This window comes from Neopsephotus bourkii, unplaced genomic scaffold, assembly GCF_033783945.1.
Source record: "Neopsephotus bourkii isolate Nb327-2 ecotype Australia unplaced genomic scaffold, CSIRO-AGI_Nbou_v1 NB_53, whole genome shotgun sequence".
Lineage (NCBI taxonomy): Eukaryota > Metazoa > Chordata > Aves > Psittaciformes > Psittacidae > Neopsephotus > Neopsephotus bourkii.
The window spans coordinates 11,963,804-12,239,730 of NW_026900570.1; the positions used below are offsets into that span (position 1 = coordinate 11,963,804).

Here is a 275,927-nt window from a genome sequence, read left to right on the forward strand (position 1 = left end):
AGCCGCAGAGGGCAAGGGCGGCTAAGCCGAGGCCGAGGAGAGGCCCCTGTGCCAGCCTGTGCCAGCGGGCCTCTCAGATCTGCTCTGGGCAGTAGCGGGTTCAGTCCTGGGGACCGAGAGTCGTTGGAGTGCCGTTGGAGTGCTGATCCCAGGGAGTGCCTCCCGTGTGCGCTGAGGGAACAGTTCTCTGTTTATTTTTTTCATTTTTCCCTTGGTTTTTTTTTGTGTTGTTTTTATTTTTTCCTGCTTCCTTCTTCTAGCTACACTTTCCCTTCCCTGCTTATAATCTATAATTACATTTCAAATCGTGCCGTATTCCACCCATTCTTTGGACCTCAGTTATCCTCGGAGATCCCTCACCACCCTGGCAGTCTCCTTTGCTGCTTCCTCTTCCCCTTACAGCGTATTACCTACACCTAGTTCCATGCAATTCACTTAAATTACCACTGCAGCCACGTATTTCTGCAATAGCTTTAATGACTCCTATTTACATTAAAATGTTAGGTGTAAGATTTGAAAAGCTGAGAACCTGGGGAGTAACTATTTCCATGGTATTCAGAGATGAGGGTGAATACCAGCACAGTACCACCAGCTAGCTCAGTAGCGAAATAAATGAATGGCCTTATTCAAAAGCACTGCGCATCCAGCACTCTGCAAAGTCAAACAAAAGTATGCTAAACCAACTGCTTTTGTAGCAAGTGGAATAATTTACCCAGTGAGCACCAGGATGAATTAATAGCCCCTTTGAATAGAATCGAGTACAAAATCTTGGCATTTGAGTCAGTTCATTTATCTAGTACAAAATAAATATATTTTCAATTCCTCTGAAGACAGTTGTGTGCTCACAGTAGATGTCCTCTGGTGGGAAAGAAAAGCTCCAGAGAGAGGGAATTAGAGCAGCTCAGCCCCTGCTCTGCTGAGCTAGTACATTCCACAAGGTCAGCAGCCAGCTGGCCAGGGGAGAGATTTGCTGGAGAGAAGCTGACACTTCCAGAGGTGTTCAAATAGGATTCCCCACACCGGGCGAATGATGAGCTCGTGTTATGAACACCACTCATGTGAATGTTACAGATGAATGTATCTGAATTTCTGAGTGCTGGATTTCTAAAGCTCTTGTCAGCTCTGTACTAAGAGCTATCATCTTTTTTATCCATGAAAGTAGGAACGACAGAAGCTCAGATCAAAGGGAACTGGGGTTTTGAAGATACGTGGGTCTCTGTATAAATATGAATTCTTTGAGCATGTAAGCAGTTAATTGCAAAAAAGTGATAAAAAAATTAAGGGCCTCTTGTGGTGCCAGCTGATGTGTAAATTCTATTTACTTGAAAAAATCTATAATGATATTTGCCATTTTAACTGTTTTAAGAGAAATGCAGCCTGCATTTTTATAATGAATGTTCCCAGACACTGGGAGTAGGCTTTAGAAGAGATGCAAATGACAACCTATTTAATGGCTGTACACAGAAAAAGAAGCTGTCCTCTTTGCACTGAAGATGTGTAAGAGTGTGAGATCTTCAGATCCAGAATGAGGCACTTGAAGTAACCCAAGATAATTAGTACCATCGTGCCCTGAGACAAGTAAGAAATAGTAAACGAGAGGCAAATTTTGTGCACTGGTGAGCCTGTGAGAACATATAATGAATGATTAGTTAATTTAAATGCTCACATATAATACTAATTAGCATTGCTATGTGTACATTTTGCATACTCACCGCAGTGACTTCCATATAGGGTTAACAGTAATCAAATGTGGAGTACAAGTAATAAAGGAGACCCTCCCATCTGTTTCAGGAATGGATCTGCAGCTTTATCTCAAGCTGAGCATCTAGACTCCATTTGTTAGCGAACAAACTCATATGATGTTTCTCTGTTTTCTGCTGAGTACCTATTTGGAATGGCCACTAGCTTGTAAAATCTAATTATAAGCTATATGTTGAACTGGGCTGTGTTTCTGTTGATCTTACAAGAGCAGTGTCCAAAGCAATCAACCATAAGTATGACCAGCTCTTACTTCCCGTATATTGGTTTTGATCCAATGTATGAGAAGCTGAACATTGGGAACTTTGATAGACTGACCAGCAATGCTTGTCAGTTGAGATGCGAGAGAGGAGACCATGGTACTCTGCTACCAGCATGATTTGCAGTGAGTGAAGCATGTGGCACTTAACATGTCTGAGTGCTTTGCTGTCCTCACACTTTTCTTCACATGGTGTTTCACAAACTACTTATGAAGAGCCTATAAACTGCTAATATGAGGCATTCCTGGCAATGCTGAGACACACAAAATCTCATATGGAAGCATGCTGGAGTAGTCACTGAAGGAGCACAGTTGGAGGATGTCTGGAGAATAGACGGACAAGCTTGATCCTGAGTGTAACCTTGGACCTATCCTTCAGAGATGGATTAGGGATGGTTATTGAGTTTAGTGGTGTTATGACACAGGATTGTCTATCAAATTCTGATGGGTTGAGCTACCTTACATTATGTGTGGTGTGTAAGCTGCCACTGTCCCTTCATGTTGTTCTCATTTGTATCACAAGTCTGCCTTATTTTTCTAGTAGATGTTTCCAGTGCTAAGCTACACCCCAGTTGAGCTTGAAAAGCACCTTCATTATACTTGAGGGACAAAGAAGTCAGTTAAATTATGCAAGTGAAAAGCAGAAACTGTAACCAATTATGCCTATTGCTCCCTCAAGGGTCTGAATCATAGCAGTGTATTTTACAGAAATATTTTAAATGGTTCTCAGGAAAGTAGACCATAGTCTCATATGCATTATGAGCAAGTTCTGTAAGCTACCAGATCCAATAGCATGTAATTTTAGCAAAGCATACTTTTTGAAGTATGTAATCCAGTGGGGAGGGAGAATGAATTATTTAAAACCTAATAGTCATAATTATGAAGAACTGAATTAGCATTACAATTTCTAAGTCAAATCTCCATGCTGATGAAGAGCACAAAGATGTTGTCTAAGTAGGGTAGAGCTTTTCACAAGTAGTTTTCTACATTGTTTACAGTATAAAATCTAATGTATCAAATTGCACTTACTTTCAGAACTTTTTAATGAAATCATGAAGGATATTTGTGTCAAAATCAACAGTTCTGGAGAAAGAGAACTATTTACCTGCCATGAATATGGCAAAACCCAGCAGCTGAAGTTTGCCCACCTATGTAGGCCAATCCCTGTTCTTCAGGGAAAGCCCTCTGGGCAAAGGACTAGTCTGACACAACCAAGAATGCTTTGGGGGATGGAAGTTTCCTTCTGAGGTTCAGATGCACCCCTTAATAACTTGTCTAGAAGTACCGACTCATTTCACAGTTGGGGATTAAGTAGTGGAATTATTTTTAACCATTATTAACAGCAGCTGCTTTGCCTAAGGATTAGGCTCCATGTTGTCAAAGGCGTTAAAGGTAGTATATCCCATTTCAAACCTCTTTTGATCTATTTGATTCAGAAATCTCAGGTCTTTCAGGAATCAATATTTTGAGCCTCACTTTTGTTTCCCCCCACACCTCCCCACTTCTCCCATATTTCAAAAAAGAAGGTGCAGTAACAAATGTGTATGTGTAGATGCGTTTCATAAAATGCCCTTTGAAGAACAGAATATGATCATACTTCCAAAGACACTTAGCAGCACTTGACATTGCATTGAACTATACAGTACTTATGAAGTCAAAACCTTTTACAGGTTTATATCTGTGTAGGTCTAAAGGATAATGCAATGCCATATTGTCTTGAGCCCCTCTGTTTTCCTCTAAGCTTACTATTCATTTCTTTGATGAATTTTTTAATAAAGTTCCTTTTCCTCACTGCCTGAAGGTATTATTTTTTGTAGAGCCAGCAGATAGTTATAAGAGAATTGCTCAGATTTTACATATTCTGTAATAACATTTAAAGAATGTTGTTCCCTTACACAGCCATGAACTGCGCTTTGAGAAGTATCAAAGTATTCGTCTTGCAGCAATGACAAACTGTCTTATTATAAACAACAACAGCAGCAGACAGCCCACAAGTACTTATTATTTTCCCTTCAGTAAAAAATACAGTACCTGTAGGTCAAATTGTGCTGTCCTTTACAGTGATACAAATTTAGTTACTTGGTTGATTTGGGGATATTTATGGTGTTACACATTTTCATAATGCAAATGAGCAGAATTTGACTCTGCAAGGCCTAGCTATGTCTGATACATTATTTCTGTTTCAGTATTTGTGCTTCTTCACAGCTACTGCTGCTGAAGTTTGAGAAGCCTATCCTTGTGTAATACGCCTCTTGGGAACAGCAAACAAAATAGTGTGACTGTATCACATTAATGTGCTTATGCAATGGCATATTTATAGCCAAACAGCTCTTGTGATTTTTTTTCAGTATCTGTAAGGGAAAAATACAAACCATCTTTAGTTTATGTGTGCTCGTTTAAAATTCTATCAAGGAAGGATATTATTCTTTCTAGCAAATCTGAAAAATGACTTTGTGGAAATGTTTTCATGACACGCGTTTACCACTGTGCGAAACCTGGAATATAACTGGCACAGATAACTGAACTTAGACATTTTCAGGCCTGTGTTTATCATTTTGAATACTTATTCAGGCAGAAAATACAAGTCTGTGGCTTTGGTCAATGGGTTTCAACAACCTAATCTAACAAATTAGGGATGATTTACAGGAGTGGGTTCTCCAACAAAGAGGCTCTCAGAAGGATTTAAGACTGTGTTTAACTGGGTGTCTCAGCACTCAACCACCCAGCTTTGTTCATATATGAGTCTTAGTAAAAAAATCAGACTTCCTTAGAAGCCAGTACCAGCTAGACACTTTTTCCAGCTATAAACCACAGCTTTTTCACTCTTATATTCAGGTCAGGCCTGATACCGGACATTATCCAGGAAAGTTTATCTGGGAAGCTTTATTGAGGAATAAGTTTGACATTAGGGAGCTGTTTCAGTTTATACTATTAGGACATTTCTGCTCCACTGAAATAAAGAAGTCATCTCTGCTTCAGTTTTTGGGTAATAAGGCCTCTTTGTTTCACTCAGGGGAGGGACACAGGTGAACTACAGCATCATACCACACCTCAAGATCTGTACCTCCTGGGTACCAAGATCAAAAACCTCCTGGGTTTTGCCAGTTAAAACAGAAAAATAATTCTTAGGCTGAGAACTCTTAACCAGAAAATTATTGGATGAGTAAATGGTGGGGATGAAAAATTAGGACATTAAGTGTCTTAAGTGTGGTTTTTTACTTGCCTTTGCACTAAAATGTTCTGGTTACTATAACACAGGGTTAAGCGTAAGAAGCTTAATATCAAAGCTGCTGGAAAGGTTAATGAGGAAAAACAGCTGTCAGTTCTTGTTCCCCCCAAAATAGGAAAATAAAATAAAAATCAAAGAACCTGCTGAGTAGTTTTCTAAGTAAATTACTCTTATTAAAAAAAAAAAACAAACCAACAAACAACAACCCAAGAAACACAATTGAAGCTGTATGAAATAAAAATTACCATTGAATCCACAGAAGCCTTTCAATGTACCTAAACAGATGTGTTTAAAGGTCAAGTCACTTTGCTGCAGATAAATGCAGCCCTAAACTAAGCAGGGAGCTGTGCAGCCACATCACTGTGACAACAGTTACATTGGAGTCTGTTTGTCACACTGAGTAATCTAACAAGAGGGCAGAGGGCACTTTTGGGAGGCACTGTAAGTCTTCAACCAAAGGTGTACTCATTAAAGAGCCCAAGTCTGCAGTGTCAAATAGATCACTTAAAACATCTTGAAATTGAATCAAATGTTAGTACTGCATTTTGCCCTACAAACACAAAAATATGCCCTATTTTTTCTATTTGTTTGCTTATCTTTTATTAGCAGGTTTTAATCTTTCTGTAGCTTTGTTTGCTGGATTACAGAGATCACTATTATCCTCCTGAAGGGTTCTCTAACAATCCTACGAACTATTAGAAATAGAAATCAAGCAACCCCTTGATTTCCTTGATATAAAATTGGTTTCAGTGATGCTTCCACTCCAGTGAATTAATTCCTTCATTCTCACGTCTTTCCAATTTTTGAATCTGTTTTGAATCACAGATACTACTGCTAGGTACAATGCTATAGGAATACTTGTATTAATGTCAGGGGCAATAGAGAATTGAAGTACTGCCTTCTCCAGGTGCAATATTCTCATTGGAAGATCAGAACTAATTGATTCTTGGATGTAGAGGTAGATGAGGACCTCAAAGCACAGGCTTCTCATATCCTACTTGTAGCTGAAGACCCACGTTCTAAGTGGGTACTCAAAGCTTTTGTTCAGAGTGATGAAACGGTAGTTGGTTATACTCAGTTACACTGTTTTTGCAAATAGCTTATCAGGTGATTCTGTCATGTCAGTCTGTTCTTTTGTCACTCTCCTCATCACTGTACTCTGCAAATTTTATCAGCAGTGATTTTATTGCTTTCTTGTAGGTTATTCAAAATAAGTTAGCAAGATGTCAAGATTGGTACAGCCTTTATGATGACATTTAAAGGCTGACAGCCATTTTTTCATTTAATTTGCACCATAATGATTTTCTATTACAATAATAATTTATTTTTAATATTTTATTGTAGTTTCTCAATCAAAATTCTATGTAGATATATATTTTACAGAAGTATAGAAACATTTCTAAAACACAGTTACATTTATCTATCAAACTTATATTCTCATGGAAAAGGATATTATTATATTCATATATTCAGGATAAGGTTATATTGAATATATGTATACTTCTCCATACATTACTATTGATTTGCATTAATTAAATTATCCTTCTTTAATTCTTTCTTAATGGAATCTCCTATCAGTCATTCTGTCATATACTTGGGATCACTATTAAGTTGATAAGACTACAATACCAATATATCTTTTTTTCAAGATTGGCATGACCTTTTCTTTGTTTCAGTGCTCTGGAACTTCTCTAATATTTGAAAACTGACTGAAATGAATATTCACCCTCCATAATGCTCTTTGCTGGCTCATTTAAAACTCTTGGGTGTGATTAACTTGTACATGCTGATTTGAGATCATCTAAATTTAGAACCTGCAGAGAACGAAATCTCCCTTGATTTCCATTTTAATGTAAATAAAAAATTGGGCTTTAAACACTGTGATTAGAGATGTGTTTTAGTTGCTCTGTTCAGTCTTCTGGTGTTTTGCTGTTTCAGTGTCTGTTTGAGATCCTGCAGGTGGAATTCAGGCCTCTGAATTTCTAAAGATTCGTTTTTTAAAAAGGGAGCTACACATTTCTTTGCAGGTTAGCTTTGACTTGTATGAACCCTTGGGATAAATGTCAGCTCCCCCAGCAAATAATGCATTATAAGCAGCTCAATCCTGTTTCTAACCTTTGCAGGAGGGTGTTATTGTTTGGTTTTCACTTAACTTGGGCATGCATTCTCACTCTTTTGCATGGTAGTTCTGGGGGAAAAAGCTTTAAAAACTAAAGCTTTTGATTAGTAGGGTTGTCTATCACAACATCTCAACTTCTATGTCATGATAAATGTAATGTGGACACTATTTACTGACTTCCTTTTCCCAAGACTTCTAAAAATATTGAAATCTTTGGAGAAAGTACACAAACATATTTCAGTTTTATGATAGAGGAAACAATGCAATGACCATCTATATACAAATATATTTGTACATACGTAACATATAAAGTAGTGATGTGATATACAACATTGATAAATACATTATAAGCTGTTGGTAAAAGCAATATATTAGTTGCAAACAGATGAAAGGAAGCCACTCAAGAGGCTGTTTCTCCCTGGATTAGGTGGGTTGTGCTGTGGCTCACATGGTAGGGGGGTGCTCTCTTGGATGCAGAAGCCTTCCAACCCCACTCCCACCACAGATGCCCCTTTTTTCTGCATAAGCAACTCCAAATCTGCACTGGGGGCAGAGGAAGGTACAAGAGACATTCACAATAAAGAGAGTAAACCACTGTAACCACAGCCCAAATACATATATTTTGAAGACAAAACAGCAGTAGCACTAGGTCTGCGATTATACACGTGTTCAAGCTCAACATCCTGAGCATCCACTGATTTCGCAATAGTAAAATTAATTCCTGTGTACATTTACAAGATGGAGCCCTTGGCTGCCAGGAATTCTGGCCTTGTGTTTTATTTCTGCCACCTGCCCTTACCCTTATTTACTGACTCCGATTTGCATTCACAATAGGACTCACAGATGGATATTTTCTCATCATTGTGAAAGAGTTCCATGTTTGCTGGATGCTGTCATCTGCATCACTAAAGTATCACTGTAGTGCATTTAATTAAAGAATCTCTGACATACCTGGTATAGGGAATCGATAACAGAATAAAGATGTGCAAAAAATGATAAAACTATTACATTTTTACCTCAGGTATTAAAAATATGAAGTGGTCTCACATGTCTTGAAATGAGAAATGTGGTAGTACATAGAAGCAGGATAAGTCCCCAAATCAATGGATTTGGATGGTTTACATTATTGAAAAGGAGTTGGAAATTACTTGAGAAAACACATTTAAAACAGTTGCATTAAAAGTAAATAAAGACTCATGCCCACCCTAGGAAGCAGCTCTGTGATGCCTGTTCAGTTATTCCAAATAGACCAGCTTTACTTCCTCTAGTCTGCATCTCCTTCTCATGTGCCTCAAATTATGTGCTTCTTGGTGGGGCCCATCATGTTCAGAACAGTTTGTTAACACACAGAAGCTTTTTAAAACGCATACCACGTGTGCACAGAAGGTCTCTATTTATCAGATTAGCTCACAGATCAGACACCATTCAAAAGAGCAGAATGGTGCTAGAACAAGGATGTACTGAAACCGAATTCCCCCTTCAGTCAAAGGCTGACACAGACACAAATGACTAATTTTCAAGTTTTACTCCAATAATTACGAATTTAAATAATTTAAAAACTCTTTTTGTGAACACAGGCTGCATTCACACATTCCCAAACACCTACTTCCAAGACAGCTGAAAAGGTGACCATCTCCTGTACATCCACAGATGCTGACTGCTGCTCCTGTGATCTGCCTCTGGAACCGCTCTCATAAATGCTCTTCTACTCATTTCAGACAGAGTAAACCAGGTTCAGTTTAACAGTTTAAACGTGCTGACCAAGTCCTTGCTATGGATTTTTCTTGGTGGGGCTGTTTGGAACTGGCCAAGCCATGGCTACAAAACCATGCCAGCACAAGCCTCTGGCATGGATGCAGATGACTTAGCAGTGCTCCATGGTCATGGCACAGTTGGTATTGTCACTGGGGTTGATTAGCACCATCCTGTAGTCAATAACGAGTCTCCCACAGCTGAGCTGAAGCACTTTGGCACTACAGTAACAGGTATTACTGTCCAGCTGGAACACACTTTTTGTTTTATTGGTGCTTTAGTAGACATGCTCATTCATTCACACCCACACAGAAGTCAGGTGTGTCTTAAACATCTAAAGGTAGGTAGATAGGATCAATTCTTTCACCCCTCTGTGACATAGTTCCATTCATGTAATGTGGCCCTCCCTCGATAATAGACATGCATTCATGTAATGTGGCCCTCCCTCAATAATAGACATGGCAGTATGTTTTATGGTAAACAAATTTCTATCCTTTCCTTTCTACAAGGGTGATGTTGAGAAATGGTTGAGCAAAACCAAATAACTTTAATTGGTAGGAGAAGATATGCTTAATTATCCAGGATTAATTATTGAGTAATATAATCAAATATCAAAACAGATTTTTAAATGTCAGGAATAGTGAGAAGGAAGAAATACTAATCACACCAACCCTCCAGGTAGAATCAGAGACTTATATATTGCCCTTGGGTCCTGAATTTATAAATCTCTTCTTATTAACCAACAGAGAAGGTTAAGAAATATGAGTTATATTGAATACAGTTTGCAGTTTTAGCCACTATCATGTAAAACAACTGGTGTATTGCTGTAATAAATAAATACATGCCAAGTGATCACAAAAGATGTTATTTCACTGTTTTGATTTTTTTCCTATACAAATTCAGAAGACAAATGATCAGAGAGGTCTGCCTGGGGGGGGGCAGGGAGACAGGGGCAAACGCACAAAGCTAGCCTGCTATTGTGAGATTTCTGACATACATTAAGGCATGAATTTGGTTTGGTATTACCCTGCATAGCAAAACTGTTATTTCACAATGAGTAAGCCTTTTTGCTTATTTTCTTTTAATGGAACCATAGAATCACAGAATGGTTTGGGTTGGAATAGACCTTAGAGATCATCTACTTCTTGAGTCAAAATACTTCCTTTTATTTGATTAAAAACTTTCACACAAAAATGGTTATGCATTGGACAGCCTAATTTATACAATCTATTTTGTGAGTAAGCCCTAGCAATGGATTAAATATGAATTGTTAAATTGGTGCTGTGACCTGATTCCTGAGCACTTATAAATAAATATATTCCCCTGTGGCTTCACTAAACCTTTGAAAAGTACGTTTGTATGCAAATCTGTGGCAGTGTCACCCTTAGCATTGTGCAAGTTGTGCAGTACCATAGCAGACTGAGGAATAGTCTGACAGCTGACGTATTGGAAACTCATGGCTGTTTTTAGTAGGGACATTTAAAATTAGAGAGCATAAGAAGCTGGGCTATGAATTACAGAGGACAATTTTGCCATATTCAAGAGATGGACTGAGTGATCTGCTAGGCATTCCTATTAATATCTTCTACTGATACACACAATATTCTCATAGTCATTTGCTAACTCTTGCTAGTATTGCTTAAGGAGTAAAATAAGTGATACTCTGATGCAGAAAATGCAGGTGTTTACCATGTGCTCAGGAAATGGGCCACTATTAGCTACCAACCTGGCCTACCACTGGTGTGCCATGGCCAGTTGTGACCATTCTGGAAGGTAGCAGGAATGTGATCGACTCACTGCTGTTTTAACCAACACCACCTGGCTTTCAGCTGAACTGCAGCAACAGAGTAACTTCAGGTTTAGGCTTGTGTTACAGGTTCATGTAGTTTATACCCATCACAGAAATGTAATGGAGAATCATTTTATAGAAATTCTGTTCTTCTAATAGAATATTGTAGCATGAGGCTATTCTAAACAACACTTAAAGAGGTAACTGAAATGAGGCTTTTTCAGTCAGGAAAACATTTGAATGAGGTACCATTTGTTAGATTTGCTGCTCTTTTCCTTGTGCAGAATAAGAAAACATTTGAATACTAAATTCTTTTATCTGAAATGAGATAAGGAACTTTTCAGGCCAGACAATAAGAATAATTAAAAATTATGTAAATTAGCCATTTCAGCAAAGATATTCAGCTTATTTTTTTTTTTCTTTGACAAAACACTTTTTCTTCTGCTGGAAACCAGAACAGTTTTCAAAAGAGAGCCTGTTTCAACAAATTTCTAGGATAAAAAACACCTGCCTCCTTTATTAGCCTGTGTGATGATACCCAGACAAGTATCACATTGTCTGTGAGATCGTAAGAGGGTGGCACTTACTAATTAACTGGACAAAGTAGTGTTTCAACCTGCTAATAGTTCAGTGTGTGGCCAACATCAGTACCAACATCAGGATCTGATTTTCAGGTCTACAGCAAATGACTTACGTAGCAGGAATAACTTACAATGACTGCAGACTATAGTCTGCAGTTTTCTGTGATTTTTTTGAGAGAAAATAAGTTCTTGAATCCAAGCTTATGTCCTGTGTGGGAAATGTCTCTAGTTTTCAGTGTTCTCCTCAACCTGCGTGTTCTCTGCCATGATCAGCCCACTGTGTTGCACCACATACCTAAACAATCATAGTTCCTCTCAACCTATTAGAATCACAGAATCATAGAATAGTTAGGGTTGGAAAGGACCTTAAGATCATCAAGTTCCAACCCCCCTGCCATGGGCAGGGACACCTCGCTCAAAACCATATTACCCAAGGCCTCGTCCAACCTGGCCTTGAACACTGCCAGGGATGGAGCATTCACAACCTCCCTGGGCAACCTATTCCAGTTCCTCACCACCCTAACAGAAAAGAATTTCCTCCTTATATCCAATCTAAACTTTCCCTGTTTAAGTTTTAACCCATTACCCCTTGTCCTGTCACTACAGTTCCTAATGAAGAGTCTATCCCCAGCATCCCTATAGGCCCCCTTCAGATACTGGAAGGGTGCTATGAGGTCTCCACGCAGCCTTCTCTTCTCCAGGCTGAACAGCCCCAACTTTCTCAGCCAATCTTCATACGGGAGGTGCTCCAGTCCCCTGATGATCCTCGTGGCCCTCCTCTGGACTTGTTCCAACAGATCCATGTCCTTTTTATGTTGAGGACACCAGAACTGCACACAATACTCCCAAGTGAGGTCTCATGAGAGCAGAATAAAGGGGCAGGATCACCTCCTTCGACCTGCTGGTCACGCTCCTTTTGATGCAGCCCAGGATACGTTTGGCTTTCTGGGCTGCGAGCGCACACTGAAGCCGGCTCATGTTCATTTTCTCATCAACCAGCACCCCCAAGTCCTTCTCCAGCAGGGCTGCTCTGAATCTCTTCTTTGTTCTCTTCTTTCACGCCTGTATATGCACTGTCTTCTGACCCCTGCAAACCCCCCAACTATCTCATGTCCCAGAATATGTCATATACATTCTACTTGCCAGGGGATACAATCCCTCCATAGCATTATACATCACAGCAATATCCTTAAAAAAAACAAAACCAGAGAAAATCCCTTGGACCTTGCAGTGCAAGTGAAACATCAACATAGCCCAGTTCCTCAGTGGATGTATCTTAACTCTTATAAAACTCACTGAGACTATGCAGATATATTGCTTTTAGAAACTTAGGAATTAACCCAATGTCGTGAGGTTTTCTCAGGAAGAGCAGGAGGTATGGCCCTAAAACAACCTCCTTCCGAATTTGAAGATCTTCATTCAAAATGTAAAGCTGCTAGGGTTTTAAACCTCTTGGCTGAAATATTTGTAACAGATTTGATAAAAAAGCATTTCTTCCTATTTCCATCTCAGAAATCCCCTGAAGGGAAAAAAATAAAGTCTGAAATAGAAATATACGCTACTAGGGCTAAATTAAGACCAGCAAAGGTATAAGTAACTGAAAACAAAGCATTACAAGGGAAAACTTAACTATAAATTTCACATACAGTACAGTGAACTGTGTGTAATATATCTTGCATGTAAAATAGCATCTTGATCTCTTTTGCAGTCAGAACAGTATTAAACAGATCTTTTTTTTTCCCTTAGTGCATAAGCACTGCTATGAGACATCTTCCAATCCATGTAAAAACCTAGACAGCCTCCACCTTATGCAGTGCAGGAATGTTGAGAAGTACAAACATGTCAGATACAGAGTGAAGGGTCAGACATTTAAAGAGAAGTGATAGCAAGCATAATCAACCCATTTCAAACTCAGAATTATTTTAAAGAAACATTTTTAACTGAGTAAGTACTTCTCTATTACACGACAGTGTTTAAAAGTTCCTTTAGGAAACATGCTGGCCAGAAATATACTATGGCATTGTTGTGGTTATGACCAAATAAATTGAAACATTCACAACAAATGTTGACACCAAGTAGCTACGCATAGCAGGAAGCTGCCCATTGGTAATTTACATATTCACTTCTAATTGTGCCTGTGCATCATAAAGATTGTTCATATTTGCAACTGCTGCCCTCTGAACCAAGTAATTTTCCAGTGGCATATATTCACTTTCACCACGGGTAACTTTCATTAATGGTAATTAAAGGACAATTTTTACTGCATTATGCTACAGGAAACAGTAAGTGGTTGCTGAGTGATTAATATCTAAACTAAGTTCAAGACATGTAATCAATCTTATAGGCACAAGAGATTGTTCCTGTTATGTAATGAAAAGTATCAGGAGAGAAACCCCCTATTTCTTGTGAAGAGCCCTGCTTACCCTTTAAATTCCGTTGGATGGCACTAAATGGCCTGATTTATTTTTAAATGTTCCCAACGGACAATAGCCTCAGTCTGTGTGTAATGACTTTTACCCTCATTATCTGCACAGTCTGTGTTTGAGCTCTGACTGGGACAATACCAAGGAGGAAGTCAATGTTATCTTAGTGTGGAAATTATTTTCTAGTAGACAACTATATCCAACAGCTGAGTGTATCCAGTCCCATTCCTTTTGCCTATTGAAGATGCTCCTTTTCAAATACTACTCCACTCAGTTGAAAGCTTCCAGTTGAAGCTTTACTGTTTCACTGGGAGCTGGAACAGACCCAGTAACTCTAATGTGTTTTCACTTGCTGAACCCCCCCCCACCTATTATGCTGTGCCTTATTTTGCCATCCAAATATTGTGCTGAGAAACACTATCACTACAGAATTGCTGTCAAATATTTATTTTTATTGAGAAAATAGCACTCTTTCTGTAGTGGCACGATGTTATCATTTAATTATTTTTTCTTTTCTCCTTTTCAAGGGAAAGCTGCAATTCAATGAAGTATATATTTAAATGCAAAAGAGGCACACCAATTAATCAGTACAGAATGCGAATGCTTTTAATCTGCATCAAAAAACCTGTGGTGCTTAGGAAAAGAACAATCTTTTGAATAGAAAATGTATAAAAGTAATTCCCATCCATGTTCACATTTCTTCAAACACAATGAAAAATGGCAATTGTGCAATTAAATTATCTTCACAATATTACATTATTTTAAGGCTTTGCATTATGCTAAGAACATTTTCATAAGTCTTTCATTTCTTTTTATTTAGCATAAGAATGGACATACATGAATAATTTAAATTTATAAAAAAGTAAAATATCCATAGAGATAGATCAAGTGCTAGCTCTGAAACACTGAGAACTGAAATATAGATGTTTACTGCTTTCTAATTAATGTACAGAAACTTAGTACTGAAGATAGGAAATAAATTAGGCTAGAGATTACAGTTAGGTATAGCCATTAGTATGGACTGATCAATTTTGAGGTGCATATAAACAGGATGATGGAATTATTACAGTCAACTCTTCATTATCTAGGATCATAGGAGACTGAGAACTGATGGAGAACAGAAAAACCTGGATATTAGAGATGCTTCAAGGAACACTAGAAACACTTCAGTTCTGTATGTAGTAAGCACAGTCCAGAAAACCTTATTAACTCTCAGGACACAGAAGACTTGCTTTTGGATCTGCTATATTCCCTTTCACAGCTAATTATGCAAATACTACTTTATGCAGGGCAAGGTGTCTGTCTGCTTTTGACTAGAAGCTCTATGTAGGGTGAAAAACCTATCCTGGGGAAGTTTCATTTCGCATATACATATCAAAGGAAGTCTTCCATTTCAAAGGGTTGGTATCCCCCAACAAACAGCTATTTCATCAGGAAATTCCAACCTGCCCTCTAATGTGCGGGCCAAACCTGCATGTGTCTATCCAACATACTGCCTTTCATTTAGTGCTTACCCCTTGCAATGGGATTGATTTTTTTTCATATTTTAAAAATATGAAATTTTTTTTTTCATTGGGTGGGCCCCCCACCCAAGCCACTAAATAAAAGAACATTCGCAAATAAAAATGATTACTGCCAGAAATCCACCTCCTGCTTTAATTGCTTGCTTTAAAGCCAGCCTTTCCTCAAAATATTTTAATGACAAAATAGTTTAGCCTTGCTTGTTACTGGTGTAAGAAGCAAGTCATCTTGTCATGTCACACAACACCTATGTTACCTAAGTTAGGTCTAGGAAGAAAGAAATGGGCTTTCTTGAGGTTCTGCGTATGTATGGCTTCATTACTGCAGTCTGGATCCTCCATTTTTCCCATGCTCTTAGGGTGGTGGATGCCTCCTCTGCCTTGGCAGTAGTTGATGGGCAGCTGGAAGTGATGGCAGGAGAAGGGACCTAGATCAGGAGACGGGAACAGAAGATACGGGAAGAATTCTTTGATGCAGTGAAAATGGAAAGGCAAAGTTAGGAGGCAATTTGATGGACAGATTCTGAGCTGAGAAAGATGAAAGAATGAAGACCAAAAGGCCAAAGGAAGAGGGGATCCAGCATAACATGGGAGTGGAACAGCTGAGATGACAGATTGAGAAAATGGTAGTGGAGGTGACCCCAAAGGAAGGACTGTTGACACTAGAGCACTGCTGAGGAGCAAAGAAGCACGCAGGAGGGATGAAGAGGAGTTTATGAAAAATGAGGTAAAGACAGAAGGCAAATCCTGCAAGTGAAAATACTTTACAGGAGAAAGGTCATGTCAAAGTACAGTAACACTATTTATCTTTGTGCTGCTCGTATCTTGTGCATTCTCAAAGCTGCAATTTTGAATGTTATTATTCCTGTACTCTCAGGCTGCCTAGCAATGCCTGGCTGTTGTGTGTTGTCTCTGCCGCACAGAGCTCGCCGGCTGCCTAGCAACTGCCAGGAGGGCAAGAGGGGGTCCCTGGGCCAGGCTCAGGGGTGCAACCCTACCCCAAACATTCCTGCTCCCATGGCAAAGCAGGAGGGAGCATTTCCAGTTGGTACAGCTGTGAGAAAAAACCTTAAAAATATTCACTGGAAAAAGGGGCATGTGGAGGTGCCCATGAGAGCACTGAGAGCCTGACAAATTGTCTCTGAGAAGTGGGAACAGCCCCATTCAGCTCTGCAATACTCAAGACACTCTGTGATGACAATTGAAATAGCAATATGGTTAATTCTTTTGGTTCTTAAGTAAGGCTTTGTGGGATGGATCTAAAGCACAGGAAAGCAAACCAACAGAGTTACATACCTTCTTGGGCAGCTACTCTAATTTGGTGTAGGAAATATGAAAAGGACAACTTTTGGTCCCAAACTATTGAAGTTATAGCGTTAAGTATTCACATAGGATTGTCCCAATACTGCCACACTTGTTTTACTGTATCACTGTTATCAACAAAAATTTTCTTACAAGAACATGAGACTTGGTATTTGGCAGTGGAGCTGATAATGGCTGATCTGAACAGGCACTGTGTCCTCTGTGCTTCCAGGTGTCCTCAGATCTCTCATCTCCTTGTCCACTGCACTGTCAAAAGTGCTTGTGTAGCTAAACAACCAAATCAGGAATTAACCCAGCTGAGAAACATTCTACAGAATATTAGTTATTTTCCAATCAACACTACTGAAGCAAGTACTGTCCCCAAAGACACGTGTCAATCTATGGCCTAGAAAAGGGAATAGTTACAGAACTACACAAATTACAGTGCAGGAGAAGCCTCTTTGATGCTGTTACTTTGATGCTGTTCTAAACAGGTGTGTTTAGAATACAGTCACATTTTTCTCTCCCAGTTGGAACTGGGCAGAAGGACAGTGTTACCCTTGGAGATCATCATGCCCCACTGAGGAGGAGCAAATCTCAGATGGACAGCTGAGACAGTGAGAGGTATATAAGCACAATGTACTCCAGATGGGATCTCATTCAGGTGACTGGATGGTGCCTGAAGAGGATCACTGCATTTTTAACTCTACCAGTTCAGCCACCCCAGCCAGGAAAATTTTCATTCCCAGCTCTCTTGCACACTTTAAGTATCTTGAGCAAGTCAGTTAATATTTCCTTCTAATCACCAGTTTATTGTCTGGGGCAGTGGGAAAGTGTATTAAAAACAAAAGAAACAAACCAACCTAGCAAAATAAAACAGTTTCTAAATAAAAACCCAGTGAATGCAGTTCAGATGCACAGTAGTGTCTTCAGCAAATATCAGCTCAAGTCCAAGGTCTGTTGGCTGTGGCTCAGTGCTGGTTCTGCTAGATTTGGCTGGCACTTGCATAACTACTCAAATGTCTCTGTCCTTTCAGGTGCTTTGGAATTGCTCTGTGTACACACTGTGCATGGAGCCAGCTTGGGTCTCTTGCATCTGGGTCAGTAAACGTTCCAAGAACCTCAGACAAGAGGAACACACTGCAAAAACACTCAGGTGACCCTGCAGAATCATTCTGAAAGTAGGAGGGCTAGCATGGGGCAGGAGCTAATAAGGCCTCCTGAACCTGGATCTGTTGGGCATGTCTGCACCACAGTTCCTAGTGCATTTGCATTGTGTGGCCCTTGCACTGCTGCGGTAGTATGGCACTAAGTTAAGAAGTCCTGCTAGAGCTGACTTAGCGCGGAGCCACTTGGGGTATATCCACAGGTCTATAAACCAGACCTCGGTAACACCCGCGTGCCAGGAAGGCTGAAGTCACAATATAGCTGTCACAAGGTGGCGCTGTTTGACGTGGTCTTCCAAGGTCTTCTTGACTTGAGAGCACATTTGAACAGTTGGTGGGGTTTTTGTTTGTTTGGGGTTTTTTTTGTTTGTGGTTTGTTGGTTTTTTTTTGTTGTTCTTCTTTTTTGGGTCGACATACACTGCAGGGGAAGAAGCTGTAAGCTTCCCTGGAGTCTATACTCTACTGCCTGAAGTGGGTGTGTTTCCTGGGAGTCAGCACTGCCTTGCTCAGCTGCTGTCTGCTTGTAGGAGTAGATTGCCCACCAAAGTGAAGCACAACACATTTAGCAAAACACACACCACTGCTTTTTCTCGTACCGATGTGTAAGGCCCCACATATCTGCCGTCTCTGGGTACAGAGGCAGCCAGAACATTTTAAGAAGAGCCAACAACAGTTCTGAGGATGTTAACACATTCTATGAAGCCACTCTGTGATCTGTAGGCAATTACAGACTCACTGAAGCCAATGGGTGTTAAGCAATTTGTAGCCATATTTAAGAGAGAAATAAAATTTGTCTTTGTATTATAAAATCTGTCTTATGCTGGAAACTAGGAGAAGCCAATGCCCAAGATGGTTTCTGATCACACCCTGGGATCTATTAAAAGCTTGTCTATACCTCAGTAGTGTTGCAGATCAAATTTAATTATTTTATATTAAAAGGGAATAAAAATAAAATATTTTATTGGACATTACGTGCTGTCCTAAAGAGAGTTATTGAAGCCACTTTGGAAACAATTTTGCTAAGCTGCCAAATTAATTAACCATCAGAAGATGGCAATGTAAATGCATTTCTACCCCACAACAAGGGCTGTAAATGTACCAGCTCCTTCCTATGCTGCCCCAGACAGCACACAAATCTCTCTCTTAGCACCTGCCTAGCTGGGCCCAGCCAGGGGATTGTTTTTTGTAACTCCAGCTGCAAAGACCTTCTCAGGCCCATCAGTTCTTCCATGCTACCTATCATTCATCCTCACTTCCACAGTTCTAGACCAAGATGTTAGACTTTACTGACCTCAGAGGGAAGGAAAAATTATTTTTCCTCTTCCTGCCTTGATTTAGACACATCAGCAGGTATGCTGAAGGATCCTGAATGGAACAGTTTTCAGTGCTGCAAACTGAAGATAAGACTTCAGAGGACATGCAAAATACCACACAGTTACTCAGAGGTGAGTCAGTCTGCTCTTACTATAATGTGTTTGAGAATATTTCTTTCCAAAACCTGCTGACTTTTTCACCACTGTGTGGGTTTCTCTGGGACAACTACTAAAATGTAAGGACTAATACCAGTTGTGTTTGTAATTGCATACACACAGCACGTAAAGCCAAGGCATGATCTTGGAAACTGCTTCTTCTGGGCCTGTTACTCATTCCAAAGGCAGGCTTGGACATCCCAGCATAGCAGCCACCTGCTGTTATTGGCTTTTCTTCTGGTATTATCACAGAAACAGGATTTTGCTTACAAAAAAAAAATTACATGCAAGAAAGATTGTACTAAATAATCACCATTTATGTTCCACACCTTGCAACAACTAGAGGAGGCCCAGAAGACCGATTAACAACTGCGATAAAAGAGTGGCAGGAATAATGTATTTATCTCAGCCAAATATATTAGTTATTCTTAAGAAACTCAAACCAAAGAACTGAAGTAAAAGAGGGGCAGGAATAATGTATTTACATCAGCCAAATGTATCAGTTCTTATAAAACTAAGACCAGAAAAAACGCAAATTGTCAATTACTTCTGGCAGGCCTTCACAAATACCTGCACAGCTTAGATTATTTCTCCCTCCCTAAGGGATAAGCCTCTGCTATGGGACTAACTGAAATTAATCATGACACTCCTATCGTTTTACCAATTTTACTGTTAACAAGCATCTGGCCTGCAGGAAGCTGGATAACCAGGGCAGCGCTTCCCTCCCAGACCCCTTTGGCTTCTGCAGAGAGGCACCACTTTCAGGGCACCACTAACGGGGCTGGGGCTAATTCTGAGAAGTACGAGGGAAGGCCACAACCGTCTCCCTACGTCTCCAGGCGCGCAGCAGAGCGGTCCGACATCTCTACAGCCGCCCCACAGCCGATGGGAGTCAGGCGGGGCGGTGGGCCCGAAGAACCTCATTTCCCCTCACGGCCGCGGGCGGCGTCCATGAGCAGCGCCAACCCTTCGCATGCGCCCTGTGCGGCGCAGTGCTGCCTACAGCTCCCGGCTTGCTGTGCAAAGCGGGCGTGTGTTCTTCTTCTTCTTTTTTTTTTTTTACGGCTTTTTTTTTTCCTCCCCTCTGAGGGGGGAGGATGGGTGGGGAAAGGGAGAGCTCACGAAAGCGAGGCGAGGCGGAATCCCACAATACCAGGCGGGTTGAGAGCACGGCGCTGCTGCTGTCTCTTTAATGCAAGAGGAAGCGATGCGGAGGGGTGGAAAATGGCAGAGTTGCAGATGTTGCTAGAGGAGGAAATCCCTTCTGGCAAGCGGGCTCTGCTCGAGAGCTACCAGAACCTCACTCGAGTCGCCGACTACTGCGAGAACAACTACATCCAGGTGAGGGGCGGCAGCGCAGCGCACAGGGGGCCGCCGTCGGTGGAGCGGGGAGGCTCGGCTCGGCTGGGCTCGGGTGCGGGCTGCGGGGCCGGAGCCGGAGCCGCCTGAGGAGCAGCGCGGCCCCCGGCTGTCCCCGCCGCGGCTCCCCGCCCCGCAGCCGCTCTCCTGGCTTTGCCTTTTCTTTCAACTTTTCCAGCCGAATGACTGAGCTTCCCTCCCTCCCCCCGGCTCCAGAGGGGAAGGGAGGGGGTTATTATGTCAGCCCGGCTCGGAGGGTGTGTCTCTTTTTTTTTCTTTTTTTTTTCTTCTGCTTTTTTTCCCCCATCATTTTTCCTCCACTTCTGTAATTATTTATTATGAGTCACATCCCGGAGACCTCCGTGTGCTGGGGTGGGGGGTGAGTGTGGCGGGAGGGCCGACGAGCCTCTCCGTGTGGCCGGCTCAGAGCCGGTACCTCAGGTTTCCCCCTTGCTCCCCGGCGGCGCGGAGCGGCTCCCTCGGGGAAGCCGGCAGGGCGGCGGTTGGTGACGGTTGCTGAGGCGGGCAGCTCCGCGCGCCCCCAGCGCCTCACGTGGAGCGCGGGTGCCAGCCGCCTCCTCCGCCGGAGCCGGGCCGGCAGCACGGGGCCGCCATCCGCAGCGGCGCGGGGAGCGGAAGGGGCCCCGCACACGCGTGACATCACGTAGTTCAGTCCCCGGGGTGGGGTGGGGGGATCCGCGGGCCCGCCGCGGCGAGCAGCTGGCAGGGGCAGGAAGCTGCCTGTCGTGTCCACAGGCACCGGTGGGAAAGCGTGAGGTGGTGGTGTTTCAAAATGGCAATCCGTGCCTCCCGCAGGCTCCGCGGCTCAGGAGCCCTGCAGCAGGAATTTCAGGCCGGGTCTCTGGTGCTGGAAGAGGCTTCATTAGCTGTAGCGTGTCCTCACTAGTCGGTGTGGATTCTTTCCCTCCCTGGCTTGTCGTGCTTCCTGGCCTCGCTTAAGTCTGTGTTTTGTGAAGCTACTTTAAGCAGAATTTACTGTTGCTATTTTTTCAGGATTTGCAGCACATAACTCTGTGTGTATTTTGCCCTCCTGATGTGGACACAGAGAGCCATGCAGAGATGCTCACACTCAATTTGCTTTTGTGGGTTTTTAATAAAAAAAATTAAGCGGAAAAGCAAATAAACTGCACTCTACTTACAACCAAGCTTGTAAAGTGAACTTGTTGAATCTAATACTAGACTACCTGTGATGAGTATTCAGTACAGGTTATTAAATTCTCTGGCATCCATCATTGTCAGTAAGATGTCTTACCGTTTTTAGTAATGGAGCATCGAATTTGAAACCAGCTTTAATACCATGAAGTGAAATAGATGTATATATTTTAAAATGAGCTGGTTGGATTGAAGCTGCTCTAAGGAGCCTTATTTTCAAGGTTTGGTTTTTTTCTTTTGGTGGTGGTATGTGAGGTAGTATGAGTTAATGTCTATTTACTCTTCTGAGTTGTTTGCTCCACCCAAAGAAAGCTGCTGATATAAATACTTCTGAGAGGCGAGGTTCATTTGGTTTTACTCATGGGAAATATGACAAATACATGAGCATGGTAATTGCAGCACAAGTTTTGACCTGTCTCCTGCTCCTGACTTTTTCCCTATGTCAGAAAGTTAGAGAATCCTCACTTACATCATTTTCTTGAGAGTCCTGAGATTTGTCTTTCTTCAAGCAGACAAACCAAAAAACCCACCACTTCTGCTAGTTCCCATCCAGTCATTTGAGGTGCTTTTCTTTTTTTTGTTTCCTTTTTTTTTTTTTTTAATTTGGTAGCTCATTTTCACCCCAAGTATCAAGGTCAGCTGGATGTGGGATTGGTGTGGTCTGTTTTATCTGTGTACAGCTGTGTTTATCCTTCTGAAAGGAAGCTGCAGTTCAAAAATTCCTAATGAGGACTTATGCAGTAGCTTTGAAAAATGTGTACCTCTCTTGGACATGCATTGTACATTCACTCAGTAAAACTGGCAAAGATATTGATAAAATGAAATGTATACATATATGTTTAATATGTAGTGGAGGTGGGTATTTTAATCAGTGCTTTGTATGAAGCCATCTGCTGTCCAGTTGGACTACTGAGCAGATTATACTTGCAGTGCCCATGGTGGGGCCACTGCAGGATTAGGCAATATGACATAGGGCACTGGGTTATGAGATTTGGGAGAGTGTATGTATTGTGGGATGAGAAGGGAGGAAAGGAGAGGAAGAGGTTTAACCAGCACATAATACAAAGTGTTTGTATTCAATGAAATTGAGCATTTTTATAAAAAAGGCAGGCCAGAACAGACAATCTGGTCATGAAGTAAGTGTTAAAATAGTTCAGGAGTGGCTAGGCATTGTAATTTGTCCTGTAGCATGTAGCTGATCCAGTCTGGCCTCTGAGCTTGGATAGATTTGAATTTGGAGTTTTCTCTCTTTATGTGGTAAAGGCTATGTGCTCCTTAGTAGGAAGACTTAATGTGTGCTGTCACCCACTCTGTTGTGGCATTGAGGTGGAACAAGGTTGTCTGACTATTGTGAGCATTGGTGCTAACAGTTTGTAGTAACTGTAATAGCACTCGGCTATTTATTCAGAACTCATAATGTTCGCAGTCTTATGTTTTATGTTCTTTGCTCACTTAAGAGGGAAGTAATTTCCCACCCCCAATATTGCTGTATTTGAGCTGTATTTTTGATCTGAAAACATATGAATCGTGCTTTGCCTCTTTTACTTCATTTGGGAATAATTTTCATAAAATTTTAGTTGTGTTGATTTTAAGAAGATTTGTCTTCAGTATCTTTACAGATTCTTCCCCACCCCAAAGGGGGTGGGTGGGTGAGGTGGGAACTCACCTGGATGAAACTTGGCTCCCTAATAGTGAATGTAGCCTTACTGACCACAAGCATCCTTTTACTGAACAATTTAGGAAAGATGACAGTGTTCAGGACTCTCAAGTTGGAAATTGCTGTTCTCAGAAAAGTGGGGAAGCAGTTTCCTGCTAAGGCAAATTCTGAGTAAATCTAAGTGCCAGAGAGTAGCACAGTTTCCTCCAGACCATGTGTATTCTGGTTATCTAGAAGGTTTATCTGGTAGGAAGGGAAAAGAATTCGGGAGAAGCAGAGCAAGTAAGTTTCTAAGGAAAACTTGCAGTGCTAGAAGGAGAGTACGCTGTTGTGGCTGTCTTGGGAGAGATCAAGGAGAGAGGGAGATACAAAACAGGGAAGGAAGTTGTGATGTTATTGGTGAGGATTTTTGCTTTGACTGCAGAGAAAAAGTCATTATAAATACATCACTGTATTTAATCTGCCAAAATTTAAAATTTGTTATGTTTCTGGTGGGCAGCTTCAGTGACAAGCAGGCAGAAAATTAGATTCCTATTTTCTTTTAGATCAGAGACTTAAAATCTGAACAGTTTTAAGAGACAGTTTTGGACGCTGAATATTTAGCTGGAAGCATGTTTTTTGTCTCCTGAAGTAAGCTTTCTTAGACATAGAGAAATTGCATTTTTCTTAATCTTCTCTAAATTTTTTTTTTTTTTGCTTGGCACTCTTTAGAAGACTGGTATGACTGTGATCTCTTGTGATGGAGACATTTGCATGTGAATTGGCATACCTTTATTATAATATACAGTGATATTAAGTGGGGGGAGGAGTAGTGAAACTGTCTTACAATGGAAATAAATAAAACTTCTTCAGAGATGCCATATAAATGTTAGTTCCAGTAACTCATGCCTTCCCCAAATCCTTTTGCCTGCCAATAACATGTGGGACTAGCTTCTTCAAGTGTGTGTGTAACTGTGAAAGGTTATCTGAAAATAACAGCATAAAGCTGAATATACTAGTAAGGAATTTCCTTGGTGTCCTAAACAGTATGACCTTTATCAGTACCAATACAGAAATAACATATGGAATTAAAGCACAGCTTCAGTTACGATTCTTCAGCTGAAAAGAAATACTTCAAGAGAAAATTTACTTTTCAGTGTCCTGGCAGAACTGAATTCTTTTCAGTTTTTAATGAATTTATTTTCAATAATTACATTATGAAGTGTTAGAATGACACAGAAACCCAGCTTCTCCAGTGTCACCAGACTGATGACTTCCTTCTGAACAACTTCAGTTGACTTTTGTAGCTCCGAGAGGCCTCTCTCTGCTATAAAAAAACTGCATACAACTCTTGCTACTTGCTACTGTCTAAATCAAAACGTTTCCTACAGTCTTGTTTATGCATAGGCAGATACCTAGATTTTGTCAGTCTCTTCCCTTCTAGACCACTTGGAAAGATCCATTTGTAATTTTTTAAGTCAAAATCATGTATGATTTTAATATGACTCTCAGACTCTCTAAACGAATAGTTTGCAATATGTGCTACTTGTGTAAATTCCAATGCTGATGGTGTCTAGTGGGTAGATTTACCAGCTTTAGAAAATAAATTGAGTGAAAAACCTTTTAAGGAAGTGCGTGCTGTGTTGCTGAAATGTGTGTGTTTTTGTTGTCATGTTATTTCCTTCTGTAGCTTCCAACTGGTATGTGGAAATTGAACGGTGAGTTAACAAGCTATTCTGGGTAAAACAAACCAAAGCAGGGACAGATTTCAGTCTGACTGCTGTTGCAAAAAACTTGGTTTCCTTCCCGTTGATAGAAAAAGAAATGTGTGGGGTTGAGCAGAGTGTTATGTGCAAGAAGTTCCACAAATCCTTATGGTATCTTCCAATATGTGTATAGGAATCCTTTCTGTTTGATAGGTTGGATGTTCTTCATATTCAGTAGATAGGAAAGAAAATAACATTTTTTTGTGCGTGCTTATTTTTCCTTAAGTGTTGGTAACTGATCTGGCAGTTGATTTTGTTGCCGAGTGTACGGAAAGTGGCTTAGCTTAGTTTAAGACAAAGAACTTCACTGCGAATGTCTAATTCAGGAAATGACCTGCTTTAAATGGATAAACTTCTTAAATTGTCACTAATACAAATCTGTGTGCCATGAGAGCTCGCATGCTTTTATGTTCATAGGTTAATTAGCCTGCATGGAGAGTAAATAAAAGTGATTTAATTTTTTTTCCTGCTTTCATTGGTAAATTTGGAACACTTTACAAAAAACCCAAACTAAGGTAGTTCATTTTCTGTAGCACCAAAATATATTTCAAAATTAGAGAGCTTGAGAGCAAAGAGAGAAAATATGGATGTACAATCCACTATCCTCTAAGTTTAAATCATATTCTTTAAGAAAAGGTGTTATCTTATAAACACTCTTTTAATGTAGTTAAAGCAAATGTTTCCCATCAGTGTGAAAGGCACTGGGTGTTCTCTGTGTGTTTGGCTTTTTTTTTTTTTTTTTTAATAATTATTTGGTTACAGGTTAGTGGGTTAGGCTTGTAGCTCTTCTGCCTTGTTATAGGTCTGTGCTGATGCTTTGTCTGTGTTTTGGAAAATACAGCTGCATGTTTAGCTTGAAAGCAGCAATAAGACAATAGTGCAACTTCACTGAATCAGCAAGAGATTACCCTGCATATGCAGGAAACAGCTCTTGGAGTGTTTCATGTCTGTTTTGTGTCCAGAGGAGGTAGAGGGTACAAGACCAGCTTTCCCAAATTTACAATTTTCCATTAATTCTGGTACATTTGGTTTAAGAAGTCAGCAAGATGTCAGCTGCTCCTTCTGCTCCATTTTTCATTAGTATTTCAGCAGATGATTGTGTCAGCCCTGTGCTAGCTTAATCAGGCAGAGTAAAAGTGGCCTGGGATAAGCTTTTACAGGTGTATAATGATTCTTCCACAAAGGAAGCACTGGCCGCTCTTTTCCATTTGCATGCACATTGTAAGGAAGAAGCGTGTAGGTTGTCTGTTGTCAGTGTACAGTAAGCATGATCCTTGCTCTCTGCTGTGCTTGCAGTGCCAGCCCTGTAGGAAGGCAGACAGACAGACATGAGTGAGAGGGGCAACTAATACTTACCTCCCTCCTGATCTCTGTGAGCTTGTTGCAGTAATTAGCTCTTACGATAAAGAGAAAATAGAAGGGCCTTGAGGAGAACTCATAGTGGATCACTTTGTAATGAAGGCAAGAATACATGAGTTGGTTGCGTAGAAGTAGGAAGCATTGTACCTCTGACGGTAGAGTTCCTGTTAGTATCTGTGCTGCTGCTGATCTAAGTTTAACAACAAAAAAACAGCTAACTCTGAAACAAAAAAACATGCAGCATCCCAGTATCTTTGTTTAGTATTGTGAACTGTCTTAGTCTTACAGAACCATAAACGGAGGCATACAATTTGTCACTAACTTGTGAAAGGTCATATAGGGATGTGCTGTCAGATTTGGGAACAAAACCTCATTGTTCGGACTTCCAGTACTGTGCATAAGGGGTGTCCCTTCCCTCAGACCCACCCTTCCAAACTGCCTCTGTTAACACACAGAAAAAAGTGTGTATCTGAAGGAATGCAGAAACTGTGTTCAGAGAGACAGTGCAATGAATCCCTTGGGAAAACAAGCACCTGAGCTCATTACCAGCGATTACTTTTTAAGAGTTTAATGTGTCTCCTCTCATAAGAACCTTGAGTTTATAATTTTTGGCTTTGCAAACTTCTGGAGTTGCAATAATGTACTATGCAATAATTCCAGTACTGCCTGTCTGTGTGTTGGTGGGTCTCTGTCTTGGCAGAGGCAGTAGAAGATACCTCTCTCTTTCTCATTAGGGAAAGCAGTCTGTGTTTGACTATTTTAGGGACTGAAATCTTACTGAACTGCAGAGCAGTGAGGTGGAAGCTGTGGGGTATAAGTATCAGTTCTGGTGTAGCAAGGCATCCTTGAGGGGTAAGAGGGTATCTTGCTCTCTCTCTCTCTGTCTTTGATCCTTAATTAATAATGTGGAGTCAAAAGGAGCACAATGTAGTTTTTATTTGTTGTTGCCTGGTAGGAGATGACTTGGGGCAGCTGCTTCAGAGAGAGACATGATCTCTCCTGTGGGTAGTAGAAATCACTGCAGCTCAAAACCTGCACAGAGCCCTCTGGGGCCAAGACCAGGGTACTGTGGAGAATAGGTCACTGTGTTCCTGAACACTTGCTCTGTGAGCAAGATGGCATTTGCAGGTGCTGTTTCTCCTTCACCACCAGCCTGTCAGTGTGCCCTTCTGACTGTACTGGAGGGCCAGTCAAGTGTTTCACCGGCTTACGGCCAGGTAGTGAAATAAAAGAACCCACTTCTAGCAGGTGGGTTCTTTGAGGAATCCGTTTATTGTGCAGTGAATGAAAGCAGAACTATAAACTCCTCCTCTTGGTATTAGAGGGAATGTGTGTTGTCTGGGTTTTTTGTGGTTCCCACTCCCCCCTTGTTAATTACTAGGAGTGTAGACGGCACCTTTGCTTGAGACTACACGAATACTGTTACTCATTATTTATGCAAGCCCTTAATGCTGTTAACAGGAGCCATGCACGCTTTGCAGAGTGTAGATTTGTTACTACGATGCCGATGTTTTAGAAGGAAAGGAGGGGTGGAGAACCCTACATGAGAATTTCAACTTGGAACAAAACATGAGTGCAGCATTTTCAGATACAGACTGATGAATTTTACAAGTTGCATTAACATGAGATGGAATTGGTAGCCAACTTGCTGGCTAAGCTGAAAAAACAAATTGGTTTTACTCTGAAAAAAAAAAAAAAAAGCCTGTCTGCTTGCAAGGTGACTTTGTTTTTTATAAAGTTCCTAAGATTCCAGATCAGATATGTTTGGTTAATAAGTGCTGGGTTTGGCAAACTGAAAAAGGCTCCACAAATCAAAGCTTCTCTCGGTTTGTGCCTTTCTTAAAGTCTCATCATAAGAGCTGCAGATGAAATGTGCCATACTGCATCTTCTACCATTGTGGAATATTCTAAAAGAACAGTAAAGGTTGTCGCTTCTGCAGTGAGATACAGCTTTCTTATGTCCCTTATATTTCTTATCCTAGGGTAGCAGGTATATTGTTGATAGTGTCATCCCTCACTCTCTAAAGACCCTGAAATAATCAATTCTATGTATCCTTTCTACAGTGTGAGGAGGCTCTGATACTGTAGTGATGAGCAGCTAACTCATGGGGAAGAGACTTCACATCACTTTCCTAATTTTAATATAACTTCAAAGACGGGAGTGAAACATGGTACAGTTCTACTTTTGTTGAGAAAGCAGGGAGGTCTCTCGGAGCTTGGGCAGAGGAGGCTTGCTAAATGAATGCTAGTTTTGACATCCTTAGAGTTGAACATAATGTTCTTACTGGGTGGCCTTAAGGTTATAAATAGTTCCAAGAAAAAAAGTTGTTTGTTTACTACTTGAAGCGTAACAATTCTTTGATATCTTTGGGAAAGAGTTGAAGTGTAGACTCCTCTGGCAACTTTCACACCAGTGTTTCGCTTGATAATTTTTTTTTTTCCTATGCTATACTTTTATCAGGCAATTGTAGGGTTCTTTGGCTTCTTTTATTTTTTTCCCCAGCTAATCTTTTGCCAGATGTGTATCTTCACTTCATCCTCTGATCCCCTTGTTGTACTTTGGGGTCAGCAAATCTGCCAACCAGTATTTGTCCTGCGGCAGCCATTGTCAGTTGAGCATCTTATTTGACTTAATTTGTAGCAGGCATACTGCAAATTAATACTTGAACTATGGTCCCCATGCAATAATCCTGTGTTTTCTGGAGACTAAGATAAGAAAATCTCTGCATAAAACAGATAAGAAGAGCAGGGTGTCCAGGCAGTTTTGTCAGACTAGTGCAGTAATATTTAAGTGGCTGCAGAATGCCATGCCATGACTTGTTTTTTCACATTTGTGCACCTAATAGTGTTAACTATTATGTCACGAAATGTTACTAGTGACAACATTTCTCTTTCTAGGTGCTGCTTCTAGCCTGTGATCTCAAATGTGAAATTACTGATTTCTGTCTCAGTGTTGAAGTCTCATAGCTGCTTGCTGCAGGCCATTCCCTGGATCTGCTGTCTCACTCTTCTACTGTCAAATACTGTAGATTTTGTCTTTTGCTACCATTGACACAAGATTGCTCTCATCACAGCTTCTGCCTCTGACATATGTTTCCTCTCTAGCTCATTGACTTTGTCTCATTTCAGATCTTATCTGAAAACCTTTACCCTTGCCTATTTCTTTTAATTAATCTCTTTCGATTATTTAACTGCATATTTTACTGCCTTGCAGCTTAAATTATGCAGCTGTTTCTCATGATGCTTTTCAGACAAACAGCTTCTACTAGCATGGGTTTGAATAATTTGAAACCTGCAGCTACTGAAGACATTTATATGTGCTTCTTCTTTAGGTTGTCTTTATTGGCACAGAGTTAAGACTAAGGCCTTGGCTGTGAAGTGATCTGTAACCACCTGAAGAAACCATGATGAGCAGGATACAGAGGAAACAAAGAGGAGCTGGAGGGATGTCGTGTGCAGTGGGACTGATGTGATTCTTTTTGCTAATAAAACTCTTAGGAGGCCTTTGCCAGGCCTTTCCTTTATAAGAAATCTGTCTTGTTCAGGAAGCTGGTCCTTTTGTTACTCTTGATACCGTGGAGTGGAAAGGGCTTGAAACTTCTCTGCTCAGAGGATTTTGGATCTCTTATCAGTGAGGGAAAGATGGATGTGTCAGGGAGAATGGTGTTCTGTTAACCTACATTAGTAGGTGTGTATCCACAAACCAAAGCTGGACCTGATCCTGAAGGGTTTTTATAAAATATGATTATAGCATTCAGAGTTCCTGATGTAAGGCCTTGTGGCTGGTGGCTTGAATGATGTTTTAGTCAAGGTCCAGAGAGTATCAGACTAAACAAATAGAGGTATGATGGATCAATGCACTTATGTTGACAAGGTCCTTGGAGACCTGGGTGGAAATTGGTCAGGTTTTGATTTGCTGGCTGGCTTGCAGGATTTCTAAATCTCTGTGAGGAACTGTTGTGTTGCAAAGTTCTGGCTTTAGCTGCCGTAGATAAAATGTGCTGTCTGGTTTGAGAGTGCTTGGCTCTACAAGGGCTCTCTTCAAATACCGTGGGTGTGTTTCCTGCTGCAGCATACCGTATGTTCTTCCAGCACTGAAATGATCTGGTTGCTGCAGTAGTCCTGAGATTTGTCTGGGAGCATCGCAAGTATGTGTTATCTTAAACGGCAGCAGATTTTGTATCTCGTATCTTGAGCGTCCTTAGCTTTGAATGTTGAAGAAAATCGTTGCCATAGATGTAATTGGGTTCATACAGTGTTGCTTGCTTTGTAAGAAGTGTCATTTTTAGATGTGTGTTTCATTCCTCTTTAGCAGTCTGTCCTTTAAACCAACGTAGGAAGATAACAGTCAGTGGAAAGCTTTCTAGCACACATTCCCTCTTTGGAAACCTGCTGTACGTGAACAAGAACTGTAAAATCAGCTCCTGTCAGTACTCTGCAATGAATGTTGAATGTTCAGAGACTGAGGGAGGTATTGTAACTATGAGAGGGACTCACTTTACTGTGACGAGAAGCCAAGTATGCAGGGTTAAGGTACCTGTGGGCTGCTGCTCCTCTGCTGAGGGAAGAAAAGTTGGGTTTGGTCCGGAATATGGGATGTGTGTGGGATTTGAGTTTGGGATTCCTTGGGCGTGGAAAGTGCTTAAAAGTTGACAGAGAATAGTCTGTGTTGAATAACTTTGTCTTGCTGACAGAAAATGGGAATGGTTTGAATGGTGATTGAAAGCAAGTTGAGGGTCTCGAGCCTTTTTCTGGTAGGAGTAAAAGCACAGGAGGAATGGGGGAGAGTATATAAGCTTTCTTCACTGTGTGTCTCTCTTCAGCTACTCTATCTTGTGAACTGTGGTGTGGTAGAAGGGCAACACGAAAAGCAAATACTGCTACCATTTGCTTCTTACCTACAGCAGACAGCTAGAGAGGTAGCTGTATTCTTTCCCCAGGTTGCTGTAAGGGGTTACTGCAGCAGCACTGGGAGTGGGGGAGTATGAACTGAAGCAGGTACTTACTGGCTGTATAACATCCCACGAGGCTTGCCGGAATGAATGTGTGCAGTACTGAGTCATGCTTGTCAGTCTCAGAAAGCAGCAGGCTTTTTAAAATTGGCCTTGGAGGGGAAGAGGTGTTTAATGGAGCAGTTGTGAAGGGGTTATGCAAATAGAGAACATAAATAATGAGCAAAAGGTACTCATTTAAGGTTTTTGCCTCTTCAGAAAATGACTAAATGCAAACTTAACCACTGCAAAAGTAGAGGAAGGCGCATCATCATTAGGTGTAATGGGTGCAAAAGATGTGGCCATTCATGATGGTAAGAAAATTCTTCTTTTGTGAGTAGGAAAATGAATTTCGGTTGTTGTTGAGCAGAAAACATTACTTTTTTTTTTTTTTTTTTCACCTCCCCAGTTTCTGCTAAAAAATAACAAGGTAGGCATCTAAAAGCAGTTCCTCTTGTAAGAAGTGGTTAGAAGGGGAGGTGGTAAAAAGACCAGTCTCCAGTTTTGCTTTGGACATAACTTCAGTGTTTAGGCTGGTTTTGCATAAAAATCCTTTTCTTTTCTATCTGCCCATTCATGTAGGATTCCAATTACGTAGAAATACTGTCTATTCTTTGGTAAAAGTGAGGGCATGTTGTTAGGGTATAACTTTTTCTACTGATACAGCCACGTCTTGCTGGTTTAAATTGCAGAGTTTTGAACAGAGTTTGGGAAATGTAATTGCTCCAGTTTTGGGCTTGCTTGCATCTGCTCACATCAGAGTTGGAATCTTATCTCTGGTAGCTAAGTCTTGCCAGCAGACTTTAATTGGCATATAATTGGCTTGGATGATTTCTTCTGCCTTTCTAGCAGTGTAGAGAGGCTATCCAAGCTTTGAAACAGTGGTATGTGCCAGATACGCTGGCCCACATGCTGCTCTGTGGTTGTGCATGTCCTCCCTTGGCCTGCCCTGTGTTTTATCTAAGTGGGTGGGGGCAGGTGCTCACTTCCTCTTGGGCACACAGATGAGGTAGATGGCAGTGTGGGTATGGGTGGATCCGCAGTTGTGGCTGGTGAGTTCCTGTTGTGAAAAGGCTGCTCTCTGAACACAGCTCCTCTGTGGCTATAGTTAAGGCCACTCATCTGTCAAGCTGATTACAGACAAGATAGTAGCAAGGTGTTCTGGTGGCCCTACTACAAGTGCTGAAATGAGTAGTTCAGGGACTGTTCCACTACCAGGGTAGGGGAGGGTGGGTGGGTGATGGAGAGTGATGTGGGTGTGACTACTCTCACATCTCATTGTGAGCACTATATGGCTCTGCACCTCCTGCATCTGCCTGAAGTTGCCCTTCTCTGCATTCTGTATGAAGGGGAAGCAGTCTTTAAAATCATGTGAAGGAGCAGCATAAAAACACAGTGGAACTTCAACATGGATTAGAAAACTTTGCTGTAATTGTTTCTGCTAGAGGCATTGCAGCTGTATGTCTAGGAAAGGTTACTCACTTCAACTGCTGTGGTTACTAACACCACAGCAACTGTCTCTCCAAGATCTTTGTTTAAAAAAAACCAACAGCAAAACAAAGCAAACTGCTCACTCCTGAATTTAACACTCTATTTCCTGTTGAAGAACTTGCTTTCTGTCTTCTGTTGGTTTCTGTAAGTTGTTTTTATGTATTGCTGGATGTGGAGATTACCGTAGTTATTTACATTTTGTTACCTGATGTCCTGGCCATGTTTTTTTGGGGGGGAAAGAAACAATGGTATATTATTGACTATCTTTTTTAGTTCCTTCTCTTGAGCCATCTGTTTTGTTCTGTTGTGTGTTTGTTTTTTAGAGGAGCTAAATTCCTACTTGCTGCAATTGAAATAATCCAGTATTCAAATAAGTTTATGTTTGGAATATTGTTGCTAACAATAGGCTCAAATTTTAACATAATAAAAATAATTATTCAGAAAGAAACTGAATGTAGTGTGCTTACAACCCTTATCAGCCAAAAATGGAGTAGTTGGGTCCAGGAATACATAAAAGTCTAAGTAATATTAGCAGCTGTTTATGTGATCAAATAGAAACAGAAACTAGGTTGATTTTTCTCCCCTTGCATGCAATTTCTCATAAAAACAACCAGTCCTTATACTGCAGTTCATTACTTTATTACCATGAGATCACTGTATAGCCTGTGTGCTATGTGAGAGTATGCCTTCTGCAGGGAGGCAATCTACTACAAAACTGTAGGGACTTACTGGTTTCTGGTATAAGCATGTTTTGTGGTGTTGAGACCTGTGCAAGCCCTTGGATGGTTTCCTACTGGAGGGAGTATATCGATCTTCAAGACACTAAATAGTCATTAGTGTAGTGCTACGGAGTATAAGAAGAGAATTTGACCCCGTAATGAACACTGCTTTCTTCTTTGTTTTAAAAATACCATGATGTTTGGGAACTGCCTGAAAGGTAAAATCTGGGCAGCAGCTGTGTGTTGAGTGACTTTCTTAAACATGAGAACTCTTCCTGAATTAGGAACACTTGTAGTCCAGGCACTTGCTGGATGTCAGAAGGCCTGTGTAACTCTTGGCTCGACTTTCTAGTCCCTTGAGGTTTCCTGGAGCTGAACAGGCCTGCTAAATGCTTTCCTTCCCTGCTCCCCTACTGCAACATCTGTGGCATCTCTGTATAGAAACCTGTTGTGGTGCATAGCGTAGCTTTGAGCCTGCATGCTTCTGGACCAGCCCTTTTGCAGATGCTGATGCTCAGTATGTAGCTGTCTTGAAAGCAGCACCTGAGGTAACCCTGTTGTATGTGTGCAGAGCACTGTTGACATACAGCTTGTGGTACCAGGACGTGCTGAGATGACACTGTAATTTCATCCTTTATGCTACATCTTACTGACTTAACCTTGCTTACTCAGTGTTGTCTGGTCTGATTCTGGGCCTGTCCAGAGTGCAGGGAGGATGGGAGAGTAAGGATCTGGAAGGTAGTGTTGGAAGCTGACCTATAGAAGGTCATTAAATTTTAGCATGTTGCTTGTCTTAAGGGATAGATTTATTGTAGTATTCTGGACTTACTCCTTCAGTTTGATTTGTCAAAACTGAGGTAAGAAACTTCTGACTGTGTGAGCACTCACCAGTTCTTGAGAGTAAACTGAAGAGGTAAACAAAATCATAGAAGGAACCATTGTTTTCAATACTATGAAAAAGGGCTTTTTCACACACTATGAGCTGAAGATCATTGTCCCAAAATAGGTTGTTCTGAGCTATCTTGATAAAGGCTTCCATGGCATGAAAATCTATCTAGCTCTGATTTTTCACTCCAGTGAGGTTCTGTGTGGCTGCCACTCTATTACAAGGAGGATATTAAGGTATATAATAAGTGCTAAAGTGTCTCTTTCCTGTTCCCATAAAAAAATCCAGTGAAAAATAGGTCTGACTTATCAGTGAGCATGTCCTTGCTAGATGAGCTGAAATTGGTGGCTGCTGGCACTTAAGAAAATAAATGGAAAGCCATTTTAATTTCAAGCCCCATTACAAACAGAAAACAAAAGATCAATATTTGAGAGACAGTGTATAAAAAAACAAATGGAACATAAATTCTCTAATTCCCTATTATCTTCTGTCTAGTGTGCTGAAATAATCATGTGCTCCAAAGCCTTGGGTAGCTTTCTTGGTGTGGAAGAAGGAAGACTGCTTGAAAGTGCCAAGGGCTTCTTTTCCTGGCTGACAGTCAAAGGGTGTCATTGGTCTGTATTTGGAGCTCTGGCTGATGTCTGTGATGTCAGAGCCTGCTTTATGTGAGCTCTGAAGAAATCTGTGTGTTTTGTGTCATCGGCACTGAAAGGAGGTTAAAAGTCTAATTTTGAAACAACTGTATGTGCTAACACTGTGCAGTGCTTTACAGTTATTGAAGGTACAGTTCCTGTTGTAGAGCTTCTGTTGTCTAGATCATGTAAAACATGGAAAATAAGAATCAGACCAAATTTTTTAAGCTTGCTGCATATGCAGTCTTTGAAGTCTTGCTAGTTTGGTGTGCAAGGGTTGTGTGACAATGGCATGTGGTATGTCTGCTTCTGTCTCTTCAATGTGGCATGCTATTTTGGTTGTATACCCGGACTATAACAACTGACAATTAACAATACATTTTGTCCACATACATGTTTACTGTGACATCTCTTCTATTGGATTTGACGGGAGAACAGAAAACTGTGCTTTTAATGATCTTTTTATATATATAGATTGTTTTTTAATAATGAGTGGTTTACTCTAGAGCCAACATGAACACTGTTTGCTGCATTGGGCAGAAAATGCTGCTAACAGCAGCTGACACATATCTTCCCAGTCTCCATCTGTCAGACTCGGCATTGCTTTGTAAATCACGCTCCTATTAGATAGATTCATTTCTTACTATAATATTCACAGTCTGGATTAAAGCAGAATTCCTAAGTTGATTTTTTTTTTTTTTTTTTTAAGTTATGTACTGTTGGGGGGGAGGAAGTAATTTTGTAGGCTTCTTCTGCTTTCCTTTACAGACACATTAAAATACGCATCAGTGTTGTGAATGCTACACCTTGTGGGCTTGTGTTAAAGCAAAAATGTAGGAGGGTAAGGTAGTTATTGGAAGCTGAATCTCAAAGACATGGTTCTCTGCCATGTAAATATAGGTCAAAATGGGATCTGATGATAACCTGTATCAGTATATCTGGGAAAGTTGAACGCTTTTTAGAAACGTGAATGTACATAGTCATCTTGCATTTTTTGTTATCAAGACTGATATACTTTTACCATTGTGGGCTGTGTATGTGTCTGTATGTGTGTATATGTAAAATATACGCATTTCCCTTGGACTCTCCTTTGGAATGAACTCCGCTTAAGAAACTTTATTCCCTCTGCTTTCCCCAAGAGATAATGATTAGAAAATTTGAGAGTCTTCTTTCTACAGTTAATCAACAGAATGAAGAGCATATCTCAAGTAAAAGAAAATCTGCAAGGACACACAGGAGGTTGGCTAAATTGGTCTCAGCCCATAGAAATGTTAATTTTCTATCGAAGCTATTCAGGACTGGTCAGGGGAATATTATTGATGGAAATGAAGGATTTGCTTCTGGCTGGTTGTCTAGCATGTATGTGATTTGGGGGAAGGGCCGTGTCTGAAATACAGCTTGTGAATTATAGACAATGCTTGTTACACCCTCCTATGTTTGTTGAACTACAATAACTTGGTATGTGTCTCGAACCTTGAGATAAAATAGCTGACTAGTCAATGATTTTTATCAAGATAGTGTTCCTAAATAGAAACAGACTGAAATCTTGCTTGTGGGCTGTGTATGGTTGTTGCTGTGGTAGTGAGCACCTTCTTGTTTGGTGCCTTGAATGAGTGCCAGATTTATTGTGCAACGTCTTTACCTGGGGAGAAGAGGTTTCAAGTTTGACCAGTTCCTCTGCATTTGGTAGAGCTGAGTTACTGTGTCTTATCTTGGAGGAGCTCAACAGACATAGTATTATTTCATACCAGTGGGCTTTTATGTTGTCGATGTTGGAAGGAACTTCACTGAAGTTGAATTGTACGTGGCTGTGCTTATTGAGTATTTCTGCCTCAGTAGATGGGAAGAATTAGTGTTTACCAAATGGACTTCATTATCCTGACTTTAAGCTTTGGGTTACTGTAGTGAGAGGGATCTTGGGTTTTAGAGCTGTTCTGAATGGTTAGACATCATTTTGTGACTTCCCTGTCTTTATCTGTACTCCTGGAACAACCAGTTATTTAAGTAGTTGAGAGCTTTGATGCTTCTGTTTGATGCCACTTCTCACTATGTATGCCACTTCTCTAAAGTGTGTTTGATAGTCTGTTCTATTTCTTGTTTTCAACTGTTAGTGGAGGATCGACTTCCAGTTCCTTGGGGAGGCGGCCTTGGACAGGAGGTGGACATGTTCAGTGACTGCAATGTGTTGCTATTAATAGCTTGCAAACTATTGGGTAATTAGAATCTTGAGCTTCCCCCCCCCCCCCATTCAGGAATGGTAAAAAAGTACAACAAAACAACAAGTTACAGCAAATCACTTCTGTAAAACGCTTGAACATTTTCCTGCTACACATATTGTAGTACTGATCGTGGTGATGCAGAATTTTAGTTGAGATCTGCCTGTGAGCTGGAACATGCGGGCTTTTGGCTTTAGTTCCCCTCTGTATGGAGGCTGAGTTTGCTCTGTTTTATCAGGCTATGCATGTACTAAGTCCCTTCCTGTTCCTTGTCGCCACATAAATGCTTTCATTTTAAATTTCCCACAGTTGTTCTTACTGATGATATGAACAATACCAATGGCAGAGCAGGTGGTTCCAGTAGCAGGAATACTAATGGTGCCTAATCTGGGACTGATTACGTTGAAGAAACACAGTCAAAGAAGTCTACTGGTGACTGTCTGAAGGCTTATCTGTCATGCTGTGGGAGGGTGTCTCTTGTGCTAGTATGTTGGGCAAAGGTTGAGATCGAACTTTCTCAGGGTGCTTTACTTCAGTTTCCAGTGGGAGGACTAAAGTGCTGATCAGTGAGGAACACTGTAATTTGTAGGTAGGTAACACCAGGCCTAGTATAGCTCTCTGGATATTGGGAAACACTGTGAGTGCATCATCCCCTTGAAGTAGGTTCTACCCTAATTCATTGCAGAGAGTATTTCCTTAATTAGATTGCTGTATTGCCTGAGCACACTAAGACTGTACTAGGAGACAGATGACACATCTGATTGATATTCTGTCCTTACCTGGATGGCATACACAGTGTAAGCAATATATACATATGATATATATCCCTTAAGGCTATATCTGTGATATATATACCCTCAATGCTCCCTGCTGGGCACTTGCTAGTAATAACCACAGACTGTTTAAATCTCCTTGAATGGCATTCAGGTAGGTAAGTTGGCTCCTGAAAGTTCTTCAGAATGTAGAAACTTGTGGCACTTGCTGCTGTGACTTGCCAGTTTGACTTTGTTCTCTCATTCATTACTGATATTCTGATATAATAACTATGAATAACAGCCAAAAAACCTACTGTAGTGCAGTGTGTTTACGGTCTTAAGAAGCTTCAAGAGCTGTGGTTAAGGGGGAACCTGTATCCGTGGGCTGTTCTGTTACTTCAGTTATTTGCAACTATCTGTTGATTTACAGTTCTTGATATTCACTGTAAATTTTGGCTCAGTAGATAAATGTTATCTAGTGTGTATGGCATATTTAAAACTTTGAAACACATTGCTGCAGCTTGGTTGTGGAATACTTGTTCTAAGCTGAACATACATTGTGAATAGTTTAGAAATGCTCAAGCCTTTTGCTGTTAGCAGTCAGAAGTAACAAATAAACCCTTATGATCAGCTTTGAGTTATTAAAAGCCTTATGTGATCAGTGAAGTAGCAACTTCAAACTCATAGATGCATCCAGGAGATGCTTTAGAGAGGTTTGAGTGCTCCTGGTCTGAGTGGGGCAGTCACTTGCAGAAACAGATTCCTTTCTCCTTGGAGCATCCCCAGCTCACTCTCAGGGAGGTTAAATACTGATACCTAGGAGTCTCCAAGCTGCAGCCTGGATGTACATCTTTGCCATTTTATAAAATATTTCTAATTTGTTTGAAAAATGAGGTGCTGTCGTTTGTAACATTTTTTAGTAAATTTCATTCCCGAGTTTGTTGGGACCGTATCTCTGAACTAGAATGGCGACACCTTAGTGAAGGAAGAGAACTTTGAAACCTTGACTGTAGTGTCTGTCTTACCAGGAAGTACACATTCTGTAAATGTCAAAGATGGATAAATGACAGCATGAACAAAAGAGAATAAAAATGGGTGTATTGATGATTTTAGCATAGTTGTATTCTGTGAATGCTGATACACAACAGAGATTGCTGAATTCATGTGGCGACTGGTTGCAGTACTCCTAATTTGCTTGCTACTCAGTTGATGAGTGGTGGAAGTATTTTTTTTTTAAAAGACAAGCTGCAAACCCAAACAATTATCTTGTGCTTACTTGTGAAGCAAACACAAATGTAGTGCACTGTTGAATTCAATAAATGCACGTGAATGATAACAGCAAAGGCATATAAAACTGGATGTAAAGCTGCTCCTGTAGCTTGATTGTTGAGAGTGATCTAGCCCTTGAACAGAATGCCAAACATCTGAACAAGTATGGGGCACTGAATAATTAACAGCTCTGTTTAGCTTAGTGATTATTTGTCTGCTTTAGGGCAGCACTCTATTAGTAGTTTGTCCTGGATGAATTTTTATGTGCTTGAGTTTGCAGATATTCCAGCAGCTGAGAATGCAAAATGTGGAGCCACATATGCCACATACTGAGGAGGCAGATTAATTTTTCTGCTGTGATTTTTAGGAAGAAGCTTGTACATGTAGTTGTGTACTGCGTGAACTAGAAGACAGTGGGAATTAGCTGAGAGAGAGAAAGCTGGATGGTTTGCACACTGCACAGACACTGATGTGGGGATGTGTCTATGTGGGTGGTAGTTTCGAGATGGGAAATAAAAATTGACTCTGTGACTTGTAAAGATCAGCTGCCAAGTGATGGACAGGTTCCTCATTATTTGAACTTTATCTGCCACTGAACTGAAGAATCAGTAAATAAGCTTCTACTCCTTTTTTACTGTGGCAATTGCTTAGGTGCAGAATCAGTTTTAACTTGACTATAGTAGTTATGTGAACTTCTTAGGGAAGCTTTATGATACGCATTTGCATTTCCCAAAAATATATGGTATGCAGTGTGGAATGCCATGCAGTTTTAACTGTCTCTTTATGTATCTGCCTGGATTCTAGGAGAGGTTTCCCTGGTATGTTTTTTTTTTTCCTTTTTTTTCCTTTTTTTTTTTTTTGGTATTAAACCTGGTTATGTGAAAGTGAGCTCACACAGCAATTTTGCCATAGTAAAATGACTGTTAAGGGTGAACTGGGGATATAGGTTCAGGTTGAAACGGGGGTATAGGTGGGAGCTTACTTTAAGAGGGGAAACTTCAAAAGCAGTTATGTTCTGCATATATAGGTTATTCACTTTGCTACTAAAGGACACTCAAACTTCCATTTTATCAAGGACAACTGGACAAACAACAGTATCTTAGACACTTTTAATATGAGATCCTAAAGTAACTATTAGGAAAACAAGTCACTTGACAGCCTTTGTATTGTATTGTCTGTGAATAGTTAACTCGTGCAGATGTATGATATTTTACTATCTGAAGGCAGGCAAAGTATCTGAAAGCATGGCAACATGTGCATTGTCTTCTACATTGCTTTTAGTCTTTGCCTAAAGAGGTAGATGAAACAAAACAGTTGAAGAACACTGGAAATTCCAGCTCCCTCCTGTTGCTGCCACATAGCTCTTGGCTTCTCCCTCTCCATTTCCCCTTTTGCTGGCTGTGAACCTTGTAGCTTATATCTTGCGAATGCCAGCAGTTCCAATTAAAAAATGCAAAAGATTGTATGTCAAGTTAGTTCTAATCCAAAGTGTTAAACTGCAAACTGAAACTGCCTGAATTCTCTGCAAAGTTTGAAAATATTTCTACTCTAATTCTGCTAGGCCATGGAGTATGTTCCACATCACAACGATGAGCATGTAATCCTGCTGCCAAGCAAGTCATTTGAGCAAATAACTAAAATGTTGGATGCCTAAGCAAATGAGGGCAAGGCATTTGATCAATAAATCATTAGAGATGAAAAGAAACTCTGTACACTGAAGTTTTCTCATGTGACAGCACTTGGTAACTGAGTGCTGTGGATTGGTAACCTGTTAGTGTTCAGCCTAGCATTATTTAGTTGAAATTTTGTAGTAAGAAAACTGCTTGGGTAAAGGCTACAGATGTACATGAGTGTATATAAAGTTAGAATCGTGTTGACTGCCACCTTATTGGCTCTGTCTGTTTCATTAAACTTTTTATTTTAGATATTACTGTACCTGCTACCTGTATTTTCATCATTGTCCAGGGCAGTAGAAGTTGTTTCTTTAGGCTGTGGCTGAGTAGGACAGTGTGTTTAAAGGTACTACTAGTGATGGTTTGAAGTTTAAGATGCCTCTTTGGAAAGACAGGGTGCTTTGGGAAACTTGTTTCTTGAGCCTTTAATAGTTGTTTTACAGATCCTTCGCCACCAAATTTTGTTTTCTAGAGAAGCTGTGTGGCTTTTACTGATGTTTTCTGATAGCTAGAAATGCCAAGACTCTTTAGGTGAAAGCTAATTTTGTTTGCATTTGGAAATACTAAAAACTGGAGTTTGTGTAGTGTGGCCTTAGTACACACAGTAGGTGGTTTATCTTCTGGCAACAGATTGCACTGTTCCTGCTGCTTCGCATTGTAGAAGGCATCTGTATATGAATCCATTTGAAGGATGGCATTAACCAAGTGTTTTAGTGTGTGTCAAAACACTGCTAGGAATGTTAATAATTATGAACAAACTTACTGGATTAGGAGGGAATTCACCCTTGTTTTAAAAAACGTTTAAAAGTACCTAGGATAGCTTGTGATACAGTATTTAGGTCTCACTGCAACTTTCTAATGTATATGAACAGCTTGCTTTCTGGTTTGCTTCTTGAAGACAGACAAGAAGGATTCTTCATTAGCTGTTGCATCTTTTCATACTTTATTAATTTAGGGACAGATTTAACACTTGTGGATGTTAAACTACAATATTGATGTGAAGACGTGAGAGGCAGGACTTAAGAATGAATGAGTGCATGGAAACTGGAAAACACAGGGCTTGGTTGAATGCAAATAATTTCTTTTGTTTCCTGCTTAATATTTTAACTGTTGTGTACAGTGTGTGTTGAGTGTTATTCAAAGAAATCAATAAAAATAGAAGTCTAGTTGGAAGGGGCTATTAATATGAACCTTTCCTTTTGGTTGTTGAGGTCAACTCACTAGTCTACAAATAAATGAGGAAGAAACTACGGAGTCACTGTGTACTGCACATCTTTCTGTATGCAGTGCACCTTTCCTACAAAGGGCGAAGAGAGTTCTGGATAGCTGCAGTTTACAAGTTGGGTAACAGATGAAGTACAGGGCCTCCACTGCCAGCTCCCAAGCTGTGATACAGGGAGCACCTCAGAGTGGAGGGTGTGTGCATTTTTCAGGTGGAGGTGGTGTTGGTTCACCCAATGCTGCCAGTGAGAAAGACTTAGTTGTGCTGTGTGATTCAAGTCATGTAAGCAGTTGCTGATTTTGGACAGTAACCTGCCCCCTGACTTAGGGAATAGTGCCTCAGGGAATAGTACTCAGCACAGACCTTCTTAGGAAGTGGGTGATCCTTTTCTTGTATTTTTGCCCTTTGGGGAGGAAGCTGTTCTCTTTCCTTACACCTCAAAATATGTGTCTTATCAGTCAATGATGAACTCTGTCAGCTGTCAAGGAAAGCTTAAGCTTTTGTGTGAGGAGGGATAATTTCACAAATACTCCTGTATGCAGCAGCCCTCTGTGTATGCCATCCTGATGCTCTTTACCCTGCTTCTGAACTGTGGCTAGCAGTAATAACCAGCATAGCCGGAGGGCTGGCTTTGTAGGTAGCATGTGCAGTAGGGGACATCCAACTGTGGGAAAATATTTGTCTTTAGCTGGCTTTGGCTGTGTGACCTCATAAGAGATGGCAGAAGCTGCATTTCAGCATTCCTGGGGAATTGGAGGCTTTTCGGGAAATGAAGGATTAGACAGGCTTTAGAAACGCAACTCCAACAAATCATGATAGTGTTGTTTTTTCTACTGAATGAATTGTTTTTTGGCATGTAATTTTGTTATGGTTAAATTCTTTATCTGCCCCTTATTATTGAGAATTTTTAAAATGCAGATAGAGTACTTTGAACAGTCAGATCTTCTTGATTACAGATTCTTCTAAATATAGGTTGTATTTTTTGTTCCTGGCCTTATGTAATTGTCTTGTTCTTTTCTTTACAGGCTCCAGATAAAAGGAAAGCATTAGAAGAGACCAAAGCCTACACAACTCAGTCTTTAGCCAGTGTTGCTTATCAGATCAATGCACTGGCCAACAATGTATTACAACTACTGGACATCCAAGCATCCCAGCTACGGAGGATGGAGTCCTCCATCAACCATATCTCCCAGGTAATCTTTTTCCCTTTGTTTTTAAGAGGACTGACAACATTGGAACAGGGGTTATCTTGCCTCTTGTATTGTTGAGTTGGATGGTTTATGTTGACTTCTTTGGATTCTCTGAGTAGCATGATAGAAAATGGTAAGGCTTTTTTTTCTTTTAATACTGTTGGAACCACTCTGTGACAGAGGTCGTGACTGAAATAAAACAGTTCCTTTATCAAGAAGTGCTGGAATTGTATTTGTTTTAAAGCAGGAGTTAATTAGAATTCCAAGATCTGAAGCTGCAGTTGAGGGAGGAGTAGAGAGGAGGATCCTGTTCCAGAAGGAAATCCATTTAGAAGTACCCTTTGAGTGATGGTACTTTAACATTGTAACATATGCAGCAATTTCATTTGTTTTCATACCCCTGGAGGATGTAATGTCATGAGCTGTGTGGAGAGGGAGAGGGGTTCATATGTTGCCACTACCTGCTCAAGCCAAACTTTCCAAGCCACAAGGCAGTTGGATGAGTGAGCTGACCTGACTTGTGCAGTTACTGCAGTGTTGCTAGAGTTGATGCATGGCAGACACGGAAATAGACGATGGGAAAGAATAGGCCTGTCCCTGTGAGTGGCAGTCTCTATTTCCTTAGCTGAAGCTTCACCCTTGCTGACTGTTTTTGAGGGGAGGCAGCTGAGGCACCTGCCTGCCTTGTACCCGACTTGTCACTATTCTGATTGTATGGGAACTCAGCCAAAAAAATAAGTGTGCTCTGTTTAACCTGGAAGTAGTTTATTGCGTAATGAGGGGTGTGCCGCACTAGTGCCTAGGAAGGGAGGGACATGATCCACTCGGTTACCTCACCCTTACATTGCTGTTCTGAAGTGAGCTTTGTTGAGGTTTTTGGGGGACCAGTGTCCACTCTGTCATATGCTCCTACAGAAACTCAGTTGAATCTTTGCTGGCCTTTCTGTTTGATGCTTGGCTGAAACATTTAATAAACATATCTTAGAGGATTCAACCTAAGAACTTTCTTCAGTGCATCCAGTGAATTTAAAACCTTTGTTGGTCAGCCGGTACCCAGTTAGTGGCACACCTTGGACCTAATACTTCAAAGAAAGTGTTTCTTCTAGCCTCTGCTGTTTATCTCCAGTTGGGCCCTGCTAACCTCTGTTTACTGTTCTTTTACGAGTAATTGTTGTTTCGAAAAATCTTTGTTAAATGGCAGCACAGTGGTTCACTGAAAGCATGTCAGCAGGGAGAGGATTCCAGTGCATGTGGAAAGGACCTCCTAGTAACAAACCTTTCTAAAAGGCTTGTCAAGTTAGCAAGTGCCAGGAACTACACAGTGTTAAAAGCTGCATCAAGTATTTAAAAAGCATCTGCCACTGAAACAGAGAAGTAAGAGGAAGTACAAGTGCTGTAGATAACTTTCTTGTTTTATTAAGTATTCAGAGATTTCTTAATTCTAGTATTACGATGACCTCTGACTGTGTAAAGGACTGAACCTACAGACTTGGGAAAATACTGGATGCGCTTTAATACTGAGCACATCTTTTCTTAGGCATTTCAGAGCTACAGTGTGTGTGTAGCAATTATTGTTAAATTCTTATTGGCCCACTGATATGACTAACCGTGGAAAAAGCCAAAATGCTTGATAGTAGCACAAAAGGTGTTAACCCTCTGTACTGTTTGCTGCTTGAATTGGAGGCGCTATGCTGAAAGCTGTTGAGTCACCTGATACATGAACTGTTTGTTAAAGACTGTGAACAATCAGTGCTTTGTAGAGCTTTTGAGGAGTGTTTAGCAAGGTCACTTGCTTGTAGTTTCTGTCGTGGTTGGTCTGTCCTGAAACTAATCCTTGCTTATAAATGAACCTCTACAGACTAATTTTGTAGAATTAAACTGGATACCAGCTCAGCTATTTGCTTTGAAATGTTTCTGCTCAGATGGCTTCAACTGCTTATCTTAAATCTGTTGTGCATTTGCTTTGATAGACTGTTTCTAAATTCTCCGGTCTCCAGAGTATCTTTCTCATGCTTGTATCAGTCATGAATATTTTTATGCTATTAAAGTATGGGAATGAACATATTCTCAAAATGAATTCTTCCCTATAAAGGTGTTGCGTAGAAGCACAGATCTGAGGCATTGTCAGTCAATGATTCAGTTCTGGGTTTTGTGACATGGATATTTTTGCAATAGGTACAATTTGATAGGGTTTTTTTGTTAAATACCTTTCTTCTTTCTGTGGAAGAAAATCCTGTGGATCCTGTTCTGGCCTTCAGGCAGTTTCTGTTCCCCTACTGCGCTGCAGTTCTCCATGTGCGTTTTCCAGAATGTCTCTAGGCTGAATGGCTGGGTAGCTAATCTTCATTAGTAGCCACTCAGGTATTTTTTTTCTAGCTGTGTGCCTTCTTCATTGGAAAAAGCACTCATGAAAAGCTAGGTGGCTGAATGTTGTGTTGAAATCTTGTTGCTGGAATTCAATTTTACAGAGGGAAAGTTTGCTTGCTGTTACAGGAAAAAATTAATTCAACTTTGGCTTGTCGTTGAGACCAAACAGGTTTCACATGAGTAATCACACTGTGGTGAGAGAGCGCTCTTCTGGGCACATGGAGGCAGTGAACAGCTCCAGGAATGGTTTTCACATATCAACTAAAGCAAAAGTATGCCTAGCTGCATCTGTATTTCTGTAGTCGTAGTTGTCTTTCAGCTGTAATGTGTGGGTCTGGAGTGACCTACCACATAATTATTTACTACATCAAATACACAGAGCTGTGCACATGCAGCTCAGCTCTTTTGTTTAAACCCTCGATACTGACTTTGAGCTTTGCTAAGCTGACTTGACTTACCAAGCTGCTCTGATATGGCAGAGGAGAGACTTGTTCATCGTCCTGGTGAAGTTTGCAAACCCATCATGTATACTCATCAGTTAGGCAAGATCTGGACGGAAGAAAGGGGGGTGGGAAAGAGGTCAGTGCTATCCTCTGGATCAGTGTGAGCATCGAGGCTTCACTAAAGGCATTAAGGTTAGCAAATGTGATGCCCATCTATGCAAGAAGAGCTGGAAGGAAGATCCAGGGATCCAGACTGCAGGCCTGTCAGTCTGATCTTGATGCAGGGAAGGTTATGGAATGGGTCATCCTAACTGCCCTCACACAGTGTGTACAGAACAACCAGGTGATCAGGCTCAGTCGGCATGGGTTTACGAAAGGCAGGTTCTGCTTGAGGGAAAGGCTGGGGATCTTGTCTACCTAGACTGTAGTAAAAACTTTGACACTATTTCCCACAGCATTCTTCTGGAGAAACTAGCTGCTCATGGCTTGGACAGGTGTACTCTTCTCTGGTTGAAAACTGGGTGGGTGGCTGGGCCCAAAGAGTGATGGTGAATGGAGTTCAGGTCCCTCATTGCAAGGAAGCCATTGAGGTGCTTGAGCAGGTCCAGAGAGGGGCACCAAAGCTGGTGAAGGGCCTGGACCACAAGTGTTATGAGAAGTTGCTGAGGGAACCGGGGTTGTTCAGCCTGGAGAAAAGGAGGCTCAAGGAAGGCATTATTGTTTTCTACAACTGCCTGAAAAGAGATTGGAGTGAGGTGGGTGTTGGTCTTTTTTTCCAAGTAATAGGTCAAGAGGAAATGGTCTGAAGTTGTGTCAAGGGAGGTTTAGGAAAAACATAGGAAAAGTCTTTTCACTGAAAGAGTTATCCAGCATTGGAACAGGCTGCTTGGGGAAATGCTGGAGTCACCATCCCTGGAGGTATTTAAAAGATGGTAGACATGATGCTTAGGGGCATGGTTTAATGGTGAACTTGGCAGTGCTGGGTTAATGCTTGGACTCAACCTTATAGGTCTTTTCCAACCTAAATAATTCTGATGCTATATATATCCTTGTATGAATGCATGACCTGGGCAGTGATAGGAGACACCAGGAAGGACCTTGGACTTTGAGGTAGGGAAGGAATGAAGACCTTAACATTAAGTGTATGATATTCCTTGTTTAAACTTTGGTTGTTCATTCATGCCATCCTTCCATGAGTTCCTGAGCCAGCGAGTTAATTCTTTAAAAAATTAAAAATCCTCTTGTATCTCTCCATGCTGAAAATTGGTGTCTGTTAGTAGAGGAGTTAACAATTCAGCTCTTCATAACTTGAATATTTGATAAGGTAAAATTGCTTTTCTAGAAATTTGAGCCTGTGTTCTTTTGCTCTTTTGATTAACTGTTTCTTGGTTGTTCTCTCTTCCCCTCCTCCTCTTGAAAATGGGAGCTGAATTAAACATGTACTTTCAGATAAATTTTTTGCTGCTTCACTTTCACAGACTTTGAAAACGAAGATGCAGCAGCCATATTTGTCAGAGGAGGGAGAGGTTGTCAGGGACATTCTTGTTTACTCTGTCAAAACTGAAAAATGCTACAGATCAGTGCTCACATTTATGTCGGAGCAGCTGCAGTACTGGGAGTAGCAACTAGTCCTTTTTTCCTGGACACAAACAGGTTTTTAAATAGCTCAGTATTTAAATCCATGCCTCTTGAAGCATGAAGCAATAGACTTCTTTTTAAGAAATGATGATTTGCACCCGGAAGCACTGCACCCCTTAAAACATTCAGTGTTAAGATTTTCTTCTGCATCTGGAGCTCTCCTCTAACGTGAAATAGGGACTATTACAAAATAAAGTGTTCTGAAAGCATAACTTCCGGGGGGGAGGGGGAAAGTGCATCTTTTGTCACCATTAATGTTAGAAGCATTTAGAACTAAAAAAAAAAAATAAAAAAAAAATAAAAAAAAATCCCTGTATTAGTTTATAAGAGTCTTACCTGTCACCATCCATGTCTAAATCATTCCATGTGTAATTCAAATACTGCATGCAAGCAGGAAGCCATATGCCTTCTGTTTCTGTGGTGTGGTTGTCTTACAGTCGGGGCATGAATGTAGGTACACGTGATACCTTTTCTCATAGGACTTCTGAATCTTAGAGCTGTAGCCTGTGTTGAATTACACCTATACACCATATCCATCCCCAAATACTAAGGCCTTTTCCATTAAGTTAGCAACCAGTCAGGACTGATGTGGGTTAGGTTTCAGAGAAGCTCTACTGAAGATGTTCTGGGGCTTGAAGGGGTGAGCTACTTAACAGCAAGTTGAGAAGAGTAACTGGTGTTTGATACCAGTGATGAGGAGCACAAGAGTTACATGCTTGGCAGATTACTGATGTTTGAAGAGGCGTAAGGTAGTGTGGGGATTTTTTATCTTCAATTTGTGGGAAAGAACTTTCTCTGAGTGTGCACATCTGTTCTTTGTATTAATGTGATACTGCATGCATGGATTATGGTACATGATCACAACACAGTTCACATTCATATTTGAAAGCCAAGATGTAGAAAGAGGATAGGAAATGTGACAAATCATCTGCTAATGAATGTGGGTGGTCATGCCTAGGACCATGAGTAATTGTGTACTTATGGATGGGTAACAAAAGACTTCTCCAAACCTCTTGGTGATGACTGTGGTTCTAAAAGGCAGCTGTCCAGCTACTTCTATCCTGAAGTCGCTTCTCTAAATAGAAGAGGATGCTTGAAACTCTGGTCTTGTTCTCTGGCATGCTGGAGAAAAGGACTGTTAACTGGAAAGAAAATTAGTCAGAAGTAGCACATGGTTGATGGCTGCTAATAAGCAGGGCCAGTACTAGAGCCCACACTGTTCAGAATATTCTCTGGAGACCATTCAGGACATAAAGCATGTCCTCAGCAAAACTGGGGATAACCCTAAATTAGGAAAGGTGATTCATATGCTGTATAGCAGAGCTTCAGTGCAGAGGAACCTTAATAAACTTGAAGATTGAGCCAGCAAAAACCTTGGGAAACTGGGCAAGGTGCAAAGCCTTACACCTGTGGTAGAATAAAACCCCATGCATTTGTATGTGCTGGAAGGTGACTGTGTGAGTAGCCATCCTGCTGAAAAGGAGTTGCTGTGATGGTGGATGGTGTGCTATGAGCCAACAGCACAAGGTCATCTGAGTAAGCAAAATGGTACGGCAAGGCTGTGTTGGGAAAAGTGTGGCTGGCAGATGAAGGGCAGTGAATTATCAGCTCTGCAGTGATGAGTCTTCACCAGCAGTGCTGTATAAGTCAAGGGGGTGAGTGTGTCACCCCTGACTTGTTCAAGGGGGTTCTAGGGAAATTGGAAATAGCAGAGAAAGATACTGAGATGTTCATGGGCATGGAGCATGTGGCTAGCAAGGAGAGGCTGAGGTATCTGCTTGTTTAGTCTGACAAAGAAGAAGCAAAGTGGTGACATTAATGGTAGCCTACAAATAGTTAAGCCTGGCTCTTAAGACTATCTTTGCAGTTAGTCTTTCTATTGGTAGTGACAGTGTAAGGTTCAACAGTTAGCCACAAGTTCAAGCTCTGCAGGTTAGTACATGAAATTGGGAAAATCCTTTTTGTTTTGGAGCGTGGTGCAGCACTGGAACTGGTTACCCTCTAACATGACTCTTCTTGGTGTTACACTGCAGTAGCTGGATATATCCTAAAAGCTGATTTTGTGTCCTTATAAGGTACATCATAAACTATAGGAACTATATGGTGAGAGGGAGATAGTTACAAAGGGGAGAAACTATTACTCCATGCCTACAGATCCTTGTAAGGCTCACTTTTTATATACAAACTTTTCTTTCCATGTGTCCAACAGTGTGTGAAGAGACCAAGTGTTTCTGCAGGAACTAGAGCATCATCTAATATTTCATGTATTAGAAAGGTTGTGTCTTTTCTCTAGTTCTCTTGGACTGCCCTTACTTGTCAGTAGACACAAATACTCTAAATATGGCGAGGAAACTTGCACCTTTTGTTTAGCTTAACTCTGCCTTGGGTGAAGTTCCCTCTCCTAATAATGTGCTGACATTTATCTCTCTGGCCTTTGCTTCGCATCCTGTTCTTCCTGTACTCTCTATGATAGAGGTCAAGGCTCCAAGCAGTTGTCCTGTGCTTGCTCTGGTTATCTTGTCTGCTTAGGAGAGTTGTTGTTAACTTTATGCATGTCAGCTTCTACATGATAGGTATGCATTGCTCAGAATGTAGTATAATGCATAAGAGTTGCCTTGTCAGCTGTTGAGAAATTCTCTTCATGACCACAAATAAATACACATGGGATCTGTCTATAAAGCCTGTACAGTTCAGCTGATGCAGTCAAAAAAAAACAGTTATGTACACTTATGAGAGAGCAACCACAACTGTCAGCCTTGCTGTGATGGGGAAGGGTAGTTGCTTTGATGGAGAAGAAACTGAGCCAGAAACTTTGGTTTCCTGTCGTTCTCTCCGCCTTCCTCCCCCATTTTTCTTTTAATGTGAATACAGGTTTTGGGGAATGGGGAAGTTGCTAATGTTAATAGTCATTGACTGTAATGAGTTTCTTCATATCCTGATTCCTATTCCAGAGTCTGGTAGACAGGCAGTCTGAATGGTAGTTTTCAGTGTGTTTTAGACCATTAAAACTGCCTTTCTGCTGAATGGGTATTTGGCCATAAGCTCTGGATACCTCATTAAATACTAAATTAAGAGGCCTTATGCAGATTCATTGTTTTTTTGAAGTCAAAGCCAAAAATTTCAGGGCTGTGAACATTACTTTGAAAAGCCTTTTTAATAATTTTGTGCAATAAATGAATCAAGGGTGTTGGCGCAGTCTTTCTTTTTTAATGAAAACCTCTCATATCTGGAAGATACACCACATAAATGTGTCACTGACCTGCTGTAAAGCCACATATTGGACTTTTCAGCATCTTTTTTTTTTTTTTCAGATGTGTCTGATTAGATTGTTGCCTGAAATTAATTTTCCTTCTATTCCATCAGTTTTCACATATGAATAGCTCCTGTTTTACACTGAATTCAGGTTTTCTTATCTCTGTTGATGTTTCAGTCACATAAGGGCAAAGCAAAAAGGAAATGCAGCACATGATGTGATGGATATAGCAATGTTGTGTCTAACACAACAGCAGGGAACCAGCTACCAAAGCATTGGGTTGCTCACTGTATCTGTACTATGCAGTGCAGCTTTTTTGGATGTTGGTTTTCATGGTAGCTGCGTAGTGTTATGCTTGAGCTGACTGTATTTCGGGAAAAAGGAGGGAAAAGGCAACTGCAAGAAGCTTACTGTGGAGAAAGATAAGTCTCGGTTGTACTGCATCACTGAAGCTACACCTCTCCATAATTTGCCAGTCCAGCACATGAGCATGTGCGCCTGGGTGCTAGTGGCTGGACTTCTTGTCCTGTTCGGAAGGGAGTTGCTTAGTGTTTTCTGCTGGCTAGTTTTATTATGGGGCACATAAATACTTAATGTTGATCTGCAGATGGAAAACCAAGAATTGATCATATGTTTTGTAAGCCAGCAGTAACATTCTACCCCTTTCTATACTGCTGCTGGTTTGCCTTTATGTTTTTTTACTAGCAGCCTTTTGGGACCCATGGCTGTCTGTTATTCATGTCTTGTAAAAGCCCCCTTGCAGGTTATATACATACCTAGTGAACAAACTCTTTCATTAGTTTATGGGGGCTGTATGAATGACTTACCAGCTCTTCTAAAGCTAGGACAGCTTCTGTTTTATTGTAACTTTGAAAAAGAGTGTATGAAGTGTGGAAATCTATCTAGCTGTGTTAACCATAGTGAAAACTTGTCACGTGGCTGCTGTGCTCCTGCATGTCCCTTTCCCAACCTCACCTGGGACAGTATAACCTCTGCATCACAGGGGCAGTCGCAGAGCACAAACTGAACACTTTTTATTGTAATGGAAGAAAACATGTGTGAAATTGTATTAACTGGTGCAATTTATGGCTGAACACCTAACTAGAAATAGGTGGCCATGAATATTATTTTTTCAGAACTACTTACTCCACCAGAGAATGTTGATTCTTAACTGACCCTGCTGCTAGTGCTGTCACAGAAAGGGTATTGTGGTGGGAACGGTAGTTTGCTTGGTTAAGAGTTGCACTCTGTGTAGGTTTTTTCTTTCTTGAGAAAAATCTGAATGTGTTTTGGAGTAGCACACTTAGAGTGACAACTAGTGGAGGCCATGGTTCACTTTTCCAGTCATTCCCATTTGGAGTGCTGGCTGTACGTGTTGAAGTAAACACCATTAAAGTATGTCTGCCTCTTCCTGAATTTCAGAAAATAGATTACAAAAGCTGTTGCTTTCCATTCTAATGTTCATTCCTGGTTCCAGCAAATAGTTGTTATTTAATAATTTTGCCTAATACTGAGCTTAGTTATATCTTAGGGGCATGAATATGTAAGTAGTACATGACCACAGCATCATGTTTGCTTCCTCTTTGAGAATTTGCTAAGACAGCTATGACTCGTTTCCTGAACACAGCTTTGTATGAATGCTAATGTACAGTGGTTCTGTAGCTTCACCTGTTTGTGCCTAAAAGAATGTAGTTTTCCCTCTCAGCGAGGCCCTGTGATTGTTATTTACAGTGGATCCATCAGTACAATTCGGTGTGGTGTCACACAGGGGTTGAAGCATAGCTTGCTATTTCTTTAACTGGCTTCTCTGTTCCTTTCTTGCAAGAGAAAAATAATATCTTGTCAACCTGATCTTGTCATGCTATTTCGAATTCCTGTATGTGGCAAAACCAGGAGCAACAAGGGTGTAATTAAAAGCTATCAAGCTTCAATACAAAGTAAGAACAAGTAGGATGAGGACCTTAGATTTAAAATGGGTTGTGATGGAAATAATAAAATGTATCATTGCTTCAGGAAAGGTCAGTTGGACCATCTTTTGAAAATACAAGAACAAGGAAATACTGGGTAATGACTATAAAGCTTGATTTGATCATAGGAAGTTCTGCTTTCTTGTCAAACTTGGTGTTATATGGGATTGATTTTTCTTCTTTTTAAGTTATATTTTTGAACTGTGTTCAAAACTAGGCTGTATAAGGTTGCAGGATAAGCCTTGAAACCACAAATCAACCTTTAGCTGACTGGAAAGGGGATAAATGTAATCTTTTGAGAAGCTGATCCTTTTTTGTCCATTTATAGGATTTTTCTTACGTGTGTTGTTAAGTATTGGGCAAGATGCAGCAATGACCAGATGTACTATAGGACTAAGAGATGAGCTGTACTGTGGATAAGTCTTGTCTCCTACACCGGACTGAAAGAGGCGTTACTGAAGTTCTTGAGCAGTGTACATATTTTTGCTCTCTAATAGCTGATAGATAATGTATGGTAAGCTGATAACATGCCAGCTCACATGGACTAGAAAATTGTTTATTTCTCTTTATTAGAAGCAATTCAAGTACTACTTAAACCTAGATTAAAAAAAAAACCAACCAAACAAAAAACAACCCAAATATTTAGCTTGAAATTATGCAGTTGATCTCCACATGTGTCTTGGCAGATGAAACATGGCATTTGGGAGTGAATGAATGTTAGAAACATTTTATTCTAGTGCTCCAGCTCAGGGTACTTTTTGCCTGTGGTGGTGATGAGTGAGATGCTGAAATAAATGAGGACAGGCTCCATTTGGGAGGTGAAACCTCTAAGTCATACCAGAAATGTGCTATCTTCATGTAGTTATGGGTCATTAAGGTAAAGAGAGAAGTTCAGTCAAGGGGTCTGAAACGTATTAGACTCTCAGCTATCTAATATCTTAACCTGTGCCACTGTGTTTGGATTTAGTTTCCTCATACACCCTAAATCTTATGTTAAGAAGCAGCACTGACAGGGTTATAAGCCTGTAAGCTGATAGCAGCTAGACCATGCTTTATTCCTCTCTGCCTGCTGAGGATGGTCTGTCAGCACTTACATGTCACTGTTTTAGTCTCCGGAATTGATGTATAATTAAGCATACCTGTTTCAGTGCTGTATGAATGGTGTTAATCCATGTGACCTATAGACATGTCTGTTAGTGTTTTATTTTGACAGTAGCGTGAGAACTGACCACAGAAGTGCTTATCCTTTATATATTACAGTTTTGAAGCATCCTTAATGTAGTGGTAGCATTTGGTGCTACTCTGACATCTGGATGCTAAAACCAGAGGACAGAAGTTCTGGGGGTGTTCATGGTGTTTTGGCTAAATTAATGTGGCTTTCGCTTTTCCTAGTAGAGGCTGAGGCACATGAGCTAATAATGAAACTTCAGGAAGTGGGGGGGGGATGGTTTCTGTAAGCTCTCACTGGGAGAAATTCAGGTTCAGTTGCTTGCGATTTTGCTGCTTTAAACATTCTTCCTGCAGTGCAGCATGCTTCTTGGCTGTTAAGCTTCAAGTTAACTTTCTTCTTTCTAGACCTGGGAACCAAAGGAGCTCTATGGGACCACAGCTCCAAGTTACTTGCATCTTACTTTCAATGCAGCATCTTCATGAAACTGTATTTCTCTGGGCTGCATTAAACATGTAGTCCTTCGATCAAAGCAGAAACTCTTCAGAGATGCTCTCTCCTAGTTGCTGGCTGAATTACTTGGAATAAATGTATTTAACACATTTCTTCTTTTGGAAATCGTTTGAAAAACTGTTTTTTAAAGACTGTTTTCCACATGAAATTTTTGCCAGAAATAATATTGAGAGAATGTCATTATTGGATGACAGGTCACCTTGTTCAGTAATGTTTAAAAGCATCAGCTGATCAGTAGAAGCAGAATAAAGAAGGTGTGATGGTGTGGCTTGGTTTTTTCTTTTTTTTCTCTCTTTTTTTTTTTGCCCCCCCCCCCCCCCCTTTTTTTTGGTAAATGCATTTTTAGAAAGCAGAGGTCATGCAAACAATTGCATGACTTAAGCAAACATCCTGGAAAAACAGATTGTAAGCTGTCTGCAGATCTTATTCAAATAAAGATACTTTTCCTGTGCGCTCTTCCTTTCCTGCCCATTTGCCTAGATTTCTTCATTGTGGTAGTTCTTAAAACAAATGCATAGTTGTTGATTACATTAGCTATATACTTCTGGGAGTAAACACTGTGTCTGTATTGCTGAATGGATATACACAAATCCAAAAAGTACATTGACCTCACTGAGGGAAAACAAGCTTTACCGAGGCAGGCCACAGAAGTTTGAACAGCTGTCTTTGTACTCCATTAGATTGCGTTCTGACATACCTCTTTATCACTCTGGGAGGCATTTTACTCCTCACCGACACCGCTCTCCCTGATGAAGGTTAACTAGCAATATACTGATCCCAGCCACTTCCCTGTGCAGTCAGGTTTATTGTGGAAGTTTAGTAACTCTTCAGTGTGTGTTTAGCTGATCACTATTGCACAGGTCAGTGGGCAGGCATGCAAGAGTCATGGTGGTTCAGAGGCTTGTAATCCACCATGTTGTTTAGAAGAGCATCTTTACCAAGGCATCAGTGGCCCTTCCTCAGCTATAAACATTTGTCAGTATTTATGTAGTGTATATGGAACTTTTGCCTAAAGTGACATGTAAGAGATGGCCAGTCTGGTGGATGGGGTTTTGTTTGTTTGTTTTTGTTGTTGTTGTTGTTTGTTTGTTTGTTTTGTTAGGGTTTTTTTTTTAATTATTTTTTCCCCTGCCATTCTTTTGTGCCAGTGTTTTGCTCTCTGCCCCTTGCCTTGGATTTGTTGTCTTAATTATCCTGGATGCAAGGTCTAGAAAACTAGACCTCTGCCTGCTTTTCTACGGGCTTCTTCATGTGTGTCACCCCCAATGGGTTATGCTCCTCACTAAGCATTTGTAATCAAGTTTAATCATTATGCTAATAGCTGCACAGTGGAAATGTCTAATTTCTAAACACATGATCAGTGTGACTAATGAATTTACTGCAATGGTAATGGGATAATGCATTCAGCAGAAGGAACATAGTGATGTCCTCTCTCTGCCTACGCACAAGACTTCCCTTCCTGACTTGTACTGCCTTTCAGCCTGTTATCAGGCTGGAGCATTTGTGTTCAAGTGCACTTTCCCAGGATGGAGCCAAGAACTTGCTGTTGGGTGCATGCACATACAAGTCTGAGGTGGCCCTGGAGGAGGGTTGCCTGCTGGCATGGTTTCTTCTTGGGCCAGTGTCTTCTGCCAGAGTGCTTGGCTTTAGCCTGGAAAAGTTCTGGCTGGAGAAGGCTGTGGCTCACTACAGACTAAGTGCTGCTAGGACTGTTGAGGCTGTGTGAATGTCTTAACAGGCTTCCTTGTGCAGTGCTATGGAAACTGGGATTTCAGAAGTTTGAGTGAAGTTTGTGATGCTCATAAGCTTGTCCTCTGTACCTTCGGAACAGATAGCTGGTTAATGAAGGGGGTTTGAGTAATGGGGGACTCTGTGGAGAGAGAGTTGAACTATCTTGTTCTTTGTTTTTGAAAACAAAAGTGAGGAGTTCGTCAGATCCTAGTTAAAAGTGACTATTAAAGAGACAAGGAAGAGCTCTATAAAAATAATACACAAAAGGTAGTAGTATGGATAGTAAGTTAATTGCAGAGTGGAATAATTATGTTGAAAACTTTTAAGGGGGATCTATAGTGACCAAGGTTTGCTCCTGCTATCTTATTTTACTGATAAGACTCATTGGCAGTGGGGATGATAAGAAAAAACTGGTCATTGCTGGTTATCCTCCTGTGTGTTGTAATACGGTTGTTTGCCATAGAGACTTGCTTGCTTTGTACAAAATTTCCTTCCAAAAAATCTGTAACTTTACTAGTTCTCTTCTGGAGAAAATGCAGTCTTCAACCTTTCAACATTTAGGAAACAAGCGAAAAAGAAATCTCGTGTAATAAGCTGTTTGTGACACTAAGTCAGAAGGGTTTGTGATGTAGGTTATATGGCTGGTAGTCATCTGATGGCTATGTAATTAATACTCAGGAGTTACTCAATGTGATGCAGGCCCAGCTGAAAACCAGCAGATTTCCTACTAGCTTATGTCACTGCCATCAAATGGGATACAATCAAAGCAATACAGAAATAACATGGTGACTTGGATGGTTTGTAATCAAAACTATGTTGGCAGGTGGCTAAAGGATACTCGGTGTCATTTCCATGTATACTGTCTGTGTTTTATGTGTTAAGATAGCAGTCTGTCCCAGTATTATCAGTCTTAGACACCTCATAGACCCTGTATTTATGTGGAGAAGGGGGTACTTGGGAGAGGAATTTGTTGTGTGTTATGTGTAGCTTTTGCTTGTGTTTTTTGTTGGTTTAGGGTGGGTTCTTGGTTTGTGGTTTTAAGAAAAGTATGTGCCTAAATATTATTTCAGAAATTTTTCAAGGATAGGTTTTATGCTGGAGTTTTATTATTCTTTAGCATGATGATTATTTTGAGATACGCAATAAATCGTCTATCTCAACCATGTAATATAACCTTTCTTGTTGGAAAATGTTATTTTTGCTAGTAGAGGTGATAAATTAAGAACTAAAGAGGTGATAAATTAAAGCTCAGGCTACACTAGCGCACTTCTTTCCGTGTGTTGTGTTCTGCCACCCACTTCAACTTCAGCTTGAAATGCCAACTTACAACTAAGTGAGGGGTTTGGCTTTGGTTTTTTTTCTTTGTTCAGGCGTGAGCATTCTGGCTTGTCAGTATTCCAGCTTTAGCAGTTCCTTACCTCAGACAAACTTGAAGAAAGTTCAAACTTATTCTGCTGAGTTTATTTTTTTTCATGGGCTTTTTTTAGATGGTTTCCTTTTCAGCCACCTGCGGTGCGCTTTGCAATTGCACATGTTCATCTCCTACAAAGTTGCTTTTTTTGGCACACAAAATGCTTTTCGTTTGACATACAATTTTGTTCTACTCCCATGGTGGTTCTTTAGTGAGTCCAAACTACTGAAGAAGCTGTTTAATTTTTTCTTTATGTCCCTGTGCTTTCCTTCAGTCAAGAATATATTCAGATTTGTATGTTTTGTTTAATTCTAGGCAAGCGCGTTGCTTCCAGTAAGGAAAAGGGGACTCATTCAGCCACTTTAAAATGCTGAAATGCTCATGTGGGAGCTTGCATAAGCATATTTTGTTTCTTCTATTTATTTTTTTTAATGAGCCTACTCATGCATGCATGTCTTGAGGAATACCCCAAAAGGAATTTAAAATTACTAAAATCTAATTTCAGGTACTGAAATACACTCACACATACAGTTGGGATTTTGAGTTTGCATAATCAAAAGCATTTATCTGCTTTTTGTGCTTTTAAAGACTGAATATGAATGCAACGTGTTATGACTGCACATCCCAAATGTTGTTCTGTCAGAATCAATCAGTAGGATTGCACACTTGAAACGCTTCTGTTCTGAAGTGTCTTCTATTTTAAAGGCTGTTTTTAATCAGCAGATTTTTGCATTTCTGGCTTGTGTTCACATGTAATTAATAAGCCTTTGGTTTGATTTAGATAGTTTTTAACTCTAGAAACTCGTATTAGCTATGCAACTGATGTTAGCTTATCATGGACATGCCTACTCAGTTCACTGTGTAGAACATGTTATAGCTCACTGGAGGATCAGGGGTATGACCTTGGTAGTTCCCTTACCAGAATCCTGTCTCGGTGAAGGGAAGATAAGGGGGGCAGAGGGAGGACTGAATAAGAGAACTGTCCTTCAAAAAGGTGTTTGTCATATAGCATGAAGCTCAAGTGGATGGTTAGTAATCGTTAATGTGCCACATGCTGTGGTTTTTATCTGATGCAGAGCGAGTCTGTACTTCCCTGTCGTACAATGGTTGTGAAGTGGTGGTGTGTAGTGTTCAGCCACAGCTGAAACTCCAGTAAATACTGGAAAGCATAATCTAGAGTGACTGTGAAGTTTGTGTTAGAACAGGAATGACACCATGGAAGCTATTTCTCTCTCTCCACTCCCAGCTTTTATCCTGAAAAGCCGCAGATTTTAGGAGGCAAGTAGAAGATAATTGCAAATAATTTCCCTATCTCACCTTTTCTGTGTCCTCCCACAGAGATCTGCATTAGTGCTGCTTTTTTTCCCCCCAACCTGTTTATTATACTCACACTCTTGAAGGGGGAATTGAAGTAGCATTTGAATTTGAAAGACCAAAAAAGAGCTAGGATGCAGAAAATCATGTTGTAGTCTCCAGGAACATGTACCAGAGGTCCCTGGAGGGCTTGCTTTTTTAACGTTCACAAGTCATTTTTTATTGAAGTGAATATATGTTTGGTTTGCTCAGTTAAAATCGACAATAGGGTTTGCGAAAGCACAAGAACTCACTTCTGCATTTTCAGTAACAATTAAAAACACTGGTGGAAGCTGTTCTCCAGAGAGATTTTGGGTTTCTCTGTCACTGTGTTTCACTGTGCTCAGGGCAGGCAGCTGTGGCCTGCCTATACCTGTGCCCACCTACATTCTGTGTCTGTTCTCAAAGCTGCTGCAGGTGGGCAGCTCCAAGAAGCTGGCCCAAGCAGTGAATTGACTTGCTTGGTGTAGCACAGGAAGTCTGGCAGAGCCAGGAATAGAACTTCAATCTGCTGTTTTCCAGGCTCTTGCTCCCAGCCACAGACCCATCCCACCCCTTCCCTCCACTCGGCTGATGTCCCAGCAGACAGCCGCCTCCTGCACGTGGGGCCAGCTGCTTTTGCAGTACTGTCTGATCTCCATATTCCAGATGTCTGAAGTTCCATTTCCCCCATACTTATGTGAACTTCAGTAAAGTGCTGCTGGCATTTCACCAATGCAACGTGGAGGGGGGAGGACTGTTGTCTTAACTGTTTTCTTTCCATAATGAGGGCCTCTGTAGAGCTGTTAAAAATTTCTTCCTCTGTAAGACTTAAACTCCATGTGCCTTCAGTTGCCATCTGCCTGTCTTCCTTCCCACATCCCTCTCCCTGTTCCAAAAGATGCTCCTGCAGATACCCCTTCCTTATGCTCTGTGTTGACATCATCTTCCTTTCAGCTGGGGAAGGTGGAAGGCGAGGGTGTGATGAGATGCCCTTGTATCTCTCCATAGATGCTCCTCATTTATAGAGCCTAATTCTGTGAGGTGGCATTTCAAGAGTGACACTTGTTTCTTTCTGCTGCCCCATTTTATGTTCTTAGTGTCTTGCATCAATGTGCTCTGAAGTAGCTGTTGGAGAATAAAGTGAAAAGCTTCTTTCCTTCTGTCCTATTTGAAGTAGGAAAATGTGTCTTCCATAGCAGTCCTCCCATTTCCAGTTGGCACCAGGAAAGAAAAATCAGGCATGAACTCAAGCCTGGCTCTTAGATGAGTGGGCTAGTTTCTTTGCTCTGATTGTTGTCCTAGAATGTCATGTACCCGCTCCAAGCCCTTCTGGTCAGTACTTGCCTCTTGTCCCCTTTCTGCTCAGTTTCTCCAGCAGAATGTGTGACTAGATTTGCTAAGAGGGTACTCTGAAAAGCAGCTATATAACTCTTTAGCTGAACAGACCTCTCTTCCCTCTCCTTTTCAGTGCTGCTGTATAGGTGTATAGGTGTATGTGTATGTGCCACTTCACAGATTGTGTTTTGGAAATTTGGGTCTCTGAGTCAAATTCTCAGTGGATCCCTAGCCTTACTTTTGGAAGAAAGGCTTTCAGTTTCCTAACAGCAAGAGGGCTAAAGGTGAGGCTCTTTGTCTATGGCCAGTAAGCTTTAAGTCTGTTTCTCTAGCTGGTTTTTCAGCTTTTGGATTTTAATGAGGCTTATCAATATCCCTCCCCGCCTGTGTTGTTTTTTTTTTAAACATACAAGTGTTTTAGCACTTGCAAGCCCATGTTCTTTCAGTAATCAATTTTTTTGAAGGACACCTTGCATGGAGATTGGTTGGTGCTGGTTAAGAAAGATAATTCTGAAGCGGGACATGCTGCAACTGTTCGCAGTACTGATTTACAATCTGTGTTTCTGAATTCTTAAGCAATACAGCAAGCAAACTGTCCATGGTAAATGGGATAACTATGGTATACATCCTGGAAAAATACTTATGTAAAGGTAGAAAATATCTTCAGACCTTTGCTGAAATCTGGTCTGCCTTATGCTGATGGTGATTGCGAGGAGAATCTGAGAAAATCTGTGAGTAGATAAAAATGCTTGAATTCTTAAATCAAGGGCTATGCCATAGGATTAAACTGGCATTTAATCTGTGTTCAGACATAATTGATGAAATCTGGTGATGAACTGTCAAGATAAAACACTGCCACCACTTTTCAACCCTCCTGATATTAGGTGATATTAGTAAAATACACTGTTAGCATTATGTTTTATATGTATATTTGTATACATAAACAATATACAATTTTAATATGTAAAATGTGTGAATTTACATGTGTCTTACCTGTGGAAACAAGACTTAGTTTCTTCCGTCTAGTGCCTTTCCCTCTCTGATAGCAAGCGTATTACAGACTGCAAGTTGCTCTATGTGTGTTGATGACCTTAGTTCATTGTGTTAATCTGCAAAAGCTCTTCTTTGTGAACCCTCTCTTCAGGAAAAGGAAGGTGGCATATCAGATTACATGGGACATGGTTTATCTGGCTCCCATAGCATTTTACCTTAAGAGGCCTGGATTTATGAGGACTTCAGGAGATGAAGCTTTCTGGAGAGCCTGTCCTACTACTGTAACTTGTGTGTATGCTGGAGTGAATGAGTGATGAACTTCTATAAACCTACAAGAAAACATTGCTGGATTTGTGGTTCTGGAAATACAGCTCTTAAATCTATTTCATTTGCTGTCTACATTGTCAGTACCAAGTGCAAAGCAAGCACACAAAGTGAAACTTGGATGTCTAAATGCTCCAGAGGTGACATGAGATGTCTTTCATGGTGCAGCTTCAGAATGCATGGCAGGATATCGTGAGGATTCTCAGATGATATTAAACACTGGTGTTCAGGCAGCTGACTTTTAGTGTTAGTGAAAATTGAACGATTGTATACTTGAAATAGTAAAGCCTTGAAATTCTTATATTTTTAAAAGAATTTGAGGAACTGGAAAAGGCACCTCTTTCTCTTTTTCCTGCAGTAACTCTTGCTTGTTTCTAGTACTGGCTTTCTTCTGTGGGTTGACTGATAAATTCGCAGTATTGAATTCATCTCTTGGGGGAGCTAGTAAGGAGAACCTTTGTCTTTTTTGCCATGAAAGTTAGCTAGTATAAAGCTTCTAGTATGGCACCTTCAGATGAAGATTTATTCAAACCTGATTAGGGACTTGAATTTCACACAACTGACGGTTAACTAGGCATGATAAAATGTTTCATCAGCCTTCTACCTTAGATACAGATTTGCCCCACCAGTCACTGATGTAAGAGGCTACTGCTTCTGTTAAAGTTTCTTTCAGGTTTACTGTATGCTTCTCAAATGTTGGTCAACTTAACTGATGTCTGTGCTGAAGAACTAGGAAGAGGCAGGTGCCCACCAAACTGCCCAGCTTTGGTATTTCTAGCCAATGGAATTGGCAGTTACAATTACCAACAATAGCAGAGCCTCATACCTTGGAAGAGATCTACATGGGAGAAATAAGTGCATGCATAACTATAAACAGGGGTAGGTGGTGCCAGCTGCACTGGCATTCTGCTTCTGCATCTCCAGTGAGGCCAGGCTTGCTTAGCACTTCGACTCTGCTGGACAAGTGTTGGAATCACCATCCATGAAAGTGTCAAATTTGTAGATGAGGCCGTCAGTGATATGCTGTAGTGGTGGTCTTGGCAGTCCTGCGGTAATGGTTGGACTTTATGATCTTAAAGGTCTTTTCCAACCTAGTAGATTATATGATTGTATAAAATTAATTCTGTAGATAAGCTCGTGAGTTCCTTGTGCTTTTCATGCTTGATGTGCCTTGAACCCTTGAATAATTGATCTTTTCTATAGAATATTTCTCTTGCAGTATAAATACGTTCACATTTCCCTGCAGGGAATATACTACATTTTCTTTTGAATTTCCTTCACAGAATAACAGCATAAAATGGTACTCTCCCTGAAGAAGTTAACTGTCTGGCTGAGCTCATTAAAGGTGGTGGTTTTATTGTTCTTTTTGTAGGTCAGGCTGACATTCTTGTAGGTAGTCTATGTGATGTGTGTTGTCCAGAATCTCTTCAGTGCTGTTATTCAATTAATAATAACTCATTTTAAAAGTCTAATTAAACATGCTTTACTTATGGAAATAGCAGTGGGGCAAATCTGTAGTTCTAAAACATGAACAGGTTAATGTTCTTAGCCTCAAGTTCTTTTCATTTCAGGGAAGCTCATTGTGTAGATGATATGTCAAGACAATGAAATCTGCAGTTTTGGAGAATGACAGTGAAGGCTAATATTAAAGATGAGTCTAGGAACCCATTACAAAGAATGAGGGTTTGTAAATTTCTTTTTCATTTTATTAAGGGATGCTGAAAGCACCTTGGTGTTTGTTTCTGAAGTTCTATTTCCTTGGGTTCGTGCTACAGTTTGTGGTCTGGGTATATGAGCTTGTAGTACTTCATAGAAAATGTGTATTTACTAGAAAAAGTTTGTTGGTGTTTGTTATAACGTTTGTAACATTATAGTAGGACAGATCTTAGCTTTCCTATTCAAACCTAAACAAGTAAACTTGGAATCCAGACAACTGACCCAGGGGTTGAGGAAGGAAGCTAAACTCCTTTCTCTGCAACACTCAGTCTCATGTATTGTATGGATTTATTGGCTAGGCTCTATCTGAAAGCTGTGTCTTTGCCCGGTATTTTGTGTAACATCAGGCTCAGTTTCCGCTGAAAGGAGGTCCATACTGGACAGATTGCTAGCTTGACTTGGTACATCAAATCTAGTGTTCCTGTTGGCTTGTCCTTGACTAGAAGACTTACTTTTTTTTTACTTATGCCATTCTTTTATACTGTCATCAGTGTCCTTTGGTTAAGGGAACTTCACTGCTCTCAGATACTAGAATGAACGAAATACTGTTCTTTGTTAACTTGTTTTTCAATAATGCTGGCTTTAGCCTAGATCATCTCAAGCTGGAAGTGACCTATAAGGATCAGAGAGTCCAACTCCCTGATCCTCACAGGATTACCTAAAACTAAATCATAGGGCTAAGAGCATCATGCCTTCCAAACCACTATTAAGATTTTATGAAATCTAAAGGGTACTGATGTAAATCTGTGGGTTTGGTGTAGTGAGTTGTCTTGTCCTTCAGGACAGCCTGAAGTTGGCAGTGCCTGGTTAGCTGAGTTGAGTTGATAGAGATTTTAGTTTTCTTTTTTATCCCTGCTCTCTGATCTGTATGTGCGTTTAGTGGGAGAAGCAATGGCTGTGTCAGTATCTGGCTTATAAATCTGAGTTGCAGTGGTTCAGGATTAAAAAGATTGCCAAAGCTTAAAGTTGCTCCCCCTCCCCTGCCCTCTCCCCCCCTTTTTTTTGGTACCCCAATATATGTGGGCTTTACTAAAATATTTAGATATCTTCAGATTAGCTTGGTCAAATGTACTACAGTTTGTTTCTTGTAAAGTGTTCGTCCTGGAACTGCATACTGTAGTGCATGTATAGGGCAGTATCCGGAGCACAAAAAAAAAAAAGAACAACTATTTGCTGTATCATTGCTGTGCTGCAGTTGGCCTTGAGGCTACTTCTGAGGAAGCAAACAGTTAAATTTTAACTCTACATCCTGTTTTTCAACTGTTGTGGGTTTTTGCCTTTTTTTTTTTTTTTTACATATGGTTTGCAGAAGACAGATAGCAGACGCAGCTAATCATTAACAGTTCCTTCAACCTCCAAGCTTAGCTTCGCTTCTGGGATTAGCTGGCGTGGTCCCTAGCACCCAGTTGTAATGGCTAGGACTTTGTTTGATGGCTTAGTGAAATTTGCCTCCCAGAGGAAACATGTTGTTCCTTTGGAAGGGCTCTCTTCTCCCACTTCTCCAAATCAGTGCAAAGCTGGACTCTTTCTAGCTGGATTATGTTGTCTAGGAGTGAGAACCCCATCCGTATCTTCCAAATTTTTAATTATGCTACATGTTTGTTTCAGCATAGGCCAAACATACTTGAAGCTGGTCTGTTACTAACAAGTGATCCCAGCTGCTTAGCTTCCCTACCTTCTAGTTTGTGACCGTCAGCCCCATTGTCCCAGCATTGGAGCAACCAGGTGATGATGTGCTCCCCTGGTTGATGGGTAAAATCTTTTTGCATATTCCATGGCTTGGTTGAGGTCTGGGGTTGAGAAGTCACCTCTTCTTCCTCTGACTCACATAATAATAACAACTCTTGATCAGATGCTGACCCATGTAGTAAGTGCATTGGTTCTTCATCTTTCTTCACTGCACAGGTTGCTTTTTCTGCCTCATTTGCTTTTCTTCTTCTATATAGGGGCAACCAGTATTGGCATGAATTGGTCCTCTGGTTTAGCTGCAGTGATTATCGCTGTGGTTGGAGTGGCTGCAGTATCTTGTTGGGGTTGGTGCAGCCACTGTGCTTGGGGTTGGAGTAGCTGTGTTGTCTGTTGCTTTGCCATCAGAGTTTGAATAGCTGCTGTAGTTGTCACTGGGGTTGGTACATGTGGGGAGCTGGATAGATCATCTCTCAATTGTTTGAACTCTTGGGACAGTTTTTCCACAGCTGAAATGATGGAAGGGGTGAGATTGTCTTCTAACTCTTGGAGTTGACAAATTATTTCATCTACTGTTGGTGGTACTGTGTCATTGCTGTAAAGTACAGTGAAAGAAGAATCTTAGCCCAAGCCCCCCACTGTAGTAACAAGCTAGTGCTTGTTAACCTGTATTAACCCAAGCTAGTTTACCATGCTTTGTTCCTCTCCATCTTTGGTTAAAAATAGGTTTTGTGCATGAAATCACAGGCTAACTACTATTTCCTGTCTTGTTACTGTATCAGAGCAGACACAGCTGCAAGTGCCACATGTGGCCACAGCTTTGAGAAAGGTCTATCTTGGATATACCTTTTTGTATGTGGTTTGGCTGTCTTGGGAATTGACTGTTGTCTGGCTGCATAGCTATGCTATCCTGCTAAAAATTGCTCGCGTTACGGGTTTTTCCTTTTGGAAGGGAAAAACATTGCCTATGATGAAACAACAAACTTCCACATCAATATCAAGCAAATAGATTTTAATAGTCGTTCATTTATGGGTTTATGTGCTCTGTGTTGCTTGATGATCACATAACAATAACATGCGGTCTTCACAAATCTAGAGAAAGTAATGTCTTCTTGAAGAAGCAAGATGCTGTGTAGTAGGTGATGGGCAGTATATTGCTCTGAGCAAAGCATATGCTGAGAGCCTTTGTTCTGCATAGGGGCAAAACACCGCCTTGCTTTTCCAGTGTACCAGATGTGATCAGAGCTGCAGTCACATTTGCTTTGAACAGTGAATTAGTTTCTTGCACAGGCATGCCTGCATGCCATTCAGGATTTATACATGTGCCCTAAGTTGCTGGCTCTGCATTTTGATAGAGATAGTCTTCTCTTTGCTTGGTGCTTCCAGGCAGATCCATGGAAAGACTTTGCAAATAGCTGTTCTATATTTAATTTTGGTTGTGCTGTCTGATATAGTTAATATATGCTCTTTTCCTGTTTAAGGGGTTTTTCCACTAACAACAATTTGTTGCAAGATTACTTAAGTAATTTTCCAAAGCATGTATAGAGCATCTGTTCCTGGAATTTCTTATGCTCTGCTCTGGTAATTTATGGAATTTTCATTGTTCATTGCAGGGAGGAAAAGTTTGTCTTTATGGACTACCTTCTAGGAGAAGATACATGTTTTTGTACTGTGAAGGGCTTTGTTTTGTTTCCTGTTTTTCTCTTCACATGAGCCTTAAGAGAACTCTTAGCATAAAGGTGTATTTTTGTCCATCCACTGAACAAAAAAGGAATTTGCTAGTAAAACCACATTAGAACAGCAGATTAGCAAGAATGAAGCAGAAGCATAGATTTTTAGGGGCATAGTAGTATTTTAAAATACTCTTATTTAAAACATTGTAGTATTTGCCTTAAATTGACATTCTCCTCATCCTCCTATATTGCTGTCTTGCTTAAGTGACTCTAAAGTTTTGGTTGGTTTTTTTCACCTATGTAGTGCTTATGTATTATAAAATATGAAGAGTTTGTGTGTCATCAGAGAGTTCTGTAAGTTAGTTTGAGACCTGGTAGTATCACTGAACAAAAGAGGTCATGTTGTTCGGAGGAATTGGAACATATAGCACTCAGCTAATATTTCTTGATCTTGCTGAAAGCAAACTGTAAGTCAGAACTAATATGTATATTTTAGTCTCTAAAAGGGAAAGAACAAATAATAGCTAGAGCTGAAGAAATAAGGGTAGTCTTATTCTTAAATCTTCTTTCTGTTGTCTGTGAAATTGGCTGCCAGAGCAAACATAGGTGCAGTAGCTGATCTCTTATACTGCTTGATGTATAGGATTGTCTCATTTGAAAAGGTACTTTTTGTTCCTGACTTTGGGACTTTTTCAGAGCATGAGCGTTTAGAGCAATAAAGTTTGCTCCAAAGCTTTATTGGGATATTTAATAAGCTTATTCCAAATAAGCCAATGCAGACATATATACTTAAGGTTTTGTGTTGCTCTGGTTGTGTGCTTCTGAAGAAAACACCTTTTTGTGATGTTAAAAGTTGTCTGTTACTTAGCTATAAGCTGTGAAAACAAGCTTCCTTGATATCACTGCTTTTAGGTGCTTCTCCACTTGTGTTCCCCCTTGCAATCTATACAATGAAATGCCATGTATCAAAGCTGTTAAGGAGGATTTTATTTCTTTCTGCACTTGCTCAGGAATATTGAGGGTTATTTGAGTGTGTGCACCCATTAATGAAAAAAACAGCTCAGCTGACGGCATTTCATAGTGAACTCTCAATGCTGGCTTTCCTAGAAATGGCAATTTGCAAGATGCTTACCTTGCTTTCTTCATCTTGCCTTACACAGAACTAGATTGTAATAGAAACGAATTTTGTGCTTCATCTTTGACTCTGCTTCTCTAAACAAAACCTTGCACATCACAATCTCCATCTTAGATTAGGACATTTCTAGACACATACTGCTGAACAAGGACTTTTCTTTATTTCTGAACCTTTACTTTCTGTTTCCATGACAGTGTCTCTGTGAGGAATTGACACTTATGGACAAAACTGTTTTCCTTAGAAAATGGAACGGTTGCTTGATTGTTTTTGTTCAAAGTCACTTAGAGTGTGTTTTTTTTCTGTCAGGTACCATCTCCTGCAATGAGATCCTGAGGTTCTAGTAGGTGCTTTAAACAGTAAATTCAGTCCCTGAATCTTGAAGTAGGCTTCCTGGAGGTAGACTTCCTATGGCATCTGATGCTTGATTTGTACTCCTTCAGCCTGGGTTTAAGCAGTGGTTATATTGCATGTAGAAGCACGTGGCTGCTATACAAATCTTAGTTTGATCCTTCACAGACTGCTGAACTGACCGTTCTTTGTCTTAAGTGTTTTCTAATAAAATGCTTCAGCTTAGTGTATTTTTTATTCCTTTATTTACTTCTTTAAGTCTCTGTTTTATTCTTTTAGTAAAGCTGCTGTAAACAGTGTGACTGAAACTAGCCTCAGTGCTGAAATTAGCCATTCTCTTTGCAGACTTTTACTCTGATATGCACTGATGACTTTGCTGAAAGAAATTACGGCACAGACTTCCCAAGCTTAGTCCCCCCTGGGGCTGTGGGCAAATTGCTTAGCTTGTCTGTCCTGGTTTCCCAGCTGTGGAGTTGGAGTAATTCATGACTAGTGTCAGCCATAAGAATGGTGAGGGTTAATCTGCAAGGACTGTATCTGCATAGTGTCTTAGTGTCAAAGCAGTAATGTATAATTGTAATTTTATTATTAATATTGGTTATTTAATTAAAATGTAATCTTCAAACAGTGTTCATGTAGATTAAATTCGTTTCATCAATAAACTGGCATTCTTCCAGCAGCATTAACTCTGTTCAGATTCTTTGTCTAATAGTGAAACCTAAACATGTAGATAGCTCTGTAAAGAAAACAGCAAATGCCTAAAGAAACCTGTGCTTTCTTGTTTTTAATCTAGACTGTGGACATCCACAAAGAAAAGGTCGCTCGCAGAGAGATAGGCATTTTGACGACCAATAAGAACACATCAAGAACTCACAAAATTATAGCGCCAGCGAACATGGAACGTCCTGTAAGGTATATTCGAAAACCTATAGACTACACGGTGCTGGATGATGTTGGCCATGGTGTAAAGGTAAGAATACCTGGACACTTGAGGATTCCAAATAACACAGATCAGGAGATAGGGTTGGGGCATTAAAATGTTTAATTTGTTTCTGGTAGGAAGGATTGTGGGTTTGATACGCTCCCACACACAAACATTTCAATAACAAAACGGGTTTTGAGCAACATTTGCCATAACCTTGTGACTGTCAGTGGTAGTCACAGTGTCTGGACATAGTGGCTCATGATCTTAGGCTAATGACTTGTCAGATAAGGCATGACTGATTTTAAAATTATCACTCCTTCCTCCTCTGATTAAGTTGTCTCTGCCACTCCCTTTATTTCTTTCAGTATTGAGAAAAATTAAGTCCTCTGTTACAGGGAAACTGGCTGGTGGGATGAGGTTTTTTTTTGTTGTTTTTTTTTTGCAAGGATGGTCAGGAGAAAGGAGGTCAGCTACTTGGCATTTAAATCTGTGGCATTTGATGTTTCACTCCCATTCATGCTTTCAGACAGCCTTATTTTCCTATTCTCTAAATAGAAGACTTCATAACTTAATGTCTGCCTCCCTTGAAATGGTCATAGTTGAAATGAATTTAATTCTCCCTGGACATCTTTGCTTTGTATCCCCCTAGAGCAGGCCTTCCAGGTATATTCAGTTCACAACAATCTTCCCTTGAATGCCAATAAAAAGCTTCTCTTCAACACCCATGTATCCTCTAAGCTTGATGTGCTCTGGTCAGTCACTTGCTCAGCTACACCAGCCTGTCATGTGCCCTTTGAATTGCTGAGCTCTTGAGGAACAGATCTTTCAGAATTACTCAACACAAGAGTGCCAGGGTACTTCCTGCTTTGTAGTAACCCTCCAAATGCCCAGAAGGAGTCTTAATTCCAGCACAAATTAGAAAGCAGCTCTATACCATGACAGCTCTAAGATAGGAATTAACGGCATGACTTTGGATTATCTTTTTGATTGTATCAAAACCTTTACCTTGATTTGTACCAAAACCTTTACTAAACCTGTAACTCTCAGGGTTGTTTTATATGAATAATTTAAGCCAGACTGGATGAAACACAGCCCCTATATAGAAGCTTGAGAGATACGTCCTGGAGTGCTGTAAAATAGAAACATTGGGGTTAGTTAGAGAAATTGTTAATTTTTCAGTACAGTCTGCAATCGAGGAGATAGCTCTAGGAATAGAGAATATGGGAATCCACAGATTCCATGTCAGGATATTGGTTTCTGCTTTTAAGTGCTTCAGGGGTCAAGTGCTGTAGAAAACTTCTAAAAAGTAGAATAATTACTGTTAGTCTTGAAGGTGATGCTTTGCTGAACTGCTTGTGTTGTGCAGGCTCAGAATAGATTGCTTGATTCATGAACGCTGAAGCTGTTAAGGTGTAGCAGTTGCATTTTCTGGTGTGACTATTTGCTTTTAGGAGCACTGGTGTTTTTATTTAATGTGACCATGTTTGTTGGGGGCAGGGAAAATGAGGTTCTGTTTACCCATTTCCAGGCAGCTCTTATGTAACATTGTTAGTATAAAGGGCTTTTTTAAACCATTAGTGGTTTAATTCTGTATTAAAATTTTGATTTGTTCAGAGGTAAAATAGCTTCCAGTAATAACCAAATTACCATTTCATTACAAGCCAGCTACAAATTGTATCTTGCTGTTGTCTCTTTATTTAGTGATTTGCCTAAGTCTGGGGAAGGCATGAAGCACTTAATAGAAAAGTGATGTTGGTATTTTTTGTGTAGACATACTTGTTACGCAAACATTTAAAATAAGCTGCCAGACAGGCCTCAGGTGTAATAGTTCCAGATGGTTGTCATGCATTTGACATTTTCACCAGTGTTGACATTTACTGGACACACTGTTGAGAAAAGTGAGTTGAGGTAATGAAAGTCATAAGTAAATATTTTAACCATCATACTACTTGAGTTCCAAGAGTGTTACACAGATCATTGTTTTGAAGGAAGTAGTTTACTGTGTCTTCAAACCTAGATATAGCAAGTGCTGTCACAAGGAAATCAAACCAAAGCAACTTAAGAAACTGGATCAGGTCCTGTTGGAAGTCGTCTCAAATAGCAGATGATGCAGAGAATCTTGAGTTGCCTCTTGAACATGCAAATTAGGGGGAAGCATGCAGTAAATTGAATTACAAACTTTGTCTTGTCCAGAATGGTCTTGGAAGATGCTTCAGACTAAGTCTTCTTTTCTTGACCAAAGATTTCACTCCAAACTGGACAGCAATGCATCTGATAAAGCCTTAGAAACCATGGTTCTCTAGAGGGAAAGAAGTGTGAAGTTTTGCCTGAAGCAACTGTCAGTTTGACTAACTTGCAGGTCTTTGGATGTCTTCTGCTGTGGAAATGGTCAATAAGACACTGTACAAGATGTACATTGACATATAAGTATTAATTTAAAATTATGCAACACTGCAATCTGTAGATGACAATTTATTGCTGTTAATGAGGTGCTCTGTGTTTTGGTGCAGGACTTGATAAAGAAACAAAGGAAAAATACAGGGAAGAGAAATAAAAGATAGAGGATTATAGCCTGTTTCTGTTTTTATTTGATCACATACTGATCCTAGGAAAAATGTCATTAAAACATGCAGTATATTTCAAGGGGTGATCCTGCATTTCCTTATGTAAAAAGTGCAAATAAAAATACAAATGTTTCACAGAATTAGGGGGTTGAAATAAAGAGATGGGGTAATTCTCAGAGTAAATACCATCTTCCCCTGTACATCTTCCATCTGAACAAATGCAGATACACCTCCGATGCATACTCACAGCTCATTTTCCTTGTGTGTGTGTTTGGTTCTTCTCATGGCATATGTAGAGGGGATGCAAAAGCAGATGCCTGTACTTGGTACATAGAGAAGGGCTCCACATGCCTCCCTCTGTCTCACATGCATGCAGCAATTTTTGTGGGGGCAGGTGATGAGGGTGGGGGTGGCAATGATGGTAAGCAGCTGCTCTCTAAGGCAAGTTTGCTCCTGATGGGAGATGGAGATACCTCCTTGGAAGGCAGAGCTGTTTCATCCTCCAGAGACTTCTGGGTAGAAAAGCTTTTGTAGAGCAATCACTGTCCCTGCAAGAATTCAGAAAAAGATGAGGCCCCTAGTGTCATGGGTTAGTGGTGATCTTGGCAGTCCTGGGGTAAAGGTTGGACTTATCTTAAAGGTCTTTTCCAGCCTAGTTGATTCTATGCTTCTGTGACTATAGGATCACAAAGGTGCTTTCTTCTTCAGCCTTGAAAGCTCTATGGCAGCCCCAAGCTACCACAGCTGCTCCATTTCCTGCTCCTTGCCTGTGCAAGGCCAGGTACAGATGAAGTCTCTAAAAGAAATTGCCTTTTCTTTTTTTTAATATGTGTATATATATATATATATATATTATTTATATATGCCTCTCAAGCCAAAGCTATCATCAGTCAAAATGAGCAGGGCTTTTAAAGTTGCTCTGCTAGTGAGAAGGCTTTCCCTTGCAACACAAATATTATGTGTAGATGGCTCCAAGAAACACGCAGGCAAGCATTTTTGCCGGTCTGTTAAGTAGTTGCTCAGCTGTCACCCTCTTGGGTTAGGGGAATGTAGCTGAAGTCATTCTTGGTAAATAAGAGTAGCTGTCATGATGCGACAGCCTACCTTCCTGTGTAGAGCTTGGTTTAAAATTATTAGGTAGAGGCTACTTCAGCATTTCCTTCCTTCTCTTCCCTGTCTTTTGTGAAAGAAAAAAATAGTGTGCCAGCAAATAAATAGGTCAAATACAATTACTCACACAGAAAATCCTCAGTTTAAGAGGGGGGAGAAGGAGGAGGGAGCTTGAAAGCTGGCTTAAAAGCCCTGAAGTTTGCTTTTGAATGAATTATAGTCTTTTTTTTTTTTTCCTTTTTTTTAATAGGAGGCAGGTGAAATTGCAGCAATTTGTAAAATGGCAGCTAAGCAGGAAATTGAAATGATGCATTATGGTAAAGGCAGATAAAATGTTGAATACATACGAAATTGAAATGCTTAATAGCTGTAATTAGATCAAATTTGTTTTATGGGACTAATAGTTCTTCAAAACTAAACTTGAATTGTATATGAAGATTGATCACTTTTCAGCTTTAAGAAAAAAACTTGAATTCATCTCTGTAAACCTCTTGCATTTCAGTGCATTAATACTAATAAGCTTTCCAGCCCAGGAAGTCAAACACGACTTAAGCATTCAGAAATCTTTCTCAAGCAAATGGAAGTTGGAAGAGCTCCCTTAAAGCAGGGATTGGGCTAACACTTACCAAATACTAAGCTTAGAGAAGAGAGTCTTGCTCTCACCCTTGTTATGCTTCTCAGCCTGCCCTACTCACCTGCAGTCCTCATTCTTATATATGTGTTGGCAAAACAAAAATGCAGATGAGATGCTGATGTGAAGGTGGCAGGCTACCTAATTTTGTGCCTACTTCCACTTTAGGATAAGACCTTTTATGTGTTAGCCACTTGAGGATTAACTTCTAAATAATTCACTGTAATAAAACCAGAGTGAGACAGGGATCCTGAACCTAAGCCTCTGCTGCCTTTGTCCCTGTATTAGCCGCTGTTGAGGCACTCATGCTTCAAAGAATGTCATGTTGCCAATTTCATTAATGTCACATCATCCCTCTGGGGTCATGGCCAGACAGTAAATATTGCTGTAGGGTAAAGAACTCTTCTCTGGGGGGAAAAGTAACTTACTGCTGCCAGCTCTAATGACTTTGTTGTGAGTGGTGGCACTATGCTTTTCATAGGGCACTTGCTACTGCGAGTGTGCATAGTGTCATCTGATACAATATAGGTTTCAGGCCTTTCTGCTTGCAAAGAAAACTCAAATTATGTGGTCTCCTATTATCTAATTTTGAAAGTAATTCTTTTTTTTATTGTATTTTATTGTAGGCAGATTCAAAGCTACCAACTCAATTCAAAAGCTTGAAGTATTTAAAGATGGGAATCTAGGTATTTTTCTCTGCACAGGGCTGCTGAGGAAACAGTGTTAAGTTTATCATGGTTTTGTATGTTAATGACTAATAAATAAAAAGCACCTTAAGGTTAAATGGTGTGACTTGAAAATTGCTGAAAAAAAAAAGAAAAAAGGAATAAGGGAAAGAGAAGCAGTACTGACAAGCCACATCTGGTTGTTGTTAACAGGAGACTGAATTACTAGATTGCATATAATAATATTAGAAGTTATAGTTAAAACTTCACTGAAGAGGTACCTACTTGTGTTCAATTTTGAAAGAAATACGTGAATTTTCTCAAAAAAAAATCTCCTTTACGATAGACTATAAGGAAATAAAGAACAACAAAATAAGGCTTCTGACCCATTCTAATAAGGAAATTGAGACACAGGAATGATTTCTTTAAAGCCGCACAGAGCTAGTGGCAGAATTGTGTTACCCTGTCTGACACCCACATGCAGTCTGCCTTCTGAAACACATCTTCGACTGCATATTCTCCCTAAGTCCATAACTTGTTTTCTGTAAAGAAACCATGTTCTGGACTTGATGATTTACTATATGCTTTTCTCAGGCATTCCGTACCTTCATGTACTAACACCCTTCCAAATACTTTTCTTGCTGTGTGCCATCCTGTGGTACTCTGAAACTGCTCCACTGATGAGGCAGAAGGCAGTCTTGTTCAAAAACCTGTAGGATGCCTGTGGAGCAGTTGAATTGCCTAGCTGCAGATACATGGCAGTACTTCAAAAGGTCTTACGGCCAGATGCCTTTCTGTAGGGATGTCTCAGATAATTCTTTGACTAATAAAGGAAATACCTTTTTAAGTAAAAGGGGGGGTTGACTAAAGAGTCAAGAACAGTCATGGGTTTTTTTTTCTGTTGCAGTTGATGACTGTGATTACTGGTCAAAGGTAGCAGATCTATGGCTGGTTATTGCTTTTACAGAGCATACATATTAAGGTTCTGAGTTTGCCTGACACTTAACTGTTAATGCAGATCAGAGGGCACAGTTTTTAAACTTCTGTTTCCATTGATCAGTATTTGTACTGGATGACTGCTTTCGGTTGTCCTGAGTTTGGCAGGATATAGAGTGAAATTGGCCCTTTAAATGCAGGCGTTGGATGAGTAGTGAGTGACACAGCAGAGGAAGTACAACCAGTCTGCATAGAAATTTGAAGTTTCTGCAGTCTGAAATTAGAAAGTTCAGAGCTGAAAAGTGCAGGAGAAACTTGCTGGGTGTCAGTGTAATAAGGATTTTGTTCCTATGTGTAAGAGGCCTTTTGTGTTTCTGTGCTGATAGATATATTTGCTCGCTTAAATGGGCTGTGTGCAATGTCTCTACCCTTAGTTTTCCAAACACAGTTTATTACTCAGAAATAGATTTCAGGTTCCCAGAGTCATAACTAATGTTTCCCCATGACTCGTCACTTGGCATGGAAGCTATTAAAAACAGTTAGATGGCTGCCTCCTGAGGCCAGCCAGCTGAGTGCCTCAAATGTCTGGACATCTTTTGGCTTCCAGTGCATACTTCTCATTGCCTCACACCGTACCCTTTCATGCTGTTCTTGGTGTTGTCTGTTTGGCCTCAGTCACAGAAAGCTGCAGTACTACCTTTGTAGGCAGGTATTTTTACTGTTTAGACTACCAGAACTGAGCATGCTGGAATTACCAGAATAGTTGCCTTCATCAAATAAGCCTCTTACTTGATACTTACAGTCAATACTTAACTGTCCCAGAGCTTGTCCTCTCCAAACCCACAGTTAAAAGTCCAGGTGCTCTGAATTCCTGGCATCCGTTACAGAAGCAGCCTCACTTTTGGCTTTGATAAATGCCTTGCATAGCTGTTGCAAACACCTGTTTTGCCCATTGCCTTAATTGCATTACTCCTTTTCCAGCCCAGTGCTGGCTCTCAGTCCTTGGCCAGCCTGCTCTCCCACACTCTCAAAACCCAGCAGATGTGCCACTGCCCTGGCTGTGAGCTTTTGGAAATGCGGTGAGGTTGACTTCTGTTTATTGAACCTGAGTCTTGTGGTTTCTTTCTCTTAATTCTGTGACAACCCTTAAAATTTCATCCAGGTTTGCTAGTTAGTGGGTTTTCCTTGGAAAGACAAAATTTTTCTGCTTGCTGCTTTAAAACATTTCTCTGCTATGATTCTTGCAAGAAATTAAAACCAATACTGCTTCGTAACATGTTATCTTGTTTCTGGAACATCCTGATCTGTCTAGTTCTCTGCTTCAGCGTCACAAGCATTCCCAGCAAGCTGATTTTATTCTCGTGTGTATGTCATCTGGGATACTGGTATCTAGCTGAAAACTGTCTCCTGCACGTAGAATGGTACAACTAGCCGGAGAGAAGGGAATAGTGTTCCTTATGGGACTTCTCAGTGCTGCTCTGCATTTGACTAAGCGCTTTTTTTTTTTTTTTTTACAATTCCTATCACTTATTTTGTAGATCCCTCTCAGAACAGCCGCTTCTTTCTTGAAGCTGTGAACCTTATGCATGCTGCTTGCTGTTTCCCTTCCTCATGCCCTGCATTTCCTTTCTTCCTTCCTGACTCTGACCTTCTTGATACTGATCAAGTCAGTTGGTAAGGGTAATGTTTTGCCTACTGGCTGACTGGCCTAGAGGCATTTGTAGAGAGAAGCCTGAACCTACGTTAAACACATACCTGCTTTTCCTTTTGGTTTTCTGCCTTTTTTTTCTCCTCCATTTTTCTTAAAATCATAGTGAGTCTATGATACTGCTGCTGCAACTGTTCCCAATTCCAAGGAATTTTTTTAATTGCTTGGAAAACAGTAAATTTGGTTTTCAAACCAAGAAATGCAGCAAGGTTCACCTCATAAGCTCAGCCAATAAATACAAGAAAATGTTTCCTCCTAATTAATTAGCTTATTAAAAATTACTAAATAGCCATATGGTTCATCTCGCTTTGTTTCATTTGCTTTCTTCCCTTACTTGTATCTTCTGGATCAGGAGCTCCTCTCCCATAAGAATCCCTGTCTTTTTGTGTTCCTTCCTTCTGTGGTTTCCTATGTTACGTGTTTTCTGTGTTTTCTTGTGTTATATTGTCTATATTGACAGCAACAGAGAAAACACGTAAGAGAGCTTTTTACTTATAGAAAACAGTATGACAACAGTTATTGATTCTTCTGCGCAATAAAGAAGTGTGTGTATCTGCATATTGTTTGGTAGCAAAAGACATGAAGCTCGCCTGATATAGTGGGAGAGATAGGAATAAAGGTCAAAAGCTGCTGGACTTCAAATACAGGTTTAGTATGTAAATTGTACTTAGAAAGGCTTGAAAGAAGATTCCTGAGTCATCGCTAGAAGTTGATACTCGTCACTGCAGCAGAGGCAGAATGTAACAGTGATTAAGGAGGAGGTGGAAAGACTCACCATAAGTGCTGAGTGACACTGTGAAAGGGAGGGAAAGAGAGCAGCCTTTTTGGATTTGTGTTTTTGAGGAATGCAAATTTAGTTGTAGAGGCTGGGTAAGAAACCACGTCACCCTTCCTCTTAAACCTTGAAAAGGTTTCTATCTGCAGCTACTGGGGATGGACAGGACCAAGAGTTTCACTTTACGGTCTGTTTTAACAAATCCTTTGTATTATGCCATTGCCCTTGGCAGCTGGTGAAGTAAGGGGAAGGGTCACATATTCCTGTGAGAGGGGAAAGCAAATTTCATTGCTAAAAGCCTGTTATAAAAATATAATAGTACCCTGACATCCTGGAAGCTGAACTTTTGTGCTTATCCGTGGAATAAGTATGTGGGAACAGAGAGGGTTTAAATTGCTAAATTTTACTGCTCTGCTGATGAACTTCTGCCCAAATGGAATGAATGGGATGACCTTTAAATTTACTTAACACAGCTAAGCATTTGCACTTGAATTTTGGAACAGGTTTTTTGTGTTTCTGTTCTTGTAATAGGAATAACTTAAGGGCAGTGGCTTTCAACCTCCTTTGATTTGTAAGCCTCATCAATTTTCAGTGTTTTTGCAGACCCTGTCAGGCATCTTGCATATGCACATTGCTGCATAGCATGTTTTAATTACTTTTCCTGAGTTCATGAGTGCCTTTAAACTACTCTGTGTTTCTTTGAGAAGGAGGAGAAGAAGGTGCAAACAATAGTTTGAAAAGCTGTGTGTTAGGAGGCTTGTCCTGCATGTGATAGTTAATTTCCAAACAACCTCAGAAAAAGCATTAGGACTATTTTATATTTTGGCGGTTTGTGTTAGCTTGTCTTTTCCCTATTCAAAAACATGACTCCTCCCCCTGAATAAAATCAAGAGAAAATTTGAATTTATATAAAATGTGGCATTTGTTTTCCTTATGAGGCCAAGTTTTTGTACTTTACTTCCCTCTGCAGTCATGAAGGCTGTAAAAATGATATAGTGGAGTCATATAATGACTTGATTCTAAGAGCTAACATTTCAGAATAACAATCATTAGAATACTGCCAACACTGTGCTGGCTTGAATCAGGTTTCAATCAATAAACCAGAGGTGAAAGGCACTGCTGCTCATCTTGTTTGAGAGGTCAGTTTTTTTTACCATTCAGTGCAGCATCTAGGATTTCTTCAAAACACATGAAGGTTAAGTGTCAAAACAACAGGCAAGCCTATTCTGCACCATACAGCTGAAACTGTGGTTTTGTGAATGGATTCTTAAGTAATTCTTAAGTGCGTGTTGTCATTGAAATAGCATTGATCTGGGTTTGGACTTGAATGGTCAGCAAAGGGCTTTTCAAGCCTTCAGTGCCCATGAGCAGCCTGGCAAACAAATCTGGCAAAGCTTAGCTAAACTTCATTTTGTCACAAGTTGTTTTTCTTGTGGTCACTCAGTCAGACACAGAACTTTCAATGACTACGTGAGGCAGTAAAAACTGCTGTTAGTGTATGGGGATGCAGCTAATTATCAGTAGACACAAATGATTTTTTAAATGTGATTATCTGTAGTTTAACCTGTCCTGTCAGTTGTGCTGGATCTGCCATTAATTTCTACCTTTTTCCCCCCTTTTTTGCCAACGTTAAGTGGCTAAAAGCCAAGGTAAGAAGTGTTATTTCTCCTTTGACCCACAGTGCCTCATGTGACTGATAGTAGAGGCTGCGGAGCCATTAAAACTGAAAACTAGCGCTCTCTTATGCTCTGCTCTGCTTTCCATAGGATATTTAGATTAAACATGCTATACTTGATTGTTTTTATTTGCAGCGTTTAGTGTGTGTCAATATATCTGTGATACATTGACATTTGCATTTATATATAGATACATTAATTTCTCTAACACATGTAGTGCTTTGCTCTGAATTCAGTAGATGCCTTGATTCCCTTCACTGACATTTTTTTGCAGGAGACTTCCCAGACAACCTGAATGACTCTGCTAGTCGAATAGCAGGGGCAAATTGAGAAATTCTGGGCCCATGCTGATTGTATTGTACTGTCAGCTTTAAAGTTTGATTTAAATTATTACCATCTGAATGGAGGTGAACACAAACGTGGCTTCCCTTTAAAGAAAAGAGGATATAAGAGATTTGTGCATGAACCTGTCAATTACCTGCCTTCCTGGTGTCTGTTGTAAATTAATAGCAAAAATAACTTCAAGGTTGTATTTAGACATTTTGTATTTACTGGTGTCTGTCTTACATGTAGCTGAAAACTTGCTGTTTGACAGCTGTCTGGGAATTCTCACTTCAAATCCTTGCACTTAAAAAAAATAAAACAAAAAAAGAAAAGGCTGTCAATAACAGAGCTGCTCTGTTATAAAAATAAAACCATGTTTTCCCTTAATTTCAGCATGGAAATAACCAGCCTGCAAGAACTGGCACCTTGTCAAGAACAAATCCGCCTACACAAAAACCACCGAGTCCTCCCATGTCAGGCCGGGGAACTCTGGGGTAAGAATGGAGGCAGCTTGGTCCAGTCTATGGGATAGAAAGTTCTAAGTGTGATGATGATGATGCTGTTTCTGAAATACATGGATAGGGGGCAATTCTCACTGCTGTTAGCAAAATACACAATCACCGTCTCCTTATAAACCCTTTCAGCTTCATTGACTCTCATTTTCAGTATGACCTTTCGAAAGAACGTTTTTTTTTCATGGGAGAAGGATGTATAATAGATACGGATAAATGGGGAGGCTATTGTTATTCCTGAATTTGGGGAAGAAAACCTTAGTGACACAAAAAAAGATCATTAGGGGAAAGAATTCATTGTTAAAGTTTGTGTCTACTCATTTATCAGTATTATAAGAGGTATGAAATAGCTGTTTGTGCCCTATTTATTGCATTATCTAAGCAAAATTTGTTGCATTGTGAATACATTGGCAACACTGATTCTCTTGGGCTTGTGCATTTTTATTTTTATGCTTATATAAGGAAGGATTTTTCTATTCCCAAGTCCCACTGTGACCAAAGTTCCCTGCCTGCCATAGCATCTATTTTGCTCTTGTGCATCTGTGGGGAGTGAAATCTGCTTATCTTGGTGTGCCAGCAAGTAGTTGTTGCTAGAGACCAAAACGTTAATATTTGAGAAGCTCAGTGCACGTGCCATATGGCTTTGTGTGTCCAACTGTGCATCCTCTTCCTAAAGGTATCTGAAACAAGACCTTATACTCATTTGTCATCCTCAGTCTTTCCTTTATGCTGTGGGGGACTGAGGCACTGTAAATGTTTGGCTGGCTGGCATGATTGTGTTGGCTTCAGGTATGATGCCTGCTAGAGGCAGAGAGCTGGGAAAATGAGGAACAGCGAGACAGAACAGGAGGGAGATCAGGAGCAATGGTCAAGGAAAATTATAAGCAGGAACTCCTTTTGTTGAAAACTTACTGATTTTTAATCCTGACTTGATGCTCTGCTGCTTTACGATAGCAGTGTCTTGTTGTGTGTTCTGCAGAGAAATTACCCTAGAGGTTTCCTCAGCATGTTTTGTGAAAATTCCCATTGCTCAAGGGCATGCAATCAGTATTCCAATTGTCTCTCTTATCCCAACTGAGAAAGAGTTGTTTATCAGCCCTGGGAAGCTGGGTAGCGCTTTCATGTTCTCTTGGATGTTTGCTAGTGAAGCAGCAGTATTGGTGTACTGGTTAGCTGCTTCTCTCTCATACTCCCCCCTGATCAAGCTGGAGCTGTTTGGTTGCCTTAGCTGATGCCTGATAAGGATTAATCAACTGAATGTCATTTCCAGATGAGCTTCACGAGAGGCAGCAGTTGGCTGAGGGGGAGGAATAATGTGGGTTTGTAACAGAGATTTGTATCTGCCCTTCTTGTTCAGGAAGTACAGCTCTTGTCTTGAGCAGCCGTGTTCTGCCAAAGCATGAAATATCATAGTCATGACTGTTTCACTAATATATGCAGAAAAACTGCTAGAAATTGCAAGGATATTCTTCTCCCTTTGATCCAGAAAACAGAGATAAGTGTGTAAAATCAGGAAGAGCTTGGTGTGTATGTGCTGCCTATTGTACAGCTTGTGCCTCCAGGGAGGACTGTCCAAAAGAATATGGTGGGGAGGGAGTCCTGCACAGAAATCGTGTGGGCTGAAAGGGGAAAGAGATTGCAGGAAGCAGGAGTCTCTTCACTGTAAGAGGGAAAGATTGTGGAAAACCTGGGATGCTCAGGTTAGAAGTACCACAGAACAAGTGAAATGCTGGGGCTGGAGGGAGGGAGTAGTTGCAGTGGTGTCTTGAGGGTCCTGGGTCAGAGCATGGCCTCGGCCTCCCTCTGTCTCTTCCTTATGGCTACTGAACATCAGGACTGCAATGAAGCACTGGGGGACAGCAAGGTGGGGAGCACTGAGCAGTGTCAGGATACAGTGTTTTCCTCTTTTGCATAAGGCTGGCAGAAAAGCAAAAGGAAGGACTGGACTTGAGTGATGGAAAGCCTGATTTTGACTTCTCTGATGCTTAGGAGTTTTTTAGTGAAGCTAAGAAGAACAGAGGAGAAACTGAGGCATGGCTGAACCTAAGGACGTAGTGGGGCTTTGCTTTTGGCAATGTTTTTAAATTGTATAGCCAAAATTTAATAGTACCACAGAGCTGAGGACTAGTTCCTATTGTCCGTGCATCCCAAGGTACACCACCTTAAAACATTAGTTTTCAAGGCTATTCCTGTTGGAAGCACATTTTAAATCTTCCCTGCATATCACTTTATTCAGCAGTGTTTAGAGCTTTATCTCTTACAATTGGAACACAAGGTTTCTTTATTTTTCCCACGACTGATCTCTTTTGGCAGATCTATAGGTGGTGGCAGTCTGCATATTAAAATCAGCTGGAGTTCTTTATATAGACAAACTAATTTACAAACACCACAGTCCATGCAAACAATTACAAGAATTTCTCCTTGAGAGGTTTTAATAATGTTATAGTTAAAATTCAGTACTGTTGCATTCCATACTGTAAAAAGGAAGTGGTTTCTTAAAATACCAGGAAGCTGTACAACTTAACCAGCTCGGTTACAACCAGTATTTGAACAAATGATTAAATGCCAGTAGTTTAGTATTTTTGTTTTTGCTTAGCTGGTGCATTGCCAAATTCCGCATCTTGCAAGGGATCTCTTAGTTACTGATGAGAACTGAAGGGCTCTGCAGTTCAGTACAATAAATGCACTGTTCTTAAGGCAATAATGGGTCTGGTAAATAGATCTCAAAAGATCTGTGTTGTATTTCTGACTTTATGCAGTCTGCTAAGTCATCTTGGAAGTCTCTGGGCTTCACTTTCTTGGGCTGCAAAACAGAGACAATAAAGCTCCAACGGGGGGGGATTGTTACAGTGGGAGAGTTTCATGTGCAGTGCACCGAAAGGTAACCCTAGAATATTATGTGTATGTAACTATTGTGTGTTATGTAGTTCGAATAATATATTTTGTGTGGTAAATTTAGTTTAGGCTTTTTAAACCAGTTTATCGTGCTGTAGGCCAACATGTATGGATGAGCACTTTAGAGAGTCAAATGTGACCTGTGTATCCTGCCTGCTGGAATTTGTTTTATATGCTTTAATGTGGGTCACTGTGCAGTGATCTTTCATGAAAGCTTAAGAAAACAAATGGCTTCATTACTTCATTCATTTATCCTTTTGATCTTCTGATCTTTTATCTTTCTGTCTTCAAATCTCTTTTTCCTTGACCAGACGAAATACTCCGTACAAAACCCTGGAGCCAGTCAAACCGCCAACAGTCCCCAATGATTACATGACAAGTCCTGCCAGACTGGGCAGTCAGCACAGTCCGGGAAGGACGGCTTCCTTGAACCAGAGACCAAGAACACACAGGTAAAGCATTTTCTCTCTGTAGCTCTTTCCTGCCTGGCATACTGATGCTTACTTGAAGTCACAGCAAAGCTTTGAAGCTTTGTGCCTGTTGGCTTTTTGTTGAAAGGCAAAAGGTGGGTTATTCACTCTATTGTTGACTTCTCTAGTGACATAGAAGTGTTGTCATACACTGTAGAAGCCTTGTGTTGAGCAACTTCTATAACCACAGGCCTTGTTTTATATAATTGCTTTATTTTGTTCTATGGTATTTGTTTCCCAAGAATAAACAAAACTTCAGAATTTATGCAGTTGCAAGGTAGGATAGTGATGGGCCCTCGTGGATTGAAAGATGCATTATTAGCCTTAGCCTAAAATATGCTTGGCCTTTTTTTGTTTGTTTTCAAGACCACTGATTGCAAAGGGGAATTTCTGTTGATTAGAAACACTGTGATGAAGGTAGTCAGAGCCAATTGTTTTCTTTTGGCTAGAGCTTAATGCTCATAATCAGTGCATGATAGAAGTAGAAAGTAAAACTATTCACAGAGCAGGTATTGGCATCAACCAGTTGTTTCTGCATGCTTAAGGGCTTTGATGAAAGAGTAGTGTATGTTTTGGGTGAGAAGGGTGTTCCAGGTATATCTTGCTTCTTGTTTTCAGTGTCATGTAATCTTTTTCTTGGACTGCAGAGCTGAATCTTTCTCTGAGCCTCTTCAGAGAGACCAGTTTTTTGCAATCTGATTTTTAGCATCTGCTTCTGCAGGGGAAAAAGCCAGACACAAGAATTCAGTATAGCATTAGAATGAAATAACTTTTAAATCTGGCTGTAGCAAAGATCTTGTTAATCTGTTTAGCTGGCTACTGTGAATGCTCTCTACTCTTGTCTCACAAGATCGTCTTTTATGTAGACTGCAGTTAGAAGTTCAGCTGCAACCATGGTGACAAGATCAAGATCATCAGCAGACGGAACGCTAATTTTAAAAGAATTATCTTGGCTTCCATTTTAGATCACCAGTTTTATTTTTTGTAACTGTTACTTTCTTAAGATACATTTGAATGATTTGTGCTTGACTCTTGACAGCACTGATTTACAGCCTTGCAGGAATGGTAAATAAATTCTGACATTACCGAGTACTGTTTAATTAACATGGATGAGTTAAAATGGTGTTCTGGCTTCAAAACATCTTGACTACGTAGTTCCGTTTTTATTATCCTTTTAATCCATGCAAATTCAAGTCTTGGCCTAAGGATTGCTCTTGGATAGGAGTAAGGACAGGTTCACCTGAATCTTGATTATTTTTCAGCTTCCCCAATTAAAAGAAATGTTATGGCCTCCAAAGACATTTGTAGTAATGTTATCCAGTACTTCATTAGAAGTACATTCTGTAAAAATCTGTATTGCTGGCCTCTAATGTGGATATCGTGTAACAGTACTTAGACAAATTGTGACCTGGCTGTACAGTTACCTTTCAGATTGTTGTAGGAACAAACTTCTCGTACATGAGAAGTGTGTACATGAGCAGGGAGAGTGTTAAAATACACAGAAAATTATCCACACCATACCCCACCTCAACTGGTGTATCATGACTGTTCTCAGTCTAAACTTATGTGCTGAGCAAAGGAAACGTTCCTTCATCTGACAGTATAAATAATATTAAATAATTAATTATACTTTAGGCATGAATTCTTCCAGACCCAGCTTACTAATTTAAATTATTATAAGGCCCCTGAACTATTCCTGCACTTGTTACTCCATTGCCTAGAACTGGTATGGTTCTTACCTTTTTATTTTTGAAGCACTTAATCAGATGTTTATCAGCATAGCTAATTCCATTTATTAGGGGTGTAATGCATCCAGACTTGATTATGCAATTGTAGGTACAGACAGAGGCACATTACAGGGTGTTTTTCAGCAGTCTATAATTGAGTTGGACTAGCAGAGCTCCCACGAGAAGTGTGACTGCTGATAGGCCTTTGTAGGAAACACTGTGCTAATACTTGCGGTTTTCTTTTGTAGCGGTAGTAGTGGAGGAAGTGGCAGTCGAGAGAACAGTGGAAGCAGCAGTATTGGCATTCCCATTGCCGTGCCTACACCTTCACCGCCAACCATTGGACCAGGTATGTGGGACTCTTCCCATGTTAACTTTTGGCTGTAATACCACTCACTTGTGTTTGCAGAGGGATTTTGAGCGAATACAGTGGGGTAGAAGTTGTCCTGAAGCACAGTGCTAGTCAGGAAATATGAGTTCTGAGGGACATTTGAAGTTTTAATTGTTCATCAAAAGTACCTGCAGAATCACTTACAGAATAGCAGATGGTTAAAACACCTTTGTCAGTGCATGCTTTTACAAGATAATCAAGGTGGGAAGGGGAGAGAAGGAAAGAGGGGTATCCTTTTAAAGCTTAAGTAGATTTTTAAATGCTTGTCTACAGTTTGGCTTTTCTGGATGCCTTGAGAAGCATCAGCAGCTATGTTTGATGGGCTGTTTCACTTGTCTGTTGAGATAGCCTGCGAACGTTACCATCTGCCAGTACATGGTTTGGTTGGGGTTTTTTTTTGTTGTTGCTGTTTTGTTTTGTTTTGTTTTTTTAACTAAGTAAAAGTGTGTATATCAAAACACAGAAGATGACCTATGAAAACACTGCTGCTAGTAGCAGAATTCGGGCTTCTCCATCAGTGTTGTATGGTGGAGGTCATTGACGCAGTAGAACTTGTGCGTGTAAGCACAGCAGTGAATGAGAACTGTGCAGGATTTTTTGGCATCGAAAGCATACTCCTTTGTCTTTAAGATTGATGAATGGTGAGAATGTGTAGAATCTGTCAATAATAAGCAGTCAGGATTGTTGGTAATAAACCAACTCAGTCACTTGTTTACTAGCTGTGTATTTTGTAAGCTAATTTGCACAAGAAAACGTGGAGTTTTGCTATTGCACCTCTTAAACTTCTGTTCCTCAGATGAAAAGTCTTCACATACGCATGTATAGGCTTTCCTTTCCCAGCTGTTTCTGATCCTGCAGTGGTAAAACAGGCATGACATCCTTTCTGTTGCCTGGCATTCCTTAAAAATCAATGGGAATAAAGAGCTGCAGGTATAGAGCACTTTGTAGGGTCAGGGCCTGAGTTTGTACTAGTTGACAGAAGTGGATTTTTTATAGTTATTTTGGAAGCCTATCAAATGCCCATACTTTCGTTTTAAATTTTTTTTCTTTTTTAATAATGCGGCCTAATTGGGTTTATAAACTACTTTATTAGCTCACATTTCTGTTCTTCCTCCTTCTGGACCCATGCCAGCACCGCCACTGCCACCACCTCTCCCGATGGGCAGTCTGATAGGTGAGACTTGTATCAGTGCTGAAGTGATTGCAGTCATGCTGCATAATCAATAATCACCTCCTCCTAATGGACTTAGTAACAGTGTTTTTTTTTATTTCTGTACTGGTGTTTACATGATTTTAGTATAGAAATCAGTTCTGGGAATTTTTGTTTGTCTGTTTTTTTTTAAACAAATCTAATCGCCACTAATTTCCTGTGGTTAAAGCCTCTGAAGGTAAATGCACAAGGTATGGGGAAAAGGCTTGAAATCAGTTGCTGGAAATCTCTGTTCCCAATAAAGCTAAGATCCAGTTAGTCTGATCTATAAGAACTCAAAATCAACCTGAATATTGGTATTCTGCTATGTCACTGCTGCAGCTGAAACTAAGCCACAACAGTTGCTCTCTGGCTTAAAAATGGTAGCTGATGTGTAGGGTGATCTGTGTCTTCTATCTTGTGGACATATGGTGACTAAAAAGCAAAAGTGTCCCTCACAGTGGCTTGGGTTTGATTCTGTAATGCTGCAGGCAGCTGGCAAGTGGAAAACTTGAGGATATGAGCTAACATTTCTTGCAAAATTGTTTCAAGCATTACATAGAGCTGTTAAGAGGGGATCTAAAAGTAGCACTTTCCAAATAGGCAGGAAAAAATACCTCACTCTTTCCCATCACAGGCTGATGACAAAATTCATTGATTGTGTTATGAAAGTAGCTTTGGAGGCTTTGACCCACGTAACCGTTTGCACTTTCCCTTACTGAAGAAGTGACTTTGGATAGTGTTACAGGACTTTAAACTTCTGGTCACATGCTCTTTGTGTGTGTGCATTTCTATCTATATTTATGTGTATTTATATAAGATACATATGTATCTAAAAGCACAAAACATTTTACTACAAAACAATTTTTGCATTTAAAAATGGTATTTGATCCATGTGACCTCAACATGCGAGATTCATTAGTTTGCAAGGTGTGATTTGTTTCTGTCAAAGGTTAATCCAAAAGAGAACTTAATCTGGTTTATTAACCTTGAAGTTTATGCAGCAACCATATGGAAGGTAAAAATGGGTGTCCTTGAAGAATGAGTGACGTATCTTTCTGTCAGCTGGCATTGGTGATTCTGATTTGTTAGTGCAAATTCTATCAATATAAAAGCACAACCAGCAAATATAACTGATAAATGTGCCAAATGTCTGAAGTTCATGACATTTGTTTTACTGTTTTGTTAGTGCTTTTTGTATTAGATTGGAGACAAGTTCTGGTTCACAATGGAAAATGAGCAGAATGTGTATTTTTTTTTTCCTGTGTGTTTGTTAACAAAGAATGTTAGAATGTAGAATTATTGAGGTATGCTTAGGAGTTGGAAGCTGATTCAATTTTCCAGTCCAGTCTCTCAAAAGTAGTTCTCAGTATTTCTCAAATGCCTTTTATATGAATGTTGGTTTATGTCCTGTGTGTTTTTTTTCTCATTATTGATTGTAACAGGGATGTTTGTTTTCTGTTAATCTCCTGGTACTGGCCTTAAATTATTGGAGACCTGTAATCAAGTATTTCCCATGGTCTGGGCTTTTTTCTGTTTTCTGCATTCTATCCCAAGTAATACTCTGCTTAAGTCTTTTCCTTGGTTCCTCTGGCTAATACTTTTCAGCTGCTCCTGGTTCAGCTCCTGGTTCCCAGTATGGCACAATGACCAGGCAAATCTCACGACACAACTCTACCACTTCTTCAGCATCTTCTGGTGGATACAGACGGAATCCTTCTGTGACTGCCCCATTTTCTGCTCAACCTCATGTTAATGGCGGGCCTCTTTATTCTCAAAATTCAAGTAAGCTTCTGAGCTCTGAAATCACAAACTGTTTTGAGCAAAATTATTGTACAAGCATGCATGGCATTTTAATTCGTTTATGAAGAGCATCAAACAGATTACTGCTTTCTTTCCTAAAATAGAAGGAAAAACAAACAAGAAAAGCCATACTGAAGCTGTGTAGTGATTGCACTATATGCAATTATACTGTTTTCCCCTCTGACTTGTTTGCTGTTACTCATGACAAGAAATTATTATGATTGCCTACCTAATTATAGGCACATTATACTTAGCATTTCAGGTGTGCGTGGAGAACATAAACTAAAACCACGATTTTTTTGCAGGAGACTCAATATAATTGTAGTACAGTCCCTCCACTACTGGGCTAGTGGGAAGAGAGTATGGTCACAGCACAATGGTCATTTACCAAACCTCTCCCATTACACAGTTCCTTCCTGTCTCTGTCTCTTTCCTAAGTCCTTTCCTGATTCCAAATTTCTCCTTTGTTCTCGGTTTTAAGTTTGACTGTTAAAGAAAACCTCAGTCTCTTTTTAGCAGACTCCTCCTCTGTGCTTCCACACTAGTAGTAATATAGATGGGGATGGATGAGGGAAGGGATGGATGCAGTGGGCAAGTGGGCAGGTTTGAGTCAGCAGCATCCTGCCTACCTACCCACCAGGGCAAATGAGGTTCAATGCAGAAAGATCTGCAAAATAAGGACATACTTGAGTGTTGGTAGAAAGCTGTTTCTATCAGGACACCTCTTCTTGGCCATTTCTGTGAATTTTGACCACAAACACTATAGACGAGTGGTAGTCCTCTACTGGTTTCTGGTGGTGTTCTTCAGCCAGAATGCTAATTCTTTAAACTTCAGTGATACTTCTTTTAAAAAGAAATGTTGATGATTGGGCTGAAGATCACTTTGGACCAGTGTTTGCTCTTGAGTACTTACTCTTAAGGAAAGAATGCACAATAAAATGTTTGAGACACCGAAGAGTTTTCTCAGTGGTTGCTAAGTATTACATTTATCAGAAAGCATTTTTATATGCAGACACAAAGTCTATTTCTTTTTTTCCCCACTCCTGGTTTTCCTCCTATTCTCTCATCCATACTGGCCTTCCATTTCCTCCACACTCTTGTTCGCCCAAATTAATTCACCATAACAACTGAAGCTCCCCCTGTTTGAACACTTGTGTTCTATTGAATAAACAGGGCTTTACTTTTGGAAATAGTTGTCTTAAATGCTGTGCACACCACTTTTCTGAACACTTACATTTGTCCAAAGCAATTTTTTGCTCAAATGCAGGTGCTGTTCCTTAATCTGGCTTTTCTGGTGGTATCAAAATACTGATTGTCAACATTTTTAAACAGTATTTTGATGGGTGTCTTTCTACTTTAAACTGTTTTCCTCTGTTTCTGTTACTGGTGGTTTTGGTTTTTTATTTGTTAATGCTACTGTCTTGACGTTAAATCCAGGTCCCATGTTTCCTTAAGGCTTTACTTCTCATGTTATAATATACTCTGCTTTTTCTTAGATGTTTACTTCAATTTTGTGAGAAACCTGTTTGTTCTTCTTTTATTGATCATTTCTCCCATACAGTTTATTTGATTATTGGCTTTGTAAAGAACTAAATGCTCCATTTTTATTCATCAAACATTAATCTTAGTTATGGCTTTATTTAAAACTGTTGCTTACTTGGAAGTAGAGAACCTCTTTCAAATTTGGTTCCAACTGGATATTACCCTGCTGAATTCCCACCTTCACAGGAATTTCTCTGCTTCAGTGCAAGAGAAATTCCATTGTGATGTTTTCTTGGGGTTTTTATTTTTCTTGCTTTTTCTTCCCCCTGCTTCATGGGGAGATGTCCTGGCAGAGCTGATATTTTGAATGGCATGCCCTACTGCTATCATGCCTCCTTCCTGCCTGTAGTGGGAAGAGTTGAACATCTCCTCTGTCAGCCCAGCATCTCTGAGCACTGGTGCCATGTGTCTTATCTCATTACTCACCATATAGGTACATATTTCAGAGAAGATGAGCTTTTAAAGTGCTTCCTGGGGAACTATGTGTTCTAGTGTAGGCAGTTGTAGCTGTTGAAGTCATTGCCAGCCTCTTAGGTTGTTGAGTGCCTTCTAACCATAGAAGACTTAGAATAAAGTTATACATTATATACATAAACATCATATACATAAAGGTAGCTATAAATTATATACATAAAGTATATGCATTATATACATCATATGTACACATGAAGTATATATATGTGTATATATATACACATAAATACATTATGCTCTAAATCCATCTGGTTTTCCTACCAACGAGCAGGAAGGTCCCTTTTCCTGTGTAAAGCAGAAACATAGTAGAGCCAACCCAGTGCCCCTTTCCCTGGCAGAACAAAATCACGGGAGGTGCTCTCTATGAAGTATTCATATTCATTGCTGCACTGGAGGTAGCATCTTCCTCTTTTATTTCCAAGGAAGAGTCCAGAATCCTGTGAAAATTGCCTCTACTTCAAATAGTGTACTTTGAAAGGATAAATACTGAATACCAGTCAAGCTTATTTGGCAGCAAGACGGAAAGCTCAGCTTTGTGTGCTCCCCAAGTGAAGCAGAGCAAGCCCCTTCACACACACACACCCTGTGAGCATCCAGATGCGCAGCCTGCACTTGGCTTCTTACTCAGCTGAGCACAGGGGCATGCTTTGCTTTTTGATCCTCCATTGGCGAGCCAGGAATTCAGCCCTGTTGGAAGCACTAGCTTGAAGGAGGTTCTTGTGTGTGTGTTCTTGTTGTTCTTTACATACTTTGTTTTGTGGTCCTCGTTACTGACGGCTGCTTTTATTTGTTTCCTTTTTTTTTTTCCTTTGTCTGTTTGACTTGCCCCAATATCGTGTGTGTGTTGCTACCAGTTTCTATTGCTCCACCCCCTCCCCCTATGCCTCAATTGACTCCACAGATACCTCTCACAGGCTTCGTGGCCAGGGTGCAGGAAAACAGTAAGTTTGGACAAGCTGAGCTGTTAAAGGGTAGAGCCTACTCTTTCCTCTAGCATGCATGGCTGGCAAGTCAGACTCTTTATTTCCTTTTCCAGAAGCTAATACCATCTTGCATTCTAGTGTCAATACGCTATTGGAGCTGAAGGGCACACTCTTCAATATTTTATAACACGTGCATGATTATTACTGACCCATTTAAGTTCTGAACTGCAAATTTGTTACAGAAATAGTGTGAAATCCATGGCATATGCTTGGTGTGAATATAGAAATGTATGTTAATTAAAAGTATTAATTTCATGTTGAATCATCCTGCCTGAGGCGCTTTCACCAGGGATAATTGATTAGTTGTTATTAGAAAGGCTTATGTAGACTGTCAGAATATGTCCTGTGTAACCATTGATTCTAATACTGTAGTAGTTTTCAGGAAGCTGTATAGTCAATTGCAAATGTGTGCTTTTATGACCTGATGCCATTATAAAGGAGCTTGTAAGGTATATCTCCTCTCAGCAGCCTTTCTTCATTTCTTTCTGTTCTCTAGACAGATTTCCCTTTTGAGCTTCTTGCAGCATAGCTCTGCTTGTTAGGTTTGTGAGAGATTTGCTTCCTGCCCATGATCTGTGCTGCAAGGTGTTATATTCTGGTAACTCTGCTTTTACCATTACTGTCCCAAATGCTAATGCAGGTATAAAGCTGTGTTCCTTGGTCTGGTGATATCTTTGCTGTAGGAGTAGATGCAGTTCTGTAAACAACAGAGTGAATGCAGTGTAGATAAGGCAGGAAGTAAACACAAAATGTCTCTGTGTTTGGGAGCCATAGAGAAGTTGCTAGGATCTCAGGGGCTACGATGTACTATAGCTACTATAGCTATATAGATCTAGCTTATCTTTAGTGACCCCGTAGATCTCACAAGTGCTGCTGTTCAGCTTCCCATTAGAGCTTTTAAGTGGTCATATTCTGAGGATACCCTAGATACAGGAGGCATCTCTCTGGTTCTCATTTGAAAATAAGGTATTTTGGTGTTGTGCTAGGTAAATCATAAGAATCACGTCGATGTAGAGTAAGTATGTTACAAAGTTGTGCTGATGAACCTTTCCAAAATTCAGAGCATACAGGTAAACCTACTGAAGGTGGAAGTTGCTGCATGTCTTCACTTGCAGGTAAACTCGACAAAATTGACGTCTGCTTCTGAATTGTTCCAAGTATGGAACATATCCAGTTCCTGGAAATGACACAGCCCTGGGGAGAGCACAGGTGAAAGGGACAGTCTTGTCTGTGTGTGCAACAACAAAATGCAAGCTGACTCGTGAACAAGATTGCAGCAGAAACAGCTGAAGCTTGAAATCTGGTCTTTAGGAACAGTTCATTTAGGGTTTGTTTTTTCCCCTTTAACAGTGCCTTGGGTTTGACAGTTACATAACGAGTATGGGTTTGAGCTGCTGCTGCCGCCTCATTTTGGAGGCAGGGTGCGTGTGGCAGGCAGTCTGCGCACACACTCGGCAGGACTGGCTGTGGAGGCTGTTGTCGAGTTTTGGCATTGTGCGCTAGACTTTCATCTGCCTCATCTTCTGCAAGGAGTCTCCGGAGGAGTGGAGCTAGGGAGACACGTGGGTAGGCTTGTCTTCTTATCGTGACGGTCTGTGGGTTGGAAAAGCAGCATCCTCTGCTCTGTGGTGGACTTCTTTCAGAGGGTAAGGACAGAGAGCTTAGAAACTATGCAGCGCCTGTTCTTTTTTCCTGCGCCCTGTGCCCAGACTGGGGGTATCTCCCTCAGTGAGGATTTATTTACGGTGTGTCCAGTGCCCAGGGACAAATGATGAGATGTGAATTGCTGTACTGTCGCACCCAGGGCTTTCAAAAGGAGTCTGTTGGTCCCCATTTAGGGAACAGGGATGTGAATACACACAGGAGAAGATGTCTTGATTTGGAGCTGTATAAATACTGGTCCTTTTACCCTTTCTTATTTAGTGTGATTTTCTGTATGCTTTTTTTCTTTTCCTCCCTTAGGAAGAGTAGTGCTGTTCTACAGCCTGCCTGTTCTAAGTTCAGAACTAGGAATATTTTAGATTAAAATCCAAGGTGGGGGAAAGCTTCCTTGGGGTGGCAGTTGTCTAATGTTTTGTTCCATTTTCTCCCCTTGTTTAAATGTTAAGTTGAACTGTTTCAAATGTTTCCTGTAAAGCATGCAGTTTCTGCACTGCATCTCAGTTAGGGTACGTGTTGATGCTTTCACACTTGCATTTCCTGCCCTCTTTTCAAATAACCAGCTTCATTGTTGAATAAATACAACTTTTTGCATTTCTTAAGGATTTCTCAAGAATCTCACATGATTGTTGTTTCAGTACTGAGTTTTTTCCTGGCTGCAGACAGAAGTTAAGGAGAGAAATAAATTTTGTGAAAGATGTGCTGAAACTACTGCACAAACTCCATATATTCATAAACAGCGTTGTCATGTGTCTGTGGTGGATTAATGAAGCCTGCCTGTAAGTGCTGTTCAGTAACACAGTCAAGATGTAGCATTCACTCAGCTATAGACTTTTAGTTTGTCTCCAAATGATATAAATGGGCTTCTGTATGGGAGAGGAATCGCTAATAGAGTGGCATCCAGTCTTACTGATGGAGAGAGCTGTGAGATACACAGCTCAGCTGGTCAAGCTGAAGAGCAGTTGGGCTTCAGGGTGAAGAATAGCACTAGCTTGTTAAGGGGCAGAGAGAAGGCTGGGTGCCAGGGCTGAGGCAGCCTCTGACCCAGCACCTCCTGCTGGCTTCAGCTCCCTTGCAGCTGGAGAATTGGCTTCCCCTATACCAGTGCAGCTAGTCTGACCCAGTTAGGACATGGGAGTTATGCTCAAGCCCCTTGTCAGATGGCTGAAGAGCAAAGGTTAGTCTTTGATGGAGTGCTGGCCAGGTGAAAGTAAAGAGCATTAAAGCAAGCAGAAGCCTGATTGCTAATCTACAGTGCCATTGTAACTAGCAGTAGCTAAAGCTTCTCTCCGTATTGTTCTTGCCCTGCAGCTTGGCTTTCTTCTCAAAATCAGTGGTATGTGCTGGAGCTACACCTTCTGGAGCATGTGCACAGCCTGATGGCTCCTTTGAGTCAAACCATTTCCAGAACAGTGGTTTTTAGCCTGTTTTCAACGTGCAGACTCCAAAATCTCTTATAATTAAATCTGTATTGCTAATAGTTGAGTATAGTGACAATAGCTTCCTTTCAGTAACTTCTGGCTCCATAGTACCTACACCTAGGTCCATGTTTAGTGGACCACAATTCCTAAGGAATAGGACAAGTGACGTGATGTCTTGCATCTCTTTTGCTGCCAGCTGCTGTGAATGTGACCAAAACCTAATTTAATGAACTGATTTTAGGAGTGTTTTGTGCCATAATGCCTTTCTCTTTTTCCTTTTCCTGAAGCAACCTGTGATTGTGCTGATTGGAGAATCTCAGGGCAGGGATTTGACATTTTGGATTATACACTAATTCCTTCAGCACTTTTCCCCCCAAGAGCAGCAGCTGCCTGTTGTAGTTTTTCCATTTATTAATTGAATCCTGGATATGTGCACATATGTGCGCATTATGGACACAAGCTAGGCTGCAAGATAAGGATCTGTACAAAGCTTTTCTTCTGCAGAAGGATTACTTGGCTTTCTCTTACCTGGTTAAATGTTAAAACACTAGTCTCTCTTCCCTTCTTTTATGATGCACACTGGATCTTTTTGTCACCTTAATGCTACTTTGAGAGAGAAGGAATCCAAGGAAACAGTGTTCAGGAATAAACTGAGTTGACTGTTGTAGATGAAGGATTTGGTAAAAAATAATCAAGCTGCTGGTCCAGCCCAGAGGCCTGTTGCTGCCTGGCTCAGAGGGTGCCACTCGGAGTCCTCCCATAGCTAACCGCTGCAGCTAGCCCCATAGCGCATGGGTGTCGGGGCAGGAAGCTTTCCTCTCTGCTGGTGTTCAGCTTATGCCCTGCAGCATGTGCTTTGACTTTGGTAGCATTTATACATAGATTTGACCTCTAATAATAATGTAGTTGTGTGTCATAGCTGTTAATACAAAGCCTCTGTTTCTAATCGGTGCATGGTGTTGTAGTGCATGCTGTGTGTTGTCCCCCCCTCCCCTGTTTATTTACAGTATACAGCCTCAGGTTTGTTTGCATTTCCACACTGTTCTGGTTTGAAGGAAAAAACTAATCCAAATGTTTCTAGTTGCTGATAGCCCGACTCCTCCCCCCCCACCGCCTCCCGATGAGATGCCGATGTTTGATGACTCTCCTCCTCCTCCACCCCCACCTCCTGTGGATTATGAGGATGAGGAGGCCGCTGTCGTGCAGTACAGCGATCCCTATGCAGATGGAGATCCTGCCTGGGCACCTAAAAACTATATAGAGAAAGGTAAGAGAGGTGTTCCAGTTCTGTTAACTGCAGTATAAGGAGATAATGGTATCTGAAGGGAACAGAGGGCTTTGCTTGGGTCTGAAAACAATCATTATCCCTGCTAAGTCAGAACTCAGATCATTCTTTTGCTTGTCTGTGGCTACACCTAATGTGATAAAATATAATCCTTCTCTGGAAGCATTATAAAATACCTTCAAGCATTCTAGAATGGATTAAAAAAGAAATCTGTCATTATGAGGAGCCAGATGTAAATGGGATGGCTTTCATCTTTGCTGAGCTGCTGGACTGTGTCTGTAGCTATCTCAGGACTGATGGCAATCATCTAGAAATGGTGCTGTAGAAAGGCCAGGAAGTCTGAGCTGTGTTTATCCCATCAAACTAGGTAGCTATAGTAGTACATCATTAGACTTCCCAACTGTAAGATGCAGTGAGGCTTCCTTGGAGACTTCCTACTGACTCTGGATCAGCAGATTATAAACTCTACTTAGGTATGAACTCATATAGTAAATGTCTCTTCCCATGAATAATTGAGATGCCAATTTCCTGCCTGTAGAGTTGTCTGTGTTCTGACAACCACCATTTTTTCAACAGCAAGGCTGCCAGCTTTCCCATGGTCTGGCTGGTATGGTAGTGCCTGTGAGATGGGGCATGGTGCCTGACACCCTGTTCTGTCCCAGCAGAACTGCCATGTTCCATCTGTGCTCCTAGCTGGACTGCATGCAACAAGTACCCATGGGATGACAGTAACTGATACATCATTATTTGCTAGGCATTAACACATCAGATTTCTGAGCATATGTGTATGTATGTATAGTAGACTCTTAAAATTCATGAAACCGACCAATTGCATAAAGCCATGTTAACTGTTTGGAAGGGTAACTGTGATGTCCAAAGTTTGTGTATTCACAGTGGTAGTCTTTAATTACAGTCGTATTGGTGGTGACTTAGGGAGATCTTTGTTAATTGCACACAGTGAGTTGGAGGTTGGGAAGAGTAATACGTTCATGAAGTGGGTACTGAAAAATAGTTGTTGCTGCTGTAAATTCACTCCTGCTTTTTCCTGCAGTAACTTTAGTACTTGCAACTCATTGCAGCTCTTTGAAAAGTAACACCAAAACCTCTTCCCACAGAGGAGCTCTGTCACAAAGAGCATCTATTTCTGTACAGTGGTGTTCAGCATCTGTTCACAGGAGGATGTGCTGAAGTACATGCTATAGAGCTGCAGGGCCCATAGTGCAGAATTTTTTTCTGTTGGTCCATTTCTACAGAATTATTTATTTAATTTGGGGTTTTCTTTAGGCTTTCTCTCATCAAGAGATCTCTGTCCAGGGATCTATATGCTTTTGAGGTAATCTGACCAGAAATGCTGCCACACTCATGGAGCCAGTTATATCATAGTTCGGCTTTTAACTGTCTGTACACTTCACTTTACTGAGTCGCAGTCAAGTGTACCTCTCTGTCACTAGTTCAGCTTTTAAGTATAGTGACCACCTGCTTCTTACTGGTAGCTAATATTGTGAGAAAAGTGAAATTTTATCTTCTGGACATAAACTACAAGAGGGAGAGCATATGAACTGGTTATGGAAGATCCCAGGATAGCAAACTTGTAACATTTCCTTGAAGTACAATTGTTCTTTAATGCCGGTGGTATGAATAAAATACTAAATGTGTCCCTGTTCAATCCACAGTTGTTGCTATATATGACTATACAAAGGACAAAGACGATGAGCTGTCATTTATGGAGGGTGCAATCATTTATGTGATAAAGAAGAATGACGACGGCTGGTATGAAGGAGTTTGCAATCGAGTAACTGGCTTGTTTCCTGGGAATTACGTTGAATCAATCATGCACTATGCCGATTAAAATCCTTTGCTTTTCCAGGTTGGGTCTTGTATTCAGTCATACCATGATTATTTACAAGGGTAACTAAAGCTAACAGAATTGTCTTAATATACTTCCAAATAAAAATGTGCCCATTTCTTCAGGCCATACTGTTTGTTTTAATGGTATGATTGAATGTCCGTCTCTCAGAGTGTCTGGAGACAGTATGTCTTACCTGATGGCAATTTGTAAAACAAGCAACTGTCTATAACTGGTTATACTTATTTACTTATGCATTGTTAATTTTATGACCAGCCTAAATATTCTGGGGAAGTAGGGTATAATATTTAATGAACCATGATCAGATTGTGCCATTACATTTTTCAGTACAGCATGATAACTAACACTACGTTAGACTAACATATTAAAATCTGGATGAGAAGTTTAATGTTAGTGCTGGTCATATTACTTTTTGTTTAGACTCTTTGCTCATTCTTGAACTGTATTTGTTTAAAGCATGCATACAAACTTATGTATTGAAATATACTTTTTTAAAAATCCAAGATGCTTCCAATTGTTGTAATCTTTACCTGGAGTATTTCACTAAAGTCTATTTCAATGAGTTGTTTGGGTCTAAGGTGTCCATGTGAATCAAAAAATGGGTGGTCTTATGTATGTGTAATTTGTACCCAAGTTTTTTTAATGAGTAAATTTACATTATGACTTTTTCCATTCATAAATATATAAGTGAACCAAAGGTCTTGTCCAGTACTTTGTTGGTTGACTTGGCAAAGAAGTTTGGAATGCTAACGTAGCAAAATCACAGCTGTGTTATCCCAGGCAATGTACTAAAAAGCGGTGTTTGTAATGTGACTTTATCACTGACAGAGGGCAAATAAATTAGATATGAAACCTGAATTACATATTTATACATACTCTTAAAAGTTCTTGTCTTCCCAAATTAATTTTAGCAAGGATTCTTGACTGAATCTAGTTATCTGGATGCACGAAGTTGGACATCTGTAACTGATGTTTCCCAGAGGAAACTCTGTCTGGCTTGGTGATGTGCCCAGTGAGAAGAGGTGACAGGCTGCCTGGAAGATGTGACAAAGGGGTAACAAACTCAGCAAGAACTTAGCCACTGCCTTAAGGGATCATGGATAGGATGATGCACTTCCCTGCTCCATAAATTCTGTGGCTTAAATAACCTGAGAAGGAATGTGGTGGTACTGGATAACTACTGTAAGAGGAGTGTGTCTGGGACTTCAAAGCAGGCTTCTAGGAGAGTACTGAATGTATTCCGTAAATGGGAGATGGAGCTGGAACTTTAACTGGCTGCTGAATTTTAGTGTGAGTTCTTAACTGTAGCACTCTTAAATTCTGCATCCTCACTGCTACCAGGTAGCAACCAACAGCATACCTGTGTTTCATTATGTGGACTTCAGTGAGAAGTTTTCCAGTTCATAGAGTCTGTTACAACAAACTGATTTCTTAATATACAATTCCAGGTATTCCTAGTTTTAACAGCCAGGAAAGCCTTCAACCCATTTACCTTCCTGCGACTTTCCTATATAGTACCATACATTCTCTGTTTATTGGTGCCAACAAGTGAAATCTGGAACAACTTCAGTTCTCATACACTGATACATATTTATTCTTATTGTGGCCTTTGTGCATCAACATGTAAACATCTTCCCCACTCCCCCCCAATTAACAGCCCCCACTAAAACAATTGTACAGCACAGTCTGATTTGCTCTGAACTGTGGCTTCCCACAATAAAACACTTTAAACTTTTAAACTTTTTTTTTCTTTAAAAAAAAACAGAACTTCCAAAAAAAAAGAGTTTTTAAAAAAATAATTTTTGGTAGCATGTGTTGGAAGCAAATAACTTTAGAAGTCAATTTAGGCACAGTCTGGTAAATAGCTGCCAGAACGAGTGGAAGGAGTTCTCTCACTTGTCTCTCGTGAGCACCATTTCTGTCAGTTGGATGAGGGCTTCTCTTTCAGGGGATGGTCGTAGCTTACTGATCTCTCGTGTAGCTTCATGGCAGTAGCGCTGGGCAAGGTAGGTTGTTTGCTGCACACCATCACTCTTATGTGGGAAGACAGGTAAAGGTAATGGGTAACTGATTATCCTCCCTCCTGCCTCCTCCAGTTACAGGGAAGTTTTACAGTTACTATGTACCCTGAACACTCAGTTATATTCTGAAGGGTAAAGGAAGAGGATTCTGTGTTCATTGAATCCTTCATCTCTTCTCCAAAGTGTCAAAATATAAAACTTACCCATGCTAAGCTTCAATATACTTACAAAACACTGGTATTAATAACACACTATTCAGTAGGATTAGGAACTAATAGTTTAACTTTTCCCCCTGCCCTAAATAGAGATATGTAAAAAAAAAAAAAGCTTTCCTGAAAAAGTATGTATTTATTTTGCACAATTATTCAGTCTTTGCAGACCAGAGTAAATTTAAACTGATACGGAGTGTGTACTGCAGTTCCAAGACTGGTATTACATGCCGCTTACACCAGCTGTTGGATACAGCTACTCTTCAGCTGAAGGAACTGAGTTCATGCATGAGCTTTTAACTTTTATTGTGTGGATTTCATGCTATTGGAGGGAAGAAAAGAAAAAAACAACTCTTCAGTACCTAGCATTTCTGTTAAAGCAACCATCACCAGTAAGACAGTTGAAGAGTACTAACTCGGTATTGTACACAGCATGCTACTTAACATGGATCTGAAAATGCAGCCCTGCTGTTTTACTTCAGAGGCAATGAATTCCAGACTGACTTCAGCAGGGACAGCACTTTAGGAATAAATACCTGGTTATCAGTCTTACCTGCAACACATACTTCCGAGCACGTTCAACATCTCCTGGCTTGCTGAATCTTCTCATTATCATAGCATTCATTTCTGGAAACTAAGCACAAAAGAAGGAGGTTTTGTAGTGCTTGTGAATTTACTGCTCCCTGCTATGCCAAGGTCAAAAAGTCACCAAAGTAGAGACCTCCTCCTCTGCCACTGGTGTTACTACAGATATAGCTATAGGTAGATACCTGTGATCTGCACAGGACTGCAGTGCAGTAAAGCCCAAGCATTTAAAACTTAAAACTGGCTGGCTCTGGCTGCAGCCAGCTGGTAGGGAAAGTTAAAACCTGCCCTTTCATCATGTTAATCAGATAATCCAGTGGTACTCCGAGGTGTGTAATCTGTTCAGGTATTCTTATCTCACAAACGATGATTAATATGACACATTGGAGAAGCACCTCTTCCCCCACGCGTACCACAGGAAACCCAGGAGGTTTGTTACAGCTGGATTGTGCAGTTCAACCTGTAAAACCCTTCATGATACCTTCGACTGTTACTTCCACTTACGCTTTCCATTTGTCTGGTATTTTACAGACACAGGAAAAGCTCAGGAAAGATTTTTGTAAGAGAAGAATGACAACTATAATGTATGTTACTTTCAATCACAGAATTTGCATTTAGTACTGCAGTCAATTCCCTACAAATCAAGTAGATAAAATCAGCTGTCTAAGAAAGTCACTGCATGTCTTTCCTAAACATGCAGACACCTTCTTCAGGCAGTCCAGAAATAGCAGAACCTGGTGCTTAACAAACTAAGGCCACAACTCAAGACAGCTACATTGCAGAAGACTTTAAAAGAAAGATATCTGTTGATCCTATCTGAAAGGGTTATTATAGTCAAAGGTTATTTTGTTGCCATACACTTGTAAACAGTGATCTGCTTTCCTTGCACACCTTTGGGCCTGAAACTGTGTATCTACACACGTGTTTGTTAGGAACCAAAGATGTAGCATCCCTGTTGTGACATTTCCCTGTTATTCACAAGTAGGCTTCTTGGGAGATGCATTTACAAGTCTGTTGGTGACTCATACTTGGCTTTCTCTAGATCCTAGCTTTCTTCCCATGTAATGACAATTTAATTGCAATATTAATATAATCTTTTTCATATTATTCATATTTACAATCATATAGGATGCATATACACTTTGAATATTTAAACACTAAAGGATATAAAATCCTCGAACTTGTAACATAAAGCTGTTTTTAGCAGTTCTGCAGATCTGACAAGATTGCTTAACAAAACCCCCCATTCTTCAGCTGTACTAGCTTAAGAGTGGCTTTAGACTTGGCATATACTAGTGTATTTCCTTAAAAAAGAACAATGTTTGGGTGTTTTGGATTTTTTTACTGAGTGGACTAACTTAAAATACTGAATAAATAGGTCTCACATCAAGAGAAACATTTTTTATATAAAGCCTCCTCCTTAAGATTCTAACACCCAAAGATGTGTTTCAGACAGAGAGGACAAGAAGATAAGGCGGCTGTCACGGAAGATCCAGAGCACATTAAGAACTAAGGTATGTTTGTCAAGAAGATGATGCGAGGATTACCAGATATATTCAGGGTATGCAGGATAGCAGTAATATTAGTTTCAACAGAAAAGACAGCCTGTATTTACCAATTACAATCTAGACTATCTTCAAGGCTCAGGAGGCTTTAGTCTCAGCTACAAAGAGACGAAGCGTCTTTTAGTAGCAGCACAAAGTGTCTGTTGAAGCTCTGAATTTTTTTAGCACTTATACTTGGTTTATGTACTACTTAAGCCTACAGTGCTGTTCTTCCACTTGCTTGAAAACAGCAGGGAATTTTCAGCAAAGCAACCTTCTGGTTAATACAGAAAACTTCGCATGACGGTCAAATTACCTTTCAGTGCAAAAATGGACACTTCGCATCTAGCAAAGATACACATAAGGAAAAGCGTTTACACCTGAGCTACAAAGAACAAGCAAGAATTTGCAATAGAAGTGACAGGTTTTCCTGTAATTCCGTATTATGAATTCATTTATCTCATAAAGCTAATTAAATGATAGATGGAGTTGAATGTTTGGAGAGAGCCAACCCAAACAAATGAATAAAAGAATAGTTTTAATTAAAAAAAAATGTTAATATTCAATACCTACAAGACAATCAGTGTCACCCACTCTGCCAAAATCAAGAGTATGTGCAAATGGCCTTGTTTCTCTCTACAAGCAGCTTTAACACACAAACCATGTCACAGTTGCATTCTCTTTCTGTACCCAAGCCTCTCACTGTTCTTCAGAGAACTCCCAGTTGCTGATGAGTAACAAGATCCTGCTGCTTACCAACAAATTCCGAAATAATGACTCAAGAACAGGTCTGTAAATCCCCAGGGGAGTCTGTGGAGGGGAACTGAGAATATGGAGGAGATTGGTCTCAGCATGCATTTGTCTGCTTTCCTGTCTTCTCCGAGCTACCTATCCTTGTAGATGCCCAAAGGCTGAGGAAACAGATGTGCACACGTTCCATCTCCTCCTACCCCAGGCTCTTTAAGAAAGAGGAGAAGTTACGAAGTTGGTTGGTTTTTTTTGTTTAACCATTTAAAACTTTTCCCATGTCGAGCTCTGAGAAGTTCCAATGCAAGATCACAGACTAGAGAGCTCTGCTGGAACTACGTGTGCCAGTTTTTGTACCATGCTGTGAAGCTGCATAGGAAAGATTGGTTTAAGTCCGAGATTGTCTTCCCTCAGGTGAATCAAGAAGCTTGAACAAGGTGCATTAAACCAATTTCTTCCCCTTTTATGGATAAGCACCAATTTTAGTGTTTCTTTTGGTACTGCTGGCACTTCCGTTTTCCTTCTACTTTGCCAAATCATTTTTAAGCCACTAAAAATCTTGACCAATTTTAAGCTTATTCTATTTATGATACTCCTTTTTTCTCTCCTCCAAACTAGTATTACAGCTTCAGAAGGGAGAAAGCTCCCTACATCTGTAACTGCACAGGACTAGAGGACAAAGAAATGAAGAGTTCAAATCTAATAAACAGAGGTGCCCACCTAAAAGCTAGGCAGAGATTTAAGTTCTTGGCCCCAGGATGAATACAAAGCCCATAATTTGGCAAAAAGCCTACACACATAGTCAAGTCTGGGGAGAACAAGATGCCTCAGGGATGATCATAAGGAAGAAGCTACCTAGGAATAACCTGAAGAAAACATGCAAGAACTCTCTGAATCCCTGGCCCTCTGCAAAGGTTAAGCACTTGAACTGGGGCAGCATATACATACATAACATATAAGGGCTTCATGGTGAGAGCACGTGTGTAGGAAGGTGTTTCTCAGTCTGACAGCACATGCGTGTGTACACTGAATCCAGCTGATCCTGAACACCCAGGACGTGCTCATCACACTGTAGACTTGATGTGTTCAAGCTGGACCTCTGTGTGTGCTGTGAAGAGCAGTGTACACTTTTTGTTTCAGGAACAGAGTCTCCTGTTGACTTACCTGTCGACAAGCAAACAGGACAGGGCCTGTGGCTAATCCAAGCTTGAGATCTGCTGCTGCTGGCTTCCCCAGATGGTCAGCACATGATGTAAAATCCAGCACATCATCTATTAGCTGGAAACACATACATGTACAGATTATTTACAAATTGCAAATGAGAGCTAGATACAGAAGATGTATAGAAATGATTAAGAGAGCCCACTTATGATTTCTAAGACAGTTTGGAAAAGGCACAAAGGCACTACCTGAAAAGCTATGCCAACATTTTTTCCATACTGGTATGCAATCTCATGAACTTTGGGATCAGGGCAGCCTAGAATTGAAACCTGAAAAGAAAAAGAAAACCCCAAGTAAATAGAAAGCTTTAGTTAGTATCCACTTTTATGTCTCTCACCATAGAAGTGGCACAGCAAGCACAGACAGCAGGGATATGGGAAAGGGAAACAAAGCTGAGTCAGTAGCACATTCCTGCTTATCTCTGCTCATGGATACACACAAACAGCCAAGGTTATTAGAAAATGAGGCTGAACAGCAATGCAGTATTAAAAATATATTCTTCTGGAAAGAGATTAGCTTTATTAAATATTTATCAGACTTAGGAGTTATAATGCAAGGATGAAAAGAGAAGAAATGTGGATGCACTGCACATGCAGGCTAGTACTCATACACAGTCCAGTGGCAGGGGAATTAAATTTATTACATGTATAACCCAGCCAGGGGATAACTGGAGGTCAGACAACAGATAAGTGGACATTCCATGCCTCATGAAGATACACAGAACTGGCTGCACTGCACCCAGTACAGGAGGGACAGTTGTGATAAGATCAATTTTAAGGGTGATATTAATGATAACTGAATTGCTCAGGAAGATGAGCTGATCAGCTTGCAGACAAAGGTATCAAGGGACAGTTAGTGGCAAAGACAAGACAGTGACTGAAGAAAGGACACCAAGCTAGGCAGAAGTACCACTGAGATAAACAAAACACTGTAATGGAGTACAGATAATCGACTGCTTGGGAGACACAAGTTTTGCTGCATAAACCCCACTAAGCTAAAACATAAGACACAAACTAAGATTTGAGAATTAGTATCTTGCCTCAAAGTAAGGGAACTTACGCTTCTGCAGTTACGTATTGATTATACGCTTTGCAAAATGAGGTTGGTTATACTTAAATACTCAGATTTATTTCAGCCTTCAGTAAAGCCATTATGAACAGGGGGCAAAAATCCATTATGGTTTAATGCAGACATTCCAAAACTGCTGTGACTTAGGGAAGGAGTGAAGATACATTCTACTTAATGTAAGACTAAAATACATGCTAGGAAAGCCACACAACATTAAAATATGCCTGTGTATATAAAAATTCCTCTTTAAGACTATGTAAGGCAGGATCAGTAAAAAACACGAACAATCCCATAGTAAAAGTGAGTCCAGCAGTAGCTTTGAAGATGAACATGAAGATGGAAATAAGACACAACATTATATAGTAATAAATGTCATGCAACTCACACAAGATTAGAGACTATTTCATGCATCAGTGCATTTTGTGCATCAGAACAATTTCCAGTAATAATCCGCATCCCTGGATAATAGTTAAAACCCAGAGGAATCTGGAGGCCTGAGGCATTAACAGCATCTCACATTTCCAAATTTTATTTAAAAGAGGAGGACAGTACAGACGAAATAAATGTTACTGATGTCTAATCATGCAAAATCCTGATGGCTACTAAAACAGAGTGAACTGTAAATATGACATATTTGAATAGATGTTGCTAGGGACTATCAAATTAGAACATTTTGCCCTTTTTATATTCCTTTTGATGCTTGCCTCTTACACAGCAGCATTTACCCCAGAAAGCTAACATCTACTGCTGTACCATGCCTACCAACTTTTGGTTGCTTCTGTAATACAGATTAGTAAGCAACAGCAAGGTAGGGGGACTCCATCTACCCTGTTTAATAAAATCTTTACCTACCACCACATTTCATGTAAAGAACTAGAATACAGAATTCAGTAGAACAGTGACAAAATCCTGGCTGACAGCAAAGGGTTGGAGCAGGCACAAGTTGGTATATAGGGAGAGGAAGTGCCATGTAAAGAGAAGAGCTTTCCCATTTCGTCTGAAAGGCAGAGCTATTCCTGTAAGTACACAGTTTTCTGCAGATGCAGACATTACCTATACAAGGAACTGCATATATACAATTAAAGAAACAGAAGTGTGAGTTACAGAATTCATCAATGCAAAATGAATTATTACACCTCTGCAAGAGGAGACCTTCATAGCTCTTACTGAGGTTACAGACATTTCTGCAGACAAAAAGAGGACACTGATGTGGCTGTCACACCCTAAGTGAGAAATGACCATGACCACATCATAAACCTACAGAATGACTGGGTCTTATCTACCAGGGAGTTCCTTCAGGAGCCCATTTCTCAAATAGCTCTTGTGGATTATTGCCCCCACCCGGACACTGACTAGGATGCAGGCAGGCAGCCTTGGCCCAGTCAGACTGACACTGAGTGAGGAAGTTTAACTGAAGCCATACTGGGATAATAGCATGCATCAGGATAACAATATCAATCTAATGATATATGTTTAAACAATAAAGCTCACCCTCTCAAAACATCCTATAGCTCTCCAGATATGACTGGTTGATTACAGATTTAATCTTACAAGAATTCAGGCTTGTCCTCCACTAAATCATGCTGTAAAATCCTCCCTAATACCAAGCAGAACAGTTCTTCAGAAAGGTCCTTTGAATTCAGCAGTTCAGCAAGTCAATCTGCTCAGCATTATTTCAAACACACTTTTTAAAATAGAAAAAAAATAGTTTCTGTTATTTTATGTTCCATGAGAGACTATAAACCAATCCTGCCTCTTTACTGAATTTCACGTCCATAAAACATTCTGTCATCAGCTCTGGGTAGCTACACCCTGCTCTGTTAGCTATAATGTGAGGCTATGGCAACAGGAATTTAAGGCACTTGCACATCTATACCAGTGCCCTGTAGCTCAGAGAGGAAAACCTGCTGCTGGGCAGGGAGGGGATATGATTGTATAAACAGTACTGGAGATGTTTGCTCCTAGATTTGTGCACACCATGGAAAGGAAAAAGCTGTAAAATCTTCACATTTTCCAGCCTTTCTCCTCCATGCCCATCTCCTGAAGCAATCAGGATCCTGCCTTCTCATTCACAGCTCATCCAGCATTGTTCTTCCAGACAGGAGCACTGTTCCTCTTCCCAGCAGAATCACAGAATAGTTAAGGTTAGAAGGGAACCCTGAATCTCACTTCACAACTCACTGTGAAGTAAGCTTGGCTCACTTCACATTTAGATCAGGTTGCTCAGGGCTGTGTCCACTTGAGTTCTGAGCACCTCCAAGGATGAAGATCCTACACCCTGTCTGGGCAACCTGTTTTAGAGCTTTGACCAACTTCATGGAGAAATGTTTCCTAATAGCTAATTGAACTGAATTTTTCCATGGTGCAACTTGTCCTTTCACGGCGCATATCCCCATCCTCTCTATGGCCTCCTGTTTCACAGCTGGAAACAGCAAAAGGACTCCCCTCAGCCTTCTCTGCTGCAGACTAAAACCAGCTCTTGACATACCATTTGCTCCAGCCCCCAACCATCATGATGGCCCTTCAGCAAACTCACTCCACGAGTTGAATGTCTTGTATTAGGGAGCCCAACCTTGAGGTCTCGTGAGCTGAACAAAGGCAAACAGTCACTTCCATGATGTTGGCTATGCTGGTAGCAATGCAGCCCAGTATGTGCTTACCCTTCACTGCTGCAGGGCACAGCGCTCACTTTTCCTCCAGGCTCTTCAAATCCTTTCTGGTAACTACTCTTGGAAAGGGGGTTATGAAGGCCTACCCGAGAGAGGACAATATTTACCCAACAGAAGCCTACACAAAGGGCAGACAACTATCTTGTCCTGAGCCTGCTTTTTCATGCATGTGACCTTTTCGCAAAGAATTGATATTTTAACATGTTAACCCAAGTACATGATTATGAAGAATTGTACTTCTACAGAGAGGAAGATTATCTGCTTATGCTGATCTTTTTCATAGCAAATATTAGGAAGAAACACCCCCAAAGGAGTTACTGTATTTTAAATAATAAATAAGGAAATCTACTGGCTGACCATACTTGATGCTACTGATACTATCACCCTACATATACTGTAGCCTGCATTCCTAGCTGGGCTGGGGGGATCAGTTTGGCTGGTGGGGGTCAGAGGTCTTACTGTCCTAGACACCAGTTCCACACCCTGGTAGGTTTTTCTGCTGGAGCCCTGTACACACACCAAACTATAAATGAGTTAAAGCAGAAGCTCACATGTTGAACCAGAGCTGCAGTAAGCTCTTCAGTCCCTAAGGCAGACCTACCATACACAGCCTTCCCTTACATGAGAGGCTGCATGCTTTCTCCTAATAAAGAAACCAAGAATCTCTAGTGCAACTTCGCACTTATCTCAAAACAAGCATGATTTAATCCCTCTTCTGGAAGCATGCTATGCAAAATATAAACAGCTTTAAGAGGGTTAGGAATTCACATTACAGCAGGATAAAAAGAAGACAGAACGAACCTGCTCAGCTTATTCTGCCATCTCCAGCCTGCCTGATGACTAATAGAAATTCCACTTTAGCTTTATTGTTTCTGAATTCTTGAACCAAAGTCACCTCTCATGTTTCCCTGAAAAATGCCTTTCAGTAACTAAGGCTTCAGTGATCCTTTGGGCCATCTGCCACTATTTCCTTTTGCGATGTATTACTTTGCAACTTTGGTAACATTCCCCCATGCAGAACTATTGTAGAAATAAACTGGAGACTGGGATGGCTCCAACATTTTCAACAGACTGTTTTGTCCATAAAGAAAATATTTTGCTAATTTAAAGGGCTTTTGATTTAAACGCAGTAATGCTCTGGAGATGCAAAAGGTATCTAATGCAGTAACCAGACCAGTGTTTTTAGACTATTACCTTGTTTAGACATTGTTCCAGCAATACTCTACTCTTCCAGCTCTAAGGCATGACACTGTAGAGTTCCAAGATGCCACCTGAGCTTGTTTGACATCTCTCCAGTTAATACTTCTATCTTATTTGTGCACAGAAACAAATCATTGGTTTTTTTCCTACCATTAACAGGAACTGAACTGCTTCTAATGACACACTTGCCTGGTTGTAACTGATGTTCTGAAAACCAATTAAGTCTCTCCTTAGCTTTGTCCCTGAAAACAAGGTGTGAATATTCTTGATCCCCCAAGTGAGCTTCCTTTTCAGTCCAGAGCTGATGATCCTCCTTATTATTTTCGCTACAGAAAACAACTCCTTTCTGATTCCATCCCTTTCCTTAGTAGCCAAAACCATCAAAGCAAACAAACAACAAAAAAACCACTCCCCACCTTAAATCCCCTTTTCAGTGCTATCAACAGACTTCTAATCCATGCAGAAAGAAACTGAGAGATGAGTCAATGCTACTGTGTCCAGTAAGCATGGCCATAAAGAGAGACCCCTCTCTTATTTTTCATATACCACAGATTTTACATGTAAAATTCCAGCAATCCAGCAATGGAACAACCACTAGAAAAAAATCAGCCAAACACCCCATTCACCAGCGTCACAGACACAATCTGGAGGGAAGTGCTTAAATCCTTAACTCTTTCAAGTTATGAAAAAGGAAAACATTCAAACTAGCACATCTGTAAGAAGAATCCACTCAGTGGGAAGTTGACTTCTTCTTCTATCTGTGAGGGTGCTTTTAGGAAGACTGTCAAAGTGAATTAAAAACTTGTATATTTTCACTGGGCTAACAGAATATGTGATGTTCCTTATTAATCAAATTGCCCACTTACATAAATGAAGATTTGCAAAGGGCCAGGTTGCCATTAATATGAGCAATCCAAAAGGCATTTTTTTTCCTCCAAGTAGGTATTTTCCCTTCCCACAAACTGTCTCTCACTCTATACAAACCTTTTGACTTCAGCAACTTTCAACACCCATCTGTTGCACAAATGTACCAAATCTCTGAGAACAAAGGAGAATGACTAACAGTAGCACAGACTGTCAGTCTAATTCTCTTAGAACTGCCCCTTGCTATAGCATACACCAGCTACACTGCCTTTAACTAAAATAATAACTTAAAAATTATTACTCTTTTGTGGTGAGATTATTGCCATCTTGAATCAAATCTTTTTGTAATCAAGTAACAGACAGATAGGGTTGGATATAGTAACTGTTAAGTAAATGCGCCAGACAAATCAAGAAGTACCTGCTTCTGTTCTTTTACAAGCAGTTGTTTCCTCCCACTGTTATCATTTAAAGTCCCAGTCGGCACTAAGGAGTGGGACCATATGTGAAAGACAAATTATAGGTGCAAGAATGATCAACTGATATTAAAAACACTCTCAAATTTGCAGAATTGCATAAATTAAAGGCTGCCACTGTGAACCTTATTTTGATTCAAGTGAGGATAATAATAAATCTGTGTATGAATATAAAATAGAAAAGTGAAAACCAGTATTGAAGGCTACACAGCTGAACTGTGATAAAATGCACAATCCCAATCACATTCACGTTCTGGCACAATACCACTTAAAGGGTTTGCTTTGGAGGGTCTCCAGAGAAAACAGCAATAACTAGGAGTTTAGCTGTGAAGCTCACAGTATGATATGTTAACTTTAGAAGAGACAGACGTACATACTGCTTTACAACTGTTTGCTATGAGACTTGCAGTCTTCTTAAAAGTCTTCTCGAGGTAGTGAGCAAATCTCTCATTCTCATTTTCCTTGGAACCCAACTGAAGGAATTCACCTAAAAAGTTGCACAGATGGAAGTGCTTATTTGAGGGCTTACTGCTTAGGTAAGCAAATCAGAAGATAAAAACCAGAAAAAGACCTTACCACGCACCAGATCTTCAATCACCTGAGTTAGAACAGAGATGATAGTAGTATTTCCAATTCGTGCTAAAGCTACGGAAGCAGCTGAGAGGATGAAGTCACCAGCTAGAACAGCCTGAGAATAAAACAAAGAATTAATCTTTCACATCTTTTCCTGTAACTGTTAGTACAAAAGATACAATTCCCTTTATTTGGCAGGTTTACTCCTCAAATCACATCATTTTCCTACGTAAAGCACGTCTATCTCAATTTAAGAGAGAAAACAGAAGATAACCAAATACTAAAATTTGAACCATTGCTGAATCCCTATCTTACAATCCTGGTTGTATTTTCTATATAAGTACTATCCTCCCTATATGCAATACCTGAACTGCCTGGGAAGGTTTTTTGAACATTACTTCTCTATTTGACCACCCTGTTATGCCATGTTAGCTCTGAATTGCCCTGGTAAATTCTGATGTGTCAGCACTGTACTTCTTTCCCTGCATTTCTGATTAACACCTTCCTTTTAATGCTCTATGAAGAAACACCTCTCTCAAAAGTCAAAATATCTTTCATGCTGACTGAAAACCTCTTTGCTTTCACTACTGAATCAGAGTAATATATATAGTGTTCTGGATGATGTACAAGTTCAAAGTATTCCAACAGCACTGGAGAAAATGGCATAGGGAATGTAAAATCAGTAAGAATCACAGTACAGCCAGACATTATATCTAATGCTTCCTACAGTTCCAAAAAGGAACACACATTTTTCTTACCCACAATCTGTGCACACCTCTTCATACTTTTTTCTGGCACATCCCGAGACTGTGCCTAGGGATAGTAATGTGACAAAAAAACCAGGTATTTGTGCTCTGCTGAAACTCAAAGGCAAGTCTTGCACATAATCGCAAACCCACCTTTCTCTCTCCCCAGATTTGATTGACTGTCATTTTTCCTCTGCGAGAATTTGCATCATCAATAACATCATCGTGAACTAGGCTAGCTGTGTGGATCATCTCAGCAATTATGGCCACAGAGCGCTGGCTTGCTTGCACCTCCCTGAAAGAAAACCCCAAGAACTGTCAAATAATTAAATCAGTTCTATGTGCTGCAATACATTAAAAGAAACCTCTATGAAAACCAAACAAAAACATGTTTCTCTGAAAGCAGCTGCTGCAGCTTTTCCATGGTCTGAACCCCATCTTTCAAATCTGGAATTAGGAAGACAAAAGAAAGTGAGATCACATTAGTACAGTAAGTGCAATGGGACATTTCCGTCCTTATTAGGCCTGTTTCTGCCTTGCTGCATTAGCAGTACTGCAAAACTTCCAAGTTATTAACTCTAATCCCTCCAAATCCAGACTGCAATAAATAGCAGAGTATCAAGGATGCTTGGCTCCAAGCAGATGGAAATCTGGAACACAGCAGAGAAAAGAATGCCAGGTAGCTTTGTAGATGAGTTTAAAGTTTTCCTTTTCTCCGTGTTGCTCTACCTGTAAGATGCATCATGACAAACTCTCCAAAGCTGGCTAACTCTACTGACCTGCAGGCTGCAGACATCAGCAGGCAGAGAAATCTGTATTCTGTATCTGAAAGCCATAGCTCATGGATCTCATCCTTTAAGTTATTTGACTTCCTTAAGGCCTCAGAAGTTCTTCAACAGCCTGCGGAATTAACTGGAATTATACTGCAATCACTTTAGGACTGTAAACACTAAATACCTAACACTTACTGAAATTCAGCCTTTGGGAAGATCTAACACTGATGATTCAACACTCAGTAGTTCACACCTACTTTAATTTTTGAACTACGTGAAAAGAAGAAGATGGAAGAACACAGAAGCAATTATCTAGGGAACAAGACTGGTGAAGTGTACAGAAAAGAGCCAACTTAGCTCACACAAAAGACCATCTACGCAACTATCCAGCTACCACTGCCCTGTTCTTCTATCTATGTTTTTTTCTATCTACAACATGGGTTGTATGCAGGATCCCAGAAATCCCTATACCAGTCAGCCTTGCCTTACAGTTGTAACAAGCCACATGGACAACATGGACATTAAAAACAACAAAGCAGTGAAAGAAAGAAAGAAACAAACCCAACAAAATAGCAAAAAAACCCAAACGCAACAAACACCCCACCCCAACCTCCCCCAACCAAAACTACAACCACAAAAAAATCCAAAACCCAAACTAAAAAATAAGGAAAAGAAATATTACTTCTGGTACACAGAATCATGGAATAGTTGGGGTTGGAAAGGACCTTAAGATCATCTAGTTCCAACCCCAATGCCATGGGCAGGGACGCCTCACCTTAAATTATGTCGCCCAAGGCTCTGTCCAACCTGGCCTTGAACATCACCAGGGATGGAGCATTAACCACTTCTTCCAGCAACCTGTGGCAGTGCCTCACCACCCTTATGGTAAAGAACTCCCTCCTTATATCCAATCTAAACTTCCCCTGTTTAAGTTTTAACCTGTTACCCCCTTGTCCTGTCACCACAGTCCCTAATGAAGAGTCCCTCCCCAGCATCCCTACAGGCCCCCTTCAGATACTGGAAGGCTGCTATGAGGTCTCCACACAGCCTTCTCTTCTCCAGGCTGAACAACCCCAGCTTTCTCAGCCTGTCTTCACACAGGAGGTGCTCCAGCCCCCTGATCATCCTCGTGGCCTCCTCTGGACTTGTTCCAACAGTTCCATGCCCTTTTTATGTTGAGGACACCAGAACTGCACACAATACTCCAGGTGAGGTCTCAAGACAGCAGAGTAGAGGGGCAGGATCACCTCCTTTGACCTGCTGGTCATGCTCCTTTTGATGCAGCCCAGGATACGGTTGGCCTTCTGGGCTGCAAGCGCACACTGAAGCCGGCTCATGTTCATTTTCTCATCGACCAGCACCCCTAAGTCCTTCTCCGCAGGGCTGCTCTGAATCTCTTCTCTGCCCAGCCTGTAGCTGTGCCTGGGATTGCTCCGACCCAGGTGTAGGACCTTGCACTTGGCATGGTTAAACTTCATAAGGTTGGCATCAGCCCACTTCACAAGCGTGTCAAGGTCCCTCCGGATGGCATTCCTTCCCTCTAGCGTATCAACCGAACCACACAGCTTGCTGTCATCAGCAAACTTTGTGAGGGCGCACTCAATCCCACTGTCCATGTCAGGGACAAAGGTGTTGAACAAGACCGGCCCCAACACCGATCCCTGAGGGACACCACTCATTACTGGTCTCCAGCTGGGAATTGAGACATCGACCGCAACTCTCTGTACGCGGCCATCCAGCCAGTTCTTGCATTGCCTATGTCTACTGAATTCTAGTGATTAATCACAAAATGAAAAAACATCTTGCAGTCTGCTGACATAACACCGCATTCTGACATCCACCTCTGTGCAGAACTCTGCACTGCTGTTGGTGAGTTCTATACCCTGAACAATAGCAGGATGTGTGGCTCAGGCTCTGAAAATGTAGCTTTTTACACAACAGAAAATAAGAGCTGGAAACCTTCACAGCTGTTTGAAGGTAAGTTTCACTGTAGGCTAGTAATTTAGTCAAATGCTAGCTCAGTGTAAGTAGTTTTCCAAAATAAACTATTGTTACTAAGTAGGAGAACTTACCTTCAAACAGCTGTAAAGGTCCCCAGCCTCTTTCATGCACTGGTCTCCTTTTAGGGACTCCCTTTTCATTAATTATATCAGCAGACTGGACTTCCTGCCGGGAAGTAGCAGCAAAGGCAAAACTCACCGACACACCAAAACCTTTCAGTAGTATGAAGACAGCACAAGAACAGGCATTTCAAAAGCACGTTTTGAAAAGTTCTGCATTATAGTGCATTTCGTCTCTGACAATGACTAAAAATGGCATAGGAATGTTCATGGTCCATGTGTCTGGTTCCCAGAATGTTGTAACAAGGATGACAATTTAACCTGAAGAGCGCTTTTTTGAACTACTATTTCTGCAAGGTCTCAAGCAAGGTTCTTCCCATCACAGGCAAAAAAAAAAAGTCTGCAATAGTTTCCTATAAATATCTTGGGAGAGGAATTGTGAATCAGAGCATGCCTATTTGAGGGAAGACACACAAGAAACAGGATCTTTCTCATTCCCTGCCATTTTGCATTCTGCATCGCCTGCAAAACAAAAGCAAAAAGCGGCAGTAACTCAAGTCAAGAGATAATTGGGTCCCCACAAGTCCAGTAAGTGGAAAGATGCCATTTTTAGGTCATTCTCAAAGTAAAGGCACCCCCAGATGATATATATATTTACACAAAATTTTTATACAACTTTGAGTTTATCTTTTTACACATGCATTATATTAATTTTGAAGTCCTTGATCATTTTCTGTATGTCAGTAGGACCCCCTGCTTGATTCTCTGATAAGCTTTTACAGAGCTACAGTACCCTGAGGTCTTTTCCATTACAGAACTTGTGTCACGGACATTGAACAAGACCAAAGCTGCTCTTACAGCCTGGAAAGCACACCCAAACAATTACACCTCTACCTCCAAATATCCCTCTTCAAATTAAAGATAAAAATAAAAACAGGGGGTGAGAGATGACCAGGACAGACTCAAACCAACACAAAACAGTACTTACATTTTGCAACAAAGATTTGCAATGTGCTTGCCAGTAAGCAACTATTGCCAGTTTAAAGACAGGAAACATGCAAAAGAACTTGCAAAACTGTTGTGTTATAACCACACTCACAAAGAACGTTGTTTGAGAAACACAGTCTGTGATACAGAAGAACACTGCAAACTAAGGGAAGCACAGAGAATGGATGTGTTAACAGGGGAGCAAATTACAGACCAGATGAAAAACCAGTACACAGTACAGATATCTGACAACCATGGTTTAGAGGACTGAAAGAAAAAGAGGACAAAGGTTGTTGGCAGGTCATCATATCTTTAGAAAATATTATTTTATTGAGTTTAGCCGGGTGAATATATTGAAGTATTTCTCAGACTATTCTGATGGATTTATTTCCCTTTTTACCCCTAAATCCTTAGTGCTATTTTCTCTATTGAGATATCTCTGCACTACTTTGGCCTTCTCTTACTTGCTCGTCTCTCATTTTGGTTGCCAAAATAGAAATAAAACCTCCTATTTTATTTTTTTTTCCCCCTTCACTTTTTTTGGATACTTTACAGTTTTCAGTAACTGCTTTGAATCAAGTCTGTAAATTTGTATAACGTGCCAAAAATAGATTAATCTCAAGCCTCTATTACCACTTTGGCTTTCTGTATCACTTACTACTTCAGTGGTCTACAAGCAATTATAGACTAAGTCTTCCAGAGTCACTTGGAAGGAGCACCTCCTACCCCAGTTTACTGAGAGAAATGGCACACTGGAGAGGATCAGATCCTGGTTCACAGCATGCTGAACACCCACCTCCATGAACTGCAGAAAGGGGGCTGCTCTGCGGTAATCTGACCGTGTAGCCAAGTTAGTGAGGTTTGTATAGCTGGACAAGCAAAGAGGCAGAGGAGCCCGCAGAAGTACACGGAGTGGGGAAGGGAGTGTATGCAATAGATAGCACGTGGTTAATCCTTGCTACAGGTGGAGAGCTGGGAACAGGCTCTGCAGTGCATACATGTGGCTGTTGTACAAAAGCTGGACAATATTAATTTGAACTGTTGAACATGAGGGGAGATGAGGGGTGGCCATGAGGGGTGAAGGGCAGTTGTGAGGGAGATCACGAGGGGAAAGGGATGGCAGCCATGAAGGAAGACTGTGAGGGGAAAGGAGGGATTGCCATGAGGGGAAAGGGGCCATTGTGAGCGGAGAGGAAGGGCGGCCACAAGGGAAGATCATGAAGGAAGGGCAGGCATAAGGGGAGATCATGAGGGAAAGAAGGGGCAGCCATAAGGGAAGATCATGAGGAAGAGAAGGGGTGGCCCATGAGGGGAGATCATGGAGAGAAAGGAGGGGCAGTCATGAGGGAAGATAGTGAGGGGAGATGAGGGATGGCAATGAGGCATGAGGGGCCGTTGTGAGAGGAGAGGAAGGGTCGCCATGAGGGGTGAAGAGCAGCCATGAGGGGAGATTGTGAGGGGAGAGAAAGGGTGGCCATGAGGGGAGATCGTGAGGGGAGACGTGGGGCAGCCATGAGGGCTGAAGGGCATTTGTGAGGGGACATCGTGAGGGGAAAGGAGGAGCGGCCATGAGGGGATATTGTGAGGGGAGAGGAGGAGCAGCCATGAGGGGAGATCATGAGGGGAAAGGAGGGACGGCCATAAGGGGAAATAGTGAGGGGAGATGAGGGAGGGCCATAAGGGGTGAGGGGATGTTGTGAATGGAGATAGGGAGGGGAGAGAAAGGGCAGCCATGAGGGAAAATCAAGAGAGGAGAGGTGGGTGGCCATGAGTAGAGATCATGATGGGAGAGCAAAGGCAGACATGGGATGTGAGGCGTGGCCATGAGGGGTGAGTGGCATTCATGAGGGAAGATTACGAAGGGAGAACAGGGGCAGCTGTGGGGTGTGAAGGGTGGCCACAGTGGGGTGTAAGGGTGGCATCTATACAGTGTGGGCCACTACGGGGGACAGATGACGCGTGGCTACCAGTGGAGATTATTAGGGGCAGCCATAAGGGGAAATCAGCTTGCCCTTAGCGCCATGGTTTAGTGGTGGGCTTGGCAGCCCTGGGGTAAGGGTTGCACTTGGTGATCTCACAGGTCTTTTCCAACCTAGCTGATTCTATGATTCTATTTGCAAACACCTCTGGAGAATACACTCTGAACAGAAACACTAGGTCCAGTCAGGCTAAGCAATAATGCTATGAAATTCTGCACACAGGGCTGTGAAGAAATGCAGGAGCGTGTGTGAAACTGAGGGTTTGCATGACCTAAGCTTAGACTCCTTACAACAATTCTCACTCTTGGACAAAGCTAAGTTGTTATCATTAAGCAAAAAGCCATTGCTCAAGGGGCTCAAGTACTCAGGGTTGGACTTGTGACACTTGGATCTCCAAGGGAAAAAAACCCAAAATATACCAGCACAAAAAAACTGGAATGCTTCAGACACTTCTGCTGACAATAGTTCATATTCTTTAAACAACTGTCATTCTCCTTATTATAACTACAAGATGAACTCACTCTATAGAGAGACAGTTACCCTGCTGAGGGCATTCTAAATACCTAACCTTCCTCAACTCTAACCATGAACCACCTAACTTAAGCAGAGCTACCTGGGTGCTCCCCTCTATTCACTTGAGAAGTCTCAGCTGTTCTGGTGGGGCTCTGTGAAGACAGAGAGGTCTCTGTGGACTGCCTCATAAGACCTATAATCTTACAAAGTTGTTTTCTGTTTTTTTGAACAGCCAAACAAGGAAGAGTATTACCTTTTCTGCTACTGCTGCACAAGAGGAAAAGGGACAAAAAAACCCACCCAAAAAAATAACAAATGAAAGAACAGACAAAAGCATGCTGGGTTCAGCAAGTTATATGACAGTTGAGAACGGCAGCAAGATGAAGCAGAAACTCAACATTGGTAACACAAACCCCAGAGGCAGAATGAAAACAAAATGCTAAGGATGAACAGCACAGGATATTGTCTAACCCCACAAGCCTAGAGAAGCTGGTAGCCAGCATGTTTGAATACACGTGTGGGAACCAAAACTTCAACAAAGAAAAGCAAATCTAGGAGAAGAATCAATACTAACTGAGGAAAAGAACAGTAAAATGTTTGAAGAGAAATGACAAGTTGAAAGAGAAAAAACATCTTAAAAAGATGTTTTTTTTCTTTGAAAGAAAAAAAACATCTCATTTGTTGTGAGAAGCAGAACAGAAAGCAAGCTGGGTTTTCTTTTAACTCTCAGGTCTACAGCAAAGTAACAAATACACAGTTACCTTTCCTATATATACAATATTCCTCACAAACAATAAAAACCTGGAAGAACAACTTGTCACCTGAAAGCAATACTGCTTTAAGAAACAACAATAATGAAACCAGTATCAGTGTGAGCTGGAAGTATATGCAAATACAAAGCAGATGTAACAGACTGCTTCAAGAAGCTTAAACACAAAAAGTGGCATGAGGCAAAGCAGAAGAAGATATATACCCTGGGATATCGTTCTTTTCCTTTGCTGAAACATTTCTGTTCTCCCTACTGTGAACTTCATTCTAAAAGTTATATGTCAGAGACAGTGACTGTATCTGTCCTTTTACAAGGAATGTTCAGATTAATGAGGAGGCTTTTAAACATTAGACATAGTTTGGAGGTGCTGACAAAAACTCAACACAAACGCTGCCAAATTACATGGGCATCTATAAATCAGAGTGCTTATGCTGAGGGTCAGCTACTGAGAAGCAAACACTTGCCTCAGGCATGTGTGGCACTTGAAGTCTGAGATGACACTTTCTCACTGGCCCAGGGCAGGTTTCAAAACTACCCTCATGGTTTCAAGACTGCATAAAGCATGGACAAGAATATTTCCATGACCTTACACATACGTTATAAGACAGCAAATATGCTTTGAGCACATAAAGGCAAAAGCTACTACTTGTCTTTGCTTCGTTGCTCACCTCCTGCACTCCAGCATTCTCAGTACTGCATGTACACTACACAATCTTGTTCATACATTTCTCATGCTACACACTAGAATGAGATAAAACTATTTTTCCTGTTACTCTGACTAGAAGGATGCTCCAAAAACCTCATCGCCAGTTGTTGTCCTGATTATCTTTGCAGCCCTTCTCTGAAGCTAGCTGGACTTACCTATTTTGAACAGAAGGATCGGACATGTTGATGATTTCACAAGGTGTGATATACAAGGGTTTCAGCACACCAGTGGCTGATCTGAATATATTATGGTTGATGCAAGTTAAGATTACTTTTAAGGTTTTTCATAGAGAAAGTGGATAGAAATCATACAGGGGCTACATGTAAGGGGATACTCATGAGCCTCCCAGCTCAAGAAGAAATTTCTTTTTAATTGTGGTGCCTTTCAATACACCATGGGTGGCCAGTCATCAAAAATGACTGTCATTCTTGATTGTCATTCTGAATCATTCTGTCATCAAGAAGTGCCATCATCACGCTCCTGCTTTTCATGTTAAGATCACTCATGAAAATACTAAGCCAATCAGTGCTGTGACAAAGGACATCCTTGATGAGTTTCACAACTGATACTGTTCCTTCTGCTACCTCTAAGACAATGACAATGAGCAGTGCTGACTGGAGAATAGAATAAGGCTGGCATAAAGCTCATTAATCATAGACAACATTCCCCTAAAACAAGAGGAATTGGCACACACAGGACAGGGCACTACCAACTAGGTTTGCTTTCTCCTTCAAAATGATATTCATACAGGAGGGGGTATAATGCGAGAGGTGCCACATCAAACAGCAAAATATATGCTATGCTGAGGTAGAAATCAAGTCTAACAAGGCATTAATGTACTGCTAAGGAAAAAATGACATGAGAGCTGAGAGAAATCCCTTAAGACTGATAAATTGGTCTGGAAACACTTCTGGCAAGGGACCAAAGATTTCATGTTTGAAATTTCATATGAAGGAAGACTGGAAGCGCGTACCTGGAAGGCAGAGAACACTCTGCCCAACATCTTTCCTCAAAATGAGAAAGTAACAACTGATAGGAATGCGAGGAGTGGTGGAGAGTACAGAGCAAGCCTGATGTTCTGCACAGTTAAAACTGCTTTCAAAAATCAAGTAACTTCCAAAATGTGAGGATTACACCAGCTCTAAGGTTAGAATCTTACACTGAAGTGTAGAACCTTGCTCCCAGGGTTTGGGGCGGGGAAATCTGACTGTTTTGAATGTCTCACAGTTTTGATTATAATTACACCATGTGCTTAATGGCTTTTCTGCATAGTAACAAAAAAAAAAAAGAAGGTATGGAAGTCTCTTCTTGCAGCAAAGTTCTCAACTGTGACAAGAGTTTAATAGCTATAGGACTGGTTACAAATGAAAAATACTTCTAATTAATATATTTTCAAGGAGTAATAAAAGATCTAATCAAGCATCTATGTAAGAAGCTAAAATTGATTAAAAGCCTTACAAATATCAGACTTCTGGATTATTTATCCATCACCCGTTACATGTATGGTATAGTCCACAATTTTACACATAGAAATATGTAATAAACTCAGTAGTTCCTTTTGCACTGCTAACTACAAAAATACAGTTTCACAATGGAACCTGAACTCAGGTTTTCCTGAGGAGCTTTTTATTTTCAAAAAGCTACTAGACATATGTTTTTTTGGAACACAAGAATGATGAATTTCAAGTACACTACTTGGAATGAAGTTTAAACTTGGGGGACTGAAAGAGGGCAGATTTAGATTAGATATTAGAAAAAAACCTATTCACTAAGAGAGCACTGAGGCACTGGCACAGGTTCCCCAGAGAAGGTGTGGATGCCCCCATCCCTGGCAGTGGCAGTGTTCAAGGTCAGGCTGGATGAGACTTTGAGTAACCTGGTCTAGTGGAAGGTGTCCCCACCTGTGGCAGAGCTGGAACCAGATGCTCTTTAAGGGCCCTTCCAACCAAAACCATTCTATGATTCTATGAATATATGTCCATATATCTAAAACTGACTGACTCACCTGGAATTATTATGGTGAATGTTGCAAGCCCTTGCCATTAGCACCACAATCATTGGTCGGAAGGCCTTTCCTTTCCCATCAAAGTAATAATCACACATTTCCTTAAGTTCTGATGCAGATACAAGTAATTCCTATAGAAAGGAAATTAACATATTAGCATAGAAGTCTCTGTCATAAACAGATTTGCTTGCCAATCTGTTTAGTGCAAGCAAAACAGCATGCATGTATAAGGTTATTGCCTGTATTGCATTATGGCTCTGTAAGGTATGTAGAAATGGTCCCTTTGCCTTCAGTTTAAGTTTCAGACAGCTGTTCATAAATAATATTCTTGCAATAACTATATTCCAAAGCAATGGTTGCTATTAAAACCAGAATCATCACAACATCCCAGAATAGTCACCAAAATCCCTTACCTTTTTAATATCTTCATAGAGATTCTTCAAGTCTTTTCTACCAAGTTGAAAAGGGTCTTGGTATTTTTCATTACTAACTGTTTTACTGCAGCTGCACCAGTGGGAGGTACTTGTGTGATGAAACCTGGTAACAGTGTTTTTCAAGAGAGTAATGATGTTAAAAGCAAACTTTCCCCAACATCCCAAACAGAAACATTTCAAAGCATTCCCTCCTCCTCCTCTGCCCTTGCACAAAATTTAACCAAATGGCTAAAATATAAGCAGAAGGCATGAAAACACTCTTTTCATCCAGCTAATAAAGTGCAAGGATGGCACAGATATGTACTGATGACTGCAGACTTTTAGGAGCTGGTACAGTGCACCATTTGGCAAACAATAACCACTCCTTCACCTTTAACAGATGACACAAGTCTCCCGAGACACATAAAACTACACTGCTTTCAATGTATTCTTTTTGAATACACTACTGATAGCACGGCATACGTTTGGAGATGAAGCCTTCACTTTCCAGTAGCACAATTATCCTGTTTCTTCCCATTCTTGTATAATCCTGGAAGAACCATTCCTGACACGGGATTTGAAAATTCTTCTTTGCACACCCAGCTACATTCTAAGTTAAATCAATACTTCCAGGTAGCATGATGATACCATAAAAGTTCATCAATAAAGGGTGAAAGCCCCACATAGATGCAGTAAGATGCATTAGGCTTAGGCCTGATTGTTTTTTTTCTGTAATGTTCCCTGGAGTTTAAGTTTATGTCTCTTATTACGTTTCCTTTTTCAGAGTGAGCCATATGGGTTTTCTTGGGGCACTCCTGCTCTACCCACTGCTCTCCAGTATGAAGGACTTAGATTCACACTCAGGACCATAGGAGAAGTCTGTACAGAATTATCCAGTATGTATTAGAACAAAAAACCTTCTTTTCAAAGTTTACAGTTCACAGGTGTAACTATCCAGTTCACCCAGTAACTATCTCTTTCCCCATTACACAACTATATGAAACTCCAACTTACCGCCAAAATATATTATATATTTTTGGAAATGACAACGTTGAATTTCTTTGGGTAAAGTGACAAATCTGCACAAAGGAAAATCAGGGTTAAATTAATTGTCAGAAAACATTTGATTACAAAAAATAAGTGTTCATCAACATTGCTCAGTTTCTCCATTTTAACTGCCCAGCAGCCAATGGAGTCTCATAATCTCCTTCCGTATCATGAGACATAACTGCCAGTATGCGCATTAGCTTCTAACTTGAACTGACTCTTTCACTCAGAAGAGTTGGACTTTCCCCCCTCACAGGACCAACCTAGAAGACATTATCAGTTAACTTTCCAGACCTGCTCTAATGTAACCTTGCTTTTGCACTCATGGAAGGTGTGATTTCCAAACTTCCTGTCCTGCAGATAAATCTGGACTGCACCAGTCAAGGCACAGAGGAAAGGCCAAGAGCTGGTTCTGTAAACTACTACACTAACAGAAGAAGAAGGTGTCCTTATTTTCCCCTGAAGCAATTTTAATTCAGCCTGCTTCTTATGCAAACTTACACCTGCACACCTTCTCTGCTACCATGTCAAGAACCTGAGCTCCAAACCTAGCAACCTCTCCCTGCAGAGCTCAGGAGCCTGGGGAAAGGCGAAGTCCCAGGTCCAGATTCCAGCAGAGACAGGCTGAGAAGGGAAAGGAAGCCTTTGCTCCACTCCCAGCAGTGCTGCCAGGAAGTATCCAGCCCTGCCCTGGAGTACACACTGACTCAGGGGCCCAGCCATGTGGACCCAGCCCAGTATCACTGCAATCCACACACTTCACCAAACTTCCTCTTCAAAAGCCTGTATAGAAATGCTCAAGGAGACCTAGAACTGGAGAAGGATTCCCTCAATTTGCTCCTCTTAGCTCAATGTCTCCTTGTACATGGCCCAAAGCCTCTCTCTCCTTGCACATAGCAGGAGACAAAAAGAGCACCACACCCGCTCCAGGGCACAAATTCTGTACAGGGTAAAAAAAAAAAGCCACACAAGGAGACAAAGAAAGGAGAGGAAGGAGAAGTACCGCAACTTACAGGTTTGCAGCTCCCCGCTGTCTGATTCCAATACCCAGATCTATTGCCAAGACCCTCATAAGCTCGCCCTCTCACCCTTTTCTGCTGTTAAAAGGTTATCTATCTCCTCCTATTCCTTCTTCTGTGAGGGTACAGGCTCCCTCCTTTACACTGCTGCTTAACGACATGGGATTGGGTCGTGCACGACTCTAGACCCACCACAGCCAGAACACTTTACTGCAGGTCAGAACAGTAGCCTGGCCTTGTGAAGGAGGTGTGAACGAATGCAGTAAGAGAATTGCCTCCCCATTACAACTCACCAAATAAACCTATGCACTAACACACTGAAAACATGTCACTAAGGAGGACCCCTTTCTCTGCTTCCACTGAGAGCTCCAAGAGGTTGTTCCCCACAACAGCAACCAATCCTGCCCTGAAAACTCTTAAGCCAGTACTTAATTTTGCACCGAAAGCGCTACTACCCCCTGCGAGGCCCCCGGTCGGGGCTGTGCATCGCCTGCCCGCTCACCGACGGCCCTCGACCACCGGAACTGCCTCCGGGCCTTCGCGCTCCCCGGGTACGAGGGAGGACGTAGGCTGTGACTGCCCGACCCCGCCACCCGCTCGGCTCCCCCCCCCGCCGCCGCCCCATTCATTCCCGGTGACCTCCAGGCGCCCGCCGCCGCGCCGCACTCACCGCCGCGCTGGGGGCCGGCGGCAGCAGCGGGGTGCGGAACCCGGGCCCCGGCGGGCGGAGGCGCGGCAGGGAGCCGAGCGGCTGCGCCCAGCGAGAACAGGGACCGCACCGCCACCACCAGCGCAAGGCCATGGTGTCCCCCAGCCCCGCCGCGCCGGCACCGCCTTCCGGCACCGCCGCGACCCGGACGCGGAAACCAGGCGCCGCCACCACCCTCTGGCACGGGTGCTGGGAGGACATCCGAGCAGGCGGGGGGGCTCCTTCACCTCGCCCTTCCTCGCCTCCCTTCCCGCCGCTCCCTCTGGAAGCCGAGCGTGGCTGAGGGCCGGGAGGGAGAGCGGTACCGCCTGGCAGGGCCCGGTCTCCGCTCCTGGCTGGGACAGGACAGGGCTTGGGCCGCAGTTCAGCGGGGATCCGGCTCTGCCAGCCTGCGAGTAGGGGCGGCTCTCCCGGCCCCGGCACACCCAGAGCGGGAATGGTCGCCCTGTCCTTCCCGCTCGGAGGAGGCACCAGCCTCTCCTGACGTCTCTGTGAAGAGGTCAGAGAGGAGGGCTTGTTTTCAGGGCACGGAGGCTTCGAGCCGGTTTCTTACGTGAACTGAAGGCGAGGTCTGCAGAACATGCAGTAGCTCCCTGGGTGGCCGCTGGAGCTGTGGGCCCGGCCTCGCTGCTCGCCTCCCGAGGGCTCTGCCGGGCCCCTCGAGGCCTGAACGAGACCCGGCCGCAGAAGATCTGTGCATAGTCCTTCTCCGAGAGCACCCTGCTTCGGCCGGGGTTTCTCCCTTGTACCCCCTGCTGTATCCTGGTGCTGTTGTTCAGTGGATTGTAACAGCTACTAAAGCAGCAGCGAGTTAGATATTAGGAAGAAATTCTTTACTGTGATAGTGGTTAGACACTGGCACAAGTTGCCCAGACAAGTTGTGGGTTCCCCATCCCTGGGAGTGTTCAAGGTCAGGTTGAGCAGGGCTTTGAGCAACCTGGTCTAGTGGAAGGTGCCCTTGCCCGTGGCCGGGGTTTGGAACTAGGTGGTCTTTAAGGTCCCTTCCAACCCAAACCATTCTGTGATTCTAAGTGAAGACCTTATATACACAAATATTGCACTTAAACTAGATTGGCCGTAAGAAGTTCTCTTCTCCCTTCCCTTCTTATCAGCAATTTAGTAATTTAGCAAATAGTAATGGAGAGATGTGCAAGTCCTAATTATGTGTTATGCGAAATTGACAGCTTGACACCTGATTGGAAGAGCATAAGCAGTATAGCTTTAAGGCATACAGAATTGATTGTAATACTAAAGATCATTTATGTGATAACATTACAGAAATCATTTTTGCAGGTGATGCAATTACTTCCAAGCATTAAGAAATAATAACAGGTGATATGTCTTGTGGCAGCTGGGTGTAACAGGGTTTGTCATTAGAGGTATTGAGAAACATGGCTAACAGCTCTCCAGAGGTGCTAACTAAGGTACAGTTTTTACCAAACAGCGACTCTGAGGTACTGGGATTTTATAATTAACATGGAATCGTAAGATTGTTGCAAGCAGAAATCCATAAAAGATGTTAAAACACACAGTATTAGTCCAACGTTTGAAAACAGTATTTGTCCTCTGTTACCATGGATCACGGCATGGAGTAGGTGTGAAGGAAGAATGAAACATGTTTTTTCAGTATATATGTTTTACTACAGCAGGAATTGCATCTTCTTCCATTTGCTGTTTAGATTACTGAGAGAAGATTTCAAGCTGGTTTCTTAGGTTACTTGGTGATAGTCACTGCACATGGACAGTATATACCATGGTTACTGGTGCACAATGACTTAATCGGTGGGGTTAGCTGAACTTCTCTGTCTCATATAAATGTCTTTTAGGGTGGCATATAACTGAGTGCAATATAAAACTTTTCTGAGACTGTTCTAATGAGTGAATTAAATCTATATTTGAGTATGGTTTAGATCTTAAAACTAGCATGCTCTGTCAGGTTCCTTAACTGCAGAATTCTGTCCTTCTTTTCAAATATCTCAAATAGAGTAAAATCCTTACTTTGCAGGTAGGCTTAATGTACATTGTGGTAAAGAGTCAGGTTTTAATTGTTTCTGAAGTATTTTGATTGGATTTAAGAGAAAAAGTATTGTGAATAATATGATTGTTTTTACACTATTTCTTGACTCTTTCATGTTTGCAGATCCTTTTCCAATTGATGTGATCCAGGCAAATTGATGTGATCCAGGTGAGGAGCTGCATTTTTTCAGTTGTCTATCCTACACCTTTTAAATTTAGAGTTCATTTTGCAGCTGTTTCAAAGGCTGGCTATTTATTTTTTTTTAATTCCTCTCTGATTAATAGAGATTGTTAATACATGTTTTAAAATATACCTTAATATTCATATGCTGTTTATTGTGAAAGCATCTTATCAATATATACTTTAAACAAATAGAACATTTAAAACATATTGTCAGATGTCTCTTAATAACAAAATCTGTAGAGAAAACACATTCATTACCACTGAAAATTTGATCATCTACAAGTACCATCTGTATTACTTTTTTCATCATGAAGTTCTTGAAAATATTTAATGTCTCTCAAAGGGACATCTGATTTTCTTAAGTTTGTCACTGGTGGGAAAGTGATATTTGGGTCTCTTCCATTGGCCCATAGGTGTGGGGGCCATCATGTAACTGTGGCACTCAATCTTCCAGGTGGAATTATGTAGGTTTTCATGTGAATTGTATATTGATAATACCTATAAGAGCATATGCCTGTGAGTATATATATTGAGGAACATTTTGCTTGCAGATTTGTTCTTCATAAGGGGCTGCAGATGGAAGAGAACTATGATATTCTTTCATGGTACCGTGTCTAGTTTCCATGCTTCTGTTTATGTCAGAAGCAAATTATCTTTTTAACCGCTGTTAGCTGTGGAGCCTTCTTAGCACCGCTGCAGCCTAACAAGCTCTGATTCATGATAGGTATTATCAGTTTAGAGGAGTGAAGAAGGGCAAAGCCTCACTGCAATACCATGATTACTAAGAGTTAAGTTTCATAAGATTATTCATGGAGAAGAATGGTAGAATTTGATTTGTAATTTCCAATTAAGAAAAAAAAATATAAGTTGTGTCAGTTTAGAGGCTCATTATACAAAAGAGACAGAGGCTGTAGCTGTGCATCATAGCTGGAAGGTAGAGGAAAAAAAACAACAAAGGATTGCTGGTGTTATTCTTTTTTGTGGTTTTCTGATTCATTATTGGTGTGGGTGTGGAAATACAGCTTTAGGGATCAACGTCTTAATGACTACCTGATCAAATGTCTCATTATATTGTGTAGATCACAGAGAACCTATGTGTAGCTTGTACTGTTTTCAGTGTGACTGCTATAAATGATAGAAGAAAATAACTTGATTTTCATTTTTGTCAGTTTGGCAGCTGGGCAGGTCAGCTGGGTGATGAAGAGCCCACTTGATCAGAGTATATTCAAGTAGGTGTGACTTTTAAGTGACTGATTCAACTTGGTATTCTGTTTAGCTGATTCATGGATAGCTCAAGATATACTGTTAGAAGTGCTAATGCTACTTTTGCAGGCATGGTTAGAGGTGGGAGATACACTTAAAAGGGTAAGGAAAGACCCCGTTCTCCAGGCAAGCTGCAATTAATCTATGTACACCCAAATTGGATGTTTTCTTTTTGAAATTTGGTTTGATTTTATGACCTACTCCTTGTTTCTGTGTTCTTCATATGAATGGCAATGGAAGAGCTGTGCTTTGTTCTTTTATGTGAGAGTTTTCGTGTAGTGAGGCCAGGTACTATCTTGGAATTCCTACAGGCAGGGCTGCTACATGTTTTTTTCTTTTTCATGGTACCTAATTTGAGGTAATTTTGTACCTGAGTTTCAGTGAGCATCAATAAAGCAGGACAGTGTCTCTGTTTCCAGGAGGGAGATCTTTGCTCCGGCAATTAATCTATTCACTTTTGTCTGTGGTATGCTTTGAAGTATTACTTTGTTTAGATACAGTATTCTGTACTGTTTCTTTCTTGCAGTGAACTGCTCTTGTTCACTTGTAGAACTGAATTACCTTAATCTGAAATCTGTTTCATTTTGTAAAGAAAGTTTAAAGTGAAAGTTAGGTCAAGTGTTTATATCTGACACTAATTTCCCTCTCCAGCTTTTATGATACCGCAATCAGGATTTTCTTCTCTTAAAAAGAATTCAGAAGTGTTCTCTACCTTGTTACTCACCAAAAGACCTGTAAAACCATCAGGACTAGACTGCTGCTTTGTAAAGGATAATAATACTTTTAGCATATGTGGATAATCAGTGATTCTATTAATATATTTTTATATGGTTAATAAGTGAGTCTTCTATTACACTAGAGCTAAGCAGTTGGATGTATTCTTCTAGAATCAGGCCAAGCAGGAAAGTATTGAAAGTGGCTAATTCTGTATTGGCATAGTTATCTAGTTGCAATTTTTATGACTGGTAGGAAAAATGTCAGTCAGATGGATATGTGTTAATATTGGAAGTAGGACTGAATGTAGGTATTCCTTATTTGTGCAAACACCTCTTGAGCAGAAAGGGAAATTTTATAAACAAAAATAATTTAAAACTAATTCTGTCTTAACCACAGAATCATATAATCACAGAATGGTTTGGATTGGAAGGGTCCTTAAAGACCATCTAGTTCCAACTCCCTGCTACAGGCAGGGACACCTTCTACTAGACCAGATGGCTCCAAGCCCTGTCCAGCCTGGCCTTGAACACTGCCAGGGATGGGACAGCCACAGCCTGTTCTAGAAGACCACCGAATTTATCAGGCACAATTTGCCCTTAAGTGAAGCCATGTTGGTTGTCATCAATCACCTCATTTTCCATGTGCTTTAGCTCAGTTTCCAGGAGGATCTGCTCCATGTTCTTGTGGGACACTGAGATGAGACTGGCTTGTAGTTTCTTGGATCTTCTTTTTTTCTCTTTTTAAAAGCTGGGGTTATATTCACTCTTTTCCGGTCAGTGTGAACTTCACTGGACTGCCATGACTTCTCAAATAGGAGGGTGGCTTAGCTACTTCATCCACCAGTTTCTTCAGCACCCATGGACTTGTGCACCTTCATGTTCCTTGGCTGGTCCTGAACCTCATCTCCTCCTACAGCAATTCTTCAATCTCCTAGTCCTTGCCTTTGCCTTCTGAGACTTGGGCAGTGTGGCTGGAGCTCCTGCTAGTGAAGACTGAGGCAAAAAAGTTGTTGAGTGCCTCAGCCTTCTCCATGTCCTAGGTAAGCAGGTCCCCTGTTTCCTTCCGGAGAGGGCCCACATTTTTCTTTGTCTTCCTTTTAACGCTCTTGTACCTACAGAAGGTTTTCTTGTTGCCCTTGATGTCCCTGGCCACTTGTAATTCTATCAGGGCTTTAGGTTTCCTGATCTCTGGCTGCTTGGACATTTTCTCTGTATTCCTCCCATCCTTGCTTCCATGCTCTGTAGCCTTCCTTTTTGTGTTTGTGTTTGTCCAAGAGCATTTTATTTATCCATACAGGCCTCCTGGCAATTTTGCCTGACTTCATTTCTGTTGGGATGCATTGCTCCTGAGCTTGGAGGGGGTGATCCTTGAATAGTAACCTGCATTCTTGGGTCACTCTTCTCTAGGTCGTCTTCTTTATCCCATGGTGTTCTATCAAGCAGATCCCTGGAGAAGCTGAGGCCTGTTCTGCTGAAGTCCAGGGTAGTGAGCTTGCTGTGTGCCTTCCTTGCTGCCCTAAGGATCTTGAACTTCACCATTTCATAGTCACTGCAACCGAGGCTGCTCTGAAGCTTCACACTCCCCATCATCCCCTCCCTGTTGGTGAGAACAAGGTCCAGCATAGCCTCTCTCCTCATTGGCTTCTCTATCACCTGAGAAGGATATTATCATCACTGCATTCCAGGGACCTCCTGGATTGCTTATGCCCTGCTGTGTTATCCCTCCAACAGATATCAGGGTGGTTGAAGTCCCCAGTGAGGATCACAGCTTGTGAAAATGTGGCTGCTCCTGTCTGTCTATATAGTGCCTCATCCCCTCAGTCTTACTGGTCAGGCAGCCTGTAGCAGAACCCCACTGTCACCTGTCCCTGCTCTCCTTTTAATCCTAACCAATAAGCTTTCTGTTGGCTCCTCATCCACTCCTCATTAGAAGGCTAATGCATTCATTCATTTGGATGATTTTCTCAAAACTAAGCAAACTGATTTTTTTTTCAGGTGATTGTGTTTAAAATGTCAAGTTTGTTTGGTGTTCTAAGTAGTCTTATATATGTAATCTGGTATTTCAGGCTTTAATGAAAGTAAATGTTCTGCAGAAAAAGCCTGTACTCAACTGCCACATTGCTAGGTGTCTATATTTGCAAAGTGTCTGCAAATCTCTCTGGCATTCATTTTAACACATTTCATTTGTTCTGTTGAAGTGTGGTGTTTGTAAATGACATTTTTGATGGTTTAGTCACTGACTTCACCTTGAGACCCTTTGCTGTTTGCTGTTAATGTAAAACTTTAAATCTGTCTGCATATCAGCAGGAAAGCATCTGGCAAGGTTATAGCCTTTTTTGGTTGTTGTCTCAACAAAATGTTCAGTGCAAAACCAATATGAAATTACGCCTTAGCTGTGCACGAATTCTGTAGAGTACACAGTGTGCTTTAGTTCTCTGCTGGCAAATTTGTTAAATGCCTGGCTCTTAACTGCTGTACAACCTCTCCAGACTGTTTGCAAGACTTCATTTGGAAAAAACCCAGCTGATACCCATATTCTTCCCAATGGGGAGCTGTTATACTGAGGCTGGTGGGATGCACTTCTAGAGGTCTTGTCAAGTCTTGGCAGAAGTGTGGGAGAAAGCCTTACAGCTTATCCCAGAACACTCAGCAGGTTGGTTTGCTCTATTAATTTTAAGTACTGTGTTCCCAATGGGGTGCTACAGTTTATGGTTGTACTGCCAAATAAAGAACACTTCTTCATATGGTACCTTTTTAATCACATACTGGGACTATCAGTGAGCAGTGTTATGCATTAGGTCAAGAAAAGTGAGCCAATCTGCATGGTTTTCAGAGTGGCCCATACTTTTGTTGAGCTTGATGTTCATGCAAAATAGCCAGCAGAGCACTTGGGAGTGTAAAGTTCAGCCCTTAAGCTAAAACCAGGGGCAGGGAGGGATAAAATCTGACCTTCTGTGAGTGTTGTTCCAGCTTCTCTGGTGTAAGAGCAATTTCAGTGCTCCATAAACTGTGATTGAGTGTATGTCTGGTCTCCTACTGCCTTTCCTCAAGTAATGTACTTACCAACTATAGGGAACGTTTGAAAACTATTTTTATAGTAGGGGTGTATGTATCTTTACAGGTTTCTGATTGGTAAGGGTCCTAGATCTGTCCCCAGAGTTCCTGAGACAACAGTTTTGGCTCAAGTAAAGGGCAATCGCTATCTGATGCAAGATTTTGTTTTCTAATATCTCTGTCCTAATTTTGCTGTTGTCCTTGGGGAAATTGTGACTTGTGACTCATCACACTTATATGTCACTGAGGTTCCAAATGAATGCAGGAGTTTTTCTGAATGCAACCGTGTCAACAAGATGGGGGTAAGTAACGGAAATTGGACAACATTATATTAATACAAAATAAATGCATCTTGCTAATGAAGCTTGATAAGCCTCAACTTACTGTTTGCCAGCATCATTTATAATACAAAGCTATGCAGACAAAAAAATTCATTCTTTTTATTAAAGAAATAAAGGTATACAAAATACGACTCGATCTTTATTGTAAATTATTTTTTCCTGAAATAAGTTGTTAATGTTTATTCCTTGCTTGTTACAGCTTAGTTGTAAGTGGTGGCGATGTGTAGAGAGACCAGTTTCATCATGGAAACATGAAGAAAGAGGAAATGAACATATTTCAAAATAATAGGAATAATATGTTGCAAGACTGTAACTTAATTCTCCATTGCAAAAATGAATCTTAATATGTCATATATGTGTAATAAAAAGTACTAACTAGGCTTCATTTCATTTATTAAGATATAAAACCTCTTCAGAGAAAATCAGTCTGAAACATGCCACAGTTAAAGAAATGAAGCCCTATGAACAGGTCTACTATGACTGTGGCATATGTTTTGTGGGGGTATAATTTTTATTTTCACCTGCCATTACAAAAATGATACTGAAAACCAGGGAGATTTTCCATTGTTCTGATAGCAGTACTAGGATTATGGGAACAATACTGCGGCTGTGCCTCTGCTATATCATCTACACCTGCTCTGAAAAAGAGTGGGATGACACAGTGTGGGGAAAAAATCTGTTTATGCTGGTTCTTTCTTTGTTCCTAGCGTCTCTGGAGTAACTCAGATATTAATGCAGTACCGGAATCTTGCCTGTGTCTGCTGGTGTAGCAAATTAAGCTTTATCATTAAAATTGTGTTGTAATGTAGTATTACACATACTCATCTGCTATGCATTAAGTATACTTACAAAGATACCAGTTTGACTATGCATATATAAATTCTGTATCTACAGAAACAACAGATGACAAGTTTTGCTATGGAGCTGTGTTATTTTGCTCACACTCTGTTTACATTTAAACACATGTGTCTATATTTAAGGCGCAATAGTGCTACAACTTGCCAAATCACGGTTTTGTATAGGATCCTTAGAAATCTTAGGTCATTCTGGGGAATTGGCCTTACAAAGGTTTGGATTTAATCTTCATAGTAACTGTATTATTTTTCTTAACAATCAAATATATATTAGAATGCATAGATACAGTTGGAATTTAAACATAAATTACTTAGAAAGGAAGATTGCATAATTTAGAAAGATAACCTGATGGTTTTATGCAAGCATAAAAAAGACCTTAGCTCATAAGGGTAAAACCACCTAGGCCTGGATCTTACAAAATGAGCAAAGTCTTACAGCTGAAGTAGTTCTGGTAACTGAGCACTAGTGGGGTAGTTGTTTGATTTGGGAAGATTTATAAATTTAAAGCATAAGTTGCTACATTTCTCATAGTTGCCTGTGAAGCTGAATTAACAGAAATATGAAATAAATCACTAGCATAACTATGTTGTATAAAGTATTCTCTAGAAACATGCAGAACCACAGAACTACGTGTGTCAAGCAACTAGCATGACAAATTTTTTGTCTACTGTAAATGTTTAAAAGTTGGTCATTTTTCCTCAGGAGCAATACAAATTGTTCTAGGGTGCTTAAAAATGAGCAGCAGCATTGTAACTGATAATTCAGTTTAACTTCCAGCATCTCTCTATACTGTCTTTTTTTTTTTTAAATCTCACAGCAGATTTAGTTCTAAAACTGAAAGACTGAATTAAAGATCAGGTTTTAAGTTTTGCTTTGGCTTGGTTTGAATTTAAAGAGCATGTAAAGATCAGTTGTATTTACACATGATAGATAGACAGCTCCTTTCTGCCTGTTTTGGAGGAGGCCTCACCAAGGCTAGTGTGACTGTGCTTCCTCCTCAGAAGAGGTCCTCCTGAAAGAGGATGCTTTGGAGCAACCAGCTAAAATTCAGAGACAGTCAGTTGGACACCCTTCTGAAGGTTAGGTCCTAGGTACTCTAATAAAATCATCACAGTCTGAGGAGAATTCAGTGATTTGCTCCAGCAATCTGATTAGAAGGTAGAATCTAGACATTTCTGTGTGTAGCCACACAGCCTTTGCCCAGGTCCAATCCTTGCCCAGGCTACTCTACCCCACATGGAGATGGTGCTTACAGCTTCCTGTGTCTGGCCCTGGCTGGCTCTGACCACAAGACAATTCTACAGGGAGCTCCTAAGTGTACTAAATGTCCACAGCTCCTCTTTAAAGCTTTATATCTTCAAAGATGTCTTTTTTAGAAAAAGTTATTTTCTGCAAGCATGTGAAGAAAAATTATACAAATCTTTTCGAAGTTTCAAGTTTTAGAAGGTTTTTAAATTTGAAGTAAGCTTCCAGGCTTTATTAGCTGAAGTTTGTTAATTTTCAATAAAATTGCTTCTTGAAATCTTTTGTTCTCTCAAATATGTACATTTTTCACCACTTTTCATTGGCGAAATGTTCATTGGGAAGCTTCCATTATCTGTTTCTTTTTTTTTTTTTTCCCCTCTTTCTGTTCGGATTTTTAAGTTCATAAAGTGATGAATTTTCTCTTGCTAATATAAATTCGGTCTATATAGTATATACTCTGGTATGTATAGTGTATTTCTTCTTTTCTACTCTTTAATTGCTTTTAGGGCATACGTGTGTACTTATTTAACCATATATAGTCTATTCTGGTAAGGCTGTTATGCAGTTGCTTAACTTAGAACGTGAATGAAAGGTCCTGACAGACAGAGATATGCATTTAAAAATAGAATGTATGACATATTTCTAAAGTGAATAAAATGTTTATGATATTTCTTGTATTCCATATTTTTGGGTCAGAGGACTTGATGTAAAAGATGTGTTTGATTTTAGGAATTTTTCTCAACAGTTGTCTATTGGAGACTGAAGATCTGATTGCATTGTGGATGTCTGTGGGGTTTGCACATGGTAAGCTGCAGTTGATGGCATTGGCTTTACAGGAATAACTTTTATGGTCATATACTTAAAGACGGCTTTTATTTGTCACTGTTCTTCAGTTCTGCTGCTGTCTTCACCTACAGCAGTATCTGTTATGCGTTAATATAGAAAGGTTTTTTTTTCAGCTGGAGTACATTCCAGTCCTTCAAATCATGAGTGTTTCTGACAGAAGCAGGAATATAGGAGCAATAGTTCCCAGAATTGTTGGGATAGCCTGATGTACAAAGACCACATGTTGATGTCATATAGAAGTTTAGTTGCTCTGAATTTGATGCATCTATTAAAAACATGGCCTTTTATAGTGAATAGGATACAGTGCTGACCACCTTTGCTTCAGATTTATATTATAAATAATACAATAGCATTGTCTTGCTAATATAGCACACAGTGAACTTGCAAGGAAGCAGCTAATCACCGATTTGCAAGATGCTGTTTCAGTACTGTGCAGCACTGAAATGAAAAGGAAACAGTGCCACCTAGGTATAGAAATCAGATGCAAGATAATGCAGTAACAGTTTCTCTTTTTCATCCTTAAAATACATGTCAGGTCGAGTGAGAGAGACAGCTTCATTTTCCAGAGTCTAATTTCTGAAAGGTAACTGCTCCAAAGTTCTGCAGATTCAGTTTATCTATTTCACAGCAGATTTTCTAGCGACCACATGGTTCAGGTAGAATTTTAACTTCTGTTTCTTCTTGTTTAATTGTAGGTGTGTGCAATACAGATAACTTCAGTTTATTATCTGTAACAATAGATTACAGTCCATTTGGATTTATGGATTCTCATGACCCAAGTAAGTGTACCACCTATTTTTAAATGTATTTTTTTACTTAAAATAAATTCTTTATGTAGTTTCTGTGTACGTAAAAACTAACATTATTAGGAGTTTTAAGAGATGTTTAAACAGTTTTAGGGGGGAAAAAATTATCAGAGGCCAGTTTTATGATACAGGTTGCAATTCAAGTACTAAAAATCTTTTTAATGAAATATCACTACTAAACCTATTTTCATAAGAGTGTTTCCAGTTGAACTTCATGAATTGAACAGATGCTACAACAGAAACCTAGAAAATGAAAACCTCTGTTGTTGTAAACAGCCAAAAGCAAAAGTGTTATATAATAAGTTTGCATGCATCATACTCTAGCTTTATAGTCACAACAATTACATGTTGGGTGAAAACAAATCAGACCAACACAGTCATGGCAATGTTTCTTTGAAAGTATGAATTCAGTCAATCTGGGATTGATAGATACAGGTCCAGTGTGTACGTAAATGCATATTATTTGATTACTCAGATGCAACCTATAAATAATAATCTTCAGAACCAGTTGTTATCTCGCTGTTTTTGTGAGATTGCAGCCTCAAATTAAGGAAGTCTCATGAGAATGTTTTAATTGTTTCTATTGTATTTGAAAAAACAAAAAAACACAAACAAAACCACAGGGCTTTTCTGGTTTTCAATCTGGTGAATTGACCCCAGTTAGCAATTAAGAACCCACCAGCCACTTGTTTACCCCCCCTCCCCCGCTGCAGATTGGGGGAATATATTTATATACTTAAATATATTTCCAAATAATAGATCTTGAGTTAATTCACTGTAAATAAGTAACCTTGTGATCTGATTTTAAATATTTAGCAACTTCAAGGCTTTTATTAGTTTGCTATGTAAATGTAACAATGGATACACTTCAATATTTTAACATTGCTTATTGTAATTACTCTCTTGTGGAAAAGTAATGTTTTGTTTGAGACAGATCTTGTTCCAAACACATCTGATGATGAAAGGAGGTATAAAATAGGAAACCAGGCAAATGTTTTGCTGTTTAATCTGAGCAAGCTGTTACAAGCTCTAAAACCTTTATTGGATCTCAGGCAAAAGCAACTGTAAGTAATCCTTAAAATATCTTAATGCTTAAAAAAACTAGTGAGATGGGAGACCATCTAATCACCATATGTGATTAGGAAAGAAAGGGATTAGCCTTTAAAAATCTTATTTTCTAAGTGGAAATTGGTTCTGAAGTAACTAATGGCAGAGTAAGGCTGGAGGAAGAGGAGAAAGGTTTTCATTAGTCATAAGTAATAGCAAAATATGACTGGAAGGTGATCCTAATGTTCTATTGTCCACTTTCTTTTCACTAAGGTAGGTTCTTTGCCTGCAGTTTTCTATTCTGAGTTTATCTAGCTTGTTCTCTGAGATGCTTACTGATAAAAACTATGCATCCTCCTGAAGTAATGAGGTAGTATTTTAATATCCTATTGTAAAGATTCCTGATATAAACCTTCAGTTGTGCAGTTTAAACTCATGACATCTTACTCAGCATGAAAAGGATTTTTTTCTTCTTTGCAGCAGCTATTTGTGTATTTGAAGCCTGTTAAACTGTTTCCCCTTAGTCTTTTTCCCACTACAGATCCCAGTAGATTCAGAATAACAGTGTTTGTGAGATACCAGTCAGAAGAAGTTTTGTTTAGTGTACAGTAGGATTGTACCCATAATAATATTTTACTTCCATAGATCTGACATTGCTTTTGTTTTTGCAGAGCTTCCCAGGTTTTGAAGTACTATGGTGATAGCTATTACATCCATATGCAGTTCCAGAACTCAAACCTCCTTGTCACAATAATATAAATTATATTATGTAACAGTTTCCTTACTTTGTTAGTATTTTTCAGCTTTACAGAGCTATTTAAAACAAATATGGGTTTTGGGGAGAATGAGGATGATAATTATTTGATTGCTTTCCTCATAAAAGTGAGTTTGCTTTGCTAGTTTTGTTGGCAAAGATCTGAACGGATACCACATATTTCAAAACCACTGATGGAATTATCTTTATTTCACTAGCTTATGGAAGATACAAAGCCTGATCTCACATTGAAATGACTTTTCAATATAAATGTCATCGAAATGATATTTCAACAGCTCAGTGAAATTACCAGTTAAAGGAGCTCCACATTCCTGAGTTATTAATACAACAATCCAATTTTAGGAATACTTAAATGAGTAAAGCAAGTTGGACATAGCCGTGATATAATAGAGGATGTCTCAAGCCATGATTTGTCTGGGAAATGTGTCGTTGTTACATTATTAAGGAACAGGGAGACTTGTATACCTGTGTTGTGCTACCACCCCATGTTAAGCCTGTGTCTGTTAAGGAAGGATACATTAAAAAAGAGTGCTAATGAAAGATACATTAATGAAGAGGGCTGAAGTCAGATTTTCCACCTCTGGTACAGGTCCAATTTGAGCAGTCATAAATATTCATACACAGGCGGTAATGTGATTTCACATTCAAGATGGGTCTGCTAGGAAGAGCTTTCCTCCCACATCCCTTCCTTTTGTTTTGTTTTGTTTTGTGTGTGTGTGTGTGTGTGTGTGTGTGTATGTTGCTTGAGAATACCTTCCGATAGTATTTCATCAGACACAAATGAAGTTGGACAGGGGCTCATAAGGAAAGGTTCAACCTTGGGTCATTCAAACTATTCCTAACATGGGTTTACCAGGTGGCCTAAACCTCTGCTCTCAGGCCCATCCACTTGTCTTGGTATCTAATGATAAGTGAAATTCTATCTTGTCATAAACTCCTGCTAGAATCTCAGCCCATAGTGGCCTCTGCCCTTCCTTGGACAGGAGATGGGTTCTAAATGTAACTTGAAGCATAGGAACACATTTCGTTACTGTGTCCTGCTCAGCTTGATATCCCATCCCATGTTGCTGCTAACTCAGCCTAAATGTATTCTTTAGGACCAAGTATAAAAGAGAAGTATTAAAACTTCTTACCTGGATATAGTGCAATCTTTAGAAGTGGAAATATAACTGAAATGGTTGAACTGGACTTTGATGCTAGGCAAATAATCAGTAGATAAAAGTGCAGAGGAGAAATTCTGAAAAGAAAGCTTGTAAGAACCTGGTCTGGAAAGAAAACTAGACCTTTTTTTTTTCCCACACAAGGGTGTTATCTAGCCCACAGGTTCCAAGTCCCAGAACTGCTGTGGTAAAAGCAGGTACAATTTTATGCTGGTAGAAAGTTTTATTTTTAAAAAAAAGATTTTTTTTTAAGTATGAAAGTTATTTCACCTGCTGTTTATTGCTGTTTATTCACATTAATACTTTGCTAGTAGCAAAGGAAGTTTTCATATTGGTCTGTAGTTCACTTGCATTTTTTGAAGCCGCACACCAAAATTGACCTAAGAAATGATAGAATCCTATGGGAATACTTATGTTTAGTATTAACTGGAAACATTCTCAAATTCCTCCTAAAGCAGCTTAGCCCTGCACAGCTTTGAACTAATGCGTGACTCCCACACACACCTGTAATCCACCTGCCAGACCCCCAGCTCTTAGTCACATCTGTAATATTAACTCATTTTTATACTCAAATGTGGTTTTCATTATATTCCTCTAAAAAAGCTCCACAGATGTGATCAAAACTTCAATTTGTTCTTGCTTTTAATTTCCCTTACTTAACTTTTGCCCATTTTCTCTTGTATATCTGCTGTTTAGCTCCTTTTATCTATGTGCATGTCTTTCTAATCTGTTCTTTCTCTGAAGTTCATGCTTTGTCTGTGAGCTTTGGCTACTTCCTCTTGTTTTTTGCTACTTTCTCTATTTTTTGGCTACTTTCTCTGGTGGTTGCATCAGCTGCAGTATGAAGCAGCTGTTAGCTCAGTGTAGTCAGCCAGGGAAGCCACGTTTGTGGTTGTTGTCCAGCACTGGACAACTCCAAAGTCTAATTTCTCTCCAATTGCCTTTTTCAAGTTCTCTCTTCTCTCCCTTCTTTGTCTCCTACTGTGTCTGTTCTCCTCAGTTTTCCCCTCCCATCATCCGATTCTCTCCCCATCCCACCAGGCAGAGTGAGGAAGCGGCTGTGTGATGCTTAGTTGCAAGCTCAGGTTAAACCAAAGACATTTGTTTGCTTAATTTGTTTTTTTTCTTAACAGGAACAAAATTCTCATTTCCCACCATTAACTGTTTCTTTCTCTTCAGGAGTCCTGTACTCCCCGGGATCTGAGTAAACACAAGTTATTTTCAGAATGGGTTATTATGTACCTCTTGAGATTGAATTGGTAAGTGTGATGCAGTTTCAAGTGTAAAAATAACACCAGATGTGTATTTGCCAAAGCAGGCAATGTTAATCTGCAGTGATTTTCCAAAATCTTAAGCAGATCTGGTAAACTGGCCCAAACATGATTTCATATGCCTTTTTTGTCTTTATGGTTCTAGGTTGTGCTAGATTTCAGAATAATTACTATTGTACTTCTGTCTTGACACACAGATATACATAAAAATGACATGGGAGAAGTGGTCTGTACTTTCTGTCCTTCACTGAGCAACTGATGAGATTTCTTTGGTGAACAGTTTTTGTTGAAATACCAGCTGTGATAAATTTGTGAAATTTGCCTGTAAAATACAATGAGCAACTGAAAATCTGTGACCAAATGGGAATGAAGGAAATACAGGATCTGATCAAATTCTGCACAAGAGATATTATAAGCTTCAACATTGTGCTGCTTTGCAGGGTCTTTTCTTCTCATTTCTAGAGGAAATGGCTGTGCTCTTTTGTTAGATATTTCTTACTATTTTACTTGTGTTCTTAGAAAGTTAATTTAAGAACAGTTACCAAGAAGGAAGGTTTGGTTTAGTACTGGGTTTTGGTAGGGTTAAGAAGTTTCAGCTTTGGGACTCTGAGGCTCTTGGCTATTTTGCTTAGCTAAAATGTGATGCTGAAAACTGTCTAAACACACTTCATATTTTTCTGTGGTTTTTAAATCTGCTTTTAGAGAAAATCATGACGTTCTGAGTTTTTATTCCAAATCAGGATCCTAGTTTGGGGATGGTCTTCTGCAAATCAGCATCATGTGTTTCCACATGCACCTCAGAGGATCTTGTAGTATAGAGGACAGACAAAACAATGAAAAGGTTTTGCTTTCAGGATCACAGTAGTTCTAGTGATCTGTTTTGGTAGCAGTCCAGACTTGATATGCAAAGATTCATGGTTGTGCTAGTTAAGTTTTCTTCCATATAATTAGTCATCACTCTATATTCATTCAGCAGAACTGCAGAAATTTGTAACAGGCTACTGATGTTCATTTCTTGTTGTTATATTTGAAATTTAATTTTACTTTTAAAACCCAACAAATCTTGTCACATTTTTGCTAGCTGCTTCATAACAGCGTGGCTGAAGTTTTTTATGGAGTTCTTTTCTTGCTTTTGTTCTCTTTTGCATCATACCTTTAAATAGATCTCTTTGATGCCCCTTGTGGTCTCTTTAAATTGTGTTTTGTTTGTTGTTTGGTTGTTTTGGATTTTTTTTTTTTGTTTAAGTATTTACTTGTAACAGCTGTCTCTTGTCAGTACAGTTTGCAGCAGAAAGCTGGCTCAACTCAGTCAACTGTGCATTTTTATCTAGCATTTCATGTTAAAGACAAAACTGTCGGCGCTTTAGACTTTTATGTGGGTTGGTAAGTCCCACTAAATTTCATATTGCTGACTTTAGTACTGACCGACCTTTAATACATTGCTATTACACCTCATTATTCATCACCTTTCCCTCATCATTACTAAGTGTAGTAAAATATCTCACTCCTCAGAGTACCTTACCTTGAGGCATTGAAGCTGATCACTATCTTTTTTTCTCTCTTCATTTACTTTTTAGTTCTTAGTAGCACTTTGTCTTGTACTGCCTAAACTTAGGAGTTGATAAAAAAGTTTTGACAATCCAAATCCCAATACAAGTCTTTAATTGTATTTCTTTACAAAAGAAACAGGAAAAAAAATGTAGACCAGATTATAAAATCCTCATAAGGGCACAGAATGTCTTCTGCTTTGTCCTTTTCTTATCTGGCTTGTCTTACTCTTTCATAATTATCTTGTCATTTGTTTTAATTAGATATTTTTAATGCCACTGTGAAACTTGACAGTTTTCTATTGCTAAGAATATATTTCTGGGCCAAATATTCTCCTGCTAGTATGAGTCATGGGTTTAATGTGAGTTATGGGGTTTTTTTGTATGAGTCATTTGTTAACTTCTCCACCCTTTAAATATTCTTTTTGTATAGTTACCACACTTTGCTATTGCAAACCCATTTACCAGATGAAATAAAAAACTTGGCCAGAGCAGATTACTTTGCCAAGTAGGAAAACACTATTTTTCAGCAGTTAGACTATGTAGAGATTATCAGGGTTCCAAACAGCTAGTTGTATTTTTTGGCTTTTGTTTAATATCTGTGAGTACATACAGAACATGGGTAACGTGAACATGAAGAATATCTGTATCTGGATGGGTTGTACCTCTGCCTTTTTCTCATGGAAGTCAGCACCTGGATGTTGTGGTGGAATGTGCTATTACCTGTGCAGCTTTTATGAAGGAGGGAATGGAAATGCCACCGGAGGTGCTTCTGGTTTCAGCCTATATTCTGATTTTGTAAGAGAGCTTCACCTTGTCCTTCCTGGCAGGAACATGAGCAGCCAGAGTCCAGCACGTACAGCATAGGGTGACTTTTTGTCCATCACTTTTCAAAATAAAGACCCTTTGCGTAATGCGTCTGTATGTCAAATCTTGTGGTTTAAAATGGTTATCATTCTATTTCAAACAGAAAGAATTTACTTGTATTGGATACATAAAATAATCATGCAAGTATTGTTTCACTGATTACATAGCTTCAGTAAATTCTAGTTGGCTGCTTAAATGGTGCTTTTTAGAAGCAGTGCTTTATTACAGAGAAGTCTGTTCACTGTGCTAGGCACTAATTCTGTATGGGGAGCTATTAAATATGAATAAAGTCCTGTGATTGTCTAACCACAGAACCTTAGGAAGAGCCAGTCAGAGCTGTTCTCAAAGACATCAATTGTCTTGGTAGTCAGCTGGGATAAACAAGTTATGTTTGCAAGCTGAGGAAGCAGTACAAGGAGATGCAAGAATACAGTGTATTGGGAAATGGAAATAGATTCAGTTTAATCCTTTTATCCAAATATTGTTTCTGATCATCTCCCTCCTAATATAATTTATTAATCACATCATAACTAATTGGTTAGAGAAATTTTATTTACTAATTGAGTAGAGGGAAATTTGGGATGGTGATTTTGATGAATATTCTGCTTTATATAAAATCATATTTGAAATACGCTGTAATGGTATTTACAGGAATATTTAATAAATATATATGTATATTTTTTTAAGAAACATATAAAATTAACATTTATGGAAAGAAAATCTGCTGAGACACAAATGGAAAGGGAAAGAACAGATGGAGTTTGTGTATGTCCCAAAATAACAGACTTTCGGTTTCAAGTCCATGGGTGAAATGTCTCTGTTATCACTAATTCATCTCTTCATAATAATCAGCTACTGAATTTGGCAAAATATGCAGACTCATGTCAAATTAAGATTTGCAATGCAAGTTTGAAATGTTTGTTACACTTAATCAGTAACATTGTTTTGTTCATTAAAGGGAAAACTTTCTGAAGTAGAATGTTAGGCTGTAATTGCAGTTGACTGACGCTATCTGCTAAAAAATTGATAATAAAAGCCATGTGTGCTTATGAGAGTCCTCTTTGGCATATAGTTTGACAGGATGTCTTTTATGAGTTCTTAGTTGCTGTCCTGTAACATGTAGCCTGATTTACTAATTCATCAGTTTAATTTTCTATGTCCCTACAATTTCCCTACTGCTATTTAAACACAGTCAGCCTGGAACATGCGAGAGATGCAGTGCAGTGGTTATCAGTGTTTCCAAAAAGATACAGCAGACAGTTGTGGAAAAATCAGGGGAACCTCCCACTATCCCTAACAAGAAATTAAAAGGAAAGTTGATAAAGTAGTTTTTAAAAATACAGCAGAAATAAACATTAGAGGCTTTTATGGCTAAAGTTTTGATACATGATATAGAAGAAGGGATATCTAAGTACATATACTTTAATTAATATCTTAATAATTCCTATTCAAATTAAGTAATGTAATATTAATTTTTATGCTCTCCAGGAAGGTACTGACAACATTGAAATATGCTTTCCAACAATATAGCAGGAACCGAAGCCATGGTAAACTCATCACATTTGAAAAGTCTGCAGGTGTTCACCACAGGAAATCCTTTGTGTATCAGTGCAGTGTTCTGTATTACTGTAATCTTTGTTTGGTACTTTGACGCTACTGATTGTGCAAGTGAAAAAAGTTCCTTTAACAGCTCATCAAAATAAGTAGATTAGTTCCTTTTCCTTTTTATGCATTCTTTTTTCCTTGATCTGCAGGTTAAGCCTTCTTGAAGATTTCAGTGACATGTTTCAATGACTGTGTTTCCTTTTCGTGAATATGTCTAACTAAATTTAACTGAATATACTTTTAGTTTCAGCTGTTAATCCTAGATACATAATTAGGAATTGCATGGCAGAATCAGCAGTGCAAAAAGCTAATTTGAATGATTTCTCAGAGGTAAAATTATTTCATTCTTTCCTGACATATTTATTAATTAATAATTGGCATAATTGTTAATGAAAGAGTTGTTGCATTTACTTTTTGAACCAGTACTACACTTTGACCAACACTGTACCAATACCAATTAATATTAACAATAATAACAAAAGTAGTAATAGTATTATTTATAGATAGTAGCAACTATATTAATAGTAGCATTCGTAATAGTAAACAGTAAGCAAACTTTAAGTATAAAAATAGTAAACCAAAATAATAGTTTCTGGAGCTAGGAGGGTGCATAATATGAAGTAGAAGAAACATTTCTTGTTTGCAAGAAAATATTTTGCATAAAAACCTGTTTTAATTACTTACAGGTTTGTCTGCTACAGCAGATCTTACAACAACCCTTTCAGAGACAGCAGGCTGCAGAGAGAGCAGGTTACTCCCAGCTTGGGCCAAGGATCTTAAAGTGAGCTGTTCATCCTGAGAGAAAACTGACCAAGCAAGAAAGATGATCGAGAGAGATTGAAGCTCAGGCCTTCAAACAGGATCAGTGGATCAAGCCACAGGATCTTTGCTCCCTTACACTGTGTGGACTGAAATCTAGTACTCTGCTAGCCAAGACAAAGTTGTCCTAGCAACTTTATAAAAGATTAAAGAAAGGGACCACTATATATGGTTGCATCAACAAATTATATTGGTGTTTATAACTCCGCCTTTTCTATTCAGCTGTGCAATTATTTGAGTCCCCATATTTAAGTTCTGCCAAGCCGTCACACTTAACCTCTCAGAATTCATGGCCGATCAGGTGGGTCTCAATAGCTTCTAATGGCTGGTCCATTTAAAATCCATCTAAGCTAGTTTTAATAATATGGTACTTTGATGAATGTTTTCCTTGCTGTTACACACTGTTCAAATACAGTTGTATTCTGAAGACATAAATGTTCTTAAATCTTTTGCAGAGGATAACAGGATCATCTTCCATTTAGACCTTGCCACCTTTTCTCTTTCTGACCTTGTTTTGTCCCATTAAACTGCCAAAAAAGATTTAAAGGAAATCTAATTAAATAATGAGCAAAGATGTCTGTCTTGAAGGTGACTTGCCTACAAATAAACTTTGGCGCCTTTGCCAGTGTCAGGTGCCAGTCAAGCCTGGCCCACTGCTCTTTGAAAGTCTGTCTTTTGATAGTATTAGATTGTTGGCACATGGGTATAAAGCCTCAGGAAATTTTCACTGGTTGAACCTGGAAAAGGACTTTCTTGGAAGTATCTTACTATATATGTGGTTGAGTCAATATGCCTTTTGTATCCAGCCACCTGATGCTATGAGGAACTAACAAAAATCTTGCAGGGCAAGTATTTAAAATTCAGCTGGAGCTGCTATATAGAATCTTATGAGTAACAGAGAGAGACTAGTCTGAATCCTGTGTCTCATTATTTATCCTTTTTTGATATTCCAGTTTCACAAAACTTAAACCAAAATTAATACATAAGGAAGCAGGTTCAGTGTTTATGCTTGAAAATTTACAGTAAAAATAACTTATTTGGGGGCTTTGTTACTTCTTGACATTACCTTGACTCTTCCCAAATCCAAAATCTCCAAATGTCTTGAGTGCCACTTTAATTTTGAAATAGAGGCTATTAAGTGGTGTAATCACCATTTCATAGAATCATAGAATAGTTAGGGTTGGAAAGGACCTCAAGATCATCAAGTTCCAACCCCCCTGCCATGGGCAGGGACACCTTGCACTAAACCATATCACCCAAGGCCTCGTCCAGCCTAGCCTTGAACACTGCCAGGGATGAAGCATTCACAACCTCCCTGGACAACCTATTCCACTGCCTTACTACCCTAACAGGAAAGAATTTCCTCCTTATATCCAATCTAAACTTCCCCTGTTTAAGTTTTAACCCATTACCCCTTGTCCTACCACTACAGTCCCTAATGAAGAGTCCCTCCCCATCATCCTTATATGCCCCCTTCAGATACTGGAAGGCTGCTATCAGATCTACCTCTAGAAACATAACTAGAGTGGAAAAAATATAATATTAGAAATCTTTCAGAGACCAAAAAAAACATTGGTATGTCTTTATTTCTTAACCATAATCTACAAAATTATTCAGAATGGTTTCCTCTCAGAAATACAGCTGTTCAAATATAAATACAGTTGTAAGGTAAGTAATAGTATCATAATGTGAGGCACAGTATAGGTATTTAAGTAGCTTTCTGAAAGTCCAATGAAATTTGAGCAAGTGACACAGGTTCAGCCTGGGTTAGCATTCTTTTTGCAGGTCATAAGTGCTCTTCTGCAACCATTGGGATACTGTTTGAGCTGGCAACACTTCCAGATAAAAGGAGTGTGCTGCTGGGGGGGGGGTGCTGCATTCTCAACCTACTGAAACATTGCTGTTGATGTCTCTTCACAGATACGTACAAGCAAAACAGCATGTTGAGATGAAATCTGTGAATGCCAGCATTACCACCTGCAGTGGAATGAGTTACACTGCAGCTGAGTGATGATTGGAAGGTGAATGTATTTGTGCCTGCAGGGTAAATACAGTACAGCTACAGCTTATACCCTGGTTTCCAGTTAGGTGAAAGGAAAGAACTCTGTGCTGAACCAAACATCTGTTAAGCTAGTTTGTGTGTGAGCCAAACGTGACTGCCTGTACATCTTCACCTCATGGAATAACTGCGTAAGTACAAAGCGTTTTTATACTGCTTTTTCCTTCAAAGTGTTTTGTAAATGTTAAATCCTGTTAGTAACAGCAGCAAGTGGAGCTGTATTTCACCCATAGTTATATGTAAAGAAAGCTTCCAGCATCACAATATAAAACCAGAACATCCTGAATGGGAACTCTTTTTACAAGCAGCGATACGTATTTCCCACTGTGCTCGTTGTGAAGCTTTTCTCAGGTTCTTCAAAACCATCTGAAAGAATGAAGCAAGCCCTGAAAACTGGTTTCACATGTTCCTCTGGCTGCAGGGAGTAGGTCAGCTACTTCTCCAGGAGTTCATTCATGGACTCAGTCATGTCCTCTTACCCTGTTTTACTGGCATATCTGCCATTTTTTTCTCCTTGGTTTTACCATACAGTTCAGATTTAGTAACTATTCTAATTTTGTAATAGTCAGTACTAACTGTTAATGGTGATAAAACTGTCTTAGAATATTCTGCAGAACCATGAGAATTCATAAGCCTTAACAACACTGAATCTGTAGCAATAGGACAAGGGGCAATGGGTTTAAATTTACAGGGGAAGTTCAGGTTGGATATAAGGAAGTTCTTTACTGTGAGAGTGGTGAGGCACTGGAACAGGTTGCCCAAGGAAGTGGTAAATGCTCCATCCCTGGCAGTGTTCAAGGCCAGGCAGGACAGAGCCTTGGGCAACATGGTCTAGTGTGAGGTGTCCCTGCCCATAGCAGGGGGGTTGGAACTAGATGTCCTTCCCAACCCAAACCATTCTATCATTCTCTCTCTTCTGTTTCACTCTCAAACGGAAAATGCATGTTTCCCAGTTACTTTGAGACCGCCAATAACAACCCATAAATAATACCTCTCTCCTATAGTTTTGCCACATGAGCCATTTAAGTTTCTACTTTTCCACCTGACAGTGCAGGAAAACCACACGCAGAATAGTTATCTCAATACTACCTTTTAACTGTGTTTTGTAACAGTAGAGAAATGAGCCCATGTCATGCTCAGCATTTAGTACCACCTCCATTTCAACTTCTAGGTTTTCATCATTATGATTTATTATGACAGTGTAACCATTAATACTGTGTTTCATGATATATTCCCTAAAATCGTCAGCTTCCATCTGTGGTTCTGGAGCTGCCTCTTCCTTCACATTACATAAACACAGCAGTGGATGCAAGAACAGATGGGGAACAAAAGTACCGTGGCTGGTAATCAAGGAGGTGTTTGGACTCTCTTCCTCTTTCTGTAGCAGAGGACAGATCTAAGGAGCAGTGGTGTTGACCCCCCATGTGTAGGTTTTTCCACACTAACCTTTCTAATCCTAAGGACTGATGGAAAAGCGGTCACTTGAAGTTGGTCCTTCTTCCACATCAGTGATGTAAGAGTCCCAAAGATGACAGCTGCTGAGACTGCTTCCAGTTGAGGTATGGAGAGAGGTTAAGATTAACATGCTCCAATTTCAGGCCTTTTCACACTAAAATACTGTAATCTCCAGTAGTGTACTACGCCAGTCTGCAGGAATTGGGCAATTTCATGTGGCAGTAGGTTAGATAGAGGTGGAAAGATTAATTTCTATTTTTTACAAATGCTTTGATTTACAGTCTTGGAAAGAAAGATCTTTTTGTACTTTGCAGCGTATTTTCATACCAAATAAAGCCAGATAATTGTGTATCATTAAGATGGTAGCTCTGTTCTCTGAATGGAGTTTGAATACTTACATTTCACAAATTCAATGCAAGCATGTACAATACACAAAATAGTTGATAGAGGTCTAATCTTCACATCATTTTAATTGATTTCTGGAGTTTTCTGTGGGTTTCTTTTGTTTTGAAGAAAGCTTAACTTTTTCTTTTGTGTGAGATTGTGTGAGTTATGATTGACTGCAGATGCAAAATGTATAAGATTGAGTTTATTGTGCTGTAACAAAAGACAAGGGACAAAATAGGTCAGGAGGCTGAGCATTCTGGTAAGGAGAGTGAATGCTGGGAAAGCCATGTGGAAGTCTTAGCTCTCTGAACGTAAAGAAACCAGCTTATTGTGCAACATTTTTCTGTGGATATATCCTGCTTTAGTTTGATGCTGGGTGTTTATTTCATAAAAGAAAATTCATTTGGTTTAAAAATAATTGGATAGTAGACAGCTGTTGTCACCCAAGCGTGCTGAAGATGGGCACTCCTAATACCTTATTAGAAAATGCCACCCAGCTCTTTAGCATTCAGTGATCTGCATACTGCTTACCTCAGCTACATATAGAAAGCCACTGGAAAAAATTAATCTGTTTTTATGAACCCCTAGTTTTAACCCTCCTATTTTTAGCTAGTGAGTATTTTTTTTCTCCTGCACTTGGAACTAAAGCGTGAACTAAGCTTATGGGCCTTGCACTCATCCTTCCAGGAGCCTGTCCTTTCACTCTTACTGCTTTGAGCAGGTACTACCAGCTCTTCCTTGTTTTGAGTTGGTCATGTTTTGCCTTTCACTGCTCCAGCTTATCAGGGACTGGTTCCCAGATACTGAGTGTCTGTGGTTTGTGCTTTATCACAGCAAAGCCCTGGTCTTTGCTGTCTTGTGGAGGACTACACTCATGCAGCCATGAAAAAGTGCAAACATGGTAGGGACCAGCCAAACAAAAGCGGCGCAGGTCAGCCAGTACTGCCGTCTGTACTTGGATAACAGGGTGGCTCTTTGTGCTGTGACCTTGTGGATAATGTGGAAGATAATGGTCCACACCTCATAGGTGAAGTGACACCTCAGTTAGTGTCACACCTTCAGACTCTACCAACAACATTTTCATTGATGTCAGTCAGTGCAGAGACTGCAAGGTGTCTGTGTGGGGGTGAAGGCCAGGCTTTGATAGCCTGATGCACCTTGGAGAGCCAAAAAAGTCCCCTACCTCTTCTGGGTTGGTCAAATGCTTCACCTAAACCAAAGACCCCACTGGAGCAGAGCCAATGCAGGAGCATGCAGTGTAGCTGTACCGGGATGGTGGAGAGGGGGTATGCCGCCTTCAAACTGCAGCAAACAGATTTCTAACACATACAGACAAAACCTCTTTAAAATATTTGAAGTGGTACCAATTGCCAGTAAAACGCCTGCTCATTAACTACAACACTTCGTGCAGATATAAAATAAAAGCTATTTTTATTTGAGAACTAATAATGACTGCTGCCTAAACGAACAACGGAGAATTAAAATGGGAGAACAAAGGACAAAAAAAGTAGGAGGAGACATTCAGATCAGGTACAAGTTAATTACAAAGTCTTTGAGAAGACAGGCTATTTCTAGGTACAGTTTGAAGACAAATGTTAACCAACAGGAAAACCAAAATCCTGCTTACCACGAGAAACACAAGATTCTGAACTAAATTCTTCTTTGTCTAAGATTAACCAAATTAAATCTGATTTAAAGCAGCAGCTGTGAGTGCTGACAAGTTATGACTGGAGTTGCATATGGAAGCAGGAGTGTATAGCATTTGGGGTGACCATCTCTGGAAATGGCCCTGGTCCTGCCTTGCATCTCAGAATGATCTAGCTGAGGTTTTGCTTTTAAAGACAGACTATTTTTGGAAAACATTGGCATCTTTTTTCATTGAAAAAACAAAACACCAAAACTCCCAAAGTTGGGGGTTTTCTCATAAAAAACCTTTAAGGGGCATTCTGTGAAAAGGGATCTTTGCACTTCTCAAAATTCACACAACACTGTTGCTATTTTTGTTCAGCTCCAACTCTACTAGAGAGGCAGGCACAGCGTTCCCTCACTGGCTGGCTCTGTGAGTGCTGCTCCACCACCCCTGGCTGTCCTGATGGAGTGAAGCAAGACTAGAGCCAATTCTTACCTCAGCCTGATGGCAGAATGGTAGCTAATAATGGAGGGGTAGGGGCAGAAGAGGCAAGTTACAGGGACAAAGAGGTGGAGAGAGGGCACCCCATCTTACTTCCTGAGACCCTCCCAGGAGGAACTCTGAAGGAGAACTCCTCCTGGACGAGCCTGATCCAGCACAACTTCACCATGCTGACTCACAAACAGCTATGGCTTGAAGTTCATCTGCTTCCAGAGTTCAGGAGTTGCTGCCCCTTTTCTTCTCAAGAGCTTTCATTAGGTCAGACATGAAATCTGCCTGCCTGCCTCCACCCCCAGTTGGAAGTGGCCCAGCTGACCGTGGCTCTCCAGCTTGTCCAGTGTTTTCCAGCTTTTTTGATGGAAGTGGCACAGGTTTCTTTGTCAGAGGTGGTGGCTTAGTGGAGGCAGGTGGAGGTGGAGGGGGTAATGGCACGTCTCCATTGCTGCTGCTGGAGGCTGGTGGTGGAGGCACAAAATCAGGAGGAGGTTCACAGAAATCAGATGGTGGTGGTGGAAAATCAACCTTCAATGCAGGTGGTGGTGCTGGAAAGGTGTCTGGATCTGTTAGGAAAATGCCGCTGTCTCGTTTGACTTTGGAGGGTAGAATTGGTGAAGCAGAAATAGCAGATGACCGCCTTTCTGGTGGAGGAGGAGGCTGCAGTGAGTTCCTCTTACTTGAGAATTTCTGTGGCCTCATCACTGGCTGTGCCAGGCCAGGTGCACTGATGTTATTTGACTTAGCCTTTAATAAGCAGAAGAAATAAAAGGACAAGACGGAGTCAGTGGACATGTAAACTAATGCTACGGCTTGAGAACAGTGAAAGATGTGAAAATCCATGAGAAGACTGCAGTGGACAGACAGCAAACTGAAGTATAGTACATTTTGCCTGAAGAGTGCCAATAGTATTTTATTTTGTTTCTGGAGCTGCCTACAGACCTTTAACAGTATTCATAATGCTTTTAAGTGCTGTCCTCAGAAACTGAATGCTTTTAAAATCTCAGAAGAACTGCAGTTACTAAGACATGTAAAGATGTTTTCTTGATCTTTCACCCTGCTGTTTATTCCCTGAGAACATGAAGACTTAAAATAAAAATAAGATCTGTGCTGTGTTTTTACATCCAAAAATACTGAGCAAGATTTGAGAACATAAAAAGCTGGTGTAGTTTTGGCTCTTGTATCTCCACCTCCTGTTCTAGCAGCAACTGCTGTATCTCTGGATAAAACTAAAATAATGAAGTCACCTATCTGCCAAGCTCACTAGACACAGCAGCAGTGAACTGGGAAGAAGATGGACAGATTTGGCAATATAAAGTTTTACATGCCTGTAATCTGCTGTCCCTGGCACTTTGCGGCATGGTGTGAAGCATTTATCTGCAGGAAAGTGCCCTGGGCCCCCTCTGGGTGGGAGGGAGAGCACTGCCAAGCACTGGGAAGAGGCACTTGGAAAGCCCCATCTGTCACGACTGTGCAGTGCACAGTATAGGAAAGATGCTTCAGTAGTGACCTGGCAAGGGCCACTGATAAGCCTAGGGAAGGTGTCTTCTGTCTGCTGGGCAAAGCACAGGTACATGCTGCATCCGCTTTCAAATCAATAATGTGACAAACAGGTCCTTCAAGCTATGAAGTTGTAGCCATGTTTGCAAGGTCATGAGGCAATCAAATCCTCTGACAACTTTTTTGAAAAAATGAATCAAAATGAATGTTTTAGGAAAAAAATTAATCAAAGCATCCATCATACAAGTTGAGAAAAATAAAATGCAGGATAGCAGTTAATTATGGAAATGTTTATTTTGACAAAATTTTATGTGGCTTTTAAGTTGTTAACTCTGAACGTAAATAAAGCCCATTTGGTGATAGCTGAATATAATTTGCTCTTTCTTTCAGGTAGCAACTAGTAGTTGTTTACAGTTACTATACACATACTATCTGTTCTTTTAAACCCGTGGAGAAGTCTGCTGTCCTGAAAACAAAGATTTGTAACATACGCATTTCTAGCTATGCTAATGTATCAAGTTAGCCCCAGCTAGCTTAGAGCTCTAACTGTAGCATAGTGCACCCTGAAAAACTTCAGCTTGCTCCCTTGGTCCCAGGCTTGTAGAAACTGAGAGATGAAGAAAGCAATGTGTTAAGCAGTGTGTTTGCTTCTGCAAAAGAAAAGTGCTCTGCAACCCTGCAGTCAGCAGTACTAATTCTGGCATTAGCTAAGTATAACTTCTAAGCCTTCTCTTCCTCACTCTCCTTGCCTACAAAGATGGAAGTAAATGAGATGCAGGAGGAGGGAACCACTGTCTGAGTTCTGAGAATGTGACCTGCTCCAGAGGAAGTAAGGTTCAGAACAGAGAAACAAATCTTTTTAAAAGAGGAACTCTATAAAGACAGAAACAAGAAGCACAGGACACACAATGCAGGTGGCAGAAAAAAATCCTACAAATTTCATTTCATTTGTCCTGTGCACTTTATGCATGATGGAGGGAATGAATAATGAACTGCAAACATATGCAGGGTTTGTTTTTTCTGTAGGATGTTTCTGAAGTCCTCACGCTGTACCCTGCTGATATTTTTACAGCCAGAGATGGTGCAAGTAGTCAAAATCTGGAGCGTAACCAAGGAATTCATTTAGAGCCTAATGAAGACATATAATGTTTTATATCTTCACACTTTCTCAGTTCTTACACATTCATCTTCAGCTGTGCGCTGTGTTCCCTGCTGAAAACAGTACTATACCCTTTGTGCTACTAAGGCAAGACCTGTTTTCTGGTAGACACAGGAAATTACACTGAGGTTCTGGCAGCACAGACTCTTTGAGACTGTCCCAGTAGGCACATCCCTATTCTGCTACATGAACTCACAGCTTGTTCTAAAGAATAAAAGTGATGGGTGACTGTGCCTTTACCTCCCATCAGTGGCTCCTTGCTTCTGGGCTACAGGCACACCATTTGCAGTGTGTAAAACCCCAAAAGGGGCAGCAGTGAACCAGACACTTTGCCCAGGAGCCAAATGCTTGTAATAATAGTACGCTGTGAGTGGGAAAGACAGTGTGTGAAGAAAAAACAAACTTGAAGAACTATTTCACAGGTGACGTTTAACTACTGCACTGCTTGTAACTGCTCACCTGTACCTCTGATGTATCTGCTTTCTTCTGAGTCTCTGGAAATTCTGCACTGGAATGACAAACAATTTGGGGAAGCTGTCCATTTGACTGAACAGCACCTGTGACAAGGAGGGGAGACAAAGGAAATAGAGTTACATTTTCATGGTATTAACCAGATCAGGGAATTGCAAACTAAGAAAAACATCTTTACAAATTCCACCAAGCAACCACTCGTTACAAGTTTCTTATATGTAATTCAGTAAAATCCATGAGGATGTCTGTTCTCTACTTCAGGCTTTTGAAACTTTCCATATTCAGTTCATTATCTAAGGAAAGTAAACATGATACCTTACATTAAAACTAGCAAGTCTCCACATGATAAAGCCCACATGCCTCCGTGGTTGTAGCTGATAGTCCTACAGGAAGAACATCTGAATAAAGCAGCTTACTTAATCCTTCAAACACTGTAATAGTGTGCTGGCACATAACATACAGTGTTTTTTTCTAGTATCCAAAGACACGCACAATGACGCATAGAGACAACATTGTCTGAGATACACCTGGCACTTGGGACACTTCAGACCCACAGACTATACTGTAGTGTGACCAGGGACTACAGGCTTCACAGGATGTGAGAAGTTCCACCTTCCTTCCTAAACACTGCTTGTGGCTGCCACTGGTTAACAGAGTACAGTTCCCAGCTAAGGTCACAAGGGCTAGTTTTCTACAGCATATTTTAGTCTATACTGAAATCAGCCCACACAAATAGCTACACAGCCATCTGAAAGCAGAACAGAAGAAAACATGCTTTATTCTATTTCCAAACCATGAGCCAACAACTACTCACAGGCACACTGTTCAGGTTATAGTATTACAGTCAGGTTCCAGGTTTTATATAGGGCAGTAATGATAACTGTTAGACAGAAAGAATCACAGTGACTTGCCTCAATTAGAACACTAACGATCCATCAGAGATACTTCCATAGAGACAACTTACATGACTAAAAGCTTTCTAGGCTACTTAATCATTTACTGGGATCCATTAGCTAAGATTAGCAGTATACTTCATGATCACATACAGTGTTCTTGCATTCTAGTCAGGAGCTGAAGCTATAGAGATATATGTATACTTTACAAGGCCTCAATCCTGCCCATATCCACTACAGACTGCAGCATCAGCACAGAGCCCCACTGGCCAGCCACTTCTCTTCTGCAATCAATACCGGAACACAAAATGCTCCAAGACTGTCTCACCCACTCTCAATAAAATACCCCCCCCCCCCCAACCATCAGAAAATCCCTTGATTATGAACAGCCTGTTATTGTTCAAAATCTCCCTATCCCAAATGTGCATTTATCACCGTGATTTGACTCCAAGGAGTAGTAGAAAGATCACTCTCTTTTCACACGTACTGAGAAAAAAGACAAACTGAAGCCCTGATAAGGTTTTTGGAGGATTTTGAGTTGTCCACGTGAGAAGTCAGAACATTAACTGCCAACACAGATTTTGACTTTGCTGTCTTATGTCAGTAAGTACTTAGCCAGCATGTCCCTCCTAATAAATACAGCATAACTTAAGCATGTAAACTAAAATCATTCATACAAATTACAGCTTGCATCATGCACTGTTCTAGCTGTACCATGATAAAATAGGTAACAGTGGTATGATTAAGCTACTGGAAAAGTAAAGTTAGAAAATAACCCAATCATTTCTTACTCCGCAATCTTTTCCAACACCCACATTATTACCACACATGAGTGAAAGGCTGGGAAAGAGAATGGCTCACCCTATAATAATCTCTAAAATGATCATTTACAGAGTGAGATCCCACTCATCCCTTTCACTCACTGGAAGAAAAGCTCTGATATAGCCAGGGTAAGAGATGGGCAAACAGAAAACTTCAAGACATGGACCATCAGTTGGTAAAATGTAGAGGGAGGATAAAGCATTTGTATTCAGATGCCAACAGAAAAAACACCTTATTGAATTATGCAGATTTAAACTGATCTTCAGTGGACTGTTTTTGGATTCTCTAAGTGCTAACTTTAAAGTGAGAGCTCTGCTGCTAGCTTAGTTACAGGCAGATCAGAGCTACACTGAGCTGTCCGGAACAAAACATTATCTTGCTGAATGAAGGGATAGTTTTCTGAACAAAGACTATGTTCAACATTGATGATGATGACAGAAGAGGGCAATAAATGTGATTTCAACTGCTGGGACATCATTAGTACCTGCTGGTAAGGATCCTGCAGGGGCAGCTGGTTCCACTGTTCCTTGATTCACCCACCGAGAGGACAAGCCAGCCTTCTTCACTGCACATTTGTAATTATCATATAGCAGCTTGCCATACTGCAAACCAAAGCAATACAATAAGCATGGTATTAAGCTTGACAGAGGCCAAGCACTCATTTTGCTATTGGAAAACTTTTCCAACCCCATTCTTTCCACCCACTGTTCAAAAATAGCTTTCTGCAAGTGGTGTCCCTATTTCTGCACAGGGCCAGGTGGAAAGCATCTCCCTAACAACACAATAAAACACAAACCCCCGTGACCAGAGAGAGTCCTACTGATACCATTCTCATGTTTTATGTTCATTTCAGTATCTGTAAAAATCTTGAAACTTGGCTTGAAAACCAAATGTTCTCAATAACTATCTTTCTGCAATGCTTTCCAAGTATTACATTTTCAGACTGGAGTCTTGGGACACTGAATCCTGGGCTCCAGAGAAAACAGCTCTGTCAGTGTAAGATACAAAATAACTTGATGACCACCCCAGACCTTTGTTGGATGCCATCCCTGCAGCAGAACTGGCAGAAAAGAATATATACCTAACAGGAGTAGGTCTGTATAGCCAGACACAGACAGTATAATGGGCTACATATAAATCCATCTCCCTTAATGTTCTGTGCAAAACTAAGTGGGCTGTAAGTTAAGACCTTCTGAAGAGGGTGAGGTAGACAATATGGACAGAACTGTCTGAAAAATGTCTCATCTGGACTGACCAGAGCTTGCACACCTTTAGCCGCAGCCCGTTATTATTGTGCCAGATAACTGTGGAGTAAGTTTTACAAGCACATGAGTTTTACAGCTACAGAATTCACCTGTGTTAATGAGAAACACACTGATAACTAAGGTACAGGAACATTCAGCAAATCCATCCTGGTCATGCCCTTCTACTCTCTCTTCCTAGGGCAAAATTAGCACAGATGTTCATTCTTGTCACAGCATTTCCAGCTGAGGTGCTGACAGTCAGTAACATGAGGAAGACAAGATGATTTTACAGAAAACATATTTAAGTAATTTTACTCTCACCTTGGCAATTCTTATTCCTGTTACCCACTGATGCAGGGTTGCTTGATCATCACAGCATAAGTACTTGATATATTGTGATTCCTTTTGAATCTGGGGGTGCTGAAAGATATTAATTAATAAAATAAGACAAACATAGAAATCAAATCACTATACAGAAGCATGAAGGCACCACACAGTCACCTCTGTGAGAACACTGCCTATAAGCATCATGTTAACATGGAGATGACTTGGGGGGGGGACAAAGGCAGCAAAACCAGAGCACAATAAAATAAAAAAGATGTTGGTTATGAACTATGCATGAGTTGCCACTGGCAGCACTTGCCCAAAATAATTTTAATGCATTGTGATATGAATTCAAAGGCTACAGAAATCTAGCAGTGATCTAGAGTTCAATGGAGTCTACAAATGCTATGGTTCAAGGTCTAACGCTCAATGTATAAACACTGGAAGGAAGTCTGTTTCTCATTGTGGTTTGTCATACGTAAGGCATCCAGACTGAACACTGGACATAATTAGTTTTCAAAGACTATGTTAAATTTGTTTAAGCATGAACTTGCAGCTGAAACAGATTTTTCCTTCTAACTGCCTTTCTCTGGGCCAAGTTTTAGCTTTCTTCCTATACACTTTTATTTTGTTTTACTCTTGCTGTTGTTTGCCAACAGTTATGTAAAACTGCCATATGTTCTAGATGGAGGATCACTCAAACCACAACACCATCGGAAGTAATCTTTTTCATTTGCTTGTACCAGGAACCTTTACATTTTAAAACATTTTTTATTCTTTTGAGCAAAATTTAGGATCTCTTCCCCTTACTGATCAAAGCAGTACTGGTGTGTGGTGACAAACTGCTGCAACTCCAAGATGCCAGGCTGCCTACTTGCCTGGGACCGAACATCCTCTCTAAGACGCTGAAGGAATCTGGTTCCCCTACTACAGCAGAGAAGGCTGTAAGTCTTTATAAATTGGATGGAATAATATACTGCCATCTCTTGATACGCAAGGAAAGAATGAAACCAAAGGAAAAGGCTTCATTATCCCTCATTCATGTGTTCATTTCTACCCATCTTCTTATAAATAACAGGTGTACAGTCAGTGAAGTATTGTGAATGCACAAAAGAACATCCAAATATGCTCTGAGGATTCACTATTGTTAAACTACTCTCTTTTCAGCCCATGCAGTAAAAAACTCAAAATGTACCTCCGCCTAGCAGCAAGGACCCTGCTTTTATGCATCCTGTTAAGCCCCCAAAGTAGAGCAGTGCTGGACATAGGGAACTCAGCAGGTCCCATTGCAGCACACAGTACTGTGAGCAGCCCAGCAGCCCAGGGCTGATGTAGAAACCAGATGTCTCCTCGCAGGCACCTGCCTACCAGTGGCTGGGGCATTCCCAGCATAGAAGCCAAGCCCTGGCTGGGTGACCCAGGGGTTCAAAAGCAGTGCTGAACAGAGGTCTCACTCCTCAGCCGTGTGTCCCTTCTCCCCGCTCAGTGCTGCAGGCACCAGGCTTCCCTTTCTTGTGCTGACCCAACTGTCTGTGAGGCTACACTGCAATACAAAGAAAAAGGAATTGGTCAAGTTAAATATAACTCCTTTCATCGTGCTGTAGTTTTGGTTTGTTTGGTTCTTTTTAACTCAGCAGTACACAGTATGGCCTCACATACAGCATGGGGATAAGGAGTACTGTGGCTTGGGGAGACAACAAGTAGGAAGTCACGGATGAGAGGATGGGACTGCACAAGTCAGCATAGCTACCAAATTCCTGTATCATCAGATTATGGAGCAAGAGTGAAATAACTCTGAAGAATAAAAACCAAACGCATATTACTTACTCTTCAGGGGTCTCACAGTGACAGCTATGTCCTACGACAGTGCTGTGTGTAACTGTTACAGCTCCGTGCGTGTTTGAACTCAGCTGCTCACACAGATCACACTGTCTGCCATTTTTCTGCAAACACATAGCTGGCCATCTCCTCTGGACGATGAACATGCAAAGTCTGCTTCAGCCCATAGCTACCTGAACCTCTTTGCTCTTGGATGCTCTCAAGGTAAGAGCTAGGGACATCATTGCAAGCCCAGAGATGACAATTCACTGTCACCAGGTGCCTTGACTGCAGAGGATGGAGCTGTGCCTCACTGATGTGGTACCACTCACACATTACCCCTTCACCATTCAGTGTACAGGGCTGTATCTTGCTGCTACACACCTATGCCACATATCGAACAGGTATGTCTCTGCCTTCAGCAGCCAGAATGCTGCTCAGAGTGGGCTCCACTCCTGCAACGTGTAGCCAGGGCACAATGCCTGATAATCCTTATTTCCTTCCACTGTTTTGGTGTTATGTGACCAAACATAGTGAGAACCATTACAGAATTCAGTTGGAATGGTATCTTTAAAAGGGAACTTAAGCAGACACTTCTCTTTTTTGGCAGAGTAGATCCCATATACCTGGGTTACATTATCACCATCAGAGCCAAAACAACCAGCAGCTACAAGCAAAGACATGGCAACCCTGGGTAAATTCAGCTCGTCACGTACTTTCCAACCAGCCACTAACAAATTTTGCTCCAGTGTGTAAGGTCTTACTGAACCCAGCAGATGGCACCCAAAGCTTTAAGAAATGGCAAAAGCAAGGATTCTTTTTCATGACGATGAAGTCCAATGGGTCTACATATCTCCCCTCAAACACTACACCTAACAACAGCTTTTTATTACAAGAAAAAAAAAAGCAGAAAACACCCCCTTCTATAATTTAACATACAAATAATAGATTATTAAGGTGTTATAATTCATACAAACATCTGGAAGAAAGTGCACACTGTATAAACAAGGCAGAGGTAGACATGGCACAGAGCATGCTAGGTTACAGTGCTGCACATAGACACAGCTCTGCCATGGGGATCTCAGAGGGGCTGCCATTGGCCTCTTCTCTGAGGCACCCTACAGAAATACCAGTTTCACAAGAACACCCATACTGTGGCAGACCAAAAGTCCTTGTACCCAGTATCTGGACTTTGACAGTCACCACAAATGGGTACTGAAGAAGGAGAAATGACAAGCTTATATGATACTTCCTTTGCTCTACTCTCCCTGCCTGCATCTATTTTCAGGTCAGGGGGTTTCCTGAGCCACATGGGGTTTTTCCATGTTTAGGTTCCTCAGTGGACTTCTCCTCCAGGTACTGCAGCTTTTTATTGAGCCCAAAGAGAGTTCTGGCATCCACAACATCTTGTAGAAGAACCATCTCTGAACCTGACTGCTGCTAGCTGCGTGTGATACTGCTGTTTTGGAAGGGACACTGTATGGCTGACCCCTATCCACACCTATCTGTTGCCACTCCTAAGCTTAGATCTGCATCCTATTCCTGGCAAGTTGTCTCTTTTCCAGCCTACAAGCTTCAAGCCTCTGCAGTCATTCTTCAAGTCAAAGTCATTCCTTACCTTTGCGTATCATTGTTGCTCCTCCTTGATCCTTTTCCAGCCTTATAAAATCGTCTTTGAACTGACAGGACCAGAACCACACAGGAAAGAAAACCACTGACTTGTGCCATGGTATGGCGATGTTTGCTGTTTTATCATCTATGCCTTTCCTGATCATTCCTAATGCTTGATTTACCTATCTGACCACCACTGAGCACTGAACTGCAGCCCCACAATGGCCTTCCAGAGTTCTTCAGGCTGCCCTTTCCTCATTGATCTGAATAATGTACTATCATCAGCAAGCTTCCTCACCTCGCTGCCTATTAATATCTTGAGACTGCGGGGTTCTCACCACCCTGAGAAGTGAAAGGGAACTGCCAGTGGACAAGGCTAGAGTACCCCATGCCAGAAACATGGGAGTTATTTACTGTCTACCCTCTAGCCTATCTTTTACTAACTATTGTCTCCACTGGGCAATCAATCTTAAATATGGGCATTCACCAGTGGGGCCTATTCCAAATTACCCCAATCAGTTCCTTGATGAAATTACTCCAATCAGTAACCATGATTAAATGCAGAGTCACAAGTATATTCTGCCAATTAGGGACCAAACTAGCAAGCTGCTGAACACCCCGTTCTCACAAGTGAAGTTCAACATCTCAACGCTCTGCAGGCAGTCTGGATCCTCACTTTGTAACAACTAAGAACTGTACTGCCTTTCACTTCCCAAGAAGCAGCAGCAGCACTGGCTCTCTTTTTATGTGCTAACTTTAACAATGACACAGAAACCACACCTTTGTCCTGGCCCCATAGCCCACTGAGGTTGACTGGAAATACCTCCATTACCTTTCCTAGACTTTGGATGAGCTCTAAGAAGCAATGTTCCATGGTGCCAGTGAAGAGGCTGCCTACTGCACCTGTGTGCAAGGCCAGACCACAGGACCAAACACCAGCAGCAGGAAGCTTAACACTGAGGGTTTATACCTGTAAAAGAATATTAGCAAGTGGCTCAGAAGGAGGCATTTGGCTTCCTGTGCTTTCTGATGCCTGAGGCACGCTACTTTGAACTGGGAAGTACAGTGTTTCTGCCAAGAACTGTCACACCCCACCCTCACTTGGGAAGAACTGTACCATAGTGAAATACTTCGTCAGTACAAATGGCAGAAGCCTCTGCTGCCAACACTGACCCTTACAAGCTCTACTCTCCACTAAAAACATCAGGTCACATGCAAAGTCTGTTTGATAGCACATAAAAATGCTGACTCAGGATAATCAATGCAGAGAAGAATCAGGACAGCTGAAAGCCCCTGGAAATGACTTGATGTGAAGATCCATGTGAACCGAATTCCTCCTTTCACAGCTCCTGTGTCTCAGGGTAGTTGCTCAGTACAGTACACAGACCTAGGAGCTGTAGTCACTATGCAAGTCTGGTTTTGCTTATCTAAATTCACAGCCCTTGTAATAACCTCTCTGTGGGACTAACAGAGGTCGTAACAGTATCAAGCATGACAGTGATGTGAGAAACACTGTAGTTTTAGGCAAAATAACACTGACCTCAGTATGCCACACCTTATACATCTCACACATAGAGACAGATAAATCATTTTGTTACATGGTGCATACCATGTCCTGAAAAAGGTCATTAAAATCATTTGGCAGCAAAGTGAAAACATCTCCTCTGGAAAGGCTTAGCACCTTTGCCTCCAAAACATGCAGCACCAAAATGAATTCTGAAAGACAGCTGGTTAAAAAGCAACCACAGAGTCACAGTTTGAATGAAAAGTGGCAATATGCAAGTAGAAACAGAAGCCAGAATTTTTCTCACAGAAAAAAAACGGAGCAGTGCTTTGAAACAATACACTGTATTAAAATGCAACATAATTTGACTACAGCAAACTTTTTTCTCCCTCAGTGTCACAACTCTCAGTACTGATGAATTAGTTGCATCATGGGGCCCGATTTTTGGAACTGTTGGTTCTTTCCAGTTACATATCAAGGCCTGAGTACCTCAAACACCAGGCAGCAAAAGGATGTGCTGTGCTCCACCTGGAAAAGCCCTGAAAAGGTTTGGAACACGATCCAGTGTTCTCTGACCACTGTCTCCTCTCTGAGCATCACTGTCCAGAGATAAAGAAAGCAGAAACACTTGTGGACATAAAAAGCTCTTTTTTTGGATCGGTTTAAAAAAAATATTTGTGCACAGATTACATTTTCAGATATAAACTCTCTGCCTAAGGAAGAAAAAGATAAGAACACATTGAAACCCCGAAGAAACGAGAACTGAACAATGTGGTTTCTATGGTTTGTGCCAAAACAAATGACTACAGGCCAAGTGTGCATGAAATTAGAGATTATCCCAATAAAATGTTCTTTTGCTTTGTGTTCTTCCTATACTAATGATGAAAATTGAACTGAAGTTACTCAGCATTTCATTGGATTCCTTGCCCCAAAATATATGGATCATTGCTCAGTCTCTGAGGCAGAAACAACAGCCAGAAGCATAATCTTGGATCAAAAGCTTTGGTTTTAGGCCAAAATGGTCGATGTTCTTGGATATCTTATATGCGTTCTAGTGATGAACTTGGTTTATGTTGAGTTAGCTTCTCAGAAAAGCTGAGACTCCTCTGGCTCCCATGACTGCAAGTAAAATTAATACTCAGCTCCTTTTAAAAATCATACTCCAGTGGTTCAAATTTGCCATCTCCTAGTAAACTTGGTCAAATTCTGATGCTAAGCGCTCCTTGCATTGAAATGACCAGGCTTAACTGATCTAAAGACATGTGTGAGCTGTACAGATAAAAAAGCAACTGCCCTAGTCTAAGGAAATTATTCTTTTGGCTTACATTTCTCTAATGACTGAAGCAAAACGTTTAGGTTATTACAAACATATGTAGCAGCCAATGTAACCAAACAGGACTGCTTTACACAGCAAATATTTTCCAAAGCTATTATAATCCATTACTCGCTGTACATTCTCTGTCCATATTCTCCCCATTGTTTATGCATTAATCTTGCAAAACTGTGTGCATGCATTATGACTGTAATCTCGCATGTCTGAAAGTGTTCCGTAATAAACAGTATTCCTGCTTTTTCTTTTTTAGTTTCTCTGGTAATGTATTTTACTCTGCAATATTTGACCGAAGCATTCGTGCTAATACAATTTTCAAACCTTTCAAATAGAAAATCTCCTGGTTTCTATCCTCATTCCCCGCACAAGCCATTTGTTCTGCATCGTTTTCCTACCATTTTCCATCTCAAACACTGCTAATTCTCACCTTCTACCTGCTTAACTGTCATTGTGTTGAATGCATTACGTACATGACTCAGTCCGCCACAGAGCGTACTGGGTGTGAGGGAGGTGGGAATCAGGAATGCAGTGACTAGATTCTGAATTACCTGCTGGAATGACGTCCCTGGTGCAAACAGAAGATATCCTTCTTGAAAATTTACTTCCAAAATTTACTTTGGATCATTATATATATTTTTTTAATTCATAGTTTCCAGATGACACCAGGAAAACTCTGCTGTTTAGACTGCAGAGAAAAACGTACCCAGCTGTGGGAATAGAGGATGATTTGCCTTTGTCTCAGTTTATCCCCAGGAAACCAATTTTTTTCATCCTAGATTAATTCAGCATTATGCACCATTACCTCCAGATTACTCAAGCACAACTAGCACCAATAAACTATAATTAAATCCACTCTTTGTCACAGGCACATCAGACTGACTAAACCAGCAAATTTGCATATAGATTACCTTGCTATTTGTCTGCTTTGAAAGATTTTCCAACATGGTGTGACAAAAAACCAGCTCCTGCACTAATGTGCGCACACACACACAGACACAGATACTCGATGCACAAAATAAACCATACGTTCACAATTCCTGCTCGATGCAATAGATGCTATCACTAGCATGACGAACAGATCCCTTCATGGTGGAATCTCTTGGGTTTGAGGGCTTTCAGCTCCGTAATGTGAAGTAAATCACAAAAGGTCTCATCCATTTCCACATCATTTCCCGTGTAACATAGTAGATGGTGAAAGAGACTGACAGGGAACCTACACATACAGATTCGCACTTGCAAAGGCGACTGTGAGGAACCAAACCACTCCAACCTGTGCACTTGCTGTATGTGGTGTGCGGAATTACTTCTTCCATGAAGGAGGTATTTGTTCCCTCGCCGTTTCTCTCCCAGGAATGGCCAGCACTCTCCGCAGGATGGCGGGGAAGAGCTGTGCTGGTACCCACTCCTGCCTCCTCTGCCTGGAACAGAGGGACAGATCTGACCTGAACAGATGCAGGCTTGAGCAAGGGTCTTCTTTCACACTTGGCTGTCCTTTCCTTTTGCCTGCATATGGAGGTTTCTATGAAGAAAATACTCACTTTATCTGATGTCAAAGTGAAGGGTGGGATCTTTAAATTTTTGTAAGCATAACATTTAGGCTGAGCAGACAACAGGAAGAATCTTCATATTTACTGGGACAGATGTGCCAAAACTAATTATTTTATTCAGACACCCTATTTTTAGTATGCTGAGGGTTCTTTTTGTTTTTTTTTTTTGCTTCTTAAATGCATGACTTCCTTTGAGGGAGGAAGGCTTGTTTAGCAGTGCTACAGAAGAGTCCAGTTTAAGAAGGTTATAGCTTGGCATGGACCAAGTAGATACTGGGAAACAAAACAGTTCTTCAAGCTTTATAGTTGCCCCAAAGCTCCATCAGTGCAACGCTGCACTCTCATCCTCAGGGAACAGGCACATCAGTTCTGATTTACTGCACAGGGACAGCTAAAGGTGACCCTGCTCTCTGACACCAACCAGCCAGCTGTGCTCTTTTCAGTTGGTCCCAGCTGGGCTTTCTGTTGCCTGAGAGGGCCTGATATGAGGAAGTAACTGCTTTGTTCAGTTATTGCAGCTGTCTCCTGGATCATTCTAAAGGGAAACTCCTGAGTAAGCTCAGGAAAGTGAGCTGGTTTTGCTGGTAGATACTGTGATGTGCTTTTGAATGGCTTCCAGCACACCACCCTCTTCCCCATTACCTCCTCGGTGTCTTCATGGTTAACAAGCAAAAAAACCACCCCTTTTTTGTTCTGAGCTACAGTATATACAATGGGGTGCTGATGTAATGGGAAGAAGTGATAGGCAAGGAGCATCCGCAACACTGCATGCTTCTCTAGCTCTAAGACGAACATCTTACAGGATGGATCTGCAGACAAGAACATTTCTGTTTCAACTAGTTTGAAATAGCTAGTCTAGGTGCAGATCCAACATCATAGGCTGCATAACCTACCCTGGCTTTCGACTAAATACCAAAGCAACCTGCCCATGAAGTGCATGATCTTATCGCTACATGAACACCATACCCAAGCCAGCATCAGCTAACTCTGACCACTGAAGTTGGAAATAAATGGCTAGGTTAAAAATCAAACAGGACAGAGGGACTGCCAGCTCCTGGTTATTTGGATGCAAGTCAGGTGGGACAAACACTAGGACCAAAGTCTCACAGTCTCTGTGAGCCCCTCACTTAATTGTAGCCTAAGAGAAGAAACTGGAGAAAAAGGCCATATCCGCTTCAGTGGGATCAAGCTGATATGACATTCAAAGAAATGTCACTGAAGACTTTGAAGCAAAAGTCCACACAGTTCAGAGCAGTGAACTCCAAATCAGCCCACCTAACTGGCCTTTGAATCATAGAATCTTAACAGTTGCTACCATTTGACTGCACAGAGGACATTTCCCCTGTTCTTGAAGTAAGGATGCCAATTAGCTTAACCAGTCAGAAATAAAGATAGCATTTTTTCAACTCAGTGCTCAAAGCTAGGAAATTATGTATGGTTCTTACACAGAAGCAAGATACTGCTGAAGCTGCTAAGGCCTTGCATTTCTCCCGCACTATAAAGTACAAGTTGGTCTCTTGCCCCTTAGCTGGGCAGTTTCCTTCATTAAGTTTGAAACACAGCAGAGGAAGTAACTCAGCTGACGACTGCTCACTGCTTTGACACAGTAATTCCTAAAGGGGTCCTCAGAAAGCAGCAATTCTTTAGAAAAACCTAGTGGTATGCTATTATTCAAAACCTTCCCACGTGGTGTTACAGCTTGCTGGAGCTACCAAGGGCTGTAGAATAACCTGCTCTCCAAGATGTGAAAATCTCCTTGATATACTGCCATCCTCAGTGAACTGCTAGCACGGGCTATGGCTGCTACTCTTCCCATTACTTTCCCCCATTTGCTTTAAAGACAGATAACTTTCTCCTGCAGCCAACACAAGCAAGTAACTGGAAGAGAACCTCCGCAGAGCTCACTGTCCTGAGGCACACATGGGGGAATGGAAGAGCTGTGAAGACACAGCAGTGCATCTGGCTTGGATAAGCTGGGCATCCAAATTTCTTCCAAATTACTAGGTTACCAGTATAATAAAGACAAATGTTTTATCTGTTAAACTTTTTGCCTTTTGCTCACAGCACCTGTCTGCAAAAGTACTGTCAATTTTATCTTGAGGACTTCATTTTCAATATATATATGGCAGGATGAGAAATGTCTCAATGATGATGGTTTGTTTTCCTTTGACATCTCAGGACAAGCATCTCCCAGAATGATATTTTCTTCTGGGAGACGTCCATATAAAACCAGACAGCTGCAAAATGTAACTAAGTATAATAAATGGCTCTATGTTCCTGTCCACACACTTTTGTGTCACCAAGCATCCAATCAGCAAAAGAAACATCTACTTCTCTCTTTATCTCAGTCCACAGATCTCAAGATGTACCACATCCTCAGCTCCAACCTCCAAAGGTAAGAGAAGGATACGACAGAACTCACCTCAGCTGCATGCCTTTGAAAAGGTATATACAGAATTCAATTAATTACAGAGATTATAGTAAATATGAAACTCTCTACTGCATCACTCTCAGAAAGCCACCCTAAGGGGGAGGCTTCCACTTTTGAAACAACAGAAGATTTGAAGATACCAATATTTGCCCATATTTCCTGACCAGCTCCAGCCACTGCAAGAGATAGCTGTTGAAAGAAGCTAAGTCTGAACTGAGCTAGTCAGGAATCTATCAAATGCTGATTTGTGAGAGTTGAAATGAAGAACAATCACTGTAATAATAACCTATTCATCACTAAGTAGTGTTGGTCAGGTATAATGATCTTACCAATATGATGTTTATTCTAGTATACCGCAAACATTTTATACCGAAGCATCAGAGCAAACAGTTTTGCTAAGTAGATTTTATACATTTATAAGCCTATTACACATAAATATTTCCCTAGCAAGCTTTTGTTCTTTTTTTTTATCATTTCATGTTGAGGGTACAGTGCTAGCACCACACATCCAATAAAGCACGTATTTCAGTTGAGCTGTGACTTCATTTTTAGTGTTAGTTCTTATTATAGCATACCTCTTTTAACAAAGATGCCAGTAAGTCCAGAAAGTTCTCCTGATTATTATGAACAATTAAACACATTGCTACATACAATTCAAAAATCATGATTTTATTTTCATCTGCTAGAACGTAACTGTTATTAAATTGGCCAGATATTTCCTTGGCCAGTCATCTGCTTAGAAAATCCATTTCTCCTTATTTTTTTAAATCAGGTTCCCTTTTCCTGAAATAAAGCTTACCTGTTACTTCACAAGGCTCACCCGTTTCACAAAAAAGGACAAAGTGTTTTTTGCAGAGTATTTTGTGGAGAAATGTAGTATTAAAATTGTTCATCTGTGTTAACTGAATACACCTGCTTCAGAAAGTAAGTCTGGGTCTATAAACCACTTCTGGTTTGCCATGTGTAAATCAGGACGGCAGACATTTTGAAACTGAATAAAAAAGTGCTGTGAGTGCTCTATGTGACTTTACGTGACCTCCGGTGTGAATGTTTCCCCTACATTTTTTCTGAGATGGCAAGATATGGTGTTTTCTAACATCTTGTTTGCATTGCTGGCCTTTAAATAGAAAAGCAGCAACAAGGTTATCTTCTATCTTGTACACAGTAATCCCACTTGTATTCTACGATCTGTACTAATGACAAACAGCAAGCGATGCCTAATTCCTGCAACCTCAAAACTTCATTTCTGCTCTTTGAACTATGTGAAAAGCATGGCTTCTCTTCCTTTCCCAAGAGGAATGCAGAATTCCCAGCCTATTTGCGGTGCTATTACTGCAGCAATGAGACACTTCAACAGCAAGAACTGATTTTCATGAGTGGGCGAACAATGTCTTTTGCTCTCCTGCCACAAATAGCTGTACAACAAAATATGCCATCTGTGATGTCTCTTCCTGCAAGACTCTGCACCTCAGTTCAACAAACCACTTAACAGGTATGACTACGCTGCAGATAAAAAGTAGACATACTTTTTAGTATATAGTTCATAATGCTCATAATTTCAACATCAGGGACTTCCAGTCCTCTCATCTTACGTCTGCCTTGTGTGCCATTTGTCCAGGTGTGTCCAGCCACCTGAACAGTCAGGAAGCATGCTCAAGCTTGTTTCAAAGACAACATTATAGATGCAGGTTCTAAAGGTATGTTGCTGATCAACAATGAAGCAACAAGAAAATAGAAAATGATTTTGCAGAAGGTGCTCTTATCTCATCAGGGTCCCTGGAGTTTCAAACATAAATATGTTTACATATAAAAGAAACTGGTGGGACATTTGCAGAACTTAGTTTTCTAGTACATTACCTTTAAGACAAAGCAGTGATCTGTAGGTGCCTTATATTTCACTTTGTGTTGAGAACCATAATAAACATTCATATTCTCAAATTGAATGAAGCATGCCAGGTCCCGTGAGGTCTACAAATGAAAACCAAGCACATCATTGTAAGAACAAATTGAATTTTGATGTGAAACTCATTAGCAGCATTTTTTCAAGTGCATGAATGCCAATACTTCTTAATTTTTTAACTGTCATGAAGTTGACTGAAGATGAATTTTAAGTGTGTGCATTCTTAAACTAACAGTTGGAAGAGTGTCAGTACACCTTAAGAACGATATGTAACAGCGTAGCATTTCACTGTTGTTCTGGTTTTGATGTGCTTTATTGCTTTGTATGGAGGTTTTGGCTTATGATTAATAAGACCAAACAGAACACCACAGTAAGAAATGCCTCTAGTAAAATAGATATAGGCCTTGCAACCACACCCTTACAATTCTGAGTGGAGAAAGAAGGTCTGGGGTTCTAAATTGCTTTGGAAGCTTGTTTGTCTGTGATATGTGTAACAAACAAACTGTCATCAGGAAATAAGAACACATTTCATCTGGTTTGCTTTGGATTTCCTCAAATTTTCTGGCATCGGTCCTTTTCTGCTTATAATATTTGCTTGTTCACAACATGTTGCTGAAGTAACAAGGTTCCTGTTGCTGGCACACTTCTCAGCGCAGAATTCTGTACACAAAGCACAGTTTTTGTAGTCTTTGAGTGGAAAAGCAAAAGCGGTTCTGTCACATGATCACTGCTGGCTAACCTGAGAAATCAGGAAATTGTGAAAGAAAAGAAAAAACAAATCACAAACCCTCTCTCCCGCTAAGATTGGGTTATATTTCCATGCATGATGGTTCTAGGCTGTGCTCATTCTTGCTGATATTTTCATTACAATGCACTCTTAAGTTGTATTTATTTACAAAGTGAGTTTGCAAGTAAGATTGGTGGGGAGGAGATGCTCCATACTGTAGGTAGACAGAGCTTCTCTCTCTTCCGTTTCCCCTGAAGCTGATGTCAGGGATTTTGTCATTAACTGTGTGGACCTAGGATTTAAGCTCCTAAACATGCTCAAAACCTTTCCTTTATGAACCAGGTAATGGCAATTAAGACCAATATGTATGCAGTTGTTATTTTCTTCTAAGTAAGGAACAAGATTTTATGGAAGAGACAAAGAAACTTCTTGTTAGTATTTCTGCAGTGTTAGTATGTCAAAGTAATACAACTAACAGAAACAAATCTTAAAACTGTATCTGCAGTTCTGAATCTGTTGTTCTGTGACTCTGTCCATTCACAGCATGGTTTTGAATGGGATGTAAGTGGAGGAACACTGAAGAAATTAAGACAGCAGTGCTGACTGGTGCCTGGTTTGTAAAGGAAAAAGCCTCAAACAAAAGCCACCAAAGGCATGTGAGTACAGTAATCTGAACGTGTCCCTATATTTTCATTTTTGCAATGTATTGTACAGCCAACATGAAGTGCCAAAGGTTTGCCAGACTTTGCTTTTTTGTAACAAGTGAGAACATGATTACATGACGAATTTCAAAACAGCTGCAGCAGCTGAAGATACTATTGTCTACCAACTGTTTCTGTACCTCAATGAAAGATCACTCGACCCACAACTGAATGGGTTGCACATATGCAAGGTGCACATGCACTCTTTGTACCACCCGGATATCAACTCTCACAGTTTAAGGGCTTTGACTGAAGAGCACTACTGAATTCTGCTGCAGTGCTTTAAGTTGTTTAGCAGCCTCAGTGCACCCTGCCCATCTACTAGAGATTACTGTCTGCATGGAAGACGTGTACCTGAACCTCAGCTGTTCCAATACAGATTCCAGTAATTAACTTCAAACACCATTAAACAGATTTGAGCTAAGAGATTTGACTTTCTCCAGAACGCCTCAGGCATGGACACATACATCCTTTTTCTGAAGGCTGTTAAAGAAGCAGGAGCAAACAGTTGATTGTGGTACTTTTTTAAAGAGCCACTCTATCTCGAAAAGAACTAGATTCAAAGTTCTCAATTCCTGTGAGTGACTGAGTTGGTAAAATAGTGAGGTTGAAGCACTCACACAGTTCCTTAAAATGGCTCAGTTATAGGTAGTACAGGCTACCCTGCCTATAACAACTAACAGGCAATAAAGTGTTAAACAGCTGTTATGAGGTGACATGGCTTGGTGCATGGCTCCATCCTGAGCCAGTATTTGCAGTCTATCACCTGAAAAAAGAAAGCACTTTCCTAATTTTCACTCTGATAGGAAGTCACTGAAATGGGTATCACTGGATGACGAAAAAGGCTGGGTAACTATCAGTATAGGCTTGCCCTGTTTGGCACTGTACTGCTGGCTATCACTGGAGGCAGGCTACAGGGAAAGCCCAAGATGGACTTTTCATTTGACTATTCTTATATTCTTTCTACCTTAAGTGCCTTCCAAATAGCATTCTAGTTCCTAATTGCTAGGATGTTGTGTGTGTGTAACATGATTTGAGGACTGGAAGCTGATATCTCACGGTCAGGTAAAGTCCAAATGAATTACTGTGAAATCAGCAAGGTAATCTAGGTCTGCCTTTCATTGGGGTATAAACATAGGTCACTGGAGCAGCATCACGGCATTCCTTTACAAGCTATCTTTTTTCCTTCCTTCATAGTTTAATCAGGGAATGGCAGAACAGTTTCATAGGACGAATCGTAACAGCAAAGCTCCATTAGCAGCACCAGAACTTCCAAACATGAAGCATTAGCAGAGCTGTAAGTGGTAGCAGAAGTAGCTTTCAAAACACACAAAAAAATAACCCCCAAGAAACCCAAAACCAAACCCCAAAAAGACCCACCAGTCCCAGAAGCCAACATTCTACCCCATCACTGTGGAAATGAGAAACCAGCTGCCCTTATGGCCAACATGCACAGGGCCCTGTTGCTTCTCCAGTGCTAGCAATTCAGACTCTTGAAATATTTTGCAATATTAAATGTCAGTGCATTTGATTTGGTCAGGTGGATACTTCTGTCTCCCTTCTGCACAAAAGGCAGGCTTAAAAAGCATAACACATTCTCTAGGTAAAGATCATGGTAGGAAAAAATGTGTAGCATTTCTGCATGCTAGCTACTGGCATAGAAATTCAGTATCAAACAAAGTAGAATTCCACCTTTTTGTGATAAGAAATTAGTTTACTTGAGAACTAAAGTATTCTTCCACAGGAAACCCACGTAACAGTGAAGCATTTTGGCAGCATAACACTCCCTGAAGGGTGCTGTGCTGTTTTGCTTTCCCTACTGGCTTCCGGAGGAGTGCTATTTCACTAATGCTTTTATCTATCCATAGAAATCAAAGGAGAGAAACGTGACAGGATTCAGGGACTACATTCCAGTATTTGCACAAGTGGTGTAGTCAAAGTTAAACCAAAAAAACCCCAACCCTCTCAGATGCACCAGACGCTGCTCTTGAAATGTCATCTTGGGAGTTCTTCACTTTCACCTATGTGAATTGTTTTATTGCTATAAAGATTATTTGGCTTCCTGACCTTGGTTTTTCCTTTGGGAACATAATAAATTCCAGAAGCTCGTAGAAGAAAGTAACGCCTCTTCCATGACTTTTTTCCATCCTCTTTTAAATAAAGGGCCCCTTCAAGCTCTGGCACAACGACAGATGTCCCACAGAAGCTTTCCTGTGCAACAAGAATACACAAAACAGATTTCATTTAAGCACAACCCTATTAATAGGAGAAAAATGCTCCCTTGTAAAACAGAGACTTTTACTGTGACAGTGAACACCTGAACGTGGGGAATTCAGTTCTCAGGGAGATGAACACCTTAGACAGGCAAAGGAAACTTCCAAGCTACTGTGGCAACTCAGCCATGCAAGGTGGGCACTCACACTGGAAAAGGAGGCTCGCAGAACCTCCATTCTCTACAGGGTCAAGCTAAAACCTACAAAAGGTTTTAACTACACGTAGATGTGCTCAGTGAAGGCAATAAAACAGAATGGCTGGTACTACTGCTGTTGTTTTTTCTCTGTTGCTGGATCTACAGGTTCTGTAGAGAAATACTTCTACAGAGAGAATCTTCAGGCACTGTTTAGAGCTCTAAAAACAGTAAAGGAAAAAAATGCCCTCAATCTCTGCTTTCACTTTTAAATACATGCTAGCATTTAGAACGCTGTTTAAACAAATACACTTCATTGTTTGCTTGAAGGACCTACTGTTCAGTAATTTTTAATGCCAACATGCTTATCACTTTATGTTTTCATTTAGAATTTACCAGGACTTCTGCTGGTTGATATCTGGTACCTTCATGAGATGCACTTAACTTTGAAATAGGAATCCCCAGTTGCCTGAGAACAGCATTTCCTTTGTGAATTCCTACCAAGTCAAAATGCTTGCCAAGAGAACTGTGATAACTGCATCTTTCATATGGCTCTGGATTTTTCACTCTCAAAACATGCAACTGAAGTAAACCTTCAGCAGGAAAGGCAAGAGGCTGAACAGACTTTCTGGAAAGTGCAAAGGTTCTTTTTGTGTTGTAGTGCAGCCAGTAATTTGAGGTAGTGAGAAGTACATCTACTTCTAGTCCAAAAGATAGTTGTTTGCTACTGATCAACCTTACTAATAATATAAAGTCACAATGGCTGGTCTAATGGTGTGGCAGAGCTGTTTCTTCCACTCATATTCGTGTAACACTGCTTTAATTGTTATCATGGCATTACACTTCACAGACACAGTAAGTGAAATCGTTTCACGGCACTGGGTCTGTAACAACAAAATCTCCATCATTTATACTCTCTGAAGGGGGATACAGTCTGCATTGTAATGGTGAGCAGCAGATGCAGAGGAAAATCCAATGTTAAACCTTAGACACAATGACACCAACCAGCACAGAATGTCCTGTTACACATTTTCCCACAAAGAACTAAATGCTGCTGTTGCAGAGCAGACGCAGAAGGTGGCAGAGTTTCGGTGACATCTGCATCATTAACCCAGAAAGTCAGCTTACCTCCAGTAAAGCCTCTTTGCTTTTATCATTCATTTCTTTGCTTTCATTCCTCCCTTTGCTTGCAAGGTAGAAGTTCTGATTAAGACACAAAAGAAATTGATGCTCATTATAAAGAGAGCAATACAAGTAACTAGATCACTACAGACCCATTCAATAGTGAAGTCTTTCAGTATTGAGTACCCAAGCCAGCAGATGCAAGAGGCCTATACCTATGGACTCTTCTGATAGAAAACTTTAATCACAGCTGCCTCATCATGAGTTTTAATTCTTTATTTTGAATAAAGTTCAGAAGTTATCCAAAATTACTTCTGCCTACGGATATACAGCCTTCCAAATTTTTGAAAACACTGGCTTATGCTTTTGGCTGTTTTTCTGATCAATGGGTTTGATTTTATCATTCCAATTTTCACCACTTCCCATATTATTACAGACAGTAGAGAACATAACATGTTGGTGTGCTGGAGCACGTGCAGTGGCTTTGCTGAACACCAACCATGGTCAAATAGCAGAGCCGATTGCCTGCTGAGAGTACAGCTGCTGAGCATGAAGGAAGCAGGCAGATGAAGGAGCTATGCCATGCATCGAATTCTTGTATTTCACCGTTTTCTAAATGAAAGTGCATGTAGAAGAGGAGCTTGAGAAATACTTGATACATGGGACAGTCTTACTGATTTCCCTGGAATTAGTCAAAAAGCTAAGTTTGCAGAACAAAGGGCATAAACCAAACACACACCATTGTATAGGAAATAGACAAAATTGTAAAATCCCAACAAATATTGAAAGCTATCTACTTAAAAACAACTCCAAATTCCATAATTCTTCAGCGATTCCATAGGAAGAAAACTAAGAGTTTTTCTGACTTTTTATCTCCATTTTTTCAAGTCTCAAGACTACGAGAATATGGCAACATATTTACACGCCTAAAACTCCATAATGACTGAACTGCAACACAAATGCAAGTATTACCGAAATTAAAACAAGAAGTGTGTAAATGAAGGAACATGCTGTTGCTATAGCATAAGAAAGAAACAAACAAACAGCATATCTTCCCTGCCAGCATAACATGTTTACAGCAGTGAAGTTCATCTGAAGTGAAACCCTCCTATCCCGCACAACCACAGCTTCTTTCTCAAGCAGCACAGTGAACAGCTGTCTGCCAGAATACAAGCCTCACAGCAGACAGCTTTTGGAGGGGCACCAGGAGAGGAAGGGGAAGAAGCGTGGGTGATCTCAAAATCAGTTCTTTAAAAGCTTCCTTAAAATTTCACAGTAAGTCAGACAGGGACATTAGAAAAACAGCCACCTGCAATTTGGCCTATGCTGATACCACGTTTATGGAATGAACGTAAGAACCTTGAACATTCAATACAACACACAGTTATGCCAGGAAATACTGCTGGCTCCAAACTGCCTGGGCACATTTTTAGCCCATGGCTGAAGGTAAGCAAGCACTAAGGATCACAGCTTTATGACTATATCTGAAGACAGTATTCATAGTGGAAAAAACCTCAAACTATCTCGAAACAAAACCTGCTTAAAAGTGTATTCTCAGTGCAACCCAAACAGCGATGCCTGCCAATGCAGTAAAGCCATAGGTCTGAGTGAGGTGACAATGCTTCACTCATCCCACTGGGGAAAAAAAGACACTGTTCTGAGTCAAGTCCTCTGTACATGGGCAACAGCTCTTCTTGAGAGGGAGCACTATCACAGCACTGCTGGCTTGATGTTGGTACTTCTTTTTCACTGATGAGCGTATGAAGAGAAGCCTCAAAGGGCACTGTTAGGCTGGGTTGGGCCTCCAGACTTCGGGATGGATTTGGAAAGTAGAGGAACATGCAAGTTGTAAGCTGCCTTCTGTAGATCATTAAAAAATAGACATAGTACAACCCCTAAAATACCCAGTGAAGATTTATTTATCAAGGTAAGTACACCTTATCACTCTCTCAACAAGGCTTGGCTCATCAGCTTTACTACCAGTGGCAAGAGCATTCATCTGGCTCAGTCAGACTTCAGTGCACTGATAATAAGAAAACAAAGGTCCTCTGATTAGAACTGATTCACATTCAGGCATCTGGCATTTATTTAGCAGAAACAGACCACCCTGTACTGACACAATCAGTGGTAAAGAGAGAAAGTTTGTAATGATATCCATGCTGGATCTTTAACAACGCAGCTTTTTCATTAGGGAAACTGGGCTCTGTCACCTAAACCAACATTACACAGATGCACACTGTCATCTTTCACCTGTCAACACACATTTCATTTATTACCTCCTTTATGTCTCTACCCTGAAATCTGCAAGTACCTGGTACTTATTAGTTGTCAGCAGCCAAAAACCTGGGGAGCAGACTGTACTTGTTTTATCACTGTGTGGTCTCCTATTTTTGATTGGAAGCATTCATCTATAGGAGACAAACCACATGTGTCCACAAGAAGTCATTCCAAGTCCAGTAGCCAAAGGTCATGATAAAAGGCAAGCTTCTTCCTGTCTGAGGACACCACTAGGAAATACACATTTGGTTTGAGATGTTAGGTCATTAATGGGACGAGATGTGGCTACGGGGTAGCTCTCTGCATATGTCTACAGATTTGAGAATTAACTATTTTTTGCATTCAAAGGATAATTTTCTCTTGATAAACAGCTGAGCTTACTGAACAGGATGGATTCATCATCTTGGACTGGTAACGTAAGAAAGCAAACATAAAGGGTTATTTTAACAAACAAAACAAAGTATGCTGTCACGCTTTGACATTGGGTTTGCTTTGTTTGCACTGTTTGGGTTATCTGATGCTGAAGTGAGCTGGTATTTTTGCTGAATTATTCCCTGTGCCTACACAACCCCAGACTAGCTGAAGCTGACATAAAGCCAGTTGCTCTCCTATGCCATTCTGCTTGACTCAGAATGCAGAGCTATAGTGGCAGTCTTGACATGTACGCTAGCCAGGTATGAGACCCTTCAGAAACACTAGGTGATGACCCATCTATGTCATTACATTAGCAGGAAATTGCACAAAAGAAAATCTTGTAAAGATTTTACAGCCATCTTAAGTTGATTCTGTGCTTTGTACTGTAAAGCACCAGTAGTGTATGCATACAACCTTTCCATTCAGGGATACAACCATTCCATTTTGTGTGGAAAGGCAGGGAATAAAATTCAGGCTGTACCTCTCTCCTCTGTATAAGCCTCAAACAGTGGAAGACAGAAGGTGTTTTCAACAGCTTCAAAGAACATCTCTGGTGGCATGTAAGCAAACCAAATTGGGCTCATAGTAGAAACAGCAGCATTAACTACTGCACTGCCAAACTCTCTGATCAGTGTTCCGTGCCTCTGTATTTGTAAAAATGAATTCCGTAAATGAAAAACATCTCTCTCATACTTTTCTTCATACATAGCCCTATAGAAGCTGGAATTCAGCAGCTATTTGTCAGTATACAGCAAAAACCAGGTGTTCAAGACAGCATCCTCCCTCTGCTTCCCTTTCTGCTTAGATTGTTTTTTTGCTTTCAATCTATTGAACCTGTTTTTCCAGAAGATCTGCAAAGTCCACAAGAGCCACTCTGAAGATAACAAATGTAAAGAAATAAATGAAGCTAAAGGCAAAGCTCTTTTGAAGCCCCTGAAAATTAATTTGCAACTCTGCTTACTTGATTTTATGTTTTAAGAAATCACTTAAAGAAAGCTGATTGTTCATGCCTTGAGGATGATGGTCTTCGTCATTGAAGAGGGGGGAATACGGAACAAATGGAAGACATACATGAACTAGGATGCAGATAACAGCAAAGTATTTAATAGGCTGATTTAAGTCACATGTGTAAAGACTTTCTGCATTACAGTTTCAAAGCAGGAAAAGAACACTTATTGAAGTAGCATCTTCAACTTGAAACCATACCATAGACTGAGATACACTAATAGAGAGTGAAACTAAGATTACTAAAGAGTGGGAGTACAGTGAAAAATAGTACCCTTTTCTCACTTCTATTTCTCTGTGCATATACCAACAAACTCAATAATCAAGTTCCCCACCACTCTTCTATGCTTCCTTCTCTGGGTCACAGTTTTCAAAACAACTTTTCAAGCATGAAACTCACTACTGCTGTCCTGTTACGAAAGACATCACAAATTCTTACTCCACCTCCTTCTCATGCTGTTTAGTACTCTTGCTTTTCAGAAGAAGAAGTAAAATGTCAATTCAGTGTGTGGGTTCTCCATTGGAAGGGATAGCTCTTGCTTTTCGCTTAGATATGAGGGAGCAGAAGTATAAAGTACTCACTATAGAGATTTCAATTCATTTTCATAAATGATGCCCCAAAATAATAAAACCCAAACCAACCAACAATCAAACTAAAAGACACATGAATGTGATGTCACCTGCACTGTTTGAATTTATCCTGTCTGGAAAAATCTAACATGGGGTTCTAAGAGCATGACCAGCGTCTAATTTTAGAGTCCCTTTTTTTCTGAGGCTTACTCTGAGCTTTTTGAAAAGAGGTGTTGAAACCTGACAACCTTTCCTTTCAAGAGTCAAGCACAGCATCCCTCAACCACATAACCAAGCACCACCTTTCCTATGTCATGAAAGTTTTCCTTATTTGCACGTGTACCAACATGTATTTTTGTTTCACTCTTTAGTCAGACTTGTGACACTTCATCTCTGTAGATGAGTTGCTGATGACATTCATGGTACGGTCTTTTACTCTGAGTTCCCTGTAGGGTAAATTGTATCACGGTGAGAAAACGGCAAGAGTGTGCCAGCCTCTGTAAAGAGGGGGACACCTGAGGATTTTGCAGGTGCTTTTTCTAAAATGCATTCCAAATACTTTAAGACATAGTTTTCGGAAACAAAGCTGCAGAAAAAAATATTACAGTACTGCAGGACAAGAATGACAATCTTCCAAAAAAGCCACTGGCATTAGCTGAGCAGCTTGCTGCTAGCACAGACATAGAAGATAAATCCTGCATTTCAAAACTTCAGCTCCTTCTTAAAAAATTAGACATGTTTAATTAATTGTTGTTTAATCTGTACCAGGAATATAACTCATTCATAGAGAGAAACAATGAATATTGGCACAGGACATTTAAGAATTTAAGGATATTTAAGAATTCAAGGAAGAAGTGTTTTACTGTGAAGGTGGTGAGACACTGGCATAGGTTGCCCAGAGAAGTTGTGGCTGCCCCATCCCTGGCAGTGTTCAGGGCCAGGTTGGACAGGGCCTTGATCAACCTGGTCTAGTGGAAGGTGTCCCTACCCATGGCAGGGGGTTGTAACTAAGTGATCTTAAGGTCCTTCCCAGCCCTAACCATTCTACAATTCTGTTTCTATACATACCTTTTCCAGAATTCCACTAGTTTTAGCAATGCAATCATGTTTATAAAATTGTTTTTAAAATGTTTAATTATGTCAAACCTCCATACTGAAAATTCTGTATCACTAATTTGTCTAAGAATCAGTTGTAAGCACCTGGCCACCTGTGGAATCTGACTGGGGTCTTCTTCCAGAAAAATAACCTGCAAGAGTCAAAACCATGAGATCTCCACTGACAACCTCCTTCAGAACAAGCATGAAGAACAACCAACAAGGACTCCAACTGCTGCTTCATTACCACCACAGGCTGTGTCAAAAAAAAGCATTCTGTAGTTTCCTTACTCACAAAATGAGTTTATAAGGCAATCTCGACTGAGCTAGGAGGAAGCGTCTGAAATATACTGAGAATGCCATATCACAGCACTGAATTTCAGTGTCCCATTGGTTACACCGTAATTTCTGTGAGTAGTTAGTTAATCACACATCCTGCCCCCCACTAACTCAGCATTTCCTCTTGGTTTACCTTTTCAGGAACTCACTCGAGATCATGCAATTTACCATGTTTCATTACCTAGTGTGAGCTCTGTCTGTACAACACTTATTATTCTCTGCAAAAAGACAAACTGCTGATATGACTGTGCTAGTCTGCCTGTCTCACAATGTTTGAATTCACTCAGCCTGACAGATGGTTAGACTTTATTACTGGCAAAATATTTCAGTAGTGTGAGAGTTGCAACTGACCCAGTTTCCTTAGGCTGCTCATTTTATACCTTATCACAGAGGGGCTGAAACTCAAGGACTGCAGACATATCCAGATCCAGCCCATCATGTCCTGAGATGGGAGGACAGCGCTGCACTCTTATTCTGGTTTTGGTTCAGGTCATGTTTATTTCTGCAGCTCACTGCAATCCAAATGCCCAGAATCTTCATCAGTTATTTACTTCCTATGGGAGGCCCACAGCCTAGCTCTAAGTCACTCACCCCAATAATGCTACCAAGTGTACATATGAATCAAATGTACTATCAAACCTCTGCTGCTACATATGTTTGTGTGCACTAGAAATTATAACACCTTGACCCATCCTGTATGTTTTACTTCCAAACTTGGCTCTTCTGTTTCATATTAAAAATCAACATCAATCCATGTACACTGCAGGAAAAGTTTTCTTTCCCTCACTGTGGATACTTGTTATGTCAATGAAGAAAACTTCTTCTCTGCAGGTTTTGTTTGAAACACTATCTCATTTTAAAAAAACCCTGGCTTCCTAATGAGCATGTTGTGAGGTTTGCTGCCAGATCATCTAGGACTCATTTCTTCAGCAATGCTGAACTGATCATTTTTCTCTGGCTGCCCTTCGGAACAAATCAGATGCTCAGTGAGGTAACAGACGGCTGACAAGGGGAAAAGCTCAAGTGCCCAAGAATCCATCAACTATATGTGCTAAGGTGTTTATAAACACAGTTTTGACCACATATCACATGAAATAAATTATAACCTTTGCTGAATAATTTGTTGCAATTCAGTGTGCAGAACCTTTCACTAAATTAGGTGTTCCCGTTCACCCAGTTCTTCCCCTAGGCTAAATGAAACCCAAATAAACTCTCTGAAATACTCAGCATTCTCTTTACAAAGTTTCATGTATGACTGGCAAAAACTGGACCTTTGAAGAAATGTTGATTCCCATCAGTAGAAATAGTGGAGAAACTGTAATGACAAAGGATGGATTTTTACAGCCCCTACCTAAGCAACTGTACCAGTGAGAAGCATGTGTTTCATTTCTTACCAGTGCAGAAAAGACTTTAAAATAGTATCAGAAAGGAATAGAAAGCACTTATTTTCAAATCCTTGCATTTAACATTCTGGTCTGGGGTTCTTTTTTGTTGAAAGCACAAGGTCGTTTTCTGTAATTCCAAACTGACAGAGCTGAAAGCAAACTAATAACGCAACAGGCAGCATATGGACTAAGTGACGTAATTTTAGACTCTTACCCAAATTCCATGTTAGCTTACCTGGGGATTTTTAAATAAGGCATATTTTTCACTTTTTTCCAAAAACATAATCTTATTCACAGTGTCTCGGGTCCAGTCTGATAACACTTCAACAACGTTCTCATGGTCTTCAAAAAACCTTTCTGGAGAGACAGAAAAGGTAACGTAAGACACTCAAACTCTCTCTCCGCTCTCCTGAGGCTGCAGAAATCCCTGTGTAAGAATATAATCATTATCTGATGTTTGCTCAGAGCTGGACAGTCCAGCACTGTTTTGCACTGCACAGAAGGGACCAAAACCACATGGATATACTGTCATGTGGAAGGGTTAACAAGCTACAGAAGATGCCTTATGTAGGTCTGGCATGCTCCTGGAGTCCTCCTGCACCTCCGTGCTATTGCCCAAAGGCTGCAAAGGATGGAAACAGTGACCCACTAGGAGTAGATGGTTACATCTGTTTCTCTCAATGGTGTTTCAGTCTTGTTTTTTAAGGTCTGCAGTATGATTTAGGGGAAGAGAGCTACATACCCACTCTGAGAAAAAAATAATACAAACCTATTTCCTTGTCTTTTTACTTATTGAAACAAATGAAAAATTTCTGTCAATAGGAAGAATTTTATGCACTGAAAATAAAATGTCTTGTTTCAAGCAACTGCATTTAAAAACAGAAATAGTAAGCCAGTGGAAATTAGAAGACAGACTGAGAACTGATGTGAACATACAGTTTCACCCAGCATCTCTGCAGTTAAAAACCTCACCAGAGATGTGGGAGTCCTAGTGTCAGTTCTCTCCCTTCCTGAGCTGATCTGAACCCAAATCCTCCACCCAGGAAAACCACAGGGTATGCTGAGGTCAGATAACTCCGATCTCTTCTTCTGAGGTTTCATTTGTATGAAGTAGCTGAAGAGTCACACAAACCTCCTTTGGAGGGAAAACGAATTGGCATAATTTGACAGGTAATTTTGGAAGCACTGAAACTGCACTTTTTCTACAAGTTCAGTACTGGGACAGGGAATTCACACAGCTCCAATTTTCAGTATAATTTTGGCAGTTCCCTGGGAATGGCTGTACTCCATTTTAGAGGTCTGTGGTGTTCACATTTTACAATAGTGTAGACCGGCCTAGTATAAGAGGAAACAACAGAACACACATTTTGTAGGCTTTCTTTAACACTTCTAGTTACTTCTGAAGGGGTTCAGTATGTCCCATTAAAACTAAATTAAATTTTTAAATTCACAAAATTATATTAGCTTCACATGCACACAGTAATTTTTAACACCACAAGCAACATAACACTTTTCATTTAGCAACTGATACTTCTGCAGTGTACTGGAAACATAAAGCAGTATATAAACCCCAAGTAATAGTTGAAAAGGGTAAACAGTATCTTACAGTTCAAGATAGCCCTAAAATAATTCTCAGGTAGTAACACTACCTATTTAACACTGATTTTGCCACATGTACGTTTGTTCATTCATTTCCAGTACCAGGCTTTTCTTGTATAAGAGGTATGATCTTACCACCCTTAGGAGGGTCTTTTTTATTATTATTGTTACCTAAAAAATGTCAAATCTGGATGCCTATTATAAGGCAATACTCTTTATTGCAAAATACTGCTGGTATGTACAGCCCAGTGTTATAGCATCATCTCACTACTGAGATTATCTGTGATATTTAACAGGCAATTAATCTAAAGCTGTAGTTTAGTTTATTTGCAATCATCATTTCTCAAAATAACAGTATATATAAGATACTCCGTCAAAGATCTTCTGACATGAAACTAGCTTGGACTTTCAGTTCAGCCTGAAATATTTGCTGCTGGGATTTGCTTCTTGTAGAAGGGAAAAGCGCAGAAAAGTGCAGGAAAGCCTGCCTTCTAAGCATGCTGGTAGTAACAGAGCTATCTAGAACTGTCAAGAAGTATACTGGCAATAAAGAACAGTTCACATTATTTTGATTTTAAACAACATTTCCTGCAGGTAGCTGTGCACTGGAATCATTCCATTCATATCAAAATTTTCTTCTGCAAACAAAAAGGCTCCATTCCCAGCTGATTTGGACCTGGTGACAGATCAGGAGTTCATAGACTTTTCCTTTTATTCTACACCAAATGCTGATTTATTTCCTTTCCTACACTTCTTCTCTCCTGGCTTTTCAAATAGTTTATATTCATCATGAGAGTAATTCCTTACTATACCAATACCCTAACTCAAAGCACCCAGCATCAGCTAGGTCTAACATAATGCAATCTGTCTACGTGCTGTCATTGTAATAAACGTTGTCCAAGTCACACTAGACCAGAGGAAGCAACTTTTCAAGACAAGGAAACACTCCAAAATTATTCAGTGACACTTGTGACATTTCTAGGGTCTAATGACATTTCCAGTTTTTCCCCACTTAAGCTAAGCAGGTACAAAAGAATGCAGCAACATTGCTTCATGTATCATCTTAACTGAGTAGAAAGAATAGCCCGGCAGTTGATGTCTCTGCCATTCTTACTAGCAGAAAAGTATCTCCTTGCACAAGAGCAGTCAGGCTTTTTCCAGATATTTTTACATTTCTTTGTTTTAGGTTAGCAGGATGACTGTTCCTGGGGCTGTTAAAGTGCAATAGTGATATTTAACTTTCTTTGTGCATTTTCACAACTCTGCTTACTGTAAACTGAGAATGCCAAAGGCTGCTTGACAACTTCCTGTGTCTCTAGGTCGAATGTGACCCTGGAAGAAAGTTGTGGCAATTTGCCTTTTCCTTTTGATGCAGATACCTTTGCAGCCTGGACAATAAAAAGATTCTGAAATAACTCACAATTAGAAAATATGCCACTGCTTGCTCAGCCTTGAAGCCTTTTTGAGACAAAACTCATTAAGTTGCAACAAACAATATATAACATTTGCACAGCTGTTTCTTAGGGACCTGGAGGCTAGGTTAGTTGCTTCCTAAATCATAAGGTACCACCAGCAAAGCTGCAGCTCTGTCAGACAGCAATGTCTTGATCACAGCTACAAGAAAAAAAACTATCACAAATGAAAACCATCAGAAATTATTAAAATGCTTCTCAGACAGTCTTGTTTAATTAAAACATTTGTGTGGCCAATATGTAACAGCCTATTGACAGCACTTCAGCCCTGGATCCTCTCTTCAAAGAGTAGAGTACTTGTGTGTTTGGGTCTGCCACTGCCTTGACAAAGAGTGGAATCACATGGCCCCTTTACATTTTGTGAAACAGAATGATGGAAATGGTGGTGGGCAAAGAACCTTCTGCAGCTCAGAGCCCAGATGAATGGAAGACTCATTTCTACAGCAAGAATGGCCCATGTACATTCCCACACCATCCCTCAGCTTAGAGAGTATGATGTTCCAAAACCAGTGGACACATAGGCATGAGAAATATTACTAATTCCCTTTCCAAGATTACCAACAACAAAGGTTACACTGTATCTATGTTCTATATGATGCGTCATTACACCACTTACCAATTTGCAGTTCTGGATACACTTCATACAGACACCAATCGACATTGCAGTCGCAATGAGTTTTCTCAAAGAGGTTGTCTAAAACATCCCGTGTCACCTGACGCTCATCCACCATTAGTGACTTTGAGCTGTTATCGTACATGTGCACCTTGACAACAAGCTGAGTACAGAGTCAGAGGAGAGTCAGTTAATTTCAGAAGCAAGTAAAAGGCTAGTCTGAATCTGCTAACACAGATAAGAAAGATTAAGGCTGAAGGTTATTACTGATTCAAAGGCACCCTGTCCCACAGTGAGCTGAAGGAATAAAACAGCTTGGAAGCTTTCACATTATATTGCTACCAAAATAACTACCTTTTCTCAAAAAAGAAAATTGAACCTTGTCCTGTGCATGACTTCAGGAAAGGTGAAACTGCTATGGAGAAAAAGCAGAAGTTAATCTCTTCTCTAAATCTACTAGATGTGCAATTAAGGAAAATACTTGATAGGGAAACCAAGTACAAAAGGATGGTGTGTCCTTAGTGGAAGCTAGAAAGGTGGAAAATTTAGCTTTAAATAAGAAAAAGAATGGAAGAATCTTGCCATGCCAACAGACTAATCTAAAATCAGATTGTACTAAGATGGGCAGTAGGCCAAAACCCATCAATAAGCAAGCAGATGAGTTACTTATATTAACCAAATTGACCTAAGACACTCATTATTTCTTCATAGTGTGAAGTATTTCTTAAACAAGACACTGTGTGACCTTCTATTCAGAGAGGAACAATGCAAGAAAATGCTGGAGTACATAAAATGTGATTAAGAACTGCAAATACATTTTAAGGAAAGTGCTTAAAATGCTCCATTAGTACTGAAAACAGAAGAATAATTGTCTACAGGATCTGTATGTAGAAACTGGAACTAAAATGGTGTTTTGTTTAAAAAATTCCTTATTTTAAAATGTGTGCATAAGAAGCTCTGGTACTATAAAGACAATCTCTGGCAAAGATTAGGTAGAAGCAGAGAGTGTTGACCCCCAGGAGAAGACCTACACTATCTCTGAGAAGTAAAAGCAAATGAAACAAAAAAAATTGCGAACTTGCTATGATTCCAATGCTTCCAAGTATTTTCCTCTCTAAAATAAGCAACTGAGCCATAGTGTAGATTATGGAGAAAAAGAAATATTGTACATGGATAATATACAACATGTCTGGGAAAAGAGGGTATTGTTATCTGGTTATAGCTGACTGCTCAGAAACACACATGCGGCTTTCATCTTCACAGAATCACAGAATGGCTGAGATTGGAAGGCACCACCAGCCCAATTCTGTGCTCAAGCAGGGCTACCTAGAGCCCATTGGCCAGGGCCCTGTCCAGGTAGCTTATGAGTATCTCCAAGGAGGGAGACTCCACAACCTCCCTGGGCAAACTGTGCCAGTGTTCAGAGTAACTGAACACCTGCAGCTTCTGTTGAGTTCAGCTGGAACACTAGCTTAGGATGTGTGGTCATAATTACATGACACACTGCAGTACTGTGCAGACACTGGCCAGAAGCTTTCTGAATTCTTGGTCTAAAATAATTTGTATTATCCTTGTACATTACTACACTGCTGTGGAAAGATTCAGCAAGAAGACCCTCATTAACTTAATTAGGATTAGCTACATCTATGTCCACTGTAAAAGAAAAGTTTAATACCTCTGGAATCAGCACAGCATAAAAAAGCAATGTTTTTATGTACATTCCACCTTCTCTGAAGCAACCTATCAGAACAGTGGGCTTTGCCCCAACACTGGGAAAAAAAAAAAAGAAGGCAAAACCTTCCAAGCCCTCTTAAAAATAAGTTCCTCACAGGCATCATCCTCCCAGACACTTTTCTCCTAGTGGATGACGAGACAGAATATGTAAGACACCTCAAGGTACAGACAAAGTACCTGCTAGCTGTTTCAGTAAGAATTTATTATTAACAGGAATAAGAAACACTTGGCTGGTAGCTCTTATGATGGCAGTTCATGATTTTAAGGCTCACCTTTTTAACTTTGGCTTCCTTCAGTTTCTCCAATGCAAGTTTAATCTTGTCAGCTTTAGCCTGTGCCTCTTGTTCTTCCTGAAAAAACACAAGACATTTAAATGAGGCTAGCAATTTATACTTATTTGGAAAGAGTTTTTTCTTGTTATTTATATCCCGAACATAAGGTTTGTCATGGAAAACTTCATAGTTACAAGGAATTCCCAACTTTCTTTGAGCTAATATCCTGCATCAGCTACAGTTTTAAGTCCAGTACTCCATTGTGTTGCCTGGTCATACAGCTCTTACATGATCTGTTCCTCAAATGCTACAGGAACGCCTGAAAACTGAGCCCTTCTATGTTTCCATATGGGTTACAGCTGATACAAAAGAGAAGATTAAGGAAGATCTAGCCTGAATGAAACAGCATTTTGGATGCAGCTGCTTGTAAGAAAACTCACCTCTTGATGGGGTTAACAGAACTAGAGTTTTTAGAATCTTACTGACAACTTGGCTTGCAATTACATCACTTACAATTTTACCCTGTATGTTAAGTACATTAATTTACTTGAATTATTTCACTTGCCACATATGAGCTCTTACTGCATGCACAGTTACTGGGGGGATCACCTCCTTAAATTGGATGGTATCATGGCTTTTTATTCTAGTAACAGACCCATTCATATTAACATAGACACAGAGCATTCAAGTTCATTTGAGCTTTTGCTGAATGCTATAGCAAGACTCCTAAAAATCTCAGTATCACCCAGCTTTTCTTTTATAAAGCAGCTGTATCAATACCATGCCTCTCTCCTAATATCAGTGAGGTTTGTGATCCAAGATTCAGCTGATGAAAGTTAGGTACCCGTACCAGATGCCAGTGCCTACTGTCACCTCTGTGACTGGTAGATTGTGACTACAGATTGTGACCATTTCTTTTTGTCATCTACTTTCCAGTAGTCTCCTCCAGTCACAAAAGAATTGGAAAAGGACATTTTCTGTACTGTAATCACAGGACATGCACTTGCAAGAAGCTATGTCTAAGTAAGCATTGCTTCCACTTCCTTCTTACAGAGATACCATAGGATCATAGCAATAGAAGAACTAAGAAGGTTATCTTATTTCATCCCAAGCTTTGAGGCAAGTCCAAACATAACTCAAGTACTCCTGACTAACTTGCTGAATTAAACATCTTTTGTTTTGTCACTACTTCCCTGTGACACTATGAACTTTAGGTTGTTAAAAATACAAGGTGAGGTGTGCAACCTGAAAGAGATGGCTTCAAGCATGTTTGCTGTTGTCAAATTCTCCGCTATAAACACCAGACAATCAGTTTAAAAAGTCTTTTTTTATTTTATCTCCACAGGTATGAAAATCTGCAATCTGCATCACCTACCTGAAGGAGAGACAACAACATTAGATCATGTCAGCCATGATTTTGCCTAGCAAAGTTGTGAAAACCTCCAAGGAAAGATTTTTGTGATCTCTCCAGGTCACCTGTTCCAGTGCTACAGCACTGCCTGAAACGGAAAAGGTTTTCCTAATGTCCTTGTTACATGACCTAAGAATTTGGCTCCACCAGCTTCAGTGTTTCTAGTTGGGATATGCACTGCTGTTCCAATGCCAAATACCACTTGCAAAATTAAAAGAACCTGTGAATGCTCAGAACAGGCTTACCTGGGTGAGTGGCTCAGTAGGAGGTGGTGGTGGTGGTGGTGGAAGGTCTAAGTCAGGGTCTGGAGGTGGAGGGGGCAAGTCATCCCCAAACTGTGCAGTAATGGGACCTAATTTAGAATAAATGTCACTATCCAAACCTGTTGAAGGCTGAGTGAGTGTATTCTGCTGGCTGCCAGAAGTTTTCTGGGCTTGTAAAGTTCTCTGTTCAACATCATTTATGTCTGCTACAAGATCAGCCATTAAAGCATCCAGGTCTTTGTCCTCTAGGGCATTTAGGGATTCTGTAAAGAAAAATCACAAAATGTGTCAGAGTGAGTGCAATGCAAACCACTGTTTCCATTTCACTGGAGACTAAATTGCAGAAGGCATGGTTCCTGTAAGATACACGGGTTATGGAAAAGGAAAGAACATTTTAAATGGGTTCAAGAAATAAATGTGTTTTAGAAATAGCCATTAATCTGGTCATACTAAAGTTCAGAGTACAAGGAACTCTATGAATACAAATTAAACAGGACAGGAAGCTTTACTTTCACTGATACAGCCTCTGGCTCTTAAGACATTACCAAACCTGGCCCTGATCCAGCAAAATTTCTGGATACATGCTTGGTGATATGAATTCAAGAAATTCCACTAGCTGCCGTTAAGCCATCTACTTATGATAATAAGTACATACATAAATGCTTAGCAAGTTTTGGTATAGCACAAAACAAATCATGTAATTGAGGCCTAGATCAAGAATATCTTCATATATTACTGCTATTCTACCACTCTAAAATTAACATGAAGCAGAATCAGAGGACTGTAAGACACAGGAAATTGGACGGTATCATTTGTAGCCCATCAGTAATTGTGTGATCAACATCTATGACATACCTCATGTAATATACAGGGTTATGTTCTTTAAGCAAAGAACAAACAAGACAGTCTCTTTTCAAAAGCATCTTATCAACCAAATGTAAATACTGTAACTTTTGCTTTCTGTCTTCTACAATGTCAGGGTACAAGATAAAATCCTAAACTGGAACTTCATACGTGATTTCTTTTTCAGTTGCTTGAACCAGCCATGGTATAAGAGATCCTGTGGAATAACACCTTGCAGGATGATTCAGCTTTCTAGAAGATAATATTCTTTAACCAAGAGATCCAGTGATTTAAATCCCTTTGAAGAATCTAATTTAAAAAAATACCACAAACTGGGAAAGCTTTAAGTGGGGTCCTGGAAAAGGATGGAGAATGCTGAGCAAGATACCAAAAAATGCTGATCGAGTCCAACAAAGAATATGTCATTCATCAGACTAAGTGAATATACCACCAGACTGTCTCGGTTTACCTGTTATACTAATAGAGTATTTTTATAAGCTTTTCTTTTCAGTGGGAAAATTGGCTCTCCAGTTACATGCCTCTTCCCACTTTGCTGGTGGAGACATTAGGTAGATTGAGAGAGTGAACTGATTCTGGGACAAAAACACAGGTTTAAGCCAGCTCAGGCAAATGCAAATGCAAACAACCAGCTCCCAGCAAAACAAAGAAAGAAAAACAAACAAATAAAAACCAAACCAAACAAAAAATAAACAAACTACCTACTACTAAACAAAACCAAAGGGAGCATTCTTTCTTGAAACTCGAATAAATTCCCTCATTTGTTTTGCCACACAGCCCCAGCAAGCAGCTGTACACGCAAAAGCAACAGTACAAACCAGAACGAGAAAAAGCAATGTAAAGTGGAAGTAGTTGAAGCTGATACTTTCATTGGACAAAAATGCTTATGCGGCTCTAACCTCACACTGAGGAACTTCATTTTCTATGAAGTTCAATCTTTACATTAGAAAGGCTGCATTTCAGAAAGTTATTTGGGGGACCTCTCATCTTTATTTTCCTCTGCACTCATTTTCAAGTCTGACACCTATATAAGATTGAGCAATGTTCCCTTAAAAAGAATTGGCCCCTTCAAAGTTTCTTAAATTGAGAGACACAAATATACCTCCCCATCCAGCAGAACATTTTTTGTTTTGTTTTTAATTAAGAATATTTGAAGTTTTTCTTCTCCTTTGTTACCGTGAGGTAGTTTAAACAAGCATAAAAAGCAGAAAGTCCATTCAGCTACTTACCATTTAAATCTTTAAAACCAACTGTAAAGCTAAATTCATTGTTGGACACTTTGGGGGATGGAGGTTGTACAGTCTCCACTCCTAAACTCTGTAAAGGTAGAAGAAAAAAAACAAGGTTATCTGATGACATAACTACTATTACAGATTAACATTTGTAAATCAACCACCTGAATTTGTCTATTGAAATAGATTCTTCTTCAAGCAACAGAATGACATGCACTTGTTTCTGGGATTATGCCTAGATCGGCAAACGAAACAGGGCCAGAACAAGGGTTCAAGCACTGTCCCACTATCATGCCAGGTGTTTATGGTTTGAAATCTTCTCAATACAGTGTTGACCCACGCCAACTGCAGCTCCTGTCAGGCAACCCTCAGGCTTTGTGTGGGGAACAGCAGAGGCTAGGGCTATTTCTAATAGAGACAGTGGATAAAGCCAGATTGGCTTTTAGGGTTTGCTGGGGAGTTCCTCTGGGGGTGAGGTGGATAGGGAGAGTGCTGAAAGAGTTTAGTTGCGTACACACTTGAGCTACAGTGCCATTTCCTCCCAAGTGCTTTATTTACTACTGTTACTATTTAGTAAATGTAACCTAGCTGTTGCTTTATTGTGCTGTTTGCAAAAAAAAGACCCCCAAACACAACAGACAACAAAAGATGCTGCTGTTTGCAATACAAACTGCAAATATGCATAGTTAAATAGATAATTCCTAGTTTGTCACTTGTTGTTTAGGAAGCAGGCTTGGAACCAGTGCTTCACAAGTCAGGAAAAGTGCATACAGTGGAGACAGAAAAAGATACGTTCTCCCTTCCACAATCAGAAAAGTGACATCTTTAATAAACAAACACTGTAGACAGGACTGAAAGTAATTTCAAGGGACAGGACCATGCACCTGTTCTAAGGCAGGTCAGTTATGCCTTGGTGATACCTGAAAAACGCATACCTAACCTGATTTAAAAAGCTTCCTATTAGATAAACTCCGCCATCCCTTCTGGCAACCTGTTCCACTGCTTCGTTACCGAGGCCACTATTCCTCCCATCAAATCTTTCTTGTGATGTTCATCCTATACTTTCTTTGCTGCAGCTGAAGATCATTCCTTGTTGTCCTGCTCTCTGTGGACATAAGGAAAGAAATCTTTCTGCTCTGATGCTGCCTTTGATGTATTTTAAGATTGTTGTAATTCTCTTCTTCTCTAAACAGCCTCCTGCAATCTTTTCTTACAGATTATTTCTTTTCCTTCTCATCACTCCCATTACTTTCCTCAGGATTTTCTCCAGTGATGCAACTTCTCAAAATCCTGTGCTAACACTGGACACAGTTTCCCTGTTGAGGTCTTACCAATGCTGCGCAGAATGGAAGGATTACTTCATCTATCCTACAAGCTATATATCCTTGTTCATACACCCCTGTGAGATGCTTGTCTCCTGGTGCTCAAACTCAATTTGTACCAGAGCATTTACACTTCTTAACAGCTGCCTGAAATAGAAGGGTGTTTTCCATGAAAATTAATGCAAATATTTTTCTTGGCAGCTCTTTTCACCTGTTTCCCACCCAGGATATGCTGGTTTCTTCTGAAGTTATACAGAGCTGGAAATCAAAGCAGTGATAGCTTTAAACACTGTTTCTGGTTTAATACTCACTCTCATCAAAATAGACAATGTATAAATAGGGCAAGAGGAAGAAATTAAGAACACAAGATAGTTCTACAATGCCCACGAAAAAGACAGCGAGAAAGGAAAATGTACTGATGAAACAGACTGTAAGAGCTTACAAGGAACACTCTCATCACTAACCTATCAAGAAGCTGTAGCATCTTAAAGGCCATAAAAGTGGAGGAAAAAAATGAAAAGAAGAAAGTAAATGCAAGGGGAAATTGAACAGAAAACAATAAAATGCTAAGAAAAAAAAAGAAAAGTAGTACATAAAACCAGCCGAAAAGTCCAATTCTAAATTTGAATTTATTTTTCAGCCTTTTTATGCAATGTGAAGGCAATTCTGTGTGTTTCTATAATTTACACTAACTTTAGGAACAGATAGACAAAAAAGAGTGAAAAACTATCCACAGTCTCATTTTGGAAATTTAAGAGTCTAGATGAACTAACAGATGCAAGTCTGTTAACTGAAAGTCTTCAGGCTTTCAGATATGCCTGTCTCCTCTTCCCATACAATACTGAGGTAAGAGGTGATGTCAGCATTTTAGAGAGGAGAAAGAGTCAGTCTCCATCTTAGGACCTTGTCCTACCCAGTACTGAACCTATGAGCAGAGAGAGAAGGGGCTCACTCTCTTACTCTGTTCCCATCACCTGACCTCATGAGAGTGCTGTGTCCAATCTGAGGAGGTAATACTTATGACACATAGTCTTTTGTTGATTTTCAAGGCATAATATTGAAATTAAGCTATCCTAAACCACTCTCCCTTTATATACATATATATATAAAATAAATATGCAAAGTTATAAAAAGCCCTTAAAAAGCAGAAGGGCTACCAAGGGGCAAAGTACTGTGATCTGACTGCTAAGAATGTCAAGTTAAATTTTGGCTTTCAAACAGCTGATGCACAATTTCTGTTCAGTGGCTCAGAACTGTTGGTATTCAGTTTGGCAAGCATTGGGATTCACTAAGATGAAGGACCCCTCAAATCAGAGGCTGTAAGCAATCAAACTCACACAGAATCCAAGACAACAGCTTAAGTGGTTTCAAGAATAATATTATTAAACTACAACAAAGTTACTGACTTTGTGAAAGAAAATTCTCCTTTCATCAGGTTTTGTAGGATGTTTTCCATGACTATAGGTTTAGCAGTAGGCTTGCACTGCAGCAGGGGCAATAATGTCTCTATATTCTTGAATGCTACCCTTGCTTAGCAGCTCAATATTTTGCCATATCTAAAGATTCACTCTTCTGCATATCTTCATAAATGTGGCTTTCATTTCCAAAGTTTACATTTGACATTCAGGCTACATCCCTTTTACCCATGTGTGCAAAGCATTCATTCCTGAAGATTCTCACTCAAACTCTTCCTGTTTTGACAGGATCTTTCAATTTCTTTGGATCAAGTCCAGGAGAATTTAAATTGCTTATTTGTTTGGGTTTTTTTCAAATAAAAAGTCTACAGTGTATCTGTATTTATTCAGAGTGGAGGTACATGAAAAATGTAGAAAAGTCACCTCTTTTCTCTAACACATAACAGCTATTTTTCTCATCTAGATAAAAAACTCCATAATTTACCTGAGTCAGCATGTCCATCTCCCCAAGTAAATTGCTGAACATTTCATCTATATCATCACAGGTTTGCTCCATCTGAAAGAAAAAAAAAAATCACGAACAAGGAATTATCACAAGTTCACTTCAAAGCCAGCAGCAGCCAAACCCAGAGGATATGGAAGGTTCCTTTATACTGTATTTCCAATTAACTTTAGAACAACTGTTCATGACTTGCAAAAAACTCCACTAGTGGGCTAGTGCACAGGACAGGAACAACTCTAATGATCATAAAGCCTGGTAAGAAAGGAAGACCAGCAGGTATCTTGTTCTTCCACCTTATTGCTCTTCATTTAACAGAACATGTTAAGTCATGTAACTATTCCACAGTTAAATAATAAAGGTCACTGAACCACTGAAGTCAGTATCTTTTGCTTGAGAATTATGTGGTAGCATGTCTTTAACATGATAGCTAATACTGGAACAATCTGAGCTGATCTGCCTCCTTTGGACTTGGTCTTTCTGACATCAACATAAGCAAGACTGGTCTGTCCATTTGTCCACTTACCATCTGTGTTAGCTCTGACACCAGAACTCCTGAGGAGTACGTATCTATAGCTTTCAGCAGTCAGGCTCAGACACATCCTATCTGCTTACATTTTTTGTAGCTGGTATAACAAGTCACAGGCAACCCAGAAGTGGACTTTGAACTTTCACAGTTCGCTCAGATCCCAGAAATCAAAGACTTAAAGATTTGGGAACTCGATGGAGTTAAAGACGTCATAATAGGATATGGTTGGCAAGGCTGAGAGTAACCCTAGCCCACTGGTAGATAGATCACAGTTATGTCCATGTAATGGAAGATGTCACACTTGACAAAGTGAATGGAGAGCTAAAGTCACGTTGTCTGCTTCATATCCAGCTGACAACCCCACACTGGATGGCTCACTCTCTCTCTCTGATTCACAGTTAGCCTACAGAAATTTCTATGTAAAATTCCATTTCTGTAGATTCAGCAGTACAGTGGCTGGGTACTACTGAATCTTAATTCATTTATTTGAACCAACAGCTGTGTAGCTTCCTACACACCTGGCACTTGGAGAATCAATTTTCGTGAAAAGGATAGATAAAATGACACTTATTTGATCAGGCAGAGCAAAGTCAGATTTGTTATGTGACAAAAAATGGGAGCTTCAGTTCATACTGACAAGTATCTCATTAGGGCTTAAATAATACTGAATAATTTTACATTTTCCTGTTTTCTTATCAAAGAGAACAAAGTATCTGCTGGGAGAATCTTATCAGCTCTAACCATTTGTATATTTCTGTGGGGTTTTTAAGCACTGGCTAGATCTACCTGCAGGAAAAAGTCTTCATACTGGTGCCTTTAACAAACTGAAATTCTGCTTTATTTTTCCAGAACAGAAATATAAAAATGGAAAGAAAAAAAAAAAAGATACTATTGGTTTACAATGAGGAGACCTCATCAAGAGGAGGAGTAAAACTTGTCTAAAAGGAAAAAAAAAAAAACAAACCCAAACAAAACACTAAGAACCTTCTTCAGGAGTGAACAAAAAAAAAGGGAGGATAGGGAGGCAGAGAAGCGAATATTAGATTATTCAGTATTTTCACCAAATCACAGGATCTTTAGGTTCTAGTAAATTTAGAGCTTCTTTCTTTGCAATTACATGACATTATGAATCTTCAGACACATTTAATCCATAAGGAAAACAATGTAATCTTATAAAAAAAGAAATGTGCAAGGAATTCTGTAAGAACTTCCAGTGTAAATTGGAGCTGAATTTGTCACTGATGCCTTTCCCTTATCAATTCAAATAAATAATATTTAATACTAGGGTTTGTTTTGTTTTGTTTTGTTTTACATTAGGCTCATAGGAGAAGGGAGAAGGCCTGAGCATATGTTCTGAGAAGGAAATATGTGTCACTTTCAATGAACAGACATCCATCATCACCACCAGGCTGACAAAGCCAGGTTGTCACCAAGACATTGCCCCTGCCGGTACCTTTCTTTTATCTTAATTTTTTACTGATTGCATTCAGGAAGACAAAATTAACATCACAATCAGCAAAAACCCTGGAAATATTCTTATGTTAAAACACACTGAATGATCTCTTAAACTGATATGAGAACCCTGCAAATTCATCACGGATTTTTATAAGAGCTAGAAAAGCTTGACAAAAGACAGTAAATCGAGTCACCAAAATGCAGAACTGCAAAAGAGTATCTGTCCAGTTTCCTCTTCTTTGACTCCTCTCCACAGTAACTTCTGTTTCTTTTATTTGATTGCCACAGAAGGAACAAACAGACAAGGCAGGATACAGATTTTTGAACTATCCCATTCACAGAAGATGTTGCTGCATTTTAGACCATCAAATTCTTTTGACTTTTATAAATAACCTTGAACTTATTCAAACTAGAAACTCAAAGTGAAACCTACGGGTGTATGAGCTATCGTTAACAAAAAACGGGGAAAGATTTATCAAAGTCCCCAGAAGAATATCAAGTTTCATACTCAGTTCTCCTCTATATCCACTAAAGAGTAACTTGTCTGTCAGGTTATTCTGTATATAGTACTAATACTGGTAACTCTTAAAATCACTAACAACTACAATACATTGAAGAGAACAAAAAGTACAGTACCTTTACAGTAAGTTTCTCATGTTATTCATAAGATTGAAATCACAAAATATTCAGAATTAAAATAAAAAGAGGAAATTGTGGTTGTCAAGAATAAGCATGCTAAGCAGGGGCTTGTGGGAAGGCATACATGTGAAATCTAACCTATTTTAAAAGTGACTGGTTTTCAAACTGATTTTTTTTTTCTAGACCACATTTTGAAGTAACACCAAGCATACAGGCAAAGGTATTTCCTTGACTTTTATTTCCAACCAAATTTCACATTCTCAAATCTGCAGTGAGATCTCAGGAAAAACTTTTTTTTTCCCCTCTTAAAAAATACTCCCACCTTTCTTATAGTATATATCTAATGGGTGAGGGCATTTTCTCTTCAGCTTGCTATTCTTACCACAAAGCCTCACTATTTAGTTTACACATATTAAACCCTCACAGGTTTATATGATACATACTCATACATCGACTCACTGTATTTTGACTTATCAATGCATTTATTCACTCCACCATTTACCAGAACTCCCCCAGACCTCCTAGACCTATTGGGTTTTTGCCTTTTCAATTTCAGATTTAGCAGCCTCTTTACTGATAAAAATAATTTAAATCTAAATCAAGATGGGAATAACAAAACCCTTTATTTTACTGTATCTTTGTACTTCTAACATCTTTGCATGTTAGCTCACCTGATTAAAAAAAAAGTGGTTTCTGTGTATTTGTTCTTACTTCTCCTTACCTGCTCGAGTCTGCCTTTTATGGTGTCTGTCTTTTCTCTGTCACATGATTTGTTGTAATTTCCAAAGACCTACTGCAACCATTCAGGTGCTCTGTGAGGGGGTTTCCAACCATTTTGTTTTCACAAGAACCAGCCCTCCTGCCCTGGATGACAGTACAAAACTCCTGTGCACTGGATTCCTAAACTTGGCAACAGACCTGCACAAAAACTTCTTCCCTCTTCTAAATATCTATTCCCTATATACCCTTATTTTGAAATTGAGACGTAAATCTATACATTCTTTGAGCTATGTGCTGGGAAGCTGGAGTGAAGTTATCTCGCTTCAAAACCCAGCAAAATTTGGCAGATGCACAGAAAGCAAGCTAGCCTACAGGGATGGATCCATACACTCCCTGGTCCAACTTGCTGCGTGTGCATGAGCAATGTACTTTGCTGATAGTGAACAACACTGTTTTCCCATGGGGATGGTCCAGTACTCAAGGGCAACAAAGAAAAATACTGAGAAATTTCTTGCTCAGATGCAAGAATGGAGAAACAGTCCTTGAACTCAGTCTCAAGATGCACAATCTCACTAGGGTTAAGTACAACTTCACCTGTGTTATTTAGTGTCATCCACTGACAGGTGAAGCAGCATCACCTTTCCTTCTATCATTAAAATCAGGATGCGATTTTTGCATGGTTACATACATTTTTATTTGTTAAGATACTAGAGAGAATAATAGAACAACTTTTTTTTAAGAATGAAGAAAGTTTTGTGATTTGCACGCTGACATAAGACAACACAGCACTATGTCTATGACAATACGTACAAAATAGAATTGTTTGGCAGAATCATTATCACTTGGCAGGAAGCTAACAGAAGGAGTAGTAAAAAAATGGCACAATATTCACCCTGCTTAAAAAGAAATGATGAAAAGCTGACATGGAGATCATATGGTACAGCTCAAAAACCCAAGCATGCACCAAGCAGATTTTGAACTGTTACAATTTGATAGCCTTGAGAGTTAGTCAAAGACAGTCCCTTTCAACAGGAAGAGTGGTCTAAGTCACATGGTAACAAGGTTTCTGCACTTGCAATTTGAAAACAAGCTCAAAGCGCTTGTGCAATACTGAACAGGAAACGCCAACGGTATCGCACATGAGATTACCATCTCTGCAACTCAGTCTCAGTTGAGTTGATGCAGTTTAATCAACCTAAGGGCTACAAACAAAAAAGTAATGAGGAACAGCACAGTATCAGTAGAACAAAGACATACAGCAGAATGCATTGCTGTTATTCTTAAAAATTCAACGCATTGTTGTTATTCTTAAACCGTTACATATGCATCTAGCAAGGGTAAAAATGCATGAAGTACATTTTTACAAATCACACAGAAAGATCAAAAGCACACCCTCACCTCCTAGTCCCTGCACTACAGTGCGTAAGTGGTGGAACACCAAGTCCACCAAAACAAACACTACCTGTTTGACTATCCAGGTGACCCCTACCAGCACTGTAACTTTCTGCTAACGCTTCATGCTTAAATGCTTCCTGGGGTGGAACGAAGAAATCTTTACAATTTTTTACAATGATTACATCACTTAAATCAGAGATCTACCCTTACCTACAGCAGGCTATGCAAAATAGATCATCCCATATCAAAGGCACCAAAAAAAAAGAAGATAATGAGGAAAGAGGGATGATAGTGACAGAAGCCCCACCATAAAGAGCAAAGCTGGAAAGAGGGTAACAGCAAACAGAAGTGAAAGTAGTGTGATAAAAAAATGCATCAAAACCTAAAGGAAAGCTACTGAGGCATCATTTTGTCCTAGTTTGTAACTCAAAACCAATGGGATAGTAAATGAAACTAAAAGTCTGCACAACTGTTCCAGGGACATGTGCACAGCGTAACTGTAAAGCACATCATCAAAACTGGCGAGTTAGCAAGTTGAGGAATTGGTTTTCTCTACAAGCAGTTATAGCTAGAAGTGTTAGCATTTCAGAGTTTCTGTAAAGGCTGATAAACTTCATGTTTCAAGACCTAAAACAAAGGCTTCACCAATTTGAACTGGTATAACGTTTTTATGATAGGTTAGACCATGCTTTCCAGCAGAGGATTTCTGTACCGACTTCTGAAGCACATGATACTAGCCCCTGTTGGAGACAACCTGCTGGCCCAATTGACAGCGAGTCTAAAATAGATCTAACTAGGTTTCTTACAGTGATTTTAGATGTCAAGAAAAACTCTAGCTACCCAAATATCTCATATACGTAAGTGGTAGCCAGCTATTTCATCATGTCTAGTAAAAATTCCTTAACAGACACTCAGGTAAATTTTTATGAAATAGAATACAAGAGAACATCTATCTCTGCAGAATTCAGTCTAGAAGAATAATCCAAATGGTTACTAACTCCAGCAGATGCTGAAAAAGGAAACTGAAGTTTTGGAGTGATAACGTAGAAATGGCAACTGCTCCCAAGCTTTCAAAATCACAATCAGATTTGGCCATTAGTATGCTGACTTTTCTTTTTCTTACTTATATCACATGACCCTGTAACTGTCTTCTGTTTTAATACTAACTCATATTTTGGAAAGGATGGATCAAAAGCAATTAGAATGCTTCCAGCTCTGTACTTACCTAACATTGGTAAGCGCGGCATTTTCCAAGAAAAAACTTGCACATATAGATAACTCTGAAAGCAGTTTCTTACTCATATTCCCTATTCTTCTGGGAAATCTGGTGTGCCAATGGCTGTTGGTTTATCTGTAGTTGAAATTACATTGCACTCTTATCTCAGTGATGGGTGTGACGTGTCATAGCTCTACTCATGGTGGAATAAAAGAAGCACACTAAGACACTAGGAGCTGCAGTAAGACTGATAAAACTGCAAAGTATCCTTCCTAGTTTAAAAGTAAGTCACATACAGCTCTGTATTAAAATAAAAACAGGAGATAAATGTAATCATGTGAGAGAATCCTTTTCTAATGTTAACCTGGAGCACTAGAGCATCTTCAGGTGACCACGCCACAAAAAAAAACAAACAACCCAAACCAACACTTCTAGAGTTTTCCATTGATTGCTCCAGACACATTTTTACATACACTATGGAACTGACTGCACAGAAATTGTAACTATGCCATTTATACAATTAAACCTCTTGAAATCTCATTCTCTTTTTTTTTCTGGAAATTCACAGGGAACTCGCATTACAGGAACAAGCCTGCAGTTAGAACCAAATTTAGGAGAAGTCTTTATTAGTCCAAAAGACACAGGTTTCATAAACCTGAAAGCTACACTGCTGCACTTTAATGATGACAGCAGTTGTATTTTACCCTTATTTTGCCAAGATGATGATAATTTAAACACCACAGGAACTTCCATGCATGAATGCACCAACAGAGCACAAGTACACCAACATCTTTTTAGTGTTATATATTTGAGTACTTAATTTTCCACTGAAGAGAGAGAAAGAGAGTTTTAGTGTGCTTGTAAAGCACCATGGGACACAGTCTGAGGCTGTTCTTCAGATGACGCTGCCACAGCATTCACCTCCTCTGTGCTCTCCAGCCTTCCCCTCTCCTCCATACACTGCCCCAAACACATACTCTCTTCTTTATCTCACCTACTGAGAGTGGCATTTGGGAGAAGCAGCTGTGGGTCCTGTTCTTTGGGTGAGGTGGGATAGCAAGATTATCAAATGATCCCAGAGGCTTGGGTGAGAAAGGCTGAGAGGAACAGGGGACTATCTAAAAGCTATCCACAGTATGTCAGGAGGAAATTACTCAAGACCAGAAGAAGTGGAGAGCAAAGGGCTCTTGTGCTGAAATGAGAGACAACAGGAAAAATATTTAACCAGTGCCAAGCAGCATATGCTATGGCTATAGTGTAGACTGATATGGTACGCAAGATGGGTGCAAAACAGCTCATTCACCAACCTCTTCTCCAAAGTCATTTTCAGGCACAGACAGAATCTAGATCCTGGGCTCCAGAAAATGTATCCCACATGAATTTGAGCTGCTGAGGACTGAGTGTTAAAGCACCTTACACAAGGAGAAAAAAAAGAAACCCCATTGTAAAGCACAATCTCAGGGAGAAGAAAGCTGGAGAGCAATTTCTATACTTCCCAGAATTTCACCTTGCAGCCTCCTGTCAGCTCCTGTCAGCTTCCATGGAACTCAAAAGCAGTGCCACTTCTGCTTATTTTACATAACATACTCTGAGCAGACAACATGCTTCAGTCTACAAACATTACAAAAATACCATATGGCTACAGACTTGGACAGCTTTTTCCTTTGTCACAAAATTATTTACTGCAGAATGGTCCAGTCTGGGGACTTCCTCAGAATGAGCCATAGAGGTAGCACGAACTCTCTATGTAGAATGAAATTGTAAGAGGAGGCATATTTTAAGTCCTGTGTCTTCACACAAATTTGTAGAAAAACAATTTCCTATTCTGTGCCAGATTACTGGCACACAGGAACAAGATCTCCATTCCCTCATCTTACCTTCTCCTGGCCAATGCAGAAAGCTGCATGTAAGTGTGTCCCCTGAGCTGGATTCACCTCATGAACCACCAGATGATTTAGGCTCATCTGCCTTGTGTTGATAATGCAACTACTTCAGCTCTACTAAGGTATAAACAACTGTAGACATCAAGTTTACCAGAAAATATGAATCTCAGTTCTAGATCCCTCCCACTCCCTGCCTTGGTGGGAAAGAAAAATAGTGAGAGAGTAATGTAAGTCTGAGTAGCACAAATTTGTTCTGTTTCCACATTCCTTCTTACAATCTGTAGTTTGCTCATGTTGGTGTAATGTTTTCCTTCCTATTTTTTGCAGTTACCCAACATCACTGTACGGAACTTACATGACAAGACACTGCCTGGGCCTTAAAAAACCTGACAGCAATTAATAGTGCAATTATCACTAATTTTTTTATCCAACAGAATGCTCAGCTGAACTGCACCCTGCAATACATAAGATGGGCTGTAACCATTTCATTCCCATTTGCTGTTTCTGAACTATTCCCAGAATTCCCTTACCCACAGGTCACTTAGCTATGGGAAGTAGGTATTGTGGCTCTCTAATAAATGAAAATTTTTGTATTTAGCTTCACAACCCATAAGGTAGGCTGATCTCACATGAACATTGTCTAACCAGCATAAACTGATAGACCAGGAAGCCCACCGATTAGACAGGAAAACATACAGGGTCCACAATGGGAGAAAATCCTTTCCCTTCCCAATTGCCTATAAAATCAAGAGATATTAACTGTGGAATAATTAAAATAATAGCACAAGCTTAGGAAGAAATAAAAAGGAATGAAAAGTTACAGTACAAAATTTAAATGCAGGAGCTGCTACATTGACTAGTCAAAGGCTCATCTTTTCCAGTATTCACTCCCTCCCCCAATATGTAAGATATGCTATAAGGATCCATGACAGAACTGTCTATACAAACAAATAACTTATTCCTAAACAGCAGTCATTGGCAAAAAACTTTCAGACACCACCTTATCTCTTATAATTACATGTTGTTACTACTGCCAGAAATGTTTAAGACAGGGCACACATGGTATGGAAATGGAAGACTGAAAGCAGAAAAGATAAGTGTAAAATGATCTACTAACAGAGAAGAGTGAAGGAAAAGGGTGAAAACAAATCTGTAAAAAAATGTATTGAACCCATCTGTTTGTTTCATACAGTTTGTGTATTAAAGACAAATGTAACAAGTAATGCTTTAATACGAACTTAGAGGTATTTCTCCACAGTACAGTGCTCAGTACCATAGTGAGTGGTAGAAAAATCAAATTAAGACCCTTTTTATAAACCTTTTGCTCAGCTGCAATACTGGCTGAAAAGCCAGACACAATTTCAAGGCCCATTATTAATTTTCCACCTAGAAAAGCTGTTTCTTTCATTCTATATAACGCACAGCGATCACAAACAGCTATAAACAGTGGGTTTCAGGTGAAGATCTGTAAGGAAAGTGGAAGCCTGAAGTCACCACAGATGGGTGTTACACTGCAATGGCTGTGGCTGCTTTGCCACAGCCCAAACAAGCCCCGAACCACACAAAGGAAACAGTTATGGGAAGAAAATGCAACAACGGGAGAAGAACCTTGTGACATTTCTGGTGTAATTCTTCCACTTCTGTAAGGTTTTCCATGAGAAGGAAATGCCATTACCTCCCTCTATATTTTTCCTTATCAAGTGGAGGAGGGATGGAATGACTGATCTGGTCAGAGACAACAACTCCATCATGACACAGGGAAGACAAAGGAGGTCAACCTAGATATGAAAAGCTTTGCTGAATTTCATGGAAAAACATGGTCCCCATAGGACAAAACTGCAGTTAAGTTTATGCTGAATACCTTCCCAGCACTGGCACCCCAAAACACTGGCTCATGTTTATTTGCTCTCTCAACCATTAGGTCTGCTGTCTTCCTCTCAGTCCTGAAGATGTGGTCATCATAATACAAAACTAAGCTGTAACCACAAGTATTTGGGAATGTTATCTGTGTTCTTTTTTTTAGTGCATTTTCTCACTTGCTCAGAGTTATTTCAGCAACATAGGCCCTCCAAGACACATGTACGGCAGATCCTCCAAATACAAGATTTAATCAAAAAGCACTGAAACCAGTAATGTAGGCTTAACTGTTATTTAATTGATTATTTTTTTACATTTGCAATCAAAGACAAAAACCACATAAACTTTCAAAAATGCCTTTTTGGGCTGATATATCCTCCTTACGCTGGTGCTTCAAGGAAATTCTCATATGAAGTGAGAAGGGGGCTTCTAGTTCAGTTAGGGAATACTAGAAAATCTTCAAAAGTACATCAAAACTTTGCTCTGAGGTGGAAAAAATTAACTATGTCTGCAGTCCAGTTTACCTGTCAATGCAGTGACAGTATCAAAACTAAGGCCACTGAGGAGCAAGTTTAAATTTGCTGCCTATATGGACTTGATGCCAGCAGGTTAAGTGACAGTACTGTAGAACATGCCTGCTCCCTTGGTGAGGTGCCTTCCAGGCAGACACATTATTTTGCCTAAAACTGGGGACTCAGAAAGTCATTTGCAATTTTTATCAACCAAAGCATCAGGTGAGTGCCTTCATGATTTTAGCTCCTAGCTGTTCTCTCCATGCTTGATGGACTAGCCATGCTGCTAGCAGCAGATCTGCTCCCCGTACATCCCCACTGTCTTTGATAGGTGTAGGTACAATGGCAAGATTCTCAACATATTTTTTATTAAAAAACTTGGCTCGTCTGAGGACAACTGAGAACCTTCCAGTTTTAGTGATATCGGTCATGTAGGGTCTGTCCATCACTGACAGCAGATAGACAGGGAGTTTCATCCTTTAATATCAGCATTACATGTCACACTTTTACATGCCCTGCTTTAGATTATAAGCAAACAGAGAGTAAAAGTAAAAGCAGAAATGGACTGAGGAGACACGTCCCATGCAAAATTTCTATCAGAAATATCTCTGTATGTAGTCCTCAAAAGACCACCATAGAAAAATTTTGTTACTGAACCTTCTCTTCTTCTGGGATTCCTAATACATCTACTCCCTAAATGTAGCCGTAATTTATTTGAGCCTAAATTCATGGCATGTTGGATCAATGGTCAACAAGAAGGAACAGTGCTGTGTGCCGGCTGACATGGCCTCTGGTAGCGAAAAATTCTGAGAGCAATTAGCTAGCCACAGGTCTAAAAGGTCACTCTATTGGAAGAAAGGCTTTGAAACTAATGACAGATTTGAACTTTTTAAAGTCCTTCTCAAACTAGTTTGTGAACTCTCACATTAAAGTTGTAAGTCAGATCAAAGTCATGTGCGTTACCTTTTCAGTTGCAGCCCAGAAGCAATGCTATAAATTAATAGAGGGGTGATGAGGAACACATGTTCATGGTTCCTCATGCAGATGCTCAAAAGTCTTCTACAGAAACTGAAGAACATGGCACCCTAGCTTCTTTCTTTCACAGTACAACAAACTATCTTCTATACTGGCAGTTGTACTGTTAATGTCTAGGGTAGCCATGAATCAGTAGGCTAGATGATAAGGAATGCTGCCTAAAATCCCTCATTTTCCAAAAGCATTTTTATGGTATCATAGATCACTCCTCATCATGAAAAGGCATATGGTGGAGTTTCTATGGCATCTGCATCTGACCTGGTCATCCCAGGCTCTTTTTAGTCAATAAAGGAAAAGAAAGGCAATTTTATAGAGCATAATTCATGGTAGCTGTCTAAAACTGGGCACCTGAATCAAGATTTAGCAGTATCTATTTCTCTCTGTTGATTGTAAAGGTGACTCAGAACCTCAGGTGACTGACTAAAATACTGATGTCTAAAGTTGGCTGAAGAGGATCCTGCCTATAAAGTCCAACAAGTGCTTTTGAACATCCACATGGATGGATGCAAGTTAGCACTGTCACTAGACAACTTCCAAAACAAACAACCTAAAGCTTCTGTATCACTGCAGGCAAATTAGAAGTTGCCTTTCACTTTCACCCCAGATCAGCACCTGACCATGATGATGACTTCATTATCACAGCAGGTCAGATGGGCCTACAACAAAACAAGTCCAGACATACTGAAATGAAAGGTGAAAAAAAGGTCTGTAGGAAAGGAAAACACATGTAGTTTGCAGAGACAGCAGGAAAGGACAGAGCCTTTGGTATTTGAATAATACACAGGAAAACCACATCCAGCTACATTCCTGTAAAGCCATCTCTGAAACACAGACATTCTTTCAAGAAAATCCACATTCCCAGATCTTCTTCTCAAAGGACAGATGTTCATGAGGCTGCAGTCAAGACAGCTCCTCTCTTGAAAAAGGCACCAGCTCCTCTCAGCTCCAGCAGTACTCCAGACTGGTAGTTTTCCCAACATTTTGTAGGGCTCAAGAGATGCAATAGCTGATTTCTCCATTCACAGGTTACGCAAGTCCCACCTCTCCCTCCACCACATACTGCATACCAAGAGAAGGAAAGCTTTCTGCCTCTTGTTCCTCTCATTGCTGTAAGATATTTCTTCTGGGAGGAGAGGTGAGACACAGCAAAAGCAAAATCTTGGTGGGTTGGGTAAATTCTTTACTACCTCAGAAATCTCAGGCTGCAGGAACGAGTTAAGCTGTTACAACATCCAGCAGACCCCTCTATTCATACCGTCGCCACTTTTGTGCAAATTGTTACCCTCCCAAACCTGTCTCTAAAGCTTCATAAAATAAAAAAGCTCAAGTTTACAGCCTGATTCACAGGTGCACGAGCTACAGCATGTGATCTAGTAGACACTAGTCAAATATAGTGAGAATCAGAGTTTTGATCTGTAAAAATCAAACTGAGCTGGAATTAATACAATTGGTAACAAAACAAACCAGCACTTCAAAGGTATCATGTCCTGCTTGAACATACTACATATTAAATAATTGAGAAATTTTAGCATGAACAATTAAAACACAATTTACTCAATAACGACTTTAAACTTGCAGTCATATTTGCCTCCAAACACCAGAAGAGTCTGAGTACCCACAAGAAGGCATTTAAAGAATAAAGAGAAGACACCGTCAGTGACTGAAAGTACCCTTCCAGAAACAGTACATTTTTCCAGCTACATGTACTCCCAGATGGATCGGAATTCTCCAAGAATATAAAACAAGGATCACTCAGCTATCTGTAATGATCCATTGATTAAACCTCCCAAAGACATTTGCGTATTTCAATGCATATTTCAACCCAAATTATCTCAATTTTTAAGCAATGCTTGCACAAAGCATGAAGTACAAATAAATGCAATTGTCTCCTTAGAAAGCCCACAGGGGAAAACAGACCTGAAGAGGTTCAGCAAAAAGCTAAACATTCTGTTATAAACAGTTTTAACCTAAATTGATGTTCCTTACAAAGCTGCTAGAAATGCAAACAAAACCCAAACAAAATGCAAACATAAAACAAACAAAACCCAAACAAAACCAACCAAACAAAAAACCAACCAAACAAAAAACCAACCAAACAAACAAAAGCCCAACAACCACTTTTGTAGAGTTTATGAAGACAAATTAGTAGGAGCCTACACAGGTGGAGCAGGTCACCTAGTATAGCCGTTTGCAGCACTGGGGCTTACTTCTTTGTGTCTGATGAAACAGATATACTAAATTGATACCTGATAACACTGCATTTACACTACTGTCGTGCAGCGCAAGATAGGTAAACAGTGACATTAACAGAGTCATATGTGAAACTAGTATTTTTTAGAAGCAAGTCAGGAACAGATGACAAAACATGTATGTCGTGTAATTCACAAAGGGGAACTAGAACCAAAGAAGAAAAATGACTGCCAAATTCCTTCAAACAGAAGTACTGAGGGGTGAAGTCAAGCTTGAGACATGCTAATCACAGAATCAGAGTAATCTGACGCAGGAAAAGACCTCACAAAGTCAAGCTGTCTATCTCAGTCTGGTGGCATATTTTGTTTGTATGCTGTATTCCTGTACCCAAATTTTTATTGACAGTTGAGACAGGCTAGATGATATGCTGCCTAAAAGACCCTACTAGATCCAACTTCCCAGTGTGACAATGAATGGATTTAATAACTTCTCCTTGATGCACAAGGGACTGAAAAACTACCCCAAACTTGTGGAGACGGTATTTATGTTACTTCTGCATGGTATGCAGATGAGGGTGTCATGAAGGATGTGCCTTCTCAAAGTCAGGAGACACGTCTATTTCTTCCCTAAACCATGTGGCTATGTACACCACCAACAGTGAGATGTAAATCTCGTTCCTGGGAAGCCTGGACTGGCTGCTTTGGCATAGCCACACCACCTTCTTACATGCTTAGTTTAAGACGGATGGATTAGCACATTCACATGGTGTACTTCTGCCCACTCATGCCAGGCCTCTTGGTCTGCAGTTTCTCCTGCCTGCATTCACTTTTCCAAAGCAGCACCTAAAACAGGACACTGTGCGTCCACCGGCATCCCACCTGCCTCACGACGCTGCAGGGAAGCTTTTGCAATCCTTGCAAATGACCAGTCTCCTACCCGCCCCCTCTGGGTCTGGACACAGCGAAGGTCTGACTCATGTTAACCCTACCGAACAGAACAACCAACGCACCAGCACCGCAAGATCCCACTTCTGCCCAGCGAGGCCACATTTGCCGTCGGAAGGGTCCCTGTCCCGTGGAGGGAAGCCCGTGTGTAAGAGCTGGCGTCCGGGCGGCATGGCGGGGGCTGCCAGGCTCCCTTCTGCGGGCACCCGCATTGCCCGCCCCGGGCTGCCGCGCTTCAGAGGCACCGCCGTATTCACCGGCTTCACTTCCTACCCCATACACCACGCCGTAGCCGGGCGCCTCACGCTACCCGCGGCGGCCGCACGTCCGCCGTCCGACCCCGTCGGGGTCCCGACCTAGCGCTGGGAGCTCTTGGTGGTCCACTTAATCCCTCCCTGCCCCGTTTACCTCGGCTGGCGGGCGTCGGAGCCGCCGGCTCCCGAAGGCGCTGAGAGCGGGACAGCTGTGCAGCACCCCTCCGAATCAGGACCTCACCCGCCCTCTGCCTAGGGGGAAGTGGGGCCGCCCCGCAGGCTGCCGGGCGCCCTGGGGCGGCCACCTCCTCGGGAGCCGCCCTGGTGCACGCAGCACCGCCCTCCGCCATCGGCCCCGAGTCCTGGTCTTCGGGCCATGAGGCTCGCTGTGGAAAGGCCACCTCATCACTGGAGCCTTAGGGGCAGCGGGGATGCCCACAGAATGGAGCCCGAAAGTCGCCCTGTGAGGGCTTGGAGCCCAAGCGAAGAGGCTGTAGCCGATGTCGGGGCAGTAGCCTCCCGCGGAGAGCTCCAGGCAGGCCTGAGCAGCTCAGCGCGGCTCCCTCCCTTCCTCTGCTGCAGCCTCTCCGGGGTCGCCTCAGTCGGGCCGGGTAACTTTCGGCTGGTCAGCGCGGCAGATATTCTCTAGTTTTCGGACAGAAATGTGTTTCTTTCCCTATTCCGTTTAAGCGACCATATTTCTTTTAAATAGTGCTGCCACATGGCAGCAAATAGCTTTTATGGCATTTTCGCATAATTTTGTAGCATTGCAAAGTGCTGCTCTGAAGCACACTTATATTTTATTCACCGGGTAGAAATAATTCATAAATTTATAAATCATATAAAAACACAGGATAAAAGCAAACCACAAAGGTTTCCATCTGAAGTTAAAAAGAAAAACATTACTTAGAAAATTCCATTAACCTTGGTGAGGTTAACGTCACCAAGTTAAAAAGATGAGCTTCCAAGTGATGCAGGCGGCATGCAAGTAGACCCATCTCTTGGTTTAAACTCCTATTTTCATTGCCTATAACTTTCCCAAACCAATGCTTTTAGCTAATTTTTTCTTACGTTATCTAAGGCAATGACAAGACTTCGTGTAGCAAACAAGGGTGAAGATGTCATCATCCCCTACTTCTGTTACTTAAGTTTAGAAAAGTCATCAGGTAGTTCAGCTTAATCTTGTGTTTACTGGCAATTTATATTAGAAGTCCAGGTCTTGCTCCAAAGCAACCAAGAAGTACCATGTTCTGTTCCTCCAGCACTGCTGGAGATAATGTAATTATAGCAGATGAAGCATTTTAAATTACCACCATGTTCTGCACAGAGAATTTTTCAATGCTTTAAGGGGTAATTGCTTTGAAATATTCCAGCTGAGACAGCTCAGCCATGTTTAAGGAGGCATTTGGTGAATAATGCACTGTTCTGCTCATGTTATTTAAAAAGCCCAAGTTATTTCACTGAGAAGCTGGCTAAAATTCATCAGAGTTTGCTGAGGTCAGAACTGCACCTTTGGCCAGGCACATGAAAATGCATCTAAATTTAACAAGCAACCTAGGATCTGAAAAATCATGCACATATTTAATAGACAGTTATTAGTTCAGCAGCTTGGGAGTCTGAGAGTCCATGGATTTTGCATATTCCCTTTGCTCACTTTCTTTGCAGTTGCTCTTTTTGGCTTCTGGCGTCATTATGGTGCCAAGGAAAGAAGTAATTCTAAATGATTGATTTGCAATTATTATTATTTTTTAATAATCCCAAAGTCAACTTTGAAATCAGCACTTTGCAGTGAGCTCTGTATATGTATTAATATTTGATGATGCATTTTGTTGCCAAAAGGTGTTTTTTCCACTTCTATGTGACCCATCAGTAACATAGCCACACCCTGGTTGCTCTCCTGGTTTCCCACTTATTTTGTTATTGTTGAAATACATTGTGAAGATATTTGTTATGATAATGTGGAAAACCTCTTTTCTGCTTGTGCAAATAAGCCTTTGTTTTCTGTGTATCTGGGTTTGTTCCTGCCCTCTCCAAGTAGCCTGAAGTAAGGCTCAGAAAGTTGAATGTCTGTTTTCCAGCTCTCCTTCTACTTAGCTGGAACAGATGGGCATCATTGTAAGAACAGTGAAGATGAGAACCACACATCTCTAGAAAGCAAGGAGAAAATCATAGAAACCACAGAAAATCTTGACTGCTATCTGAAAAGTTTTAGGGCTGTGTTTAGGAGCATGAACACTGTGCTCCAGTGGGATGGGTGGGGGCCATCGTATTATTCAGAAGGAAGAAATGTGATGAGGGAAACATTGCAGCAGATAGGGACTTGATTAACACTGTGTGTCCTGATGTTAGAGGGAGGCTTAGTCTGTTGCAAGAGCATGTGGAAATGCATAATGCTTCCTAACTTGTTTTCTGGTCTCAGCTAAAATGAGTATGCAGCAGAACCATCCCCCAGTTCTGCCCTTCTCCAAAAGCACTGCTTTCTAAGGGAAAGAAGAGACACGCACCCCACCCACGTTACAATTGTGTGTGTCACAGCAGTTGCATGACTGAAAATCTAATGCATGCAATTACAAATCATTCTTTTCCTTTTCTTATCATGGGAACATAGATCACTGGGTAGATATGCTGTCATTATACACCCTCAGCTGGGGACAGGGGACAGGGAGGTGGGGGTGGGGAAGCTTTGTTAACCTCCGCAGCCCTTGTGGGTTACATCTCATTGTAATGTCAGTTCCTCTAAAGCAGCAGATAATTTAAAGCAGAACATCTGTTTTTGAAAGGGAACAAATAGATGCATTTCTAGTGTCAGTAAACTAGCACTTCATTAAAGAAAAAAGGTGATGTCTTACCATAAATGCACTCCCTTAAGTTTCTTTGACATCACTTTAGGCACTGATAATGTCATGATTTTAGAGACTGACCTTCATTTTTGCTACAGGGTATGACACTACACTGACTAGGATCTTACCTGCCCAGAGTAATGCAGTATCAACCCATAGCCCTCAGCATTACAAATGGAAAGGCTGCAGGTACGTAAAATATTGGCAAGCCATTGTGCCACTGGCCAACAGTAAAAAAAGAAAAGAGAGGAGAGGAGAGGAGAGGAGAGGGGAGGGGAGGGGAGGGGAGGGGAGGGGAGGGGAGGGGAGGGGAGGGAGGGGAGGGGAGGGGAGAGGAAAAGAAAAGAGAAAAGAGAAAGAAGAAGAGAAGAGAGAAAAGAAAAAAAGAAAACTATCAGTGTATTAATTAGATATTTTGTCATGGCAAAACACATAAAATACAATTGAAAGGTTTATTTTGTTGTTTAAACAGAACAACTACCAGAATGACAGAGTGAAGGTTTTGATCATAGAGGACAAAGGCATAGATACAAGATACAAAATGAGATAGAAATCCATCAGTTTAAGGCAAGTGATATCTAAAAGATAGAGTATCCTTTTTCAAGTAGTACACTGCAGACACTGAAGATCTTTGGTACAGCGACTGGATGATCCTCTGGGGTACACCAGGTAATTTATTTCACCAGGAGACTGTTTTTTCAAGAAACCTTAAAGAGGTTGCCATTAGTGTGAAGCGAATCACAGCACCGCATCAGACTACGATGTCAGGGCATTCTGGAAAAATTTGTATCTCAGTTTGGCATCTTCCTAGATGATAAGTACAAAAGCAGAAACTATAGGAACAAGCAAGTAGCAACTATAGGTTTTATGTTCTTCCAATAAGAATTAATTTTATTTAAGCTTAGGGTTTTTTTTTAGTATTCCTTTGTGAGTGTGCAATCCTGTGGAAGACCTGTAAACTATAAAACTTCCTGTGAGAAAGGTGGAAAGTTCTCCTTTGGGAGCTTATATGGAAGAAACTACCAAAACCAGCTTTTGGAAAATCACAGTAAACTAATTTTAAGTTCAACTGCTTTGAATACAGAAGCTAGTTAATAAGCACATCACATATAATTCTTTAAAAACAAATGAAGAAGCTAAAACTGAACGTCCTGAACAGCAGGTATATAGCCAGATCAATTTCCTTCTGCCCATCTATGCTTCAGCCCTTTTGATGGCATCTTTCTGCAGCTCAGAACCACAAATAGAAGTCTTTCTCCATAATTATTGATAGGAAAGCTTATATGCATTGGTTCTTAAAGTGGAAAAGCAAAGGCAAAGCAAAACCTTAATCTGACTGAAAAGCTGAAGAAGAGGTTCTAGGTCCATCTGAAAATGTCAGCAGTGAGGCTAGCAAATTCACACTTTTAACTGCAGGAAATAAAGTCAGAAGTACTTGTTGGAAAGTTTATGATTGAAGCTTAGTTACTGGAGCTCTTTCCACCATGTTGATCTTAAAAGTGATTTCCACCTTCCCCCCCCCCCCCCCCTTTTTTTTTCCTCTGTGTATGGTGGGGCCTCAGGTTAGTCAGTGCATGAAGAATATGTTCAAGCAACAATTTACATGTCCAGGTTTTACAGTGTTTAAATTTCAAAGGCCTTGTTTCAAACACTAGAGGTACCTGAAGGAGCCTTTTTCCCTTGGTTCAGTGAGGTTTAGATCAGAACCTGAATTTTCTGTCTCTCACATATAAGTATCACTGTGTGTACATCCATATTTCTTTGTTTATACATAATAGATACATATCCCTTTCTGTTCTTCAAAAACGTGTTCAAGCCAGACCACTTTTCACTGTGAGAGCTGAGCATTTAGCACAATTGCAGCTGAGGTAGGAAAAACCCCAGTAATATGTCTTGTTTATTAGCTGTATTAATCTTATGATAAAATGAAATTGCCTGCACCCTTTAAAGGAAACCTGTAAGTATTATGAAATGGAATATTGAAATCTCATGTAACTTATTTGGAATGCTGCATATTATTAACTAGAAAATTGTAACCTGAGGGTATTAATTTGAAAATGTCAGCATTTATCATTAACATTATTTCTTTAGCTTTATAATATAGGCTTTTAGCTATTGCTCAGAGAAATGTGTACAATAATTCACTTAATGAGAAGCATAATTTTAAATTGGACATTTGATTTTGTTAATGCTCTGTATCAGATTTCACATGTATGACAAACTAAGCATGATATGAGCAAGGTTCTGAATCTTTTTACTGAAGTGAATATAAAAGGCATTTGAAAACAAAAGATGGAATTAGCTGGCTTCATGCAAGGAAATAAATTAATGATGTCTTTTACTCATTTCAAGCTGTTCAACCCTTTCCTTACTCACTTCTTTCATCTGTGATTTACTTCCCTATGCACTTTTTACTCCTGGTTGTTAAAATGCTGTAAGCATGATTTACACAGGTAGAATGTTCATTTGAAGTTTCTTCCATCTAAAAGTCAATCTGTGTTAACTCATGTGAGAGCCAGCTCTGAAGTTGTTCCACTGATCATACCAGAGTTAAATTTTCTCCTTTATTTGCTACATGTTGACCTCTTAATTACATTCATATGAATATTAAAATGTATCCCATTGCCTGGAGGTCTACAGGAGGCCTTTGAAACATTTAAGTCTTATTCTGACTACACAATAGCAGCTTAAAACAATTCATAATTTTATTTTGAGATTGTTTTCTGTTATTCAGGGTTCAAAATAAACCCACATTCCTCCCCTCCCTTTCTCTTCCCCCCAATTTTCACAGTGTTTTACAGAAAGCTTTGTGGAAATAATTGTATTTTTCTCGTCAGAAAATCTGAGTATGTATTTACTATTCTTTCCATCTCAGTGGGTAATTTTCAAGTCCAAATGCTATGTTACATCTTTTGGCACATGCATTTGATTTTCTGTACCTGAAAGTCAATATTAGGATGTAAAGTTCTCTGCTACTTATAATTACGTCAGCAATTTAGAATATATGTATAGTGAGTGTAATGTGCATATAGAGTGAGGGATAGTATGGGGGAAGTAGAACTATAAACTACCTGTATTTTCGAATGTGAAGAAGCAGGAAGCGGAGGTTTTGCACAATCGCTTTTTTCCCATCAGTGTAAGCAATGTCTGCAAGGAATTGATGTAAACCTTCAGAATAGTTGTCAGACCTGTGTTTTTTCTGCAGCAGAAGATCCTCATAGTTCCTGGAAAATACATTTCAGGTGTGTGTCTCTTACTGCTCATATAGGGCCAAAGTAGAAAGCAGAACTTGCTTCAAGTCCTTGAACTAAATATGAAAGCAGCTGTGGAAAACTGATAAGAGTTTCATCTTCTTGCCCCATTTCAAAGGGAAGTGCCTATGTAATAGATCATGCATACGAAGATAGGCTGAGAAAGTTGGGGCTGTTCAGCCTGGAGAAGAAAAGGCTGCATGGAGACCTCATAGCAGCCTTCCAGTACCTGAAGGGGGCATATAGGGATGCTGGGGATGGACTCTTCATTAGGGGCTGTAGTGACAGGACAAGGGGTAATGGGTTCAAACTTAAACAGGGAAAGTTTAGATTGGATATAAGGAAGAAAATTCTTTCTTGTTAGGGTGGTGAGGCACAGAATGAGTTGCTTAGGGAGTGGTCCCTGCCCATGGCAGGGGGTTAGAACTAGATGATCTTAAGGTCCTTTCTGACCGTAACTATTCTATGATTCTATGAAATTAACAGATGGTATTTGGTTACACAGACAATCACGCAATCCTTTCTGGTAGGTCTCAGTGAGCCAGACCAGGTCATGTCACAGTACTGCAAGTTAAGCCTACACAAAAGATACCCATAATACGAAATCTTGAGGGTAAAAGCTTTGTCATACCATGACAGCTTTGTCCTATCTTGGCCACATGAGAACATGTTAGATTTGTATAAGATATGGGACAATAGTTAAACAAATATTCATCTGTTTCCACCCTACCACAATTTTGTCTGGTGAATGCTAAAAAAATAGCTACTTGCTAGAATTTAACACACAGCAGCAGTGGTATCAGCTGATGCTTGATGATTGCCACTGCTGCTGCTAAATAAGATTGCCAGGGAGCTTTTTTATTTCCATGTTATCCATAAAAATTTGGCTCCACAAATTGTAGATTATCTGTAGTTTATTGCTCAGGTAATGTACAGCTGAGCTCTGAATATTGCTATTAAGAATTTGGAATCCTTGAGCTTCCTATCTTCTTCTACAGTGGTCCATGGCCTATAGTTGGCAGTGGACTGCAATCAAATGTCTGTGAGCCAAGTAAGAGTCAAGGTAAGACTCTTGTTCCACTGGGTAAAAAAATTACATCACCCCACCTGTGTCCAGCTGCATCACTTTTACACAAGCTAATATCTCACATGCTTCATAAAAGTATAAAGCAATGAATGATGTACTGATACAGATGTAGTAATCTAACAGTGTTTTTCAGATGGTGTTGATAATATAGTTTTCCATAAAATAAAAGTGGAAAATTAGCTGTTCTTGAATGTAATAGAATCAATAATATGTAAAAGAGGAACTTGGCAATAGCATTGTGCTTCCTTTGGTAGCATTTTTTTATATTTTAGTAGGAGGAAGTGAATTTTCACTTCCCCTTCCATTGAATAATTCAAGTTTCTACTCTGGTTTGTATTATTTTTAGAATATGGTTATAGCTAATATATTAAATACTGTCATATTTTCCTCATATAGTAGCTTGAGTGTCCAGTTGCCAAGAAATACTTGTACTCTTGCATAGTGACACAATCATCTGCTGACCACAGCCAAGCTTTTATGAGAATAAGGAAAAGCAAGCTTTGACCCAGCAGCAGCAGTTAAAATCATTCAACAGTTTAAGTATTCAAGTGAGGATCATATGCTTTACTAGTTTTTCACTTTTCTGGGGGTGGGGGTTCCTCCGTACTAGCTATCAGTAGGAATTTGAAGGAGTTTTTCGCAGGACACATTAAAACAGGTTGTGGTTTTGGGTAAAATTTTCAAAGAAAGTATCTCAAATAATGTAGGTTGCCTTTGAGAAAACTGTGCCTTCTGCTCTAAAAATATGACCAGCATGAAAGGTCTTTTTGGCTGATAATGTTTCTCTGAAAGTAAGCAGATTATTTTCTCAAATAGACTTAACAAACCATTTCAAGCTCTTAACCAATTTTGTCCAGGATTTTCTGGAAAAGGGGTATATTCTGGTTTATGGCTGTACTTCAGCAAAGCAATTAAGGAAGTGCTTGTCCATGTTCAGTCCACCATGTTTGGTGTTTATACTCTGTGCTTTCTTTATCATGTTGAGGTTTTGTTTCTGTTTCTGCTCCCTTTTTGCCTCAGCAAGAATCTTCTCGTCTCTTGGATTATCTCTGAACATAATTCAGACTATTTGTGTGCTCTTCACATTTCACTCTTCAGTATTATTTTTGCTCATTTTCAAATGAAAATTCTTTACAGCAGCATTTAGATTATCCCCAGCTGACAGAGACCTTTCTAAATACTGGTAGCAGTAGTGGAGTAGCAAGTATCTGTACTGCATTCTCCCTGGATCTCAAAAAACCTTTTGAAGAGGCTTTTTAGAAGTTTCAGATGTGAAAAATAAACCTACATGAAGGCTCTTGTGAATTTTCATAAATGCACCAAGGACAGATGAGAGCTATTCAGTGTATACTGTACGAGTGGTGGTATAGAATGCGGAGTCCATAGAGGGATGTGGAAGTGAAAAGAGCAGTTTGTGTTTGATATAAGTGCCAGCCAAGGAATGCAGAGACTAAGTGATACTATTAAACATTGGGCCTAGAAAATAATCTTCAGAGCAAGAGAGAATAAATAAGAAGGGAAAGACCACACCTGGAAAACAAAGATAAGGGTATGAAATGCCTTGCTTTCAAGGTTATGGAAAGAGGGCACCTCTTTTAGAGGTTCAGCAAAAAACTGATTGGCAGTCTCTAGACACAACTGATCTGGGAGGATTTGGATATATATCTGAATCAATGATGGTGCCCAGTTCACAGCATGGAAGGACAGCATGTGGAAGCAAGTACTTTCTCAATTCTTCATTGGGTCAACTTGAGCTTGAATTGACAGCTGGATAAAGAGGAAAGTTGAAAAGCATACATTGGAAGTGAACCTGGACCATAATCATGTGCATTCCAAGTAAATTCATCAACTGGCATGCACTGATTTCTTAAGCAGTCAGTATTGTTGTGTATGTGACATGCCCTTAATTTGTTACTATTGAAGATTGTGAAAAGCAACCACTACATTTTGTTCTGGTGGTAGAGTGTTGTAGAAGTAACTACTAATAGGCCAATGTAGCATCTTTAATAATTTTTTTTTTCTGTATTTAGTTTTCCTTTCCTATGCAGAAAGAATTCATTGCTTTATGATACAGACATACAATAGGAACATCTCATTTATGTGAACATACTCCAGAAAAAAGGCTTAAACATTACAATTTTGCAAATATGTTCTTGTCTCATAAAGTGAAGATGGTCTTGCATGACCACTCTATATCACTTCTCCTCTGTAAGGATCATATGAAATGAAAGGTATAGTTCTTTTCAACTAAAAATTAGAATTTCCATAGGTTTAATCTCTCCTGAGGGCTTCTTTTCCTCTAGTAACTCCAAGTCTCACATTCCCCAATGTGAGAAATGCTTCAAACATTTCTAGAGTTGAAAGAAGCCTCCTCTTTCTCTCAAATCACAGAAGACAGGTAAAGAAATGGAGAGCGATGTGAAGGAGCTAAATGAGGGTTTGGAAGACCTGAGCTGGTTTTCTGAGTCTGACACTGAACATTTTTAACCAGGTTGCTTATGGCATTTAAAGCCACCTGAGAACGTCAAAAGAGATAAACGTCACCTCAAATTGAAAAAAAAAAAAAATAATTTAGGTCCCATTAGCTATGTGACTGTGCCTAAATGCCTGGAAATCTGCACTTTACCTGTCTATGAATCAAATCCTTATGGGTGAAGAATGAGGGAGGGAACACTTCTTTAGGTTTCAAATGTGATCTAAACATACCTGCATTGGATTATATTCTTTTCACAAACTCTGGACAAGTAAGTACCTCAGAGACCTAGATAGGTGATTTAACCACAGCACAGAAACTCTAACACAGCTCCTGAAAATACTGTAAGAGAAACTAGTGTAGTACATGAGAAGAAAGACACAGATATTTAGCCTTCTCAGTGGCCTTTATAGAAACAACATTTTTGCCAGGTTAATATTATTTCTAGAATCATAGGCCAAAATAAACATTCTTCTTGGATTATCTGATGAAAATCTATCTTGAGTAGAATAAACTCAGCTGGGTCTAGATCAATCAGTGTTTGAAACATTTCCAGTTTGACTGTTAATGTGTTTTTTTGCCAAAACCTTAGCCTTTAAATTTATTTTAGAACTACATTGTTGAGGAAAAGTCTTTGTAACTGATCCTAGCCTATTTTTAGGATTACCAAAATAAGGTCTTGATGATGGGCAAGTAGCCATACTGAAAAAAGATCCATAAACATCTCACAGCTTGGAGCAAAGATCAATGTAAACAGTTTACAAAGGGTATTTGAGAGACCACCAGACACTGAAGCATTATTAAGAAGAACCTTGTGAGTAACTGTGCCTAATTCTGCACTAGGAACCAAGGAAACTTATGTTATTCTCTTATACAGCAGGAGTGTAGTTCCTCTCTTAAGGAGAAAACTGAATTCTTCTTATTGATAGAAAGGCACTAAGACAAGTTAATATGGGATGTTTGTTGTAAGAGATTTTATAATTGGTTAGAAAACACACAGAGCACCTGATTTACGTCTGTAGTAAAGCTCCTTCACATGGGGTAAATGAGGATCAAGTCTACAGTATCTAGGAGCTTAAACAGTCTTTATTTGTTGTTGTCTTTCTAAGAATAACTCCCTTTTCCTAAAATTCTAAGCATGCATATGAAAATGCACAGATTGTCAGCTAAATGTCTAAATTGTCAGTTGCTACAATGCTGCCTATCCCTGCAGAAGCCTTTCATGGAGATGCTCTTTCCTTGGGTATGTCTGAAAACCATTTTCCTGGATATGAAAAGCCCTAGTTGTTCTGTGGTATTGCTCCTGTACTGTTTCTTCCGTTGTTATTCTAGAAAGTAGAAATTCTCATAAGTTAAAAGAAAGGGGAAAAGTGGCCGTAGCAATTATGACAACCTGAGCTTTCTTCCCATTTTTGTCATTTGAAGGCAAAAGGCACCAAGATGCATTCCCACCTTACTTGTAACTTTGCAACCTGGCTTTTTTGAAATCACACTACTATAAGCTGTGTACATAAACATTCTCTCGGATCTGTCTGTCTGCTTTTTATTCTCTCTGGCAGACTGAATGTTGATATTTTTCAGCATTAGTGAAATATAGACAACGCTCAAGATTTTGTCATTTTGAATTTCAGGCTCAAGCCCCCATTTTTAACAGTCATTGGACAATTGTCTAAAACAAAGTAGAAACATGACCGGAGTCATACCTGATACTTCTCTAATCTGAAGTGCTCACTGCAAGATTTCACAGCTAACACTTTCCTTGCTTGGATTTAATCTCTTCATTGTTGACCTGTGCTTGACATAGTCATTGTTTCTAACTATTAGACATAAATTGATAAAAAGGAACATTGCCAAAAGCTTTTCAAAATAATAAGTATATAATTTTTAACACAGTTGCTCCCCACCTTCCCACCCCACCCCCCCTTTTTTTTAAGTTTTAAGAAGACTAATCTTAACAGAATGCAGCAACTGAAGTAAAATATAAACAGGAGCATCTTGTCCTACTTCCATATTGACAAGTCCTGGTTCAGAAGTTTTGGAAGTGAAGGTTAGATCTCTTGGTCTGTTCATTTTCATGAGACAAGTCAAAAGCCTCTACATATACACACTCTGTATTAAGCCAAATATTTTTGGTTTTGGAAAAACATTTTGTGATTTGAAGACCTTTAAAGATAAAGAATGCAGTCCTGCATCCAGCTAGGGCCAGATTTTCTAGGTTTGCCTTTTTTTTTTTTTCTTTCTGGTTTGGTTTTCTGTGTGGAATTCTGACACCATTCCCACTGACTTTAGTGGATCCAGGGCCTTTCCCTCATTTTTCACTCATTTACTTTTAAAAATATTTTCTTTAACCACCATCTCTTTTCCCTTTGGTGTTCCAAGAGTAGCTGGTACATTTTAGTCCAACCTTTACCATGTTTACATGTGTTTACTTTTGAGGGGCCATGGAGTTTTGGTAGGTGGTAACCTGCTGGTGATTTATTTTATACCAAATATTTGACACATAAGCATATAAAAAACCAAAGCTCTTATTAAGGCTGCAAAATAAAACTTTTGTGATTTAGGAAATGCCAGAATTAAGACTGCTGATGTAAATTAATTTCTGTCACATTCTTTGCATGCAGTACATAGCTTTTTATATGACCTCTACGCTTTTTTCCATAGACCACTGCGAAAGGCATAAACCTACCTGAGTATGTGTTGGCCCAAATAGTTAAAAACTGGCAAAAGTATAAAAACTCAAAACAGATCTTACAATGGGAAAATCTGAGACAGTTTTACTAGTAAGTGATAGTTACTGCTACTCCTGTAATGTAAAAGAGAGACCACAGGTTAGATCTGAGGTTATCCTCTAGCCATTAGAAACAGTATATGGAAGGAAATGCAGCAGTTAATTTGGAATAGTTAGGTATCTCTTGCACTAGATGACATTTATTTATGTCCATCAGGAAACCCTGCTGCACAATTCATGGTAGCCCAAATGGGCACCAGTGTGACGTTCCTCAAGCATACCTTCTTCTCTTAGTAGAAAACCTTCTGTATGAAGGCTTGTGAAAACAGTAGTGTCTTCCAACACTTAACTCTGGAGTTTCTCATGAGAAATCTTCCCTCATCACTTGCATGCTGTTCTGACTACCATGTTATAGGGACCCTGTGGAGCAAGACAGACTCTTCGTTAAGGGGTTTTGATAGGGAGAATCCTGGACAGCCTGGCGATCAGTATCTAACTATAAAGCCTTCGACGCAGAATGCTAAAATCTCTGCCCAAGAGATTCTCTCCATCCAAGTGTGACTACATTAATAAGGATTCTGTGCTGTGCTACTAGTGCTTACATGTGGCATTACTGAAGGAGTGCAGTCAGCAATTAGAAGAACAGGAAGAGACTCAATGGTTGTTAACTTCAGGAGGCTGAGACTTGCAGTGCAAACTAATGCTGACCAGCTAATGTAGCCAAGACTAAGATGTTTTTATCATTGTGTCATCCAACTACGAATGTATCTCTTTGGAAACACGGTTTTGATGTCATGTTTTCTGTCGAATGTTGCTGGTTCATTGAGAGTGAAACATTTCATTAAAGCTTATCTCAGCAAGACTTACAATGGAATGCATATAATTTTTGATAGTTCTTTGCTAGGCAGCCAGCTGCCAGTGTTTTCATTCAGTCTGATCTACTCCTGTATGATGACCTCTTCCTTGTCTCAGGGATCCAAGGAATACAGGATCTCCTGGGATTCAGGGTGCTGCTGCTTTAGAAGAAACTGTTGCTTTTTGGAAATGCTGTGTATCTTTGTTTTCCAAGTGACTTTGTTACTAGAAGGTCTATTGAGATAAATTCAGATTTCAAAGTGCTGAGATTTCTCAGAAAATGTATATTCTGAGCTGTGACCAATTCTAACTATGAGCAACTTCTACGTATTTGTTATATGGTCCAGCTGTAAAATCCTAGAATAGGCACAAAGCCTACAGCCTTAGCCAGAGGGCATATACAGCTCACTTGAGGAAGAAGTTTCAACACAGAGCATATCTACAGAGCTGTGAGTAGCCCCATGAGTCAACATAGAGCAAATTAGCACACGGATATGACACAGCACTCTCTTGAGCAGAGAGAATGCACTGGGTTGTGGAAACGAAATGGTATTGTTAACCTTTCAAGCTGTCGTGTGTGCCTTCTCCAGCTCACCTATAGTACAATTAAGAACTACACTGTGAAAAGGATCTAGTTTTCTCTCAGCAACTGGAGAAAACCATATGTATTTTCCGTCTTTGTACTATTTTAACCATAGAAGTATAAGTTATAAAGACTAATTTGGTATTACCAGCCTAATTTGATGGCAAGTTTTTATCAACTTGTATAAAAATAATTTTAGGTGATTCCTTAAAATTGTTTGGATAATCAGGTCATTCCCAAACTTGCTTAGAAAAGGAGATTCCTGTTTTGTTTGTAGCTAGACTGCAGAATTGATGCCACTGTTTCTGTGTGGGTGAGGGTTGGCAGTATGGGTTGTCTGAGATATGTGGCATTGAATTTCTCATACAGAATAACTTTTTTTTATGACTCTCAGTTCCCATATGCCAAGATAATAACTTCTGCTTGTGTGTAACTTAGCAACATTAAAGTACATCCTTTGAACTATGTTGCTTCCCTTTTTTATTGTTTGCATGAAAACCTAGCATCTCTGGCTGTTGTTTTATTATTGTAATCATTCAGTGTAGTTTCTGCATCTTCGCCCTTTGGACAGATGTGAATTTACGTTTCTTTCCCCATACCAGCAAGATGGTGAACTGTTACCTGTAAAAGGATGACACTATAGGCATCTAAAGCAGTTTGGCTATCTTGTAAGATTTTATGTTAGCTCTTTATGGAGGACACAGCAGAGGGAAGTGGTGTTTCAGCAACATGTCTCTGTCCTCTGTTTATCTAGTTGTTCAGCCCTCTAATGTCTAGTTACAGGCAAATTGGCCATTATTACATGCCATTTTACATGACATAAAATCATTCAGCGAAAGAAGGAATGAAAGTTTGAGGTCTCCACTCTTTATCAGCAGCTGTAGATGATCGCTGTTTTAAGAGGAGCTTGTCGAACCCTAAGCACATACTATTAATCAGCTAACTTATACTTTGATTCAGAATCCTTTTCCAATGTACAGAGTAAGTTTCTTGAAAGCCTGTCAAATAAAGACTGAAGGCCAGTGGATATTAAAGTTTCTAAATAGGAAGTTTAGCAGTTCTGAAAATACTGAAAACACCTTGGAATTTAAATTTGATAATGTTTTGAAAACCAGTGAATGACACAAAGTGTTGAGCAAGATTAGGGTATTTCAAATGCTGGCTGATAGTGAGTTAGATTGCAGTGGGGTTTATTTATCCTTTTTCTTTCTTAGCTAATGATCATGCTTTGAAGGAAACACACAAAGCTATTACTATGCCTTTCATTTACTTCATAATTATTTCTTTATTTAACTATCAGCTTTCTTAGGAAACAAAGATTTACTGAAAATTACAGCAATATATGGAATTCTAGCCTGAAAAATAAAGACTTCTAAAAAAAACAATAAAAATGAAAAACAACCAGCAAAAATATTTACTTTGTTCTGGTTTGGGTTTTCATTAAAGAAAAATGTGCATCTTGAAATGTATGCACTATAAGCAGTCCTGCTGGATGTCATAGTAATTTGGGTTAAGCATGTCTGTAATGCCTGTAGGATCAAATAATTGTAGTACATTGGTACTAGAAAAGGCTGTGAAAGGCAGGAAAACAAAATAGGGTTTAGATGATACATGGCATGGAATTTTTCCAAAACTACTGGATGGTTAAGCTAGGAATTGAAGGAAAATTAATCGTATTGAGCAAGCTTTGGATCATTTTTGTTATCCATATTGCAAAACACCATCCAGTTTCAAGCATGCTTAATGCAGGTTGTCCGGACTTTTGCCAAATACTGGCTCATGCAGAGAGAGCACACAATAAAAGAACATTTGAGAGCTTTGAGGGCATCCAGCTGCCTCAGGTAGTTAGAACCAAGGAAACATACAGGAAAAAATGTGCCGCTCAGCTTTTGACAAAGCAAATGGCCTTTAAAGAAGTGGAGCTTCCCCGCTGGTGTCCCCTCCTTCAGGGCCAGGTGCCGCCATGCGGCCTCGAGAAACCTCAAACCACCGGCCACGGGGAGTAAAAACGAAGGGGAAAGGCGGGTGATTGAGAGAGAGGCGATTTCCTCGCTCGGGATGGGACAGGGATGTGGATGGGATGGGGTGGGATTGGATGGGACGGGGCGGGGAGTGGGGCTGCTTGGCAGGATAGAAGGCTTACTGCCCTCTGCTGGCTGTCGCCCCCCGGTGTTTCATGCAGGGCTCCCTGGTCCGGGCCGGAGCCCTGCAACCTGGCAGCATCTCAGCTTTGACAACCGTTTTTTTTCAGAAGAAACCATGCTCACTCAAAACCACTCCAGCCGAGTGACGTGTTTGGTGTAACCTTTTGGTAGGAAGGGAAACAGTGAAGCCCTCAGTCCGAATTAAAAAAATGAGGTTCTCAAGTTTCAGATGGCATGGGGGGCAGGGGAGGAAAAGAGGGAGGAAAAAGCAGTGTGCTGTTTCTCCTCTGTATTGTATAAGTGATAGCGAAGGGACTGCGTAAGAGGTACTCTGAAGGGGTTTACAGCTGTGTAAGCCCGTGGATGGAAAGAAGCTGAAGCTAACGAATCACTAAATTGTATTTTCTGTATTTCTGTATGTTCTTCTGTCCACAGCTATTGTACCTGTGACAGCCAACTTCCCCAAGGCGAAAGGTGGCACCGCAATTAGTGCCGAGGTGAACACATGCTTAATGTCGCTTTCCCGCGGTACCGGGCGAGGAGATTAGATAAGTGAGGTGGCTCCAGCTGTGGGGCTTTACTCACGCCTTGGAGCGTTTGAAAGGTATGCTGGTTCTCACACCCCGGTGTGAGCGCTGCCTGAGGGCGTCTGCGAAAGCTGCTCAATCAAAAAGCAACACACATCACCACGGCTGCCTGGCTGACTTAGAGTCAAAATTGCCCCTCCACTTCAGTTAGTGCTGCGCTACAGTTAGTCACAGCGGCAGCTGCCGTCGCGGTTATATCTGATGCAGGTTTCTGACGGTCAAAGTGAGAATTAAGAAAACTATCAATAACTTTTTCCAGCCGCATGGAATTTTCTTTATTGGAAACTGCATCGCGCGTATACTTCATTCCTATTGTTTTGGGGTCACTATTTATTTATTTATGTATTTATTTATTTATTTCCTAGGAGAAATAAAACCACTCGGAATGAAAGCCAACCTTTTAAGACGTGCCCATATCCCTGCCGGACGCCCCAGGATAACGCTCACCGCGAAGGAGTGCTGTCGGTAGAGCCGGACCCCGGCGGAGCCCCCTCCTCCGCCCCGGGCAGCCGGGAGGGACCGGAGGGGAGGCGCTTGGGAAATCTGATGCTAAAGAAGCCCCAGGAATGTTGCACATTGCCATTCCCCTCCAGCTTTCGGAGGAGGTCAGTCCCCGCTGCGGCCAGCTGCCCTGAGGAGCCAAGCCCGGAGGCCGCACTTGCGCCGGGCGCTGCGCCGCACCTTCCCGCAGGTTACGCTGGGAGACACGGGGAAGGGACGGGACAGGGCAGGGGGCGTGAAAAGTTTCTCCTGGATTTGGGATGCTCCGGCGGGACATGCAAACCGAGGGGGAGAGGGATGGGGAGGTAGCGGCTCTGCCCACGGCGGGCTAGGTCTGAGGGAGCGGCGGGCTGGAGCCGCCCCGCCGAGAGGGGCAGCTCCCCTGACCGGCCGCGGTCTCTCATGTCTTGCAGGCTTGGCCGGAGATGCTGGGGAGTCAGCTGTGGTGGGCGCTCTGCTGGCTCGGCGTCTGCCTCTCGCTGCTGTGCGTCGGGGTCAGCCCCGCCGCCGAGTCCTGCCGCGGCCCCCCCTGCGGCGCCGGCGAGGCTCCCCCGCAGCCCTGCCGCGGAGCCCGGTGCGGCGGCAGGACCGGCCGCCCGGCGCGCTCCTTCCTGCACACCGCCACGCCGCTGCGGCTGCCGCAGGGCAAGACGCCGCACGCTGTCCCGCACGCCTCGCCGGCCGGCAGCGCTCCGCACCCCTCCGCCAAGGGGGTCGAGCGGGAGGCCTGCGGCGGAGACTGCGCCGCCAACGGCACTCGCCGGGACTGCCAGGGCCTGGAGTGCCGGCTGCTGCCCCGCCTGCTCCCGCGGCCCCGCCGCCCGGGCAGCGCTGCCGCCGCCGAGGGCTGCCCCGAGCCCGCCCTGCTGCGCGCAGCTGAGAGAGCCGCCCAGTTCGCAGGGGACGACATCGCGTACGCCGCTTCCGAGCGGGGAGGCGGCGCCCTGGGCGTGCAGCTCACCTGCGACGTCAAGCCAGGTGGGGGTGCCCTAAGGGGGCCGGGGCTGAGGGAAGGACTCGCACCCCCCGGGGGGGCAGGGTGCCCGAGGGTGGCGGGTCAGTGTGCCGTGCCGGCTGCTGCTGGGTATTCTAGCATCTGGCAGGTGTCCGCTGAGCCAAGCGGCTTGAGCACCTCTGGGAACCCGGCCACAAGGCGCCTGTGCGGGTACACCAGACTCCCTCGCTTTGGGGGAATTAGGGAGGCAAATCTGGCACTGGTCTTCGTGGCGTGTGTGGGGATTGCTGCTCTGGTTCCCCTCTCCCCTTCCCTTCATCTCCCTTCCACACACACGTGTTTCATTGACTGTGGGTCTCACATGGTAAAACCGTTTTTAGTGCTATTTTTAAACAAGTGTAAGGCCTCTGTCTTTACAGTCTGGTATTTATGGGGAGTTAATTTATAGCAACATTGTATAGCTCTTCAGTAGGGTGTGTGTGTACATTCTACACCCAGGATGAATGGACTGGTGCCATTGCTAAGAAACTCGATACTGCTGACAGATTTTCTCTCTGTAATAGCCAGGAAAAACAAACCAAACCGTATCAGACTGAAAAAAACAACCCATCAACTAATTCAGGGCCCTTGTCTGTCAGTGGACAAGAGCACAGCTCTGGTCAGTTCAGCATGCCAGTAGGAAGATGTCCATGTGTGTCCATGGATTATACTCACAGGTCAGCAGAGGATGTTCTGTAATTGCCTGGGATATATGGATTTGGCCACATGGGAAGCTCCACCAGATCTTTAATGCCAATAAAGCAGTTTGTCTGAAAGATAGAAAATGTATGAGGAAGGTTGATTTATTCCCCACTGACGTTAAAAGCTAATGGAAAGCATGAAGAAGGTAATTTAAACTTTGTCACATCTGTGTGGCTGATCTGAGGGCTGAGGCTGCTTCAGAGATGAGAACACATGCAAAGCCTCCTCACCAATGTCTGTTTAGGGAAGTGACACCTCCTCTAAGGTGCCTGCACTTAGTATCGATTCTAGTCCCAGGGCTGAGATGTAACCCGCTTTGTGCCTAGTACAGTGACAGTGTCTACCTTCATCTTGCCTGATACTGCTCCCAGATATCTTACAGAACCTCTGTATGCTGCATGACCAAAGGTGGACAGAAACTAGAGAAGTCAGTGTGGTTAACCTCCATTTTCTCTACTTCTGTTCATACTTTTTGCACTGTTGACATAACTGCTGTGCCTCCCTTCTGCAAAAGGAACCAGGGTATTCATTCTGTTAGTCCTTACCAAAATCCATCTCTATGTAATACAAGCCCTGGCAAATAAAGACTGTCTGCGTAGACAGAAAGGACTAATACTTCTTGGAAGGTGCTGAAAGCAAACATATTGTACTTCCATGAGGGTCTTATGAAGAGCATCCAGCTCAGCATGACTTTTTTCTCCAGACATAGTCTCATTCTCTGGCTATCTTTAGGGGACCTGGACCACTCTGTGCTGCCCAGTCTCCAGTTCCACCAGCACTTCCAGCTGTAGCCTCATTCATGTGAGGTACAGTCTGCTTGAATGCTTGCTGAAGACCATGCCTGATATCAGCCCTCCAAGATACAGACCAGTATCAGGGGCTCTAGCTGATTTCCAGCACTATGTCTGTATTTGCAGGCTTATCTGCATGAGGCAAGTGACTATTACTCTCCACCAGCTGCTTGCTAGAACCAGCACTGCCCTTCTGTGGGGATCACACCAGCATCTTCATCATCTTTTCATCCAGTATTGCAGCACCACAGCTGCTATCTGGAAAACTGCCAACTGCAGCTGAACCACCAATTCTGCTGGCCAGGTGAAGATTCTGGAGTGCAGACTTGTACTCCCTTTTCAAATCAGATGAGCCCATTCCTCTGCAAGATTGTCACTACTATTTCTGAGCAGCACTGTGAGTATACCTTACTTCTGAGGAAAGTCTGGCATCCCAAAAGAAGGAATGCACAGGACCTGTTTTGGTTGTCTTATTTTGCATATCTCTATGTTCCTCTCCTTGCTCATTAATTGCCATTAAATCCTTATATTTCCTATCAGACACATCTTTCTGTTGTTTTCTTTCGGGCAGACTTCTCTGCAGCTGCAAACACCTGCATTTGGGCAAAATAATGTGCAGCTGCTGTATCTCATACCTGCCAAACCTGGTAGATAAGGTTGTAGGTTCTCATGCTCTTGCTACCTGTGCACTAAAATGTGCCTGCAGCCTGAAACTTTCCTTCCCTTTGTTGCCGGGAGTGACTGGCACAATCAGAGGGTCCCAAGTAAGATTTCACCTTCCCTTCTTCACAGTAGGATGACTACCTGCAGTGTCAGATTGTTCCTGAGGGCTGCCTTGTACGTGCAATATGCCCTCAGGGTGGTGTGGTCTTTCCAGGCATACTGGGGAAATATAGCAGAGGTTCATTTGTGATATTATTCTTACACCATGGATCGAGCCTGGAAGCATGGAGCAGTTGTCTGCAAAACAGGCGTTGCCATGGCTGTGTGTGGTGTGCCTGTGTGTGGAAAGTAATAGTGCATCTGTGGTCATGTGAGCAACATCTGAGTGTTGCTAGTGGGAGAACCTGTTCGATGCTTGTCTGGGCAATGTGGAAAGGTGTTAAGTGGGATTACTGGCATCCTGTCATCTACTAATGTGTAAACATCACTTGCAGTGGAAATCTTCTCATAATTTTAGGTGTCTGCAATAGACATCCCTATCTGACATGCTCACTGTGACTTAACTTTATGTAGTTAATGGAGAGAAACAAGGCCACATTTAGGGCACTGCATCTGAGCTGTTTTAGATTTCAGCTTCAGAATTCTTTGGCAAATGAGGTAAACCTTCTGCATAATTGAATGTAGCTTATTTTCAGTAGTCTTTTCCAAGCAAGACTTTATTATGCTGTCACTCTGGCATTGTGAACTGCCAGTAGAACCAACTGTACTGTGCAGTGAATGGCCTCTTATACCGGTAAATAAAAGTTTAGGCATAGTACTGCGTACTGGTAAGTGTAAGTTTAGTCATAGTGCTTCAAAATGAGTTTGCAGTACTATGGAAAAAAACCGTCACAAAGGATTTTTTAGGCCTCATATTCTCACCAGCTGTGCTTTAGACCACCAAAGGGAGTAACACTAAACTGACTGGAATATTGCCATTGTCACAAAGTTCTGGAAGGCTGTTTAGGGCAGAGATAATATGAAGTTGGTCCATCATTTGGGTAAGCTTAACTACAGTCAGTGCTTAAAACTGAAGCCATTGTTACTGCCAGTAAGCCAGTCAGTTGATGGTTGAAGACAATGTTCCTTAAGTATGTGCTTAAAAATAAGCTCCAACTTATGTCTCTTATTCAATCAGCACTTCAGTTACCCTTTCCTCTAATAGTTTTGCTTGTGTGTGTGAGAAAAGCCCAGATTCACAGGATGGGAAAAGCCCAATAAATCTGTCTTAGAAGAGTCCACATTTCTCCCTGTCTGTAAATTTGTGATGGGTGGAATAATTCAGAATGCTACTGTCATGAGGCCCTGAATCTCAGCCACAGAGAACTGGAGTAAGAGTGATTTTGGAAAAAAGTGGTTTGGTAATATATCCTGGACTATATCCCTCTTGCAGTTCTCCAGAGACAGTTCCCTGGGCTGACTTAAGTGGTGCAGTTAGAATTTCCTCACCTCTGAAGATTATTTCTTTTTTCCTTTTTCATTGAGAAAGATGATCAAAAGGCAGTTAGAATAGAATAGTTAGGCAGTTAGGTGCAGTTAGAATTTCCTCACCTCTGAAGATTATTTCTTTTTTCCTTTTTCATTGAGAAAGATGATCAAAAGGCCTGGAAAGGCGAGCTTAGACATTTTTGTTATTTGTTCCTTACAAATCTGAATTCATTAACATTTCAAGTTTAAAGCCAGAAGTGTCTCTTTCTGTAGTTATTGCTAAAGGCAGATATGTTTGCAGATCATTTGACAGTAAATGCGATGACTGTTAGTACTACATAGCAGTTTCCTAGGGAAATATATTTAGATTTTAGGTTTTCTGGTATTAGAATAATAGAATAGTTAGGGTTGGAAAGGACCTCAAGATTGTCAAATTCCAACCCCCCTGCCATGGGCAGGGACACTGTAAGAATATTGTGCTCATTATTTACTATATATTATAGAATCATAGAATCATAGAATAGTTAGGGTTGGAAAGGACCTTAAGATCATCAAGTTCCAACCCACCTGCCATGGGCAGGGACACCTTGCTCTAAACCATATCACCCAAGGCCTCATCCAGCCTGGCCTTGAACACTGCCAGGGATGGAGCATTCACATTATCATTATATTTATCATTAATGGGATTGTAGTACTAGCATGGAGCCCTGTTCTTACATGTGATCTCAGCATGTAAGAAATCATATTAATGCAGGAGAAGAGAATGGAGTCCCTCTCAGAAAACTTACAGGGAGATCTACAAAAACCCAACTAAGTAACAGTAGTCAACATAGTGGCTAAAGCCTCAATATGCAAGCTTTCATCAGCAGTTTTTCTAGATGTGTATGCTTTATTGGCTAGGTAAGGGCCATCCTTTTCCTCACAGACTTTGCTTTGAAGATGTAACTCTTGCTACATCACAAAGGTGTAGTCCTTTCGTACTGTGTTGTCACTTGTACAGTGAAAATAGTTGGCAAAGACCTGCACTCTTCTGCCTGTGTTCTTAGTTGTAAGCCAGACTTCTGAGTGTAAAAGTGTTGTGAAAAGGAATTTGTTAGTGCCTTTCCAGCCTCAAGCACAAATGGAGCCTATGTAGGGTGATGGAAAATGTTGATAGGTAATCACAGTATGCTTGTAACTGTCTTGCCGCCCAGTATCTGTCAAACCTATGGGCTGATGTCAGGCAAATCTGACAATGAGTAGAGGTATTAAATTTAGGCAAGGTTGTATAAACTTTGTAAGAAGTGATTAAAGAGAGAAGAGAGTGCAATATGACTGTCTGAAAGTTCACCTCTAGCTGTTAATCCTTTCAGGTGGGAGGACAGAAGTAGCTTGGTTGTGGCTCTTTATTCTGAAGAAGAAAGGCAGCAAATGTAGTGCTGCTTATTTAGCCATTCAAATGGAAGACACGAATTCACAGAGAATCAGATGATGTTGGTTCTGATCTTCACAGAATTACTTGTTCATGTTAGACAGAAGGAGATCTGGGGATATAATTTAGCAGACATTTCCAACTTGCATGGGAGCATGGCCTTTCTTGGACCCTGATCTTTACTTCTTCAAATCCAGTACCCTGGAAACTGCCTTAATAGTTAAGCTAATATTGAAAATAGTAATAATAATGAAAAAGTGTGCCTTATGCTGTGAATAAAAGTAACCGAACAACAAAGTGTTTGGAGAACTGTAAATAGGGACTGGCTCTGGTCATTTTTATTGTTTCATCCTTGATGTTCTGCACTTAAAAGAAGAAAATTCAGTGCTACATAAGAAGAGATGAATGACTGTATGGTTACAGGATTCTCTCTCCGGCAGTGGATACTGTGGAAAGTATGGCATGATATTTGCCTAGATCATTTTCCCAGCTCTGATGGTTTGTTGCTTAGACTTCCTGATCCTGATTGATGCCTGTGTATCTTTAGCCCCAGACTGATTTTATGTTATATATTGGGTCAGCGTCTTTCTGGACCTGATTGAACTTTTAACAGGTATTGAAACTGCTGCCTTCATTTAATGTCTCCTAGTTTTTGTATTGGAATAAAGAGTGAAGAGTCCTTACATATCCACTTCCTTTAGGACACCTGTAATACAGCACAGTTGTTTGGTTTCTTTTTTTTTTTTTTTTACTCCCAACCTGAAAAGCCCTATGTACTTACTCATGTTGTAACAATATCATACATTAGAGTTTCCTTGCTGCTCTTTTGTGAACTCTTGCATTCTTCTATGCCTGTTTTTGAGATGGGGAACCAAGACTGCTTGCCGTATTAAAGGTGCCCTGTTGATTAATGTACTGCCATAATGATACATTTGTTTTTGTTATGTATTCATTTTCTAATTAGGCCTAGCATTTTATTTGCCTTTTTTGACATCTGTTGGCCACTGAACTGATGATTACATGACTCTGTAGCCCAACGTCAGCTGTATCTAGATATATTCCCTCAAGATTGTGTCCACATGATAATAATAATCTACAAGTACACCTGATGCAAAAAAGATTTTTTTTTCCAGTGCGTGCCTGATTTCACCTTTATCCCCTCTGATTTTTTTTTCTATTTTATTGCTGCTATCCAGTATCATAGACTCCTTTTGCAGCTCTTTGCAATTGACCCTTACTTTTACTACCCTTAATAGCTTAGTGTTCTCAGCAAGTTTTATCACCTCATTTTATCACCTCTACAGTGAAAATTGACCATTTACTCTTTACTGTATTTGAACATGTACATGGGAATGATTAATCTGTTATTGAACCCCAGTGATGATTAATTCATGCCCTGAAGCAGAAGGCTTGATTACGACATTTTTAATGTCGACAACTATAAATGTTGCATATGAAATGGAAGACCTTGTGGTCCCAAGAAAGGGCTACAAAGATAGTAAAGGAACTGGCCTTATAATCATGATTCGAATTTAGTGAGAATTTTCATTAGTTTATTAAAATTTTAATGCCTTTGAAGATATAATAGTGCAAGCTGGAATGTTGTTTTTCTAATAATAATAATCTATCATTTGTATTTCAGGAGAAAATGAAGTTCCATCTGAAGATGCCTTAATACTACAGCTGCACCTTGTGAAAGGGCATGAGAAATTCACTGAAATGCTAAAAAGCCAACAGCAGATCATTGTTGATTTGCAGCAAAAACTTGCTGAACAGCAGCACATACTGGTTAGCCAACAACGGGAGATTCTTGAACAGCAAAGAAAAATGTATGAGCAAATGGATCTGATCAAAGTCCAATATGGCATGCTTTTTGATACGGTGAAGCAAATGTCATTTCAGAGTTTGCAAGAAGATATTCAAAATTATTTTGAAAGTCATCTTCAAGGACTTCAGAACCAGGTCAGAAATCAGCTCCAGAAGTCATACTCTGTGCATAAGGTAGAAGTGGATGCAAAAGTGATTAATGTTGGGGAGTCTTTGCTGGACTGTGGTCTTTGTGAAAGTGATGAATTTTGCAATTTCCAAAAGAAACCATCACAATGTGAAAAATGCACATTGTGTCCTGCTGGCTTTTTCCAAATGGCTGAGTGTTCTGCAAACTCTGATCGGATTTGCCAGGTGAAATATAATTTTGTATCTTTTAAGTTATTGCTTTTGAAGCATTGTGTTGGACATACTGGGGTAGCCTTCTGGAAATGACTACTTTGAGAGCTAGAGAGATCCAGTTGAAGCACGTGTTTTACCAAATGGGTCTGTGGCACTTCAAAGTCTGCCTGAAGTTTTCTATGGCTTTTCTCTTTACCATTTACTGCTCTAAAAGGGCCACTATTCTGTGCCTCTTGGGTGTGATGCTTTCAGAAACCTGGCAGCTGGCAGGACTTTTAATTCTTTTCATCATGGTAGGAAAAGGCATTCTAAAACGTGTAAACCTGTGCATGCTAGATTTGTTTACGCAGGAACTTCTAGTCATCTCTGAAAAGCAGAGGAAAGCTTTAATGAGCAAAACTAGGGGTCAGATATTTATTTATAAGCTTGGAAACAAAAGTTGTCAGTTAAAACTAATGTAAAAACTAGTTCCAGCTTAAACATAACATACAAACATATAAAAATGTAAACCACATGCTTTCATTATTTAGCACATTTTATGGTAACATACATTTTACTATGCAATACAAACCTAGTGTGTAATCAAAATAAGATGATTCTTTAGTCGCTTTCTCTCATTTAGAAGTCCTAAAATACATGGAGAACTTGATATTTAAAGCATTGTCTTGTTTGCCAAATGTTGCTCACAGTTCTTAACATTAGGTCAGCTGGTGACCTAAGCCCAAGATACTGAGAACCTGAAAGAGTCTGTGGGTTCCCTCTCTGCTAGTCTCAGGTTTCTTAATTCTTTAAAAGTAAATGTAGCCTGTCATTCTTTTGCCTCTGTCATTCTCCTTCACTCTGCTGTAGGGTGGAAGGAGGGCTTGTTGGCAGGAAATACTACTCTATCATTTACCTTTCTTGTGTGTTTTTGGGTTAGCACCTTCCTCCTAGCCTAAATGTCTTTAACACTCTCTCAATTGTTATAACATCCTTGAGGCAGGGTCTCAAAGATCATGCATTATAACAGGTGTTAGTTATACACCCAATGCATTTAGCTGGTTATCTTCAGACTATTACTCTCTATGGACACCACACTGTCTTTCTGAATACCTTGTTAAAACAGGTGAAATATTCAAAACAAGTTGTCTTGCTCCAGCATGTTTATGGGATCATGCTCTCCATCCCTACATATGCTTTTTTCTGACAGATGAAAGTCACCGGCACTGAAGAAGTGCCTCTTTCAAATGAAAGTTTTTGTGTTACAGTATTTCAATGTGATTCTTGTGATTTTTCAGGACAGAGATGAATGCACTGAATCTCCAAGCATTTGTGGTGAGAGGATAAAATGCCTGAATACTCCGGGTAAGTTATATTTTCTGATAATTAAAGAATGAAGATAATTAGATCTGAAGGAACAGACCAAAGACACGGATAAGGACTCAGGCCTGTATGTTTGTGAATAACAATGCTCAGCTTGGTGGAATTAAAGGGGATGAAAACCACTCAGCTGTAAATTGATAGCAGTTCGTGTGGCCAGTAGGCTATTTAGGGCATAATATCCATTAGGAGCATTGGATGATCTCTTTTACCTTATTTTCATAGGGTTTTATATGCTTTGGTTTTAATTTTCACTTATGAGCTGACTTTCTTCTTGTTTATGCTGGTGCAAATGGGGTCAAAATCAAAGATATTACTACTAGTGGAGAATAATAGTTGTTATTTTCCTTCTGCACTGGGGTAGATATTTTATTCGATCTAATGAAGGTTCTTATGAAGCCTCCCTCCATCAATCTTATTCTCCTTTTGTAACAATATTGTCAAATACTGAGGAACTGTCAACAGTTTCATCATGTGCAGAGCACTGGGGGAATTTTTAAGATATTTAAGAACAGATTTGACTCAAGTTCAGTAGTGCACACTTTGACTTCATTATTTCTTATGACAGTCAGACACAAAAGAGCAAAATTAATAGTGATACTGAGTAGATTATATCCAGGTTCTAATTTTCGTTCTACTTGTCTAATTTTTGATCAGAAAAAAACCCAAAATACATCCTTGAAAGGAACTCTGTGATCAAATAGATGATTTCATGAGTTGTGACCTCTAACTGAGGGCTCTTAGTCAAAAAACCAAGGGAGGGCTTATTAGGTTATATGTTTTTCCTGCTCTAGATTTCTTACCTGTAAAAAGAATGTGGCCTCTCTGAGGGGAAAGGACTGTTTTCAGCTGATTATGAGTGATTTTGTCCTATTTGCACCTTGCCACTGGTGGAGAAAAAAGGGGGAGGGAATTGGTTCTAGAAAAGGGTTAAAAGAAGACATGGTCTCTCTTATATTTATCCTTACTTCCTCTGGGCAGGAACTGTGGTGGGTTGGTTGGAATTGCTACAAACACCACAGGAAACTGGAATTAACTAGAGGAAGGGAGCACTTAGGGTTGCCTGATGTGGTAAATGCTGTAGGCAAAATACTGTTAGTCTTACAATAGAAGAGGGTGACACTTTTAGACAGCCTTAGTGGTGGGCAGTTAGAGGCAAGACATCTTAGAGCACAAAATTTGAGACAGAGCATTGGAAAGGTATAAGGTTTTGTCTCTTCTCTAGTAAGAGCCTGGGTTTGGTTGAGTCAATGGTTTTGTGAAAGGAAGTGCAGCCCTAGGAAAGGAGAATCACCAATGTGGTAGTCATTTGGTGTTGCTCTAGTCTGTGGCTTGGAATAAGGAAGGAATTTACTCAGTGGGTTCTGAGTGGGGGGGACCCAGACAGAGAATGGGTCTATACAGCTGCTGGAAAAAAGCGAGGGCAAAATACTGCCAAGAAACAGATGGATGGTGGTGGTGTGTCAGACCACAGAAAGCAGTAGCAATGTATTTAAAAGGAGAGCACTCTTCCTTTGATTCCATCTCTCCCGTTTTTAATGGTAGCTTGTAAAGATGTGAAAGCAAACTGTTCTCTGTCACCTGGATCAGGAATCAATGTCCTGTCAATGTCATCCCTGTCTCACATGGAAGGGAGAACATTCTTTTATTTTTCATTGAAGAGGACTTCTGCTTTCAGCCTGTCTGTTTGTGATAGCTTATTATCCTATACAAGTGCAATTAATGTGTCAAAAGGGAGGCTGAAACTGAATGTCTGTTTTGGGTAATGTAGGGAAGATAGGGGTGTGATCCAACATATGAGTTCCAGATGTTGTATGTAGTTTCTCGAGCTGCACGCAAAGGTTGTTGTATCTGTAGCAACTCATGTTCCCTGTACAGTGTGAAGGGTGACCAACCAAATAACAATGAAGAAACATGCAATGAGAAACCTCTCTTTCTTTACCCTTCCAATTTCCTCTGCATCATACCTTCTTGATCTTGAAGGTCTTTTCCAACCTAGCTGGTACTATGATTCTTCCACTTTTTCTCACTTTTATCTGCAATGAGAGTTGTTAGGTTGTTTGATTAAAGGCTGATGGTCAAGGATCAATGACAGTTGGAACTACCTAATCAGTGAAAATAGAGTCCAGTGCATCACTTCCTTCTTAAACAATCATAGGAGAGCAGTCAGACTGTTGTCTTTGGTGTGAATCCACCACGTGGAATCAAACAAAGGTATTCCCCAGAATGCTATGCAAGCTGGAGTGCTTACTGTAGAACTTACTGGGGAAAGAGTAAAGAGAACCTAGACAGATAGCTACGATGATTTGTAATTAGCTGTGTTGATCTGTGATGATCCAAATTTGGCATACTTAGAATCTGCTTGAATGTTACCTTTGCATCAGGCAGTTATGAATAGTAACAGCACAAAAATACATGCTTGACTTACTCTAATTGCCTTGCAATTGCCTGGCATCCATGTATGGCAAGGGTGGGTGAATTTGCTGCTGAGATACTTTATTTCACAAAAGGAGCTTGAGTACAGCTGGGCTATTCACTGTTAAACCAGGTGCAGCAGTGACCAGAGCAGGAGCCAGGAAGAGGTCTCAGGCAGTATGGAGAAACGGAAAGCTGTCACAGCATGCTGCTGTGCTAGATTTTTGATGTTTGGCTATCATTTGCTGCTAGACCTCTTCTGAAAAAAGGATAGGATGCGGCTCTTGCCACTGTGTCCACACTATAAAGTGGCCTGTGTGCTGCTTTGAAGTCATTCATTTGAAGTATGTGCAGGGGGAGCACCTGCTGCAGATATAAGTAACAAAAGACAAGACAGCAAATGGGTAAGAGAGTAGTCGCCACATGTATTTATAAAACTTAACATTTATAAAGATCCTCACATACACATTAAAATATTTTAAAGAACCAAATAGCATAAGAATTATTTCTAGGCACTACTGCAGATCTTTTCTGCTATGTGAATAGTCTCTATTTGTGTACTCAATAGCAGTTCATCCAGTATTGCTCAGTGATGAGGGGGCCATTGATCTGAGAAGTAGAACTGGTTAAGAAGTGTTGTGTGAGCAATTACACCATGGTTAAAATTGATTTCAATAGGAAAGTTTGTTTGGGATTTTTTTTCCCTATATTTCCTCTAAAATATTCTAAGTTGAAAAAAATGTGATCTTATTTATTTGGGGTTTTGTTTCTCATGAAAGAAAAAAAAAAAGGGCCAGACACTTTCAGCAGTAAAAAAGTGTGAAGTTTTTCTTGGCTTTTTTTTCCAGTGGAAACATCTTACTACTCTAGAGTGAGCTTTTTAGACAAAATGATACCTAATCTCAAAGAATGTTCTCGTATAATAAATTGTGTAGTCCTACATATCAATGTTAGTGGAGAATCATTGCTTAAGTGAATGAAACATAAATAGACAAAGATATGAGGGTGAATATATGAAATCTGTATAAATTAAGAGTGTCTGGTGTTCTCTGATGAATAATGTAGTCTTAGAAGTGAAATTTAGCGAGTATTCTGACCTCCCTTGTGGGCCAGGTGCATCTGTACTGCTTGGTCTTGCAGTCTGCTGTGCTGCAAGTGCCTGTATTAGCTTTTCTGCCTGTATTAGCAGTCTGTGTAGCCAGCTCTACCTTGGGGTTAGTGATGGAGAAAAATGGCTTTTGGAGTCCATGTCAAATGCTTGTAGTTCCAGTCTGAAAGCAGATCCCAGCCCAGATATATTCCTCCAGATAAGGAATAAAGCAAACATACAACACAGTAAGTATTTAGACAGTAAAGGATATTTAAGAAGAGCTATCAGGAAGATGATAATTGAGTTTTGATTGTGGTGGTAAAAAAAGCAGTGAAGTGAGTCAATTAATGATTAAGTTTTAAGTCACAAACTGCAAGTGATTATTCTTTAGGGTACCTCAAATCTTGCATGTTGATTTAGATCCTGCAGGCTCCCTGCATAAAGATTTTGGGCACCAGCTGCTCCAGCTGTAGGCATTGGTAGCTGGCAGTGCTCTTGGAAAATTGCCATAGAATATTACAGCCTGTTTTTAAAACCTCCTCTTTGGGTGCGCATTCTTTGATCCACTGAGGTCATGGCGTATCATTTAACAGGATAAAATTGCTTCATTTCAAATGACACCTCTAGATGTTCTCTTTACTGTTTGCAGCAGTGTTTTATTTTAACCTTATCACTACCACTACTGTCTTGTGTTTTAGGGCAGTGATTTCCCATCTTTTAAATGTGTGGACTTCTGCATGATTTTAACCCTTCTGTTTGCAGTTCTGGTTGTTTTTTTTTTCTCATTTGTGTATTGCAGGTTCTGTAAAAACTGTACACAGCATACCCAGTGTCTGTGTCCCTTGGGTTGAAAAGCACTGCTTTAACAAGTCACAGCTACAACTGTACTACTCCGTAACACAGCTGGGAGACAGTGCACACTGTATAGGAGAACTCTCCATTAGTTGAAAATACCTTTGCTGTTCAGTGCACCAGTTAGTCACCATGCCTTTTACTCAGAGAAGGGAGTGTCTTTGGAGGAATACCACTGTATCTGATCCCTTACAGGTTTGGTTAGAATTGCCTTTATGTAGTAACTACTTTCCCACTCTAAACCACTGGACTCAGTGTGAGCAAAGTGAGTTATGCCAAATATTTCCTCTGCTTGCTTTCAAGGTTCCTTTAATAGGACAAAGTTATCTAACATCATAATTGTCCTCTGTTTTCTCCTTTGCGATTAGATATGTTATCAAATATACATGTGGAGCTGTAGAGTTCTTATTTTTTAGTATTTTAAAGGTATGACAAAAAATATTGTCTCTTTTCTGTGAACAGGTGGTTTCAGATGCCTTGGAATTGCTGAGAAAGATGCAGCTTTGGGAATGTGTGGAAAGGAGTATTTCTTTAATAAGGAAATGCAGGAATGCCAAGCGTGTTTACAGTGTGAAGATGGAATGGTGGCCATGCCTTGTTCCACTGTGAGTGACACGGTTTGTTCAGTTACCAGCGAAAACAAGCTCTCGGAGTCTTGGGCTGCAAATATCATTCTACCCTATGTAAAGTCTGGCATCTCTCAGGTCTACTCTGGCTTGAACTTCAAGATAGAAGGGAAGCTTCCCTGTGAAATCCTATCCGTTGAAGATAACAACCTGGTATTCAGGCAACACGGCCTGGTGTGGACTGACCTCAACTTTGCAGTAAAGCACAATTGCAGGAATTTTTTGCAACTTTCCTTAAAGCTTAATGGCAGTGAGGAGGGCTATGAACTGAGCGGTGTTCGCATTGAACAGCCAGAAGGAAAGTATTTCCAGAGCACCAGTTTGAGCAGCGCTGCTGAAGTGGAGCCCAGCCAAACTCTTTCTGTTTATTTGAGGAGCCCAAATCAATTCTGCAATCAAACTAAAGACTTAAATATTTATGATCTTAGTACCCCACTCAGTTTGTTTTGGTTGTCTCATGACACGGGTGCTGTGGCACTCAGTGCACAGATGTCAACAGCAATGCATTATCAAACCAACTATCGACCTACCTTTAAAATAATTTCTGTTTCTGATCCTTACATGCTAAGTTTATCTCATGATGGCAGAGCTATAAAGTTCACTGAAACTGGTGTTGTCAAGTTTGTGTTCCACCAGGCATTGTATTCCATGGGTCATACATGTGTCCGGGAGGGTTTCTCCTTAATTTCTTATATCAATAGGAATGGTACCAACAGTGAATTAATGAACATATTTAAATCTGGGGTAAATTACAGAGACACATCAATATCTGCTTCTGGGGCCACAAAAGTCGGTGCTGGAGATCTGATTAGCTTTGAGATACTTTCTCCTGCACAGTGCAATGTTCGGTATTTTGGAGATAGCTCTGGAATTAGTATGTTTAGCCTCATCTGGATCCCCTCAGCAGTTTCAAGTGCCATATCAGCTACGGTTTCTGTTACAGGGCTGCCTACTGGAGCTGTGAGAAACAAATTACTGGATTTCACCCAGGTCTCATCCAATGAGAAACAGATACAGCTGGTTTCTTCTGGACAGCTTGCTCAGAAGTATTTCATTTTTACTGAAAAGGGAGTTGCCAGCCTTGCATTTAACTTAAAGCTAATCCACTCATGCAATGTGCTCAAAATGACTCTCAATCAGTTGACCAGGGATCACATGCAACCCACAGCAATTGCTCAGCAGATTGGAGGTCAGATGCCAGAGGGAAGCATATGGACCAGTGTGTCCCTCCGTGCATCTTTTGAAGTACGTAATGGAACACTGGTATCAGTTTCTCTTGACTGTGTGCGTGGAAGGATCAATCAAATCACTCATGAACATGGAACCAGTATATCTATTTTATGGATTTCATCTTAATTTCTGTACAGTGAAGTTAGCATGGAACTGAGGTTTAAATTGCATTTGGATTCCACTCTGATTCTATATATGTTTGATACCTTCTACTGTATTGACATGAGCAGATTGTCCCACTAAAGTGCTCTCAGTTTTAGGAATATTTAAATATAATCATAACTGAATGATCAGTATTTAAGAGAGAGCTTCCTGTGTTCCAGGGTTTTAATTCTGTTAACATCTTGAGGCAGAGGAAACTTAAATTCAGATCAAACTCTCATTTTTAATAAAGCATTGTCTTAAAATCAGTTATTTCTGGACCACAAAAAAGCTGAAGGTGAGGGTGTATACATACTTTTTAGTACTGCAACTGAAAGCAGCACAGCCGAATAATGGAAACTTGCTTTTGGTTTCTTCACTGCAGCAGGCTAATAACAAGTTGAAATGCACTTTGAGGCTAATTTATCTGCATCTTATAAAATGTACTTTCTATAAATGGAGAGAGCTTGCTTCAACCTAGAGGTATCCTAGAGGATAATATGGTAACACTGGAACAGATGTGCTTAATATAGAAATGGACTTGGTCAAAAATAGAACATTGTTTTTACCATGAAAACATAGGAACTAATGACTCTTTGAATTTCATTTGAGAATAATCTGCATGTAAGTAATATGCAAAGGTTTTTTTCCCCTATTGTAGTTTTGCCAGTGTAAAGTTGCAGGATGAGAAGGAAGTCTGTTCTAAAGAGCAGATAAGAGAAAGAGCAAGAAGTCTATGCTAAGAGAATACTTGTAAGAGTTAAAAAGCCAAGTATTTAAAGAATGCTTTGAAAGTGAGTCTTTTGGAAATTAAATTTTTATTCTGTTTCTTATAAATGACAAAATATTTTTCTGACAAAAAAGAAGCGCCATTCATGAGCATATTTATTGTGCTGAACAGGTCAAAAGGGTTGGTTTTGTTGGCGGTTTTTTTTTTTGTTAAATCACCCAGTTCAAAGAAATGGCGCATTCTGTGACACTAATTTTTTGTCTCCTTCCAACTCTTCCATCAAACTGTTCTCTTTCTAATCTATGTTGAGTGCTTTCTCTCATTGCCTCTCCTTCACAAACGCTACTTCGCTTTCCTTTTTCATTTCCTTTGTTAGGAGTAAATGGTACGTGCTGTCACATAGCTCAATTCTTTCCAGTCTTCTTTCACCATCCCTGCTAAAGAATAGATGTATGTCACATGTTATTATAGAAGAGGGAGATTAGTAATGCACTTGCAAGCTGCCTTATATCAACCTAACTGAAAGAAGGAATATAATGCATGATATGGCTTTAATGTAGTTGTCTGCTTGAGTATTTATTTCTAAAATATATGTGCTTTCCTGTGCTCTTCACCTGTTTTGGAATTTGTCACACTGTTTTTGCTGTATAGTCTCCTCCTATAATTTTGTGTAAAAGAATGAACCCAAGCGCTAGGTTTCTATCCAGCAGTTCTGTTCTTACTTACAACTTTATAACTCTGACCTTAACAGCTGCAGTTATCTTTCCATCATCTGTTTTTTCTTCAAGTGTTTACTTAAAGATGCAGGCTTTGGACAAATTGCTCTCCTGTTCCAAATAGAGAATTGTAGTTTTCCTTGCTTTCGGCTGCATAAGTATGCAAACCATAGTAAGTTCAATCATGGTGCTCCCAAAGTCTGTGACAGGGGTCTCAGTGCTTTGTATAGCCAGGCTCTCATTTGTTCTCACAAGGTCGTCATGAAGGATGCATTGAAGCTAATATTAAAGGTCTTAAGCATTTGCAAAACACTGTTGTTGTTACAGATGATATTTTGTAGTTGATAGTGAGAAGACATCTGGAATGAAAGCATATATATCTGTGATACACAGAAGAGCTGCATTACCTAGAAGCACAGGAGTTTTTCTGGGTACTTCACTCTGGAAGTCTACTGAGACTGAACAAGATGAAATGCTACAGAGTTAAAGTTTTCTGATTTATCCATCTGCTTTCTGTAGAAGGCTGCACATGATGTAAGAGCAGCCCTGCTGGGAGCAGTCCTTCGTATTTCTAAGGTAACATTTCAGGGAAAGACAATGTTAGAGAAAGCTCAAAATGATACACTTGTGATTTTCTTTTTGAGGAAGTTAAGAAAGTCACTATCTCACAGACATAACCCCTTGTTTTCTTTTGCTGTTTTGCGCTGTCAAGTTGTGTTAAAGGCTTCACCCCCCAGAATAGTGGCAACTTAAGAGTCATTCCAGATTTAAACCTCTGTAGCAGATACCAGAATGTGACATTAGACATAATATAGTACGTTTTAGCAAAGTGCAGATGTTACTTGAATATAGTAACCATTTGCCTATATATAACATACAGCAAATGTAATGCTATGATTTGTATGAGTATGCTTTATTTGAGTGAGATTGTGATACCAGTGGAAATGCTTGACTATGGGAGAGACTGATAACTCAAATCCTGTATTATGCACACATTGCTGATACATGCATTTAAATGCACCATTATTAAAGAATGCAGAAACTACCATGGAGGTACAAGTGAACATTACTACAGCTAAGAGAGATTTCAGAGCATGAATTCTTCAGTGTAGTAAATCTTTGCAGAGGATTCTGGGGAGAGTGCCTGTAATTACCTTTAAATTCAGAGTAGATTTTCAGATGCACAGTATTTTGCATCCATCTGGTGGTGATAATGCATCTAATACTATTTTGCTAATGTCATCTGTGAAAAGGTATTCACGTAATTTAAAAAAGGTCTACTAAATATGTAGTAATTGCAACTTTCAGCAACTTTAGCCTTATTTCGAACAAGAAAAGGCTGGTCATTTAAGCCTCTTCTCTCCCTTTTGGAAAATCAAAAAAGCCTGAATCTTCTGTAGTTCAGGCCACTCACTGACCTTGGTTGTAGTAACATGAATTTGGAGGGAGTGTGTTGAAGTCAGTGTCGATTTATGATAGCCTAATTAATGGCATAGTTTATAGCCTTTGTGTCTATGAAAATGATATATATTGCCTCATACCATGCAACATTGAGTGGTGCACTATGATCCTAAATAAGATAAAGTTCAAGAGGAATCATATAATGTACAATGAAAGCTACTTTTATGGCACTTATCCCATTTGCTGTAATAAATTGCATGTTTTATTGACAGGTATATCTTATTAATTATATTTACAACTTTTGAACTTCTGTATTTTTTAATATGTTTTCTTTCTATTAGCACAATATAATACTGTGAAGTATGGAATTAATTTAAAAGCTTTCATTTTGTATCTTTTGATACCTTGTTCATGAATACGGTTAAAATAGCTGGAGACAGTCTCTCCAGTCCTTTCTGCCAAACAGTGTTTCCAATTGAGTTATTCATCAAGTAATAGAGTAGGTATGAGGCTGGCAGAATTTAACTGTACAGAGGGTTTAAGTTAGTAAGTACATCCAAGAAGGCAGGTGATTGTTTCACTAATGTTATGCACATAATGGGCAACAGGTTGTAGAAAACTTGACCATTAGAGAAGGAAAATAATTTAGGTTGTATAGTGCTGCTCATACAACAGGAAAAAGGATTTGGCTTATGAAAACCTGCATTGTTTTGTATTGTGAAACATTTTGCAAATTCAAAGATTTTACCTGAGTGTCTTCTCTTACCTATGCAAATTTTTTCTGCTATGAAGTCAAAACCAGGCAGAATATGTTAAGTCTGTTCTAATATTGGGGGTGCTTCCTCTGTTCTGTAGTCTCTGCAGATTGTAGTGCACTGTGAAAACTACACTAGTTTCAAGTGGTGCTTTTTTGTGAAATTTGCTACTTTGAAATATTACCTTGTTTTAAAAACACTATTCTTAATTTGCCTCTGTTAATATTATATTGTAATATGTTTTAAAATAACGACTGAAATAAATAAAACAATAAGTCTTCATTGGTGTTTTTGTTCCGTTTTGAGTAAGACTAATTGTGGCTGTTGCGATTTTTACCACTGGCTCCCCTGGGGCCAGGATTTCACAGTTGTGATCTGAATTAGTTACCTGTGTTTGCTGAAGGGGCAAACTAATCAAGAACAGTAATGGTACACCTTTCTAGAGCTCATCTAGTCTACCTGTTTTCTGTTCCTGTAGTTATCTGTAGATCTGAGAAAATGGAAATTGCATTTAATGCTACTATACTAATAAATACTTGGGTCAAAAGAGCAGTACAGTTTATCTTAGTTGCTACCACCCTAGTAATACAGAGAAGAAAAATGAGAATACATTTTCTTAAAAGAATAAATTTGTCCTGGCTTGGTGCTTCATAAAGCTTCTGTTGTATGTGGAAACTCTGATGTTGTTGTTGTGGATACTGATCAGACATTTGCAGTAGCACAGCTATGCTTTTGTCAGGATTTGTGCAAGTTAAAGCTCATATGTTCTCAGTAGAGACTCTTTTTGATTATTTTAAATTATAGAACTGTTTCTTCTTTTCAGAGATGCTATTGTTCATTGTATCTGAATGAAAAAAGGTGCTGTCAAATGACCTCCATTTAGAGAGAGTTTTGAAATGGATTTGTCCAAAAACCAAAATGAGACCAAATTGGTTTTACTTCAGCCTTTCTCATTGAAAGCAAAAAGAGAAATTTCATCCTATATGTTTTTCATCAATTGTGTTTGTACTGATTTGAAAGGCTGAAATGAATAATTACTGTAAAAGGGGGATTACAGATGTCATTAACATTGCCTAAATTAGCCAAGGATGAAAATCAGAGGAAGGTCAGGAAAAGTATTGGTGAAATACTGATGAAAACAATAGCATTGTCCTTGCGTGGGCCTGGTTGCCCTTCTTCAGCGTGGAGGGTCTGTCTTAAAATAAGGCTCCAAACATAGTAACTGTGGTAGTGGCACTGCCTGTGCTAGTGTGATAGCAGAAAAATAGGTAGAGAGTGGGTTCCATAACAGCTCTATACATGTCTTTCACTGTCTGGCTGTGGATGCAGGAAAGCCAAATGTCTGCAAAAGGGGGATCCAAGAAACTTGTTTGCATTAAGTAATTGAATTGTTATTGCCAAAACAGTTTCTTGGCTAGTTGCAGTTCGTGTAGTTTTCTTCAGACCTTCTTTGGAGCTCTGCGTGCATATTGTGACCTGCAGGATTGTATCATTTGTTTTTAGGCTCTTCAGAAGAGAAACTAGCTTCTATCCGGACAGTCTAGTGCAATCTTGTTAAATGGCATTGCTTGAAAGTAGCCTTAAAAGTCTGGATGTAATGTCTTTGCTAGAAGGGTGTTAATGCCTGGCTTTTGAAGAAGCTTGAAGTAAAAGCCTGTCAAAAGAAACTAAATAAATGTATATAGCCTTGGGTTAAATAGTATTTTCTCTAAAAGGAGAACTGTAGAGAAAGGATTTTCAAAAGTTTTTACATATTTTTTGAAGACAATTTCTTTGTCTTTCCTCTTTGCCATTTTTTCTACTGGAAAGTTAAAGGTAAAGGAAAGAAAGGAAAATAAGAAAGCGAAGGTAGTGGGAATGGATGTAGAATGGGAGAAAGGCAGGAGAAGGAAAAAGCAATCTCTGGTGTTTAGGTAATTTAATGTATGAGATTTTAAACTAGTTTTCTGCAGAAATTTCTGAAAGAAATTCTTGTGTTTTTTTTCCAACCTGTTGTAAATTTGTTCAACTGAAAATAATGTCTATCGGATTTGGCTTCATTTCTTCATCAAAGCACTTCCCATCCACCAACTTCTGTAAACTTCAGTAACATTAGAGTGTCCTGAATATCTTTCTTAAGTATTTTGTTGAACTGGAACACTAAGTTGGGTAATTGGGTTAATTAAGTGCCAACTTACATCAGGAACCCTCTCATACTTGTGGGTTCTGGCATGCAAACCTCAGTTTTCGTCATTGCCTCTTAACTATGTTTATTTTGGGAACTGCTTCTCATTAGATAAACAAGCCTTCTCTGAGCTCAAAGTAATCACTTGACTGCTAATGGTACCCTAACATTGCTCATTTAAGTCTCCTTTGGGTATTTTTCTATTATACTGCAGTCAGTAATGTAGATATGTACTGAGCATCTTCAGGACCTCTGTATATGTGGGATGTTGACAGAATGTTCTTGTCACAGTTAGTTTTTCCTGACTTGCTTCATTGTTTTAAATTGTAGGTTGAAATCAGTTCAGGAATCCATATGATAGATACTGGCTTTCAAAGCAAAGGTGACCTGGTGAGTGATTTAGACTAGTAATCACATCTGAGTTGCATGATTGCAGCCTTCTCTTGCAGAGTATAAAAAACTTCTGAGAATATTCATAGATTAAATGCAGGTGTCTCAAGTAAAGAGCTGGAGATATTTTGCATCAAACTCAAATAAAAGCCTCATACTCTACTCAGAAGGTCAAAAAAGTAGAAAGATTTAGTATATTCTGTAAAATATGCTGTTCGCTGAAGAAGTGTTTGTTGGTTTTATTAGGAGAGGAGAATGAAAATGTGTGCTTTATGCCAAGCAGACAAGACAAATTGCTTAAGATGCCTTCATGCCTCAAAATGCTCTGTACTTCACTTTTCCTTGAACATGCACTTAGATTTGTTTAAACCTTTGCTTCAAACTGCTGCTATGTTAATGACTTACTGCAGTCTTGATTTGTGCTAAAATCTCTTTGAACCCTCTATATGCCAGGCGAACACAATACACTTTGAGTACATCTGATTAATCCTTGCATTACAACACTGCAAGTCTCCTGAGAGGTGTGCACCCTGTGGTCCTGGCTGAGGCAGCAAGCTATTATCCTCAACTGCTTCAGCCTCCTGAAGCCTTTGTCCTAAGGTGGTCAGGCTTTCCCCTACCTTTTGGTATGCTAGAGGGGTGCCGTGACATCTGTCTTCCCTGGGAAGCTGCAAATATTTGTTTTGGATCAGCCATGAATGTTTTTTTTCCCCCCTGATTTTGGTCTTTCTGCCTTCCACTCTTCTTTCATGGTTGTCCACGAGGCTGAGAATCCACTGCTCTCACATCTTTATTCCTGACACACCTTTACTTATGCTCTCTCATGTTTTGGTGTGTGGCTGTGGTTTGAATTGTTGTTTTGTTTCCTATAGGCTTCCGTCTCATGCTAATCTGTGAAGGACCACATACGCTTAAGCACCAGATTCCTTTGAGAGGCTTAGACATGTGCACAACCAGAGATGTTTTGTCCCGTTTGGACCTGCCTACATCCTTGGGAGACCAGAGTAGTGACATTCTGCAGGAATGGCGGGAGTCACAACAACAGCATTTGTGAAGAGCACAAGATAGTTAAAGCATGTAACACCCCTTCTCCAGTCAAGACTGGGTCTTGAGATTCTGTATTTTGACTGTGCTAGGAGTTTCTTTCTTTTGTTAAAAAAGGAGGCAAAACCTCTAATAATTTTGAGAACAAATATGTTTTGTGTGTTTGGTTTGTTGGGTTTTGTTGGTTTTGGTTTTGGTTTTGTTTTTTTTTTCCTGCCCACCTTTTCTCCTTGTTACTTGTGCGTTTCAAGCTAAGGCAGCAAACAGCCCCCTTGCCTTTTGTAGGGTGTCACTGTGCTTCATGCTGCAAGCTTTGAGAACATTTTGACAAGTCCAATCCTGCCAGTTTGATGTGTGCCTTGAAGAAATACTTCATAGCCAGAATAAGTAAGCCAGAGCCCAAAGTGAAATGGGTGAAAATCAAGTGCACAATTTTAGGTTATCCATCAGCAGCATACAACTCCTAAGAATAGTAACTCCTTGTGGAAACACAATAGAGATCAATCCAGAGCCTACAATGTGCTTGCTACCATGGCATTTCTGTTACATAGCTTGGGCTAAGATACAGAGTGGACTTTGATGCACCATTCACCCATAGGCCCTGTTCTCAGCAGAGGTTTTAATTTCCTCAGTTTCCACTTCTGGAAGTAGATAAATTCATTTACAAATTCCTATAATTCTGCTTTCCATACCTAGCATCACCTGTTTCTGTAACAGTGGTCTTGCAGCATTTTACACCTCTTGGTCTAAGTAAGGCTGTTGAAACACTGAAAACTTCTTTCAGGTCTGTGTGTATGCATGTGTACTTGAGAATTCACTTATATACTGGGGAAGATGGAATACCTCTCCTTCAATTGCCCCCAGAGTCAGCTGTATGAAAACAATCTGCTTTCATCCAGTTTTTCTGGTACTTGATTTCTGGAGGCTAAAATACAAAGCAGTGTGTTTCCTATTCTGCATCTAACATACTGATAAGTACCCACAATGTTACTGGTGCACTACTGGTAAAATCTATTTCAGAATTGATAATCTTAAACTTCAAGGTAATCCAAATCATCAGATGCTTCAGTTGCTTTATGACTATAAGGTTAGTAGTCCAAATGTTCTAATACTAATGTTAATGTTCTGACTAATAAGAAACTTAAGTTCTTTAAGATTTGCAATACATGGTTGGGGAAATGGATGTTTTAGCTTGTGGTCACAAATATTTTTTATAAAAGTTATTTTGGTGAAGACTATCATAAAGCTGCTTTTTCTCCCAACCCCACTTATTTAGATGTGGTCTCCTGGATTATGGCAGCTACAACATGTAGAACATTTTATGGCTTTTTTGAAGTTACGCCAGAAGCCATTTTATTTCCAGTTGCTCTTAGGGCCATAAAAGAGCACAGTTGGATTAAAATTTTCTTTCTACCAAGCTGCTCTGCTCCACACAGCTCATCTGGTCTAAATCTGGCAGCATTATCAGGTTCTGAGATGGATTTATAAACATTTAGGTTGCCAGTGGGCAAAATAAATGGAACAATCCTTCATACCTGGTAACAGAGGTTGGATAGTTATTTCGCATGAAATATTCCTTAGCAAAGTCCCTTCAGGTGGAATTTATATGATGAAGAAAATATTAAATGCATACCTTGATGCTGCAAGGAGTTTATTTGTATAAAAGATGTGCATAAGTGTAAAAGTCGAAGTCCTAGAAGTAACAGGCATACTCATGCGTGCAATAAATGTGGCTGATGGTTAGGATCTGGAGAACTTGAGCAGTAAATGTTAGTATTATATTTACATAAGACAGATGTGGGAGGTGTATGATGCTCAGTGACTGGTGTGTGACCCTTGATCTGTTGGCCTGATACTGTTGGTTTCTAAAAGGCACTGAAGTGTTAAAGTGCTTTCTGTAACTTTGCCCATGGACACAAGGGAGAGTGAGTTTGGCCAGCTCTGCAGCCAGTACTTAAATCACAATGCAGCATCAAATTCTTTCAAGTTTTGTTTCTGTTTAATCTGGGCACAATATTTTTTGACCAGAAGCAGGTCAGAGAGCCTCCAGGACATGCTAAGCTTTAGGTATTGTTGGGGGTGTTTGGGCTATTTTGTTGTTGTAACATTTTTGTTGCTGACTGCTATACTCCTGAGGGCAAATAACGCTTTACTTGGAAGGTTGCCCATATTCAGTGCTGTATCTAACTGCAACTTAAAGAGAAATTTGTCCCAGGAGCCCAACCTGGTTTGAATATCTGAGCAAAATACCTAAAAATTAAGATGCTGTAGCACAGAGATCTTGCTGAAGTGGGATGAGTTTTCATAAGTCAGTAGGGACACAAGGCACATCACTTGACAACAGGGAGACTTAGTCTGGAACTCTTAACATATACACTTAATTTTTGTACTGTAAAAAATGCCACTGGCAGGCTCAGTGTGGCATGTTAAACTGTGCAAGTATCCAGTCTGAGGTCTGTATTAGGAACTAATACAGAGACTAATACTCTATTGGGGGTAATGTTGTGGGTAGTCCTTGATCAAGAAATAAAATGTGGTTCTGGCATGACTTGAAGAAGACCATTAATTCTGTCTGTGCTGTAGTTTACCACAGTACCTCTGAGGAAATCAGCAGATATAAATTCACTGGACTTGACTCTGATGGCGAAGTGTTGAGGGCTCCTAGTCACGTGCATCTAAACTTACGGAGTCAAACTTACGAATTTTCTTCTGCAATCATTATTTCCAGCTATCTAAAAGATCCACATAGATCTGCTCTCTTCTAATAACTAACCACTTTGAAACAGGTATTTGAATTGCAGTATTTTTCATAAATTGAAAATCCTTAATTCAGTAGCGTTGCTGTTATTAACCTACCAGCTCCATCACTGAGGTCTGGATCCTTGTTTCAGGTGACAGCTACTCAATCTGTATTCAAGCTCTCAGCCCAGACATCAAAACTAAAATATGTGGTGCCCCCACGAAAAGCAGAAACTCACACACCTGACACCAGCATTTCCTCTGCCCCAGCCAGTGTGCAGAAACATCCCCACAGATTTCATGTCCTTGCAGCCAGCCACGGGGAGGAGGAAGCTAAGCTGGGTGCTGCCCACTGCAGCCTGTGGCAATGCAGTGTGGATCCCTGTCAGCCAGGGAAGGCTGTGGATGGGGGGCTGAAGCAGCCTGTTGTAAGACAGAGCTGGGAAAGAAGTTCTCTGTTTTCAGGGCTGCTAAATGCTGATGGCACTTCTGTGCCCACCAAGGCTGCCAGTAGCAGGTTTGGCTGCTAGAGAGGATTTTGTTTCGTTACAGTGAAAAGCTCTGAGCACGGGAAGGTCTTATTTATCACTGCCTTGGCTTAGCAGTCATAAAAGTGGCAATAATAGTTAGATGATAAGTGTAGTAAAAAGGCAGGTCTCCAGCCTTGGAGAAGGGTTTGACAAATGGCTGCTCACTAGATTGGAGGTGTTGCTGGCTTGGAGACAGATGGGCTCATCAATGAATGTAGGTAATGCAACAGGTAAATGATAAAGAAATTACTGTAGGCATACTTGAGGTAGTTAGAGCAATCTCTTCATCTACTGTTGGCATCTTTTGCCTTCATAGTTGGCCCATTTTTCTTTTAAAGAGACCTTCAGAGACTGGGGAGTGAGGGATGAGTGAGCTCTTTGGGCACAAAGAAAAGGATGTCTTTTGCTTTTGGTGCCATACATTAAACAACTGTGTTTGCAACAAGTCTTTGCCTCAAATTTTGTTACAAGTTACACGGGCTTTTTATTTTTAATCAGTTCATGATAGATTTTCATTTTGGTCTTTGCTCTTACGAATTTTTACTTTTCTGCTTCCTAAAGTGTATCACAATATACATCATCTAATATTCACTGTAACTGTTATAAATTTCTGTACAGGTTGAGATAAGTAGTAACTGAATGTTTAAGCCCATGCACATTTTCAAAATGGGAAGGAATACGCAGTCTGCAGTTTGCCTTGTACAATGCTTTGAGCAATACAGATTTTGTTGTATTTCTCCTCGCATCTTTTTGAATGATCAAATCATTTTCAAAATTATGCATTGTAAATATTATGCTTCAGGTAGTTTTTCTCTTGGCCTTGAGTCTGTTTCTGAATGTGAACCTCCATGATGACTTGCTTTAGGTGCCCTGAGGTCAACAATGAAGTCTTCAAAGACTGGATTAGTCTGACATAAGGAAATACTCAGATACAGAGGATGTAAGAATGAAAACAGAGGAGGTCACAGTCACTCCATTCCCTCAATTTCTGTAGATTCCAGCTAAACCCTTAACTCATTTGATACAACAGGATGTGTTGGCCTGCTTTATTACAAAGAAAAAGGGTGTGTGGGCTAAGAAATCTGGGTATTTCTACATCACGGGCCTTGAAACTGTTTTGGGGCTTAAACTTTAATGGCAGAAGTACTTAAGAGTATTTCTAAAGGCAAATTAGGTAGGAATCTGTATACTTGTGACACTCATTTTTATTTGTGTTTTTGCAGCTTGTTTGTATTTTAAATTTGGAAAAATACCTGAGAAAAATATTTCTCATGGGCAGATGAAGAAGTTCCTTCAACAAAAGTAGGCAGTAGACATCTTCAAAGATGGTTTTAGGGCATAGGTATTTTCCCTTTGTGAGGACTATTGAAGTCAGGTTAAGGTCTGTATTAAGAATGACAAAAGCGTTGTCTTCAACCATCTAAGCGAATTAATAGTTACCTATTTGTCCGGATCAGACAGTCTAAAGGGAAACAGTACTTCTGACAAACTAAGCAAAGACTGGCAGAAAGGGCAAACCATTCCTCTTTTCCATAGCTCGTGTTCTGAGATTGAGCCACAGCTTAGAGAACTCCTCTGTTTTGAAGGAAGGGTGCTGCCAAGCTTTTTGAAGCAGGTTTTCAGAACAGGCTCTGACACACAGAACTCATGACAGCAACTCTGAACCAGATGTACATCCTGAAATTGCTATGGACTTCTCTATTCACTGAGGACCATTTTTCTGGTGCTCTTGTTACTTATCTCTAGATTTCTTGAAAGGGCCTGAAAGCCTGTTACCATGGCCTGTGTTTTCAGTGCTGTCCCCTGTCAGCCACAGCTTACCCTGAGAGCCCTGCACTGTTCCTTCTTCACTAGGAATCTAAAAAAATGCATGTCTTGGCATAGCAATTGCTATTATATGAATAATGAGAAATAATGATTGCTTTAATTGTTTCTTTGTGCTAATAAGAACAAATTTGCTGGGCATGTGATAGACTGGAAAATAAAATTAAAATAAAGGGTAAGGAAAATGCAGCCTGAATATCGGGTAGCATATCAGATGGTCTATTTGCCTATGACTGCAGCTTTCCTTCATCCTTCCTGAATAAGGATGCCTTCCCACCCTTTCTTCTCTTCCAAGCTTACAGGCAGTTGGTGCTGGTTTGAAAGCAGAACTGAATGCAGCATGATAAAAGTTGGATTTTGAAGAATAATGTCTGCTCATTGCCTTATCTCTAGCTTTGCTTTGATATTTTAAATACATTTACCAGTATGTTTATGATAAGAGATTTTTCCTACACCTTTATTTGATTCTGAAGTACAGAGCCCCAAACAATACCCATGTTCTCATGCTTCATTTGGGGAAGAAAGTGTCACAAATCTTTGGAAATGAGCTTGGCACCATTCCCTGGCAATGGTCTGATGGCCAGTATGAGGAGGTGGACTTCCGTTATCTTTATGTTCTTCCTTAGTAATTTATTGTTGACCCGTATCAAAGTCATGACACTGGCTGGATCACGGGTATAATTGCTGTGCTGTTGTTTAGATTTTGGAGGTCTGTGCTGGAATATGCTGGTATATGGTGGTACGAATGGGCAGCTGGCTCTGTCTGTTTGCTTTTGCTCCTTTAAAATAGGATAAAGTGTCACTATACTACAGGGGTGTTACAAGGGTAAAATTCATTATTAAGGACTGTGAGGTATTCAGATGCAGTGCTAATGAGGCTATATGAATGTCTGGAGTATGTGCTTCACTGCACCTCTGAAGCTAAACATGTCTGTTTCCTTGGCAACCCCTCTGCATCTGTACTGTTGTAGCTGCTCTCCACTGTATGTGCAAATAGCAAGCATCATTACTAAAGCTTGCTCATATTTTGCTCCATTCATATTCAGCTATTAAAAGAAAATCTCTTTGTTGCATTGGCAGTGTGCTGCTCTGAATGGTGTAGGTCCATTCCTCCCTATTGCTTCCTGTTTTCCTTCCTCTGCCTCCCCAGTAGTGCAGACCTCCCCCTCTTTCTTTACCATCAGAATCCATGCTCACCCCTTTGGGAGGCTGATTCAGTTCAGTTGACTTATGCAAAAATGAAATAAAGGAATAGTTTTCTACTGAGCTGCCTTTCAGCAGGCTCAGCCCAGCATTTAGTGCTATGGGGATAGCAGGGGCCAAGCAAGAGCAAAGAGAGGCAGGAGAGAGGGGAACCATGGGAGCTCATTTAACCCTCTTCTCTGCTTACAGCAGAAGCCTCAGGGTCACGCCCCCAAAGGTGGGAACCAGCAGCACTTCTCTAAGTGGTGCACAAATGTGGTAATACAGAAACACATCATGCCCATGTCCATGCATCGCCCTTGAGAAAATTAAAACAACATGAACTTTCTGAACAACAATTAGTGCTGCCATCTGTTAACTGTCAGCAGATGTACGTGATAACCTTGTGTTCACTTCCTTAGGAAAAGCTGTGTGCATTTCACTTGTGTTATCCATAAATCTTTTCATTATAGCAATGTAGAGATATGTGATATTATCTAACAGTTTTATCTTGACATGTGTCCTGGTTATATGAATGACTTTACACAAAACCAAATATCAAAGCGTTCTGCAGTTCTGAGATGCCTACGAAAACTGTTAATAGATAGGTGAGAGTTTATAGCCCATGGAAGCCTAAATACTGCTCATGTGAGAAAGTGCTCACTACAGCGCAGAAACTTTGTGCAGCCTCATCCTCCTAATGCAGGCAGTGTCTGCGTCCTCCTTTGAACTCCTGTGTGTTAAGATGATTTGTGGCACCTAAGTGAACTTCTGACACTCTGATTGTTCCCAGCACCTATGTTTCTCTAGCATGATTCTCCAGGGGTTCATTGCACCAACCGGTGCTTCACTTGCTTGCACTTCTGTGCAACTTCTGAACAAGTTAGCAGCTCTGTGCATTTGCACTGGGTGATGTCCCAGGAAAAAGCGTCAAAGGAGAAGGTCAAGGTGCTGAAAAAGTGAGCATAAAAATCTATTTCTGGTTAAAAAACACTTTTTAAAGGAAAAGGAAGCACAGAAAGAGGGCCATAAATTCTTGCCCTGTAAATCTTCCCATTCATTCAGCATTTATGTATGCATGAAATTACCACAATTAAATTTTTAGTTCAAGTGAGGCCTCCACCATTACGTAAAGGCTGGAATGTGAAAGATGGAAAAAAAAGGAGACTGTTGTTATTTTGGGCTAGCACAGAAGAAGGCACTTAGAGGAGACTTTTTACATGAGACCTGGAAAGCTTAACCTAACAGTTCCTCCTTACAGTGTAAGTTCAGTCTCTTTCAAGTTTATAAATCTTATTTTGCCTAAAAGAAGTTAGTCACTACTAAGACCCATTTCTTAGAGTAGTATCTGTAGCAAATTAAGACATAAGGATTCGCTCCACGATATCCTAGGACACCATTTTCCATTTTAAGATCAATGCTAATTAAGTGTACATACATTAATGTTAACATAAATCAGTACCAAACTTACATGTTACCAATACCTTACAAGACAATTTTCCTTGATTCTAATGAGATCTTCCCTCAGTGTGGGTTTTTTTTTTCACTCAAGTTAATTAAGCGCCTTTGTTTTTACATCAACATAAACACGCAGAGGCACATGTATAGTATGTACACATTAAATTGATGGTGATTTAGCTTTTCTTGGCAGATTCGGGTAGAAATTCCCCTTAGGTATAGGACCCCACTGAAACCAAGTCTTCTAAAAGATCCTAAGTAGGCTGTTGGGAAAAATGACAAATCTTATATGTGTTTGTGACAAAGCACTGACACAGATGTCTAATTCCAGGGCAGGGCTTATGGTGGCATGTCCAAACTGAAAACAGTCACCTTCTACAGCATTCATGTAGGAATTAAAATTCTTGAAAGAGATGGAACTTCTCCCTGTATCTTACTGACTGTTTCATGCAAATCCTCAGTTTCCAGGGATACTAACTGTTGTTAGGAATGTTCAATTTCTCAGAAAGTTATGAACGAGCTTGAGCATTTTCATGCTTAGCAGGTATTTTATACAGCTGAGCATGGGCGCAGCAGCAGAGCTGCTCTATAGAAAGCATATAGAGAATGGCAGAATGTTCTTTGCAATTGACATACATACCAAGAAAACATTGGCTACATGACAAAGAGATCTTATGGTACACATGTTTAATTTAATGAAGGGCATGGTAGGAGAACATATATATGCATGTCTACAGACAAAAATGTACTCCAGAAATGTGGAAGCCATATGAGGAAACACAGAACTCCCTGTACTGGGAAAAAGGCTCAAGTGTGACAGACCTCAATGAAAATAAACTTCAGGATTCAGTAGACACTTCTGCAAGGGATTAATGAAGCAAATGTGGCCTTGCCTTTAACAAGAAACAGAGTCTTATCTTCAATGCAAACCAATTAGCCCATTGTATTTGGGTCATGGCAAAATGTTGAGAAGCAGGGGAGCACTCTCCTTCATATTATAGATTGCTGTAGGTGTGCACCACATTTCACACTGACTGGACTTCTAGATTGCGCCCAATCAGTAAAAAGCCCAAGACCCTCACTATACAGTGCCTAATGGGTGGTATATCTATAGGGAATCAAGTAAAGCCTGTGTGCTTGCTCCAGTGGGAAGCTGGTTTAAGAAGCTTCTTCCTTTTTGCATAACAGCCATGAACAAGTGTTGCAATCCTATGCTGAAATTTACTGCCTCTGTAACTGAAGTTATGGATGGTTTTGAGGCCATGGTGTAAAACAGGTCACTGAAATGTTTAAAATAGTCACCAGAGGCTCCAGGGCAGATACTTCAGAAGCCAACTTTGGCATCACAGCCAGCACTGCATAATCACACAATAAATATCATAGCTGAGTGCGAGTCCATGAAAGAAGCATGGAAATCCTTGACAGAACGTGAAGAATGAAAAATGCAGCCTACCTGTGCCTTCCAGTCATACGATAAACAGCTACTGGCCACAGCAGCAAAGAGAAAATGGAGCAGCATCCAGACCTTGGTTTAGTTATTTACTGCACATCTGATCACATCACATTATTGCCAGCTACAGATTTGTTAGAACCTGCAGTGGTTTCACAATTTTGTCTTGACTGCTGGTGGGAAATCCCCTATGTGATTATCCTCAGGATGCCCTATTTTTGGCTATTCCTGAATGAAATGTTTCCATTTTATTAAAATTGATTATTTCAATTTATTCAAAATTAAGAAGAACCAGAAACCTTGAAATGCCCTTACATATAAAAAGGTGTTGCATTTCATCCCAGCTCATCCCCACCCTTCTGCTGATAAACTTTCAAAACTATCTGGAGAAAGAGGGGCTTAAAAACAGATGTAAAATCCCTCTCATATAGAAATCAATTACCCTTCTTTCAGAAAGCTGCTTTCTTGCAAATCTAGCAGTGATCCTTAATACACTGACTTACACTTCTGACCTATGATTTCAGCATCTTCTAAATAATAATCTGGAATAGCAGCCTTGTTGGCAGACTTCAAATGCTGCTGTAGGATTAAGGAATGTAGTCATACTGTCCACAGTTCTGATTTTGCAGGCAAATCTGCCAAACTCCTAGAAATGTACTGGAGGCAGCTCTGGGGCACTCTCATTTGAGTTTCTGTCTCTACAAGCAGATCTGGAGGAGCACAGAAGTAAAAAACCTTGATCGTCCTTCAGAGTAGGAATCAGTACAAATTCAGTGTGGGTATGCCATAAGACATCACCTCTGGAAATGGACATTACCTTGAACCAGAATGGGCTGCTTGATACAAAGTATATGAGGATGTTGTGTTGCTCACTAGCTGTTCACAAAACTCTACATCTCAGAGAACTCTTGGTCTGCTTTAGTTTATATGAACTGCATGAATAGTCCATGACAGCTCAGTGTTAGAAGGCTGCAAAGGTGACTTAAATCTCCTATGTCTGTCATGCTTCACAGTATTTTCCCCTTTTCTTGCCTGCCATGCTTGGTGGTTAATGATTAGAATTACTTTTAATAGATGCAATCATGCAGGGGTAACACAAATCCTTTGCTGCTGCTGGGGCTACAAAACTTTTCATGTCTCAAAGAGATTTTAGTGGGTATGATGGAGGCAAGGTATGGGATGTTTAGGTCACTCTCCATGAATGTGCCCATTTACAATGTTGGGTCATCACAGATGCTGAGAATGGAAATTTAATCATGTACCAAGAGGTATTGCCTTCAGGCTATGTTTTCCTTAATTTCCTATTCTTTTAAAGTGACTGTCAAAGGTAATAATCCATTAACTTGAAAAATATTACTTTTTTGAATCTATCCTTAAAGAGGACTCACCCATTCCAGCAGGCTGAAAGAGTTTAACATTGTCAGCTGCTCTATTTCTGGATCACTATGTGTGTGTAATTGCCTGGAATCCCAGGCTTTCCCATCTGCTTTCACTAAGGGACAGCACTTTTCTGCCTTAAAGAGATTAAAAACAGACCTTCTAGTTTTTTTGGGCTGTGACCATCAGGCATCAGAAGGGGAGGACACTAAAATTCTGTTTGAAACGAATTAAGTGTAACAGGAGCTATCTCAGGAAGAATTGCAGTGTCTGTATTTATTTAACACGAAAATGATGCTTTATGCTTCACCAAAGCCAAAAGCCAGAAATATCCATAGTATTTGCAGTGTTTGAAGGTGTCTCTGAAGGGGTACTCTAAAAACTGTGGGGATGGCCTACATCTTCATTTTCTAGTTTAAGGATAAAGACTGAGCTTTCTTGAGGAGAAGGCTAAAAATATGCAGTTATGAAATTCAGAAGAACACCCTAACAGAAGAATTTCTTCAATTCACTTGTCTAAAATCAGTGTGGAGTAATAATGAGGCTAATGCCCACTCAGGTAGGGTCCTTACCAATACAGGATGTGATGTTTTGCAGACACACACTGAGCCCTTGAGTAGTAACAGGAAAGAAAGCAAAACACACGTAACAAGTACTTGCTGAATCACTTGGTGCACCACTGGAAGATGCTCAGGTTCTTTGTATTATAGGAATACACAGAAAACAACATATGATTTTAACTCTTCTGGCTTTTATAACAGAAGTTACATTTTCTCATTTTATAGGTTTGAATTTATCCTCTGTAATCTAATTCTTCTTGACCAAACATAGAAGCAGTCATGTTCACTTGCCCAAAGAGCAACTGCATTAGGGCACAGATTATACATAAATGAATTATTGGTGTCTCTGAGCCTGAAGACTTGTATTGTGGACCAGCCCAGCTTTTCCATCTGTCTGCTTCTGGCTGGTCCTTTTCAGTCTAACCTCCAGAAGTTTCACATGCCTCAGAGACACATCTGTGTGTTTCCCACCGTTCTCCTTCCACTTGCATTTTCTGCTTCCTAAAGTGGCCTCAGGGTATGTTTGTAAAACAGTGGTGATATTCATGACGGCAATAGTTGCATAGATTTTTCAAATATTGTGATGAAAGATTTGAGTTTGTGAAAAAAAGATTTTCTTGGTCTTCAAAAAGCTTTGAGAGAGGTGCTGACACAAATTGATAGCTTAGTCATTCACAGATAAGATTGTGCAACACATAAAAGCTTAATTCTGCTTCCAACAGAATAATTGCTGAAGTCCCCATTGAACTGACCTGGGTAGGATCTGGTTTTGGGTACTTGATCTTGTGCAAGAAGTTTCGTACTGAATACAACAAACACACAAATAGCCACTAGAGTACCCTTACAACATTCAGGAACTAAGAAATTCAATAATCCTTGTACTTAAAGAACTAACAAGAAAAAATTTAGATGTCGTTTGCTCTGCTTGAAATAAATGAGATTTAATTGTGTTTTCTTAAAGGATTTTATTTTTTAAATAATAATTTAAGTATCATTATTCAATGGAATTTCAAACATTAACGATCTACATTTTTAATGCAACATTTTGGCCTCCCCTTGGAGCACACCTACCATGGAACAGCTCTGGAATTTGGCAGGAACACTGCGAAGAGCACCATGTAGCAGCCACCTATTTTATAATACTGTTCACAATGTAATATTCTTATATTGTTTATACTCAAGCATATAGTACTGATGTAAAATCAATACTACTGCTATTTCTATTTGTTGTGCTGCAAAGGGTGTTGTGGGTAAGCAAATTTGAGAATGCTCTCAATGCATTTATATGTTCTATACAGTGCAAGCTGTATGCACAGATTATGTATAGATAGATAATGTGGTATATACATACATTAAAATAACATCTGAATGAAAAGACAAAGCCTTAGTTTTATAGGCATGTGTGAATTATTTTTAGGAAATAAACATAGTCATACTAATCACTTTGAGTTAGAGGAAATGTGTGTTACCCTCAGATAAATACATGTTTCTGGAGTCAGATTCACTTACCATCTTTTCCTGAAAATCTACACATTTTTATCAGCAATAAAGAAATAAAAAGAACAGTTCAACAAAAAGCACCTTAAAACAATTAATAGCACAAGGTATTTTTCCTTGAGGTGTAAGATTAAAGCTATTGAAGCAATGAAATATCATTGCCCCATCTCTGATCATGGATGCCTGAATAAAGGACAGAGCAGCGTCTCCATGGGTGTTGCTGAACCTCATCTGGTTTTTGTTCATGAGGGAAATCTGCAGAAGGAGTCTATGGAATGAGATGGGACAAATCCAGTTTGTAGTCTAGAAAGGAATACACTGAGTTGAACACTCACCTGATTAGCTGCACTAATGTATTATATACACCATGATGTAGGTCTTTAAATAAATTATTTTCTGAACATCACCTAACAGGCTTCTACAGGCTGACCATAGTGAGAATGTGTGCCTCAAAATTTCTTACGTTTCAAGGTGAGGTTGCAGATTTTGAGGCTTTACTGGTGGTTAGATCTAGTTGCTTTTGTCCCACGTTTCAGTCCAAAATAAGCCTCTAGCTTGCCATGCTTCATTGGCCCCAGAAGTATTCCTGCTAACCGATCTACACATTAGGCATCACACTGATGTTCTGAGATTATAGATTTCAAATGCTAATTGTTGTTACAACCATGAAGTGTACAAATATCAATGTCACTTTTCCATGAAAAAAACCCCTACTGCTTAGAGCTCATATCATGCCATAAATATCTGGGTATGAGAGGTTCTGCTTTATAAACAGGAAGAGCAATATGGTTCTGCAGTGATGACCCAAGATGTCTTCTTGAAGGAAAACACTGATCAAGCAGCTATTGATGGAAGGATTGTGCCTGCCTCTCTGACACACAGAGCCCCTGGAGAGCCACCTGAATAAGGGTAGCTTAATACACCTTCTAAAGTGAAGTTTTTTATATTGCCCTTTCTCATTACCTTTTCTTACTGTACGTTCTTTTGACAGGTGAGAATTTGTTGGTGCCCCTGTGACTCCATCTTTCTGTTGAAGCAGCACAGGAATGTAAGCAGCGATGCCCTCCTTACATTCACCTATAACAACTTATGAGATAAAAAATCCCAGCCCAAAATATCATTTTCATAATAGTGTCATTCAGAAGGATTTGCAATGAATAGTTGCCTTGGAGTTTTGTATAGTTTTGGACTGATTTTTTAATGAAGCAAAATTTGCTACTTGCAGAATTTTCCAAAACACAAACCATCATATTTTTCCCACCTAATTCTTCTTGTTGGTAGAAATATATCATTACCTTTGGCAGAGCCTGTATGTGTTCACACTTGCCTTTGCACAGCTAGCTACTTGAGCTTTCTGCAGCAGTATCAGGTAAGATGAGGGTCAGTAACCAGAAATTGGGGTCAGTTTTTCAGATATCGCATTACATATCTCAATCACTAGCTCTTTCTGGAATGTTTCATCTAAAGATATTAAAGTTTAGCTGCCTTTTAAAGCAAGGTCATTCAGTTTCTCCAGATTAAATCACCATTCTTTGGCTTTTTAGACAAAGACCCAAATAAGATTTGCTCACAGCTGTTTCTTACCATATGAGTGGGCTTAGTTTGCTGGGAAGCAATTTGAATATTGACAGAAGGCTGAAACAATGCTGAGTTAGTGCTACAGTCCAGTGCCTCCTTCATTTAAAGAAGATGGAATTGAACCTGAAAAAAACCTACACTATCACAGCACTATTTTCAGCTGTGGGAATTTTGCATGCAAGTCGCTATAAATGTGTACAATTCAGAAAACAGAATTTCCTGCTGTCACATTGGAGGGATCAGTGCATGAAGTAATTGGATTATGAATAGAGCAACAGCAATGAAACACTTGTTCACAGTGTGTGAAACTACAAGGAGAACAGAAGTTTCCCTGCTGTGCTGTAGTGTTTGACTTTCCCACTGGGGAAATCCCTAGCTTCAGCCCCTGGTCCCCACAGAGGAGCACAGAAGGCTTCATAGGGAGCTGCTGTGCAGGAAGCTGCCGCGGCCAGCCAGGAGTGAAGGGCACAGGCAAAGGCAGGGCTGAAATAGCTGACGTGACTCAGAGGAGACTTATGTAGCCAGCTCCTGTTTATTTGTATGCTAGTCCTCAAACTAGTTGGTGTTTTTCACAAAAGTTATATGATGACAAAGCCTTGAAATACAGTAATTTGGTGACATCAGAGCAGTGAGATATGGCTCCTTGCAATTGCTGTCCAGATGATTTGTGCTTTTCATTACAGCAATATGATAATAAAATCAGGGCCTGGAGAAGGAAAATGACAGACAAAATCAGACGCATGGCAGTAGTGTGGTATAACAGTGTCCCTTGCTCTGTCTGGAAATGTAGGACTTTCACATCAGTAGAAAGCTATTTAGTTCATTCTCATTAAATTTATTGGTAGGGTGACTTTTTATAGGTTTGACACAACGATTCAGTGAAGCTGGCCACTGCATTTTTTAGTGTCTCTTTTTTTTCCCCAAACACTGAAATGGCCCATCAAGCATTAAACCTTGCTTTAGTGAGAGAAAATGGTCAGAAGATGCTGAGGTTTGTAAAGCAATTCCTCTGCCTATTTTTAATCACAGCTTTCTGTAGAGACACTGAAAATCTGAGAACATGCTACCAAGGAATTCAAGCTCCAGCACTTCTCTCTATATGTGTTAGGAACTGTACTAGGGAAAAAAGACAAAAATGATGCATGATTAAATGGTTTGGATGAAGTGAAGAGGCTTGACCTTAAAGCAGAATAGTAAAAACTTTGAATTAAAAAAGGGTTAATCTTTTTTTCAGTGGAAAAAAGCTGATGCCCAGCTCACAGCAACCTGTCACATTCTTTTGCAGCAAAGATATAGGAAGGAGAATCACCATAGGGGCAAAACTGCAAGGAAGATCAGACAGTGCTTGAGAGAGATGCTTAATGAAAGGGAGCATCTTTAGAGCAGAAAGGGAAGATAAGCTCCTTGGGTAAACTCTTGTAATACAATGACATTGTAACCGGGTCCCAGAAGTTTGCCAGGGCCAGGGTGACTGAAGTTTTATATTACATATGATGGAAAAACATCTTAGAATGTCATGAGTATGTGTTACAGAGGGTAGAGCTGTCTGCCTTTGTGCTATATCTCCTGTGGCTTTGTTACGTGGACAGTAGCAGATTCTCCCTCCACAATGGAATCCCCAGAGGGTGAGGACCCAAACCCTTGGTACAGAGGATGAAACAAGACCATGCCTTACTGCTGCTCTAACCCCGTGGTGCTCCAGACCCAGAAGGATCATGCTCCAGAGAGTAGTGGGATGGTCCAGCCTCACCTCTCTCCAGCCCTTGGTTCTTACCTCATAGTACTTGCTCACTAGTCCATGTCTGTGCCCAGACCTTGAGGGACTGAGCCTGCAATACACCTATCTCTCAGTAGGCCTGACTTCTCAAAGAATTGTCAGACTGGTATTTTTAGCTCCACATCTGTCACTACACTGTGTTTTAGTTGACATGGCATTTTTCAGACTGATTTCAGTAGGTGCCTGAAATTATGAGCATTTGTTTCAATAGGAAAGCCTGCACTTGTGAGAAGAAATAGCTTTTCTGACTGGTATCGTGAAAAGGGCAATAGGGTGATGGCGATGATGGATGAGAAAGGAAACACACACCTGAGCATGGGCCACAGCAAGATCTTTAGAGCTCACAGATATAATCCAGGAGTATCCAGAATAACCGCCAGGATACTCAAAAGCAGTAAGTGAGCTGAGGTAATGCTGGACAATATTAAAATATCCCACTAATTGAATGTTCAGTGTGTTGTCATTTTAATGTTTGGCAAAGGAAAGCTGGGAAAAGTACTCACAATGTTTTGCTGTTTAAATGAAATCTGTAACATACACATTTCATTTAAACAGCCATTGGTACCTTAAGGAAAGAAGATATTATCTCCTTCCTATTTGTAGGAGAATACCAAAGACTATCAAGCACCAGACAGAAAATGAGGGCTGGTGAGTACTTCTAACATGTTAAGCATTATAGGGAAAATTGCTATACATACTGTGCCTGCACATTTGTTGTGGGCATCAATTGTATGCATAGAGTATCTATTCTTTTAGGTAATTGTGGTAAATAAGTGTTCCTCTGAATACACTGGTGACCACTTTGTTGCTCAAGGGTTGAGCTCTGCAAGCAGATTTTGCTTCTGGCTCTTTATCCAAATAAGGGGGACAAAAAGTATACAGGAGGCTTTTGTTGTAAAACAGGGGATGAATCTGAAAATGTTTCTTGTGCACCATTTCTCAATATTTTGATTTACAAAGCAGATTAAACAACCTGAAATCTATTAAAAAACCCCAAACATATCTCTGAGAAAGTAATTTCCCATACTAAAATCAGACTAATGCAACAGTTTCCTTTTAAAGCTACATATGCAGCCAAATTCTCGTATTTTTCTTAGAATTCTACATACTAACTCCTGACCATTTCAGATATATCCTTATCTTCACTGTATTTACAGAAGACGATAGTGAGTTTAAAACCACCGTCCAAAACCTGAACCACACAGTGTTTTTTCAGAGTTTTGGAACTGTGAGCCTGTTAAAACTACAGATTTTTGTTGGGTTTTGATAGGGTTTTTTCCATTGCATCTTTATGTAGTAGGGCTTCTTGCTTACTAAACATTATGACTAAGTGTAGCTGTGTTTGCCTTTATTTTTTTACACTACCACTCTTAGAGTAGCAGCCAGACTAGGAACATGTAAAACTCATTGGAGAAAATAATAAATAAATCCCTGTTCTCTCTTAATTCACGCTTACAAAGTGTAGCGATTTCTTTGTAGTCTTAGCAGCTCATAACGATAAAGAAATGTATAGTATATTTGAAAGTATTTTCCATCTATAAAGTTACAGAAAAAGTAGCAGATTAGTCACTAGCCATGAAATGCAGCTGACTTAATCCAGTTTGTGTAAAGGCTAACAAGCATCAATGCCTGTTGAATAATAGGTCATACATCTGTAGTCTACTCTTTTTGTATCCAGAAAGGCACAGAGGTCCAAGGTTTTCCACATCCTAGTTAATCTTCTCTTGACACCTGTTCTGCTTAAAAAGTCCCAGGCACATTCCACCTAAAGTTCTTCTAATAGGAAACATCCGCTTAGGATAGACAGTATCTCATTGACTACAATAGAATTACTTTACTTTCATTTTTCAACAAATGCTTGATTTCCTTATATATTTTGTGTATCTGTATCTTAAACTGAGCAGAGCTGATACCCATTCATGATACATTTTCAGAACACTTCTGTTACCCTTGCAGCATGGAATTTTGTAGAAAGCAAACCAGGCTTCAGAATTAACAGAGAATGTAATCCTGCCATGGAGGTCTGTAGGGTGCTTCAAAAAACACATGCAAGCCCTTGCACTCTCCTTTGAATGTTCCAGTTTCTATTTATTTATATAGCAATGAAGTGCTTCTGTATACTGTATTTGCCAAGTTTTCCAAATACCTTTTCAAACAGTATAAAGTCATCATTTTATAAGTATTTTAAAGCCATTGCACGCATTCTGCTCATATTCAGATGAAACACTTCGCTTAATTTTTAGCAAAGAATTGTTTTGTCATCTCACGGTCCACCCAGAATAAGGGGCAACAACTCACTGTGGTGTCCAGAAGCTGGATAAACTTACACAGTATAAATTCTTCTTTCTCCTTTATTTCCTTAGGGTGCAAATCAGCATGCATGTTTTTGGAGGGTGACTGGCAGCCCTCTCTCACACTTAGCCCTGGAGGATGGACCCAGAGTCTGCCCATCTCTGTGCTAGCCTTCAATTTCCTGCCCATCACTCTGCCTGGAAAGCAGCAATTTGGAAGCAGCTGATTTTACAATCTCAGATCCTCAGCCCAGGGTGGCTTTACAGTTTAGCTCTAAAAAGGCCAAATTGTCAATCTATCTGTGCCAGTCTTGTCTTGAGAAGTGCAGGGTCTGGAGAGGGTACCACCTTACCTATGGTGAAATGCAGTCCCTCTGTCACTGTGGCTTGTCATCACACAAAAACTCACCATCAAACCCAACCACCTCTGGTGGGAGCAGCGAAGATGGCCAGTGTGTTCCTGGGACCACTAGAGTCAGCAGCGCTTTTATGCCTGACTTCAGAATGGTCAGGATTTTAGGCACCAACTAAATTAGACAGGTTGTAGGAACTGGAATTAGCTCAGAAGCACCAGTACTGGCAAGTTCTTTTATAACACAATCTTTTGACATACATTCTCTTGATCTAGAGGAAAGCATTACCCCAATGCCCAGCTTTGTGGCGTGCTTTGCTGCACGTGGTACTTGCAACAGCAGACTTGGCTGGAGGTGGTAAGACTGCATTCAGACATCATCTGATGTCAGTGCTCACTGACATCAACCCTCGTGCTTCAGCTGTTCCTTCTTAATGGCCAGTGAATGCCTGGGTTGCACAGGGAGGTTATGAATGCTCCATCCCTGGCAGTGTTCAAGGCCAGGTTGGACGAAGCCTTGGGTGATATGGTTTAGTGTGAGGTGTCCCTGCCCAATGGCAGGGGGGTTGGAACTAGATGATCTTAAGGTCCTTTCCAACCCTAACTATTCTATGATTCTATGCAAAGTGAAAGCATTCATGCCTTGTAATCTTTCTGACTCATTCTTCCCCAAACCAGTTGAGGTACCTTTGTTTTGAGCTTCTCTTTTTTAAGCTACATTATGTAAAATATCCTCTACAGAAAAGTGAACATTACTAGGCAGAAAGTTAACTACATACAAAGTACAACTAAGGTTTCTTTTATTCACAGCTTAGTAGGTTTAATTCCACGCGGCTATTCATCTCCAATGTGTGCCTCATGGATAAAAACATTATCTTTATAGACATATGGCAGTAAAATTTGGATTAAGACAAAGTTTGCTATAGGTATAAACATGAGAGGAAAAAGAAATAAAAGAAAATGAGGTACTGAGGAGAGACAGATTCATGCATTAGAAACACCTAAGAAAATAAGATGAGAGGTAGTTTCATCTAATGAATTTATAAAGGTTGGTTATTAAAATGCCTAGTTGAAAAATATGTGACTGGGAAAAAAATTAGGAATCGCTGTAATTTTATATAAAACACTGTTTAATTGTAGCAGCAGCTTTCTCCAGCTACCAATGTATTATTAGTCTGTTTACAGATTGAACATCTTAATTGCACAGTCCTGATTCAGCTTGTCTCTTTCTAAAAATAATGACATCCAAGGTGAGAATGAAGCACAACATTTCAGGCTGTTAAATTAGCCAGCAGGGGAAAAATTATAAGGTCTCCTGAATACAACTGAGGTACAGAGAAATTACAGGAACACTAACAAAGAAATCCATCTACTTAATGATGGCAGTCGCACTTTAAGTGGCCTCCCTGCAAGGGTACCAGTGTGTCAGGTAAATCCTTCTGCTCTTCTAGGTTAGTGGAGCTGTGTGTTATTGCTGTCTGATGTCTACAGCAGCTTTCTGTCCCTTCCTCTGTCAAATTCAGGTTTCCATTAAGCAGTCAAACCTGCTGCTCACTAGAGGTCTGATTCTTGTAAGAACAGCCAGATTGCAAATCTGTGACGTAGAAAAATAATTGCTTACTCTAGAAACATCGTCCTTTTTACAGAGAAAACCCAATCAAGTTCAGAATGCTGCAAGGATATCAGAGAAATCCCACAATCCTTATAATAGATGGGAGTTTCACTGCTGACTGCAGCAACGCTGAGGCTTCATCTGGCAGCTGGACTGCAGAATCCCTTCCCATAGCCAGGGTGCTACAACTCGGAATATTGTAATTTCTCATGTAAAAGACAGCTCTTAGCTTGGCATCTCTTCTCCCCCGCTTCTAAATTAAAACTCTTGTAGTCTATAAAAATTGCTCATTTTCCGTGTCACAGAGCTGCAATTTATAGGTTGAAAATATCCAGTCTACTGTAAGGGCTGCACCTTCACTCTTCCTGTACAAATGTAAATTGTCCTTGGCTGCAGGAAAGCTGAAAATTTGCTTTTGTGTGAAATACATTCCTGTGTACCTAACTCTTCTCTTTCCCTCTAACGTGGCTCCCAGTCTGAAGCACGAGGGTCTTTCCTGAGGCCCTGAAGAGGCACCTACCTTTCTTCATGAGTTATAAGAGCAACTTGGGCACTTAGGTAGTAAAATCAAAAAAAGCTGGAATTGTTACATCAGAGTGGTCAAACCACATGGCTGTTTGCTACTTTGCTGTTTTACCCTGAAAACACTGCTTGCAGGCAGCAGACTCTTGGAAGCCATTAGATGTAGGGCTGGGATAGGGCATCTGGCTCCAAATTAATGACCTGGTGCACTTTCTCATGCTACTCGGAAGCAGAGAGCATTGCACTGGTTCCTTCACTGCTTCACAGCACTGTGAGGGAGGGAAGATGTCCCCAGAAAGACAACTGGTGGACTCCATAGCATGGGGTAGGCATCTCAGCCAGCTGAAGAGGCTATCACAAGCCTCAATGTGACGTGAAAAACAGGCCAGCTCTGAAACACGGGCACTTGCCAAAGCACGTATCACCTTTTATTTCCCTCCAAACCCAAGTGCTGCAAATACCCTCACATGGCAATTGCTATCATTTGTCCCAGTACACAGTTTAAAACCACTTTACAGTCTACAGTAGTGAGGGGAGAATGTTTTCCTTGGTAAATGAGTGTTCTCAACATAATGTGATATTGCAGCATTTTTGATGCAATATGAGCTTTTTCTCCTCCTACTTCTTTGGCCAAATTCTTAAAAACACTCCCAGTGGAAGATACTTGAAGAAAATCGGACATCTTCTCCCACCTGCCCTTTTCCCCATTTAGTAGAAAAACCCTAAAGTTAAAAACACATTAACAAGCGACAGTACCCCCAGGAGCAGCTGCTGTCCTCTGAGCCACCCTGCCTTCTGCCAGTGGTTGTGTCTGTGCTGTGTATTTCAGCTTTTACCTCTGATCTCTTACACTGTCTGAGAAGTTTTTGACATTAACCAACAGCATTTTGTTAGTTTCCTCTCATTCGTTTTCAATCTCAATGGGCTGGGTTCAGTACCCAGTGATCTGAGCGGAGGGAAGACTGCATGGTCACACGATGCTTCAGTGGCTCACAAAATCCACTGGTTCATGTGGGAGGCAGCCAGGCTGCCTCCACCTCTACAAGTACATCTTTGGACCAAGGTAATTGCTTCAAGAAACAAATTTATGACTTGGTGAGAGTGGAAGGAGTGAATTTTCACACACAGTAACTCTGCTTTGGTGGAAGTTTATATTGAAGACCCATGTCTTCAGACTGAGGGCTTGCATGAGGAAAACCCCTATCTGGTACAGAGTACTCCAGACCCACTCCTCATCATGGTGCAGTGTGTGGTTGGTTTTAAACTGCTTCTCATCACACCTTTGCCCTTCCCTTCCATATCCATCACAGGGAGTATGATACAGAGAGAGTTGATTCATTTACTGTAATTAATGCACAAATGTGGTCCTGTCAAGAGGTAGTACAAGGCCACATCTGTCACCAGCCACCTCATGGCTGACTGTGACGGACTCCGTCCGAAGGTAATTGTGTGGGATGAAGCAGAAACTCCTTCAGAAATGAAGTGAGGTCTGGATAGAAAAAAGGGCCATGTGGGCTTCAAATATCAGTTAGATCAAACTAATCTTGATCAATCACTCAGTTATGCTGGCCAAAAGCGTAGTTAACAGTTTGAACATGTTTGAAGTATGTTAATTTCTGCATTTTTAAGATGAAAACGTGACATTAATTTTGAAATAACATTTTTATGTTGAAAAGCTCACCTTTGTTGAAAAATATATCAGGTTGAAAAGGCTAAATTATCCCCAAAGGAAACATGATACTGGTTTTAACATCATTTGGTAGACCAGAAATTAAATTGTGAAGGGACACACATATATTTTGTTTCTACAACAAAAATTTATTTCAGGTTAACTTGAATAGATATTTAAGAAATCTTTTTCCTACCATTCACCTGAAAAATCCATTATTCCTCTTCCAAGTCTCTTTATTTGTATTTCTTAATTTTTCCTTTTTAATTTTTAAAGGTAAATATGCTTTCTTAGTTGGATTTCCTGAGTAGAATAGCTGTTACCCAGTTTCTGGTGCCTATTACAATTCCCTCACACATACAAATTGAATATTTACCTCCAAAAATATGTGCAGGTCAGCAGCCAGGTAGTTTTCATCCTGTAGACCTTTGTGATGGTTTGGCAGCACCTTACATGTCCTGAAAGCAGATGAGGACCCGTCACTGGCCACCGCCTGCGACAGGGCATAGAGATGCATCGAGGCAATGTGAGGATGGGCAATCAGCTGCTTCCTCCCATTCCAGTTGACCCTAAAGACACATTCAGTTGCTTGGGTAGTGCCTCGGCCTCGGTTGAAGGGCAAGTGAGTGAGCACTGTCCGAGGGAAGGCTCCCTGAGAAACAGCTATATCCAAGGAGCTGCTTTGCAGCAGGAGTGACAATCCAGGTTTCCATTTCATGTGACAGGCCCTGCCTCGCCCTGGCTTCAACCAATTTGTTAAGTGTCATAAATGGCATCGAAACAGATGGACATTAGTTCAGGCAGCCAAGACATCCTGTAAATTATGTGGCTCATAAACTCGGTCCAAGTCCATTTGCAGTCAGTGGGAATTTTGTCACGGACTCAGGCAGGGGCTAGATCAAACTCAGCTTATGTGGGTGTAGAGGAGTGGGATTTATGGCTGCCTTCCTCCAACACATATCTGTCAGTAACTAAGGATACAGGGATATTTTATCACCTACTCACCACTGCACTGGGTTAATTTTCAGGGCGATTCAGGGTGAGAGAATATCAAAGATCACCCAGCTGGAAAGATGAATTAAAGAGGAGTCACCACCAGCTGGATCTAGTTTCTGCATTTCATCTGGGACTAGACCACAACAGTCTTGTGACTTGCAGCATCAGTGCCTGTCCTCCTTCTCCAGCCCCTAGGGAAGTTCAGCCATCTTGCAACTACACCCATCTCTCCCTTCTCCCTCCCGTGCCCTGAAGGCGCAGCCCAGTGTAGGAGGGCTATCAGTTTATTTACTTCAAATATTGTAATATCTATATAAACAAATGACTCATGTGCCAGTGCGTAGTGAGGTGAGAATACACAGGCAAAACAAGCTGACAAATTTGAAACAAATGCAGAAGACTGAATTTGTTTCCTCCCTGGTCCTAGTTGTAAGGGGTCCCAATGAGCACTCAGGCTGCTTCTCCAGCAGAGCTGGTGAGAGCAAATCTGAACTCATCCCCTTCTCTCTCTCTCCCTGTTTTTACTTTGTTAGCTTCAAATCTCAGTCACAAGAGTCATCTGGGTTTCTTGATCTGATCTCTCTTACAGTGCGTAGATTTGAGAATATTTTAAAGGAATTTTCAGATGTGTTTTGCAACAGTTAATGGTTTAGGAGGTGACAACTGGCTCCTATCCTGTAGGACAGCAGCAGTCTAGGTAGCTGGCAGTTTGGAAGGTCGCTGCCTTTGCCAGAGGAGGATGACCAGTACAGTTCTTTACATCTGTTATGATGCTGACTGCCTGAGAGCTCTGAAGTTCTCCTGCAACAGTGGATTTCCCAGAAATTAACTTCATGTTGATCCGCAGCACTGTCATGGTCCTGAAAAGTGTCATTGAAAAGAGCTACCTCACAGCTTAACCCAGAGCTGCTGCCCTGAGTCACAGAAAAATACAGCAGGAAGGACTTAAGGAGGGTCCCTGGTCCATCCCGCTGCTGAATGCAGGATCAGCTGCTCCTTGCTTAACATTCATTCACCCTGCTCTATAGACCTCCAGCATCCCATTATCTCCCAAGGTAAGCTGTTTTGAGGCTTTATTACCTTTATCACTGGAAAGCTATTTCTAGTATTAAATTGAATCTCTGCTGCTGGAGTTTGAACACATTATTTTTTTGTCTGAGCTTTCATTACCCCAGAGAGAAAGAAAATCCTTCCCTCTCTATAGCAAACTTTTCGGTATTAGAGGACTTTCATCATAAATTTTGACATGTTTTTTTAGACAGACAGTTCAGCTTTCAGTATTTCCTTGTAAATTGTATGTTTTTAGATCACTAATAGTTATTGTTGCTGTCATCTTAATGTCTTCCTGGAAACATGATGCCTAAAACTGAGTATTATGTCCCTATTAAGGCTGTACTAGTCATCACTGGTGACCAGACTAGAGGAATGACTCAGACTGTGATGCAAGTCATTTTCCCAGTCATATATCCCAGAATGACTACATCCTTTTTCTCTGCTAGGGCATTGTTCACTAATAATTGAGCCCCTTTCTTGAAAGGCTGCTGCATAACCCACCCCTCCAATCTGTGACTGTGATCAGTCGTGCTTGAAATGACACCCTTTACTTGCCTTTACTGAACTTTAACTTATTATTTTTCAAACTATTTTCCAGGTTGTCAGATGGATTTGAATTCAGATGTCGCCCTTCCCCTGCTCTTTCCAGACTTCAGCACCTCCTTGCACCGTACCATCTATGCACTTGATAGACTTAATCTGTATTTCACTGTACAGATCGTTCCTGAGAAGATGAACATAATCAGGTCTGGGACAGGCTCCTGTGAAACCACTCTCTGTGTAACCCACAAAAAACTCTCCGGGCACATTTACTAAGCAGTTTTTTACCAAACCCATCATAGCTTCATCCAGACCACATGTCAGCAGAAGGGATTCAGAGCATTTCTTGCCCCTGTAGGCACCAATGAGCACTTTGTTGGAGTGTGCTGGTATGGATTCAGATATCGTTAGAAACAGTTAGTTTGAACCTGAAACTTCATCGTTTGTTTTTGAAGGTGCCCAACCACCAAATCACTGAGCAGGGGGGAAGCCTCCTTTTCTCTGAGCCTATCTTGATCTTCAGCCTATTTCATCTGCTGCTTGTTGCTCTTCCTGTGGCAGTTCTTCAAGTTTGAGTTAGTTCACATTCAGTGACTATGTATCAATACAGCAAAGCATGATGGACAACAGCAGCTAACAGCTCGTGCATGGTCTTGGGCACTGAAACTAGGGATGGGTGGTCGGAAATGAGGATACTCCCTTTGTTTTGTAAACTTCTGCTTATGGAACTACTGTGGACAGTAAAGAGCTCAAGGGAGGGTTGTATCAAGTGAAGCAATAACAGAGGTCTTTGCCTCCTCACTGTGACTTACTGTATAATATTCTATAACACAGTTATTTCTTTTTGATTATTTTATGGTGCTGAGCTAAATCCTTGAGCCAATGACTGTATACATCCATCTTCCTACATAAAGGGCAAAGGACAACAAAAAAACAAAGTTCTGGAGCTCTTGCTTGAGCAGCAGCACAGTAGTCTCATAAGAAATGTGCTACCAGTGAGAGCCCTTCACAGAGGCCATTGCTACCCCAAGGAGAATTTCTTCCCCATTTTTGAGCATCTCCTTCCTGTCAGTCCCATGACAACCAGAGATAAAATCAAAACACTCACCATCTTCCTGTAATAGTACCTTTTGAAATACACTGGAACAAAGATATCCTGGCATATCCTAACCCCTGCTATGTGGTGTTTTCTGGAGCGCTCAGATTCCTTTAATGCATTGATCCTGT

The 275,927-nt window shown here is 40.4% G+C and overlaps 4 protein-coding genes and 1 long non-coding RNA gene across 26 annotated transcripts; 3 read left to right on the forward strand and 2 right to left on the reverse strand.

Moving 5' to 3' along the window:
* The first annotated feature begins 20,438 nt into the window (after nt 1-20,438).
* ABI1 (abl interactor 1) lies at nt 20,439-98,970 on the forward strand. Of its 16 annotated transcripts, none has more exons than XM_061351155.1 (12): nt 20,439-20,709; nt 43,541-43,708; nt 69,535-69,711; nt 79,690-79,704; nt 80,449-80,549; nt 83,774-83,914; nt 85,908-86,008; nt 87,144-87,224; nt 88,848-89,024; nt 91,913-91,999; nt 96,203-96,388; nt 98,080-98,970. In XM_061351155.1, exons 1-12 carry the CDS (start codon nt 20,593-20,595, stop codon nt 98,253-98,255), a joined length of 1,527 nt encoding a protein of 508 aa, XP_061207139.1. In that variant the 5' UTR covers nt 20,439-20,592; the 3' UTR covers nt 98,256-98,970. The 16 variants fall into 16 exon arrangements, with proteins under 16 accessions (XP_061207139.1, XP_061207146.1, XP_061207152.1 ...); XM_061351168.1 differs by having other exon boundaries at nt 20,440-20,709; nt 87,183-87,224; XM_061351282.1 differs by lacking the exon at nt 20,439-20,709 and adding an exon at nt 21,370-21,391.
* Nucleotides 98,971-99,788: 818 nt separating this feature from the next.
* Nucleotides 99,789-125,718, reverse strand: PDSS1 (decaprenyl diphosphate synthase subunit 1). 3 transcript variants are annotated; one of them, XM_061351311.1, is made up of 11 exons: nt 125,135-125,718; nt 123,413-123,477; nt 122,399-122,522; nt 121,986-122,116; nt 112,347-112,488; nt 111,451-111,562; nt 111,252-111,361; nt 104,789-104,869; nt 104,544-104,657; nt 101,057-101,137; nt 99,789-100,306 (listed from the first exon to the last, which is right to left on the reverse strand). In XM_061351311.1, the coding sequence occupies exons 1-11, from the start codon at nt 125,372-125,374 to the stop codon at nt 100,166-100,168; spliced, it is 1,341 nt and encodes a 446-aa protein (XP_061207295.1). In that variant the 5' UTR covers nt 125,375-125,718; the 3' UTR covers nt 99,789-100,165. The 3 variants fall into 3 exon arrangements, with proteins under 3 accessions (XP_061207295.1, XP_061207302.1, XP_061207290.1); XM_061351306.1 differs by lacking the exon at nt 99,789-100,306 and adding an exon at nt 100,561-100,825 and having other exon boundaries at nt 125,135-125,571; XM_061351318.1 differs by lacking the exons at nt 121,986-122,116; nt 122,399-122,522; nt 123,413-123,477; nt 125,135-125,718 and adding an exon at nt 115,039-115,132.
* A 9,920-nt stretch (nt 125,719-135,638) lies between these two features.
* On the forward strand, nt 135,639-169,061 carry LOC133211161 (uncharacterized). Of its 5 annotated transcripts, XR_009725145.1 has the most exons (6): nt 135,639-135,651; nt 136,389-136,472; nt 140,661-140,740; nt 144,659-144,774; nt 145,458-145,891; nt 147,511-148,164. It is a non-coding gene; the product is annotated as an uncharacterized LOC133211161 (long non-coding RNA). The 5 variants fall into 5 exon arrangements; XR_009725142.1 differs by lacking the exon at nt 135,639-135,651 and having other exon boundaries at nt 136,318-136,472; XR_009725144.1 differs by lacking the exon at nt 135,639-135,651 and having other exon boundaries at nt 136,320-136,472; nt 144,659-144,743.
* APBB1IP (amyloid beta precursor protein binding family B member 1 interacting protein) lies at nt 150,906-194,962 on the reverse strand. Its single transcript, XM_061351292.1, has 13 exons — nt 194,891-194,962; nt 191,667-191,754; nt 189,559-189,839; nt 187,903-187,980; nt 185,900-186,059; nt 182,448-182,569; nt 175,134-175,208; nt 173,666-173,809; nt 170,128-170,238; nt 158,027-158,125; nt 156,946-157,063; nt 154,735-154,832; nt 150,906-152,363 (listed from the first exon to the last, which is right to left on the reverse strand). The coding sequence occupies exons 1-13, from the start codon at nt 194,960-194,962 to the stop codon at nt 151,839-151,841; spliced, it is 1,971 nt and encodes a 656-aa protein (XP_061207276.1). The 3' UTR covers nt 150,906-151,838.
* Nucleotides 194,963-227,435: 32,473 nt separating this feature from the next.
* LOC133211178 (uncharacterized) lies at nt 227,436-242,972 on the forward strand. The gene is made up of 4 exons (XM_061351347.1): nt 227,436-227,561; nt 234,254-234,792; nt 236,058-236,124; nt 240,959-242,972. The coding sequence occupies exons 2-4, from the start codon at nt 234,331-234,333 to the stop codon at nt 242,476-242,478; spliced, it is 2,049 nt and encodes a 682-aa protein (XP_061207331.1). The 5' UTR covers nt 227,436-227,561; nt 234,254-234,330; the 3' UTR covers nt 242,479-242,972.
* Nucleotides 242,973-275,927: the final 32,955 nt, after the last annotated feature.

What these genes read in the sequence shown, in the direction of transcription:
- ABI1 (XM_061351155.1), top strand. Translation starts at nt 20,593, where the DNA reads ATGGCAGAGTTGCAGATGTTGCTAGAGGAGGAAATCCCTTCTGGCAAG. An exon ending in CCCGATGGGCAGTCTGATAG is followed by an intron (nt 87,225 to 88,847) that starts GTGAGACTTGTA and finishes AATACTTTTCAG; the next exon opens with CTGCTCCTGGTTCAGCTCCT. An exon ending in TCTTTATTCTCAAAATTCAA is followed by an intron (nt 89,025 to 91,912) that starts GTAAGCTTCTGA and finishes TGTTGCTACCAG; the next exon opens with TTTCTATTGCTCCACCCCCT.
- PDSS1 (XM_061351311.1), bottom strand. Translation starts at nt 125,374, where the DNA reads ATGTCCTCCCAGCACCCGTGCCAGAGGGTGGTGGCGGCGCCTGGTTTC. An exon ending in CGCCGGCCCCCAGCGCGGCG is followed by an intron (nt 123,478 to 125,134) that starts GTGAGTGCGGCG and finishes TCCTTTGTGCAG; the next exon opens with ATTTGTCACTTTACCCAAAG. An exon ending in ATATATAATATATTTTGGCG is followed by an intron (nt 122,523 to 123,412) that starts GTAAGTTGGAGT and finishes CACTGTTACCAG; the next exon opens with GTTTCATCACACAAGTACCT.
- APBB1IP (XM_061351292.1), bottom strand. Translation starts at nt 194,962, where the DNA reads ATGGAGCAAACCTGTGATGATATAGATGAAATGTTCAGCAATTTACTT. An exon ending in TGGTTTTAAAGATTTAAATG is followed by an intron (nt 189,840 to 191,666) that starts GTAAGTAGCTGA and finishes TTTTCTTTACAG; the next exon opens with AATCCCTAAATGCCCTAGAG. An exon ending in ATCACTGCTTTGTCTTAAAG is followed by an intron (nt 158,126 to 170,127) that starts GTAATGTACTAG and finishes AATATCTTTCAG; the next exon opens with CACCCCCAGATTCAAAAGGA.
- LOC133211178 (XM_061351347.1), top strand. Translation starts at nt 234,331, where the DNA reads ATGCTAAAAAGCCAACAGCAGATCATTGTTGATTTGCAGCAAAAACTT. An exon ending in ACTCTGATCGGATTTGCCAG is followed by an intron (nt 234,793 to 236,057) that starts GTGAAATATAAT and finishes GTGATTTTTCAG; the next exon opens with GACAGAGATGAATGCACTGA. An exon ending in AAAATGCCTGAATACTCCGG is followed by an intron (nt 236,125 to 240,958) that starts GTAAGTTATATT and finishes TTCTGTGAACAG; the next exon opens with GTGGTTTCAGATGCCTTGGA.